At 38.3% G+C, this 288,358-nt stretch overlaps 10 protein-coding genes across 18 annotated transcripts in view; 3 read left to right on the top strand and 7 right to left on the bottom strand.

Moving 5' to 3' along the window:
* Positions 1 to 51,848, bottom strand: part of mylk4 (myosin light chain kinase family member 4) — an 83,902-nt gene extending 32,054 nt beyond the window's left edge. The window contains exons 1-2 of one of the 3 annotated variants that reach the window (XM_002934392.5): positions 51,604 to 51,848; positions 32,750 to 32,975 (exon numbers count right to left, since the gene is read on the bottom strand). In XM_002934392.5, coding sequence (XP_002934438.3) covers positions 32,750 to 32,975; positions 51,604 to 51,641 — 264 coding nt within the window. In that variant the 5' untranslated portion in view covers positions 51,642 to 51,848. Of the gene's footprint in view, positions 1 to 10,202; positions 11,236 to 28,782; positions 29,057 to 32,749; positions 32,976 to 51,603 lie in introns of those variants that run through there. The other 2 variants (XM_012965429.3, XM_004915305.4) reach the window with 2 other exon arrangements.
* On the top strand, positions 37,533 to 86,390 carry wrnip1 (Werner helicase interacting protein 1). 3 transcript variants are annotated; one of them, NM_001128020.1, is given in 8 exon segments: positions 37,807 to 38,628; positions 44,966 to 45,157; positions 51,648 to 51,880; positions 67,429 to 67,634; positions 79,515 to 79,670; positions 83,380 to 83,459; positions 85,198 to 86,115; positions 86,253 to 86,390. In NM_001128020.1, coding segments are annotated over 7 exon segments (1,734 nt in total). In that variant the 5' UTR covers positions 37,807 to 38,022; the 3' UTR covers positions 85,459 to 86,115; positions 86,253 to 86,390.
* Positions 86,391 to 90,253: 3,863 nt separating this feature from the next.
* Positions 90,254 to 104,464, bottom strand: serpinb1 (serpin family B member 1). Of its 2 annotated transcripts, XM_012964624.3 has the most exons (7): positions 104,080 to 104,464; positions 102,193 to 102,368; positions 97,831 to 97,971; positions 93,310 to 93,427; positions 92,662 to 92,804; positions 92,410 to 92,577; positions 90,254 to 90,781 (listed from the first exon to the last, which is right to left on the bottom strand). In XM_012964624.3, exons 2-7 carry the CDS (start codon positions 102,358 to 102,360, stop codon positions 90,386 to 90,388), a joined length of 1,134 nt encoding a protein of 377 aa, XP_012820078.2. In that variant the 5' UTR covers positions 102,361 to 102,368; positions 104,080 to 104,464; the 3' UTR covers positions 90,254 to 90,385.
* Positions 104,465 to 110,291: 5,827 nt separating this feature from the next.
* On the bottom strand, positions 110,292 to 125,941 carry serpinb6 (serpin family B member 6). 2 transcript variants are annotated; one of them, XM_012964561.3, is made up of 7 exons: positions 125,834 to 125,941; positions 122,061 to 122,237; positions 121,263 to 121,400; positions 121,058 to 121,175; positions 120,795 to 120,937; positions 118,815 to 118,982; positions 110,292 to 111,824 (listed from the first exon to the last, which is right to left on the bottom strand). In XM_012964561.3, the coding sequence occupies exons 2-7, from the start codon at positions 122,226 to 122,228 to the stop codon at positions 111,420 to 111,422; spliced, it is 1,140 nt and encodes a 379-aa protein (XP_012820015.1). In that variant the 5' UTR covers positions 122,229 to 122,237; positions 125,834 to 125,941; the 3' UTR covers positions 110,292 to 111,419.
* Positions 125,942 to 148,550: 22,609 nt separating this feature from the next.
* serpinb10 (serpin peptidase inhibitor, clade B (ovalbumin), member 10) lies at positions 148,551 to 161,781 on the bottom strand. The gene is made up of 7 exons (XM_031904470.1): positions 161,736 to 161,781; positions 155,454 to 155,628; positions 154,537 to 154,674; positions 153,569 to 153,686; positions 152,688 to 152,830; positions 150,980 to 151,138; positions 148,551 to 149,500 (listed from the first exon to the last, which is right to left on the bottom strand). The coding sequence occupies exons 2-7, from the start codon at positions 155,616 to 155,618 to the stop codon at positions 149,099 to 149,101; spliced, it is 1,125 nt and encodes a 374-aa protein (XP_031760330.1). The 5' UTR covers positions 155,619 to 155,628; positions 161,736 to 161,781; the 3' UTR covers positions 148,551 to 149,098.
* Positions 161,782 to 167,924: 6,143 nt separating this feature from the next.
* On the bottom strand, positions 167,925 to 189,890 carry serpinb5 (serpin peptidase inhibitor, clade B (ovalbumin), member 5). Of its 2 annotated transcripts, none has more exons than NM_001011282.1 (7): positions 189,694 to 189,751; positions 186,351 to 186,527; positions 181,873 to 182,010; positions 180,113 to 180,230; positions 172,952 to 173,094; positions 168,806 to 168,973; positions 167,925 to 168,439 (listed from the first exon to the last, which is right to left on the bottom strand). In NM_001011282.1, the coding sequence occupies exons 2-7, from the start codon at positions 186,516 to 186,518 to the stop codon at positions 168,035 to 168,037; spliced, it is 1,140 nt and encodes a 379-aa protein (NP_001011282.1). In that variant the 5' UTR covers positions 186,519 to 186,527; positions 189,694 to 189,751; the 3' UTR covers positions 167,925 to 168,034. The 2 variants fall into 2 exon arrangements, with proteins under 2 accessions (NP_001011282.1, XP_031759201.1); XM_031903341.1 differs by lacking the exon at positions 189,694 to 189,751 and adding an exon at positions 189,793 to 189,890 and having other exon boundaries at positions 167,935 to 168,439.
* Positions 189,891 to 192,643: 2,753 nt separating this feature from the next.
* On the bottom strand, positions 192,644 to 201,871 carry LOC100145000 (uncharacterized loc100145000). 2 transcript variants are annotated; one of them, XM_012964269.3, is made up of 7 exons: positions 201,770 to 201,871; positions 201,233 to 201,334; positions 199,105 to 199,295; positions 196,653 to 196,832; positions 196,468 to 196,579; positions 195,366 to 195,502; positions 192,644 to 193,104 (listed from the first exon to the last, which is right to left on the bottom strand). In XM_012964269.3, the coding sequence occupies exons 2-7, from the start codon at positions 201,261 to 201,263 to the stop codon at positions 192,754 to 192,756; spliced, it is 1,002 nt and encodes a 333-aa protein (XP_012819723.1). In that variant the 5' UTR covers positions 201,264 to 201,334; positions 201,770 to 201,871; the 3' UTR covers positions 192,644 to 192,753.
* Positions 201,872 to 204,018: 2,147 nt separating this feature from the next.
* Positions 204,019 to 219,881, bottom strand: LOC548390 (pyrimidine-specific ribonucleoside hydrolase rihA; the record flags this gene model as incomplete). The annotated part of the gene is given in 6 exon segments (NM_001114214.1): positions 204,019 to 204,837; positions 206,405 to 206,541; positions 206,936 to 207,047; positions 208,791 to 208,970; positions 215,817 to 216,007; positions 219,802 to 219,881. Coding segments are annotated over 5 exon segments (969 nt in total). The 3' UTR covers positions 204,019 to 204,486.
* A 17,065-nt stretch (positions 219,882 to 236,946) lies between these two features.
* On the top strand, positions 236,947 to 253,004 carry vps4b (vacuolar protein sorting 4 homolog B). Its single transcript, NM_001011154.1, is given in 11 exon segments — positions 236,947 to 237,123; positions 240,639 to 240,750; positions 242,133 to 242,289; positions 244,219 to 244,283; positions 244,604 to 244,723; positions 246,272 to 246,428; positions 247,002 to 247,150; positions 248,492 to 248,573; positions 249,469 to 249,688; positions 250,011 to 250,151; positions 251,324 to 253,004. Coding segments are annotated over 11 exon segments (1,332 nt in total). The 5' UTR covers positions 236,947 to 237,096; the 3' UTR covers positions 251,426 to 253,004.
* Positions 253,005 to 256,351: 3,347 nt separating this feature from the next.
* On the top strand, positions 256,352 to 288,139 carry kdsr (3-ketodihydrosphingosine reductase). Its single transcript, NM_001079254.1, is given in 10 exon segments — positions 256,352 to 256,850; positions 262,493 to 262,582; positions 266,636 to 266,692; positions 268,158 to 268,223; positions 275,553 to 275,648; positions 276,441 to 276,632; positions 279,238 to 279,321; positions 279,413 to 279,496; positions 282,184 to 282,285; positions 284,160 to 288,139. Coding segments are annotated over 10 exon segments (999 nt in total). The 5' UTR covers positions 256,352 to 256,742; the 3' UTR covers positions 284,280 to 288,139.
* The last annotated feature ends 219 nt before the right edge of the window (positions 288,140 to 288,358 follow it).

The following is a 288,358-nucleotide window of genomic DNA, read 5'->3' as shown; positions in this document are numbered from 1 at the left end:
ATCAGATTGTCCAGTATAAACATGTGCAACCTTCCAAAAGTGTAAATACCAATGTTATAATTGAAATATCAATGTAAATTCTTGTAAAGCCTTTAATTTGGTTAATCCCTTACAGATGGTGCAGGAAGAGCAGGGCTCTAAAAAACAAAAATCAGTTCCCCAATTTATATTTCCTTTGCATGAAAATACATTTTGCAGCATTCACATTATACATTCATAAGAACACTATGGGGCTGATTTACTAATCCACGAATCCGAATGAGAAAAATTCGGATTGGAAAACGAACATTTTGCGACTTTTTCGTATTTTTTGCGATTTTTTCGTTGCCGTTACGACTTTCCCATAAATTGTCGCGACTTTTTCATAGCCATAACAAATTTCGTGAATTGTCACGACTTTTCCATTGCCATTATGCCTTTGGAGAATTGTCGCGACTTTTTTATTGCCATTATGCCTTTGGAGAATTGTCGCGACTTTTTCATTGCCATTATGCCTTTGGAGAATAGTAGCGACTTTTTCATTGCCATTATGCCTTTGGAGAATTATCGCAACTTTCGTATTGAGAGCTCGAAAATACGCGAAAAAGTCGCAAAGTACCGATCATTACAAAAAAACGCATTCGGACGCTTTTCGGACCTTCGTGGATTAGTAAATGTGCCCCTTTATGTAGCATTTTACATTTGATTCTTCATTAATCTAGCATTACATTACTAATATAAACAGTATCACAAAGATTAGCTTGATTAAATATTTCAATACAATCTGCATACCTGCTGTCTATAACAGGGGTACCCAGAGTTTGTCACCCTAATAAAAATATTTGATGTTCAATACCTAAATACACATAGCAATATATATATATATATATATATATATATATATATATATATATATACAAACCGGATTCCAAAAAAGTTGGGACACTAAACAAATTGTGAATAAAAACTGAACACAATGATGTGGAGGTGCCAACTTCTAATATTTTATTCAGAATAGAACATAAATCACGGAACAAAAGTTTAAACTGAGAAAATGTACCATTTTAAGGGAAAAATATGTTGATTCAGAATTTCATGGTGTCAACAAATCCCCAAAAAGTTGGGACAAGTAGCAATAAGAGGCTGGAAAAAGTAAATTTGAGCATAACGAAGAGCTGGAAGACCAAATAACACTAATTAGGTCAATTGGCAACATGATTGGGTATAAAAAGAGCTTCTCAGAGTGGCAGTGTCTCTCAGAAGCCAAGATGGGGAGAGGATCACCAACTCCCACAATGTTGCGCAGAAAGATAGTGGAGCTATATCAGAAAGGTGTTACCCAGTGAAAAATTGCAAAGATTTTGTATCTATCATCATCAACTGTGCATAACATCATCCGAAGATTCAGAGAATCTGGAACAATCTCTGTGCGTAAGGGTCAAGGCCGTAAAACCATACTGGATACCCGTGATCTCCGGGCCCTTAAACGACACTGCACACAAACAGGAATGCTACTGTAAAGGAAATCACAGAATGGGCTCAGGAATACTTCCAGAAACCATTGTCAGTGAACACAATCCACCGTTGCCAGCTGAAACTCTACAGTGCAAAGAAGAAGCCATTTCTAAGCAAGATCCACAAGCTCAAGCGTTTTCACTGGGCCAGGGATCATTTAAAATGGAGTGTGGCAAAATGGAAGACTGTTCTGTGGTCAGACGAGTCACGATTCGAAGTTCTTTTTGGAAATCTGGGACGCCATGTCATCCGGACCAAAGAGGACAAGGACAACCCAAGTTGTTATCAATGATCAGTTCAGAAGCCTGCATCTCTGATGGTATGGGGTTGCATGAGTGCGTGTGGCATGGGCAGCTTGCATGTCTGGAAAGGCAGCATCAATGCAGAAAAATATATTCAGGTTCTAGAACAACATATGCTCCCATCCAGACGTCATCTCTTTCAGGGAAGACCCTGCATTTTTCAACAAGATAATGCCAGACCACATTCTGCATCAATCACAACATCATGGCTGCGTAGGAGAAGGATCCGGGTACTGAAATGGCCAGTCTTCAGTCCAGATCTTTCACCTATAGAGAACATTTGGCGCATCATAAAGAGGAAGGTGCGACAAAGAAGGCCCAAGACGATTGAACAGTTAGAGGCCTGTATTAGACATGAATGGGAGAGCATTCCTATTCCTAAACTTGAGAAACTGGTCTCCTCGGTCCCCAGACGTCTGTTGAGTGTTGTAAGAAGAAGGGGAGATGCCACACAGTGGTGAAAATGGCCTTGTCCCAACTTTTTTGGGATTTGTTGACACCATGAAATTCTGAATCAACATATTTTTCCCTTAAAATGGTACATTTTCTCAGTTTAAACTTTTGTTCCGTGATTTATGTTCTATTCTGAATAAAATATTAGAAGTTGGCACCTCCACATCATTGCGTTCAGTTTTTATTCACAATTTGTTTAGTGTCCCAACTTTTTTGGAATCCGGTTTGTATATATATACACTCACCTAAAGGTTTATTAGGAACACCTGTTCAATTTCTCATTAATGCAATTATCTAATCAACCAATCACATGGCAGCTGCTTCAATGCATTTAGGGGTGTGGTCCTGGTCAAGACAATCTCCTGAACTCCAAACTGAATGCCAGAATGGGAAGGTGATTTAAGCAATTTTAAGCGTGGCATGGTTGTTGGTGCCAGACGGGCCGGTCTGAGTATTTCACAATCTGCTCAGTTACTGGGATTTTCACACACAACCATTTCTAGGGTTTACAAAGAATGGTGTGAAAAGGGAAAAACATCCAGTATGCGGCAGTCCTGTGGGCGAAAATGCCTTGTTGATGCTAGAGGTCAGAGAAGGGTATTAGTATGGTGTTCCTAATAATCCTTTAGGTGAGTGTGTATATATATATATATATATATATATATATATAAATGCAGTGTCAAATTCACATTTAATGCCCACATAACATTATACAAGTGTCAACACAGTAGTATGGCTGTAGTCAAAAGCTCTGTCATTGGGGGGAAAAAAAGTGGTGGGATGGCATCCCACTGTGTGGTCTACCAAAAGCTTTAAAGTGATCTACTGGTAGACCGCGATCTACCTCTTGGGCACCCCTGGTCTATAAGGTCATACTTCAATTCTCATGGCCCCTTTGGCATAGACTACAATTCATGCTTAATAAGTTTGTATGTGCAGAAAACTTTTAACCATAAAAAAACCTATGTGTGCTGCCAGAGCTTTAAGAATCCAATATTTCCTACATTTGGTAAGTATAATATTGCAACGGTATTGCTAGTTTTCAGTTGCACTGAGTTTAAAAAAGCAATAGCACCAAGGTTGCTCACAGTTCACCCAGTGAAAGTCAATGAGCATTTCCATAAGGATGAATTTGTAACTAAACACGCTAGTTATTCAAATGCTTTGTCGCCTCCAACCCTTGGTTCTTTTTATAGCAGGAGTCAATGTCTAACTCAAAGCATCTGTCTTTCTGTCTGAGAGAATACAAAGTGGGAGTTCAAAAAGAAGGTCACACCAAACAACACTTTACAGTTGTATGTCTTATAGATAAAACCAAACGATTTAAAGAATAACTAAACATAACTAAATAGTTTTTATATGTAAAACTATTGCCAAGTTTCCTCAAAAAATGACGCATTAACAATAGAGATTTGCTTGCTGTTTCATCTATCCTTTCTCTGTGTGGTTTCCATCATGGACTTTGTTTAGTATGTCATTGTCAATGTGCATGCATCATCATGGACCATTTACAACTAATGGGGGGGGCGGTCATTTTTACATGGGGCAGTATCAAGGCAGCAATATATTGCCATGTACATGTGGTAAAGGCTTGCAGAGAGTGCTGACAGAACAACAGGGGGGGTGATTTTACCCTAGGCAAAAAGTAAGTAGAGCATTACCGACTGATTGGTCACACAAGTCCCTAATAAAAACCCAACATCTAGTTTGCTAAAACCCTTAACACAGCTCTGAAAATGCACTCACAGTAGCAGCAAATGTTTTTACGGGAAAACTATACTCCCAGAAAGAATAATAGACCAACGGATAGTTTATATTATGTTAAGTGACCTATTAAAGAATCTCTCCAAACTGGAAAATATATATCAGAAAGTATTGCCCTTTTACATCCTTTCCCTTGATGCACTATTTAGTGATGGGCTGTGTGCTCCCTCAGAGATCACATGACCAAAATAATGCAGCTTTAACAGTAACAGGAAGTAGTGTGGAAACAAAAGGCAGAATTATGTCCATTAATTGGCTGATGTGACCTAGTATGTATGTGTGCCTTGGCATGTTTGTGTGCACTGTGAATCCTATGATCCCAGGAGACGGCCCTTAATTATTTATATGGTAATTTTCTATTTAGGAGTACCCAATGGCACATACAGTACTACTCAAAAAGTATATATTTTTAGGACAATGGTTTATTTACATGAATCAGGTGATGCATTGATGATGCAACTATAAACCGGAAATGCGTGCACAGGTAACATCTTCTGCTGATATACTATAAATGTTTTTTTCTTAAATATTCTATTTAGAATTTGTTTAACTGAATGTACATAAACTGTACTTTTCATGACCACCCAGAGAGTTATGTCGAGGGACATAAGCCATTGGGAATCCCTATATAGATAAACTGATATATTTATGATTTGGGATAAAATATAAGTACGCATGACTAGGGCCACTTTCAACATGACACAAGCTGGAGCCCCAGATGTGGCAACATCGCCATTAAAGGAGAAGGAAAGGTAAAAACTAAATACAGCCATAAGCATTCACAGAAACACTGCACTGAGTCCTCTATCAAAAGAAACACGATTTCTTGTCTCCTTTTTTCTTGTGCCAGAATCTGCGCAGCTCTCTCCTCTCTCCTGCTCCCCCCTCCCATAAGAATGCTAGGAACTCCCTCCCCTAGGAATGTGTACTCTGTGCTATACAGCAGGAACCTCATGGTCTTACAAACTGGGCATGTACAGGGGTGTTGGTCTTGGTGCAGGAGTGTGGCATTATGGGAATTTTGTTTACAGAGCTCAGTTTTTTTTTTTCCTATGAAATTTCTGATCATCTGAACAGGTGAAAAATGTGGGAAGACTTAAGGGCACTATTAAGAGTACTGAAGGTATGCCTGTAGCTTGAGATTAACACATTATTAGCCTTTCCTTCTCCTTTAAGTGTCAGCATGCTTCAGTGATGCAAAACTGTCATCAAACCACATTTTAGCACCAAAGCAAAACTAAAGGGCCAGTCCTGTAATTTCCCTTTATACGATTCATTTTCTGTGAGTTCCTGGGAGAGTGTAAGCTCTGTTGCTGATATTTTGATAATTCAGGTTATTATTATTAACATTTATTTATAAAGTGCCAGTATATTCTGCAGCGCTGTACAATAAGTTGCTGTGCTTTTTGGTAAACTGGAATGGCACCTGTTCATGACCATTTCCTTTTTGCAGAACTTTTGACCTATGACTGCCTTTAGCTTCTGAGTTGTTTTCTGGTACTGCTAACTTACTTTATTTTTTATCTTGTCTTCATAACTAAGGGGCCTTGCAATGTCCATATCCCAGTAGCTGCAATACACTGCTGAGTATTGTAGGATTTCATTAGTGGTGCTAATGCCCTGTTATAAAGATGTAGTACCAAGTATATCCAAAATATCACACATACAGAATGCCTTTTTATGATGATGTAATTTATAAAATGTTCCTTATCCAATCCTCCAAGGGCTTACTCAATTATAAGCAATCAATAAATAACTAAATAAGTTTGTGTTTAACGTCTCAAGAAATTATTTGCACATCCCAGGTGATTATTCTAATTTATCTTACTGCCAGATATTAATGAGTGATTAGGATAAGCATTAGAACACAGCACTAGTGTGGTGAGCTGGGGGTTGGGGTTTGAAAGAATCAAGACAAAGGGAATCTGGTTAAAAGCAGGGTATAATTATAGGGTTAAGCTAACAAGGGAGGGAGTTGGTATGAGATGTTAAAATCAGAAGCAAATTTTAAAATGTGTTTGGTTTCCATTCCGTTTATGTACCAACTTTTTTGGTGTTTCTGTAAAGTGATTTGCCATTAGTGAACAGGAGACTAGATATGTATGGCTCAAGATATACAAAAGAAGACTAGAAAATGAATATATTAACATAAAGCTTTAGAAAATAATGTTCAGTTACACTAACAATCAATAGATCATAGGAAAAACTAGCATGACAACTAGAAAAATAAAAACTACATTCAGTGGAATAAGTTATGTTTACTGTAGTACCACAGTTAGATATACGGTAGAACCGTAGTATATTGCATAATGTATTACAAGCCTTCATGAGATCTTGTTACTGAAGCTTTATTTTATGGGAGAAATAAAATCTAAAGTGACTCTTATTACTTAACACCTGTTTGTTTCAGTCAGTTGCCAAAAATAACATTTATTGGACACTGCAGTATATTTAAATGCATTTAAATGCTAAATAACAATATTTTTTTTTATTTGCTAAATGCATGACCTGAAGCTACAATAAGGTTAAACGGAAACTTTTAAAGGTATCAGATCTATTATCCAGAATGCTTTGGTTTTTTGAAAACTTTCTGTAATTTGGATACCTCTACTAAAAACAATTTAAATGGACTATATGGGAAATGGCCTTACCATAATCCATATCTTTTTTGGATAACGGATTTCCGAACAAGGGTTCCTATACCTTTTACATTCAAAGTAACGGCATGTTTTAATGTAATTTTTCAGTGAAATTGTTTCTTTTAAATGGCAATTGCAGTGAAATGTAAAATACTTTACATTATGCTAGTATTATAGCAAATGTGTAACTGGAAAGCTTTTGTCTCAAGGGCGTTGTAAATTTTGAGCCCCTGCCTATATTGTAACATTTTGCTAATAGGCTTTGTTTCATACCTTAATTCAATGTGACATTATAGTCACTGTAAAAGTTGAATCAATTTAATTATCATGGATCTTAAAATATCTCCACCAAGAGTTTTTATAACATAACAGATATGTACTCTGAGTACGTTTTAGGCATAGGAAAAAAAGCAGACTCTGTTCTTTCTCTTTGAACTGAGTTGCAAGGCATTTTTTAATTTGAAGACTACATTTTTAGAGGTGACGAGTACTAGGATGTTCTTTCTTGAGGAAAATACATGCCTGCAAAGACGTCAATTTACAAAGCAGCCTATCATAGACTATCATGTTGTGTAGGGAATGTGCTGCCTACACACTAATATCAATCTTCAGCATGCTTGGGATGCTTTCATGTACCCTTAAGGCATTTATTTCCAGACATTATGTACAAGCCTGATGGAAAATTATAAATGCAAATTGTTATTGCAAAAAAAAAAAAAGTTAGAACACTAGGCTGAAGGAAAAATTCTCCAGAAATCATCCAAAGATATTCTGAAAACATATAAAAGCAGACAGATATGGTATGCTGATCTACATATTGGTCTAAGACAGATGTTTCCAAACTGTGAGACTGCCCCTATTTCCATAATGGAAAACCAAAGACCCCCACAAACAAAAGCCCCCATCCACTGCCCTTCATTGGCCCCCCTCTTTTTTTTTTTTTTTTTTAGAAAAGAATCAGGGATAAACCTGACATATAGATACAAAGTAGTGCAGAGGAGTTCACATGTGTCATCTTCTGTATCTTTAGATTCTCTTTTGCTTTCTTCACTTTGCTGAGGGATGGAGCCTTGCACAGATAGAGCTAATGCTGAACTAACTCAAACTATGCATGCATCAGAAAGTTCAGTGTTGGTGAATCAATAGAAGAAAGAATCTTAAGATACAGAATATGGCCTCTAACCTTGCAGGGGGGCAATGGAGGACAGTGGATGGGGACTCTTGTCTGTGGGGGGGTTAGTTTTAACTTTAAAACCTAGTTTCAGGATGAAACGTATTTATTGTCCTAGTAAATCTTGAAACTTAAAGGGGAAAAGTACTCCTCACCCCTCTTGAAAAGAGCTCATTCAGTTTGCTTTATGTAAAAAGGATGCTTAAAAAGTATCTTATCTGCCAGTTTTTAGGCTGGCAAAGTCATTATCAATGGGTATCTCTCAGATGATACTGCCTGTAAGTGTAAGGGTTCATAGTGGAAAGGTATTCAGGTTAGAGGTTTCCATGAAGTTCCACTGGAGTTGATCCAGGTCCACTTAAGGGTAAATAAACATGGCTGTTTGGTTCAAGACCCTCCTGTGCCTAAAACCCTGTTTGTGCAGCTGAAAATGTAATTCAGTAACACCACTCCCTACCTCCACACACTGATGTGTGGGCACAGCTGAGAGAGAGGGCCAAATGTAACCAATGTTTGCTAAGTTAGTAATGGAGTCTGGTCTAAAATTGTGTTACATGACAAAAAGTACTACATTAAGTAATTCTAAGAGAACACTAGTAGTAACTGGATAAAATAGCACTGTTCTTGCTTATATTATTTATTTATAGCCTGGTATTTATATAGCAAAGACACATTTCCATAGCGCTTTACAAAAGTAAAAGGCCTTTCTATTCAGAATGTCACTAGTATACTAGTTCCCATATTCACTATATGTTCATTATATGTTATATGTATATGTATGCCCATTGTACTAATGAGCAATGCCACTAGTATACTAGAGAATACTAGTAGTAACTGGATAAAATAGCACTGATCTTGCTTATAAGGGACATTATTACTAGTATATTATTTATTTATAGCCTGGTATTTATATAGCAACAACACATTTCCATAGTGGTTTTAAAGAGATTATACATCATTTACATCACTCCCTGCATCAGTGGTTCTTAAAATCTGAGATCCCATATTCACTATATGTTTTTGGAATGTGGAAAGAAATCAGTGCACCCTGAGGTAACCCATACAGAACATACTGACATCTTGTAGATAGTGCCCAAGTGCTACCCACTGAGCCAGCATTCTTTAACAATGTGGTGCCCAGTCCAAACTGAGCATCAGTTCATCTATTTATTATATATACTGTACATACATACATATATTACAGGGCTTACCATCAATGCTGAACATACTGAGCCTGATTCAAGTGACAAGAACAGCTTATCACATTATTCAGTTCCAGATTTCCCATAGAATTCTACTAAATTCATGAGATAAGTTTCTCACATTGACCAAATAAGGCCCATTGTACTAATGAGCAAAGTAGCAATTACAGTATACGAGGTTAATTTGTCCAAAATGTATCTGATTTATATGTAATGACTACTTTTCTCCTTCATACAATATGGCCATCATGACATAGTTGCCCATTTTGCCTATTAGCAAGCAGTTTATTACAAAATGTATAAATATATTTGAATGTGACTGTACTATATAATATACTTGAAGATGTTGCTTTAGGTTCTGATCTGCTGCTCTCAGCTGCAGTTCAAGCTGCTGGTGAACTATTTCCTATGCACTGGCAAATGTGTTGCCATTCAAAAGTAAAAGGCCTTTCTATTCCAGAATGTCACACAATGTCAGAATAGAGTATGTTTATACAGCCCTTAGGAAATATATCCTTAGCTAGCAGGTGTGCCACGACAGAGACACACATGCTATTCTACTACTTATTTCTGACTTTAAAAAGCAATTTCTTCAACAGGGCATATATAATTCTGGATGCATGAAAAAAAAATTTACAGGCCAGATTTGAAGTAATGTGAGTAAATAAACTTTCTCTGTAAGTGGATGTCTTTTTATTAATTTTTAAATATATTATAATATAATAATATAATATAAAAAATGCTTTATTTTGCTGGACATATTTCTACACAATTTTCTGGAGGCTTTTTTTGAACATTTTGTTATTTGTAACAGTAAGTCCATGCACAGGTCTGAAACAGTGTATGACCAATGGATTAAAAGGTAAAGATTAGCTTCTGATTTGATTGGATACAAACTGAAGCCAAAATATACTTGAAAAAAATGTTTGTACTTTGCCATTGTTAAAAAAAACAGTAAGGCAAAAGCAGTACTGTATTGCAAGCAAGCACTGATATTTCCTTACATAACTGCTAGAAATAAAAACTGTGAATCAATATAAACCAGATACATAGTTGTAATACATGATTTTTAGTTGCATTTTAGAAACACCAGTGATATATAATCCTTTAGCAAGTACAAAATTCATAATTCTCAGGAAGAAAGGAATGTAAATCCAAATAAATAAATTAGCCTCACCTTCATTTGCTTGTCATTTAGACAAGTTTTCTGCTTTCTTGTTGGATCCTGGTTTCTTAGAATTTTTTTTCTGCCTTTAATTTCACCACTTTTTTTCTGAATTTCTCTTTCTTCCTTCCTAATTTTGTTAGCAACAATGACTGGTTTTGATGGAGTTTCTGTTTTCTGGACAAATGTAAACATTTTTTTAATTTTCATCTCCTCCACTATAAAATGTATGACATTTTGTGCGCCAAGAAGTATCTGTTCCACCCCATGGAGCTTTTGAGCTTGCTGCTCTGCATATTTGTTAATAGATGAGAGGTTGGAGATCATTTCCACAAAAAGCTCTTTAATGTCTAACATTTTTACTTTGTCTTTAGAGTTCTCACTCAGATGCTCTGTCTTGCTGTCATCCGGCTTTATTAAATCAAGGGATCTTTCAATGCCCCCAATATCCTGCATAATATTATCCAGCTTTTCAACAACATTATTTTGGGTCATCAATACACAGTCCATCTTTTGATTCAAAAAATCAAAATTTGTATCCATGGTGTTGTTTACGTTCACCGGTTTGAAACCAGGTTGAGGTTGTTGTGGTTTTTGTGCAATGATGGGTCCTTGATTCTGTAAGGCTTTTGGATCATACCTCTTGGCCAGAGAGTTTACCAAGGATGACTTAGAAACCTTGCTGGCTGTACTCATTGTGAATGCTTAGTCAGGGGAAATATATATTCTGCTGAGTTTTCAGAAGATGAAACGTGTTCTCTCTTTTCAAATCCCAGCTGTTAACAGATTGGTCTAAATTCATACCTTATCTTCATCTGTTAAACATTCTTAAAACCATCTTGAGGAAAGCACAAAACCATTTACAAATAGGAAAAAATCGACTGGGACGAACAAATGGTACCTTATTCAGCCTGTAGCGTTGATGTAGAGACAGGGAAATCTTGTGTGTCCTAAATGCACTCTGCTTTGTGACATCAGAAGTGTAACAGGGGACAGAGTCTATTCTCATTCCAATGTAATTTGACAGCATAAGGCCTGCTACAGATCTGAGAAGATTCATGTTGCACAGACAGTTCTGTTCTTGTTTGTCAGCTTCATGCTTGTTTCATGTAACATGATCTTTTCACTTACAAGGGATTAAAGCCTTTTTATGACAGTTTAAAAATGATGCTGTTGTACAGTTACAAGTGAAGACTAAATTATTTTAGGGTACAGTTTACAAATAGAAAAATTTAAATTCCTAAACTTTTTTTTATTTCTGACTTATAGATAGACTGTATAGATAGACCGTATTAGATACTGAAAATTTCTAGTTAAAATCTGTATCTCTTAAATTAATAAAATAGTTATTTGTGAGAAGAAAAAGAAAGACAGCAATAAAGATAAATAAAAGAAGGCAAACAGAAAAAGTAAATTAATTAAAATCTGTATTGTCTCCTGAAATCACTGGTTTCTAATGGACATTGTTTTAATGTTACTATTTTAATAAAATATGTGGTCTTTCATGCAAGTGTGCACCCCTTAGAGCTTATTTACAAAGAACTATTTTCAGCAACATGCAGCTATATGCAAAATGCATCTCGCAGTGTGCAAAGTGCAAAGGGATGCTGGATTTAGGCCTAATTTTGCACAATGCACGGTTCATTGTAAATAAGGCCTATAGAATTCAAATCTGAGACTTACAATAAACCAGAAGTGTAATTCAGTTGCTCCGGGGCCCCTCTGCAGAAATATCTTCTGAGGGGGCCCGGCAAGACCAGTCCCTCCTTCTCCGCCCCCCACCCTGGCCTGTTCATGCTTCAATTCCTGGCCCCAACCGCACTGCTATATTTAAAGGTAGGAGAGGTGCTGTACAGCAGACCCCACGATCCGGGGCCCCCAGCTTCCAGGGCCCCTCTGTGACCACAGGGTCTGCTCAATACATAGGTACACCACTGTATTAAACATAAAAACTACAATTTGGATTGACTGTCAGTGTAGAAAATTGATCTCTGGATGTCACAAATAATAATATACTGTAGTTCATGGTAAATGTAGGTCATGGAAATGTTGCTATTATAAAAATCCACCAAACTGCAGCACATTTAAATAATCTGTTTTACATATAAGTTATGTAAAATAGTAATTGGTAATTTCTGCCAGTACAAAAAGCACAGTGCAATTCCAAGTGAAATTGCCATTTTTTTTCTCAGGGTGCAACATTTTCCTCCCAAAATTCCAGTGTTGCTATGGTCAGTAAGGGGCGATGCACTTAATGCAATTGCATTGCTACAAGTATACATCCTAGTATATTAAAAAGGGCAGATGAGCTCCTTAAAATTAAACACATACTGGTAATAAAAGTTTTATTTACTTTAATGGAGAACTAAAAGTTTACAGAATACTTCTCTTTGAATCACCTGCAGTATTGACTGATCTTAGCTTTACAAATTGAAGCTCTAAAGTCTTTCACATAGAAACATTGTGTGTCTAGCGTTGTTGCCAAACAATATGAAAGTAGATCACATTTGTTTAGACAGTTATTTATGCAGAAAAGCTGCTTTTTAAATACACATACTGGTAAGTATGATCTATTGATAGCTTTATGTTTTCACACAGTCAGTAATAGTTTTTTCTCTTTTATCAGCTTAATGCACAAAGCAGAACTTTGTGTCTCCATCAACATGGCTATTTGCAGAAATCTGTTACAGGGTACACCAGATACTGTTCAGTTCTGGACAGAACTTAGAACTGAGTGAACTGTCACTGTACCTTTTCTGTGAATGTAGACCTGTACAGAATGTGCATAACAGCAGTTGCGTACAGTCATGGTTACAGTTCCAACAAGGTAAACATATTACTATGCATCCCTGCATGGTGGAATTTAAATTATTTGGTACCCCTTTTTTTGCTAATTTGCTAAGTTTACATATCCAATAAATATATTCACAAATGATCTATTATTATTTTAGCCTTTTTTTTATATAGCACCAACACATTCTTTAGCACCTTACAGAGATTACACATTGTTCACATCAGTCCCATTACAGTTCTAAATGTATTTCATTAGGAAAGAATTCTAAAACCATTAACAACTACACTATGTGGCTTAACTCAGGTATAAATATGTTAATAAGAATGAATAGAAAAGCATTCAAACATTACAAATTACACGGGACACTTCTTTTAAGACCATAAATAGTACAGCAATGGTTGTGAAGCAGAAATAGAAAAAAATATTTGGTTTCTTTAAATGCAAAGACTAGTCCCCCAAATGTTTCAAAGTATGCCAATAGTAAAAACATGTGGGTTGAAAGTGTATACAATAGGGGAGTTACAGGATCTACTGTGCAATTACAAATGACTCATCTAGCATCTACTATGCACTGTCCGTACAGAGGGCACAGAAAAGAAGGTGTTTGGGTGGAAGAATAGTGTGCGAAGAAAGCAGAAGAGAACAAGGGATAAAAAAAGGGTGATGCTGAGGTAAAGGAGCTAAAAGGGTCAAAAGGGGAGTGAAAAGGGAAGGGCAGAAAGAAAGGCCAAAAAAATCTGGAGCAAAGATAAAATTAGATGAGAAGAAAAGCACGTATGAAGAAAAAATTGCTGAAGAGCACTCGCACTGCACCTGTCACAGCATTGCACAGCAGCCAAGTGGACTTAATTGATGATGGGCCCTTAAGAACAGGTCCGACACTGCCTGGGGGTGGATAATAAACTTTTCTAGCAAGAAATGCCACTCAGCAGCACCTAGGGCCACCAAGGTATTGACCTGTTTTGAAAGGGGTACAGAGGAAAAGGGTCATTTACCGTTTACAAATTACTGTAAGGTCCTATCTAGTGCTTAACAAGGATATTAATGCAATAGAGAGTTCAAAATCCAAAGAATAGCAACCAAGATGATAAAGGGTATGGAAGGGTATTTGGAAAGGCTGGCCATGTTGGGATTGTTTACACGAGAGAAGTGGTGCTTAAGGTGAGAATAAAAAACTTTTGTATGTATTATTGGAAGATTGGGAAAAAAAGAAGGTTCCATCTTAAAATGTAAAAAAAAAAAAAAAAAAGTTCCAAATGTCATTGTACTGGCAGATAAATTGGATGAGAGTGTGGCTGGTTTGGTCACAGGGGACTCAAATTTTCTTTCCTCGGTGTATACAAGTTAAAAGATCCAATCTTCAAGGTATGCATGACTCACATCTAATAAATACTATGCAATGTCTGTGCAGAGGGTACAGCTTGGGTGAAGGAGTAATGTGTGGAGAAACAGAGTGATGTTAAAGAGCAAACAGCATGAAAAACGGGGGGGGGGGGGGGGTGTAAAGGGAAGTCTTTAGAAAAGCCTTTATCCCACATCTCACTATGGTAATAATATATATTTACTTCTGAAAATATGCATGGCTATCATTCCACAGAGTTTCTAATTCATGAACCAAAATAAATGTGCATGGTAAATTTGGACCTAGGATCTTTATACTCATGTTTCTGTATTCTTGATCTTCTATATTAAGTTAAATCTAGAAATAATAAAGCACATTTCTGAATGCAGGGAGACGTGCTAAGTGCTAAAATGGACACAATATTTTATAGGTACAATGTTCTAATACACACTCTTTACAACTTGCATGTACTGCCTATATACCTGTTTAGCCTGTTCTGATGAATTGTGTTCAACTGCATGCATGCAAATAAGGTTTTCAAATCACTTAAAAATTCTGGCCTGCATATATTCGTGTGGAAGTGCCCATACATTCTCATTTTCCTCTTCTGCTTTCTGTTCTCCATTCCCCACTATATTGCCACTGTGCTTGGTATTTCATATAATTTTCGTATAATCAATTGTGTTGTCATTTTTTATTCCTGCTTCTTTGGAAAATAAACAGGACATATTTGATAGTTCTACTTGTACTTAGGAAGCTATTTACATTATTTCTCCCCCAAACAGTACCATACAACCAAAAATAACTCACATCAATTACTGTACATTTTCTTTCAGCTGAACACCCATTATCTAATTGTGGTGGTAGTGATGATAGATGCTTCTTGTGTCTGGATTTTTAAGTGGAGATATATTTAACCCAGCTCTCAGTTATTATCATCTTGTGTTACAGTGTTTGGAAAGGAAACAGTACCATTCTACAGTTCATCTGATCTACTATTATTGTTTAGCAATACCTGTATATAAAGGTGATTCAGTAACATAAGCAGGATTTTCTATCAATTATATTAGGCTTTATTATTTATATACATTAGTAGCCGCATTAATGACTTATATAAACATCAGCTGATTCTTGATTATTTGATTGGGTATTTGTTTTTTTTTTATTATTCAGGGCTGGAACTAGGGGTAGGCAGAAGAGAAATGTACCTAGAAGTGATGAACGAATCTGAAAACATTTTCGAAATGGTGAAAAATTAGCAAAACTTGACTTTTTTGACATGTGCAGCATTTTTTTTTGACAGCGTGACAATTTTTTTTTTTAAATGCACAAATCTTTGCGTTTGTTTCACACAAAAAATCCACCAATGGTAAAATGTGGAAATTCGCTACAAATCCACTAGTATTCATTACTAGTGCCTAGGGCACAGACCTCTTCTGCCTGCATTCCTGTAGGCCAGGTCCTAAAAGGGAGAAGGATGCACTCTCAAACATGTGCGACACTGCACATGCATGTGAATGATGAATGAAACTTATATACCTAAGTATAATTCGAACTGTAGTTAAATATGTGAATAAGTAATAAAAGATTCTCCATCTGGGCTCCCTGGATGTTAGGCCCTGACAATTAAGTATAATGTGATACTAATGGGGAAAAAAATATTCCAAGATAATTTGCACACCTGCCATGCCCCCGATCCACCCCATGCTAAAATAATTTGTTCATAGCCACAAAGATGCCACACTTGATAAGGTTTTTGTCATCCATTAGGTACAACCATAAGAACATTACTCTGAGCAGCATTCCCTCACAGCCTTTTGTTGTTAGGGTTTTCTGGAAGTTGTAGGACAGTAACAGGTGGCAAAACACACACTGCAAATTCCAGAAGTAGATAATGTAATAAGATATATGAATAGTTACTGACCCTGCTGACTTCAGAACAATGTAGATACTACGGAAGCAGATAAAAGTTTGTGATGCACCTCCACAGATGGTAAAGGATTCAGGAGCACTCTTGATTGAAGGGAATAATTGTTTGAGGGTAACTGTTCAAGGTTGTTTCAGTGCAAAAGTGAAGGCACATTGATATGCCTTTCAGCATATTCTTACAAATAAATAATTATAAATATATTTCACAATTTTAGAGTTAAACAGATAAAACAATCTAAAGTAATGTGTTTTAGGATAGGCGCTACATCAACAATATTCACAAAAAGGTTGTAGAACTGCAAGCCCCAGATTGCCTTTGCAGGCAGTGGTGGAGTATAGATACTTACGATGTATTTAAGTAACAGCTAGAAAGTCATGGGTTGAAGATCCCTAACCTACTTATTAAACAGTGAAAAGCTATAAAATAACGTTTGCACCTAATGGGCCATTGAATTGAATGGGCCTTGTGGAACACTATTACACTGTAAATACAAGTTTAATTCCATTCGTTTTACAGGTATTATTAGCTGTGGGCATATTTATTTTCCATTACATTAGTAGGCATCTGGAAAAGATTAGACTTTATAGTGTACACTCTGTGAAAACTTATGTACTTAACACTGGGTTTTATTTAATGCAACACAAGGCATTTAGTTAAACCTGGTACAATCATTTGTAATCCAGCCCAAGTAATGTACTGATGATGGCATTTTAGTGCCTCTTTTTAAATGAATATATAGAATTTCAAGAAATATGACTTTTTTCTTACTCCCTCCTCCCCCTAGCATGCTTAAATTACAGAAAAAAGGTGGTATTATTCTTGGACTAATATGAAATAAAACTCAGTGCTGTGTGCCACAAAATTAAAAATACAATATCATGTTCATCTTAGCTGTAGACCATTCAAAGGAAGCAGAATTTGCTGCGACAAAGTACAAATTATGCCCAATTTTGATGAGGATACAATTTTTTTTGTTGCCTTTAGAAAGATTTGTGTATTGCATATATTGTTCCACAATGTTTTAGCACAAACGTATACAGTAGGATGTGATTCTTAACCAAATGCAGGACCCATGCTATTTAGTTAGCCTCCCTCTAAAGTGAAAAATTAATATTAATTAAAATGAGGCACATAACTGCTTCAAAATACATTTTTAAGCTGCAAGGCTAATTCCCAAGAATTGTTAAAACTCTTGCGTGGATGGGACAATTTATTGGGCATCCATGAGTGAGGTGGATTATGGACCAGGACAGGGAGCCTTATGGACCAGGACAGGGAACTTTTTTCATAACATACTTACTGGCCCAAAGTAATTTCTTCTAGAACAACACCATGTTTTATTTACCTTGTTTCCCCTTGGAAGTGTTAATAGAATACTGTCATGGTAAAATATGTTTTTTTTTCAGAATGCATCAGTTAATAGAGCTTTTCCAGCAGAATCCTGATTTGAAATCCATTTAATTTTGGAATTTCACATGGGGCTAGCCATGATCTTCATTTCCCAGGATGCCACAGCCATGTGACTTGTACTCTGATAAACTTCAGTCACTCTTTACTGCTGAGCTCCAAGTTGGAGTGATATCCCCCCCTCCCTTTCCCCCCCCCCAGCAGCCAATCAACAGAACAATGGGAAGTTAGTAAGGCAGCAGCTCCCTGACACCTGTATTGCTAAAAGTGGTAGATATCAGAATAGCACTTTATAGTAAAAATCTATTTTTTGACTCCTCCAGTTACACTGAGCAAGAGAAACAATAGTTTATCTGAAAGCAGTTCTAATGTGTAGTGCTGGTTCCTTCTGAAAGCTAAGACTCAATGTACTGAGATGGCTGCCTACACATCGATATTACAAATTTAAAAAAATACATTTGTTGGTTCAAGAATAACATTTTAAATGGAACACAGAACTTGCTTAATGTAGTGGGGAACCTGTCAGGTATACAGGGGTTCGTTTGAGTGATGGGCACCATGGTTTAACTACCCTCATTTCGGATCAGTTTTGTTTATGATTCAGTATACCCTATTAATATTGCCCAGCAACAACTTTTGTTTTTTGACAAAGCTGTCAAAACCCTGAGCAAACTGAAGGAAGGGTTAAGCGAGTAAGTATTTGGGACTAAGTGCTGTCTTAAAAGTGTACAATGCAATCTGTTTGGATGACAATGAATGTTCCCCTGAATGTTTGACCTGGCTAAATGTGGCTAAAACAATCTCAGCTGATCAGCATAAACCTTGCTCAGTAATTTTTGTTTCTACAACTAAAACTAGAGTTGTTCATCAAATAACAATTAAAAAGCATACTGTCCTTTCTTTTGACATTTTACTACTGTGTAATATAACCCAAAATTACACATTAATCTCTATTCTAAATATGACAATGAAAGCAGTGTTGGTAAGCATCATTGTTATTGGTGAGTTATTCTGCATCTGTAATTCAGTTTTTGGTCATCTTCATTTTCAATGTCAACAGTTTTATGGAGGATTAAAATCCATGTTATTTAAAACAATAGGCAAAAGTATGTTTAGAAGCAGCCCTATCAATTGAACGCATGAACAAGGAGGTGTATTGCCCCTTTAAGAGCCAAAATTCTATTTTTAAACCAGCAATTTGGCTGTCCATTATATGGCTTCAGACTACTGTCTGAAGGTGAACATCCCCTTTAACATCTACAATGAGTGCAGATATACCGAGTCAGACCAGGTGGGCACCAGATCCTTGCTAGGCTAGATAGAGAGGTAGACATTTTTTATTAACTCACTCAAGAGTAAGAGGTAGGTAAAAACACTAGCAATGACAGTTTGAGTCCCAACAAGGAATGAGAATTTGGTGCAGAGCACGAGATAGGAATCAGTTAGTGTTCAGGTGTAGGTCAAGAGAACCTACAAAAGCTGCAGAGAGGCAACTTAAGAAGACAAGGGCCCTGGAGGCTTTGGTGAGGAATGTTGTGTGAAAGGAAGAGAGGAAATGTGGTGAGTGTGCTAAAGCATGAGAGAGAGTCTTCCGTAGCATTTGAGTAACTGATATATTGCAGGTGAATTGGCTCCAGTCTGCCCCTGTACCAACTGTGAGAAACCTGCAATAAAGTCTGCTGTGCTTTAATGCATTTATTGTGTCATGAATACCCCCAACAGTAAATACCTGAGCTGGTCCTAGGCTGAGAACAAGACAGTCCAGGGTACCAATTTTATACGTCTCTGCCTACCACAATAGCAGTGTTTGTTCCCAACTGATACTGGAAAATAATAGATAACATATTGTAAAATTAGAGAGTAGAGGTGACCCATTTGTGAAGATATATGTGAAGATTTTTAGAATATTTGAATCTGTTTTTGCTTGCACATCCCAGAAACCCCAAATAGCTTTCTGATGCTCACAGCTTAGATATTCTAGCCTAAAATCTATGAATTACAAATGCATATAGAAAAAAAACCCCAGAAATGCTTAAGTTTGCTTAAGAACTTAAGTTTAAACTAACAGATGCAAAATAAAAAAAGAGATTATCATTCTGCCAACTGTTCAAGTTTAAAAAAATATGTTAAGGTCTTTATGTTGGAAAGGAAAACCGACAATGCTCCTTTCTGATGGGTAAATGAAGGAATTTTTATATTCTCCCTGTTCATTAATAAAAAATTGGCTATTAACATAGCAACCCTCCCTTCTCAGGAAACAAGTTCAAAGCAAAGTTCCTGAGTATGTAGAGCTAAAGCCAGAGGTGGTGTAATCTGAACACTGTGAAAATGAAAAGAGCCTCTGTGTACAGGTGCTATAAAAGTTCACTTTTATTTTTTGATCTGTCAAAAGGCCCTTTTGGCATTAGTCCAAAGCTAACCTGGCAGCAGTCACCCTGTATTGAAAGTCTCTTCCAGCGGCAAAGCTCTTCTGGTTCTGAATGAATAACACCTTACGTGTCCTTGGTTTCATAATGCCCTCTATTGGCCTTTGCTTTTTCCTACACTAAAACTGCATTCCTTTTTGTAATTTGACGTATTAATAAAGTTCAGGGCAGTGAATAACACTTTTTATGGAAATCATATTTTCCCACATCACAAAATGCATAAGGAAAAGTATAATAGTATAATGTATCATAAAGTGACAAAAGCCAAATAAAGGCTTTTTTAAGTAACAGCATGCTGACATGCAGGTTCCTCTGAAATCACCATTAGGCTGGACAGCAGAAATTAGTGGAAAGGCATCCAGTTATCAATAGAATCAAGGCATATGTGTTCTAGGGCTTGAATACTAATTTGGGAGCTGAGAATTGTATAAGGGATCTATTGTGTGAAACCCCTTATCCAGAAAACTCTTAATGCCAGCTGAAAGATTTCCTCTTTATTTTATACTGGTTTTGCTTTTTTTCTGGAAAAGCAAAACAACTGAACAAGGTTCTTCAGTGTTCAGATGCTTTTTAGTAGATTGTAGTCATGCTGTTTAATTTTATTATGTGGAAAATCTAAACATTTGGCATTACAGATCCCAAACTGATAGTTTAAAAACTGGAGCTCTTGGTAGGTTGTATAATGTTACATATACTACCATTCTGTTCCTAACTAAGATATTAGGTTATGATGACTCACATTAATAGTATTATTGTGCACCAGCAATTTGGGAATGCTGAAGACCATATATTGAAGAGTAACATAAAGGTACATTTTATGAGGTCATATTTTAACCTTGTTTTAATTGCCACGGCCTCTTTTTTAGTACTCCACAGGTAATGCTTTCATTTCCTCTATATTCCTGTTTTTTTTCCATTAAGTCAGTAAAACAGCAAGAGTATGCTACCATACTACTCTAGACTACAAGGAGTTCCAGAGATATAGCATATAAGGCCTAACACTGCCATTAAGTTTTTTTTATTGAAAAATATCCAATATCCCTAAAAATGTGACAATTATAAAGAAAGTAAACACAAACATATTGTGGCATGCAGCCACACGCTTTCATACAGGTCTTGAAATGATCTTCCCAGGGAGTTTTACACTGTACTGCTGCTACATTTCTTGGGGCACCCCTAAATGCTTTTGCATTTATGCATAAGATTGGGTGCTACGATATTGCATTCTCAATAGAATGTAACAGACTTTACAGCTATGTATAAAAATGTCTCAGCTGAGACAATCAACAAAACAGCTATCAATATTATATGAATACACATATACAGACAAAACATATTTAGTACAGACATAAGTGCCCCTTTAATTTTATTTTTTTATTATTAGGAACAGTTGTTAAGAAACTATGCAATAAGGGAGAGTTGAGGGGAGTCAAGGCAGTAATAGTTAAGGGGGCTTTTATCGCCCGGAACCTAAGCCTTGTGCTGCATTTAGAGAACAGAACTCTATCCCCCCCAAAAAAGGAAATTTTCAGGTAATTGGTTTTCTGCTTACCTAGGGCATTATGAGTTAATAAGAAAGGGCAAGTAGATTTTTATTTCAAACACCAAAATTCTGACACATTGAGTGGCGTGGTAATTGTTTTTCTGCTTACCTAGGGCATTATGAGTTAATAAGAAAGGGCAAGTAGATTTTTATTTCAAACACCAAAATAATGACACATGGGGGCACATTTACTAATCCACGAACGTCCGAAAAGCATTCGAATTCGTTTTTTCCATAATGATCGGTATTTTCGCGACTTTTCGTCGCTGTCACGAAAAAATCGGATTGGTTTTTCCGCCGTTTACAATAGCTCAATACGAAAAAATTGCGACAGCGACGAAAAAGTCACGCAAAATACGATAAAGTCGTGATGGCGACAAAAAGAATTGCGCAAAATACGAAAAAAAAACCTAACGGCGACGAAAAAGTCTCAAAATTTGCGTTTCCAATCCGATTTTTTCCCATTCGGGATTCGGATTCGTGAATTAGTAAATGTGACCCATGGAGTGGTTTTGGGTGTTGTTACTTAAAAAAAGCCTAAATCTGCCCCCTCTTCAACCCTAAAAAAAGTAAAAGAAAAAAAGTTCAAGGGCAAAGTACATGTCTCTTGTAATAGACTGGTGATGTTTTTTTAGCATGGTTTAGGGACTATAAACCCAGTTCTCAGAAACTATAACGAATGAATCATGATGTATTTACACTGGACTTCTGCAATGAGTTTTCCTCTTACATTGACAAAACAGGTATGCTATGGACAGAGCACAGGTCACAAGCATTAGTAACATTGTTCCATCTCCATTTACTGGAGTGTTACTTTAGCAACTAGGCACCTGCTGCCTCAATGACAATTCTGAGATGTATGTTTCCATGATGCAAAGACCCTCTCAGCACTTTTCTCAAGGTCTTTTTTATCTTAATATAGTCATGAAACCTGATGTGTTATGTTCACATGAACTAGCTGCTGCAAAGGCAACTGTAGCAGAATGCTGTCCTTGAACTATCTTATGTGCTGAATTTGTCAGAATGTTTTTCTCTATCTATGTACCCCTATGTTCTTGAAGAGGAACTCTGGCTCCCTAATTAAAATTTGTTAAAGAGCCCCACACAATACAGAAACCCCTAATATACCTGTAATCTGTTCCTTCAAAAAGTATGAATTAATACCATTTTATACCAAAGTACTGTATGCAGGAACTACACCGATATAGACCTCCGTTTAATACCCCTATGACCGCAGGAAAAGGATTTTGAAGGAACAAAATCACTATTACTTGCAATCACTAATTTTAGAAATACCAAATTTACTTTAGGAAAACTTGGTCTCCCAAAAATTCACAACTGATATAAATCTCCATTTGGGAACCATATGACTGCAGGAAAAAGATGTCTGAAGGAACAAAATGACTAAGTAATAGTTTTACAATTACCAAGTTACGTTATGAACACTGGAGATGTTATGTTCATGTACTAAGGGAATTTAAACGCGCTAACATTTAATTATACTCATGTATTCCTCACAGATTAGGATTTATAGCCATCACCTCACTTGTTACAGAACATATGACAATAACAACTTCAATAGTCTGTCTATTTTAAACTCACTCTAATATTTATTTACATGCAACAATTTTTGCTTCATCTGAAGTACTGTCTCCAATATTGTCATTTTTTTTAAATATTATAGAAATACATAAATTATTTATTACTTGTTGGGTCAAACACAGCTGATCAATTCAATAGTTTTTTTATTACATTAACCAAAACACTTTAAATTCTACTCATCTGTTTGACAGCAGCATTATTAATTTCTTTAGATATTACACTCTAAAAACTTTAGCAAACACCAATATATTTGTTAGATATTGTCATTCCATATTTTAAAGGATACACTAAGCCAATTTTTACATTGATATTACATTTTACATTTATTGAAACTGATGAGTTTATAAAACAATCATTTGAATTGCTGTCAGTCAGTTTTTAATGAAAAACAGCTTTTGAAAAGCTTTACATAAGTCAGAATAACTAAATCAAAAAGATAACTAAAATGGCCATATAACACCTTTTTTTAAAAAAAAACAAAACAGGCTGTAAACGTATTTGTAGGAGAAATGTATTTGTAGATCTCAAACTTTGAGATGGGCTATCAACTAAATTTACAGAAACAGAAAAAAAAAATTTAACTTGATTTCAGGGATGTATAAATGCAGTTTAAACAAGTCTATCACCATTTTAACAATACACTAATTTTCTAGTTATATATAACCTACTGATGTTCAGGTACATTATATCCTAAACCAACAAACCAATGCTTTAGGGGTTATTTACTGTGTGAATGGCAGGGTGTAAAGTGTGAAATACGGGCACAATTTGCTGTGTCTTTTGCAAGTAAGGAAGTGCCAGCAGGGACAGGTGCCCTGGACTTACCCTATGACAGACAGTAAGGACAGTGCTGTCTTGTCTTGCTGGAGCTGCATTCTGCACTTCAATCACTAGTGGGCAGATTGATCAAAGCAAAAGTTTGAATCCCGAAGTGGGTAAAATTCAGATCAGATACGATAATTTCGGATGATCGGAAATGTCACGAAAATGCTTACGAAAAAAACGTAATAGTCACGATAATATTGCATTGGCGATCTGAAAGTCACAAAATTTTCGTATGCGAACGATCGAACGGCGGGAAAACCTTTCTGACTTTGATCCTTATGTGCATGTTTTTGGAAGCCTCCCATTGGACTCAATGGCACTCTGCAGCTCCAACCTGGCCCAAGGAAAGTCACGATAACAAAGCTTTAATGAATCAGAAATGTTTGTACTCGGCGCAACAAATATGATTTTGTTGCACAAATTGTCGCAAGGTACGAAAAAGTTGTGCAAATTAATGAAAAAGTCACAAAAAATACGCACAGTACAAAAACTTTTTTATATTTGGAAGCAATCGTACTTTGATAAATGTGCCCCTGAGTGTAGAGTGCAACAAGGCCCTGGGAACAATCACTTTCTATAGAAGCACTAAAGGGTGCGATTTTGCTACTGCACTGGCGCCCGTGACCCCTGTTTTGTTTTGCAACACTTAACAGTCTCAAAAATGAACGCAACTACGCATGTGCTTTATTGCAATCCTGGAGCTACTGACTGGTCAGGAGGTGGCAGTAACTCCAGGGCTCCCCTATGTCAGTAGGTGCACCAGTGCCTGATTTGGAACTTAAAGCAGGAAGAATTAAACAGAGCCAAAGACAACTATATGGAAATTTGACACAAGTAAATGAAAGTGGTTTAAGAAGCAACTCACTGAGGGGAGAAGCCCACTTGTGGATGTAAATGAGTCCTATTGCTTCAGGGACAAATAACTTTACAGTTATAGTATACCAGCAGTCATTATTAAAATTGCTTTTTCCAGGTGCCTATTTACTCTTCTAAACACTGAACATTATTTTTACCATAAATATAAAGTTTTTTTTTTTATTTTGTTTCTATCACTGCTTTAATTTAACCCAACCATCCTTTCTGCCACTCACATTTCCTCTGTCTAGCTTCTTGTGGCTCCTCCTCATCCATTCAGACCTTAATCACTACAAAGCCACATAAATAAGGTTCAGGTTAAGTAGTCTTGTTTCCTGCTTGCTTAGCTGGATTACAAGAAAGTAATGGCAATCATTTAAGGAGCTATGGTATTTGTTTCTTTCTAACAAGACTGGGCTTCCCATTACACTGCGCCTTTGCATATTACAGAAGTACATCGTATGAGACCTTGGGATATCTACAAACTATATTTTTTTCAGACATCATGTGCTCCTTTCTCAAGGCAAAGCATTTCCTTTTTACAAACGTAAAAAAAAACAGAAAAAAATGTCTCATACTGTACTTTTATACAGAACGTATTTTAAGTAAGTGGGTGTAAATATTTATCTACTTATAATATATAACATCTACTTATGATACACATTGCAATCTTAGTTTACAGTTTGTGTATTTATAATGCATGCTTGGTGCAAAAAGTGGCTCCATAGCAGGTACTTAATGTAATGCTATCTGGACAGGGATGCATAAGTGCCTGTATGCACCTGTAAAGTTCCAATGGCAAGGTGAGGTTTTATGAGTGGGCTCAAACTAATTACAGGCTATCCTTAGCATTGACTTAACCCCAGTAAGTCTGCAAGAGGCATTCAAGTAGAGCTAGTACAGTTATAGGTTTAATTCAATTGTCAGAGCACAGGAACTGTTTGGGTACCTACATATCTCATAAAGGTTTATCTGAATCCCGTTTGTGCTTGCTGTAAGCATATTAACATTTGTAATTATTAAAATAAATTTAACGAATTTGCTAAAGCCAAAACAATTATAATTTGCAGACCAGAGTAATTTTTCATTTATAAGCATCACCATTTTGCATACATAGGTAGGCTGGTTTATCCATTTTCATGTTATAAAAAATGCAATTTCGTAGAAAACTCAGGACAAAAATTGTACATTTTTAATGCAACTGCTATTATATTTAAGAAAAAACTTGAATGGGTTAACTCTGACTCTAAAATTGATATATCTGCCCTTTGGTTTAAGTCATGATGCTTCCTTTTAGATTTTTATACATGCTAACAATTTGTATACACAGCTACAAATATTTAGCCAGACAATGTTTGTATTTTTCTTTTTAGTGCTAGAAGTAGTGTATTTAGATAAATATTTTAAAACACAATTTTTAAAACCATTTATCAAGTCTAAAAACAACAAAAAACCCTAACACAAAACATTGCCATCTAAAAGCTGGCGAGGTTATGTAGAAGTCGATGGGAGCTGTTCTTTACACATTGTGAAATCTTCATTTAAAAAGTTTTAGAGGTTTTTAGGATTTTTTGTGTTTGTAATCTTACAAAACTTCTTACGAAAAAAAACACAATAAGGGGTAGATTTATCAAAGTCCAAATTTTGGATAGTTAAAAGTATGATTGGCAAATATTCGGAGTAAATAACATAATTTCGGATGTTAATTGCGCGAAAATTCGTATTGTGGTCGTACGAAAATATCGTGGTATAATCCGAAAGTTACAAACTTTTTGTATCCGAACGATCGTAAACAGCAACGAAAACCTTTCATACATTGAACCTTCAATGCATGATTTTGGAAGCCTCCCCTGGGACTCAATGGCACTCTGCAGCTAATGGTCTGGCCAAAAGAAAGTCACAATACTGAAGCTTGAATGAATTCGGAACCTTTCGTAGTCATTGTGACAAATACGGTTTTGTCACACAAATTGATGCAAAGCACGGAAAAGTTGCGGAAATTAACGAAAATATCGTGGAAAATATGCAAAGTTCTATAGATTAGAAAAAATACTTAATTTTCCCATTCGGACCCAATCGTACATTGATAAATGTGTCCCTTAAAGTTCTGATTTATGAATCTTTTGCTGTGTCATTAAACAATTGACACAACAGTTAAAAGATTTTACTGATGCTTATTCTTTTAATGATTGGTACAACTAACTATTTACAGCCTTAAAAAAATGTCTGCCTTAGAGACAAATTCAACTAGTTAAAGCTGGAGAACATTTTCTGCTAAGATAAAAGCTAGTGGGGGAAAGAAGGAAATGCTTTGATAATGATCAAAGACAAAACTTCATCTTGTTAGGAAAAGATTAATAAATGTGTTGTGAATAGCAACTACTGGGAAAGTGCCAAGAAATTTCCAGGAACCCCAATCCAAACTTTAATAAGTCTCCCCTCAAATGGAGGGATAATTTATTTATTATGGGATAGTGCCAACACAATTGTATAAAACTTTTTAGGGATTGTTCAAGATTTGCTTCAGTCCCTGTCGCAGTGGAACTTACTATCTATCACAATACACCCAACACAGGACAATTTCATCAGGAAGTGACACTGGGGGAACAAGTGACACTAGGAGAACATACAAACTCTTTGCAGGCTGTGTTCAGGTCATAAGTGAACTAAGGATTCCAGCGCTGCTAGACATAAGTACTGACAACTGTTTTCAGAGACTTTGGTCTTCCTTAAACAACATTTGTTTTTATAGTGAATGATCATTCATTAACGTTAAATGCCACTTCTCATGTGTGTCACAAAGCATAAAGCATAGAGGGTTTTAGCATCAGTGTCGCTTTTTGTTAATTAGGCAAAAAGGGAATTTTATTTGAAAGAAAAGCTAAACATATTACTGATACAGGTACAGGACCTATTATCCAGATTACTTGGGACCTGGGGTCTTCCAGATAAGGGTTCTTTCCGTAATTTGTATCTGCATTTTGTTTGTCTGATAAAAAATAATTTAAACATTAAATAAACCCCATCCTGGGTTGCAACAGGGGCCCACCAATGAGATATTTATGCATTATAAATCTGAGGCCCTCTAGAAGACTGGCAGCACTTACAACCAAGGCCCTCTCTGCTATGTGTTCTGTCATACAGTATACTTTACAACTAATAAGGAGAACAGGTATGTCAAGCTATAACAAAATTCTCATTTCTATAGGATAAGGATAAATATCTCCTTAATTTACTTAAATCATCTTCATATGAAAACTACGTTTAAAGGACATGTAAATAGATTTCTAAGCTTTTCCTTGGGCCAGTGCTCCTGTTAGAAGAAATCTGCACCAGCCCATGGAAAAGCTACCTAAGTGTGTGCCGGCATCTCCTTACCTGAAATCTTCATCCGTTTGGCATTCTGAGCATGTGCAGTAGAGTAGGTGGCATGGGTTTACTGTGCATGCACAACAGGGATTATCGCAACGGATGCCTGGGACACTGGTCAGTAAAATGCCCGCGCAGTGCTGATACAGTTTTTTTTTCAACAGGTCGGTGCATTTTTCTCCTAACAGGCGCACCAACCTCAGAAAAAATCTTACCTATTTCACTGGGGGGGTGCCAAATTTTTTGGCAATTCCTCGGTAAAATAGATTTAACATGTCCTTTAACACATTTTTTAAAATAATGAGAGTATTACCAGTATAGGTACTTAATTACTGAACAATAATATAAAGTTTTAAAAAGTCTTTATCAGGAAAGTTTGCAGGCTTATATTCTTGTTGCCAAGATTTTGGTGAGCTGTTGCATTTAACTGGTAATGAATGTTTCATCATGCACAAGAACAAACAGCTATAATTTTTCACAAAATTGTAAATATTACTACCTCTGCTTCTCCAAAGTTTGTTGCACTTCTGTCCCTCTTCAAGCTCAGCACATTCCACAAGAGACGCCAGATTACTGAGGATAAAATATACAGGCTGTCTGCAATCCACAAAACCCGAGCTTTAAATGGCAGATCCATTCCTACTGTAGTATTTGGTCTCACGGTGTATTTTAAAAAAAGCAGCTTTTTACTTGACTACCCTCTCCAGCTGAGAAATAAACTAGGCTGCCGGAGAAGGCATAGTAACAGTGCAGTTTGGATCTAGTGTCAGAGATCAACAAATTCTGTGTTCCCAAATGGGTATAATATGACATCTAGTTGATAAGCATGAAGCAGATGGAAAGGGAAAGAAGTAAAGTTAAGTGAAGCAATGCCTGACAGATATTTACTCTGACACTCTAGCACTTGTCCACTGTACAGGAACTCCAAGCACCATCAGCAGAAGTAGAATGTGTCTAGCATATGTTGCCAGTGAACAGCACAGACCTCGCAAGTTCCTTCATAGTGTAACTGCTCGAAGGCATATTGTGAAGGGATAGTTAATCTTAGATGCCAAGGTTAAATTGTCTAACCAAGCAAATGTTTATATAGAGGCAATGCAGTCAGTAAATATTTTTCATATTTAGTAATCTGATTTTATGCACAGTAATTTGTAAAGTGTTAGCTCTAAATAGACTCTACTCTAGTCAATGTGCAGCTCCTACGTAATATGTGGTTTCATATTTCATCTATAATTATAATACAGTATAGCTTTTTTTAGTAGCTAAGCAAGCCAAAAGTCCTTGATTAAAAGCATATGACTGATTTTCAATGATAATAGACTAAATTTTAAGGTCACATTTGAACTTTAGTCTAGAGAAGCAAAAGACTTTATAGTATATTTAACAGTGAAAACAAATTAAAGCATTATACATAGCAGAAAACATATGGAAGAAAATATGTCATATGCACAATTTTTGGCTGAACACATTTAATTTAGCATTTTATAAAACAATGGAGTACATAAAAATTAAAAAGGAATTAAGTTTATTCCTGGTATATTTATAATGTTTTGCGTTCACAGAAACCTGAAGAACAACAAGAAGAGCATTTCCTCAACTGCCCTTCCAGAAGGCTCCAGCATGGAATGCAAGCAACAAATGCAGTAAGAAACAGCGATGTCAATGCAGCACTATGGGCATGTACACACAAGTGCATACAATAATTTGTATGCACTTGTATATGACTTTTGAAAAGAAGAAAATGTTAGAATTACATAATTTAGATCTGTTTATTTGAAAAGGAAAACTGAAACAGACTAGATATAAGGAAGTATAAAAGACAACAGCATGTCTAAATCTAATACAGGTATGGGATCCATTATCTGGAAAGCTTCAAATTATAGAAAGGTTATGTCCCATAGACTACACATAATTAGAATTTAAAAACATATTTTCTTTTTCTCTGTAATAATAAAACAGTACCTTGTACTTGATCATAACTAAGATGTAATGAATTGCAGGCAAAACAATCCTATTGTTTTGCTTGTTGACGTCAAACAGTAAACTAGTTGGACCCACGAGGGACCGATGACTGAACCCTCTTTGAATCTGAAAAGCCAAGATTGTAGAGCCGTTGCTGAAAATCTGATGGCACAGAACTAAATGAAAGCAGCTTTCCTGCTTAGGGATTAGAAATGCAGATGGGGAGCATAAATAAAAGTGCTAGAGAAAGAAATGTGAAGTGGTCAAGTTATTGAAAATATTTGCCATAAAAAAAGTTGCATAAATGTTTGCTATCTAAACTAAGGTCTGGTGGTCTTGGTTATATTCTTTGTACATAGACAGAAAAAGACTAAATGATAAAAGTGCACCGAGGACAGTTGTCTGTACTGAGTCCACTTTTAGTTCATTAATGACTAGGGGGAGGGAATTTGTAAGCAAGGTATTGTTGTTTGGCAAGAACACCAAACTATTATATTATAATCTGTAAAAATATATAAAGAGACCATAAATAAATTCTCCCATCATTCACAAGTAGATCCTTCTAGCATGCATTAAGAATATAAGAAAAGTAATAAAGATATAAAAAGGGGGTTTATAGTAAGAGTTGTGGTTTATTTTCTCCCTCAGATGCAAATTGGAGAGGCTTCAGATTTTTTTTTTTTTGGTACCTAGTTAAGTAGTTTTCTTTTAGATGAACCGGTTGAACTTGTACATTATGCTTTTCCAGCTACTTTTGTGATGTTATTATATTTCCTTATCTAGTCAGCATGCTGCCCTCCCTCCCTGTTTACCTTCTGCACTAGAATCAGTAACCATTATTAACCACAGTGCAAACTGGAAGCAGGAAGAGCTACATGTTGGCATTGAAAGGTGACATTAAATCTGCTGCTTAAAAAATATATTTGTGTAAATTGTCAGTGAAGTGAAAACATTTTTAAGTAATGACTATGAAGATTTCATTCATCCATTGTATATCTAGTATAAGTAAATCTAGAACAACTGGACATGCTGAGTTATCATTGAAGATGTTTCAGTACTCATTCAAGCAGCTTCTTCAGTTCAACTAACTTTGTTAGTTAGTACATTCAATATACTATCTCACTATTCTTTTGACATCAAGACAAAACTAATCTGAGGCTCTGGGGAATATTCATCAAAGGGTGATAGCAGAGTGTAAGGATGGGAAATGTTAATAATTAATACAAATTCGTTTAGCCACTAGGTGACAGTGTGTTCTAAGGTTAAATAATAAAGTTGTGTGAGAAAAAAAGTAAATAAAGGAAAGAGGAACAGGAAATGGAGTAGCCATTTTGGCAGTGAGAAGGTAAGGGAAATAAGTGCTTGTCAGGGAAAGCTTATGAAGGAAAAGAGTGCCAAAACTGTGTGCTGTACTGAAGTCACACAAATAAAGTTTAACTGGTTTACAGGAGAGCCTTCTATCACTTGTGTCATAAGGTAATAAGAGCTTGACACAGTTCTGAGAAATATTACACTGTTTCACCTTGTATTTAGGGGAGTGATCCAGAAGCTGTAGTGTAACAACAACCATGTTCTAATGCATACAAATATAAAGATTGAAATTTTGAGGTTTAAGTTATCATGTAAACCCATTCACTAGCATCTTAGATTATTTTAGATTAGTTAATTGATTAATTTCTTAAAGGATTATAAGACATTTACTTTTCAGTTACTAGAAAAGAAGAGCTTTTAAAAAACGTATTGCTTAGGAGACCTGGTATGTTAAATACACATTATGTTGATCATGTCTCCATCTTGTGGCCCATACTGGTATATTTTGATGTTATCAGTCTATTTAGCCATAATTCAAAAAAAATAAAATAGGGGGTTTCTATTATAATGTGATTCAATTTATTGGTTAAATTATTTACTGTATATAAAAACACAAGCCTTTGAGATTTTTTTACAAATTGTAATATTTACCTCTTCATCAAGCTTAAATATGAAGATATTGTAATTTCATAAATACAAACTTTGCGAATGAGCGTAAAATTCAGTGATGCAACCGATATTTAGGTCTGTGAATAAATATTGCTCATTTACATCTTTGACCTTGACCCCCATTTGTGATGGTCTCTGTCCTCCCTCAGAGGTCAATATTGCAACTCTGTGAAAGGAAGAAGTGGAAGACTCTGTCCATTCACTGGCTGATGTAACCTAGCATGTATGTGCGCCCTTAAAATGGCAGTTTAGGGTAAATGCTGTTTTTGAAAATGGCTTATTTAGATGAAGCAGTACTTTACATATGGGCTGTTTTATGTGAAATATTTATATACATATTTGCAAAGTTTAGTTCTAAACAGGGATGACTAGGAGATATGTGATATATTTAGGCAATAGATAGCAAAACAAAAGTTTGTATAGAAAAGACAAGTACGTCAATTTAAATCAATTCAGGAACCTAAGGAAAAGAATGCAATAAAGGCTATTCAAAAAATCTCCCAAAGATAAAAAATAAAACTTACAGCTTCATTATCTGTATCAGCATCAGATTCCTGTGAGTTTTCTTCCCAAATATAACCCATTCTTTCGACACCTTGGCAGTGGGAACAGGACACCTCCCCAATACCCTCACTCAGTGACATACATATGTGTGAATTTATGCTCTTGTCTTCTTTATGATTGCTTTCTTCATTTGTATCACAAGTACTATTTGTGTATTTAAGAGCATTCTTTTCTCCTTTCTTTTGCCTGTGCAAAGACAACAGAACATAATTATCAACTATACTGTAATAAACAGTAATTAGGAATGAGCAAATGCAACAGAAAAAGCTCAACAACCTATTAAGTAGCACTGCACATACACACTAGGTCTTACTCATTGTACAAAGGATGAAGTCAACAGGGCTTAATTGTGACCCCCAGGTCTAGCTGCTCTTTGCATGGAGCACAGGATAAGAAACCAGGCACTCCTTGCAAAGAACAGCATCAGGAAGCATACACCAGCCCTGTCCTTACCACCTGCCTTAGAGCAGCTGCTTACCTTGTGCTTCTAAATGACATGAAAAGCATGGGGTGGGAGGGGGGATGCCTATGTGCCTTCCTCCACCACCTCATTTGAGTCGAGGGCTGCCCAATGCAGGCAGCACTCAATTCAGTGCATGTCTCTGCTCTCTGAAAAGGAGAGGCTATGGATATTTTCACACACTTAGAACACTGTGCTTCATTTTGAAATGAGGTCTAACGTGCTAATTCAAGGACACGGATTTAAAAGATGCTTAATTATTACAATTATTGATTAAAAAATGTATTATGCAGTACTGTAGATATATTCATAGTTTAGATTGAATAGATTGATGTTGTACCTTCAAAAAGAGATTTACGCTTAATATGTCCATGTACCTATATTTAAATATCTGTTAAAGACCTACTAAGGAGAGTGTGTTTGCTGACAGTAGGACATCCAAAGTGGGCAGTCTGTTCACGATGATCATGTTACTTATATACCTTGACATTCACATTATCACCTTACCATTACCGTCAATCTTGTCTATCACCTGCTTGTCTAGACATCTTTCTCTCTATATATATAAATTTACAGGTAATTTAGTGACATATCTAAAATAAAGCCCGACTTTCTAGTGATTATTTCTTCCTATTAAGCTATATTTCAAAATTTCAAGTATTTTTACAAATAACGAAAATTTTCCACATCACCATTTTAAGTTTTGGGAATCAACTTTGCATTGGTCAATAGTCTCTTCGTAGGCGCACCAAATTTTGCGTCACATTATCTAGGTTGCCTCCTTCATGCTAATATCCCACACACATAATTTCTTTAAAGCATAAATGTTACTACTACAATTGTATGCAGAAAATACACTCGTGAATTTTTACTGATAATGTACCAAAAGAGAAAATTCATAACATATCTTTCTATAATGTACACATTTTTTGTAAATGAAATTGAGGTGAACTTTGGCGGTTTGTAGGTGCCCCAATGTGTCTGATACACTCCTTTCTTTTATTGGCTCAGTTATGGATTTAAAATACAGAATATAGTGTGTTAATTGTATTATGTTACACCTAATTACACTAAAAGCTCATAAACAACATATGCGTATGCAGGCCACACGCAGCGCCGAACGCGAGTGCGCACACGTCAAAAGGACGAGGGATGCACACGCACGCTTGGAGCAGGCAGCTGGCGGGCGTCCCCGCCCCCCCACCAGGTATTATTACAATAACAGTTAATAGTATTAGTTAATTAGCATTTTTATTTTGCATTATGCCTTAATGTCTGTTTAGCTCTATAATTCTCAGAATGATATACTGGGAAGCATCAAATTATTCAAGGCATCCTTCACTTTACATGCAGGATAATGCTTGTTGGTCAGGAGACAAGGTTAGGAAATACGGTTATCGAAAACCTTGAAAAATCATATAGTAAAGACTTTAAAATGGGGCCAGGTTACAGCTTTAGCCGGTTCAACTTAAATTGTTTACAGATGCAACAGGAAGCATTTGTTTTGAGGCCTATGTTCAAGAGTAAAAAAACAGGAGTAAAGAGTAAAAAAAACAGGACAGTAGTTATAAACAGGGGCGGGCCAAGCTGACCGGGCGCCCTCGGCAACCCGGTCGGCCACTCCCCCCCTCAACGGCGCATGCGCGCCAAAGCACAAGCGAGGGGGGGGAGAGGTGGCACGATCAGAACGGTCATTGCCTCCACCGCTAGTGACAAGCGGCGGGAGCAATGACAGAGGAAGATGACTAGGGGGAGGCAGGAGAGGCTCCAGCCTGGCGCCCCCCAATCGTTGCACCCTAGGCAGCTGCCTCTTCTGCCTACCCCTAGTTCCGGCCCTGGTTATAAATCAAAAGGGCTTTAACAAGGAGTGTTCAAATAGTGTTTGTTTGTGTAACTATGTCTGTATATGATGATGCACTAATTTCTAGTGATTTTTTTTGCCAGGTATGGATTTGCAGCGAATTTCCGCATTTCAACATTCGCAAAACTTTTTTGAAAATTCCCCACGGAAAAATTCAGTGAAAGTAAAAAAAAATGTTGTGCGTAAAAAGGGCGTGACTGCGACAAATTGGGCGTGGTCGGGTCAAAAAGGGGTGCAGTCTGGATGAGACTGGATGAGTTTTTTCTTTGAATTTAGTGGTGTCTGAGGCACCTCACTATAGATGAATATACATTACTAATACGTGTGAAATTATTTCAGGCATCAGAGATATGTTAAAGTTTCTATTGTTCCCATGTCTAACAACGCTAAAAATATTTTGGGGCTTGTATAAGTACATAAGTGCTAAATTGCAGTTGTCAATAGCAACCAAATATTACTAAAATGAAATCACCTAATTTTAGTAACCTAATTGGTTACCAATAAGAACCCCGAGCCTTAATTATGATCCAGTGTGTCTTACCTACTCACAATAGTGGTAACTGAACGTTAAAAAAATGACTAAATCCTGAAAATGAATATGGCTAGAAACTCTAATTTTATATGCTGAATATATTGCACCAGCCCAAAGGTTCAGTTTCTATATAGTACAGTTATAGGATCCCTTATCTGGAAACCCATTATCCAGAAAGTTTAGAATTACGGAAAAGCCATCTCCCATAGACTCCATTATAGGCAAATAATTCTAATTTTTAAAAATGATTTTCTTTTTCTCTGTAATAATAAAACAGAACCTTGTACTTGATGCCAACTAAGATGTAATTAATCCTTATTGGATGCAAAACAATACTGTTGGATTTAAATTATTTTTTAGTGGACTTAAGGTATGGAGATCCAAATTATTTAAAGATCCCTGATCCGGAAAGCCCCAGGTCCCGAGCATTCTGGATAACAGGTCCTATACCTGTAGCAACGTTCCAGTCCTTCAAAGTTGTTACAGGGGAATCTTGGATTTTATTAGACATGTCAGTGACACTCACATTAACAAAAAAAAGTGTAAAAAGCTGTGTAAAATAATTGGAGAAATTTTGTTGCCTTCTTTTACACTGCATAATACATCTGCCCCTAAGTATTCTCCAACCAGCTGTTGAAAGCTAAGCTTAGGTCACCAATTATCAAGCAGAAAATAAGGTTTGCCTATTATATAAATTGATTTTCCATGGCTGATGCTAAATGTACTAGTTTAAGAGCACCATGTTTAAATAATCGGTATTATTTACGAACCAACCCCATATTGTGACATTTATATACTAAATATAAAGTATAGTGCAAGTCATTCTCTAAGTTCGCAGAGCACAGAGCATGTGCAGTGAATCAGCAGAAATGAAGATAGGGAGCTACTGGGGGCATCTTTGGGGGCACAGAGACCTAAGCAGCCCCCTCCAGCCCACTAAATATTAACTGTCTATGGCATTTACCAGAATCCACAGATTGCCAGTCTGGGCCTGTGTACAGAATTTTTGCCCTACTTCTTAATTAAGCTTAAATTCTCCTTTCAGGATAAGCTGTTGAGGAACGGTTATCTCCTCTGGTGTATTTTTGACAACAAAGCAACACCTAAGGGCCGTGGTAGACAGGAAGATTAGTCGCCCGCGCCAAATCTCCCTTGTTGCGGGCGACTAATCTCCCCGATATGCCATCCCACCGGCTTGAATGTAAATCGCCGGTGGGATGGCATATGCGGCGACAAAACAGTATACAAAACAATGTACAAAACAGTATGTAGGGTATACAATGGCTGCTGTTAAATATAGGATCAGAGAACATGTTAATCAGATTACAAATACTAAATATTCCAATAAAACTAATGTTACAAGACACTTTGCAGAGTGTAGCAATAGTAATATAATTTTTTTCAGTACAGGTATGGGACCGGTTATCCAGAATGCTCAGGACCTGGGGGTTTTCCTTTCTGTAATTTGGATCTCCATACCATAAGTCTGCTAAAAATCATTTAAATATTGAATAAACCCAATAGGATTGTTTTATGGGGATTTTTTTGCTAGAAGAAATTCATCTGCAAAGAAGAGTCGGTTTCTTTTCCTATGAAACTGGCCTATGGGACATTTTAATTTATCTGTAGCAGCAATTAAAACAGCCCCTTTTCCCCAGAGGTCAGTTGCTAGCTATTGACTTGTCCAATATAAGTTGGTAGTGAACCAATGAAAAATGCAGCACTTGTTTAGCCCCACTACCATGGTGCATTTAAACAGCCTGTGAATAAATTGTTTTTACTTTCTATAAAAAAGATTTTGAAATTCTATTGGTAGAAGTAAATATAAAAATGGCATACGTTTCACTGTGAAAAACAATTAAACAGCTCCCGAAACAGGTGTATAAATGTATTGTCTGTAGGATAAGCGCCACCTTTGTAAGGGAACAACATGACTGCTATGTCGCATACTGCAATTAGGCACGGAGTTCAGTTATATTAAGCTAATTGGAGACGTTATAGAACATGCCAACTATCATGAATCGCCAGAGCCCATAGGTGTTTTTTAACATCACGGGAAGTGTGCGATCGAAAACCAAGAGGGGGGGCCCCAGAGCCTGCCTTGCCGCACCAAGCAACATAGCGCGTCTAACCAGGGACTGCAATTCCCGTAGTGCCTCAGGCTCGGCAACTTCAGATGACTGAATCGAAAGGAGGAGTAGCCGGAAGAGGCTGCTACTGATGCCATGTTGCGGGAGTTTTTCGCGGGATATTTACTATGATGTTAGGACAAGTATATGACTGCCTCTCTGCCCGTGTATAACTAATTAACCTTTGCAGACCTTAAAAAGCATTTAGTGTTGTTACCGTTCCGCATCGCATTTTATTGTTTTAGGCTATGATGGCTCAGTCTGCTGAGGTTCTTGGTACATCACAAGTCGGCAGTTTCGGTAACAACGTGCAGTGCCCAGTGTGCAGTCTAGAGATTTCAGCGGGGCAGATTAATTCCCATTTAGACTCATGCCTGCAGGGGAAGGCTGTGGGGGGTGTGCCTGGGAAGAAAAGACGCCTTTCTTCAAATGAAGAATCAGGTAAAGAGGTGGCTCAACAACCTGGGAAGCAGTTTGGGCCAGCAGGTCCCACCTTTCCTCTCTTTAACAAATCAAAATCTTTTACTGGACCATCTGAATGTGCCACCCAATCTTTATGTACGTCTCCAAGTAGCAGAAAGCAGGGGGTAAGTGTATCTTCTGCTGAGGCTCTTCACTGTCAAGAAGATGATGACTACAGGCTTCCCCAACACAACCTTACTCCAGATGCCAAGAAACCAAATAACTTGTCTGAAAAATTGAATGGGAAACCTTTGGCAGATAAAATGAGACCTACTGACCTTAATGACTATATGGGTCAGAAAAAAGTGTTAGGAGAAAACACCCTGCTTAGAAATCTTCTTCAATCAAATGACATTCCTTCCATCATACTCTGGGGACCTCCTGGCTGTGGCAAGGTGGGTTTTCTTTGCAAAATAAATAAACAGATTTCACTTTTGAATAGTTAAAATGCATTCAGTGTTTAGCAAATTGGAACTAATGATCAAAGATGGTCAGAGAAATCATTTTAATGCAGCAACTTGTGTGTCAGAACCTATTTCCATCTCTTTATACACCTAAAGAGGAAAAGTGTTTTATTTAAGAATTTCCCAAAAACCTTTCTAACTTTACCAGCCAATTGCTGGTTTCCCAGGCTTTTTAAAAGAGCCACCAAAACTTTGAATTTACTGTCAAGACAAGTCTGTTTTTAAGCACAGTGGCTGTATGCTGTACAGAACAATATCCATTCTGGTCATATTTTGTGATTTGGTTTTAATTAGCAATGATGACCTTCACCAATTAAAATGCTGGAGCCACTGAGAAGTGGCATGGATGAGCTTGTGTTTATAATTCCTTAAGGGCGAAGACACCGGGAGATTAGTTGCCATTTGTGGCGCACCGATTAGTCACTGCAACTTTTTAAAAAAGTTGCAGTGACTAATTTGCACACCACAAATGGCCTGCGATTTGTTGCGACAGGAAGCTAAATTGCTGGTATTAGTCACTGCAACAGAGTTTTTTTTAAAGTTGTGGCAACTAATCGCCCTGTGGGTCTTCACCCTTAAAGGAGAAGGAAAGGCTAATAAAGAGTTAATCTCAAGCTGCAGGCATACCTTCACTTGTCTAAACAGTGCCCTTAAGTCTCCCCATATGTCTCCTGTTCAGATGATCAGAAGCCAAACAGGAAGAAAAAATGCTGAGCTGTGTAAAGAAAGTTCCCATGCCTCTGGGATCACTGAGACAAATTGCACATGCTCAGTTTGTAAGACTATGAGTCAGCTTCCTGCTGATTGGCTCATATCCACATTCCTAAGGGGGAGGGGAAGCAGGAGAGAGCAGAGAGCTGTATGTCTCTGGCACATGAATTACAGACACAATAAATCTTTTGACAGAGAAGTCAGTGCAGCATTTCTGTGAGTGCTTATGGCTGTATTTACATAGACCTTTCTGATAAAGCTTACTTGGTTTTTACCTTTCTTTCTCCTTTAAGATTAATTTGATATAGACATCAGATACTGCTTTTTGCCTTTATTCAAAAAGTTGTGAAGTTTATCTTGCTAGACTTTGGTAATTTTTCTTTAGAACACTTGTTGGTAATATATATATATATAAATATATATATATATATATATATATATATATATATATATATATATATATAAATAAAATATTCTTGGAATTTAAAGGACATGGAAAGGCTAAGTCACTTGGGGGTGCCAAAATGTTAGGCACCCCCAAGTGACTTAAATCACTTACCTTCTACCCCGGGCTGGTGCCCCTGTACGGAGAAAACAGCACCAGCCCGGGGTAGCTGTAGCGCTTCCTCCTTCCGTCTTTGCGTGCGCATGCGCAGTAGAGTGAAAAGCCGAACTTTAACAGAGAAGTCGGCTTTTCACTCTACTGCGCATTCGCCTGTCATAAGTCCTTCCAAAAGCGGAAGGAGGAAGCGCTCGCTACAGCTACCCCGGGCTGGTGCTGTTTTCTCCTAACAGGGGCACCAGCCCGGGGTACAAGGTAAGCGATTTAAGTCACTTGGGGGTGCCTAACATTTTGGCACCCCCAAGTGCCTTAGCCTTTCCTTGTCCTTTAAGAAAAAAACATTTTACACACCAACATGGGATTCTTTTTATTTTTGTACCATTTTGCTGTTTTTAAATTCTCTTTTCTAAAATAATTTAGCAATGTGTGTGAGCTGATAAGAATGTAAAATATTGATAGTCATTACATGGCAAAGATTATTTGTTATTAGCACCTTCACTCTGAAATGCAACCACCTTCAGCTGTTCCTCTGGAGCCAACAATCTCTTCATTCCTGTGGTCTATAGAAACTTGTTTTGGGGGGGTTGGGATGAGGAGAGAGATACAGATATGTAGGTCATAGGAGGAGACTTAAGTAACTTAGAATAAATTATGACAGGTGTTTACTTGCTTTCTGAGGACAGGAAGAAGATCAAATGAGACTGTAATGGTGCTGTCCCAGATGGTATCATTAGTGCATCTGTGTGTGTTCAGACCCAGTGCACTGAGTGTAATTCCATCCTGCAAGAAAATACCTCCAGTGTTTTGACACTGCTGTGATTTGCAGTGACTTGTGGCAGTGAGAGGATGAAAGAAATTTTGTGGTGTTAACGATTACTTCTTGTGACCTTTGCTTTCAGTTTTGAAGAAACATTTCCTATTAGCATGTAAGTAACTGAAGGGAACCCGTGACTGAATTAAAGTGTCCACAGACCAAATGTTTAATTTTAAGCAGAGGTTGTCATTATTAGTACAGGGCCACATATCTGTCAGCTGTCAATCATATATTGCTTGCCCCGCCTCTATGCCTTAGGCATAGAGGCGGGGCAGACAATAACTTTAGCTTTCCATTCAGCACTACCTAGATGTCACTGCACATCTCACTTTTCCCCTCCCTGCTCATCTTCTAATTGTGTAGCCAGTACATAGGCATGGGCATCTGGCCCTCATTCTGGCACATAAAAAAGATTTTGGCATGATACAAAGCTTGGCTTCATAACAGTGTCCACAAAATGGTGCCTGCCTGCTTGCTTTGATTGAATAATTCTAAGACGGAAGGAAATAAGATTTATATTATTTATAAAGAGTAAGTGAAGTTTATTTTGCTCAACTAACAATATAGAAAATAATTTGGATTTGTTTCTTAGGTTGACAGGTCACCTTTAAGCTACTGTACTGAAAAAAAAAAAAAAAAAGGAACCAAATTTTGTAGTATTGCTTTAAGGCAGCTTTAAAGAATAAGAATTTTTACAGCCCAAATTTCAGTCACTGTGTTGATCTTTGTCATGATGACCGTTCTGGTAGTGGTGACAAATGCTTTACAATGGTGAAGTAAAAAGTTTCCTTGCGTTCCTCCGTTAGGTAAAGTATTTTGAAGGAGAAATTGTTTGCATAAAATTCCTGCACCGGTTGTCTGTGATTGAGGAGTGCAGATGTCAAAGTTATGGAGGGCATTTTGTAATCTCCTAGTGGTTAAATTCTTTTTCGGCCCACCATCCAGAGCGTGATGGGCTGGGTGACAGAACTAACCAGTCTTTGGAACTGTTCCTGCCAGTAACCACTCTTATGTATTCCTCCATCAGGACATGTCGGAGTCATTACAGAGGAGTATCTTGATGTCTTGGCAGGTGCACCATGTCCCTTCAGTATTTGGCCAGCTCCCCTTAGTGCCAATCACCTTTACGTGGAAATATCCCTTACTTTGTTTCCCAAGATGGCATCTGTTTTCATGTAGCCCTGCCTAAGCCCTTCTGAGTACACTGTCATTCTGGTTTCCTCTGCTTGCTGCCTGCTCTGGCCTGTGGCTGGGCATAATGGCAAATTCTGCTTAACCCCATGTCTACTGATGTCACTGGTTCATATTTTTCTGTCTGTGCTTCTCTGCTTCTGCTGGGACTTTCTACAAATGCCTCAACTGAGAGTCTGGGGTCCTAAAAGGACATCTGTGATAAATAGTACTTGTAGGGACTTCTGACCTGGAACAAGGGATTAGGCTTTAGCACCTAGCCGCCATTGGACCCTGCTAATTTCATATACTAAGTAGCTCTCTTCTTAAAGTACTCTGCTACACGTTATTATACATCATATGAGTGGTAGAAGTCCCTTTTTAAATTTAATGCAGTAGGACACTCTCAAAGGAAAACTATCCCTTCAGAATTGATAATTAACCAAGATAGTTTATATCCTACTAACTGGTCTATTAAAGAATCTTACCAAACTGAAATGTATATCTCAGTAAATATTGCCCTTTTACATGTCTTACCTGGAACTACCATTTTGTGGTCTGTGTTCTCCCTCACCAGATCTGGAAATAATTCAGCTCTAACTGTAACAACAAATGTGGGAGTAAAAACCAGAACTTTAATTGGTGACCTAACATGTTTGTGTGAACTGTAAATTGATGTAAATATGATGCCAGGGGCAGCCGTTAGTACTTAAAATGACAATTTTCTATTTAGGATTACCCAATGGGCATATACTACTAAGGTATATTTTTATGCATATGGCTTATTTAAAGGAGAAGGAAAGGCTAATAAAGAGTTAATCTCTAGCTGCAGGAAAACCTTCAGTTGTCTCAATAGTGCCCTTAAGTCTCCCCATATTTCCCCTGTTCAGATGATCAGAAGCCAAACAGGAAGAAAAAACACTGAGCTGTGTAGAGAAAGTTCCCATAATGCCTCACTCCTGCACCATGACCCAGACCAAGTGTACATGCTCAGTTAGTTAGACTATGAGTCAGCTTCCTGCTGATTGGCTCATATCCACATTCCTAATGGGGGGAGTGAGTTCTTAGCATTCTTGAGGGAGGGGGGAGCAGGAGAGAGGAGACAGCAGAGAGCTGTGTGTCTCTGGCACATGAATTACAGACACAAGAAATCTTTTGACAGAGAAGTCAGTGTAGCATTTCTTATGGCTGTATTTACATACTCTGCTTGCCCTACCCTGCCTGCGTGTGCTATACTTTGTGTGTGCCATTCTTGGCTGGTTTGTGCCATACTTGGCCTGTGTGTGCCATACTCTGCCCTATGCTGCCTGTGTGTGCCATACTCTGCCTTCCCTACCCTGCCTGCGTGTGCCATACTTTGACTGTGTGTGTGCCATTCTTGGCTGGTTTGTGCCATACTTGGCCTGTGTGTGCCATACTCTGCCTGCCCTACCCTGCCCGTGTGTGCCATACTCTGCCTGCCCTACCCTGCCTGTGTGTGCCATACTCTGCCTGCCCTACCCTGCATACAGTAACACAATGCTGGCACTGCTCCTACAGTCTGCACAACAACTATATATATATTAAAAAAACATTTTAATTGCAGTACCACCTGAGTATATGTCCTTTTTGTAGTGTGCAGGGATTATTTGTGGGTTTCTACTGCTCCTACAGTCTGTTTGAGGTGTGAACAGGGGAACAATGTGGGTGATTACAGCCTGAGCCTGAGGTGTGAACACTGCAGGGGTTGAACAATGCAGGGATTAAAAGGTGTGAACAAAACAGGGGATTACATTTTTAAACAATACAGGGGGTTTACAGCCTGAATCTGAGGTGAGAACCATGCAGGGGGGCCAGTTAATCACAGTACTGATACCATTTAAAGCTTACACAAGAGTTAAGGTCCCCATACACGAGGCGATTTCACTCGTTGTGCGACGAACGATTATATCGGCAAACAATCGTATGGCGATCGGGTTTCCATACGATATGCCATCCACGGGCAACGATAATTTGCAAAGATTTCATCGTATCATTATCCTAAAATACGTACGATCGTACATCTACGTACGATCCAATGTCGTGGCGGAAGCAGTATTTATTTATTTATGTACGTTGACTTCCGCTGCTGGCAATCATGACATGCGCAGAGAACAATCGTTCGAAGACAAATGTCTGACACTCACACCAACTGGCAGATTTTATCGTTAAACGACTAAAATTTTTAAACCTGGCCGATCGATTTTGGGGACGATAATGTCGGGTCGATTAGTGGGCCGACGATCGTTCGCACACCATCAACTATACGATAACTTAACGATAGTATCGGATCGTTCGGGAATCGGTCGTTTGACAGTAAAAAATCGGCCCGTGTATGGGGGCCTTAAGCCATCAAAGCAGCCAGACAGGTGCAGTTGATGAGCATTATTGGTCAGTCACCAACAAATTACGCCAAGAGCTCATGTGTAACAGTAATCATCCATCCTTAGGCTCATATTGAAACATTTCAATGTTAACTGAAATACACTGGAAATACATTTTGCTTACTGTCACATTTACAATTTTGTCATTTTTCCAATTGTCATTTCAGAGCAATGATAAAAAAAACCTTTCATTTTACACTTGATAACTCTTCCTTTGTTTCAGTAATTGTGCTAGGAGAAGTTACTACTTGTGGAAACCGTCAAAACACTGTTTATCCCCCAGGATTGTTTCAAATTCACTTAAATAGTAGGTAGCACTGGTTGCCTAGCACACTCTTTGGAACTTAAGTATAAAATGAAAGCAAGTCCTCTTTGAACATCGAGGCACACTGCCCATTAAACTTTCTCTGCAGATGAAACATGAGGAAAATAATTTCTGCCCAAAAATCAGCGCCAGAAAGGAAAAGGAGGTTATACTAGTGCTGTGGATCATTGCATAAGTGGGCTTCTGCCGGACTGAGCAGATAATTTAAGTGAAGTTTTTAAAGGTAGCAGTGAAAGATACTTAGTAACTCTTTGCCAATGCATTTCACAAACTTTGTTTTTCAGACCACATTGGCCCATATAATTGCAAAAAACACACACAAAAGCAGCTGTAGGTTTGTGACTCTGTCAGCCACAAGTGCTTCTACCAGTGATGTGCGAGAAGTCATCAAGCAAGCCCAAAATGAACAGCGTCTCTTTAAGAGGAAAACTATTCTTTTTGTGGATGAAATTCATCGTTTCAACAAGACACAGCAGGTGCAGTATACATCCCTCAATATTTTTGTTACTCTGTTACTCAGTTGGCAAAATCTTTACATCTGTCTTAGAGCTTGGTGTAAACTAACAGTGCATAGACATACATATACCCCCCAAATGTTTTAAATGGCCCTCATCTGCTTCAAAATGTTCTGCGAGGGTGGTTAATTTGCATACACACAGGAGGAGGGGGTGTGGACCAGCCTGTGAGGAGAGAAAGATCTATCGCTTTTTGGGACCTGGTGTGCCAGCATGCTTTAAAGCAGAAGTTTATTCGTATGGGGCTATGTGACTTGATGGAGGTGTAAGGAAAAGTTTAAGAAGGCAGCGGGAGCTTAGGGAGATTAATGTGTGGCTGAGAGATTGGTGCAGGGAGGAGGGCTTTGGGTTTCTGAAAAACTGGGCTGATTTCTCAATCTGCTACAGGCTCTTTGCCAGGGATGGGCTGCATCTCAATGATGATTGGGCAGCTGCTTTGGGGGGAGAAGATGGCTAGAGGGTTGGAGGAGATTTTAAACTAGAAGTGGGGGGGGAGGGTGCAGCGGGTAATTCTGTGGGAGACAGGATAGATGAGGTAGTGGGCATAGTAAGGGAAAATGGGGGAGGAGACTTGCTTCTGGGGACTGATAATGGCAGGGAGGACCATAAGTTGTTTACACGGCATTCTCAGGCTGGTACCCGTATTAAATGTATGTTTACTAATGCAAGGAGTCTGACTGGTAAAATGGGAGAGCTGGAGGTACTAGCGTTAGAGCAGAAATATGATGTGATTGGCATTGCTGACACAGTATATGGTGCTTAAAGGGTTACACAAGATAAATGTGAACAAGGCACCCGGGCCAGATGGAATACACCCTCGGGTACTGAGAGAGCTAGGGTCAGATTTACAGTGGCCTTTGTTACTGATATTCTCAGACTTACTTTCATCAGGTATGGTACCTAGGGATTGGAAGAAGGCTAATGTAATTCCTATTTATTAAAAAGGGAGAAAGATCTCAGCCTGGCAGTTATAGGCAAGTTTGACATCCGTGGTGGGCAAGTTATTTGAAGGCTTGTTAAGGGATCACATACAAAATTATGTACTGGAGAATGGCATTATGAGCAGTAATCAGCATGGCTTTATGAAAGACAGGTCATGTCAGACCAATTTAATTGCTTTTTATGATGAAGTGTGTAAGAAGCTGGACAGTGGGGATTCAGTAGATTCAGATTCAGTAGATTTGGATTTTGCCAAAGCATTTGATACTTTTCCCCAAAAACGACTGCTTTCTAAACTAAGGGCCAATTGGTCTTAGTGAAGTCGTTTGCACATGGATAGAAAACTGGCTACAGGATTGGGTACAGAGGGTGGTTGTTAATGGTACATTCTCTGCTTGGAGTGAAGTTCTCAGTGGGGTCCCTCAGGGTTCTGTACTGGGTCCACTTTTGTTTAACTTGTTTGTAAATGACTTAGGGGAGGGTATTATAAGCAATGTATCAGTGTTTGCAGATGACACAAAACTCTGCAGACCAGTCAATTCTATCCAGGACGTGGCATCCTTGCAGCAGGATCTTGACCAACTGGCAATCTGGGCGGCTAAGTGGCAGATGAGATTTAATGTGGATAAATGTAAGGTCATGCACCTGGGATGTAAAAATATGCAGCTACTTATACCCTTAATGGGACTGCACTAGGAAAATCCATAATGGAGAAGGACCTTGGAGTCCTTGTAGATTATAAACTTGGCTGTAGCAAGCAATGCCAGGCAGCAGCTGCAAGGGCAAACAAGGTTTTGAGCTGTATTGAATGGGGTATAGATTCTGGAAGAGGGTATTATTCTTCCCCTTTACAGAGCGCTGGTAAGGCCCCATCTAGAATATGCTGTTCAGTTTTGGTCTCCAGTGCTTAAACAGGACATTATTGAATTAGAGAGGGTCCAGAGAAGGGCAACTAAGCTGGTAAAGGGTATGGAAAGTCTCGGTTATGAAGAAAGACTGGCCAAGTTGGGTTTGTTTACACTGGAGAAGAGGCGCTTAAGAGGTGACATGATAACTATGTATAAATATATAAGGGGATCATATAATAACCTCTCTAATGCTTTATTTACAAGTAGGTCCTTCCAAGGTCACAAGGGCACCCACTCTGTTTAGAAGAAGGGAGGTTCCTTTTAAATATTCGGAAACGTTTTTTTTACTGTGAGAGCTGTGAAGTTGTGGAATTCCCTCCCCGAATCAGTTGTGCCGACTGATACATTATATAGCTTTAAGAAGGGGCTGGATGGATTCTTAGCAAGTGAGGGAATACAGGGTTATGGGAGATAGCTCTTAGTACAAGTTGATCCAGGGACTGGTCCAATTGCCATCTTGGAGTCAGGAAGGAATTTTTTTAGTCCATTAAAGTTGAAATGTGACTAAATTGCACAAATTAAATAGCAGATAACAAAAAGCTCTGTAGAATATAATTGGTTTAGTTCTTACACATGTTAACCCACTGTGCAGTAACCTATGAAAATAGGTTTGCTTTCATTGTTTAGCCTGTATCTGGCTAAAAGTCAGTCACTGATTGGCTGTCCATGTGCAAATTTGTCAAGTGTTTATATATAAGCCCTCTTGTATTCTACAGAGAGATTATCTTCTATCTGCTATGTAACCTGTGCCATTTAGCCCTATTTAAGTCTGAATGGCTGCCCCAGTGGCTACACAGCAGTTTATTCATATAAACTATAGTTTATATAAATGGTAAACCAGTTTTACTAGTATATTTTAATGACTTTAAACCAGTTTTATTTTTTAGTGCTACTGTAACTTTAAACCTACCTGGTGACTGGTTTCTATAGGCATTTCAGCTGTTTGGTACATAATTATTTAAAACAGCACGTTGTCACTTTAATAGCATAGTTAACACCTTACTGTGAGTTGCAGTTCACCATTACGTATTTAACAAAGGAGTAAACTAATCTAGCATTTAAATATAGCAATCAGAGAAGGATTTGTCTTTTTTTTTTATCTTTTTTATTATAAATGGTTTCTATAGGCAGTAATAACTGTAACAAACTTTGCAACACTCATTTAATGATGTGAAAGAACTGGGTTTATGCAATAAACTTGCAAACTTGTTTGCGGGTCTAATCGCCTGTAGCAACCTATCAGCAGGCAATGCTGCTGGTCACCTGTTTAAAAGCAAGCTTTTAATTCTTGCTATGGTTTAATATAAATCAGAGTAAAATGCTGTTGTATGTATGGAAATTCCCAGTATACCAAAGAGTTGCAGTTAATGCATGCATTAATTCAGTTTCAATTCATCATTTCAGTATCAATTGAGAGAGGTTTCATAGGTAGTTTTAAACAGTGCTTTGTGTGCAAATATAACCAGAATGTCTGCTTTTATGTTTTGACTGTTTACATCTAAACAAAGAAAGTGTATGCATCAGCTTGAACTTAGGCCCTTTTTAAAGTAAGGAAAGCCATATGGATCCTGTATATTTATTTGCACATTCTTTGCAGCAAATATATGGGCCTTGGTTTCCAGACTGGGCAAGGTATGTTTTGAGTTTGTGACACCTGGACGGGAGCCATCTTAAAGTGATACTGACAACAGAAAGTAAATCTTTTTGTACATCTATCATAACATTGTCTTTGCAAGAACTTTATAATATCGCCCTCTATGAGGGGGCAGCCATATTTGTCTGTTAGCATGAGAAGCTATAACTGACAGACTGAGAAGGGACAATCAGGTTGGCAGAACAGTCAGGTTTAGGTACTTCAAGTAACAATTACTTACTAAACCAAACCGCCAACACAACCTATAGGTAGCTTTTTATGTATATTCATATTTTGAAAGTAGTTTTTTCGTGTCATTATCACTTTAATAGCACGGGATGCTCAAAAATATATGGGGCATTTGGAATACTTTAAATTTTATCATGCAACCCAACTTTATTCTACTTTTAACATTATTAAAGACCTAATGGATTTTCTTTTTAATTAGTGTATCATCAAAGCCAAGGCAAGGTGCAAGATGAAGTAATTCCCTTTACTGTGGGTGCTCTCAAAATGTAAAAAGGGTATGTGTCTTTGCATACCATTTTCTACTAGGGAACTTTAGCTACTTTAGCTTATCTACAGAGTGGAATAGGCATTTGTAAATCAGTAATGAAACTCCTGGACATTAGATATATGTGAAGCCAAGTATACTTGAAAAATTATTTTCTGCATATTTAATTCATCAGTGTATGGATCCATATTACTCTGGAAGAGCATTCCCCCACCAACTACAGTAAAAAGCCATATCTGGTGGTCATAAATAGTCAATGGCCTTTTAGTGGTTATCAGTGCCTTGCTATGCTAGCAGTGGTAAGAAAATAAACAGATGGAATGTTCTGTGTGCACTTTTATCTTTGGCTGCTTAACTATCTGCATGGGAACATATTTGAAGATAAACCATAAAAGGTAAAGTTTTCCTTTCTCTTGCCAAAATTAAACATTTGACATCCATACTAACAATACTCTGTTAATATCACACAATCCCAAAATTGATGTAAGTCAGAAAAGCCTCAGCATTACATGATATGATAATCCTTCATTTTTCATTTGGGAAGTTACCTTAATTGATATCCAAAGTGCTGATAATACCATGAGTGGGGTCTGTCTCTTCAGTTTGCTCCTAACTTTAATGCATGTATTTATAGTCTTACTATGATGTACATTTAAATGAATACTATTTATAAAAACTTTACAAAAACCTTGGAGGTTACTTTAAAGAACCGCTTCTGCTTATCAGGCTTATGTGTATAAATCTCTATAACTGTTCTGAGCAATTTTTATTTGAATAAATTGACACACTATGGCAATATATAGAGTGCTTTTGGAGCCCCCCTCTATTCACACTAGAAGCTGCTTAAAGGGATTCTGTCATGATTTTTATGGGTGTCCAATTGTGCCTGATTCTGAGCTTTCAGAAGGAGCCAGCGCTTTATATTTGACTTCCAAGTCCCAAGCTGGTCTTTTTTTTTTTTTTTTTTTTTTTTTACTATTGAGTGCTATTCTCATACCTACGACTTTTAGCAATACAGGTGTCAGGGAGCTGCTATCTTGCTACCTTTCCATTGTTCTTCTGAGCTGAGTTTCAGCTCTTGAAGTTACCAAAAGAAGCTTTTTGCTGCCCCTGGTAACTTGCCAGGTGCTACCGCTTGAGACTTAAGGCAGCATCACCCCTGGGTGGGGTTATAACACTGGGACATGCTGCGGTGTCTATTAAACACAAACCTGTTATCCAGAAAGCTCTGAAATACAGAAATACAAAATCCTCATTTTTGATGAATTTGCTTGTTCTTTCTGTAATAATAAATTAATTGTACAAGTATGGGATCTGTTATCCAGAAACCCATTATCCAGAAAGCTCTGAATTATGGAAAGCCCGTTTCCCATAGACTCCATTTTAATAAAATAATTTAGATTTTGAAAACTGATTTTCTTTTTCTCTGTGATAATAATACAGTATCTTATATTTGATCTCAACTATAATATATTTAATCCTTATTGGGGGCAAAACAGTCCTATTGGGTTTAATTAATGTATAAATGATAACGGTTTCTATAACGGTTACTATACCTGTACTGACGATATATAATGTGTTTTCATTTATTGCCCAGATTGTTTCACAAGGCTGAGACCTGAACACATAGTTGACACCTGAACAGCCCTAAGCGAAACCTAGTTGTTCAGGTCAAAACCGAACAGGTGGTAACCCTATTGGTCAAAAACAAAAATCTCTGAAATCTGTGTATGTGCAATGTAAACCTAATGTCAGAGAAGGCTGCTGCCTCCTATTAAATTAAATAAAATCTAAATTGCCAATCAATGCTGGTACACATTTTAGACTTACCACTTGTTCCTGTGGTGACACCTCATTTGATGCACATCATTTATTGTAATGTTTTGGAGTAGCTATAAATATTCTTTATACTAAAATAGAATGGTATGCTGGCAGTTAGTGAGGTGTGTAGAAAGTTGCATCCACATGTAGAGTTGCTATTCTAAGGGAATTTAATATAAATTCAGCCCTTTATTCTCATTGCTTTTTTCAGAGTGGGAAGGGAGGATTTATTTTTGCTTAATAAGGCTTTGTAATATATGTATAGGATCTATTATCTGGTATGTGTGAGACCTTGCTGGTTTGCTGGATAAGTGATGTTTCCATAATTTGGATCTCCATACCTTAGTAAGTCTACTGAAGATTTTAACATTAAATAAACCCAATATGCATGCAACTTAGTTAACCTCAAGTTCAAGGTTATTGCAGAGAATAAGGAATTTTACATTTAAAAATTAGAATTACTTGCTTAAACTACTTGTTAAAATGGATTACATACCAGTAGTTTATTGCATCAGAGGATAAATACTTTCAGCAGTATCACTTTGTAAAAGCATTGATTGAAAAATCTTCAAAATATTTACTTTATACTTACTCTAAATGTTTATGGTGCTCTTTCTGCTTTCCTCCCATTCCCAGGACACCTTTCTTCCTCACGTTGAATGTGGAACAATCACACTGATTGGGGCCACCACAGAAAATCCTTCTTTCCAGGTGAACACTGCTCTATTGAGTCGATGCCGTGTAATTGTCCTGGAGAAACTGTCTGTGGAAGCAATGGAGGCTATCTTGATGCGAGCAGTAGGATCATTGGGGATAAAGGTCCTAAAAGTCGGAGAGCAGCCTGTCCACAGCAGCAGTGATGTGTCAGAGTAAGTAACAGCAACTGGTAAGCACTGATACACAGAAAAGAAGGGTCTGACCTGTCATGGATCCAGAATAGGGGAGGGAGCAGAGAGGGAAGGTGGAGCAGCCACCTGGGACAGAGAACTATGATTATAGACTGAAGTGTCTGTTACTGTACCACAAACACATACATTTCAAATAACTATTGTTTCTATATGATATACTAGTTAGTGAAACGTAAATTGTAGGTTTCGTTGAATGCTAACTGAAATTGAGCATTCCATCAGGCTTCCCGCTATAGCCAGCTAATTAGAGATAAAAAGTTGTTTTTAAGGTCCCTATTTTCCTCCTGGGTTAAAAATTCTTCCTATAACAAGAAAATGCATAGAGTTGTTCCCCTCCCCATTCAGGCTGAAATAAAGCAGCTGGGGATGCCTGACAAATGTGTTGTTCTGGAAACATTGAGGCACAAAATGTTACTGCATGGGAAAGCATCAGATTACTGTTTATTTCAAGGAGGGATTCCCTCAGTTCTTTTAGTCGCTTTCAGTGCTAAGCACTATATAATATATTTTTCTATGAAGTTTAAAATATTAATAGTGTTTTTATATATGGAATGCAGACATATTCTGCTTTGACACAATACTTCCAGTTGGTCTTTAGGGCAGTGGCACGGGAAGATTAGTTGCCGCAATAAATCTTCACAGTGTGGGTGACTAATCTCCTTGACATGCCATCCCACTGGCAAGAATGTAAATCGCTGGTGGGATGGTATACATTGCTTTGGTTGCTTGAAGTTGCCTTTGCAACTTCGGGCGATTTCGAAAAAAACTAAGCAACACGTATGCTATCCCACCGGCGATTGAATGGCATGGCATGTCAGGGAGCTTAGTCACCTGCAATAGTGAAGAATTATCGCAGTTATCTAATCTCCCCATGTGCCACCGCCCTTACAGAGGAGATTAGAGTACCGTATATACTAGAGTATAAGCAGAGTTTTTGAGTACCAAAAATGTGCTGAAAAAATCACCCTTAGCTTATACTCCAGTCGGCATACGCTGCGCTGTCATTTGTCGCGCACCCCACCTACACCCCCCCCCCCACACCTCGGTCCATGTACACGTGCGTGTGCATTCCGCCCATTACAGATTCCTTAGACTCCCCAAACTTGCTTAACAAAAAAAAAAGCTAAAACAATGAAAACTATGAGGCAAACTTTTCTCAACCCCAGAAGCCTGTTACTCTGAAGGATCTTTACCTAGAACATCTGACATCTGATTGGTGGGAGATTCAGTGCTTTGCTTACAGTAGCTGCTTATCAGAAGTTCTAGGCATCGGGCACAGCCTTCCAGATGGGGGTGAGTAAAATTATTTTAGGCTCCAATTCCATGCACCTAGCCCCATAGTAAAACCTGCTTTTGTCTGCAGTTGTAGCGGTTTTCTTTCCCTGAAGTTATCAGCAGTGTCGTAACTCTTCAAGGCAGGAGGGTCAAAGGGTCCTCCATCCACCTTTCCCTAATCTGCAGTTGCTAACAATATTTATGAAGAGTTCACAGGAGGTCACACTGTATATATAAAAAAAATATATTTTCTCACTTTTGTTCATGGAGAACTTTATATGTACTGTGTAGTCTTATTTGCTTTGAATGTATTTTAAAAACTGAATTTGCTTTAATTCTAAAATGTGATTACATCTGCTTTTTAAATTGTCATGTGTTTTGATAATACTGATAATTATTCTGTAGGGAAATCAGCATGATTATGCGTCCTATTTATTAAAGTGTGCAAAATGTTTTACACAGAAAAATTGTGTTAAAAGCGATGTAAAAATAAAGATATTTTCATCAAGCTAAGCAATTCTTACTCATGATTTAAAATCCACCACCATTTCTGAAATCAGCTGGCAAAATCTATTACTCAGTAAAATGTGTTGGTACAGGTATAGGACCCGTTATCCAGAATGCTCGGGACCAAGGGTATTCCGGATAAGGGGTCTTTCCGTAAATTGGATCTCCATACCTTAAGTCTGCTAAGAAATCAATAAAACATTAATTTACCCCAATAGGATTGTTTTGCATCCAATAAGGATTAATTACATCTTAGTTGGGATCAATTACAAGGTACTGGTTTATTACTACAGAGAAAAAGGAAATCAGTTTAAAAATTCTGAATTATTTGATTAAAATGGAGTCTATGGGAGATGGGCTTTCCGTAATTCGGAGCTTTCTGGATAATGGGTTTCTGGATAAGGGGTCCGATACCTGTACTTATGAAAGTATGTGTATATGGATATACTCCAGAAATGCACACCATTATTTTGAAACACATACGAGCTGTTGTAACCCTTTATATCTCTGAGGCTGAGAAAAATTTTTGTGTTAAAAATGGTGAAATGTATTCAGGTGTAGTTTTTAATCTACTCTGGAAAATTACACCATTATTCTAATCCACCTCAAGGAAAGTGGTATTCACTGAGGGGTGAATATAATCACTAATCTTGGACCCCAGTGTGCTTGTTTTAAGGTTCCAATTAGTCCCCATTTTTTTTTTTTTTAGAGACGGGTGCCGTTGTGTTTTTCAGGAAGTAGGGGAGATGTAACATTTTTAACGTATTATACCCAGGTACATGTAACTGTATGGGTACCATACAGTCATTCCCATATTTAAAAAGGGAGTAAGATCTCAGCCTGGCAATTATAGGCCTGTAAGTTTGACATCCGTGGTGGGCAAGTTATTTGAAGGCTTGTTAAGGGATCACATTCAAAATTATGTAGTGGAGAATGCCATTATGAGCAGTAATCAGCATGGCTTTATGAAGGACAGGTCATGTCAGACCAATTTAATTGCTTTTTATGATGAGGTAAGTAAGAAGCTGGACAGTGGGGATGCAGTAGATATCATCTATTTGGATTTTGCCAAAGCATTTGATACCGTTCCCCACAAACGACTGCTTTCTAAGCTAAGGTCTATTGGTCTTAGTGAAGCCGTTTGCACATGGATAGAAAACTGCCTACAGGATCGGGTACAGAGGGTGGTTGTTAATGGTACATTCTCTACTTGGAATATGGTCCTCAGTGGGGTCCCTCAGGGTTCTGTACTGGGTCCACTTTTGTTTAATTTGTTCATAAATGACTTAGGGGAGGGTATTATGAGTAATGTATCAGTGTTTGCAGATGACACAAAACTCTGCAGACCAGTCAATTCTATCCAGGATGTGACATCCCTGCAGCAGGATCTTGACCAACTGGCAATCTGGGCAGCTAAGTGGCAGATGAGATTTAATGTGGATAAATGTAAGGTTATGCACCTGGGATGTAAAAATATGCAAGCCCTGTATACCCTTAATGGGACTGCACTAGGCAAATCCATAATGGAGAAGGACCTTGGAGTCCTTGTAGATAATAAACTTGGCTGTAGCAAGCAATGCCAGGCAGCAGCTGCAAGGGCAAACAAGGTTTTGAGCTGTATTAAAAGGGGTATAGATTCACGGGAGGAGGGGGTTATTCTTCCCCTTTACAGAGTGCTGGTAAGGCCCCATCTAGAATATGCTGTTCAGTTTTGGTCTCCAGTGCTCAAACGGGACATTACTGAGTTAGAGAGGGTCCAGAGAAGGGCAAGTAAGCTGGTAAAGGGTATGGAAAGTTTCAGTTATGAAGAAAGACTGGCCAAGTTGGGTCTGTTTACACTGGAGAAGAGGCGCTTAAGAGGTGACATGATAACTATGTATAAATATATAAAGGGATCATATAATAACCTTTCTAATGTTTTATTTACCAGTAGGTCCTTCCAACGGACACGAGGGCACCCACTCCGTTTAGAAGAAGGGAGGTTCCATTTAAACATTCGGAAAGGATTTTTTACAGTGAGAGCTGTGAAGTTCTGGAATTCCCTCCCCGAATCAGTCGTGCTGGCTGATACATTATATAACTTTAAGAAGGGGCTGGATGGATTCTTAGCAAGTGAGGGAATACAGGGTTATGGGAGATAGCTCTTAGTACTAGTTGATCCAGGGACTGGTCCGATTGCCATCTTGGAGTCAGGAAGGAATTTTTTCCCCTCTGTGGCAAATTAGAGAGGCTTCAGATGGGGTTTTTTGCCTTCCTCTGGATCAACTAGTAGTTAGGCAGGTTATATATAGGCATTATGGTTGAACTTGATGGACGTATGTCTTTTTTCAACCCAACTTACTATGTTACTATGTTACCAGAAAAGAAAATAAGGAGTAAGGAAAAGAGGATTTGCCTTATAGAAGAATTTATTATCATTTACTAAGTAGACATTCCCTACATCATTGAAGTTTATGGAAAATGACCTATATAGACTAAAGTTGCTATATATATATATATATATATATATATATATATATATATATATATATATATATCAAAATAAAACAGCCAGCACCAAGGGTCTTTGTGTTTCAAAAAATCTCTTGTGTATTATAATTGCATGTGCAACCGACGTTTCGGTCCCTTTTGGGACCTTTTTCAAGGTATAATATAGGGGTCACTGACCCCAGCAGCCAAAAAACTATTTTAAGGCTAGAATTTTCTTTCTTACTTTGCATTACTTCTCTTTTTAGTCGGTCCCTATTCATATATCAGTCACTCTCTCAAACCACTCCCTGGTTACTAAGGTAAATTGTACCCTAGCAACCAGATAACTGCTGAAATTCCAAAATGCAGAGCTGCGGGACAAACCGTAAAATAATTTAAAAACTACCAATAATAAAAAATGAACATCAATTGCAAATTGTCTCAGAATTCCACTCTCTACATCATACTAAAAGTTAACTCCAAGGTGAACAACCCTTTAACAGTTAATTATGTTTTCAATATTGTCAGCGCTCCCTGCTGTTTTATCCTGGAGGAGGCATGACTAAAGAAGGACAGCAAACACTGTCCATACACTGCTCATTCCTTTAGACCCTAATAGCAGATTTCTGAGCCATGTATATGGGCCTTGGGTCCTGAGTTCAAACCTAGCCAGGGCGCTATCTGCAAGGAGTTTGTATGTTCTCCCTGTGTCTGTGTGACTTTTTTCCAGGTACTCTGGCTTCCTCCCACACTCAAAGATCAAACTGGCAGGTTAATTGGCTCCTGACTAAATTAACCGTAGTGTGTGTGAATGTGATAGGAACCTATGATTGTAAGCTCCACTGGCTTTAATATTAGACACAATAGCACTGTTTTGTAATTTGGATCTTCATATCTTAAAGGGCACCTATCACCCCTGTATTGTTCGCCCACCAGAGGTGCAGCCTAATAGTTTTGTTTTAAAAATCACCCCTGTCAGCGCTGGCCTACCAGCACTGGGAGGGAGCTCCCAGTGCAAGCGGCCAAGTTGGTTGGCGCATGTGTGCATAATAAGCGATCTCCCCGCTTGCTTGCTATGCGCATGTGCCTAACATAGGAATGGTGAATGTAAATCACCCTACTACAACACACACATGTGCATAATGACCGAGGCGCAGCACTCGCTTGCGTGTGCACCACATGCGTGTGCCCCAACATGGCTGCCCGCACTGTTTCGCTATCTGGAGTGCTATCTATTCGCCCGCACCTCTGGGGTGAAGAGGGGTGAAGTCTACTGAATAATCCAATAAGGATTGCCTCCAATAAGGATTAATTATATTTTAGGATGAAATAAAATGTACTGTTTTATTATTACAGAGAAAAAGGAAATAATTAAAATGGTAATCCTTTTTATATATGTGTAAATATATATGTTATATATGTGAAAATATAAAGCTTAATAACTTTAAAATTATGATTGATCAGAATTTATGTGCTGGTACTTTACCAGTGTAGCATTAAAATAACATTTGAATTTTTTCTTCCTGGGATTAAAGGCCATGCACCTTCACTGTTTTAACACAATTCAAAGCTTAACTAGGTCATCCAAAAGGAATAATATGCCATTAATGAAGGGGAATGATTAAGCACCTCAAGCTGTGAAACATATCAAACGATATGTTTCACACCTTAAGGTGCTTAATCATACACCAGTATCATTCCCTGCTCTTGTCTTGCAGCGTGGCTTTTCTCCAACTGGTATACCTTTTTGAAGGGAGAGAGATCTCCCAGGCAATATAAATTATTAAAGAAATTATACCTACATTTTTATGCTTTTGGTGCTACTGCCACATAGTAATGTTGCTGATTTATAAGCAATATAAATCCTTGTTTTAATTTAGATAACTCCTCCCTGCCCAAGTGTGCTGGGAGTTGTAGTTCAGTGTAGCTTGGTAAGACTAACTATATCATTCATAATTCATGAGTGATCTCACAGATGTTAAATACTATTATAACTGCCACTATCCAATTATAATTCTATTATTTTTATAGTGCAAACAATGATGGGAAGTTTGAAAGCTCTTGCAGGATTGTGTTTTACATCTGTGAAAATATTTGAGACTGAAAACTGAATGGAATTTGTAAAGCAATTTTAATGACTTAATACAGATAAGTGTTTCTGCACTTTTAAATTCAAACCTTTTTTTGACTGTAAAATTGTATGTATATGCACAGATTTATTTTTCAATTTTCTTAGTAAACAGGTTGCAGAAGTATAATAAAGTGCAAAGTTCATCCACTGCTGTATGACTAATAAATGTTATTATGGAAACTGACAGACGGTTGCCAAGTTCTCTGTCTGAATTGGACAGAGAACTTGCAACTGTCTGCCAGTTTCCAAAACCATCTGCTGGCAAATTGAAAGTATCTGCACAGACACAAGTGTAAGGTTCTGAATTTTGTCACTTGTGTTGGCAAATGTACATAGTGGTATCAGAGGAGCAGAGCTAGAATTGAAGTCTAAATACATAAAAATATTTTTTCTCTTTAAAGTTCTCAATGAATCCGTATTATAAATATATATTTTTTTAAACTTTTGCATTCAGTATCTATTCAAATTAGTTTACCTTTAATAGTTTTTCATAATATGTCAACTGGTGGTTTAAACGGTTTAATATATAAACACAGATTGTGTCTATTATGGCAAATGTGTGATGTCTACATGAATTTGGATACCTGTGTCCGTTTCAACTGTAGTGCACTCACTTATAAATATAGTCCCTGCTTCCAGTTGACAATGGTTAAAGTGGCCTCGCAAAGCAACACCGCATAAACACAGGAAAAACTGTACGTTAGTTAGCAGTAAGTTTGCTAGGGAGAAAATATTTCTCAATTTAGGCTGAACTCTGAAAACTGTTGTATCCTACAAGTGACATGTAGTTGCATCTCACCATCCAAATTTATCTGATATCTGATTTTAAGCATCTCGCAAAATCTCATTATGTTGCATTACAATATTTTGTCTGGTAAGGTCTGATCCACAAAATCTGATAAAACTATCACATCTAAGAAATCAATTATTATATTATCTTTCTCTACCTGTTTGCCCACTGCAAGTCACTGCTGTTTTTGCAGTCTATGGACAACATTTAAATTGTTGGTTTGATAAGGAACTGTAAGGGAAGCAACACATTTAAACTTATTATTATGCTAAAATGCAATGTTTCCTAAGAAGAGCAATATTTGCAAAAAAAAAAAAAAAAAAATGTACTTAATTTTTAGTTAAAAACTTGGTTAAAAACTTGGTGTCGGGTTTGGAAGCCCTAAAACAAGCCAGCATATTTGATTACAATTCTTAGGCTTACCTGAAACATGGGAAGCAATAAAGAAAAACTGCTTAACATTACATGAAAACTATGGGTTCCTCTATTTGCAGTGTGAAAAATTGGCATTTTGTCTATTTGTCTATTTGTCATAGGGGAAAGGTTGCAAAGGTTTGTCAGACGGAAATTTCAAAGCTCTTTTATATAAGATTTTTGGGGGCATATTAAAGCATAAAAGTAAGATTTTTCCCTTTGATAAAGTATTATAGACAAGTGAACAGACCTGCAAAATTTGGCACTGAGGAAAAATGACAAGGTTATTCAGCTGCTTCTCAGCTATTTACCTTTCAAAGACATTTTACTCACACCACTAAAGTCTTTAGAGACCATGGCAAATACAGTGTAAATAGGACAGCCTGCCAAACTAGAGATTAACTAGATGGCTTTTAATAACAATGGAGTTTTTTAAAGCCCTTTTAAGCTTAGTAGAAATTGGCTAACACTGCTTAGAGTTGCAAAAAATGCCCCCAAAAACTAGAATCCTTTGCACTTAAGTAGACACTAATAAAAATTTTGTTTGTAAAACTATCAGTCATGTATTTTTGCCCAGAACATAGTCGCCTAGTTAATTTGGGTTGGAAAAAGAATGCGAGTCCATCACATTCATCCCTTTTAAATGAACCCCATTTATATCACATAAGTATCATCAGGAAAACCGAGAGCTCTTACAATTCCAATTCCCCTATATCTTAGAATGCTATGTCATTAAAAAAAATAGGTTAATGGAGTTGTTTACCTTTAAAAGAGAAGGACACGTAAAAACTTTGTATACACAATCTTGAGAAAAATCTCCCAGGGCATGGCACCTATCTGCTCTGTTTGCTCCTCTCTTCCCCTCCCCTCTCTGCTGTAATTATGAGCTGAGAGATATTGCCTGCCTGAACACTGCTGCCTGAAAGAGAAGTCAGTCAAAGCTAAAATGGCAGCTACTATCTGGAGCTAGGGCTGTTTACTTAGGTATGGTAAAGCATTCTGCAGAATAAATATAGTGTTTTAGCTTGCACTATTGGCAATAAAATGCCTGAGTACCTTTCCTTCTCCTTTAGAATAAATTTTAGTACGACATAGACATTGATATTTTGAGACAATTTGCAATTGTTTTTTTTTTTTTTTTTATTTTGTGTTTTTTTTTTTTTAACCATTTGTTCAGCAGCTTTCAGTTTGGAATGTCAACAGCTATCTGGTTGCTAGGGTCCTCTATACCTTAGATACTAGTCAGTGATTTAATGGAATATAAAAAGAAAGATAAGTAATAAAAAGTAACATTAATAATAAAATTGTAGGCTCACAGAGTAATAGTTCTTTAGCTTCCCAGGAATCACTGACCCCTAAGAGGAAGGCAAATAATTAAAAAATAGTTAAAAAAAAAAAAAACAATGGCAATGTTGCTAAGAAAAGGAGATTCTATAAGTTACTTAAATTTTAACTAAGAGGTGAACAACCCCTTTACCATTTAGGATCACAGCAAACACAGCAATGTATTCGCAATATGCTCTTCACATTCTGTTTCCTACTGGACTGGCAATTGCTAGGAAGTAGAAATCTGACTCTTCCAGACGTTTCATGCATCATGCAGAAAATCTTAGAGACTAAAAAATATAGCTGCTAAAGCAAAACATTTTGCTGCCTATAATAGCGTGACTTGGGACCTGTGGTAAAGAAATCTGGATAGAATATCCTTATTTAATAGATACAGTGTCCATAACATAACAAATCTGTACTTGATATTAACTGTCATGTGATACTTTGAGGATTTGTGGTAATTGGGAATAAGCAGGCTGCAGTACAGTTATTTTGTTTACACTGAGTTTCTACTCTGTGTCTTGTAGTTGAAGCTTGTATACTTTAGGTTCTTTCCTTCCCCCAAACACGTCTTGTCTTGTTTTTATTGTACAACTCATGACTTTGTATTGCAAAAAACTGAATCTTAAAGAAATGGAATCCTTACTTAGGGGTCTGTTGGACAGTTCGCCAACAAACTGACCCTGTATCTTACCTTATGAGGTAGAGATGAGCCAATTATGTGTCTGACATACAAACCTTTCTTTTCTTTAAAGGATGTTTCTAAGTGGTAACTGCAAAAAGTAAAAGAATTGTGTCAAATTAAAAAAAGTATAATTTGTACTAAGTGCAACACCTTTAGATGTATTTTTTTTTTTTAATATGTATGTATTTTATATAATTTTAAAAAAAAATTTCTGTAAAGCCATAAAGGCTGCATGGATACATTATTTCTTTTAAGAGAGAGAAATATTTTACTATTACCGTTAATGTTTTACTATTACTGATTGGTTAATGTAGGGGTTCATTTAGGGTAAATATAATTTTGGCAATTGACAGCTCAGCGCTAACCTAAAAGGATAAAGAGCCCTTGATTTTGATTAAATTACTGATCTACATTTTAGAGTTAATAGCAAAGCTTAGTGGCATGTTCACAGACATTTACTTTCCCCTTCTCTGATTTTGAACCTGGCAGCTATAAAGTCTTTTGTGAATGTAATAGTTCGGAGTTTAATTACTGTTAATACTCATCACTATTAATGCTCATTCAAGGAAGAACCCAGGGTTGTGTAAATCCCCACCTACAGGAGTTAACAGTTGACAGCAGATAGGTTTTTTTTTTTTTATGGTATCAAATAGACCAGTGCTGTCCAACTGGCAGCCCCCCTCTGTGTGGCCCCCCACCTGTCTGGCTGCTTTGATGGTTTACCTTTGTGTAAGATTTAAATGGTATCAATACTGAGATTAACTGGCCCCCTGCATTGTTCTCACCTCAGATTCAGGCTGTAATCCCCCTGTATTGTTTAAACATGTAATCCCCTGTGTTTTTCACACCTTTTAGTTTCTGCATTGTTCACACCTCAGGCTGTAATCACCCACATTGTTCACCTGTTCACACCTCAGACATTGTATGTAGTGCCTGGCCTATGCTGCCTGTGTATATGGCACACACAGACAGCATAGGGTAGTCATAGAATGGCACATAGGCAGCATAGGGCAGGGAGGGTATGGAACACACAGGCAGCATAGGGCAGGCAGAGTATGGCACACACATGCAGCATAAGGGAGGCAGAGTGCTGCCTGTGTGTGCCATACTCTGCCTACCCTATGCTGCCTGTGAGAGGTGAACCTGGCAGAGTTTTGTTCTTGGAGTTTGTTAGTAGTTGGAAACAGCCATTAAATGGTCCCTAAGGTGTGTAATTATGTTGCTGGGGGTTGCTGTGCTATCCACAGGGAAGGAGGAGGCATATGGATTTAAGGGTGTGTTTTAATATAACATAATATAATTCTTTCATATATGAATAAATGTTGATATCCCTGTAGTGAGGACCAAGCATTTGGGTTTTTGCTGCACTACCACCATTGTGATAAAATGGGTATGGTTCAAAAAGGGGAGTGGTCAAAACTGGCTTCCATTAGCAGCCCTCCACCATGTATGCTAGAGAAATTCTGGCCCTCGGCACCGCAGAAGGTGGACAGCACTGAAATAGACCATTCCCATCAAGTAGAAAGCTGCAAAGTTTAATGGGGAGTTTAAGTAGGTTTCATTCGAAAATGAGATAGACAGTCCCATAGTCAAAGATGGAAGTTGTGTGCTACACTCTTCTTGTAGACAATTTTTTTTCTAACTTTAGAACTAGATCTCTAAATAGCTAGAGATTATGGCCTACTCTTTTTTGGGGGGTTTATGTTATCAAGCTAAAATAAGGCTTTTAATTTTGCTTACATAAATGCACAGAAACAAGTTTCTGTCACTGGTAACGTAATTTTTACATTCTCTGGAAGCACACATATATATGTTTATAGGCACCAGTGTGGTATGGATTAATTTCCTGAGTGCACAAGCAACCAATGAATTGGTCCAATAGGAAAAAAGCAAGGGCAAATCCTGGACATGATGGTGTAAGCATATAGGAATTTTTTCGTGTGTCAGGTTTAATATAGGCCACTCCCATACCTTCAGAAAACTGATCAGAGAGACAGAAGGAGGACTGGTTTAACAGGTATAAAAAGTAGCTTTTACAGTGGCCTTTTTTATTTTTTTTTACAGAAAATTGATTTTTTTTTAACACTGAGAGCATTGTTGGTGGTTTAATAAGATTTTAACACTGAAGGTGAACAACCCCTTTAAATGATTGTATCTATTTATATTTCAAAACTAATAAAGGTGAGCCATCATTTTAACTGGGCAATTGGCCTTATCGCTGGAAAATACTTAAATTATAAGTGTTTCAGTAGTATTGTTTTTACTTGTCCTGGTGCTTCCCTGCACCTTTTATTGAGCAGCTGCCAGAACTGTGTCCCTTGACAGAGCATGGTTATATCTGTCCCTACACTATGACGCATGTTGTAGACTTTCCATCTACTTAATTTTCTCTGTGTTGTGGTTAAGGGAGAGCATTGCTGTGGTACCTTGTCCTTTTTAACATGCTGATATTGCCCAATAATAGGATAGGAAGCACATGAAACAAGCTCATCCACCTGGCACTAGCAATCACTCTAAAATATAATTAAGCACTGTTCTTTTTTTTTTTTATTAACAATATTGTGCCAACCGTATTCATATCACTATAACTTTTATTATATACAGATTTTTCGACCATTAAAATGAATGTGTAACTTGCACTGTATAAGGTAATGATGTTGTAACTTGTTGCTATGAATTTGTCAATGCAGCTATTTAGAATTTTGTCCCCCTGCCTTTGCTGCCAAAACAATGAATGCAGCACTATGGCTTTAGTCTCTGCAGATTATGAAACATGTTAATAGTTTGGTATGAAGAGATTACATTTTATAGTTATATAATTATATTAACAGTCTATTACCATAATTATATTTTTTGTATCAATATAGCAGTAAGAAGTTAAAGCATTTACCTGAAGAAAATACTAAAACCTTTCCGGCACAGCTCTGTCCCATCCCCGCCCCCCTTTCCTTTCATGTAGTCCTCAGTCCCGAAGAGTGAAACATTATTCTCTGTTGCTCAAATAGGAACAGGGTTGATTGCCCAGGTTTTTTTTTGGAAGCCTTCACCACCAGTTCTTTTAGTGGCCTACATAGTACAGTTACACTCATAAGCTGATTAGGATCATATTTTTAAGAAAAGTGATCAGACAAAACACATTTCTTTTATTTATAGTGTTATTCAAATGAAACTGTTAGGCACCACAGAACAATAATATCATTTAACAAACCATAGCAATAACGAAATAATAGTGGTCCTGCTCTAAAGTTTGCATACCCTTGGTGCAAATTACACATAAATATTGCAAAATAGCCAAATAAGATAAAGTCAAAAAACTAAAAATTAAAACGGTCAAAATTGCAGACTCTGCCCTCTAATGACCAAAAAGAGGGAAGCAATACATTTTAAAAACAATACAATTAAAAAAAAAAAAGTTAAAAATAAAGATCTTTATTATAGTCCAATTAAACAAATCTCATGTACAAAGCCTGACGTGTTTCATGCTAATCATAGTGATTAAGTGCTGGATTAGCATGAAACGCGTCAGGCTTTGTACACGGGGTTTGTTTTAATGGATTATAATAAAGATGTTTTATTTTTAACTTTTTTTTAATTTTGTGGACTTAATCTTTAAATCAAATTACACACAAACCCCATTTTTTTCATTACAACATCAATAACTATTATAAATGTATTAAAAAATATGAGTTGTCAGTCAAATATTGCTTTCCCACCAAATGCCTGAGGCATATCTTTATAGTGTATGTATAGTTTATTTTCCTTACATTCCATGATAGAAAAGGATTTGGAATTATTTTTTTAGGGTTACAGGCTTCTTTAATACCATGTTTGCCCCCTTTAGCATCAATAACGGTTTGCAGTCTTTTGTGATACTTGTGTATAAGGACCTTTATTTATTTATTTATTCTTCTTGGCAAAGTGCCTCCTTTTCATGTTGTTTTTTTTTAATTTTTTTAATTTTTTTTCGATTGTCTAGCATGAACTGCATATTTTGGATCTCCCCAGAGTGGCTGAATGATTTTGAGGTCAGAAGACTGTGATGCTCACTTCAGAACCTTTACTTTTCTTGAAGCAACTGAAGGGTAGATTTGGCCTTATAATTAAGATTATAGTCACGTTGAGAAGTCAAAGTTTGCCCTATGAGCTGCTATCAGGCTGATGAATGATAACTTCTGCATTCATCTGCTTCATTATACATTTTACATAGGAACTGAGTTTTACCTGCAACTTGCTTGCTTTCAAGGTTAAAACTTCCAAATGTCAGCATCCCTGGATGCAGGGCCGGAACTAGGGGTAGGCAGAAGAGGCAGCTGCCTAGGGTGCAACTATTGGGGGGCGCCAGGCAGCCTCTCCTACCTACCCCTAGTCCACTCTCTTTAGTCATTGCCCCCACTGCTTGTCCTTACACGGTGGGGGCAATGATCCATCGAATCGCAATGCAAACCCCGCCCCCCCCACGTTCAACTGCACATGCGCTCAAAAGGGGGGGGGGGGGCGAATGAGGAAGGTGACCGGGTTGCCTAGGGCGCCCGGTCGGCTTGGCCCGCCCCTGCCTGGATGAAATAGAAAATGTTTACTGAAGAGATAAAAAAGTAGTTACTATTAATACACAGACACTAATTATACTCAAACAGTGAAGAGATGTGGATACTTACCCAACTGTGTGTCAATTTGAGAATATATTATCAGCTCGAATATTTAAGCGCATGCAATCTCTGTGTTTTCAGTTATCATTATGATTACTAAAAGGAGACCCACAATTTTTTAATCATAATTAGCATTAGCTAACCAACATTCCCAAATAATAGAATATTGTTTTATAAGATCACTCCTGTTTTCCCAAAACATAGCTTATATTTTACAAATATGCCAGGGGTATGTAAACTTGACCATACTATATGGCCAGGAATATCTAGACATTCCATTTAAATTAATGTGCTCTGCTGGAACACTACCAAGTTCCAAGCTTTTTCAGAAGCAGTGTCACACTAGAATGATAAATGGCTTTTCACCTTCTGGCAGTTTAGGTTAGGCAGATACCAGGGGAGCAATACAATACCCATGGTAAAGTTTAAATTTGTGGCTGTTTTCCATGGTTTGGCTAGGGCCCCTTATTTGTTGAAAGCAAAATGACTATAGCATACAATGAGATTCTGTGTTTTCTATATTGTGGCAAAAGTCTTGGAAAAACTAAGGTTCCACAACAGTAATGCACCCATGCAAAAAAGAGTATCCTACAGAATAGGCATGCTAGAGTAGGAGTGTAAGAACTTTACTGGCCTGCAAAGACTTCAACCCAAAAGAGTACCTTTGCAATGAATTAGAACGCTAATGTAAGCCAGGCATGATGTCCGGGTCCATATTTCTATAAGGGATCATGAAGGCCCATACCTTGGGTAGCAGTAGCTTTAGGACAGGGCTCTTGGGGAATACTGGACACTTAATGGTTAATCTAGCAGCAGAGCTGGGGGGTGAATGGTGTACTCATGAGATTGACACGTAAAGACTGTCCTGCAAATGTACTGATCGGCAAGAATATATGATGATAGTGAGAGAAACGAGAGGCAGAGTGGTTCCAGTGGTCTCCATTCTTGTTCTGTCAGGCATATGTCATGATGTGAAGAACACTGGTCAGTCCATTAATGGGATGATCTTCAACATGATTTTGAGTTCAGCATTCTATGGAAAATGATAATGAAGGTGGTCTGGTCAACCCAGTCCATAAGGGCTCTAGAAGCATCTTGGAAATGCAAGAATTTGACTGCATCTGTCCACAACTGTGTTGTAAATAAAAATGCAAATAATTCACAAGAATTTTCTGTTGGCAATGTAAGAGTTGCTTTTTTTTGTAGTAATATTGGTTGATATTTATAGTGCTTAGCTTGAAAAGCTTTTTTTTTCTTTTTAAGGACCCCAATATATGTTGAAGAGAAAGCTTTAACTACTCTTGCGCACCTCTGTGATGGTGATGCTAGAACAGGTCTTAATGGCCTTCAATTGTCTGTTCAAGCAAGTTTAGCAGCAGAGAAAGATCCCATAGAACATGGGATTATTATAAAAGAAGAGCACATCAAGGAAGGATTACAGCGCTCCCACATCCTCTATGACCGTGCTGGTTAGTACATAAAACAATTTTTTAAAAAGTTTAAAACAGTGTTTTTTACTTTATTTTTATAATGAGTGTGTCAAGTGATCAAGTGTGTTACTGTAGTAACGTCATTGGAAATGATATTCTGCTCTGTGAGTAAGACTATCTGCATGCTGCTATCTTGTTTAAAAAAGCTACATCTGTGAAATAGCTTCAGTCAAACTGTATCCATTAGCATTTAATTATAAAATCTATCATTTTAATTCACAAATATATTACAAGTATAATTTTTAGTGCTACTTTTTGATGAACAGTTGACCAGATGTTAAGTCACGATTTTTATGGTGTACTTTTTACTTCTAAATTACACTGTTTTCATAGCAAATAATTCACTCTACATTTAAAATTGTATTCTTGAACCAACATATGTATTTTTTTAGTTGTAATATTAGTGTGTAGGCAGTCATCTCAGTGAATTGTGCCTATGTCTGAACTTTCAGAAAGAGCCAGCGCTACACATAAGGCTAACCCACGGAGAAAGTTAGTAGGCCACAGTAGATTGTGGGTGACTAATCTCTCTGACATGCCTGCATAAATAGAAATCGCTGGTGGAAAGGCCTTCATATTGCTCCGGTTTACCAAAATTTGGAAAACTGAAGTGATGCAAAGGCCTTTCCACCGGCGACTTCTATTGTTGCCGGTGGAAAGGCATTTCCGAGCGGTTAGTTACCCACGATAGATCTAACGCACTCCGTGGGGACATCAGCCTTAGAACTGCTATTAGATAACCTATTGTTTGTCTTACTCCCATGTAACTGGAGGAGCCCCAAGCCAGACTTGGATTTCTTACTATTGAGTGCTATTCTGATATCTTCTGGGAACTGCTATCTTGGTGATATTACTCCAACTTGCAGCTCAGCAGTAAAGTATGACGGAAATTTATCAGAGCATATAAATTGATAATGATGTAATTGGTAATGAATAAATATTATATAGGGTTTAAATCAAAAGTCAGTATACCAAATATAGTCATTATTTAATATTAATCATTAAAGGCTAATAAAGAGTTAATCTCAAGCTGCAGGCATACCTTCAGTTGTCTCAATAGTGCCCTTAAGTCTCCTCATATTTCACCTGTTCAGATGATTAGAAGCCAAACAGGAAGAAAAAACGCTGAGCTGTGTAAAGAAAATTCCCATTATGCCTCGCTCCTGCACCAAGACCCAGACCCAGACCAAGTGAACATGCTCAGTTAGTTAAACTATGAGTCAGCTTCCTGCTGATTGGCTCAGATCCACATTCCTAAGGGGGGAGTGAGTTCTTAGCATTCTTGAGGGAGGGGGGAGCAGAAGAGAGCAGAGAGATGCGTGTCTGTGGCACATGAATTAAAGACACAATAAATCTTTTGACAGAGTGCAGTGTTTCTGTGAGTGCTTATGGCTGTATTTACATAGACCTTTCTGATAAAGCTTACTTAGTTTTTACCTTTCTTTCTCCTTTAAACAATTAAGTATATTCATTGTTGCAAATGATCCCACAGATGATCTAGTGGTTTGAGCTTTAGACTTTACGTTACGTTTGTCCACTTATGTTTAACAAATCAGTTTTGTACAGCCTTTGCTGTCAGCTTTATTGTATCACAGCTAGAAAGGGACTGCAATAAAGGAAGCTTGGAATTGAAGTCTGTGTGCTTAATTGTACACCGTACACTGAGGTTGAATTGCAAATTTAGCGAAAAGCTCAATTCCAAATGTTAGCACAAGGAGAAGGAAACAACTGCTGTGAAAAGAAACATGATGTATACATGATATTCTTTGTTAGACTTCCTGCTCTCAGAAAAATCCTTTAGGGCACAGCACAAAACTTCTCAGTTTGCTCCCTTCACCTCCCATCCCTGCTGTAATCTGAGCTGAGAACTGTTCCCTGCCTGCACGCTGCTGCCTGGAAGTGATGTCAGACCAAGCTAAAATAGAAGCTGCTGTCTTAAACAGAGAGAGTTGTGTGCCATTAATCGGCGTATTTTTTTGCTGTTAAAGCATTAAAAGCTATGTTCAAGAACTGTATCTGTGTAATGTAAGCAGAGAAAAGTAACACAGAAACACTGGCATGATGTATTATCTGCACAAGCAAAATGGTTGTTTGGGTGTCTAAGTGGCAGATATTTGATGTAAGTAACTCTTATTTGGGGTTTGAATAGTGATAATTTAATATTAATTCTAACACCTTATGGGAGTCCTTGTACACAGTAGAGTTTTTTTATAGATTGCAAACTGCATCTACGGGTCAAGGATTTCTTGACTAGCACATCACTAGTTCCTAGCAATGCTTTTTGCTGCTGTTAGTTAAGTGAGCCTAGGCACCAACTTACAATATACTGTGTGTGTGTGAGTAATAATCAGCCCTGTAGTGTTAGCTTATATCAAAGGCAAACCTCATTTCATGATTTGCGACAACCTGTAAACTTAGCTTCTCAACAAGTGTCCATTGTATACTTAATATGTGCAGTCTCGCTGGCACTCCTAACAAAATCCAAGATGGTTGCCCCCTGTGACATGCCTTTGAATGCCTTTGTCATTACTGTTGTAGGGAGGCTGAACCTTTAAGTTGGTGCAATAAGTTTAGTACATATGGCAGTTCTAGAGAAATTTGTTAGGTTTAAGTTCTCCTTTAAGAACATACAATTTCATAATAGAGGTAAACAAAATTGCTGATGTGGCTCAGATATAAATATAAACAGAAAAGACTGTAAAACTAGGTGGCGTACTAATTAGGGGCAATTTTAACTACTCAAATATAAATTGTGACACTGATGCTTGTCCTTCATTTAAGAGATCAAATAGCTAATTAGAAACCTGTCTTAAACTATCAGATATCCTGAAGAAGTATCATTTAGGCAATACTAATCACAACATGATATCTTTAAAGAAAGTTTTTACATGATCTGGAAAAGCAATTAGTTTTAAATAAGCACATGCTAATCAGCTGGATGGCTTTCAGATTTGGATGTAACTAGATGGAACAGCACAAAAGAACATAACACACACAAAAAAAGGATTTAAAAAAGCAACTGAATAAAGTACTGACGTTTAAAGTACAGGTATGGGACCTGTTATCCAGAATACTTGGGACCTGGGGTTTTCCAGATAAGGGATCTTTCCGTAATTTGGATCTCCATACCTTAATAATAAATCCAATAGGATTGTTTTGCCTCCGATAAGGAATAATTGTATCTTAGTTGGGATTAAGTATTATTATTACAGAGAAAGGAAATAATTTAAAAAAATTAGAATTATTTGCTTATAATGGAGTCTATGGGAGATAGCCTTTCCATAATTCTGAACTTTCTGGACAATGGGTTTCTGGATGATGGATTCCATACCTGTACTTCAAAATGGCAAATACCTTGTTTAAACATGGTGGAAGCAGAGCTATCTGGACAAAGAGCTTGCGATACACATTATAATCTCATTGCACACAAACCCCTGTATGTAATAAAGGCGCTAAGTTTGCACAGGAGCAGTAACCAGTAACGTTAGCTTTGAAACAGATGACCAGAAAATTCTACCTGCTGATTGTTAGATATGGCAGAATTAGTGCCTTTTATTAAGTAACCCTCACAGAGGTTTAATGGTGAACACATGAGGGTATTAGAGCTGAGTTAAAGTGGACCTGTCACCCAGACATAAAAAGCTGTATAATAAAAGTCCTTTTCAAATTAAACAAGAAACACAAATTCATTTTTAAATTAACACATCCATACCCATTATAAAGACATTTAAAAATCCCAGCTGTCAATCATATATTGCCTGCACCGCCTCTATGCCTTAGGCATAGAGGCAGGGCAGACAAGTACTTTAACTATCAATTCAGCTCTCACTTTTCCCCTCCATCCTAACCATCTAATTGTGTAGGCAGTGCATGGGCCTGGGCATCTGGTCCCCCATTCTGGCACATACACAAGATTTTGGGGTGATACAAAGCTTGCCTTAATAACAGTGTCCACAAAATGGCACCTGCCTATTTGTATGTATGTATATCTTTATTTATAAAGCGCTACTTATGTACGCAGCACTGTACAGTAGAGTACATTAATACAAACAGGGTGTTAATAAGATAATAATAGATAAATACAAAGTATAACAATAAATACAGATAAATACAGCTGCAATAAGTTAGGAGTCGAGGACACAAGAGGAAGGAGGTCCCTGCCCCGTAGAGCTTACAATCTATATGGTAGGGTAACTTACAGACACAAATAGGCAAATATAAGTGCTGTAGGTCACAGTGGGTGACACTACAATATAAGTGCCAGTTCCCAGATCAGGTGCTGGGTGAGTGCTCCAAAAGGTAGTCTTTAACTTTAGTTTTAAAAAGACTGAGGGAGGATTCTCTCCGGAGGAAATCAGGGAGGGCTTTCCAAATGTAAGGGGCAGCAAGGGAGAAAGGTTTAAGGCGGGAAACCGCAGTAGTAGTGGGGGGCGCAACCAAGCTATTGCTCTGCGAGGAACGAAGGAGTCGGCCCGGGAATGTATGGAGACACAAGGGAAGAGATGTAGTGAGGAGCAGAGGAATGGAGGGCTTTGAAGGTTAAGAGAAGAAGTTTGTAAGATATTCTTTGTTTAATAGGAAGCCACGATAAGGACTTTAGCAGGGGAAGGGCCTGAACTCTCCTGGATGAGAGGAGGAGAATTCTGGCAGCAGTATTTAATATAGACTGTAGGAGGGAAAGATGGGAGTTAGGGAGGCCGGTTAATAGCAGATTGCAGTAGTCCAGTCGTGACAGGATGAGAGCATGCATGAGCAGCTTAGCTGTTGCAGTAGAAAGAAAGGGACGAATTTTGGCAATATTGCGTAAGAAAAAGTGACAGGTTTGTGCCTATTTGATCTGATTGTGTAATTCCAGGACTGAAGGAAACAAGATTTATATTACATATATAGTGTAAGTGAAGTTTATTTTGCTTAACAAACACAATAGAAAAGAATTTTGAATTATTTCTTAGGGTGACTGGTCACCTTTAATATGCTATGGTTTGCTGATATTAAGATCATGCACATCATACATGTTTAGCTGTAAAGACTTTTTGTAACTATTCCAGCCCTACATTTTCGTAAAGGGGAACATGCAACCCTTTTTTAGCCATAGGAAACTGTTTGTTTTAACAAATTAGGATTAGTTAATTAGATTTATTGTCATGATGTATTTTAATCTCCATAGTGGTTGACTTTATTTGTATGTAAATGGGATATAAATAGCATTAACTAAACATATATTTTTACATAAAATTGCCAAGTTCGTTTTCCAAAGTGCTTTGGATTAGTTTTTTTCTCACCGTATGCAATAGTAATTTCTTTAATGTGGTTAAGATAAAAATTCTGTTGTTACAGAATATACCAAAAGAAAATCATGGTAAAGAAGAAAGAAAGCTCTATTGCAATGTAGACACTTGCACAGCTCATATTTTAAGAACATCTAAAACTACCTATAATGTTCTTCCTGTATAGCACTTATGTACACTTGCACAGCAATATTGCTTGCCAGGATGCCCAGTCTAAATGTGGATATGAAGAATGAAGGGGGATCTGAAGAGTGTGTGTTCATTATTGATACTGTAACAAACATAGCAGACCTATAACAGAGATAACTAGATCTGAGTAAGTATTACCGTATATATACTCAAGTATAAACGATCCGCATATAAGCCGAGGTACCTAATTTTACCTAAGAAAACTGGAAAAACTTATTGACTCGAGTATAAGCCTAGGGTGGGATATGCAGCAGCTACTGCTAAGTTTCATCAAAATAAATACCAATAAAATTACATTAAATGAGGCATCCGTGGGGTATATGTTTTTAAATATTTATTTCAAATAAAAACTGTAAACTAGCTCTGTAAGTGGAGGGTCAACAAAAACAATTGTTTTATCAACAATGATACCTTAAGAGTACTCAGCAACCAAGCTAAAACACAAAGAGTTAAAATCCTTCAAAACTATATATAGTTTATATAGAATATAAAGTGAAATGTCTAGTGCAGAATGGGACAGGTGTGGATGGTAGATGAAGATGAATTTGGGAGTGGGCCAGGGCACTGGAGGGTCTGGTTGCGGGTGGCCTAATTTGCACACAAAGGACAGAGGGTGCTAGTTTGGAGGGACCCATGGCACCCGACTCGAGTATAAGCCGAGGGTGACTTTTTGAGCACATTTTGGGTGCTGAAAAACTAGGCTTACACTCTAGTATATACAGTACTTTAGTTTAAATGGGGCCTGTCACCATATGTAGAAAGCAAATGAAAAAAAATGCAAATTAAACATAAAACCCAATTTCATCCCCTTCATCTATACGGGGTGGTTTATAGCATACACCAATGATCATTTTCGTTGTGACCTTTAGCCCTACTGAAATTTCCACCCAAAGAGATTCAACTTTTTCATTGGTAATGTCTTTATTACATGGCTTTAAATCTGACTTTACATAAGGACAAACCCCTCCACCCTTTTTAATCTCTCTGTCGCTCCTAAAAACTGTATAACCATTTAAATTCATGACCCAGTCGCATTTTTCAACCCACCAGGTCTCAGTGATACCAATTAAATCATAATTTTCAATACATGCAATAGCCTGCAGCTCCCCTAATTCGAATCCCCTATAACCACCATCTGTTTAGGCCTAGCTCTGCTCTCCTCCCCACCACTACTAGAGAAACTGGTCTCCCGGAGAGATCAGCCTTCTCTACTGTAGAACCGCCAGTCCAGAGTTCACTCTCTCATCTTCTTCACACAATCTGGCAAATCTGTTGGGATGAGCAAACCCTGGCACAGCCTCCCTCTTCCTTTTCCCCACACTAGATTGTCTAACTGTCACCGAGCTTACTGCCTTATCATCCTTTCGCTGCTCCCCTCCCCCAAAACTATCTGACCCCGCTAGCTCCTGCTTAGTAAGCTAGAGACTCCTCTCAAGATTGTCAATTGAACGCAGTGTTGCAACTTCTCTAGGGCAGCGCTGTCCAACTTCTGTGGTACCGAGGGCCGGAACTTTTCTGGCCAACGCGGTAGAGGGCCGATAATGGAAGCCAGTTTGACCACTCCCTCTTTTAAACCACACCCATGTTATCACAAGAGCTTTTAAGACTATATCCACATTAATGTTGGTAGAGCAGCAAAACCCCAGATGGTTGGTGCTCACTGTAGGGATATCACCCTTCATTCATATGTGAAAGAATTATATTATGTCATAATAAGACACAACCTTAAATCCCTATGCCTCCTCTTCCCCTGTGGATAGCACAGCAACCCCCAGCACATAATTACACATCTTAGGGACCATATAATAACTAAACTAAAAACGTCTTATTTTTAATTTTTAAGTAATAGCTTTTCTGGCCACTCTTCCATAAAGCCAAGCTCTATGTAGTGTATGGCTTATTGTGGGCCTATGGACAGATACTCCAGTCTCTGCTGTGGAACTCTGCCCTTCAGGGTTACCTTTGGCCTCTGTGCTGCCTCTCTGATTAATGCCTCCTTGCCCAGTCTGTGAGTTTTGTTGGGCGGCCCTCTCTTGGCAGGTTTGTTGTGGTACCATGTTTCTTTCCATTTGAAGATGATGGATTTGATGGTGCTCAGGGGCATCCTCAAAGATCTGGATATATTTTTTTTATAACCCAACCCTGACTTGTAATTCTCAACAACTTTGTCCCTGACTTCTTTGGAGAGCTCCTTGGTCTTTAAGGTGTGATGCCTCTTGCTTTGTGGTGTTGAAGCCTTTATGGCAGTTTATACTGACAGATCATGTGATGCTTAGGGGCCCATTCATTAAAGTACGAAGGGTCCGATTACAAAAAATACGATTTTTTTCTAAAGTATAGAACTGGTTGTACTGTTAACGATAATATCGTTAAAAAAAATACAACTTTTTCGTAATATGTTCGTTCTTGCATGATAAAAAATCTTTTTGTTCTTTGCGCAACGATAACGAGTTTCGGAATACATTCAAGCTTCAGTATCGTGACTATCTTTTGGCCAGGTTGGAGCTGCAGGGTGCTATTGAGTCCTATGGAAAATCATGCATTGAATTTCAAAGTCAGAAAGGGTTTTGCGCCATTTCTGATCATCAGAAATTATCATATTTACTCAGAAGTTTTGCCATTTGTACTTTTAAACATCCGAAATTCGGACTTAAATGAATGGGCCTCTTAGCTTGCACATAGGTGGACTTCATTTCACTAATTATGTGACTTTTGAAGGTAATTGGTTTCATTGTAGGGGCTTCATGGCAAAGGGGGTGAATACATATGCACATGAAAATTTTCATTTTTTTTTTTTTTTTTTTTCAATATATATTTTTCTCATTTCACTTCACCAACTTAGACTATTTTTGCAGGTTCATCACATAAAATAAGATTAAGAAACATTTAAATTACAGGTTGGAATGTAACAATACATGACAAATGCCAAGTGGGGTAAATACATTAACAAAGCACTATATGTATGTATGTATGTAGAAGGAAGTAAAGATTACTACTGTGTACAAACACAGAATGTGGCTTCAGACATCTGCCTGCTAGTTCAGAGACAGAGTGACGCCCTTGACACTGATTCAGCATGCTCAGCTGCTTGGTGTATTGTTGCAGGCTCAGCCTGCAAGTTGAGAATATGATAGCTAGCACAGAGTACCAGCACATTGTTTAGCTTGACATTATAATGAGAACATACCAGCAGGTTCTTTTGTGAAGTGTGAAAAAATGTTGCTGTCATCGTGAATGCCTTACTCTCTGGATCTCAAGTCTCAAGCATACTATTGCTCTACAATTGTTTGCAATTTTATTTATAAAAAAGTCCAGTAAATCGACTGATGACTTTTACACTTTAGATTTACTAATGGTTGTTTCTTTTTTGCAATTGGTGTTTTTTTTGCACTAAAGCAAAACGTTTTTGTGGAATTTTTTTAAAAAAATTAAGCAAATTGTAACAATCTTTATATAATTTGTGTTGTGTTTCTGCACTGACTTCTCTGTCAAAAGAAACAGGATTTGTTGTCTTTGTTTTCCTGTGCCAGAGACATGCAGCTCTCTCCCCTCTCCTGCTCCCCCCCCCCCATCCTTAGGAATATACTTCTTCATAGTCTAACTTACTGAGCATGTACAATGGTCTGGGTCTTGGTGCAAGAGTGAGGCATTGTGGGAACTTTCTTTACAGAGCTCAGCATTTTTTTTTCCTATGAGGCTTCTGATCATCTCAACGGGAGAAATATGGGGAGACTTAAGGGCACCATTGAGAGAACTGAAGGTATGCCTGCAGTTTGAGATTAACTCTTTATTATTATTAACATTTATTTATAAAGCGCCAACATATTCCGTGGCGCTGTACAATAAGTATTATCCTTTCCTTCTCCTATAAACATAGCTCTGAAGCCCACAGCATACAATCCAGATTTATCAAAATATGGGCCTCATAGTTGAAAATAAAAATGCAAAAATATTTGTGTCTTTTCAACTTCAGGTTCTTCTGTATAATTCTTTGGCTTGGTGTTCTAAAATATTCTATTGTATACCAGTTTAATGACTTGTTTTGTGCTTTTAACTGAATTGGTACACTGTTGTTGGTTTGGTATAAATTTTATTAAAAAATTTTTAAAATATAGGAACCTTGTGCAGTTCCCATTGATCATATGTAGACATTTTTAAGTTATTGAGTATTTTCACATTCACTTGCCCACTTTCTTTTATATCTGCAATCTGTTTACATTCTAGTGGAGATAAATGTGTTGTTCCTTTCATTCAGCAAAACAGGTTTCATGTTCTTTAAGATCATTATGGTGTTACTTTGGAAATAACATTTTGTTTCCCTCTATCTCTCAGCGACACAGCTGTTGCCTTTACACTCCTATATGTAGTGAGTGTTGGAAACATCTATTCATCAAGTTTCAAATGTCCACAGAGGAAAAAATGAATGTGCAGAGAATATCATATGTTGTAACATATATTGAATTAGTACAAAATGTTGTGAAATATCAGTGTTACAGCATTTAATTAACCTTGACAGTACTTTGCTTAATTACTTTTATGTGTGTTTTGAATATCACATGCAAAATGTTTGTGTTACTTTGGAACTGGACTATTTTGTATTGTTAAAATCTGCATCTGTAATTTGCTATGATAGGATACTAATTGTATGTATATTGCTATAAAGCAATGTCAGTACTATAAACATGTACCCAAAATTGGTGCATGCTTTAATTTTAGTTTTAGTATGTTGCCAACATGTTAGAGCAGGTGAAATCTGGAAACAACCCACAGCATGACTGTATTATTTGCAATCTGCAAAAATGTTAGTAACTCAAAAGTAAATACATTTATAAAACAAAAATGTACAAAAAAAATTGTATGTTTCAGTAGAGCAGTAAAACAGATTTAATCAATCACCTTCTGCACAAATACCACGCAAAATGGAACTTATGGAATAACAGCAAGTTTGTAGGGGAAAATCCAATTAGGAATTTTCTTTGAAAAATGTCTCTGTTGTTAGGCCTTGGATGCAGCTAAATAATTAATACACTATTTGTTGATATGCTTTTTTATGCGCCTTGACTACTTTTCTTTTCTTGCCCTTCTCATTTTCTTTTCACTTCTTTACCCTATCCTTCTGTTAGATCTGTTTAGTTGTTTAGTTGTAGATAGTTAAAAAATAAAAAACTGGTGAAACTGTGTTTAGTGTTCACCTACCTGCTATGGAAACAACACAACAGTGCTACATCATATTCTAGTGCTTTGGGCACGTTTTGTACCTTGTTTCTTTATACTTCATATGGTATAATGTAAGATCAATGTAACTTTTTTTTTTTGATGTTAATTTCATTTTATTCACCAATAAAAACAATAAATAATAAAAAAAAAAACAGATTTAATCCACATCCTCTTTACTCTAGTCCTAGGATAAAAACATACACGTTTAAAAGTTCCAGGTGACAAACAGTTGAGTAAAAATATAAAATGGTAAAATTGCATGAAATGTGGCAATGGCCCTAGCCCATGACTTATATGCTTAGGTAGAATCACATACAAGGTACTGTTTTATTATTGCAACGAAAAAGCAAATTTAAAAAATGATCTACGCAGTCTATGGGTGTTGGCCTTACCCTTAATTCAAAACATCCTGGATAATATGTTTATAGATAATGGATTACTTATCTGTATTACCCGCCTCAAGGAGTTTTTACTGCTAGAGAACCATTTGCGTGTTGCTCCTATACATACAAGAGACTTGCACCTTTTGAATTGTACGCCATTATTGCTGGGTTGTGCATTGCTGTTCAGGAAATTATACAGTTAGCACCCATATTAACACTCGAAGAAATACAAACACAACTTGTGGCTTCACAGGTTTTGGTGCATACGATTTATTGGGCCCATAATTATACTGCAGCTAGAATAAAAAAAAAGATTGGTAAATTGCATTTAAGTTAGTAAATTTACTTTAATCCTGGAGTCCTCAACCTTTTTTCCCTTGAGCCACATTCAAATGTTAAACGAGTTCGGCAGTAACACAAGCATGAAAAACGTACCGGGGGTGCCAAAAAGCACTGTGATTGGCTATTTGGTAACCCCTGTGAACTGGCAGCCTACAGGAGGCTCTGCTTAGCAGTACACCTGGTTTTTATGCAACCAAAGCCAGAAATGTAAAAATAAGCACCTCATTTAAGGCCACTGGGAGCAACAGCCATGGGGTTGGGGAGCAACATGTTGCTCCTGAGCCACTGGTTGGGGACCACTGCTCTAATCTAACATACAATATATTTAGTCGGAGCCTGCGTAGTGACAGAACAACTAACAGCAGAGCAGGGCTCTTTCGGAATGAGTGTTAATTTGTTCCAACATTAATGTTAGACTTTCTCCTATTTCCACATGACAGGGGAAGAACACTACAACTGTATTTCAGCACTTCACAAATCTATGCGTGGCTCTGATCAGAATGCTTCATTATATTGGCTTGGTCGAATGCTTGAGGGTGGAGAAAATCCATTGTATGTAGCAAGACGGCTGGTGAGATTTGCAAGCGAGGATGTAGGTATGTAGGTGTAACTGTGCCCTTGGAATCTCAAAAATGAAAACTGCACCCTTATTTTCCAAAGAAACACTTGATAATTTAAACAATCATTTGTGCCTTCAGTTGCCAAAATTCTCTGTTCAGCTGCATCAGCACACTTAAGCATCTTGATTAAAAAAAGTTCAGTTCATTTGTTTTTGTGTCATAACTACTGTAGTGCAGGAGAGTCTGGAGTGTTGAATAATGGCTCTTTTCTATGGTGCCAACTTTTCCTTCTCTGTAAAAATGTTCTGGGGCGAGCAGCAGCTTCCATGGCCCATTTCTGTGCTTGGCTTTGCCCCATATTGATGAGTTCTTTTTCTATAACCAAAACTAACTTCAGATAACAAACTCCCAAAACTTCAAACTATGGGAGAACAAAAATTTGTATCAAAAAGATTTGGTGCTTAAGACCAGAACATTGTATGGGCCTTAATGAAGGTTCTTCACAAGAACATATACAGCATTAAGTTTTTATTGCTAAATGCACTTACAGTATTTATGGCCTGGTTGTGGGCTAATTTTAAATAGTGCTAGCTCTTTTTGTTTAAGATTGAAACGCATTATAAATGCTACAGGATTCGAATCTACATAAGAATAATTTGTGGTGATGCCTCTGTGAACTTTCAGTTTCTTATAAAACCACTACTTCTCCAGCACACTGTTATCCCCAGTCAGTGGGTCTATAGAACAGAATGCTTTATTTACATCAGTGAAGCAAAATAAGGCATTTATTAGGGATAATAAAGGTAAATTAACAATATCCAATCATAACTCTGCAATCGATAAATCTTACATAATATATTTTCTTTAGGTAATGTTTTCCCATTATAATTCTTTTTGGTTTAATTATTTTGTCAGTGGTTTAATTCTGCTTAATGGCTTGTCAGTAGCACCCAATTGCTCTCATTGGTGTCTTTGCCCACTTGACATTTCCTCTAATAGAACTGTATTCTGTTGTGCAGCAGATATAACAAAATGAAAAACAAGAGATAAATTGAAGTAGTTCCTATAAATACATCCACTCAAACATTCATTCATCCAATACAAGTTTTTATTAGAATAGTTCTCACAAAAGAGTTTTAAAAAGTTGAATGCTCAAGAAAGATACTGTATATACTCGAGTATAAGCTGATCCGAATATAAGCCGAGGTACCAAATTTTACCTAAGAAAACTGGAAAATCTTATTGACTCGAGTATAAGCCTAGGGAAATGCAGCCGCTACTGCTAAGTTTCAATAATCAAAATAAATACCAATAAAATCACATTGAGGCATCAGTTGGGTATATGTTTTAACATATTTATTTCAAAGAAAAACAGTTTAACTAACTCTGTAAGTGGAGAAGAGCGTCAACAAACAATATGGTATCAATAATGAAACCGTAAGAGTACTACCCCCTTAGATCAGCAACCAAGCTAAAACACAAAGGGTTTAAATCCTTCAAAACTGGATTCCTCTTCATCATCTGTATGTCCAAACAGAGCTTCAGCTGGTGTGAGGTTATCAGCATAGACATTGTCATCACTGAGTTTTCAGTCATCACCATCACTGCTGTCAATCTCATACAAAGCGCTGTCTTCACTGCCATCCATAGCATTACTGATGCCACATTTCTTGAAGACGCGTTGCACCATGTCCTCTGGAATGTCTTCCCATGCATCTCGAACCCACTTTGCTATTAATTCTATGTCGTGCTTCATTAGGTTTCCAACTTTTGTCAGTCGGCCTTGACCAGATGACATCCATTCATGCCACTTCTTTCGCACATGGTCTTTGAAAGGTTTATTTAAAGACACATCCAGGGGCTGAAACACAGATGTAAGCCCACCTGGAATAACGGCCAAAGTAACTTGAGAAGAATTTGCCAATTTTTTTATGTCATCACATGTGTGGGCTCTGAACATATCCCAAACTAGCAATGATGGTTTCTTCTTTAAGGCTGCTCCTGGTCGTCCGTTCCAAATTTCTTCCAGCCATTTTTTTGTTCCTTCTTCATCCATCCAGCCTTTAATATGTGTGGGCGCACTGTAATTCGTGGTGGAAATTTTACAGTTTTCGGCAAGGTCTTTCTTTTAAAAATAACAGGCCGCAGCTTAGTTCCGTTAGCCAAACATGACAGAACAACTGTGAAGTGTTTTTTTTAATTTCCTGTGGTTCTGAGGAAAATAGTTTTGTCTCCCAAACTTGCCACAGTTCTGTTGCTTGGAAGATCAAAAGTCATAGGGGTTTCATCCATGTTCCCAATATCTCCCAGGTCATAATTATGAATCCTCCTTTGTTTTATGATGAATGATTGGAATGACATCACTTTTTCTTCAAGGTCTCGAGGCAACTTCTGTGAAATCTTTGTTCTTTGTCGCAAACATAGGTCAAACCTATTCATGAAGGGGGTACACCATCCTGCTGACGCAACAAATTTTTCAATGCCTGGTGCTTTATATTTGTCATCCTTAGCCATTTGAAGGGCACGTAAGCGAATTCCCATGCGTGTTACGCAGTAACCATTTTGATGAGACACCAGAACCCATTTATGCAATTCATTCTCTAGAGCCCCATAAGAAGTCATTAAACCACGTCAAGCTTTTTTAGTCTTTGGAATCTTTTCCAAGCCAGCCTTCATTTTCAGCCACTCCCTCACTTGTTTTTCGTCAACACAAAATTCCCTACTTGCAATACTGTTATTGCTTTCTTCTGCTCTTGACACAACCTTGAGTTTGAAACCAGCTTCGTATGACCTGCGTTTTTGTTTTGGTCCAGGATTAGTGGTACCGGTATCCATTTCTAACTGGATAAAAAAAAGAAGACTTTGAAACAGAACTTTACAGTTCTAGATCAGCAACAGACATAGTGCATTACGATTAAAGACATCTGACAGGAGCCTGATATATACCGGTACTGTATGTGTACTGTAACTTTAAATTACCGTAATAAATAATAATTTACACTATTCGCCTGTATTAGCAATGCTGATCACATGATAGGGAAATACCTGATCAGCATTGCTAATAATAGGAAATACTGTAATTAGTTAATTACTAATTACTAGTTAATTACTGACCTAACCCACAACTGACTCTCACCACTTGCAGTGAGTTCCAAAACATCTAGCCTAACCAATCAGTGGTACCTTACTTTTCTCCTTATATTTCTCCCTCCTGTGGAATTGTACCACCTACTGGCTGAAGTAGAAAATAAAATAACTCTTTTAATCCTTGCTGAGGGACATTAGTTTGCTCATTGCCCTTTTATACAGTTTTGATGTGGTAACATAACTCAAAATCAGCACCGCGCTTATAAAGTCAATTAATTGTAAATTTAACCTTATTAAATAGAGATTAATGATAGTATAGAGTAATTCATCTGCCCACCACTGCCCTTCCCTTTTATATGTATGATTTTAAGGATATTGTTAAAATAAGGTGTGTACATGTCCAGTTCCTATGTGAAATGATGTGACATATCATTAGATCTGATTCACAAAACATTACAAAACATATCCAAAGATAATTTACCCACCCAGAATAAAAAAGAGCCTTTATCTGGAGAAGTGATGGAAAAGTTAGCTTCTAGAAATTAAAAGATGTCACAGCATAATCTGAGTTGTTACTGTGAATTTGATGGGCAAGCACATTTTATGTGTCCAATGGTGTGTCTTTTTTTTTTTCCTCTCTCTCTCTCTCTCTCTACAGGACTAGCAGATCCTCAGGCCCTAACACAAGCGGTATCCACTTACCAGGCCTGCCATTTTATAGGAATGCCAGAATGTGAAGTAAGTTTTTAAAAATTTCAGCAATACCAACAAAATTAATGAAAGATTTAGGTTATAACAAAAGCTATAAATATAGCCCAGGGTTCTCCAGTAGTAGAACCAGTAGAGCAGGACTACATGCCTGAGTAAATAAAAGGGATCTCATTTGCTTGAACATCTACATCAACTTCAAAATCTCTTGTTCTGTAAACAGGTGCATTGTCAAATTCCTAACTGGGAAGGAAAGAAGGAAAAATTCTTTTAATTGCATGTATAATAAGTTATGGGCATGGAATCAATTATCCGGGATCCCTTAATCTGCAAAGCACCAAAATAAAAACCCAGGTCCCAAGAATATCTGCCATACTTCTGTCTGTCTGGCATCCCCTGTGTAAGTAAGATAGTTGTTTGTTAGTTGTACCAGGAAGTTACAGGTCTCTTTGTTTTAGAGATATAATTTATGATATAGCTATTTTACGGTTTCTTGGATTTTACACTTTTTTCCTGTTCACCTGAAAAATGTAAAAAGGGGGGTCTATTGTATTCCCTGTAGTTCTTGATTTATTATAGAAGTAAGGGTATTCTCAAAGATATCACAATTATGCAGACTCTATGGATACTTTATTCTTTTGGTCATACTTTCCAGAATTGTAAACCACAGACTAAAATCTGGTTTGTTTTCTGTGCATTCCCAGTGTTCCAGTATTCCAGTGATACTGATTGACACTTAGGGACACATTTACTAATCCACGATTGTCCGAAAAGCGCCCGAATGCGTTTTTTTCGTAATGATCGGTATTTTACGTCTTTTTCACGAATTGACGCAAATTTTTCGCGCTCAATACGAAAAAGTTGCGACAATTCGCGAAAGTCGTAATGGCTATGAAAAAGTTGCGACAATTCACGAAAGTCATAATGGCTATGAAAAAGTCGCGACAATTCACGAAAGTCATAATGGCTATGAAAAAGTCGCGACAATTCACGAAAGTCATAATAGCTATGAAAAAGTCACGACAATTCACGAAATTTGTAATGGCTATGAAAAATTTGCGACAATTCACGCAAGTCGTAACGGCTACGAAAAAGTCGCGACGGTGACGGAAAAATCGCAAAAAATACGAAAAAGTTGCAAAATGTTCGTTTCCAATCCGATTTTTTCCCATTCGGGATTTGTGGATTAGTAAATCAGCCCCCTAATGTCAGATATCCGTAATTGCATGGAACTCAAAACATGCTGCAGCTAGATGCTTATGTATGTATTGGCTAACTAAATTGGTTAGGAAAGTAACTAAACCAATAGATTAAAGTATGAGATCCATTATCCGGAAGCCTGTTATCCAGAATACTCCTGACATAAAGCAAATAATTTTATAAATATATAATTTTTTTTTTTTTTTTAATTATTTCCTTTTTGTCAGTAATAATATAACTGTACCTTGTACTTGATCAATTCCTAGCTAAGCTGCACAAATCTATATTGATATATTGATGGCAAAACAATCGATTTGGGTTTATATAAGGTTTAAATGTTTAAGCAGGTATGGTGATCCAAATCAATCTGGGAAAGCCCAGTTCCCAAGCATTCCAGATAATAGTTCCTGTACATACATACAGCAAATTCCTTATAATATGCCACAACAAAAGAAAGCTTTTCTATATGGCTAAAAGTATTCTAATGAATATAATTGAAGAATGCATTTTTTGGCATTGGCAGTTTCTGAGAGGTTGCGTTTGTAATATATATTTTTTTCTTTTCCAGGTTATATTAGCACAGTGTGTCATGTACCTGGCTTGTGCTCCAAAATCAATTTCAGTGTATAGTGCCTACAATAAAGTAAAGGAGTGCTTGAAGAACCACAAGGGTCCACTTCCATCTGTCCCTCTTCACTTGAGAAATGCACCAACAAAATTAATGAAAGGTTTAGGTTATGGTAAAGGCTATAAATATAACCCATTGTTCTCCGAACCAGTAGAGCAAGACTACATGCCTGAGGAAATGAAAGGGGTCACATTTGTTTGAACATCTACATCAATGTCAAAATCTCTTGTTCTGTGAACAGGTGCATTGTCACATTCCTATCTGGGGAAGGAAAGACACTTTTAATTGCACGTATAATAAGTTTTGGGTATGGAATCAATTGGGGATCCCTTTGTTTGCAAAGCTAAACATATGGGGATGCTATTTCCCATAGAACACAATTTAAACAATTGATTTTTTTTTCTCTGTAGTAATAATAATACAGTATCATAGTGTTTGCTAAACTAACACACATCCACATCAATAACAAAACAATCCTAGCGGAGTTGTTGTGTAAATGTTTTTAGGAGCCTTAAGGCATGCTGCTTTAAATTTCAGAAAGAGCCCATACCCAGAAAACCCAAGAATATCTGCCATACTTCTGTCTGTCTGGCATCCCTGTGTGAGTAAGATAGTTGTCTGTCAGTTGTAACATGAAGTTACAGGTTTCTTTGTTTTAGAGATATAGTTAAATATCCCCATACCCATAATTTATTCGGGCATGGTATATTGTATGCACTAAAGTGATTCCCAACCACAGTGGATAGTGGCAACCTTATTTTTCTGTACCAAAAAAGTATAATAGCAGTGTACAATTACAATTTCCCAAGATTAAAAGAAAACAGTTTCCATGTGTGTTTTACACAAACTACTGTTTAACTGCCAGCTTTGTTTGTAAGTTAAAGCCTACAGAAAATTGGTCAGTGGCAGAGTTAGGCTGATGGCAGACGAGGCGTAGGGCGGTATTTTCAGCAAGCGCTTTTCCGCTTGCTGAAAATATCCGTCCTACGCCTCGTCTGCCATCAGCCTTAAGGGGAAACACAAACACTGCCTCCTTATTGGCCTGTTAATGTATTTCTTTTGAATATTTGTCCTTTAGTACACAAAGTTTCTTTGCTCCTCTTTCAATAAATATTTGTTAATGTTCATCAGTATATGGAGTCTTTAAAAGTCTATTCAATACAGCAGTACATTTATATTCCCCAAAACCAAATGATTGAATGCATGCAGCAGTTAGGTTTTCAATCTGTTCATTTTATCATGTCTGTGATTCACATCATTTGTCCCTGCCCAGTAGAGCTTACCATTTGAGTGCTTTTCTGATTCACATACACTACTACTATCATTTTTATCAGCAGCCAGTATGTCTGTATGAGAAAACAAAAGAACTCAGAGGGAACCCGCACAAAGCGAATATACAAACTTTTTTCAGATAGTTCCCCCGGCTGAAGTCAAACCTAAAGGTGGCCACACACGTGGCGATCTGACGACCGATGGTCGCACGAAACATCGTCAGATCCGCCACACACCGTTCAGGGCTGAAACAGCAGATAAGGAGGTAGAAACAATAGGATTTCTACCTCCTTCTGCCGATTCAGCCCTGACGGCAGATTTTGGTCAGGTGCCTTCTATGGCGCCCAATCAAAATCTTTTAACCAGTCCGATCGGTGAGTCGACCGATATCAGCAGCTTCCTGCGATATCGGTCGACTCGCCGACATGCCATACACGCACCGAATATCGTACGAAACGAGGTTTCGTATGATATTATCGGTGCGTGTATGGCCAGCTTAAGATCCGAGCACGTCAGCAGTGTTAACCATTGTGCCATTTTTTTCAGCCATAATGAACAGTTATGTGAAATAGATAATAAGTTCTGTTTGCCTTGGTGGACGTCAGCAATATTACAACATACTTTGTATTGTTTGATGCAGAACCATGTATTAATTAGTGTTTTTCTTTTCTTTAAAACCTATTCACCTGCCTAGGGTGCAATGGTGGGGGGCACTAGACACTTCTGCTACCCCTAGTCCACGCTTTTGTACCCTTTACTGGTGCTCTTTACCATGCATTCCCTCCTCAGCGTCACCACACATGCGCTTGTTTGCGTGCAGGCTTGAGGGGGGACAGGTGACTGGCTGGGTTGCATAATTTTTATGATAACAATTACTAAGGGATTTGCTTGTTCACTGTTACCATATTAGTATGAGCAGCCATAGGTAAGCAATCAGTGTAGCTTCACTTAGCAAGGTTCACTATTGTTGGGTAAACTTATACAGACTTAATTTCCTAAAGTCCGGTCCTTCAGCCTTAATATGGCCATACACGTAGCAATTCTGATCTTTCCTGCGGCCATCGTTCGTTTCCCCCACTGATGATCAGGGCTGAATTGTCAGATGTGGAGGTAGAAACAATAGGAATTATACCTCCACCTGCCGATTCAGCCCTGAAGCAGATTTTGTTCCGGCGCCTGAACAAAATCTGCTAAGCGATTGACCGAATATCGTATGAAACGAGGTTTCATACGAAATGGCCAGATTAATATTGTTAACATAATTTCACAAATTTTCTTTTTGCAGTTCCTAAAATATCCAGCAGGTGGTAGTATAGCCAAGGAAAATATATTTCAGCAAGCTTTTTCCCTGTATTTTGGGAAAAAGCCAAAGGACAAGGCTCTAATGTTTTGGTTATTAAAGGAACAGTAACACCAAAAAAAAATGAAAGTGTATAAAAGTAATTACAGTATAATGCACTGTTGCACTGAAACAACTGGTGTGTGCCTCAGAAACCCTACTTTAGTTTATATAAACAAAGATGTTGTGTAGCCATGTGAGCAGCTATTCAAAAGAGAAAAGGCACAGATAACAGATAAAACACGATTGTATTTTACAGAGCTTATCTGTTACCTGCTATGTAACCTGTGCTTTTTATCCTTTTTTCGAGCTTGAATGGCTGCTCCCATGGCTACACAGCAGCTTATTATATAAACTATAATAGTGTTTCTGTAGCAAACACACCAGTTTTACCAGTGCAGGGCAACACTACATTATATTTTAATTACTTTAAAACACTTTCATTTTTTAGTGTTACTGTTCCTTTACTACCTATAATAAGCACATCAAAATACACACAGTGTCCCCTTCTTTTTTTGTAAGCAGTAACATAAAATAATAACCAAAAACAACGAGATGAGTTTCACGAGATTACTTAAATATATTGCTCATTATCTAAACACATATTATTCGGCTTTGTGCAAAGTTTCCTCCTGCAGGCAACTTTGCTTGACTTCAGAAAGCCAAAGTGATGCGTAGGTGATCCACCGGTGATTACCTTTCTTGCCAGTGGAAAGGCATTTCTGAGAGATTAGTCGCCTGCGATAGCAGAGATTTATCGCGGCTAACTAATCCCTGTGGAGCATTAGCCTTAAGGGCTCTGGCACACGGGGAGATTAGTCGCCCGTGACAAAACTCCCTGTTCGCGGGCGACTAATCTCCCTGAGTTGCCACCACCTGCCATCCCAACTGGCGAAAATGTATGTCGCTGGTGGGATGGCACACGCGGCGGTGTGATTTCGTCAAATCGCCAAAGTTGCCTCGCGAGGCTTTTTTTTTCCGGCGATTTCCCAAAATCGCGCCGCCGCGTGTGCCATCCCACCGGCGACTTACATTTTCGCCGGTGGGATGGCAGGTGATGGCAACTCGGGGAGATTAGTCGCCCGCGAACAGGGAGTTTTGTCACGGGCGACTAATCTCCCCGTATGCCAGAGCCCTAAAGGTGGCCATACACGTGGCGATCTGACGATGTTTCGTGCGACCATCGGTCGCACGAAACATCGTCAGATGTGCCACACACCATTCAGGGCTGAATCGGCAGGTAAGGAGGTAGAAACAATAGGATTTCTACCTCCTTCTGCCGATTCAGCTCTGAAGGGAGATTTTGATCAGGCGCCTTCTATGGTGCCCGATCAAAATTTTCCAATTGGTCCGATCGGCGAGTCGGACGATATCAGCAGGTTCCTGCGAGGTTTCATACGATATTATCGGTGCATGTATGGCCACCTTAAGAAGAGAACTTGTTTGACTACAAGATAGGAAGACAATCATAGCTTATCTCTTTGACTTAGCAGAGTAGCATGGTGACACACTTAACTTCTTGAGCAAATAGAATTAGAAGTGTGTGGTATGCCTTGAAGCACCAACAAGGTGTTTGTAGGTATCTCTCTGTGTGTGGTATGGTGGACAACTGTTTTGTTGGGTAGGATTACTACAAAAGTTTTGTTATCCCAACTGGGCAGCTTTTACAGCATTTCATCAGAAAAGGGTTTTATCTAGCACATTCCCCATAGATCCCACAATATGCTGACTCGCTATATAAATGTAGCCTTCTGTGAATTGTACAGTGGAATGTTCTTTGTAGGGAACAAATGCCTGTGTAGTTCATCTAACTCCCAGTGTCTAGTTGAAAAGCAATGAATTATGCTTGAAAATTGACTCATTCTAAAAATCTAAAGAGAATATGGGAATATAATTAGTAATGAGATCTCTTTTAACCAAAAACAAATATACTACAAAAACTGGAGATCACTTCACACAGGGTACAGAAATATTGTAATAATGCAATTTCTAAAGGGCTTTATTTATAAGTTTTTTATGAAAACCTATTGATATCATAAGCAACAAACTGATCTAGACTGAGTTGGGGCATATATGTGTCAGCCTACGCAAGCCATGCGCAATATAGTGCAAACTAGGGATGCACGGAATCCAGGATTTGGCCTTTTTCAGCAGGATTCGGCTGAATTCATGCTCCTGGCCGAACCAAATAAGAATCCTCAAAACCATGTTACTTTTTGTCACAAAAACATGGAAGTTGAAAATTTTTTGCCACACACTCTGCTCTTTAACCCTTTCATATCCTAATTTGCATAATTCTAAAATAGTGGATTTGGTGCATCCCTATTGCAAACGTAATCTGGGGCAAGGTGCATACACAGCAAGACCATTACCAGTAGAAACCTGTTGTATCATTATATCATGTTTTTATTGGTTAAAGTAAGAAAAACTAGGGTCAAACTATTTCAAAGGACTGCTAAATAATTCAAAAAGATTTGTGACAAAGCTGAGGTGTACAGACAATTCCTTTCATTTTTTTCATGGTGAGGAGTATCTTCCAAAGAACAGAATGCTTTTTGTTGCATTGTGACGAATAAAGAACAGAAAAGGATGGTTAGCATTAAATTCCTCTTCCCTCATGAGGCACATCATTGCAATTCCGGCAGAGGCAGCTGCAGCTTCTGTCCCTTCCTCATTCACCTCCACAAATGACTTGTGAATTACTTCTGATAAATAGAGATCATTTGATCCTGACATCCCAGAAAGGTCTGCACTGCCTGCTTCAAAAAGATCAGCCATTCCCATCCCAGCTAACTGTGACTTAAGTTTGTAACTGTCTTCCAGTTTGAACTTTGGCAGATGTACATGCACATCTATGGGCATCATATTTTCTGTCCACTCATTGATTTTTTCCAAAGATAGTTCCTTTTCAAGCTGCAGATAGAGTAAAAATAGTAGATAGTGAGTAAAAGGTCCTAACAATGAAATCACAATGTGCGAGTATTGCGAGCAGCACTTCCAGGCGACAAAGTCTAGACTAGACAGTTTCGTTACCAAAACGGGCTTTCGTATAGCTTTTATAATGAGAATCACAGTAATCGTACACATGGATCAAAATTTTGTTGTCACATTATTTACATGATGCAACCTTACAACTTACAACTTCAGTGCAAAAAGGGGTTATAATGATCTACTTAAATGGTTAGTGTGCTAATTTCTGATACCTGGATCCCAGAAAACATACATAAAAGAGCTTATTAGAAAAACACCAACTAGTGCACTGAATAAGACAAAGTAAAGGCTATGTAATATAAGGGTCAATGCTTGCTACTAGTATAATCACCTATGGTTATCTCAGTCAGCAGGTAGCATTTATTGTCCATCTGTTTAAAAGCAAACATGTTATTTGTGCTGTGGGTTACTGGCCTGGCCAAACTTTGTGTCTTTTATTACATTTGGGAGTATGTCTCTAAGGGCTCTGGCACACGGGGAGATTAGTCGCCCGCGGCAAAACTCCCTGTTCGCGGGCGACTAATCTCCCCGAGTTGCCTACCCCTGCCATCCCGCCGGCGGGATGGCAGACGTGGCGGGGCGATTTCAGGAAATCGCCGGAAAAGACTCGCTTTGCGCGAAATCGCGCCGCCGCGTCTGCCATCCCGCCGGCGACTTACATGTTCGCCGGTCGGATGGCAGGGGTAGGCAACTCGGGGAGAGTAGTCGCCCGCGAACAGGGAGTTTTGCCGCGGGCGACTAATCTCCCCGTGTGCCAGAGCCCTAAGGCACAACTATTTGTAACTATTGTTATCTAGATAATGTGCCTCTTACATTGATTACAATTCCCCAGCATTTTTACAGATCATTAAAATATTTTTCCACTGTATGAATGTTGTGACATTTTGTGTCACAGTGTTCTGTGCTGCATCATGTGATCATTGTAACGTCAGAACAAAGTTTATACCATCTGTAAGCATCTGCCACTATCTGTGCAACCCAACTGTATTTATAGTATGTGTCATCTAATGGTGGTAGCTTCATTTTCTCTGAATTTCCACACACAACAAATTCTCTTTTGGATGTTAGTTTTTTGGGAGCTACATAATATTGGGTCATGAGTTAGACCTGATACTAAAACTTATAACTCCACAACAAATCAATTACTGTTTAAAGGTGTAAATGCTATTATGGTATATATTATATAATGCTTTTAATACAAGATTTTATAAAAGCTGCTTTGGAATAATATTTTCTCATCAGACTGGCTGTTGTGAACAGGATCTACAGATTGTTTTTTTGTCTTTGTATTCCCATTATGATTAGTATATATAAGTGTTGTATCATTCTTGTCTAATGGACAACATACGGTATGACAATCAGGGAATAAATATGTTTTCATTATCACTAGGTTATGAACAGCCAATTGTTTCTTGGTCTGTTTGTGCTGTGGTAAAATTGAATGTGAATTCAACAAACAGCAGCTTCTGGATCTGTACTCTAATTTTTGATTTTACAAAGACTTTTGATTTTACAAAGAGATACAGAGAAATAGGAGACAATGTATTAACCTGCTGCAGTCCAGTAGTATCGTCGTTAATATTATCTGGCAATACAATAACCATGCTGAGTTCATAGTCCACATATGGCAGCTCCAAGACCCGGCAGTTTATTTCAGGAATGTAGTTAAAGGGAAGTTTTTCCATTTGGTACATCATTTTTACTGTCTTCTGTTCCTTCTGTGTAAAATACAGTAGGTTTACATTAACTAAGAAACAGGCATTACTATATTCCATACACTTACTAACAAGATATTGCTTTACCTTATTTAACTGGAATGGCATATCTTTTGTGTGTTCAGCTTTGAACTTTTTAGCCCAGTCCCCTTTAAAGTAAATGGCATTCACTAAAACTAGTTTGGTGAAGCTGTTTACTGCCCCTGCAGACAATACTTCAGGAATTTTACCTACAAAACAAAAAATATAAGATGCAGATGAGTACTTGCTGTAGGATACTTGGTAGTACAATAACCTTTCACATTACAGAAAGTGCCTTCTGTTATTTTTTTAAAACAATCTAAGGGTCTCCACATCAATCCTCTGTCATCTAGAGTAGGTAGAAGCTCATCAAGTACACATTGCAATTTGAATTGCAGTCTACCTTTTTAACTGTGAACTTTAAGAGGAGCCAGTCTGTTGTGTGCTTCGGCATATCTCCCAGTGGTCCCATTTTTTGCAGGACAGTCTGCACTGACCCAAAGTTAAAACTGGGAGATTTTTTTGACCACACTCCTGATCTGCGCTAAGCTTGCCCTTTTGGATAGGCCATGCATCTTTGTAGGAATTATAGCTACTCATTTCAAACAGAATAGTTGCAGCCTACAAAATAGAGAAGTTTGACACAAAATTGAATGTCAAATGTCAATGCATTTAGTAATTTGTGCTGTACCAAACTACATTAAGAAAGTATACCTTTTGTTTGCTCTGAAACCCATGTGTTGATTTCTTTTCGGGCATCCTCTGCAGCAGAAATAAAGTCAACAGTCCCAAGGTCAGCACTGTATTGTTTTTTGACAGATGATAGAAAATCCTAAAAACAAAGATATTTTAAATATGTTAAAAATTAATGGGCTTTGTAAAACCAAATGAAAAATTGTGATTTAAGGTACACAGTCATTTAAAAAATACAGTATAATAAAAATACAGGGAACAGAAAAAACAAACAATAGCAAAGACAAGAACAAATGAAGGCTACCCCTACCCTAATACACAGTGGCACTAGTAAAGTATGTACAGTTAGTGTGCAAATGTGACAACCCAGTATTATCTCGAACTCTTTTTAACTAGGTGCTTTTCTGAGTGCCAGGCTGAGACTTCAATATATTGAAATTGCAGCACTCCCATGTCATATTCAGAAAACCGCCTTTATTTTACATATGGCACAGGCACAGCAACGTTTCGGACCTCCTGGCCCTTTCTCAAGATAACAAAACTAACACTTCGCACAAGTGTGCTGGAAACCTATTGTATTTTGCCAGGCTGAGACAGCAAGGAGACATAACTATACAGATCCCAAAAGATGAACTGTGATTACAGAAAATGGTTTATCACTTTACCTATATTGCAAGTGACATAGCATTATACGTGTCTCCACAAGGTCAAGCCTGTGACCTTCCTTAGCATGAAACTGATTAGCCTTTGATGTGAGATCTAATGCTAGAGACCCTGGTTCAATTTCTTTTGATAACTTCTTGTGCCCCTGGACAAGTCACCGAAAGGAGGAAGAAATTTACAATAACTGGGGTGCCAAATGTAAGAAACCACCAGTGATTGTAATTACTTACCTGATACCCGGTGCCGGTGCTCCTGTCAGCAGAAAACTGCACCAGCCCGGAGTTCATGCAACCTAGCGATCCTGTTCCTTCGCCCTCCCGGGGCCGGCACATTCGAAGTAGAGTGAAAAAGCTGACTTTCTTGTTTAAGCGGCACGAGGGCAAATGCAGGAAGAGGATCGCTTGGTCACAGCTACCCCAGGCCGGTGTGGTTTTCTGCTAAGAAAAGCACCAGCCCAGGGTATCAGGTAAGTGATTACAATCACTGGGGGAGGGCCACCCCACAGTGATTAGACTTTTCCTTTACCTTTACTCTCCTGGAGTCCCAGCATAATTAGTGCACCTATAATGGCTGTCTGGCTTGTTGTAAAGCACTTTGAGTCCCACAGGAGAAAAGTGCTATATAAATTATTTTCTTTCCAACTGCGCTATATAAATTATTTTCTTTCCAACTGCTGGTAATTTACACAATGTGGCTTAGGTATTGTAGTGGCTCCTGACCTGATAATATTTACTGGGCCTTAATTATGTTGTCCAATTAGTAACCTATTAGAATTGACAATTCCAGAGTATTTCTGCGAAAAACTATAGTGCCTAATGGTGTAAACTGTGCCACACTGTGCTTTTGGCATTAATGTTGCCTTAACTACACACCCAAGGGGCTGATGTGTCACCTATGTGACCCAAATGCAGTGGTGCGTCTTATATCAAACATAAAAATGTTTACACATCTTAATAGCTCTTTTTTTTTTTACAAAGTGTACTGGCTTTGATGCTATCCACGTATCAGAACCATATTAAGGAATGTTATAAAAAAAAAAACAGCTTTTGTACATGCTTTGAGCAACTGGAACTTGGTGCTTTTCCAAACTGACCACCAATTTTGAATAGCACAAATGTGTTGACAAGCTCCCCAGAACATGTTGAGTGGGTGCACTACATCTCACACACAACCAGAGCAAACTTCAAACATTCTGTCAGAACAGCTGTTGTTCAAGTGGCACAGATCTGAGAAGTGTGTGGGAAATGTGAATTCCTATCCATCTGTAAGCTGGACCAAGGAACAAAAAGGTCACACAGCAGGTGTTCTGCAAATAAATATATAAAAAACATCAACACAAGTCAAATCAGTGCTTTCATTGCATTCTACATGCCGTGCACAATAAGGGTTAACTCCAGAGTACAGTAACCATGGGTCCTGTGCTGTTCTTCAGACACGGGCCCCCCACCAGAGCAACAATCGGGGGTACGGGAGGCACTGTTTTTAGGAGCCCAGTCAAATTTTGACCCAAAATGGCCTTTTCTACTTTGCTGGCTGCACTGGGTATTGTACATGTGCCCTGTAGTCTTACAGGATAACATATGCCTAAGATCTTATTTCATAACAAAATTTTCTTTTACAATAGCCTGTAAGACTGTCCAATTATATCCCTTCCCAATAAATATATATATATGTTTAAAAAACAGACGTTGTTATGTTTATTTATTATAAGTAAGAGGCTAGGAAAGCAACATAATGTGAATGGAGCATTATTAAAAACTAATAGCATGACTTCTATGCCACCTTTCCTACTAGAGAGACACAAAGGGGGGAATTCACAAAAGTGGAGATAGCCCTTTTTTGGAGTAAAAGTGGTGGGAAAAGTGGAGGAAAACACTTTCTCCAGATTCACAAACAGAAATCCGCCTAAATTCCGACTCAACCGCCACTTTTTTTTTTTGACATATTTAAAAAGTTTTTACCTCACATTTGCATTATTATGCGAGTTTTAGCTTAATGAATGAGACAATAATAACATTTTGAGTGAATATATTGTAAACATTTTTATTAAAAGGAAAAGTAAAGCCTCCCAGGAAAATCTTTAGTTTTAGCAGCAGTGCCCCCCCCCCCCCCCCTTTGCTTTTTAACTTGTTTATTAATGACCTGGAGGTGGGCATAGACAGTACTGTTTCTATTTTTGCTGATGACACAAAATTGTGCAAAACTATAAGTTCCATGCAGGATGCTGCTGCTTTGCAGAGCGATTTGACAAAATTGGAAAACTGGGCAGCAAACTGGAAAATGAGGTTCAATGTTGATTAGTGCAAAGTTATGCACTTTGGTAGAAATAATATAAACGTGAACTATTTACTGAATGGTAGTGTGTTGGGGGTTTCCTTAATGGAGAAGGATCTAGGGGTTTTTGTAGATAACAAGTTGTCTAATTCCAGGCAGTGTCATTCTGTGGCTACTAAAGCAAATAAAGTGCTGTCTTGTATAAAAAAGGGCATTGACTCAAGGGATGAAAACATAATTTTGCCCATTTATAGGTCCCTGGTAAGGCCTCACCTTGAGTATGCAGTGCAGTTTTGGGCTCCAGTCCTTAAGAAGGATATTAATGAGCTGGAGAGAGTGCAGAGACTAAACTGGTTAAGGGGATGGAAGGTTTAAGCTATGAGGTTAGACTGTCGAGGTTGGGGTTGGGGACATGATTACTCTGTACAGGTACAGAGGCCACCACTTTAGATTAGAGGAACAGAACTTCCATTTGAAGCAACGTAGGTGGTTTTTCACGGTGAGGGCAGTGAGGTTGTGGAATTCCCTTCCTAAAGATGTGGTAATGGCAGATTCTGTTAATGCCTTTAAGAGGGGCCTGGATGAGTTTTTGAACAAGCAGAAAATCCAAGGCTATTGTGATACTAATATCTACAGTTAGTATTAGTGGTTGTATATATAGTTTATGTATGTGATAGTATAAATTGGTAAGTATAGGTTGTGTGTGCTGGGTTTACTTGGATGGGTTGAACTTGATGGACTCTGGTCTTTTTTCAACCCTATGTAACTATGTAACCCTCTTAATGTGCTACCTTGTGAACGAATAAAATAAATCTCAGTAGTAAAAATACCAATTTTCTGCTTTTAAGGCAAAGTATAGCTAATATTTCTATGGTATATAAAGTACAATCTTGCATTATTAGTGCAATGACTGTTCCACAGAATAGCATAATTGGTTCTAGATGTTAATTACTATAAGATATACAAGGGCTGATTCACTAAGGTGCGTTAAAACGAGCGCTATTTATAGCATGCGTTAAAAATACTTTTTTTGTGCGGTATTTGACGCAACGCGCGCTTATTAACACAGCATGCTACTTGTCGCGTGCGCACCATATTAGCTAAACACAGTATTACTTTTGTAAAACTACTTTTTTTTAAAATGACCATTTCCCTGCAAACTGGAGGCTACATCACTCTAGGGCCAACACATACTTGAATAAATCCCACTGCAAAGTCCATATTGTGTTGCCAAAAGCTCATTAACTGTACTTTTCTATAATTACCGCCTGCCCCAAGTAGGTGTTAATTTTCACATAGACTAATGCGATATTTAGCGCGTCTAAGTGTTTGTGAATCATGCGTTAGTATTATTTCTGCGCAAGAATTAACGCAATGCGGTAAGATTAACGCATTCAGTTATTCAACGCACGCGATATGCGACTTAATGAATGCGATAATACTTTAGCAAACCGCGCAGTTTTTTGCGTGTAAATTTTAACGCCAAAAAGCATGAGATAAGCGTTATCGCACTTTAGTGAATCAACCCTATAATGTTTTTGTATCAAGACAAGTTGGTATCTTTTTGTTAACTATACCAAAATCAAATAATTTGCATATACTTACTGGTAGGAATTTGAAAGACTTTTCTCCAAACAGCCGGTTGGCCAGATTCAAGGCATAACTAGAAACGTCTTTTTTGTTAATTTCAGCATTTAGGGTTTGAAAATTTGAATGGAGGTCCTTCACAGCATCAAAATGCAGAATCTGAAATGAAAAAGTCAGTAAATGCAAAAGTATCCATACAATTCACTACTTCACATTATACTAACAAATCCTATATGTAAATAGAGAAATATGCTGTATGCAAAAGTAACTCCTATTACTCCTTTTACTCCCTGTGTTTTAATTTTATCATTTACCAGGTTCTAAGCTCTGCAAGGCAGTGCCATTCTTCCTCTTGTCTAGCACTTAACACTCAATGTAATTTATATCAGCCCTGATTTGTTCTGTTAAAGGAGAAGGAAAGGGAAAATCACTGGGGGTGCCAAAATGTTAGGTTCCCCCTAGTGATTGTAATCGCTTACTTTTTGCAGACAGATCTGGATTGCTTGTTTGCAGCTACGACGGCCTAGTTTGTTTTTATCCTAACAGGAGCACCAGCCCGGGGTAGCTGCAAACAAGCCATCCTCTTCCGTCAGTCTTTGTTCTTCCAAATCCCAGGGCCGGCGCATGTGCAGTAGGCTGAAAATGACGACTTTCTTGGTACAGTTTGGCTTTTCACTCTGCTGCACATGCAGTGTGGCACAAAGAATAAGGAAGAGGATTGCTCATTCGCAGCTACCCCGGCCTGCTGTGGGTTTCTCCTAACATTTTGGCACCCCCCAGTGATTGTACCTTTACTTTTCCTTTAATGTATTGTTATACAGTATAGTGCTGCATGTATATGTATACAACTTATCTTTCTATTCAGCCCCTCTACTATTCATATATCAATCAATCTCTCAAACCACCCCCTGGTTGCTAAGGTAAATTGGACCCTAGAAACCAGATAACTGCTGAAATTCCAAACAAGGGCTGTGGAACAAAAGGTAAAATAATTTAAAAAACTACCAATAGTAAAAAAAAAGGACCAACTGCAAAATGTCTCAGAATAGCACTCTCTAAATCATACTAAAAGTTAATTCAAAGTTTAACAACCACTTTGAGTTAACTTTTCGTATGTTCTAGAATGTCCTAGCAAATTTGCAATTAGTCTTCATTATTTAGTTTTTATAGTTTACGAATTATCTGCCTTTGTCTGCATCATCTTTTCAGCTTTCAAATGGGGGTCACTGAACACAGCAGCCAAACAACTATTGGTTTGTGAGCTTTGAATCATATTATTATTGTTACTTTTTACTCCTTATCGTTCTCTTCAGTCCCTCTCGTATTCATATTCCTATCTCTAATTGAAACTACTACCTGGTTGCTAAGATAAACAAGACCATAGCGACCAGATAGCAGCTATAATTCCAAACTGGAGAGCTGAGGAAGAAAAAGTTATATAAGTGAAAAACCACAAAAAATAAATTTAAAAAACAACTGCAGATTGTCTCAGAATATTACTGTCTATGTCATACTAAAAGTTAATTTAAAGGAGTAACTTCTGTGTTTTGGATTATTAGCCTGCTGGGAAATTATCAATTTTCCTTCTATAAAACAACATTCCTATTAGCTGCTAATATAAAGCAGTGATACACTATAGGTATATAAGTTGGTACTTAAAAAGAACCATGTGTAACCACATTTGGACTTTGCTAAAAAGAGTAAGAGTTACCAGTATCTAAGTGATGCCTTGTAACACACTGTAACATGGTTTTTGGGAAAAGTTTTTGTGGTCAGATGACACCAAGATCCAGGTGTGGCCAGCGATTTGCTCCATACATACATCAACTTGATTCCATCTGACCTCACATGTTTTCCCCCTAAAGGGTAATTCAGCTGTAATGTGGGAAATGGTTTTGTGTTTTTACATGAGACCTTGATAGACTTTTTTGGCCTAGGTTAAAAGGAAAATGTGTTGGAGATGTATGTGTAATGTTCCCACAACAACAACCCACCTATAGTAAAGTATTGTGGTGGTAGGGTCATGCCAGGGCCAGAACTAGGGGTAGGCAGAAGAGGCACCTGCCTAGGGCGCAACGATTGGGGGGCGCCAGGGACAAGCCGCTCCTGCCTACCCCTAGTCCGCATTCCCTTGTCATTACGCGGTGGTGGCAAAGAAATGCAGAGGCGTAGTGGGCGACAGGGTTGCCTAGGGCGCCTGGTCGGTTTGGTCTGCCCCTGGGTCATGCTGTGGGGTTGTCTGTGTCTTGGTGAAATCAAACCCTCAACATCCCGTGCCTGCTTGGATGATATACCTTAATGAACAAACCTGCCACCTGTGACTCCATACCTGCCTACTTACACTTTATAATCAATAGTTTTGTTCCTGTATTAAGAAGCTGTACAGTACTACTATAAAAAATTAAGGTTGACTAACCAAACAACTGGTTAACCACATGGATTGTTAAATTTAGTTAATACCTTGAACTGGGCAAGGAAGGATTTCCAAGTTGTTCTTTTCCTGTAGTGATAAAGGAGGACTTACTGCAGAGATCCCCGCCCTTTTTTTACTGTGTGCCATATGCTATGTAAAAAGGGTCAAGGAGCAACACAAGAATAAAAAAAGTGGTGCCAAATAAGGGCCGTTATTGGCTATTTGGTAGCCCCTAAATAGACTGACAGGAGTCTCTGTTTGTCAGTACACCTGGTTTGTGTGCAGCCAAAACTTGCCTCCAAGCTAGGAATTCAAAAATAAGCTCATGCTTTAGGCCACTGGGAGCAACATAAAAGATGTTGCTCGCGGGACACTGGTTGGGGATCCCTGACTTATGACTGTATTTAGGAATCATGAGTTTAGCTGACTTTAGGAGGTAAGGCATGGCCTTAGTGAAAAATTATTTGACATCATCTTTAAAGGAGAAGGAAAGCTACTGAGGCAGTTTATTGCCTACCTAACAACTCTCTCTGTTCATCTAAGGTATCAGCTGCCATTTTAGCTTGGTCTGACATAATTTCTCTGCCTTCAGGCTGCTGCCGAGAAGCTGTGGCCTCAGATTACAGCATAGTGGAGAGGGGGGAGGAGGAAGGAGGAGAGGGAGAGAGGAACAAGTTGAGCATGCTCAAGCCTGTGCCCTGAAAGTTTGACCTGAGAGAAGGAAGTCTAATACAGAGAACCATGTGTACACAATAGAAGGAAAGAAATGTGGTGTTTCTTCTGAGGACTCAGAGTAGCAGGTATGTGAGTGTTTATTGGTGTATTTACTGATAAAGCTTACTTAGTTGTAACCTTTCCTTCTCCTGGTGTATTGAAATTGGCCCATTGGGCCATTAGCAGGGCTCCTTTGTTCTTTTAGGTACCCTAGATAGTCAAGAATCTGATACCTACTCCTAAGGCTGAAAATTAAGGGTTCAGTGAGCTAAATAAACCACAGGAACATGAGACATATTCACTTAAAAAAAAAAAAAAAAGAGAATATGTCTTAATTTTATAGCCTCTTCTGTCTTAGTCTTTCAGCCCTGTGCATATATACTTTTTAGTTCTCTACGTTTGTGTCTAAAGTTCACAGATTGCATGAATCATTTTATTACTCTGACAGCCTAAGGGCCGTGGTAGACGGGAGATTAGTCGCCTGCAACAAATCTCCCTTGTTGTGAGTAACTAATCTCCCCGATATGCCATCCCACCGGCTTGAATGTAAATCGCCGGTGGGATGGCATATCGGGGAGATTAGTCGCTCGCAACAAGGGAGATTTGTTGCGGGCGACTAATCTCCCCGTCTACCACGGCCCTAAACCTTCCTGTTTAATTGCACACCATAATACAATGACTAGTGATGAGAGAATTTTTTCGCCAGGCATGGATTCACAGCAAATTTCCACATTTCGCCATTGGTGAATTGTTTTGCGAAACTCCTGTGAAAATTCACCGCAAATTTTTTTTTAAAAAAGTGCGCACAAAATAATATTTTTGCACACGCGACCAAGAAGAAATTGGACGGAACATTGACAGTGACTACTGACCTGCACAAACCACTGGCTTCACATTGTGAAAGCTTTCTACACAGACCATATAGCTAATGTTTTATATAGTTTATACCAATTCCATTTTGCCCGTTAATACTTGCCACGTGAGACATTTTTTGCCATTGTACCTACTTTTGTCTCAGAAATGCAGAGTGCAGCATCTTCAGGTGCAAGAAAGCCCAACTTTGTTTGTTACACCTTTAGGTGCTCAGATTTTGCTACAGAATTGCATTACAGGTACAGTTTGTGTCCTGTTGCGGGGTATTAGCTGGTTAGTAGCAACAGTACCTTACAGTTGGTAAAACCACTGGATCCTTATCCTTGACTTTAGTTTTACGTTACTCTTTTAGTTTTACTTTATGAGGCAATCTGACGTACCCTGGATATTTGCTGTGCGGTGTTTCCTCTTGCCCCTAACAATACCATAGCCAATGCAGTTGATATACTTATAGGGGAAAAGAAAACATTTCCTGTTGCATTATTTTCATTTATCTTCCTGAACAGATCAAAGGAGAAGTGGGTGCAGGCTGAGCTTAAATTCTCCATTTCAGTTCCTGAAAAGTAAAAAAGAAAAACTGTTATTTTGGGTCTATTCTCTTTATATTTAGACACTATTATAAGTAAGAATTAAGTCTCACAACAATTTAAACATTACTGTACAAGGGTCTTATACAACTCATGGAATCTAAGGTGACCTGTAATACAGTACAATATTTTTTACTCTTTGTTCTAATCTGTTAATAAATATACAATGAACCTTGTAGTTTTAAATATACTTACTGTGCTTATTTTAAAAATATTTTTTGTGAAATATTATCTGACCTTAAGGTAATGATTGCATTAGCAAATATTTCTATCGGTAACTGTCAGAATCTTGAAAAATGGGCTGTGGCAGTGAGTCAGTGAATGTTAGGGGAAGTGCCAGTTCTCTACGTCTCACAGTTACATACTGATAAAAGTAATAACAGTGGATAGCTAGAGACTACTGGTTCACACAAATTTACTGACACCCCCCTCCTGTTGGGTGGAGGCTGAACTCCTATTCCTAATAATCGCAATTTACCCTTAAGTAACCTTTATGAAAGCATAGTTCGTACCGCCATCTCTTTCTACCAACAGTGCAAGTCCAGATAAGGCTAATACCCCACTGTAGCTGATAATAGTTCTGTAATAGATCATTATTAATGTGAGATCTTGGGGGGGGCATAATTCCAGCACTTACAGGCAATATGGCCCTTAAGGTATGAATGTACAAGGGCTTTATTCACCAGATAAAAGAACAAAAGTCTTCACATATTTCTCCTCTCTAAGGGTTGATACGTTATTCTTGCAAAACAATAAAATGTCCCACTCCTCCTTCCCTACATACTTACATACTATTGATACTTGCATAAAAGGTATCCAAAGATCCATTAAGCCACTAGCCCTATTATGTGGAAACCGGCTATATCATAGCTAATATCCATATTGGATATTCTTCTTTTACAATAGTAACTAGTTTACTATGCTCCCAATATACAAAAATTTGAGTTTGTAATAAGCTGTTTGATTTATGTCACCAAAACAAGGGCCAAATGATTATTTGTGGCAACTTATGTTGAAATACAATAAGTTGAGCTAAACAAAAACTTTATACTGGATACTGGATAGGTCATATGTCTGGATAGGCTAACTAGCAATTAATTTAGATAAATGCTGCATGACTGCACATAAATCTGTTCAGGATGCAAAATGCATCTGTATTAATTGCTAATTATCTATGCAAGATGCGGATTCAATATGTAGTGTAGGTATTAAAGGGGTGAGGTGGCCTTCCTAGAATTCAGGGCTTTGTGGATAAAGAGTTTCCAGATATTGGATCCCATACCTGTATATATTTAGGCCTTTTACTTACAGTGCCCTATGATGATTGGCACAGTGTAGATAATGGATATAATATCGCTATGAAACATTATTATCTTTACTTTAAACGACTTTGAAAAAAGAAAGCTATGAAATACATGGTTGGTAGGTGCATATATTAACAATAAATTAGTGATGCAAAGTTGAAAGTAATAATAGACTATATTGGTGTTCCCCTCCCTCCCCCAAAAAGAAAAAAAAATCAGTAGAGGTATGAAAAAAGCAGACATAATACCAACAGGGTGTCTGCAGCACAATGAGTTACTATGTAACCAGTACACCCAGCGTAGATTCAGCGAGAGTCAGTTTTACTCTCGCTCTCTTTCATGTTTTAAGAAGACTTCGCTTCCAATATGATCTTACCCGGTATTTAATCTTCCCAGTGGCTTGTATGTAGCAGAGATCCAGATGAATGCCTAGGAGGGGTGGGCTGTGGCCAACTAAAGCTGTTACAGGCGCATGAATATTGTTGCAAGGAGGGAGGAGAGGGAAGGGTTGAGTCACGGCAGTAAAATAGAAAAGATAAAGTGAGCACAAACAAACTGCGCTCCATCACTGGGTGTGTCTGTGATCAGGAAAGGTGCACAATCCTGAACAAGTTCATTCATATTAAAGCAAATCTTCATCATTTCTCATATCATTAGACTTATGTAAACCTCTTTAGTAAATGGAATATTTCTGCCCTCACTTGACTGTGTTACATTGTTTCTTTTCCACACAGCCGTGCAGCCTTTATGCCCTGCTAAAAGGAAATAGGAATATTAGGGAGGGGAAATAAAAGGGGGCTGGATTAGAACACAACTCTTTATTTAAAGGATTAGTAACCTAAAATATAACATCTTGCATTACAAAAGCAATATATGTTTTTTATTAAAAGCCTTCTGTCTGTAACACTTGTTTGGCTATGATATGGCAAAACCCAGGCTAGTGATAGGTATAGAGCATGTGTTACATGCGACCTTAATACACAGGAGTGGGCCTCCGCTATATGGGAGGTATTGATGGAGCTGAGGGTGTAGTTGAACTACAACTAGGTAGAGCTTGTGTGGTGCAGATGGAATAATGGACGCCAGAAAGGTTCTTGCTCACGAACTATAGTACAATTTATTGGACAAAGGCACAGCTTAATAGTGCAGCAGGGTATACTCACAGACACAGCAGTATAAAATGTGTGATCACCGTGGAATATACAAAGGTGACACTTAGGCACAGAATAACCCACTTGGAGTATGCACAGAGGATTAGTTGACACCTGAGATATAGACCTTTCAGAAGGGAGTGTTCCGGCCGACTGTGGTCCAGGGGAGAGCTCCTAACACTGGTACCTGGCGTCTAATAAAACCGGTCCCTAAAGAACGACTACAGAGCCGGGGTGGACTAAACCCTTTGTTAAAACTCCTGGTTGGGGCTATAGACTGCCCTTGCTAAATAGTCTGACTACAATCACCTCTCCTAGAGGGTGCTATAAATGAAACTGTCTGTGCTGGCTTTACCTCGTTCACGGGGCACTGTCCCCGACTTATCACTAGGGTAGGTGGTCCCCTAGGGTACAAATGGCTTCTGGGCCTATGTTCTGGTCCAGGCTCAGTTGGGATCTGTCCAGAACACAGCATGCAGCCAAAAGAGGAAGCCACTTCCTTGTGCAAGACACTATATAGTCTGCCAAGGGGAGTGGTCAACCTGGGCTAAACCTATAGAGGGCAGCCTAATAACAGTAACCTGATATCAGAGGGCTCTGCCCTATAACAATACAGATAAGATAAGGATAAGGGATAACACCATAGGGAGCTTAACCCTATGGGTCCCTACATGTCCATTCCTGTTAACCTTTCAGTGCTGGTCCTGGCTATATACAGTATACCAATAAAACAAAGTGGTGGTAGTAGTCAAACTCAAGACTCAAACTCCCACAATGCCTAGTATGTACTGTTATTAACAGACCGGTAAAGAGGACACTCAAGCTCAGTAGTCAGCTCCTATTTTGGCTCACTACTGCTACAATCTTTCAGTTTTCCATGCATGGATAGTAAAAGACACACATATACTGCTTTAATAGCATTGACAAACTGAATTTACAAACTTTAAAATAAGTGCACATTTTTAATTAAAATATTTTGTAAATTTTCCTGTATTCTACAAAATATGACTGATGCTTTGAGGTGTAGGCCAATATCCATCACAATGAACTTCACTGCAAATAATGCTAGTGGTGATCATAAAATATTAAAGGAGATGTTCACCTTCTCAGCACTGCTAAAACTCTCACTGCTCTGCTCTATATTTGGTAGCAAACACCAGCTTGCAGACGACCTTAACAGGAAATTTATACCGAGTTGGTTCTGCACGTTTCTCCCCTCTCCTGCTTCATTTGCATTTCATGAATCCAGTTGGCTGACTCTTGCCTGCCAATGCAAGAGAGGGAAATCATGCACAGAACCAGATCAGTGTGAACTTATTTGCACCCTGCCAAGTCCTGGTCTGGGAGATCCTCTACAAAGAGAGAGCAGAGGGCAAATTGGTGAGAGTTTTAGCAGGGCTAATCCACAGTTTATATCGTGTGAAGCTTCAAAACTAAACACTTACAATAATGATGGTTTACAAAATGTTTTTTCTGACAGGGGCTATTCAAATTTTGACTATTGACTCAAAAATCAGACTGACACAGTATATTATGTTATGGTTTTTAAAGGGAAGGGGGGATTATATGAAACCAGACATTAGGAAGATGTTTTATGGGTTACTGAACATTGAAAAAATGGGTGGCATAGTGCAGATTGGGTTACCACCCTACCGGTATTATGTTAATCATCAAAGACACCCCCCAAGAGTGATGCTGCCACCTCTCTCCCTGGAAACACCAGCCAGAACCAGTACAGGTACATTTTAGCAAACACATGCTGTAAATGATTAAACTGATATTAACAGGCTATGAGGGAGTGGGGGTTGGGGAGCTTCTTTACCTGGTGAAGTACCCTGGCAAAGATAACACTCTGTGTGTCATCTGACGATTACCAGCAGTAATACTCATAACTGTGCCCTCTGCATGTCACTAAATGGTTAACCTATTAATCTGCACAAGGCAATCAGTCAGAACTATCTCACGCCTTCATGGCTTTTGTAATGTTAACAATATTTACTCAATTCTGTTTCTGAGCAGGAAGCCTGTCTATGGTTATAGCAGAGCAGTTGTTGTAATGCTGTAATAAACATCGTTAAACAATGACACAATTCATTTTGAAATCCATTTAATTTGTGTACTACTTACACATATTAAACACATTTAGCAGATCCCCTTTAAGGAGTGATAGCAAAGGCGCCATTAGCTACAAAGAGGGAATCTATTGTTCGGTTTTGTAAAGGGAACATGAAACATCAATTGACATTGTTTCTACACACATACATTAACATTTATCTGATAAATGCATTCTTGTGGGCGAACTTTAATGTTCCCATAGAGGGCACATAATGTTATTAGTTAATAACATAACATGGCTCCATATTTGTCCTGAGGATGTGTGTCTGTGGGATAAGGGCACATGGGGCTTTTTCCACATTTCAAAACCAGACAAACCTGGGTACCTTCAAAAATGAAAAATTATTGGTGAACTTTGTATAAAGTACTTACGAAAAATGCTTTAGCTCCTAGTTGTTGCTCTGTGCTGCAACCAAATACAACTGCAAAAATCCAAAAATAGGAAAAAAAAGCTCCAGCAGATTAACTGCAAAACATTTATTATGGGTAGTGGTAACACGACATGTTTCGGGTTAATACCCTTTATCAAGTGTACCTGGGTACCTTCTCCACAGGAGTAGTACTAGAGACAGGGAAACTTGGCATAGGCACATTGGCTCCACTTAATTGGTGTCAAGTTGATTCATTCCTCCTACTGGACTACAATTCAGAGCTGAATTCAACATCAATCGCAGAGTCAAATAATGCAGCACCCAGTCTTGGCCATGAAAATCTAGCAAACAAAATAAACATGTGTTGCAATCTTATCATGTTATTTACTATTAACTAATTAATATCACACCTTTCAGTCCAGTTAATGCAGAGCTGGCAGCGGTTGTTTTTTTTTTTTTTGTTTTTTTTTTTTTTTTAAAGGTTTATTGACATGGCTTAGCAAAATATCAGTGTCCCTATAACATCCATTTCCATCACTAAGCAATGCAGTGATGGCCAACCATGACCCTTGACCCACTAGCCTCCATATGTAAATAAAGGCACAAAGTTTGCCCAAGTGCAGTAACCCTTAGCAATCAATGTTTGTTTCTAAGCAGGTAACCAGTAAATGATTCCTTGTGTTTGGTTGCTACAGGTAATTAGACCATTGACTAACTTAACACTTTTTATTACATTCCCTATAATAGAGCGACATGGTGACTCATTTATTATGCTATTTTCTACAAATTCACTTTTGACCAGGGCAAGGAAACTCTATCTGGCAGATTTATATATACTGCTGGGCAGTTTTATTTTAAATAAAAGAAAAACATCAATATACCAAGGTTAATATATTTTAAAACTGTATTCAAAAATGCAACTAGCAATCTTGAAAAATATTGTGTTTTGTATGATCCTAGGCAGCAGTCTATCAAGGATCCTTCCTGATTGTTAGGTAAGCCAAAAGCCTGATCTGAGGCAGATGTCAGACGTGGCGTATTCTCAGCAAACCAAAAAGCGCTTGCCGAGAATACGCCCTGCTACTGTAGCGTTTTTCGGCTTGCCAAGAATATGCCACGTCTGACATCAGCCCTAAAATAAATAGCATAAAGTCCATCTTATTCTTGATTTATATTGCATAACATCAGTATCAGACTGTTGTCTCCCACTCATGTTGCTGTTTCCATTTCTGTTGCTAATTACTTTTAGTTAGTGTTGCTCTATGTTTAGTTCTTTACATCCACTTATCAGATAAGGACCAAGTGAAGGTTAAAGTCTGTTGTGAAATCCTTGGTTTTATTGAACCAGCCATCTATCACTTAGGGTTGTAAAACTGTTTTACCTGCTTTTGGACTATAAACAATTAAAACACAGTTTTAAGAAACTTGCGTTTTATTGCAGCACTGATGATCTCACCCAATTGATGATTCACTTATAGGTGCCTATTTATTATCCTGTGTAAGATGAAATTTGCTGAAAAAATTGTGTAAAAAGCTGTGCAAAATAAGTGGTAATTTTATCAAGGTGTGTTCTATTTTACGCTATCGAAACGCTATAGATTTTTAGTCATTATTTTGCGCTACTTCAGACCTTGTGTAAGTTCTGGTGGACATCACTCAAAAATAAATACATGTAAAATATGACTGTTTTTTACGTGAATTGTGTTTTTTTACACTGTATAATAAATATGCCCCATAGAGTATTCTAAAATACTTCTTACTTGTGATGCACAGGAACATGGCCAGTGTATCACATAAGTATATATCAAATAGGAATAATGTTGCATACTCATTTTGTTAAACATAAGTCATGACAACTGACTTACATGTCCATGACTATATAAAGGTACAAGTCCACAGCCTCCATAGAGGCAACTGAATTCTGATTTCTAACTGAAAATTCTCTTTTAATGTGGAGGAGCACACACGCATGCTTTACACTAGCAATATGGCAGTGTGAGTGCCAAAGAGGCAAGAGTGGTGGGGGAATGGAGGGAATCAGGTCTGCTACCATGAAGCCCCAATTACCATAATAAATTACTGCTGTAGGTTTAGATTAAAAAAAATTAACCCCAGAAAACCCACAAGAAACAAGCCCAAAGCTCATTTGAATAGCAAAAACATAATCCATGAACAATACTGATATTCAAGTTGTAAGATCTGTTAAGAAATTACAAAAGACTTTTATTAGTTTACACATTCCAAGGATGAAGAGCAGAATATAAAAAAAGTATGGCAGTGAAACTCTAATGAATATGCCCCCTGCTTTGCTTTTTTCTTAAAGGAGAAGTAAAGCTTAACTTAAAAATTAGGACAGAAATGTTGTGCCTTATGTTTTGATCACAGCCCTTTAGCGGGGAAATTCTGTGCCTCCGAAAATGCCCCAGTAGTTCCCAACTTCTTTTCTGCTAATTCACTGCACATGCTATGGCCTGTCAGTTACTGAGCTTAGGGACTGACCCACAATATACAGTTTATACAGAATATAAATATCACAATATAAAGCTGATTAGTAATTAATACAGATTATTAAAACCAGTGAAATTAGCAACAACCCATTAGCTTCCCAACAGCTGCTCAGAGCACATTGAGCATGCGAGTGTCAATGACACCTATAACAGAATCCAAGATGGGAAGCTCCTATGTCAAGTTTGAAGGCCTTATTTCCTGTTATAGAGATGATAAACCTTTAGCTGGTGCAGTACGTTCAGTATGTAAAATATGGCATTTTAAGCTATATTCATTTTTTGGGTTTAGTACTACCTCAAATAGTACAAGTCATTAAAGTATGGGAGCTGCAGCTCCAGTATAGTTCTTTACTCCCCGGCCCGCATTTCCCACCTGATCCCTGAATGAACACACTGTACAATAGAACCATGCAAGCACAATTAAACAATTTAAAACAATGAAACTGTGCACAAAGGTTTCAGTTATTTATTCATGTCATAAAAAAGCAACACAAGACACTTTCAGTGAAAAAAACCTTTTTCTTAGTAACTCTGACCACACAATTAAGGAGTAATCTCATCTTTACATTAACATTTTGTTATAAAATGACCTAGAAACTTTTACATTGGTCTTTCATTTTTTTCATTCTTTTTATGCCACTTCTATCACTGACCCAGACAGCCAAAGAACTATTGATCTGCAAGACTTCAATTTCATTTTAGTACTTACCTTTCTATTCAGGCCCTCTCCTATTCATATTCCAGTTTTTTAGTAGAACCACTGCCTGGTTGCTAGGGCAAACTGGACCCTATCAACCAGACAGCTGCTGTAATTTCAAACTGAAGATCCTCCTTTACAGTTATCTTACTTATACTTTTGTAAACAAAAAAAAGCTACATTTTTGTATATACAGTGTATTTGTTAGTAAAATATGTTGAAAATATTTGCCTTTGTTATAAATAAAAGCCTTTTGCTCATATTATGAACTTGCTACCTAATATGCCAAATAAACCTGCAAAGCATTTCCTAGTATACTTGAGTCAAACAACATGAGAGTTCTATTCCTGGTACCTTTAGTGAGGGGTACAGCATAAGTCTAACTGGTTGAGTTTAAGATATGACTATATAGGAACTAGGGATGCACCGAATCCTGGATTTGGTTCAGGATTCGGGCCGAATCTAGCCTTTTTTTTATGGATTCGGTTTCAGCCAAATCCACAGCCCTGGCCGAACCGAATCCAAATTAGCATTAGTTAGCATATGCTAATTAGCGTTCAGAAAGGATTACATTTTAGGGGGGGATTTTTAGCCGCGCACAGCAACTTTTAACCCTTCCTGATCCTAATTAGCATATGCTAATTAGGATTCGGCAGAATCCATCAGGGTGGGTTCGGGGGTTTGGCCGGACCCAAAAAAGTGGGTTCGGTGCATCCCTAATAGAATAGAGTAAAATGTCTTAAATATTTATGCATTCAGTTGCAAAAGAGTAAAAGTACTTAAAAAACACATAAGCATCCATCATATTTTAAAATTTACACAGATTTCTTGTATATAAGAGATCATGAAGCATCATATTCATGGCAAACTGATCTTTAGGGTGAAGAGAATCTGCCAAAGAACAGAATGCTGCGGGTTTGCCTGTGCATGATAAAGAAAAGGAATGGGTGGTCACAAGTGACTCTGGTAGTAAATCTACCACAACGAAGCATCACTACTACAGCAGTTGCCGCGGCTGCCTCGGTCCCCTCCTCATTCACTTCCACAAAGGATTTGTGCATCACTTTAGAAAGACACAGATCCATATTGCCAGACATCCCTGACAAATCAGATTTGTCCAGGTCAAAGGCATCTGGCATCCCCATGCTGCTGAGAACAGACTTTAGGTCATACTCGTCTTCTAACTTAAATTTAGGTAGAGAAAGTTCTATTTCAGATTTATGCATGATTTCTGGGTTTGTCCATTCCAAAAACTTCTCATGGGTTAAGGATTGTTCAAGCTGTGAAGCAAAGGAAAAAAATACTTTTAGATTATCTTAGATTCATTTGGAACTAATTATGTTGAGAAGAAAATATATATTTTTTTATTCCTCAATAATAATTGCCTAGAATAAACAAATGCAATCTAGTTTCATGACCCTCTGCAACAGGAAGGTGTGTACAGCTCTCCCTGTTAAATGAAAAATACAGCTCTTCCTTTTAGCCAAACTTTCCTTTCGTTCAATTGTACATAAGTAGTAGCACTAAAGGCCTTTGTAAAATGGAAAATCATAACTACATATTATTTGGAATAAGGCTATCACATTCGATAAAATACATTATTTTTAAATAACCTCTTGGGCCTCAATAGGTAAGAGCAGGCAAGGTGCAAAGATCATTACAATCCACCATGGTTTTTCCCTATAATGCATAATGTGCTTTAGACAAATTGAGCAATAGATAGGTTGAGTTGCATCCTTGTTGCAGACAGGACATAGGTGTACCACATGATTCAGTTCAAAAGAAAAAATGAAAACTGTGCAACATGCAAAAACACTGTTCTCAACACCTTGTTAAAGGTGGGTGTTAAATATAAGGTTACCCTGCACCTAAGGCACATTTAAAAGGCTCAAATGAAATATGATTGCTAGGGGCAACTATATTAACACTATTAAGAACAGAAAACATGACCCTCAGCTTTAGCAGACAAGGGGTACTAATAGAGGTTCAAGTAAAATGAAATCAAGGGCAATTAATTTTTGTTATAAACAAACATTTAATATTAAAAAGCAAAAATTTGAATGGTTGATTAAGAATTTATCAACATAATTTATAGCACACATTTCATCTTGATTTCTGTGTAAGTTCTAAGAAAATGCAATGTATATTATTATTTCTACCTTGATTAGTAAATTAACCATATTCACAGATTCATATGCATGTCCAGAATATGGGAATGAATTGCTGGACCCCATTATGGATGGTCTTTATGTTTAATGTCTTGCTTTTAACTGCTTTCATTTTCCAGGCAATCTATTTTGCTGGTCACACCTTTCTATGCTAGTCACCTTTTTTCCAGTCTGTGGAAGTCTTATTTACACTTAAGGCTGCCCATACCGCATTTCAGTGTTTGCCATTCATAAATGGACTCCAGCAATGCCTTGCACATATTGAAATGTCACAATAAACTGAGGGGGCAATTATCAATAAAATAACTAATGATTTCCCAGAGAGCAGGCTTTACCAACTGGTTGATAAATTCTTACCAAATAAATTCTTCAGTAGTTTTGCCTTGAGTTGATGCTATGAAGAGGCATGAAAGAAGCTGAAGAACACTTTTAGAATTATTACAATTAACAGAAGTGTTTTAGCCATACACATAGTTCACTTATAATTTTAAAAAGTAATGATGATACTGTGACTTCCAGACCCAATGTAAACTAAAATAAAGGAGGTTCATTTTTCAAAGAACAAGCCGTGTTTGAGAAAAGCAATATAAGGAAGTTTATCAAAACATATGCAGAAACTTCAGCCCCCATGTAACAAGACCTTTGGCTGACAGGCTATGATTAAGAGCTTCTGTCATGCAGCATGTTAAATTGCTTCTGTAAATTGAACTAAGGCCCAGAGTCTTGGATTTTGCAAGTGCCTGCTTCCCTTAATTTGTGTTGTGAAGCCCTGCTTCGCCTAAGCTGAAGGATCATCAAGCTGCCCCTTTTCTTTTCTGAATGCATATGGCACACAAAAGGTAAGCAGTGCTCACATCGACTGTTGTGCAATTGGTTTCTTGTTCAGAGTATTTTAGTTTTATTATCAAATATATGCATTCTCATTCTTTTTGGAGCCTTAAGGGCCATGGACCATGGGGGGACTAGTTACCTGCAGTTAAATCTCTGCTACTGTCACAACTAATCTCCCCAAAATGCCTTCCCACCTTTAGACGACAACAGAAAATTAACAAGCACATATACCTTCTCACTGGTAAGTCACTTTATTCCCAGTCGGAAGGCATTTCAGGGATACTAGTTGCCTGCAGTAGCAGAGATATACCTACGGCCGACTAATCTCCCTGTGGGCCATTGCCCTAACGAAAATAAGTATCAAGTGTGGAATTTTCCAAAGCAGTGAAAAAGCGTGAGACAACAGTCATATGAGCAAAACAGATTCTATGGTGCTGTACCATTACTAAAATACCAAGTGCAACCAATTGTGCCACGTTCATTTCATAAAAAGATGCTTAGAAAAGTGCCATGATGCTTTCTAAACATGTTTATAAAATTAGCATGACACAATTTGTTGCAATTGGCAGTTTATTATAATTAATTAAGGGTACTACATCATGGTATCTGTTTGGTGCTTCTTTAAAGAATTTTAGGGAACTGGACAGTGAAAGGCAGCTGCTATCAAGAATATATAATATCAGTGGAATACCAGTATGAGCGCTGAATAAACTTTGTGTGCTTTCCAGTCATATTTGCAAGGCACTGTTCTCTAATTTGTTAAATGTTTCCAAAAATGTCTCCCAACATAGGATGGTGACTTCCTATATTCCCCACTTACAATGAAGGTACAACATCACATAAAGAAAAAGTGTCATGTCCATACAAAAAAAAATGCCCCAAACAAATTTTAACTTACCAAAATTTTTGTCTGCCTTGAGGGAATTTGAGTTGTATTATTCCCCTTCTACCCAAGAAACAGCTTGAACAGGCACATGAACTTGTTTCTGAGGCAATAACTTGGTATGATGAGTAAACCTAAGCCTCAAGTTACATCATTATATATATATATATATATATATATATATATATATATATATATATATGTGTTAGTTATATGGCATAGGGCTGCTCTACCACACCCAAAATCTAGTAGCATCATTCCAAATAAGATATAGCTCTTAAATAGCTAAATACGGTTGGGTTGGAGGAGGGTTATGGCAGAGAACCAGCAAGATGAATTTGGGCTTCGGGGGGTGTAGCCCATTTAGACTGCTATATGTGGAAAATGGCACAGCAGCTCTGTAAAACAGAAGTCATTTTTATATGCAGACTTTTGTTCCCCTGCAAAAATACAAAAAAATATCCTGCTTAGAGGCATTAGTGGGTCTTAAGGTGGTAGTCTTAATATGGTAACATGGGAGTCCTTATTTATATAAATTACTTTTTTTTTTTTTTTAAAAAAAAGGTTATTTATAGTGGCTTGCAAAAGTATTCGGCCCCCTTGAACTTTTCCACATTTTGTCACATTACAGCCACAAACATGAATCAATTTTATTGGAATTCCACGTGAAAGACCAATACAAAGTGGTGTACACCTGAGTCAATACTTTGTAGAACCACCTTTTGCTGCAATTACAGCTGCCAGGCTTTTAGGGTATGTCTCTACCAGCTTTGCACATCTAGAGACGGAAATCCTTGCCCATTCTTCTTTGCAAAACAGCTCCAGCTCAGTCAGATTAGGAGGACAGCGTTTGTGAACAGCAGTTTTCAGATCTTGCCACAGATTCTCGATTGGATTTAGATCTGGACTTTGACTGGGCCATTCTAACACATGGATATGTTTTGTTTTAAACCATTCCATTGTTGCCCTGGCTTTATGTTTAGGGTCGTTGTCCTGCTGGAAGGTGAACCTCCGCCCCAGTCTCAAGTCTTTTGCAGACTCCAAGAGGGTTTCTTCCAAGATTGCCCTGTATTTGGCTCCATCCATCTTCCCATCAACTCTGACCAGCTTCCCTGTCCCTGCTGAAGAGAAGCACCCCCAGAGCATGATGCTGCCACCACCATATTTGACAGTGGGGATGGTGTGTTCAGAGTGATGTGCAGTGTTAGTTTTCCGCCACACATAGCGTTTTGCATTTTAGCCAAAAAGTTCCATTTTGGTCTCAACTGACCAGAGCACCTTCTTCCACATGTTTGCTGTGTCCCCCACATGGCTTGTGGCAAACTGCAAATGGGAATTCTTATGGTTTTCTGTTAACAATGGCTTTCTTCTTGCCACTCTTCCATAAAGGCCAACTTTGTGCAGTGCACGACTAATAGTTGTCCTATGGACAGATTCCCCCACCTTAGCTGTAGATCTCTGCAGCTCGTCCAGAGTCACCATGGGCCTCTTGGCTGCATTTCTGATCAGCGCTCTCCTTGTTCGGCCTGTGAGTTTAGGTGGACGGCCTTGTCTTGGTAGGTTTACAGTTGTGCCATACTCCTTCCATTTCTGAATGATCGCTTGAACAGTGCTCCGTGGGATGTTCAAGGCTTTGGAAATCTTTTTGTAGCCTAAGCCTGCTTTAAATTTCTCAACTTTATCCCTGACCTGTCTGGTGTGTTCTTTGGACTTCATGGTGTTGTTGCTCCCAATATTCTCTTAGACAACCTCTGAGGCCGTCACAGAGAAGCTGTATTTGTACTGACATTAGATTACACACAGGTGCACTCTGTTTAGTTATTAGCACTCATCAGGCAATGTCTATGGGCAACTGACTGCACTCAGACCAAAGGGGGCTGAATAATTACGCACACCCCACTTTGCAGTTATTTATTTGTAAAAAATGTTTGGAATCATGTATGATTTTTGTTCCACTTCTCACGTGTACACCATTTTGTATTGGTCTTTTACGTGGAATTCCAATAAAATTGATTCATGTTTGTGGCTGTAATGTGACAAAATGTGGAAAAGTTTAAGGGGGCCACTTAAACTTTGCAAGCCACTGTATATAGCATTAACACATTACATTTACTATGCATTATTCACATCAGTATCTGCCCCACTTTTCGCTATCACACACAATATGTTCAATTTTATTGGGAGTCAATAACCTGCCGGTTATGTTTTTGGAGCATAGGTGGAAACCAGAGTGTTTTACATATTAAAATGAAGAAATCATAAGACACGTTAATTCTTTTTAATTTAAACTGCTAAATAATTTGCACTGATCACAAACATTTGCATAGGAGACAATACAATTAAATAAAAAAAAAAAAAATCAGGTATTGGGCATTCAATTTCACAGTAAGGTATGAATGGGTGGACCTTATGTAAGTGCTATTATAATTTATGGTAAGGCAAATTTACCACAGAACAGAATACTTTGACTTGGTCGGTGCAGAATAAAAAACAGAAAAGGATGGTCACACACAATTCTTGGTATAATCATTGCGCAACGAAGCATCATTATTGCAGCTGTAGCTGCTGCAGCTTCTGTGCCCTCTTCATTTACATCAACAAATGATTTGTGCAAAACTTTAGACAGAAATAGATCATTAGCACTGCTCATTCCAGAGAAGTCTGCTCTCCTCTGGTCAAAGGCATCAGACATTCCCATGGTACTTAGAAATGATTCCAGATCATAATCATCCTCCAGCTTAAATTTAGGCAATGACAGTTCCATTTCTGTTATATCCATCATTTCAGGATTTGTCCATTTCAAAAACTTCTCATAGGTTAATTCCTTTTCAAGCTGTCAAAAAATACAAAGTAAAGCTCTTACAGATCTCACATGTTCAAAAAAGTGGATTCCAGTGTTTCTTCTTGATTTTAAAACTGGGATTTGGCAATATAAGTGCAGTTGCCAATTTGCATTCCAAAATTGATATAGGTACATCACGAATGAACTCCAGTTCTTAAGAAAGTAGGAACTAAACACACTTAGATGTAAAACAATGCCTCTAATATCCTCAGATCAAGACGAAATATAAATATATTTAAACATGGAAGGAAGCTGTCAGGAATTAATTTAGCATTATTTTGGGGTCTCTATTTTTTCAGAATATTTGCCTAAACTTATTCTTTTAAATTATAAGGTGACCACATGACTATTTGATAGCAGTTAGTTCTTGTATTGATAACTTTGTGTCTGCTGGAAGGACCTACAGGTGAATAAAGATTTAGAGAATATATTGTATAGCCCCTTATATAACTAAGAACTTATTTATTTAGACTTTAGCCTTTTATATTTGCAACAGGAGGTTGTTTATGTGAGGGGGCCTTACAGTCTGTAAGAATTTTCTTCTCCCTGTCATGGTTTGCGAGTTAGTGGAGAAATAAGTGTACAGGTATGGGACCTGTTATCCAGAATGCTCAGGACCTGGTATTTTACCGGATAAGGGATCTTTCTGTAATTTGGATCTCCATAACTTAAATCTGCTAAACATCATTTAAATATGGAATAAACCCAATAGGCTTGTTTTGCCTCTAATAAGGATTATTTATATCTTAGTTGGGATCAAATACAAGGGACTGTTTTATTATTACAGAGGAAAGGAAAATAATGTATAAAAATTAGGATTATTTGCTTATAATGGAGTCTATGGCCTATGGAACTTTCTGGATAACAGGTTTCCGGATAAGGGATCCCATATCAGTATTTTGAATTTTACATCCTAGACCCAGTTTCAGCTTATTATCTTAATTCCCATAGTACCATGTGTATAATATATGCAAGCAGGATGTGTCTTCCACCATCCAAACACCAAATCAGAGTTGTGTTTACCACTAAATTTTAAACCATTAGGCCGGGGTGCACTGAGGCTGTGACCACAACATTCATATAGACATAAACACTCTCTGCACTTTCCCATTATTATCACTATATATATATATATAGCATTAAGACATTCTGTACATTAAGCTACCAAGAAATACCCTCCCCTTTAAGCAAACCAGGGATTATTAGTTCATATATTGCAATACACTTTAAGCTGGCCAACTAAATCAAAGCCACTTTGACATAACGGGTGAGTGCAGAGGACCTCTTGCTTTGTGTTTTTGCCTCCTAGTGGGGAGGGGAAAATAAGAGGTTAACAAATACAACATTATAACAATTTATCAAACCTGTAAACTGAACTCAATATATACTCCCTTCATTTTCTTAAAGGAGCAGTATATTTCTTTACCAACATGATTAGGTAAAGGGCCTACTCATGAACAGGACTTGTGCTGAAACAGATCAGAGCAGCATTTCTGGATTTAATGCTACTGTATAATTACTTTACAGCAATGAAAAAGATTCTTACCGCTTCCAATCCAGTGGTGCCATCATTAATATCATCAGGGAGCAATATAATCATAGAAAGCTCATTGTCAACATAGGGTATTTCTACAACCTTGGTGAACAATTCTCCTATATAGGTCATTGGGAACTTTGCTTTTTTGAACATCATCTGCACAGGCTTGGTTTCATTCTACAAAACAGAATATATTTAATACAGATCATTAAAAATGTAATATTACACAAATTCAGCAGTGAATGGCTCAGAGGCTACAGCTTATCAATTTATGAGTAGATGCCAACATTAATTATACAGTAAGGGCCCATAGCAGAAAGAAACACCAGTTTTCAGTCAAGTCCATGTTAAACTGGAATTCTGACAATATGTTTGTTTTCAAAAGGATCCAGTAAGAATGGGTAAATGAACATATATTCCTGGTTTTGTGACTGGCTTGTGACAGAATCTTGTTGCCTCAAATTGAATAAGCTTTGAAGGACCATGGCCTAGACCAGTGCTGTCCAACTGGCGGCCCGCGACCCCCCTCTGTGTGGCCCCCCACCTGTCTGGCTGCTTTGATGGCTTACCTTTGAGTAAGCATTAAATGGTATCAGTACTGAGATTAACTGGCCCCCTGCATGGCTCTCACCTCAGATTCAGGCTGTAATCCCTCTGTATTGTTTAAATATGTAATCCCCTGTGTTTTTCACACCTTTTAATACCTGCATGGTTCACCCCCTGCAGTGTTCACACCTCAGGCTCAGGCTGTAATCACTCCCATTGTTCACTTCTTCACACCTCAGACATAGGTACTGTAGGCAGAGTATGGCACATACAGCCAGCATAGGGCAGGTAGAGTATGGCACACACAGGCAGCATAGGTCAGGGAGGGTATGGCACACACAGGAAGGGTAGGGCAGGCAGAGTATGGCACACACAGTCAGGGTAGGGCAGGCAGAGTATGGTACACAGAGGCAGCATAGAGAAGGCAGAGTATGGCACACATAGGCAGGGTAGGACAGGCAGAGTATGGCACACACAGACAGCATAGGACAGGCAGAGTGCTGCCTGTGTGTGCCATACTCTGCTTGCCCTATGCTGCTTGTGGGAGGTGAACCTGGCAGGGGTTTGTTGTGGGAGTTTGTTAGCAGTTGGAAATAGCCATTAAATGGTCCCTAAGGTGTGTAATTATGTACTGGGGGTTGCTCTGCTATCCACAGGGGAGGAGGAGGCATATGGAATGATGGTTGATATCCCCACAGTAAGGACCAAGCATTTGGGATTTTGCTGTGTTACCACCATTGTGATAAAATAGGTGTGGTTTGAAGTGGGTGTGGCTTCAAAAAGGGGAGTGGTCAAAACTGGCTTCCATTAGCGGCCCTCCACCATGTATGCTAGAGAAATTCCGGCCCTCGGCACCGTAGAAGTTGGACAGCACTGGCCTAGACAATGAGGCTCATTTTCCAACAGTGGGCAGTAATCTAAGAAACCAATCACATTTCTGCTTTAATTATTCTTGTTGCTGCTGCTGACTGAGCAAAGACAAATTCTGTCTGGCAGTCACTATGCAGGTGCAGATTTGCCCACATTTAGTAAGTGTCTGTGTTTTGACAACTGCAGTTCTCTCAGGAAGAATTGTGACAGTCAAAGTGTCCTTGGTTGATGGCAGCTACTCCCCCATTTATTTAAGTGAAAACTTGCGCTGTCACAAAGAAGTTGTTCAGGAAACAAAGTTCCTGTGGGCCTTTCAGTGAACTGTGACAATCTAAATGACATGGCCCATTAATGAAAAAGTGGTATTGGCCCACGATTTAAGTTGCCACGGTACATACAAAGCTGTGTAATCATTTTGTAGTTGAGTGTATTATGTAAAAAGAGCTGTTTGCCTCTTTTCATGTAAGCCAAATTGCATTCTTTTATGAAGTTCCTAGTTCTAAAGTAAATTTCAATAACAACATGGATTATTCACAAAACAAACAGCTATAAATAGTAAATTTGAGCACATACCTTATTGAGTCGAAATGGGCTTTCATGAGTATGGTCCGGATTAAATTTATTTGCCCAGTTCCCTTTAAAGTAAATTGCATTCACAAGAACCAATCTAGTGAGTGAATCAACACTACCACTAGACAACAGGTCCTTTATTTTTCCTGAATGGATAAATACAACAGAAAAAATTACTCACTATTATTTCCTCCAGAAAATAAACAGAAAACCACTGACAGATGAAAAAAAAAAAAAAAAAAGCTTTCTAGAACGATGCCACTCACCTTCAGTTTTTTGTGCCACCCACTCATTGATTTCACCTCTGGATTCCTCTGCCTTTCTACTAAAATCAACTGCTTTTAGGTCTGCATGGTAATGCTTCTGAGTTGATCCTAGGAATTCCTGTAAATTAAAAACAGAATTATTTGAAATATGTTTTTTTTGTATTATTTAAGAAAAAATACATATATTTGTTCACTTTATACTTACCTCAAGGAATGTGTATGATTTCTCCCCATACAGACGGTTGGCTGTCCTTAAGAGGTAATTAGTGCCTGATTTGTTGATTTCAGATATAAGTGATTGGAAGTTACAGTGGGCATCATCTACTTTGTCCAGTTTGAGAACCTGTTGAGAAAAGATGATATTTCATTAATAACATGTCAATTCTATTGTTTTAATGGGGCGGATGTAGTTAGACAATACAAGGCAAATTAAAATCATTGTAGGATGCCTTTTTTAGTGAATGTACAGTCACTTGTTGTATTAATTATCAGAACAACATATTGTCATAGGTGGGAGGATGGTAGTTACCATGCTGGCCTCCAACCTATCCTGCAAAGCCTGGGCAAGATTATGGATTTTGCACACATGCGCATCAGTCAGAACCTCACCGGGCCCTCTACCAACACTGTACACTGCTTGCTGGTCATTACCAATCAGTACAGTTTGTATTAAATATTACTCATATATGGTTATCTTAGTTTCACTTGGAAGAAACCAAAACATTTATTTTGAATTCATTAATGGACAATGGAAATTCATAGTCAAATATTGCCAATTCTTTTAATAACTATTTAAGATTCTTTTTAAGATATAGTACTAAAAACCAGGAACTGAGATTAGGGTTTCAAATAAAAAAAAAATTAGAAAAAGGACAAAAAAATCAAATGTCTTAAAAATAAAAAAATTTTCATCACATTTAGATAAACCTTAATATAGATAACATTATCCAGAACATGAGTTATTATGAGCAAAAGAGGCAGAGTAGCATGAGACAAAACATACCTGAGACATTTGAGTAGCAGTGTTGCCTTTAGCACCCAGAAGAACCATGGACAGAGCTGATGAGATACTCAGTGGAGACACAAATATATTGCCGGTTTTATTACTTTCATTTATTTTTTTTAAGAAATTGATGGCAAATGTGCCATTAGCTGCACTTAGGGAATCCATTGTTCAGTCCTATTATGGAAAAAAAATCAAATGATACATTAACACTGTAATATTTAGTAATATGAAACTATCACCCCAGAGTGATAATTTACTATTTGTAGGAGCAGCGTTAGGAGCTTAAATGGGTGCAGATTTGTACCAATTCAAATTCAATACACAAAACATCAGCCCCTTATTCTACGCATCTATACTTGCACCATGCTACAATGTGCCGGGAGTATCTCTATTGTGCATGAGGTGCAATGTACTCAGGGGCAATGAAGTACTGTAGCTACTACCTGCCTTGACCAGGAGGTAAACATAAAAATTCCTTATTGCACCTGAACAATAATAGTTTAAGGAAATGGAAGTCAATGCTCAATGCACTGCCCACTCTTGTTGCTTCATACATCAGAGGTGCATGTTTCACCCAAATGTGCTCAATTAAATGGGCAATATATCCCCATGTTTTACATGAGGTCAATTAATAGGGCTTGTGCCTATTGTGTAAGTCATGAAAAATCTATGTTTTGTTATTTTTTTAAGCAAATGGAGAGACTGCATTGGGCCGGGTGCAGGCACCCAGAGGGGATATTTGCATGGATATGTTTGAATATGCATATTGAAGCGGAAATCAGATTTGTGTGCCTTCATCAAGACAGTGGCTCCAGGTGCAGGCACATCAAAAAGATGTTAGAAGTGTAGGGGTGGATTGTTGGGCTGCATTTATCCACAGTCCAAGAATCTGTAGGGTGTGGCACTAGCCTAACTCAACTGAGCAGAAACCATTTTCATTGAAGTCATGTTGATTCCCTTAACTGTTGCAAACCATTATGAATCCTGTATCTGGTGAAAAATTTTGGCCACCAACAGATACAACACTTATTCCAGGTCATCCAGTTATGAACATGTCCCATGTCCGCAGGGGAGCCCAGAAGGAGGTCCACAGGTTGCATGTGCATGTAGGACCTCACTAAACAATCTGAGCTGTGTTTGCACAGCTTAACTCAAAACTTCTATTTAAAGGAGTAAGAAAGGTAAAAACTAAGTAAGCTTTATCAGAAAGGTCTATGTAAATACAGCCATAAGCACTCACAGAAACGCCGCACTGACTTCTCTGTCAAAAGATTCCTTGTGTCTGTAATTCGTGTGCCAGAGACACGCAGCTCTCTGCTCTCTCCTGCTCCCCCCTCCCTCAAGAATGCCAAGAACTCCCCCTTAGGAATGTCGATCTGAGCCAATCAGCAGGAAGCTGACTCATAGTCTAACTGAGCATGTTCACTTGGTCTCGGTCTCAGTGCAGGAGTGATGCATTATGGGAACTTTCTTTACACACCTCAGCATTTTTTCTTCCTGTTTGGCTTCTGATCATCTGAACAGGTGAAATATGGGGAGACTTAAGGGCACTATTGAGACAACTGAAGGTATGCCTGCACCTTGAGATTAACTTTTTATTAGCCTTTCCTTCTCCTTTAATACCTGCCTAAGGATTTGTTAGTGGGAAAAATACTGAATACTGAAGTTGGCCACAGTTTTTCTTTAACTCAAAAAATCCCCTCACTTCCAAGCTGCATATGAATTTGGTTGAAATGGCAGCATCAATTACAGCTCCTTTGTTTCTAACCAGAGACCCCTAGTTCCTACATACAGACTTATAGGGTAAGAATCCTTCTACTACAGGATACATCCCCATAGCAGTGATTTCCAAGGGATCGTGATATATAATTTTAAGTGCACTGCATTCTCCAAAGAAAGGGCAGATGCAAAAATTAAACATTTACATGTATTGTAATCTGCTAATATTTTATATGAATTCTAAAAACTATCCATTTTAACTACATTAGCCCTTCAAAATAAACAGGGATTCCCTGGGTGATTATAATCCCAAAAGAAATATCTTATGGCCTCTGTAATAATTCTGGTTAATCAACAACAAGGAAATAGAAAGGAACAATGTGCAAGTGAAATAAAGATAACAAGATTATCCATCAGAAATGTAATGAACTCTTTCTTTGCAGAGGGCAATGGATTGTTTGAGATGAGCCTTATGCAGTCCCAACAAACATAAGAAATATGGGTATTATGACATGGGCACTGTTTTTCCTTAACTTGCATGCTCTGCTTGATTTGCTGCACATTTGGAATGCTGACCATTATGTGTGGGCTGTGCCACACCCAAATTGTTACAATTCTACTTTTCTACTTGCCAGACAGTGTCGTTTACACTATTACACTATCTATTTACTACGCTGACACCTAAAGGTGTAGTTCACCTTTACAAAATGTACTGTTTTTAAATTATACACCACAGCTACTCACTTCTTTTTTTATTGTTTTATATTTTCTAGTTTATTATTTAAGTCACTGTCTCTAAGTGCAATGGCACATAGGATGTTATGTTGGCCATGCTCTAGCGCACGTGAAAATATGCCTGAACCTCCTTTCCCACAAGTCCATGTAAATTGCTGGTACTGACAATTTTGAAAAGTAACCAATAGGGATGTACCGAACCCAGTTTTTCAGATTTGGCTGAACCCATCGTAAAGGATGTGGCCGAATACTGAACTGAATCCGAATTAGCAGAATTTGGCTATTTCGGATTTGGAAGGGTTAAATATCGCTGCGCACGCGGCAAAAAATATCCCACTTCCATGTTCAGGCGGTGACCTTTAGGTTGATGCCACACGAGGCGTAGGGCTGAAATTTTCGGCAAGCGGAAAAACGCTTGCCGAAAATTCAGCCCTACGCCTGCTACTTGTGCCTGCACCCAAATGAATGGAATACGCTCGGGTGCAGGCACATGTAGCCGATATACGCATGAAAACGCGAGACTTTGCATTCTCTCGCGTTTTCATGCGTATATCGGCTACATGTGCCTGCACCCGAGCGTATCTCATTCATTCGGTGCAGGCACAAGTAGCAGGCGTAGGGCTGAATTTTCGGCAAGCGTTTTTCCGCTTGCCGAAAATTTCAGCCCTACGCCTCGTGTGGCATCAACCTTAACCCTTCCAAATCCTAATTGGCATATGCTAATTAGGATTTGGATTCAATTTGGGCGAATCTGAACCCTGTCGAAAAAGGCTGAATCCTGGCCGAATACTGAACCGAATCCTGGATTTGGTGCATCCCTGGTAACTAATGTACCAAAGGATAACAGCTGTTCTGTAACAGCATTTAGTAAAGCTGGTCAAACACTGATAGTCAGGTCACCACATAGTGGGTCACATTGGGCTGAAGTTTTAGTTGCCCCAAAACTCCCAGAGGTTGACCTATTTTACAAATATAAATTAAAAGGATTAAATAATGAATGCTACCAGGGCTTTAATGCTCTTGAGTCCTCATTTAGCCACAGGGCATGCAAGGCACAGCAATTAGCAGCACTTCAGTAAATAGTACTGACAGCCAACAGCCTGTAAAGCGCACACTTTTCATAACACACTTCTTAAACAGAAAACAGGAAAACAGTAACACAAGGCAATTATGAACTGGCAGCATGGAAATTAAATGCTGTGTAATGCTGTGTTAAGAACAAATTCAAAGACTGATGAGCCGCACACATTTAAGTGACACATCTATTGCTACACAATCTGCCAACTACATAGAAATGTACGGGACTAGCAGCTTACCTGCTTGCAAAGTTGTGTATAACAGAGAAGGTACCTGCTGCTCCCTACGCTGTGTGTATGTTACCACCGAGTAGTTTCCTATAGGAGGAGGGGGCTGGGCCTGGCCCAGTGGGCGTGGCGTGGCGAGGTGGGATGGGATGATCATGGCAGGAAGCTGTCACTGTATCTCTGACTTATGCTGCAAAAATGCTTTTCTTCTGGTGCTGCAGTCTGGCCTCGCCTGGTTAACTATTTCAGGCAATGATGTTGTTAATGACTGTTTTATTAGCGGACAGACATAGTTTTTATTCAACTATCTTTTTTAATTCTGCGCTCGGTGCATCTGGAAAACGTGTCACTAGTCAGTGCGTTATAATCACGCCCGTCCCTGTAGGGAACATTATTGGGAATGCCGGTTGGTGCGCATCAATGTGGCGTTCCTGTAATGTTGCGCCTGGACTGAGCGACGCAAAGCTCTTGTGTGTAGCCATGCAATGGTACAGGTGTATTTTTTCATTCTTGTGAACTGGTTGACAAAATGATGCAGTTATTGAGTTAGGAGCCCAACGCAATAAACTCTGTTCTTTACAATTATGAAATTATAGTTTCAATAATTTTTATTGGGATTTTTTAAACATAGCCAAATAAAGGCATTCAAATATTCTCAAACATTAATATTTACATTATGCAGAAAAATAATCTGCAGTACAAATAACAGCCTGAAAACTTATACATTCAGTATTGGTCAACATATGATAATACAATTATGAAATTATGAGTAGGATTTCGGAACTGAACCGCAACCTGTGTGTTGACTGTATGGTAGGGAAGTGATATTTGCGGATAAAGTGACTCTCACCCGGTTCCGCTGTGAAATTCACAACACAGCTGCAGGGAAGCAGGTTTGTGGCTCCATTTTAACTGGCCATAGAGTGTAGCTATAAATGCGCATTCTGCAGTAATGGTGACCTGATTCATCCTGATTCATTTTAAACCCCTGTAATATAAACATCTGTACCCAAGTAAAGGTTTTAATAACCTTTAGTTTCTGAGTTAGATTGGGTACCTAGTTGTAGAAGGAAGATGTTTTCTTTTCCTGTGTTAAAGAATAACTAAACCCTTTAAAAGAAAAAAACTCTAAAATGACACTAGCCTCCAGAATACCATACCTTTCTCCCTGCATCCAGATTTATTTTGTTTCTCTATTGCAAGCAGCTGAACTGCAGCTCTTTTACTGACTTCTTTGTCTAGCATAAAACTCTGCTCCCTTTTGCTTTCTGATCATTCCTCTCTCTGACTATGATAACCTCAAAGACAGGGGCAGAACTACCAGGGGTGTGGGGCATACACTGTTACAAACTGGCCACAAAAACTGCAACCAGAGGGGGAGTGGAGCAGAGACAGTGAGTATGCCCCCTTGGGCACCTCTTTGAAGTCTTCATAGTCTGAGAGAAGGAGTGCTCAAAAAGCAAAAGAGGATGGGGCTCTGCAGGCAGGGAGAAAGGTAAATTTTTGTGGGAGCTGTGCAGAGTAATTTAGGGTACTTTTAAATAAAAGGTTTACTTATCCTTTAAGGAAGAAAGAGTCCAGTCTAACATGTGCCAATCAAGAATTTCTTGGATTTGTGCCCAATACAACTGGGCTTGAGGTAATACCAATTAGGTATTAGTGTTACACATATCATGGCTGATAAGCAACCAGTCCAAATGTTTACAGAAGATTGCCTGCAATGTGTCTGTGCAGACATATAGACGCTCTTTTTATAGGTGTCCATTTTCAGTGATCTGGACAATCCGGAAGCTTTGCAAGCATGTGGGGATGTTAGATTTTTAGGTAAATCTACCTGATCACAGGGAAAATCTGGGACACTTTTTGCAAATCCAGATAGAAGGGCTACACTGAAGCAATACGTTTAACGAGACAATGAAACTGGTAATTTATGGTGAAATCAAACTTGCCTTTAAATACCCAGGTGGCATTGCCAGCAAATTACAGAAAAGTTAGAAATGTCTATTTCAAGTGGTTAATAAAACCACTGGTATTAGTCAAATGACCTAGGACAAGTATCATTGGTTAGTAGGCATAGCCAAGCCCTTTACAACCTGCAGTAACTTGTTGCTAAACCCTACCAGCTAGGAGGGTGAAATACCATCCAGGTGGCAACCCTAACTGGTAGCAAAGAGGGTCAGTTTTAACCTTTTTTATGATCATGTTGTAGTCACCCTTTGATAAATATAACCCTTAAAACCTCATGGTCGTGAACAGAGATCTATGTACAGAAATATGAGTACATAATTCTCATCCTTCCCAGCTACAGTAAAGTGATCCAAGTGGACCAATAAAAGGGCAACCATTTGGGGGTTTTAAAGAAGGAAAGGTATGATCACTGGGGGGTGGGCAAAATTTTGGCACCCCCAGTGATTGCAATCACTTACCTGAAACCCGGGCCACTGCTCCTGTTAGCAGAAAACTGCACCAGCCCGGCGTACCTGTTAGCAAGCGACCCTCTTCCTTATATTCGCACTGAATGCGCAATAGAGTGAAGAGATGAACTTCAATAAAAAAAGCTGTCTTTTTTTACCATATTACGTATGCGTCAGCCCCAGGATCGCAAAGAAAGAAGACAGGAGGAAGAGAATCGCTTGAACTCAGGTACCCCAGCTTGAAGTATATTGCAATATATATACAAACAATCCCTGTTTTGTTTGAAGGGGAGGGCATTTATTGGTAGCTTAATGCACAGAATGTCTTTATGTCCTATATACAGGTCCTTTTCAAAAAATTAGCATATTGTGATAAAGTTAATTATTTTCTGTAATGTACTGATAAACATTAGACTTTCATATATTTTAGATTCATTACACACAACTGAAGTAGTTCAAGCCTTTTCTTGTTTTAATATTGATGATTGTGGCATACAGCTCATGAAAACCCAAAATTCCTATCTAAAAAAATTAGCATATTTCATCCGCCCAATAAAAGAAAAGTGTTTTTAATACAAAAAAAGTCAACCTTCAAATAATTATGTTCAGTTATGCACTCAATACTTGGTCGGGAATCCTTTTGCAGAAATGACTGCTTCAATGTGGCGTGGCATGGAGGCAATCAGCCTGTGGCACTGCTCAGGTGTTATGGAGGCCCAGGATGCTTCAATAGCGGCCTTAAGCTCATCCAGAGTGTTGGGTCTTGTGTCTCTCAACTTTCTCTTCACAATATCCCACAGATTCTCTATGGGGTTCAGGTCAGGAGAGTTGGCAGGCCAATTGAGCACAGTAATACCATGGTCAGTAAACCATTTACCAGTGGTTTTGGCACTGTGAGCAGGTGCCAGGTCGTGCTGAAAAATGAAATCTTCATCTCCATAAAGCTTTTCAGCAGATGGAAGCATGAAGTGCTCCAAAATCTCCTGATAGCTAGCTGCATTGACCCTGCCCTTGATAAAACACAGTGGACCAACACCAGCAGCTGACATGGCACCCCAGACCATCACTGACTGTGGGTACTTGACACTGGACTTCAGGCATTTTGGCATTTCCCTCTCCCCAGTCTTCCTCCAGACTCTGGCACCTTGATTTCCGAATGACATACTTTGGACCACTGAGCAACAGTCCAGTGCTGCTTCTCTGTAGCCCAGGTCAGGCGCTTCTGCCGCTGTTTCTGGTTCAAAAGTGGCTTGACCTGGGGAATGCAGCACCTGTAGCCCATTTCCTGCACGCGCCTGTACACGGTGGCTCTGGATGTTTCTACTCCAGACTCAGTCCACTGCTTCCGCAGGTCCCCCAAGGTCAGGAATCGGTCCTTCTCCACAATCTTCCTCAGGGCCCAGTCACCTCTTCTCGTTGTGCAGCGTTTTCTGCCACACTTTTTCCTTCCCACAGACTTCCCACTGAGGTGCCTTGATACAGCACTCTGGGAACAGCCTATTTGTTCAGAAATTTCTTTCTGTGTCTTACCCTCTTGCTTGAGGGTGTCAATGATGGCCTTCTGGACAGCAGTCAGGTCAGCAGTCTTACCCATGATTGCGGTTTTGAGTAATGAACCAGGCTGGGAGTTTTTAAAAGCCTCAGGAATCTTTTTAAGGTTTTTAGAGTTAATTAGTTGATTCAGATGATTAGGTTAATAGCTCGTTTAGAGAACCTTTTCATGATATGCTAATTTTTTGAGATAGGAATTTTGGGTTTTCATGAGCTGTATGCCACAATCATCAATATTAAAACAAGAAAAGGCTTGAACTACTTCAGTTGTGTGTAATGAATCTAAAATATATGAAAGTCTAATGTTTATCAGTACATTACAGAAAATAATGAACTTTATCACAATATGCTAATTTTTTGAAAAGGACCTGTATATATTTATAATGGGTGAATACAAAGGGCCTTATGTTTCTGGCTATATGAATTTTGTGGTCACAGCCTCACTGCATCATTATGCATCACTACATAATAGTTTAAAATGTAGGGGTGAGCACAACTTTCCCTATTTTGCTAGAGATCTATGTAATTTTTCACCAGTGACTTATGCTGAGCCCTATTTCACTGTTCGGATAAATTTGCCCCATGGCCATGACTGGTACAAGGCTGCAATTCTCAGGTCGCATTGTGCATGGCCAAATCCAGCAAATATTGCCATGTTTGGCCAGCCCAGCTAAATTAGTTTACATTACATATATTAGTTTACTTTTACATGGCCAGATAGCAAGTAGCTACAAGTAATTTGGATCTTGCTGGTTAAACACTGGTGCCTGAAGTCTGTTGCAAATAACAAGACGGAAATTGAGATCTTATTTTATTATCTAAATTCAAAAGAGTAGAAAAAAAGACATGCATATCCATTACATAATGACAGTTTATGTTAGCTGGGTGAAGCATTTCACACCATTCATTTGTGGAATGTTTCTTTAAAAGACTCTTTGGCAGACACTATAGAAAACTAAACAGATGGATCTAATGAGAAATACCTTATAAGAAGCTGTACATAACCCAACCTGACACACTTTACATTCCCCAGTAATTAGATAAGGAACAGCTATATTTATTTGTCTGCACATAACTTTGACATCATTATCATAATTTATATATAGTGCCAGCAAGTTACACAGCACTTTATGTTACTTAACATGGAGCCACTGTTTCCCCACATAAATGCAATTGTGTCATTTTCAACCAAAAAGTATAGACCAGATTGCCAAACCATCAGATATTTGCTAAATTAGACCAAGTGCTTAGCCAGGCAGGTTTGAAGGGGTGGCATGCACTGCAGGACCAGAGAATGGCAATTGCCTGTGTGGTGATATAAAAGCTGCCACATTAATAATAGAGGGATTGACAGGTTGAGATTTCTTGAAGGGTTTCATACTGGGGTGTGGGGAGTGGAGAAAACGGAAACTGGAGTATTATTGGGGTTAATTAAAGTTAAAAGAAAGTCACTTTGGAGTTACCGTATATACTCGAGTATAAGCCGATCCGAATATAAGCCGAGGTACCTAATTTTACCTAAGAAAACTGGAAAAACTTATTGACTCGAGTATAAGCCTAGGGTGGGAAATGCAGCCGCTACTGCTAAGTTTCAATAATCAAATAAATAATAGATAACTTTAGGAAAAGAAAAATGCTACAGCAGCAGACAAAAGCAAGTTTGGGAAGGCTAAGGAAGCTGCCATACTAATTATCAAGTACTTGCCATCCTGCTGTGTGCGCTCCCCTGTGTACATTCCCCAAGCTGACTAGCAACCACTATGAGTGCTGTGCCCATAAATGCCTACAAAATGCCCCAAGATAGCCATAGCTTCATACAGGAACATAACAGAGCTTAACAGTGGACCCCAGTGTACAAGTCCCACCACAGTAGTACAATACTAGTTACTAGGGCAAAATAATTCTTGATGCTGGACTGCAGTAATTGTGCAATGCAAATGTATTACAATGTATCTCCTGCACGGCTTACTACAGATTGCAGTCCACGGCTGACTCTGACTCGTTGTGCAGGGGGGGTGCTCGTTGCGCCCCCCACCCCCCATGGACAGACGTGCACATCGCACATCCATCTGACCAAACGAGCCGTGGACATCCATATACTCGAGTATAATCCGAGGGTTACTTTTTCAGCACATTTTTAGTGCTGAAAAACTCGGCTTATACTCGAGTATATACAGTATATTTTTTAATGTTATTAAAAATCAGTGCCTGCTTAAATCTAGTATTCATGCCCCTGACACTCCACGAAATTATCTTAAATGATGCCATTGTTGTGATTAAGCTTATTGTCAGGTATTACATTATAAATTAATTTTACCATCCTCACTGTACTATAGAGGGAAGGGTAGTGAGGGGATTAACCACCTATAGACAGTTACCATTGTTATTCCTACCTGACACTAACTTAGACAGGTCTCAGTTCCCATAACAAAACTTTAAACAGTTATAACTTTGGCGAGTGAGTTTAGCGAGGCGTTGGGGACCGCATCAACAGTAATGTAAAATCTGCCATGCAAACCCATGGTTCATTGCAAGGCTTATCTGATTAAGAACACAATAGCAGCAGCACAATACCTGTCTCAAAATTATTCCTGTTAAAAGTCCTGATTGTATGTACACTCTTTGTTGCCTAAAGGTGGCCATACACGCACCGATATTATCGTACGAAACCTCGTTTCGTACGATAATCGGTGCGTGTATGGCATGTCGGCGAGTCGACCGATATCGCAGGAAACTGCCGATATCGGACGACTCGCCGATCGGACAAGTTTGAAAATTTTGATCGGGCGCCATAGAAGGCGCCTGACCAAAATTCTCCCTTCAGAGCTGAATCGGCAGAAGGAGGTAGAAATCCTATTGTTTCTACCTCCTTACCTGCCGATTCAGTCCTGAATGGTGTGTGGCGGATCTTACGATGTTTCGTGCGACCGATGGTCGTACGAAACATCGTCGGATCGCCACGTGTATGGCCAGCTTTAATATGGGCATTACTCATCCATCAACAGGCTCTTTACACAGCAGTGCATGCAGTATTATCTGTGCACAGCAGTATATTACGTCAAGAAAATAGTGTTTATGAAGTGGATGGGCAATGGCATTGCCACCTTTTGATGGTTGGTGAATTAGGTTAATGCATCCTTCACTCAGGCTCACATATAGGCCCCCTGACTGCCCTACTAAATTTGAAAAGGTTTGGCCAGCCTGGTCTGGTGTAAATCCCATAGCTGATGTATGACATAGTTACATACATAGCTACATTGGGTTGAAAAAGGACCAGTTCAACCCTTCCAAGTAAATCCAGCACACACAAACCTATACTGACCTATCTATACACTCACATACATAAACTATATATACCAACTTCAATACTACCTGTAGATTTTAGTATCACAATAGCCTTGGATACTATGCTATTTTATTCCATAAATTGGTTGAGGCTGAGGGGTGCATTTATCAAAGTACGATTGTTTCCAAATGCAAAAAATTTGGATTCATACTTTGCGAATTTTTTGCGACTTTTTCCTTGATTTTCGCAACTTTTTCATACTTTGCAACAATTCATGCGACAAAATCGTATTTTCGTGCTTTGTGACAAATCGTGTGGCAATTTGTTCGACAGCGAAAGTTCCGAAATTTTCGGATTGAACCGAAAAGAATCGTATTTCGTGATTCGGATTCGGACTTTAATGAATGAGCCCCTTAGATTGTGACAGTCTCAGATAAATATGAGATTATCTATGTAATGACTGTATAGAATAATATTTACACTATAGTCCTATGATCCTCAAATAAACTCCTCTTCCCAATGGTCTATATACAAATTGTTATATTATGGAGAAAATGTTGTTTCCGGAGTGGTCCCAGACTGTTGGAGATAACCACATGAAGTAGTTGTGGGTGAGAATGCCTTTCAAAATGATTTTAATATGTGAGTCTGTTTTCCAATATCAATAAGTTGTTTACTGCTGTGATTCCCTCCTCGGAATGCTCGTATAAAGGGATGAGACCTCACATGTCACCCACCTATAGCTGGGCTTCCATTTGATGTCTAATCATGTTTAACAAATTATTGGTGTCCCTTTGTTTAAACCAACAGTTTCAAGTAGTAATCAATTTTGTTATTTGTTATTGTGACAATGGACCAGTTAAACTATCAATGCCAGATATGATGGGTCTACTGGGAGGATGGTTTAGAGCTTTATGAACTTTCAGGATTTGATATATCAATGCAATGTGTCATTATTAAGAAATTTCCTCTTATTCAAGGTGCCACTCCGTAAGGCTTCATCTAGTAATACATGGAGACCCCCAATACATTTCTTGGTGGGATCTAATTTTAGTAGTACAGGTATTTATTATTATTAACATTTATTTGTAAAGCACCAACATATTCCGCAGAGCTGTACAATAAGTGGGTTTCATACATTAGACATACAGAGTAACATATAAAGCAATCAATAACCGATACAAGAGGTGAAGAGAGCCCAGCCCTAAAGAGCTTACAATCTACAAGGAGAAAGGGTTGAGACACAAGGTATGGGAATGTGTACTAAATAGCAGGAACCTCGCACTACAGTATTCGCTACTTTGTTTCGGTCCTTGTACTTTGACAAATTGACTTTAGAGTGGTTTACATAGTGGCTAATTTTAGATACAATAAACTGCCACTCAATCCTGGTCCCTGTAATATGCGAACCCGTTGCTGTTACTGGAATTTGTAACTGCATTGAATTTAAATAGGTTACTGTTATTGTAACTTAAATCTAACAAGCATAAGGTCATTTTGATCTTAACCTTCCCCATTTTTTCCTTGTATGTGATTTTAAATTAAGTTTTAAAATAAGCTCAATAAAAATAATTAATTTTTAACTATATTATTGGTGTGCCAGTGTCCTTTTCTTTTTTCTTGTGCCTATAACAAGATATATTATACCAGGTATGGGAATGGGCATGACCAGAGTTGTGAGAGGTGTGGCACAGGGTATTGCTTTTAGCAGCACACTGAGGTTATGTTAAACTAAATTAGGGTAAGCTTCTCTAAATAAATGCATTTTTAGACATTGCTTGAAGGCAGAGAGATCGGGAGAAAGTCTGACAGATTGTGGGAGCAAACTCCAGAGAAGGGGGGCAGCCCTTGCAAAGTCTTGAATGCGAGTGTGTGAGGAGGGAATGAGAGAGGAGTTGAGGAGCAGGTCAGTAGAGCAAGCAGATTGGATGGTACTAGAGATAAGTTCAGAGATGTAGGGTGGGGCAGAGTTATGAACAGGTCCGGTATCCGGAAACCCGTTATCCAGAAAGCTCCGAATTACGGAAAGCCCATCTCCCATGGACTCCATTTTAATAAAATGGTTCCGAATTTTAAAATGTATTTGCTTTTTCTCTGTAGTAATAAAACAGTACCTTGTAATTGATCCCAACTAAGATATAAATAACCCTTTTTGGATGAAAACCATCCTATTGAGTTTAATTAATGTTTTATTAATTTTTTAGTAGACTTAAAGTATGGAGATCCAAATTACGGAAAGACCCCCTTATCCGGAATAGCCTCGGTCCAAAGCATTCTGGATAATAGGTCCTATACCCGTATATAGGTTGCAGCTTCACTAAGAATCTTCAAGGCTAAAGATTTTCTACTACTATTGCCTCATCAGCTTGTTTTATTACTATATAACCGCTATCATCCAATGATTTAATTGCCCTTTTTTCCCATTTAAGATTTTGTCTAAACCCAGTTTGACTATCAACCAGTCTATCAACATTTCTTTAAACCAATCTGTGATATATTTTACGAGTTCCCTCTTGTGATGTCCTGGGATAAAAATAACTTTTAGTAAGGTTTTAGAAGGTGCAGGTGCAGTGTAAAAATTAGTGTCCACTTTATTTTTAATGAGAAATGAGAGTAAAAAGTTGCCACCCCTGGTAACTTCAGGGGCATTGCCCCCTGAGGTGAGTGTTTCAACTCGCCTTATTGCAGCAGCTTCCCTGGGTGAATGTCTCAATGTAGTATCCAGAGATTTTGATTATGCCAATCACAACAAACCTAAATTACTTTTTACATGACATGACACCCCCTGAGGAAGCTTGGACTCCAAAGTTCAGTCCAGCACTTATTTCCATCTAACAGTCATAGTAACATAGTAAGTTGGGTTGAAAAAAAGACATATGTCCAACACGTTCAACCATAATGCCTATATATACTGTACATGCCTAACTTCCAGAGGAAGGCAAAAACCCCACCCGAAGCCTCTCTAATTTGCCGCAGAGGGGGAAAAATTCCTTCCTGACTCCAAGATGGCAATCAGACCAGTCCCTGGATCAACTTGTAATAAGAGCTATCTCCCATAACCCTGTATTCCCTCACTTGCTATGAATCCATCCAGCCCCTTCTTAAAGCTATATAATGTATCAGCCAGTACGACTGATTCGGGGAGGGAATTCCACAACTTCACAGCTCTCACAGTAAAAAAACCTTTCCGAATATTTAAATGGAACCTCCCTTCTTCTAAATGGAGTGGGTGCCCTCGTGTCCCTTGGAAGGACCTACTAGTAAATAAAGCATTAGAGAGGTTATTATATGATCCCCTTACATATTTATACATAGTTATCATGTCACCTCTTAAGCGCCTCTTCACCTCTTAAGCACCAGACACTATAATTATATTCACTGCTGCATTAAATCAGTGATCTGAGTATTCTGTAAACATTATAATACCATGATGTCCTCTCTGTTTTGCAAAAAATTTGCAAAACGTATTTGTCGCGCAATTTTTTTTGTTCGCTCATCACTAATGGTGAGACAAATGCAAGTGTCATATCTAGATCAAACTGTGATGTGCTTATAATATTTTAAGAATCTTGTGAGTATATGCCCAAAAAGTGGGATATGCCACATGGTCTATGTTTTATAAAAATACACTTAGCACTCCACTTGTGTGATTTGATGGTGTTGCATAACACTATTGTCCTTAATCGTTTTACATATTGGATCTGCCCTGGATTTTTTATTCAGAAACCCTTTATCCAGAAAGCTCCAATGTATTGGAAAGCCATCTCCCATAGACTCCATTTTAATGAAAAATTTTATTTTATTAAAAGAATAGTTTAATTTTTCTCTGTAGTAATAAACAGTAACTTGTACTTGATCCCAACTAAGATATAATTAATCTTTATTGGAGGCAAAATTATCGTATTGGGTTTAATTAATGTTTAAGACCCCTTACGTGGAATACCCCAGGTTCCTAAGGTTCTGCATAACAGGTCCCATACCCGTATTTCTGTAATTGGGCTCACCATAAGTCTACTAAAAAATAATTTAAACATTAAATAAACTGGATAGGATTATAATGCAATCAGTAAGGATTCATTATATCTTAGCTGGAATAAAACACAAGGTACTGTCTTATAGTTACAGAGAAAAAAGAAATCATTTTTAAAATGATTTGCTTTGCTTTGGTTTATCTCCCCCCCCCCACTGAACAGCATTCAGTACTTGCTGACACACTCCAAACTCTTGCAGAATTTAAGAAAGGCATGCTCATCCTTGGGGCGAACTAAACATGACACTTAAGCAGCGATGAGTCTTCTCCGGAACAAGCTAGCATGCCACACAGTAAGACTGAGACATTTAAGAAGCTTCTAAGATCTCACACTTTAATAGACATCTGGTGCCTTTGCCAACCCCACAGCACATGGTGACACATTTTACTCTCGCCCACGCAATGTGTACAGTAGACTAGATTTTTATCTGCCATTTGAATGTCGGCCTCCTTAAAAAGGCTGACATAGATCCAATCACATGGTTGGATAACACACTTATAACATGTTCCTTGCTATGCAAACGATCCCTCCAATAGACCTTGGACACAGAAAGTTGTTTCTTCGGTGAGAAGAGAGCCAAAGACATTTTTCAGAAACTTCAACAATACTTCCAGGAAAATAAGACATGAAACATGAACCCCTGGGCAGTATGGTTAGCACATAAATGTGTTATTAGAGGGGAAATAATCAAATTAGGGGCCAAGAAACTGAACTGCAAAATTACAACATCTTATATCCTAAATACACTCTCTTCATACACAACACAAACACTCTCAATTATGTTATATCTTAAAAACCCTTACACACACACAAGGAAATAACTCAAAGTTACCTACTCTTCTTACCTTGCTAAAGCCATTGAGAATCTAAAAAATTTTAATTTTATTCATTTTAATTTTAATCATGGAAATAAATGTGGCCGCCTATTGGCAGCTGCTTTGAAGAAAAAACAATTAAGAAATCATATTACTGTAACCTCTATTTGGCTGTAACAACAGGCAATACTGGGTAGATAAGCTTTAGAGCATGGGGTACATAGAATTCTACATGCCAGATGGGCTTTCACTATGTGGAAATATCCTTGGGGTGTAGTGCAACTACAACTCAAGCTGTGTGCAAGCAAACAAAAGAATGGGTGCCAGAAGGTTCTTTGTGGTAAACCAGAATTTAACTTGTTTATTGTCCAAGACAATGATCCACAGGGTTATAGCAATACTCGCACAGAGGACATATCAGACAATTTCACAGATGGTAGAAAAATATGGTGTCCACCCGTATAGCCCACCTCAGCCAAGGGTGGAAAAGGTAAGGACCACCAACCAGCATGGCCTCCTTGTGGAGTGTAGCCTGGCCACGTATCTGTGTCCTCAGGGTGTCCCTTAACAGCCAAGGATCCAATGGATCAGGGATAGGAACTGACCTGATACCTGCGTCTAAACTGTGGTCCTGCTCTAAGGCAACAGTGCCTGTAGGGAAGGGTACTTCCAGCTATCCTCTCCTGGTTGGAGCCAGAAACTGCTCTTTCTAACTAATCTCACTTTCCTAGAAAGTGCTCTTTTAAATTAACCTGATACTCACTACTCCTCATTCACAGGGTCCCTGTTCCCAGACTTCACTAGAGTTAGATGCAGACTCTAGGGTACTCACTTTACTGGGGCCCTGTTGATCCCAGGCTCAGTGGAACTTCAACCTGGGTCAGCAGATTCAACCAAAGAGGAAGATTCACCCCTTTGCTTTACAGTATATTAAAGTGCAAAGGGAGTGGTCTAACTATTAATCAATAAGGCACATATGCTATTGGCACACTAAGATACATGGGCCTCTGCCCAGCAACAGGACAAAGAAGGAACTAGTAGGGCTTAAAGCCATAGGGACCTATTAACCCTATGGGTCCCTACATTACTGTCACGGTCGGCACCCTAAACCAGAACAGATGCCAAGTTCCCTTGTCTCGGCTCGGCTTCACCAGTATTGTGACCGCCTTTGGCTTCGGGAGGAGCCCTCAGCTACTCAGATGCCACCTGGACTTAACGAGAGGAACAAGGCAGGAGTTCTGGCAAGCAAAGGGGCACGACTGTGGATAAAGTCAGTTAGGCCGAAGATCACGGTACAAATAGGGTTAAGCAAGTTCGTCGTCAGGCAGGCTGGGTCGAGGCAGGCGGAAAACAGGGATCGTCAGACAGGCAATGGTCAACCAGATAATCAAGCAGCGGGATTTAGGCAAAATCGGAGTCAAACGTACAAGCCGAGGTCAGGTTACGGATTTCAGGAAAAGTCAGGAGCAGGCTGGGTCAAAACAGGAGAAATACTATCAGAATCACAGGAACAAGAATGCACAAGGCTCAGGAAGGCACCAGAAATCGAATCCTATCACGGGCAATGAGAAAAGGCAAAAAGTCCCTTTAAATGCTTTTGAATTTCGCGCCATTGCGCGCTGACGTCATCACGCCAGCGCGCATGCGCTTAACAATGAAAGGGGTTGTGCCCAATCCAGGACAGCTTTCACCTTGCCTGGGTCCATTTCTAGACCCTTGCTGGTAATAATAAACCCCAAAAACTGGACAGAAGAGACTTCAAAGGTACATTTCTCTAGTTTTGCATACAGATTATTCTCCCTTAGTCTCTTTAAGACCTCACAAACATGATTACGATGTTCCGTTAAATTAGAAGAGAAAATAAGAATATCGTCAAGATAGACCACTACGAATACCCCCAGCAAGTCACGAAAAATGTCATTGACAAATTCTTGAAAAACTGCGGGGGCGTTACAGAGCCCAAAGGGCATTACTAAATATTCGTAGTGGCCGTCCCTGGTGTTAAAGGCAGTTTTCCATTCATCCCCCTCTCTAATACGGATGATGTTGTAAGCACCCCTAAGATCGAGCTTGGTATAGATTTTGGCGCCTTTAACCTGATCAAATAGCTCGGAAATCAGAGGAAGGGGGTAGCGGTTTTTAATAGTGACCTTGTTTAAACCTCTGTAGTCTATACAAGGACCACCATCCTTCTTACCCACAAAGAAAAACCCCGCACCTGCAGGAGAACTAGAGGGCCGGATAAAACCTCTTTCAAGGTTTTCCTGGATATATTCCTTCATAGACTGAGATTCAGGTAGGGAAAGTGGATATGTACGACCACAAGGGGGAGAGGAACCTGGAATCAGATCAATGGGACAGTCATACTGTCTGTGTGGAGGTAAGGTTTCGGCAGCCTTTTTGGAAAAAACGTCAGCATAAGCTGAATAGGCTGCAGGTAAACCCTCAAGTGAAGTGGCTGCTAAAACTGGGGCAATACAGACATTTCTACAACTAGAGCCCCACTGAGAAACCTCCCCTGTAACCCAATTAATCTGAGGGTTATGAACCTGGAGCCAGGGTAACCCCAAAATGAGTGGAGAAGAGGCTCCTTCAATAAGGAAAAAGGTTATCTCTTCAACATGAAAATCATTCACACATAAGGATAAAGAGACAGTTCTCTTATTTACCACCCCTGTCCCTAAGGGTCTTTTGTCCACCGTTAATATCCTCATGGGGACACTCAGAGGAACCACCGGAATGCCATTTTTAGCTGCAAACATGGCCTCAATAAAATTACCCTCTGCCCCAGAGTCCACGAAAGCGGACAAGTTAATGGAGCCCATAGGCCAGGACAATTTAACTGGTAGCTGAACCTTGGAGGCAAATTGGGGAGAGGAAACGCCTACACCCAAATGAAGCTCCCCTTCTTCATTTAGGCTGGGGCGTTTCCCGGCCTCTTAGTGCATTGCTTCAGAAAATGACCCTTGTCCCCGCAATATATACATAACCCAAGGGTCCGCCTGCGTGTCTTTTCCTCAGGAGAGAGATAGAATAGGCCTAGTTGCATAGGCTCCTCCTGAGGTGGAGACACAGGGGAAACCAAAGACTTGACATTGGGCACCACGTCAGGTCCCCTATAAGTAACCCCAGAAAAATTAGCATGACCCCTCTCACTCCTTCTCTCCCTCTGTCTCCTATCAATCTGGATGACTAGGGACATAAGATCATCTAGACTGGACGACAAGGGGTAATTCACCAGGCTATCTTTAATAGAGTCAGATAGCCCGACACGGAACTGACTGCGCAAGGCCGCATCGTTCCACTCAGTCTCTCCTGCCCACCGGCGGAACTCTGTGCAATATATCTCTACCTCCCGTCTCCCTTGGCGCAGTTTACGAATCGCCGAATCGGCTGATGATGCACGATCTGGGTCATCGTAAAGAACTGCCATAGTATCAAAGAATACATCCAGGGAAAAACGGGCAGGATCAGAGGAAGACAGTCTAAGGGCCCAAACTTGGGGATCCCCCACCAGAAGGGTCATAACAAATTTTACTTTTTCCACACCAGAAGGGAAAGAATGAGGGAGATAGCTAAGATACAATTTACATGCCTCTTTGAAGACAAAAAATTTGGACCTTTCCCCAGAGAATTTCTCTGGAAATGCAATTTTGGGCTCTTGGGGCCTGAAAGTGTTACCCCCCAAAACGAACGAACCCACAGGAGGGGAAGAACTAGGAACAGGTTGCTGCGGAGATTGCGTAGTCTCCAGCTGGCGGGTTAGATTGTGAAAACCCTGCAGGAGATAATTCTGCTTTTGCTCCTGATCCTCCAAGCGCTGTAGCAGGGCAGTAAGAAGCGCTTCAGTAGTAGCAGACGGAGTGGGAGGAGCAGCAGCGGACTCAACGTGATCTTGGTCCTCCATGGCCCGTGATAATGTCACGGTCGGCACCCTAAACCAGAACAGATGCCAAGTTCCCTTGTCTCGGCTCGGCTTCACCAGTATTGTGACCGCCTTTGGCTTCGGGAGGAGCCCTCAGCTACTCAGATGCCACCTGGACTTAACGAGAGGAACAAGGCAGGAGTTCTGGCAAGCAAAGGGGCACGACTGTGGATAAAGTCAGTTAGGCCGAAGATCACGGTACAAATAGGGTTAAGCAAGTTCGTCGTCAGGCAGGCTGGGTCGAGGCAGGCGGAAAACAGGGATCGTCAGACAGGCAATGGTCAACCAGATAATCAAGCAGCGGGATTTAGGCAAAATCGGAGTCAAACGTACAAGCCGAGGTCAGGTTACGGATTTCAGGAAATGTCAGGAGCAGGCCGGGTCAAAACAGGAGAAATACTATCAGAATCACAGGAACAAGAATGCACAAGGCTCAGGAAGGCACCAGAAATTGAATCCTATCACGGGCAATGAGAAAAGGCAAAAAGTCCCTTTAAATGCTTTTGAATTTCGCGCCATTGCGCGCTGACGTCATCACGCCAGCGCGCATGCCCTTAACAACGCGGAAGTGCGCGCGCGCGTGCACTTAGGGACATACCGGCACAGAGGCGTCCCCACCGCGCCGGTAAGGTAGATTTCCTTACAATTACAAAGATAAGGAACCTAAAATAATGCATTGCTTCCACTACTACAGGAATAGCTGAAATCTTTCATCAGTTCTACGCTAAATTATATCAACTTACTACCTTCAAAATGCAACAAAAAACTGCCCAGAGCAAACAAGACTCTAAAATACCCCAAATCTCCCTCAAATCACGATGGACACTTGACTCACCATTGACCAAAGAGGAGTTCCTATTGGCCATATAGACCTCTAAGACCAGTGAAGCTTTTGGGATTGGTTCTCTGACTCTTATAAGAATTACATTATTATAAAGAATTATAGTATATTATATATACTATCCCACATATTGTGGGGGCAGCTAATTCTATATTCCCCAGCATGAAAATATCACAAGAAGCACTAGAGGCCCATATGTTGCTAATACACAAAAAATGTAAGGACAATCCCCACCCACGAATCTTCAGAACAATTTTCCTACTCAATATAGACACTAAATTAAATGTCAAAGGTTTGTCAACCAGGTCTTGCCAAAACTGATCTTCCTAGAACAGGTCAGTTTTCGTCCCATGTAATAAGGTAGACTGGACGTTTTTAAAAATTATTCTAAGGCTGACCATACACGTTAAAGGACAAGGAAAAGCTAAGCCACTTAGGGGTGCCAAAATGTTAGGCACCCCCAAGTGACTTTAATCGCTTACCTTGTACCCCGGGCTGATGCCCCTGTTAGGAGAAAACAGCACCAGCCCAGGGTACCTGTAGCGAGCGCTTCCTGCTTCGTTTTGCCAGCAAATTCCCAGGACCGGCGCATGCGCATTAGAGTGAAAAGCCGACTTCTCTGTTAAAGTTCAGCTTTTTCACTCTACTGCGCATGCGCACGCGAGTGAAGGAGGAAGTGCTACAGCTACCCCGGGCTGGTGCTATTCTCTCCGAACAGAGGCACAAGGTAGGTGATTTAAGTCAGCTTATCCTGATATAATGGTTTTAAAGTATGATTTGTCTATCAACGAAAATCAGTATAGAGTTTACTGATAGTTACATAGTTACATAGTTACATAGGGTTGAAAAAAGACCAGAGTCCATCAAGTTCATCCCATCCAAGTAAACCCAGCACACACAACCTATACTTACCAATCTATACACTCACATACATAAACTATATATATACAACCCCTAATACTAACTGTAGATATTAGTATCACAATAGCCTTGGATATTCTGCTTGTTCAAAAACTTATCCAGGCCCCTCTTAAAGGCATTAACAGAATCTGCCATTTCCACATCTCTAGGAAGGGCATTCCACAACCTCACTGCCCTCACCGTGAAAAACCACCTACGCTGCTTCAAATGGAAGCTCCGTTCCTCTAATCTAAAGGGGTGACCTCTGGTGCGTTAATCATTTTAATGGGAAAAAAGAACATCCCCTATCTGCCTATAATCCCCTCTAATGTACTTGTACAGAGTAATCATGTCCCCTCGCAAGCGCCTCTTTTCCAGAGAAAACAACCCCAACCTCGACAGTCTCACCTCATAGCTTAAATCTTCCATCCCCTTAACCAGTTTAGTTGCACGTCTCTGCACTCTCTCCAGCTCATTAATATCCTTCTTAAGGACTGGAGCCCAAAACTGCACAGCGTACTCAAGGTGAGGCCTTACCAGGGACCTATAAAGGGGCAAAATTATGTTTTCATCCCTTGAGTCAATGCCCTTTTTTATACAAGTCAGCACTTTATTTGCTTTAGTAGCCACAGAATGACACTGCCTGGAATAAGACAACTTGTTATCTACAAAAACCCCTAGATCCTTCACCCCAACAAACTACCATTCATTAGATAGTTCGAATTAATATTATTTCTACCAAAATGCATAACTTTGCACTTGTCAACATTGAACCTCATTTTCCAGTTTGCTGCCCAGTTTTCCAATTTTGTCAAATCGCTCTGCAAAGCGGCAGCATCCTGCATGGAACTTATAGTTTTGCACAATTTAGTGTCATCAGCAAAAATAGAACAGTACTCTCTATGCCCACCTCCTTTTTAACAAGTTAAAAAGCAAAGGACCAAGGACTGACCCCTGCGGTACTCCACTAACCACACTGCCCCAATTAAAAAAATGTTCCATTTACCACCACTCTTTGTAATCTATCCTTCAGCCAGTTCTCTATCCAATTACAAATATTATGTTCTGTATCAAACGCTTTAGCAAAATCCAAGTAGATGACATCAGCTGCCATTCCAGCATCGAGGTTCCTGCTCACCTCCTCATAAAAGGCGACTAAATTAGTCTGGCAAGATCTGTTACGCATAAAACCATGCTGGCACAAACTTATAATATTGTGAACTGCAATGTATTCAAGTACCCTATCCCTTATTACACTTTCCAAAATCTTTCCTACTACTGATGTCAGACTAACAGGCCTATAGTTTTCACGCTGAGAAATGTAGAACTATAAGAAAAGGAGAAACCAGAAAGTGAAAAGTAGCGCTAGGGATACAGGTATAGGATCCGTTATTTGGAAACGCATTATGCAGAAAGCTCTGAATTACGAGAAGGCCGTCTCCCATAGACTCCTTACAATTTTAAAATTTTTAAAAAACAAATACAACCAAAGAGGTACAGTTAACACAGTGTCATCAGATTAGCAAATTCTCTGTCAGCCATAGAGTATACATAGGGGCACATTCATCAAAGTATGACAGGTCCAAATACAAAAAATTTGCGTATTTTCTGTGACTTTTTCGTACATTTGCCCAATTTTTTGTACTTTGCGTCAAAAAAGCGCAACAAAATCGTATTGTCGCGCCGAGTATTGGGACTTTCCTTGGGCCAGGTTGAAGCTGCAGAGTGCCATTGGGTCCTATGGGAGGCTTCCAAAATCATGCACAGAAGGATCAAAGTCAATAAGGTTTTCCTGCATTATGCAATCAGATACGATTTTTAGTATTTTCAGATACAAATTTATTGTACTTTAAAAAGCATAATACAAAAAAATCATATTTGCTACGATTTTTTTGTGTCGTGCTTTTTAAACATACGAAAATCGTACTTTGATAAATCTGCCCCATAGTGTGACATGGCCATATACACAGGGATAGTGAAATGCTAAGGCGATGAACCCCCAAAGGAGATGTGGCTCCTTTCATCTGTTACTGTGCCTTGCATAGCCCCAATATGTTATACAACGTTTACAGTCTAAAGACATTGCACCATGGAATGTCCCCTTTTGAGGTGCCATACCTGCCTAGGTTGTTTGCAATGATTGTTGAAATCAGCCATCTTACTAATAACATTTTAACACCCAAAGTTTCAGGTATTTAAGGATTTGAAAGAGAGGTGGGTTTACATGTCCTTTAAAAAAAGTTATATTCACAAATGTATTCATCCATTTCATGAATATTAGAGTTAATGTAAAATTGTTGTTTTAAAAAGCGAATTTCAAGTACAAATTTTTTCCATACAAATATGGAGTACAACTCAAGTCTGAATTTGGAGTTACATAGTACCATAGTATGGTAGTCTGTCTGTATTTAACCTTTGCCTAACTGCTAATTGATCCAGAAGAAGACAAAAACCCCTTCTGAAGCCTCTCTAATTTGCCTCTCCAATTTCACTTGGTCAATTTGTACTAAGAGCTATCTCCCATAACCCTGTATTCCCTCACTTGCTAAAATACCATCCAACCCCTTGTTGAAGCTATATAATGTATCAGCCAGAATGACTGGGAGAGAATTCCACAACTTCACAACTCTCACTGTAAAAAAACCTTTCCAAATATTTAGACGGTGCATCCTTTCAGAATGGATGCCCTTGTATCTACTGGAAGGACCTAATGGTAAATAAAGCATTAGAAAATTTATCATATAATCCCCTTCTATATTTATACATAGTTATTATATTCCCCCCTTAAGCGCTTCTTCTCCACCTTAAACAACCCCAGCTTGGCAAGTCTTTATTTATAACTGAGACTTTCCATGCTTTTTACCAACTTAGTTGCACTTCTTTGGACCCTCTCTAATTCAATATTATCCTGTTTCAGCACTGGAGACCATAACTGCATGGAGTATTTTAGATGGGACCTAACCAGCAGTCTGTAAAGTGTAAGAATGAGCCTCTCCTCCCATGAATTAATACCCCTTTAAGGTTTCCACAACCAATGCTCCAATCATTTTCCTCCAGCACTATTCTTCCCAAGATGGCCCATTTGTCTCAATGTACCATTTGGTTTTGACACATGGCATATGGTTTACTGGTTACAGATGTGCTTTCTATTAAAGCACCTTGTTATAGTAAAAAATAAATTTTTTTGACATACATAATTCTCTGCAGAATTTCCTTGTCTCTGCAGGAAATTTGTATTGTTTTTAAAGAGAAAGGTCAATTTGTATGGTATGTCTGTATATTTTTACTTATATAACACCACTTATGCATATATTGCTGTGCAGCGATATCACTGTACGGATGATAGAAGGGCTGACAATAGGAAGAAAGAAAGGTTGCAAAGTTACACAGGAGGGCAGGAGATAAGCTGGCTGAAGGTGTAGTCTATAAATGACAGTATTTGGAGTAAGAAAAACAAGCAAATTTAAATTAGCTAATTATTAAGTACATACCACTGTATTCAATTAGATGTTACATGTGTTTGGACTAAAGGGGACTATAGGTTTAGGGCTCTGGCACATGGGGAGATTAGTGGCCCACGACAAATCTCCCTGTTCGCGGGCGACTAATCTCCCCGAGTTGCCATCCGTTGCCATCCCACCGGCGAAAATGTAAGTCGCCAGTGGGATGGCACACGCTGCGCAGGCGATTTTGGCAAATCGCCAAAGTTGCCTCGCGAGGCATTTTCGGCGATCTGCCGAAATCGCGCCACCGCATGTGCCATCCCACCGGCGACTTACATTTTCGCCGGTGGGATGGCAACTCGGGGAGATTAGTCGCCCGCGAACATGGAGATTTGTTGCGGGCGACTAATCTCCCCGTGTGCCAGAGCCCTTAAGGTCTGTTAAAGCAACGTTTTGTGCACTTATTTGTTTCAGAAGCCATGGATCCTATACAAAAGAAACAAAAAAAATATCACCTGTCATCTGGGAAACATAGAGAGGGCAGTATGTATAAACTATAAAATATAAATCTCTCCTTAATCTAATTGTCTTGTTTGTATACTTTTTTTGCATTTACATATTCATTTTTTGAACCATGTGGAAATGAGATTTGCACATTTCACTTCAGATTTACAGTTATTTTATTTGGAAACACTGTGGTTATCAGACGAATGTTTTTGTGCAATCTCTCTGTTTTGAAAAATGCCATAGTGGCCGCTCCCTTTTAGTAGCAAATTGGTTGCACCACTTCCTTTAATAAGCAGATGAACAGCAATGTTTCATTGTATATAGACTTTTTTGTCATTGCAAGCACAAGCAGATAGCAGGTTGTTATTGCAGCCTTACATAAGGCAGGTGGTGCTGTGAGTAAATGTGAGGCCTGGAGTCCTAAACTCAGTTTAAAAGGAGACTGCCATTTTCCTTTTAGGGTGGCTTATTGAATTTTGTGCCAGGTCTTTTTTTCAGGGCAGACTTTGCATTGTTATTACAGTTAGTCAAAATTCTCACTGTTTGCAAGTCACCCCTTCTCATAGATCATTATTCAAAAAAACCTCTTTGGCATTTCTGAGTGGTCCGCCTGACAATTCTTGTAACAAATGATAAAAACCTAAAATTCAAAAAATGCTCTTCTCACTTGTAAAATTCGACAACAACAATTGAGAAACAAAAGAAAAAAATCAGATAAATCTTTATCTTTATGCAGGGGTATTCCCGTAGCTGATTCCACCTGGGTGTACAGGCCCGACACAAACCCCCTATGCTTAACTTATTTGTATAGAAGTCGAGGGATGGGTCACATGGCTAGTGCAGAGAGTGCAGCATAAATCTACCCTCAGTCTTTCATCTGCTCATCCTTCCAGTGGTATCTGTGTCCTCACTACCTGCTGCCTCCAGGAACTACCAAACTAAACCATAACCCATTCAGTTGACATAACATAATGATGTAACATCCTCATATTTAAAAAAGATAAGACACAAACAACTTTTTTTCTGTGGAAATGTGTTCTTTTATTTAGACCAACATGAAAAAGGCAATTGAGTAGAATGGTTTGCAGGTTGTAACAGATGAGAGGAAAAATAAGGAAACAAGGAAAATTCTGCTAATCTTTTTCAGTAAAGTCCGCAGTTTTGTAAATGTTAATGTTCTTTGAGATACTTGTTTTACTATTAGGTGATTCCTAGAGTAACAGGATTCCACTTTCTGTAAGCTTCCTTGATGCCAGTATTGCCAGTATTAGCCCAGATTTAACCATGTGAGACAAAAAAGAAGAAATTAGAGTTTATATGTGACTGCTGCTGCTCCACCTTAGGTTAGTCATGCGGGGTTAGTCTTCTGGAAGATCTGAAAATCGCTGATGTCATTTAATTTTTTTTTGTGCAAAATATTTTTTAAATCATAAAACTGTACTTTAAGTTAATATCTATGTATTTTATTTAGAAGATAAATTTACATGCTCATATAAAAATAGATCATTAAAGTTTATTGGTTTGGATTCCTAAACAATGTATTGTCTTTCACCATCTCACATTTTTAAGGACTGTAGAATTTTCCATATAACAGTATGCAGTTAGTCTTGTTGTGTCTTATGAAAAAGTGGAAAGGACGGTCTGCCTTAAATTCTTCATTTGCCAAGCTGCGGATTGACATTACAGAACCAGTAGCACTGGCAGCTTCAGTGCCTTTTTCATTCACTTCAATGAATGTTTTGTGATGGACATCAGATACATAGAGCTGCTTCTGTTTCCCCATTCCTGAGAAATTGGCCCTGCTCTGACTGAATGCACTTGACATCCCTAAGGAAGATAGAACTTTCTTGAGAGAAAAACTCTTCTCCATTCGGAAACGTGGCAGGTACACTGCTAGGTAGTTTGAACTCATATTTTCACTTCTAGTCCATTTGCTAAGGTTTTCATATGAAATCTCCCTGTCAACCTGCAGACAAAAGACAAACATGTTACGAAATGAAAACACATTATTTCATGACTTACTTCTCTTTATTAAGGAGGCCTTACATTCCTCTATGGAACATTTTTTTTTCTTATCAAACTGAATCTGGCTCTATGTTTGATAAAGGAATTCAAAGTCTATGGGAAACAACTGGAACTGAATCAGGAGAAAAGTTTTTTAATTTAATTTTACCCATTTTTTATGTGGCAAACCATAAAATAACATTGTCTTATGGAACTGAATCTGGCCCATATTTGTAAACAAATGAATGGTCAGAGTGTTTTTTCCAAGAAATTGAAATACTGTGTTTTGCTAGATTTCTAGATATTAGCAGTTACTGCTAATTTAAAGGACAAGGAAAGGTTAATACAAATTAAAATTAAGTCTAAAGGCATTTTTTTAAGTACTTCCTGCATATCTAAATTCCCAGATCCCTGCTTGCTTCTCTGAGATATGGTGCTGGCAGCCTACAGCAGTGTGACACAGTGACATCACTGAAATCTCTCTCCCCTTCCTGTAGGCCTCCAGTAGCAATGCACATGTGTGTAACTTGATCCTGTCTCCTGTTCTGAGCTACACATGCCCACCAGCCAATCAGAAGCGGATCTGGCAGAGGGGAGGGGGGGAGGGAATGAAACACATGTGCAGTATGAAGCAAGGAGGGAAAGGAAGGGAGAATACCTTTTTAGAGATGGCTGCCTGTTCTAGAAAATGTGAAGTTAAGCTGGCCATACACGTGGCGATCTCACGATGTTTCGTACGACCGTCGGTCGCACGAAACATCGTCAGATCCGCCACACACCATTCAGGGCTGAATCGGCAGGTAAGGAGGTAGAAACAATAGGATTTCTACCTCCTTCTGCCGATTCAGCTCTGAAGGGAGAATTTTGGTCAGGCGCCTTCTATGGCGCCCGATCAAAATTTTCTAACCTGGCCGATCGGCGAGTCGACCGATATCAGCAGCTTCCTGCGATATCGGTCGGCTCGCTGACATGCCATACACGCACCGATTATCGTACGAAACGAGGTTTCGTACGATAATATCGGTGCGTGTATGGCCACCTTAAGTGTGACTGAGTAAATATTTGATTAGGTGAGCCAAAAGTGTGCCGTTTTTACTAAACAATAGGAGGACTATTGGGCAGTATGCTTTTTACATTTTGACTTGCATTCTCCTTTAATGAATTTAAAACAACAGATAGTGAGATTACTTTTGTGATTAAACAAGAGTCACCTGACAGCAGATGATGCTGTTAATTTTGCATTAGCAGTATAAAAAACTGTTTAGGAGTGATGGCCTGAACCCAGCATTTTCTGCAGGGTTAGACAAAATCCCAGCATGTTTTACCAAGAATTTACAGATAATTAATTGTTTTCCCCTCAAATATGAATATTAATTGTTGCATCCATGCTACAGTATATGAGGTTCCTACAAGTATACCAGGTATTGTGTTCTTTGCTTACCTTGGTTAAAACTGTGCTGTTATCAGGTAGCATTATAACCATACTCAGGTCTTTGGTGTCCCCATATGGAAGCTCAAGAACACTCATTCCAGGGTTTTTTATCCTCTTCATATTAAAAGTATTCATTGTTGCCATCATATTTACCTTGATTTGTTCATTCTGGGATAAATAGAAAGTTATGAAGTGAAAATGGATGAACACGGTTGACTTGTGTAGGAAGGAATTATTAATATTGGAACTTTGTATTGGGGATGCACCCAATTCACTTTTTTGTGATTTGAATATTCAAATTAGGGGAAGAAGAGGGGCAATCCATGTGCATGTTGTGCACAACAAATTTCTCAGTTTCCTTAATCATGGGATTTTAAAAGTTTTGATTCAGTTCAGCTGGCACTTGGATTCGGACAAATCCTGCCAAAAAAGGCTAGGATTCAGTCGAATACCAAACAAAATCTGGAAATTGGTGCATTTTTACTGTGTATATGATATTGTCTGGCCTGTTCCTTTCATCTTACTGGCAAGCCCCTATTATCCTGCCGTGCACAGTGCAGCAAAACATTTTTTAAGCCACCTCACTTTGGCTACACCCCTATATACCACACCCATTCTACCAAAACATTACTCTAACGTGCCAATATAACTGCTACAGGAAGTAGTTAATGACCAAATTAACCCCATATGTGCCAATATAATCCCTAATGGGCATATTAACTCTAAACATGCCAATATAATTGCTACAAATAATATATAATCATCATTTTAACCCCAGCTGTGCCATATAATGACTGTAGAAATGGCCAATCAGTACTCCATTAATTCCATTAACTTCACACATGACAGTAAGACCACTGAAAAATAACCAATAAGCATACTAATAACTCCACACATGACAGTAAGACCACTGAAAAATAACCAATAAGCATACTAATAACTCCACACATGACAGTAAGACCACTGAAAAATAACCAATAAGCATACTAATAACTCCACACATGACAGTAAGACCACTGAAAATATCCAATAAGCACTCCAATATCTTCACACATAGCAGTAAAATCAGTGGATAGATTGAAAGCATTTCTTCTTTCCTAGTGCTCCTACATGCTGCTTGCCATGCACTTTTCTCTGCCTACCTTGCTAGCTTAAATGGCTGTGAAAAAATCAAAGATGGCCATGTGTTCCACTGCCATCTTGGATTTTCTCAAAACAGAAGAGGCAGTGGGAAGCAGTGGACAGGGAAGGGGAGGGGTGGCAGGAAAAAAATTAAAGAAAAAATTAAAGAAATAGTGGCACAGTGAGACCCCCAAATTAGTGGGTCCAGGGCAGATTTGCTTTTGCCCATTTAGTAAAGCGGTCCTGGGAAGGCACCCAAAACCTCTAGATGTGCCACAATCCTCAAGGCATGCTGTGGGTGAAGGGATGCTAACTTCAAACTGGTATTCATTTTAAAGATTTGTATGTATGTTCATATTTTGTTTTGTTTACAGTAGATAGTTAATGTTAAATTTTTGTAATACTAGGTTTGGTTATGTACAGTATATCAAAACTGTGCCTGTATAATTGGAAAGGCTTTCTTTTAAGCTTCTATTGCAGTAAATAATAAAAAGGGGGTTCAGAATGGCATTGATGTGCTTTTTTAAAGATGGTGTACCATAAGGGACACCCCAGGAACAAAATAAGCATGAATGGTACGAAACAATATACATACCGTTATTAGTGTGAAAGGAGCCTTGCTGGTGGCGTGTTCACTGAATTGTGTTGTCCAATTTGCTAGAAAGTACAGTGTGTTGGCAACCATCAGAACAGTATTCGGTGATATAGAATTTTCAGGCAACAGGTTTTGGATCTTTCCTTTTTTAGAGAAATACAATATATATAGATTATACAACCATTCCTTAATCTCTATATTTCTCATATTTACTGTAATATAATCATGTTTACCATATAAAATGCATCACATTTTTGAATGCCTTTATTCTTCATTATAAGATTTGCGGTACTGCATTTGATCTGTTTGATTTTGTTTTGATGAAGTCTTTGGTTACCGTATGTGAAAATGTCTATGATGACTAGGTCAGAGAAGAAAATATTCACCAAACAAGTGATCAATCTTTGAATTTTTCTTTTTTTAAATATGATTATGATTAATACATGATTCATTTTTAGATGAAATAAAAGCAGTTTCACTGTTGTAGCTGCAGCTTAGGCTTTGTTTGGTTGTTTGGTAGATAAGGAACTCTAAACAAATTACCTTATTTATAAAGGGAGGAGGTAGGATGTTCAGTTAAAAAGGCCAATGTTGAATTAGTGCTTAATTTATTCTGAATGTGGATGGTTTGTTTCTTTGTGCTTCTGCTGTACCATGAATTTGGAACATCTACAGCAGAGACATTTGTATTGTATTTTATGGATATGCACAAAATCATCTTGGGATTACATAATGGTGAAACGTGCCAATAGGGAATAGGGAATTAATTTTGAAGTTCAAAATCTATACAAAAACATCATCAAGTGTGGATCCAATAGAATAGCATCCTTACAGAAAAAAACACTTTGGTTAATTCAAATGTATGAAGACTCATCCAATACCTTTAGTCTTCTCCTGAATCCAGGCATTAATGTAGCTCCGTGTAGCTTCAGGGTTTGAACTGAAATCAACCTTTTCCAGCGGCGCACCATAAAAAGCGTTAATAGCTTTTAGAAAAGTCTTTCAGTTACAACATGAAAATGAAATAAGATTGAAACAATTTTTAATCTCAAGTAATGTTTCAGAATATATATGTATTATTATCATTATGCTAGTATGCTTTAATTATTTCTGCGTTATATTTAAAAAAATCATTAAGGCTACTGCCAACATATTCTCTTGGAAAACTGTCAGATTTTAAATTATTTACTATTGATGTCAAGATATGTGTGGCTCCTTGTATCAAACCCAATTATATTGTGCTCCTGCCCCATAAAAAGCTTTAAAGGGATTGACAGTCCAGACTAACTGTGACTATTACCTGATAATAGGAGGAACTGCCAAAGGATTTTGTCAATTATCCCTCGGGCCTTATAGCTCAGTGAAAATCTAACCTGAGATTAAGGCATTTGGAGCATCCACTTTGATTTGCAATTGCACATACTATAATAGCCAACAAACTGTATCACACAAACTTTGGATATACTTGAAATGGAGTTATAGATGTTTGAAGTACAGGTTTAAAGGTTATAGCATTGGGAATGACAGGTCAAATTTTATTCAGTAATTTTTAAAGGCCACGGTGGGTTTAGACCTGTGAAAATGATAGCAAATCTGTTGGGATTAATAATCCCAGACCTGTGCAAATTATTGCAAATTACATGTTTTGTGTTTACATGCCAAAATTCCTTGTATTACAAGATATCTTGATGCCCTATTTGTTCATGTGCAAAATTGAGAAATATGTTGCAGAATTAAGTAAACCAACAGTGAATGTGTTGCTTTTTTATGTACTGACACTGCAATACCCTAACTACAGTATCATTTAGTATAGGGAGTTGCAGACACCTGTGTCGCCAGTCATACTCACTGGAAGAAAGTAGTATTTTTTTTCACCAAACAGTTTATTGACAGTGGTTAGGGTGTAATCATTTCCATTTTTCATCAATTCTTTCAGAAGTACTCGGAACTGAGCATGTACATCTTCAACCTCATCAAAATGAAGAGCCTTTAAAATGTAAATTGAAGAATATTTATACAGTATCTAATATATGGTTTCTTACTAACATATTTTTGGTATGGAGAAAAGACCCTTTGTTGGAGATGCAATGACACATACTGGTTTTGAGCCTTACATAGATGTGTGATAATTATTTATTTATTGCATTTGTTTTTTTAAGAAGTTGCAGTCTGAGTGGTATTATCTCACAGGATATCATTAAAGTGATAAAGTGCATTAGTGTGGCAAGTGCAGTGAACAAATGCAAATTGCTAAGTTTTTTTACCCATTATGCATTCAATTCCAGTCTAATTCCAGCTGTGTTCAGTTGCACATTTGTATGATTCAGACACAATTACTCTCAAGACTCATTTATACTGCTTGGCTTAAAATTGCATCTGCACATAATTCTTTAGGGGTAAGTCTGATGCTCCCATTGATACAGCCTGCAGTGTGAAGCCTGTGATTACCACCACCTTCAGGGTGGCAGTAGCTCCAGGATTCCCCTATATAAATCTACAAACCATAATTGCATCCGTAATAATAAATGAGCATTTATGGCAAATATGATACCTGTAAATGCATGAGAAAGAATATCTGTCTCCATCTGTTGCATTCATCCCATAGATTCTCCAGGTTTAGAGAAAGAGATGTTGCATCCACAAAACTAGAAATTTGACTTGGTGGAAACTGTCATTATATCTTAAATAGCTTTAATAAATACATAATGTTACTAGTTTTCTTATTATCCATTATGTGGTAATAAATAATTTGTTCTTGTAACGTACCTTACCCATGTCTGCTGCTGTGTTACCGTGTGCTCCCAGGTACACCATTGCCAGGGAAATCATGATGCTCATAGATGAAAATACTACATTTTGGCCAGCAGCAGTTTTACTGATTTCTCTTAAAACATCAATGGTGAATTCATTATTTGCTGTACATATATCCATGATGAAATAGCTACAAATATAGAAAATGAAAAAAGCATCTCACTGACAGGAAGGTGCAAGTTAAGGTAACATGTCTCCTGAGTCCTAACTACATCTTTCTAAGGCTAAGGTTGATATAATTCCTCTTAATCTCTTCCATGTTTTGGTATGGGGTGGATGTTCCATTATACAAAGAACATTGCATTTCCTAGTAGATAGCAATAAAAATAACTCATATGAAGCAAAATATAGTGCAAACCCAGGTACCTTTAACCCTTCCAATGTCAAGTTCTTTTCCTCCCTAATGTGAAATGATACAGTCCTTTCCCCTAATTGTCAACTAGTATAGTCCATCTACCCCCCTTCTTGTTGTCAAGTTGGATGATCGATTTCACTCCCAGTGTCAAATGTATGGTCCAATATCCCCTCCAGTACCAAGTTGTATGGTCCAACTTCCACCCCGCCTTAGTGTAAAGTGCTATGGTCCTTCTCCCCCCAAAGTGGCATAGTAAATTTCCTGCCAACCCTTAGGGGCTGATTTACTAATCCACGAATTCGAATCCGAATGGGAAAAATTCGGATTGGAAACGAACATTTTGCGACTTTTTCGTATTTTTTGCGATTTTTTTTGTCGCCGTTACGACTTTTTCGTAAATTGTCGCGACTTTTTCGTAAATTGACGTGACTTTTTCATAGCCGTTACGACTTGTGCGAATTGTCGCGACTTTTTTGTAGCCGTTACGATTTGCTCGTATATTGACGCGACTTTTTTGTATTGAGCGCTCGTAAACGGCGGGCAAAACTTTCAGACTTAGCATGATTTTGGAAGCCTCCCATAGGACTCAATGGCACTCTGCAGCTCCAACCCGGCCCAAGGAAAGTCACGATACTGAAGCTTGAATGAATCCGAAACTTTCATACTCGGCGTGATGGCTACGAAAAAGTCGCGACAATTTGCGAAAAAGTCTTAACGGCTACGAAAAAGTCGCAACAATTTACGAAAAAAATCGCAAAATACCGATCATTATATAAAAAACACATTCGGATGCTTTTCGGACGTTCGTGGATTAGTAAATGTGCCCCTTAGTGTCAAGTAGTATGGTCCATTTCCCCCACCATCCATCTAGAGGGACAACATCCCCCATGTCAATTAGTACAGTCCATCTCCCCTCATGTTATGTGGTACAGTTCACTCCCTCTGGTGAGAAGTGGTACAGTGGTACAGTCCACCTGCCCCTCCATCAATGTCAATCAAGTGCATATACCCCCAGTATAGTCCATCTACCCACACCCTGTGTTAAGTGGTACAGTCCATTCACTCCTGTATCCAGTTTCAAGTGGTATGATCCATTTCCTATTTTTGGTGTCAAGTTATACAGTTGATCTCCCACTCCTTATTGTCAAGAAGTACAGTCCATCTCCCCTCCAAGTCAAAAGTGGCATGGTAAATTTCTCTAAGCCCACCTAGTGTCAGGTGGTTCTGTCCATCTCTCCTCCCACCATGGTGTCAAGTGTCAAAGGCCATTTCCTGCCAACCCTGTCAAGTGGTACATTTCCTCCCCCCCCAAGTGTATAGTGGTACAGTCCACCTCCCCACAGGTGTCAAGTGGTATGGTCCATCTTCCCATGCCTGTGTCAAATGGTATGGTCCTTCCCCACATGTCAAGTGGTACAGTCCACCCTCTGGTGGTATGGTCCAACATCCCAACTGTCCATTGGTATGGTCCATACCCCCACTGTACAGTGGTACAGTCTATCTCCCCCCAACTGTCCATTGGTACGGCCCATCCCCCCACTGTCCAGTGGTGCAGTCTATCTCTCCCATGTCAAGTGGTACAGCCCATCTTCCCCTGTGTCAAGCGGTATGATCCATCATTCCACTGGTGTCAAGTGGAATGGTCCAGCTCCCCCCTCCTGTTGTCAAGTAGTACTGTCCATTTCCCCCTACCCAATGTCAAGTGGTACGGCCCATCCCCCCACTGTCCAGTGGTAAAGTCTATCTCCCTTTACCTAAAGTCAAGTAGTATGGTCCACCCCCCAGGCATTTAGTGGTACAGTCTATCTCCTCTTTTTGTCAGGTGATACAGTCCATCCCCCCACTGTTCAATGGTACGGTTTATCCCCCCCACTGCCTAGTGGTATGGTCCATCTCCCCTTTGTATCAAGTGATACAGTCCACATCCCCCCCCCACTGTTCAATGGTACGGTCCATCCCCCCCACTGCCTAGTGGTATGGTCCATCTCTCCCTGTGTCAAATGGAACAGTCAATCTCCCCCCACCTAATGTCAAGTGGTACGCTCCACTTCCCCACCCCCCAGGCTTCAAGTGGTAGGGTCCAGCCCCCTTGGTGATGGCAAGTGGTAAGGTCTCCACCCCCCCCACTGTTGAGTGGTATGTGGTATGGTTAAACTTCCACAAGAGGGTGGACTGTACCACTTGAGTTGTGTTTAGTTGTATAAGCCATCTCTCCTTTTATTAGTTAAGTTGTACAGTCCATCTCCCCTCATCAGAGGTACAGTTCATCTCCCCCACACTTAATTTTTAATATTACAGTCCTTTCCCCCGGTGGTAGGTTCTACCGCCCTCTGGCATCAAGTGGTATGGTCCATTGCCCTAATCAGTGGAACAGTCCATCTCCCGCCCGTCACGTGGTATGATCTATGGACCATACCACTTGACATTGAGTGGGGGGGGAGGTGGATCATACTACTTTACAAGGTGGATGATGGACTTTACTACATGACACGAAGGGGGGTGGACAGTACCACTTAAAGCCAACACAAGTGGAGATGGAGAATACCACTTGACATTGGGGGATAAACAGTACCACTTGACAACAGGGATGGAAAAATGGACCGTAAAGCTTTATATGGGGGAGATGGACTGTACCACATGACTGATTGGGAGGGAGATGAATCATACCACTTGACACCAGGCGGATAAGTCATACAACTTGACACCAAGGGGGGGGGCTGTAGTGCTTGACACCAAAGAGGGATGGACAATACTACTTGACATTAAGAGGGATAGACTGGATCACTTGACACCATTCCATTTGACGTTGGGTTGGTACCACTTGACAACAGGAGGGGGAAGAGGGACTGTTCCACTTGAGTCCAGTGGGAGATGGATCACTGACATTTCGAGGAATGGACCGTACCATTTGAAAAAGGAGGGGGAAATTAATCATATAATTTGACATTGGGGGAATTGGAGGAAAAATGGATAATACCACTTGGCAAGGGGGAGATTGAGTGTACCACTTGCAACAGGAGGGGGAAATGCACTGCACCAATTGAGAGATGGGGAGAGATAGATTATATTACTTGACACTGGGATGGACCGTATCACTTGACACTGACGGGGAGCTGAACCAGAGCACCTGACACAAGGGGGGATGGATTGTACCACTTAACAGTGAGGGGGGATGAACCATACCACTTGACAAGATTCTTATGCTTAGTGTAAAAAAAGGGTTAAATGCACATATAAAGTAGTCTCGTTCAAATACATTGTATTCCGTTGATTAAATGAGAAGGGTAAATAAGGTGTGGTCAATAAGATATTTTATTCCTAAACTAAACTAATTTGCTTTGAAGGTGTTACTAGTACATGCTTTTCAGCCAAGTGCAAGTTTCCCAAAGGCATTATGTGAGAATAATGCATAACCCAATAAAAATATGCAGTACACACTGTAATAAACTGTCTAATGAACCTTATTAGATTGCAAATGTGCTTGTTTGAATGTTTTTTTCACATTTCATTTTGATAACTCCCTTGAGGGCTTATTTTGAAAACCCCTGGATACTTTTACAAGAGCTGTCACTGTGTCCTGGGAGTTGTTTATGTAACAGGGCACAGCAGCAGCTCAATCCTGATGCCCTCTATGCATTACCGTATCAACCCTGTTTAGCTATTGCCAGCCTGCATCATTTATCTTTCATTCAGAATTAAAAGCTCATGAATACTGTATAATTTGACTGAATTTGAGAGCAATCTGCCATGAAAGGCACTGGGTTTAGGATGTGCTTATTCAGTGTATGATTTTTTTCACATGCCCACATTTTATTCTTGTCAAATAAAAATACCTTCATCATATCATGCCAGTAAGTTACACAGAGCAATACAATAATAACTTTACAATAATAACTACAAGAAATATAAGATAATTACAGTCTTAGTTTCCTATCAGACCACAGACCATTTTTACCAGGAGTCAACCTTCTTTATAATGTTTTTGGAGTGTGTAATGTATGAGCTTTTCTTTTACTTGTAATGATCATAAAAAAATATCTTTTGTTCAACCACACCAGTAAGAACTAGTTGCAGTACTCATGTTGGCAAGGAGTGTTGGCACTTTTCCGTCTTAATATTCCTGACTTAGGAGGAATATGAAGACATCATGAGGCAGGGAATGGGCTAATCAGGGAGGATAACTGCACATGGTGGGATTGGAAATGGAGTGCTCTAAAGCCTAGCTGGGATAACAATATTCAAGTTTGCTGCGCATTGGCTTACAGGTTTAAGACTAAAACAGTGCTATTGCTTGATTAACATGTTGTCACGTTAAAAATAAATGATTCCAGTGTATAAAATAATATCAGCCAATGTCTATCTAAGCCCGTTGCATTTTATAGGTCCCTGTGTAATATGATTGTCATCTGAGAGTCAAATTTGTCCAACACATGGGCCCAGTCAAATATAACTGGCTGAGCAGTCTTTTTCAGACCAATAAAGTTTGTTTAGCCCAGCAATCAAAATATATCTCTCATTGATACAAAAACATATAGAAAACATAATTAATGTTTTATTCTACTCCCTATAAATGAACAAGAGTTTCCCAGCCTCTTCTTTTACTTGCTCACTGGTAAAGCATCTGACTCAATGGGTTGGGCTGCAAATGTGTGCCAGTACTTGCCCACACATGGGAAAAATAAATGTGCTCACTACCTTTCCTTTGCCAGGTGCCTTGCTTAGCACGCCCTCAAACATCTGGCGCAGATCATTGCTGTATATCTCTGTCATTCACTGACAGGTCCCAGTGTGCACTGGGATAAGACATGGCACAGGTTCTTTGTGCCCACTGGTCAGAATAGGCTTGTGCATGCTTTGGTGTATATACAAAATGTGGGCAGTTAGTGGCATCAGTTTGCTGCTGGACCTACATTACAATAGTCTAATAAATGTAAAATTCCTATAACACTACCTATGTTCTGTCTGTGTATGACATGCTGCAGTGCCCTTTTCATAATGTGCAAGCCTTTAAAGCTTACTGATTTATCATAAATTTTATATTTTATCATTTTCATTTTATATATTTTTTAGGAATAAATGCATTTATTTGCAGGGAATAGAGCCAAAATCAAAATTGGAACCTTAGAACATGTTGAAAGTCATCAGACTATGGTTCAAGATACAATTCCTTTTTTGTGGAATGTACAATCAAACTCAAACCTCAAATAAATCCAAGATACAAAAATGAAAGAAAGGTTGTGCATAGAGGCCCTCTAGTGGCCCAAATAAGTCATTTCAGTCCTTAAAAAATACTCTTATACGACTCAAAGTTAAAACATCTATCTTATTTGAGGTGCATTAAAAATGATGTTAACCCCATACAAATAGCCGAACACATTTAATTTTTACCCAGTACTTAATTTTAAGTCATATGATTAAGTACTGGGTAAGCACGAAATGAATTAGGCTATTTGTATGGGATTAACATTTGGGGTTTTTTTGGGAATGACCCTAAATGCTGTACAAACCATGTTTTTTCTATTCAGATGCACACTTGATATTTAATAAGTCATACCCCATTTAGCCAAATAGGACTTGAAACACATTATCACTTGATATGATGCAGAAGAGTGCACTTTAGCAACATTATTATGTATAGTGTAAAAAAAAGTATATATATCTATCTATAATATACTCAACTGTAATGTAATATATTAGGTTTGAAAATAAACCTACATGTATGTCAAAATAAGGGTAATGGAAAAAGGTTTGGGTTGAAGACCTGCCTTTTTTCTAATGGAAAAATGGACACATAAAAAGCCTAATCTATTCCCATTGCTGTTCGTGTTCCATTAATTTCAAAACTAGAACTTTAATAACTAGAAAATAAATATATTATTTACCTTGCTTGCTTCCTGCTGTTGTTCTAAAGCTCTGAGCTGCCCAAAGTTACCTTTGTTATTAAATACTCCACCACTCCCCTGGCTTCTCTCCAGATCTCTGCTTTACATTGAAATTACCCAGTGAAAAGGTGATGAGACATCACATGGAGAGTCTAAAAATATAAGTCTGTAGTTAAAAGGCTCGACTTGGGCTTGTACTGTTAGAGATATTGCAGGGAGGCAAAAGTAAACCACTTCCGATTTAGCTCACCAAACCTCTTGGTTCAAGAATAAAAGAATTTAAAGCAATACTGTCATGGGAAAACAAAATGTTTTGGGGTTTTTTTAACACATCGGTTGATAGAGCTTCTCCAACAGAATCCTGCATTGAAATCTGCTTTTCAAAAACACAAACATTTTTTTATATTTAATTTTGAAATTTCAGTTGAGGCTAGCCATATACTTCATTTCCCACATAGCCATGTGACCTGTGCTCTGATAAACATCAGTCGCATTTTACTGCTGAGCTGCAAGTTGGAGTGATATCATCCCCTCCCAGCAGCCGATTAGCAGAACAGTGGGAAGGTAGCAAGATAGCAGCTCCCAGTAGAACAGAATAGAACTCAATAGTAAGAAATCCAAGTCTGGCTTGGGACTCCTCCAGTTACATGGGAGTACTAAAAACAATAGGTTATCTGAAAGCAGTTCTAATGTGTAGTGCTGGCTCCTTCTGAAAGCTCAGACACACAATGCACTGAGATGGCTGCCTACTCCCCAATATTACAAATAAAAAAATACATTTATTGTTTCAACAATAAAAATTGAAATGGTAATTATTTACTATGTGAACAGTGTAATTTAGAAATAAAAAATACACCATAAAAATCATGACAGTATCCCTTTAAAAAAAATTCTAAACACACTTTTTGCTACTGTTTTAAAGCACATTCTTTAGAAAGCCAGTTGCTCTGTCCTTAGCAAAACAATCTAAACAAAAACTCCATCACTCATGGCCACCAGTTTAAATCGCTTCAAGGAGTCCTCTCTACATTTATTTTTCAACCACTGCTTTGGGATTGTGGTAGGTAAAATTGGTAATCACGAGGAAACAACGCTCTCTGGTTTATCCAGGAAACCCATGCTCATGTTTCTATTCCACCATCACACTGAATATATTGTAGGTAAACACTGTATTAATTGATTGTTTGAATTATTCTTGGGCCAACTGAAGCCTGCATGATTCTATTATATAATGACAAATCCCAGTACCTCCAACAGCATTTATTCAGCTTTCCAATTGCCTTGCACTGATTTTAGTGGTTGAAGTACAGAGAAATACACTTTTTAGCAACCAGAAATAATATACATAACTGCTTATGTAATTATGTTTTGAATTGGTTTCCTTGCAAAGAGCAGGAATCTATTTGAGGTTTTATACAATTCAGAGTCTTTAGTTATGGAATTTATACAGTAGTTTCTAACATAAACAGAAACAAGTGATAAAAGTGCATACCTCTAAATGTTGTGCTGTCTTTCTGTCACTAATCAGGGAAAAGTACAATTAATGTCCCTGTGGACAGATTATTCTGCAAAACCAACTGATGTTTAAAGAAAAATGTTTTCAGTGTCTGCCCAGGTTTATGGCACTGGTGGGTTGTATATTGCATTCACTATATAATCAGACAAGTGAATATAGTGGTGCAACACCACAACTTTTTTATTAATCCAGTAGTAAACCAACTACATTGTGTCAACAATATCCTTACAATTTCCATTTCACAACCTTTTAATATTATTTACAGCCAGCCTTCTCTGCACAATGTCATCAGCTAATGTAGCCCTGTCCAAAAGTGATAGTGTGGCAGACTATTTATACAACATATAATACACAAACTATGGGCATTATTATTAGCAAAATGTAATACAAAAAGATCTACTGAGCACAGGAAAAAACTTAAGAATCTGCATCTGTGCATCTGACCTGCAAGCCTCCTGTTCAGCCCAGAGCTAATATTAATAAACAGACTTAGATGAGTACTCCCCACAGCTATTATTTTTTTTTTTTTAAATGTGCAGAATCATAGAGGAAGTTCAAACAGAATTGTCGTGGGCATTGCATCAATCTGACCTCCTGCAGTGTTTCACCATGTTGTGTCAGGTATGGCAAGCGCCAGTGATGTCACCAGTTGGTGCTGAACCAGATCCAGCATAAAGAGCTGAGAGCTTGGGTGCACCCGTTCTCCCATTGAAGTGCACCCAACCAACACGGCCAGCACAAATAATAATAGTAGTAAAAAAGATTTGAAAAGAGTAGAGCTAAGAAATAAATACTGTTACAAGTTACTGGCACTAGTCCTAATGCCAGATCTGTGCTAGACACAAGTGGGAAATGGTGTACCCTATCCAGGTGTACAAATGCTCTCTGTAAAGTGAAAAATAGCCATTAGTACAGGGAAGACAGGTTGTGTTCCCTAGGATATATTGTAGAGCAGTGCTGTCCAACTGGCGGCCCGCGACCCCCCTCTGTGTGGCCCCCCACCTGTCTGGCTGCTTTGATGGCTTACTCTTGTGTAAGATTTAAATGGTATCAGTACTGAGATTAACTGGCCCCCTGCATGGTTCTCACCTCAGATTCAGGCTGTAATCCCCCTGTATTGTTTAAATATGTAATCCCCTGTGTTGTTCACACCTTTTAATCTATGCATTGTTTACCCCCTGCAGTGTTCACACCTCAGGCTCAGGCTGTAATCACCCATATTGTTCATCTGTTCACACCTCAGGCCTGTGTGTAGGCAGCATAGGGTAGGCAGAGTATGGCACATAGGCAGCATAGGGCAGGGAGGGTATGGCACAAACAGGCAGCATAGGACAGGGAGGGTATTGAACACACAGGCAGGGTAGGGCAGAGTATGGCACACACAGGCAGGATAGGGCAGAGTATGGCACACACAGGCAGGGTAGGGCAGTGTATGGCACACACAGGCAGCATATGGCAGGTAGAGTATGGCACACAGGCAGGGTAGGGCAGAGTATGGCACACACAGGCAGCATATGGCAGGCAGAGTATGGCACACACAGGCAGGGTAGGGCAGACACAGGCATCATAGGGCAGGCAGAGTATGGCACACACAGGCAGCATATGGCAGACACAGGCATCATTGGGCAGGCACAGTATGGCACACACAGGTAGCGTAGGGCAGGCAGAGTGCTGCCTGTGTGTGCCATACTCTGCCTACCCTATGCTGCCTGTGGAAGGTGAACCTGGCAGGGGTTTGTTCTGGGAGTTTGTTAGCAGTTGGAAATAGCCATTAAATGGTCCCAAAGGTGTGTAATTATGTACTGGGGGTTGCTGTGCTATCCACAGGGGAGGAGAAGTCATATGGATTTTAGGGTGTGTCTTAATATGATATCATATAATTCTTTCACATATGAATGATGGTTAATATCCCTGCAGTGAGGACCAAGCATTTGGGTTTTTGCTGCACTACCACCATTGTGATAAAATGGGTGTGGTTTGAAGTGGGTGTGGTTTAAAAGGGGGGAGTGGCTTCCATTAGCGGCCCTCTGCCATGTGTGCGCGAGAAATTCCGGCCCTCGGCACCGCAGAAGTTGGACAGCACTGTTGTAGAGGGTTAGCTATGTTAGGTCTCTTTATACTCAACTCATAGAGAGGGGTGGATAGTTTTAGAATCTGAAGCAAGGGAGGCCTCAGTAAATATGAAAACCCGGGGTAAGTGATGTATCTCAGGGAAGAATAGTTAAGAGAGAAGAAAGATGAACAAGAGCAGATATGTGGGCATGATCTGCCATTATGTAGACTCAAGTTGGTAGAGTTAAGGGTAGAAGTGAATACTTGAAGGCTTTCTAAAATGTGGCTGTTATCCATGTGAATATACCTATAGTTGCATAACACTTAATAAATAGGTTAAATAACACAATATGACACATTTATAATTAAAGTTTCCCAATCAAGCTGAAATCTTACTCTGACTAATAACTAACTAAAGGCTGTTGTGCAACTGAAACAACAATAGGTGATCTATGTGCCATGGCAATGAACTGAATGACCAGTTTGTTGAGGTGCAACTGATATTGCTGCCACATTATAAAGTATAGCTCAGCATCTGATGCTACTGTCTAATAAGTCACGCTTATACATTATTTTTTACACTTCATTTCCTAAAAGGGGTAGTTTACCTTTGAGTAAACTTTTAGTATGATGTAAAGAGCAATATGCTGAGACAGTTTGTATTTGGTCTGTATTATTTGTGTTTTTTTAATTATTTTGCTTTTTGTTCAGCAACTCTCAAGTTTAGAATTTCAGCAGTTATCTGGTTGCTAGGGTTCAAATAACCTTAGCAACCAGGGAGTGGTTAAAATAAGATTGATATATTTATAGTAGAGGACCTGAATAGAAAAATAAGTAATTAAAAGTAACAATTATAATACAATTGTAGCAATAGTTTTTGGCTGCTGGGGTCAGTGACCCCCCATTTGAAAGTTCAATTGAAATAACAATTGAAAAGTTGCTTAGAATGAGCCATTCTATAACATACTAAAAGTTAGCCACCCATATAGGTGGGTATAATGTGTTGCCATTGGTGGGTTAATTCTAAGTCCTCTGCTTCTCCGCTACCATACTATTTCTAAAATAATAACAGAAATCACATAGTTACATAGTTACATAGGGTTGAAAAAAGACCAGTGTCCATCAAGTTCAACCCATCCAAGTAAACCCAGCACACCTAACCCACACCTACCAATCTATACACTCACATACATAAACTATAAATACAACCACTAGTACTAACTGTAGATATTAGTATCACAATAGCCTTGGATATTCTGATTGATCAAGAACTCATCCAGGCCCCTCTTAAAGGCATTAACAGAGTCTGCCATTACCACATCACTAGGAAGGGCATTCCATAACCTCACTGCCCTCACCGTGAAAAACCACCTACGCTGCTTCAAATGGAAGCTCCGTTCCTCTAATCTAAAGGGGTGACCTCTGGTGCGTTGATTGTTTTTATGGGAAAAAAGAACATCCCCCATCTGCCTATAATCCCCTCTAATGTACTTGTACAGAGTATTCATGTCCCCTCGCAAGCACCTCTTTTCCAGAGAAAACAACCTCAATCTCGACAGTCTCACCTCATAGTTTAAATCTTCCATCCCCTTAACCAGTTTAGTTGCACGTCTCTGCACTCTCTCCAGCTCATTAATATCCCTCTTAAGGACTGGAGCCCAAAACTGCACTGTATACTCAAGGTGAGGCCTTACCAGGGACCTATAAAGGGGCAAAATTATGTTCTCATCGCTTGAGTCAATGCCCTTTTTTATACAAGACAGCACTTTATTTGCTGTAGTAGCCACAGAATGACACTGCCTGGAATTAGACAACTTGTTATCAACAAAAACCCCTAGATCCTTCTCCATTAAGGATACCCCCAACACACTACCATTCAGTAGATAGTTCGCGTTTATATTATTCCTACCAAAATGCACTTCATTCTGTTTATAGACAATGTAAAACACTGGGAAAACTTTAATGAAAATGGAAGAAGTATGAAAATTGTGGGCCGTTCCTGTAATGTGTAAACAGTAGATAATTATGTAGTAAGTGATGCAGGAAGATAAGATGGAACATGCAAATTGAAATGAAACTTGGGTGAGTCACATGCTATTTGCACCCAAATAAACACAGTCTTGTTATAGGCCCAGACTTGGGAATATGGAGTATGTAAATTCCAGAAGGGCTGAAAGATGCTATAGTCACTAATTATTGGGCCTTTGGGGCTGTTTGGGCCACTTTGCACTTGTAATGCCAGGGCCTATTTTAAATCTTAGTCCGAACCTGCCTTGCACACAGAGATGGGTAGAATATTATGGGTCTGTTTTATAAGAGGAAGAGGTTCAGGAGAGCATGCAGAATGAATGGGAAGAACAAGTGCAGGTAGAAACATACACAAATTTGCCAGGGGACAGTGACCCGCAGCAGGGAAAGACAAGAGTCCATGTTGCTTTTGAAGTGCAGCTCCAAACAGGGAACAGTAAACTTACCAGTAACCTCAAAAATGAAAAGTATCCATTATCCATTTGTATAAATACTGGTTTAAAACTACAGGATTTATAATAAATAAACAATGCGTGTATGAGTGTTAGTGGTCCCTTAAATTATGACAGCCAGAAGAGAAAAGAAAAAAAATGTAATTATGAATACTTTTTATTATTTACAGAGCTTTTATTGAACCATGTTGTTTTAGCCTTTGAATAAGGCTTATGATTGGTATTAGAAGATTTATCATTAGCTGAACAGCTTACGATGCCTCAGAAGGGCCACAATACCTGCCTAACATAATAATAGTGCGTGTTTTATTGTGCCTCAGAATATATATGAATGGGTGGTCTGCAAGGAATTCCTCTTTATTCATTAAACGCCTCTCCATGCTCACATCTGCTGATTCAGTGCCATCTTCATCCACTTCAATGCAGGCTTTCTGTATAGCTTGAGAGATAGATATGCCTTTACTCTCCGTCATTTCAGAGAAGTCAGATGCCTCTTCATTAAATGCATCATTAATTCCCAAGCTTTTCAACATATCCTTAAGATCATATGAATTTTCCATCTTGAATTTGGGCAGAGACACTTTAACTTTGCTGTTGGCCATCATGCTTGGATTGGTCCAATGAGTATACTTTTCAAAAGTCATGTCCTGTTCCAACTAAGAAAAATAATAAAAACCATTAAAAAAAACTTTAAAATTTGATCTTAGGGTTACAAAAATGCAGCTCTAAATTTTCACTTTTCTTCTGTAGATAGCTTACAAGAATTATTAATAGATAGGTCTCATCCATCTATTTTGTTCATTGGGACAAGAAACAAATTGTACTCAAACATCATAATAAGCAATACAAGCCAATCCCTATAAAGTGATACTGACAAATATGGGGTCTGGTTATCAGCTCTAGAAAATCCCCCAAGGAGTTGCTGTAGACAGAGGGTTAAGGAACCCCCATGTCCTCATGCTTGTTGCTTAGATAGCTGCATTCAAGAGATGTCTGTACAGACAGAAATACCCCTTTTATACCTTTTTTAGACCAGTGGAATCATCCTCAATATCTTTAGGTAACAAGATGAGCATGCTAAAGTGCTTGCTTTGAAATGGCATCTCTAACACCATTGTTTTCAGCTCATTTATATATCCAATGCTTAGACGGGCTTCTAAGTGCATCATCTGCACAGGCTTTGTTTCTTTCTAATAGAGACAAAAAGAAAACATTAGTTATTTTACTAGGTCTGTTCCGATACATGGCAAATGTGGGCTTGCTATTACAGTATATTAATATGTTACCATAACAACATTACGCACCAAACAGCCATTTTTAGATAAATAAAATGCTGCTATTTTGAGATTATGAACTAAAACCTATTTGTGTTTCATTCAGTTTCTTTCCCATTAGTTATGTGAGAAAGTGTTATTTCCTGATTAAAGGGGCAGAGTAATGTCCTTTTCCAACATTAGTTCACTTACTAGGGCTTGTGATGAACATACATTTTGCCTGGTTTAATTGAGAAATATCTTATATGTAATTTCTTGCACTGAACAGGGCAAAATGTAAAACTAAGAGTAAAGTCACATTCTATTTCTTGGTAGTATGAGCAAACTTGAACTTTAAATAAATCAGCTTTCAACTGAGAAGTCATCTCTATAAACAAAACCCTACTGCTGCAGCCTGCTAGGCTTTTTATATCAGGGGCAACTTATTACACACAGGGCTTTATTATACACATAGGGGTTGATTCACTAAAGTGTGTTAAAACCAGCGCTATTTATAGCATGCGTTAAAAAATTTATTGTGTCTATTTTTCACGACTTAATGCACTAAAAGGATACTTGTGTTAATTTAGATGCAATGCTGTTTGCGTTATTTAAGTTGCGAAGACTATTTTCGCGCGGTATTATACGCAGTGTGCACAAATTGTTGCTGCGTGCGAAAAAACACACGCCATATTAGCCATACACGCCATACACGCCATTACTTTTGGAAAACTACTGTTCTGAAAATGACCATTTCCCTGCAAACTGGAGGCTGCATCACTCTAGGGCCAACACATATTTGAATAAATAACACTGCAAAGTCCATATTGTGTTGCCAAAAGCTCATGAATTGTACTTTTCTATAATTACCGCCTGCCCCAAGTAGGTGTTAATTTTCACATAGACTAATGCGATATTTAGCGTGTCTATGAGTTTGTGAATCATGCGTTAGTATTATTTCTGCGCAAGAATTAACTTGCGATCATGCGTTATTTAGCGCATGCGATATGCAACTTAACGCATTCGATAATATTTTAGCTAATCACGCATTTTTTTCTCCTCAATTTTAACGCAAAAAAGCATGCGATAACGCTTATCACACTTTAGGGAATCGACCCTATAAGCTTTATTCCAATTTGGCACATGCTTCCTTAATCATAGGGCTTTACAGTTAACTGCTGGTTTGTTTTGATTGTGTTCATACAAAGAGGACATAATGTGATTAGTGCAAGAAATAGCAATAACCATGTACACATATAAATACATATATTAATACATATAAATACATATATCTTTTTTTTTTCTTTCAAAAGACGTAGAACGATTTTCAGCTTTCACAATGGCATCTTTGTATTTGGTGAAGGAAACAGAAAGCACAGAGATATAATGAGTTAAGGATGGGAAAGTTCAAAGAAACCATGTTTAGTTCAGTTCTCAAGTTCTATATTTGGATTTCTCCAGAGGATCATTTTAGATAAATTAATCTCTACAAGGATTATGGGATAGTACTGTTGGGGAAAAACACAGATATAACACAAATATTAAAACACAGTTGTACTTTGCAAGGACTGAACCTGGCTTATTGGTTACCATCTCTTACTATTCAGGCCAAGAGGATTAATATAATACAGTATATATGTGTGATCTTGTGCATCCCTTCCCATGGCTGCTGCACAATGACTTATACAGGTATGGGATCCATTATCTGGACATCTATTATACAGAAACTAACTATCCCAACTAAAATATAATTAATCCTAATTGGAGGCAAAGCAATTCTATTAGATTTAACTCATGTTTAAATTATTTTTTTAGTAGGCTTAAATTATAAAGATCCAAATTACAGAATGATCCATTGTCCAGAAAACCCCATGTTCCAAGCATTCTTCATAACTGGCCCCTTACCTGTATTATAGGGGAGTGGATTATACACACAACTCAGATGGGATGCCTCCTTGCATTTTATCACTTCACATAAACAATGTAATTGCAAATCGTCTTAGTATGCTAATGTAAAATTGTAAATGTTAAGGTAAACTATCCCTTTAATTAAAAGCTGCTGTAAAAATAAGGAGACATATATTCCCATATTATTTGAGGAGTAGCACCACACCTTCATTCTAAAATAAAAGACAGCTTGAGGTTTGATTCATACTGCAAACTCCCTTTATTGTTTTCATTGTATCACATGGAACAGAGGGTGGGCGTGTACTTGCTGTAAACTCTTCAAATAATTATATATGTGTAAATATATACATATGAATATATGTATTCTTTTTATCAACAGTAAAAACTAAATGTAATTTTTATTCACTAAAAATTGTGTTTGTATTTGTTATTCTTATCTAGTATTTTCTCATGAGTGAATAGATAGACTTGCATTGTATAAATGGGATCCATTATCCGGAAACCCATTATCCAGAAAGCTCAGAATTATGGGAAGGCCATTTCCCATAGACTTAATTTTAATCAAATAATCCAATTTTTAAAAATGATTTCCTTTTTTCTGTAATAATAAAATAATACCTTGTACTTGATCCCAACTAAGATATAATTAATCCTTATTGGAAGCAAAACAATCCATTTGGGTTTATATAATGTTTAAATTATTTTCTAGTAGACTTAAGGAATGGAGATATAAATTGCAGAAAGACCCCTTATCAGGAAAACCCCAGGAACCGAGCTTTCCGGATAACAAATGCCATTCTTGTATTGCATTTTCTAACAGCTTGAAAAACTTTTGACTTTTCACCTCAGTTATACGCTTACATGATTTTAACCCACGGAACACAATGTTGCAGATCAGCCCATGTGTGACTGCCTCAAGTTCAGACTAGTTTCTGTTCTGTGAATCTTGACTTTGGCCAAATAAAAAGTAGGATTGTGCGCTACACAGCTATCCAAGAGAACTGTCTACATACACGTGGTAAGGGTTTGAAATATTCCTTTCCTTTTTCTTTTTCTTTCCTTAGGAACATTTTCTGCTTCCAGTTAGGAGGAGGGTTCAGCTTGTGAATTGTAGGCAAAACAATAAGCTAAATAGGGGGTAGGGCTGAAAGACTTTTCATCTGACTGCAAAATGTCTGAGAAACTGCTTAAAGGCGAAATTTACCTTAAAATCAGCTTTTTATGAGCAATAAATGGACCTGATCTAAGCAAGTATTCTTAAACTTCATTTTTTATTAGATATTATTTTGATTTAGTAACCTTCCTATTGTGCTTCTTAGACCATTGTCAAGGTCATTGGCCCATCAACCAAAAATTCAGATTTACTTCAAGGCTTCCACTTTGTTATTCTTATTGCTTTCTATTCAAGCCCTCTTATATTCATCTTTTATTTAAAGCTAATGCCACACAAGGCGTAGGGCTGAAATTTTCGGCAAGCGGATAAACGCTTGCCGAAAATTCAGCCCTACGCCTCCTACTTGTGCCTGCACCCGAATGAATGGGATACGCTCGGGTGCAGGCACATGTAGCCGATAAACGCATGAAAACGCGAGACTTTGCATTCTCACGCGTTTTCATGCGTATATGCCTGCACCCGAGCGTATCCCATTCATTCGGTTGCAGGCTCAAGTAGCAGGCGTAGGGCTGAAAAAATCAGCCCTACGCCGCGTGTGGCATCAGCCTTAACTTTCTTCCTCGCAGTGTCACTACAATAATTAAGCCTTAGCAGTCAAATAACAGTCTAGATTCCAAGTTTGGATCTCTGCATAACAAAAACATAAATAAATAATAAAAACTACAAAAATAAATTGTCTTAAAATACTATTGTGCACACCTTGTTAAAAGTTAATTTAAAAGTTATCTAACTCTTTAATATCAATAACATTAGAATGTAGCACATTAATTGAGCACCTTAGGTTACTGTCAACATCAACAATACAATTAATCTCAAATGACACATGCACATACCTTATTTATATGAAAATCCATTTCTTTTGTTTCAGACTTATTAAATGTATAAACCCATTTTCCCTTGAAACTGGCTGCACCAAGCATAATGATTTTTGTGTTCTCATCACATGAACCCTCATTCAAGACAGTCTCAAAGTTACCTGTAAAACAACCATCATTATTTTAAAAATCTCTTTTTATAAACTACATTTCTAACTTACTGAAGGCCATAGGGACCAACCCACAAACTGCCGTTTGGACCACCATGCCCTGTGAGATTAAATTATAATATTCTGTAACAACTGTTTGTTAAATGACAAGCAGGTTAGAAGGAATGCATATTCACACATAAATATATATAGTAGCAGGCTTTACCGTGTGCACAAGAAAGGAAATGTTGCACCATTTTGTTCTATAAAAACACTTCCCTCATTCACACACCTATTTATTAATGAATCCCTTATCTTGCCAGGGAAATACTGTAAGATTAGGAAGAAGGCAATTCAAAGAAATATAACTGTTGCCATTAGCTGCAATAACAACACACAACACCAGCTTCTTTTTTCTGTACGTGACACATTTAAGACACAGCCTTATATACAAGCTTCAATACAAGCCATATGCAAGAGCAAGGGAAAGCCACTGTGTGTTTGAATAGCTGCCTCTCCATTTGCAATTAGTACTAATGATGAACTAAGCCTTTATTTCATAATAGACTATTCGGATACCTACATGTTTCTCTGTTTCACAACTGTGCTGTATAAAGTGTCTGCCAATTGCTTATTTCATAATCAATGTATGTTAACAATAAATTGCATAAGGTTCTATTAAATTCTATGCAATCTGAGCAGTTGTTAAGTAACAAATATAAAGCAAAGCAGCAAAGTTATATAATTTAAGATATATTGATCCAGGGAGTGGTCCAATTGCTACCTTATGGGGCTGATTTACTAATCCACGAATCCGAATCCCGAATGGGAAAAAAATCGGATTGGAAACGAACATTTTGCGACTTTTTCGTATTTTTTGTGATTTTTCGGCACCATCGCGACTTTTTCGTGAATTGACGCAACTTTTTCGTAGCCGTTACGACTTGTGCGAATTGTCACGACTTTTTCGTAGCCGTTCTGACTTGCGTGAATTGTCGCGACTTTTTCGTAGCCGTTACGACTTGCGCGAATTGCCGCAACTTTTTCGTATTGAGCACTAGTAAACGGCAGGCAAACCTTTCCAACCTTTACAAAAAAGTTGTGACAATTCGCGCAAGTCGTAACGACTATGAAAAAGTCGCGACAATTCATGAAAAAGTCGTAAAATACCGATCATTACGAAAAAAAACGCATTTGGACGCTTTCGATTCGTTCGTGGATCGGCAAAATTCAAGTTTGAAACTGTGGCTTGAGTCTGCCTAGGACAGGGGTCCCCAACCTTTTTGACCTGTGAGCCACATTCAGTTGTAAAGAGACTTGGAGAGCAAAAAGTTCCTGGGGGTGCCAAATAGGGGCTGTGATTGGCTATTTGATAGATCCTATGTGGACTTGCAGCCTACAGAAGGTTCAGTTTGTCAGTACACCTGGTTTTTATGCAACCAAAACTTGCCTCCAAGCCAGGAATTCAAAAATAAGCACCTGCTTTGAGGCCACTGGGAGCAACATCCAAGGGGTTGGTGAGCAACATGGTGCTCCCGTGCCACTGGTTGGGGATCACTGGCCTAGGACAACTCCCACTGAGTTTTCAGTTTTTTTTCACTTAATAAAGACAGAGACAATCTATCTAATGAAACATATTAAATCCATAAAGCGTATGTTTATTTTTCTAGATTGCACTGTCGAGGTATCTGCATTTGTATCTGCATTTGTAGTAAGTTGATCTAAGCCAACATATTTGAGGTTAAAAAAACCTTACAGCCAGGAACATATCAAGCATGAGTCAATGCATGGAACGCCTGTCTGGGTTGGGTCCTTCTATGACATATGCATGAGCAGGCAATGTAACTGTAAAGGGTTCATTTATTAAGTGCAACTGCAGCTGTGGTCATGCAAATTATTTTGCAATAATTGCATAAATGGGGGAATGTGTTTAAAAGTTCTTGATAATCCAAAAGTTTCTATCCTACCTCCCTAAGCAAATCATGCACAGTGATACTACAAAACACCTCAAGGTGGTAGAAGCACCATGGTTCTGAAATGGGCAGATTTAGGTGTGAATCTAGAGCTCACCACAGTAAAATTCTCCCACTTGCTATTCATTCCTATGGGATTTTTAGAGGTATATTTATCAATTGGCGAACTCTAACATTCACCCATTGATAGATATGCCTCTAAAAATCCTATAGAAATGAATAGAGAGTAGGGGAGTTTTACTGTGGTGAGCTCTAGATTCACACAGAATCTGCCCTTTGTTGCCTCATTAAACACAATTGCATCCTGTTTTTTGTCAAAGTGACTGTACTGCATGTGTTTTGAGGCATCAGTTATTATACTGGAATTATGGGCTTTAAGGCTGCATTTTGGGTAAACAACTTACAAGTAAACAGAGAGCATTAGAATTTCTGTCGTGCAGAAAGTGAGGAGCTCTAGTTTCATTTTTTGACAAAATATCTTAATAAGTATTTGTCTACCATTTAGGATGAAGACACAGAGCTACTAGTAGCAGTTACTTGTCACGGCTAAAATAATAGGCAGTACTGATCATTTACTGATAATCGTGATAAATGTGTTTTAGCAGAGGCAATTCTCTGTATTTTCTATGGCAGGGGATTTTCTGTGTGCAGTATTTAAATACATATTTATAGCAGGAAAATCCAGTTCCAACTTGAAGAGATGCTATGCAAGGACCATGGGGCTGCACAGAATTCTAGATATACCACAATCATTTTATTGAATGTTCTTTAATAAGAGTGATGGTAAATGAGTAGTACTGATCATTATGCCATAATTGTATTTAGAGGAGAGTGCAGCCACCAGCAGATACATTCACCTGCCTGCGGCGAGGTGAATGTAAACTAAACATCTCCATCAGAGGATGGATCCTCCTGTTAATATTTTGAATAAAGATGGGACTCAAGCCATTAAAATGATTTGCAGACAAGAAAATTTAAATCACACTCTGTGCAAACACCACTTGATCAGCTTCCATGCTCAATTCCCTAATGGTGCCCCAACTATCACCAAATTGTATGTAAAGACAAGATCTTACAAAGCATCTTAGTTGGTTCTACACCATCTTATTGCAAGGCAGCTTTAACTCAATTCAGTGTCTCTATCAAAAGATAGATTCAGGATTTCTCTCACTTGGATAGGGACATCTGGAAGGACATACTGGATCTAATACCTGACATTAACATGTTGGTTATGGGCAGATATATTTACACTAAGTTTCCAAACAGAATGTACTTGGAAGGTAAACCCAGGATGATTAGATGTATGCTTAAAATGTAATCTAGGACATGGAACCTATTTCCATGTATTTTGGGTTTTCCCCAAAAGTTCCAAAGTTAGCAGCTGATGTAAGCCTTAGGAATACCTGTTACTTTGTAACTCTATCCCGCCCTCTAATTGTACCCAGGGAATAAAATGTAAAGGAAGGATTTATTTGCATGCCACCTTGATACATTTTAGTAACAGGGAAGAGGAGGTTGTTTTAAATGTTGCATTTTTCTAGTTAAGAAGTCTATGATCTATGCTTGGAAACCTGTAATAAATTCTTATGAAACTTTAATACAAGTTATATAGCTATAGGGTAGTGACATAAAACAAAAATATAAAATATATAATACAAGTACATTGTTGGACTGTTATTCATCATATTTAAACTTTAATAGAAAGAAATAACGAAAAGCTTATGACTAACAACAGCGTGTTACTTGTTAAAGGAAATTGCATGTGGCTGCATAGTTATCTCTTCTTTTATTTTTAAGTTTGCCATCATTGTCTTAGTTACCAGCTCTTCTTAAAGGAGAAGGAAAGGCTAAGTCACCAAAATGTTAGGCACCCTCAAGTGACTTTAATCGCTTACCTTTTACCCTGGGCTGGTGCCCCTGTTAGGAGAAAACCTTGTTGTGCCGGCTGAAATAATTTCTACTGGATTTTGCTGAGAGTGCTGACTCTCTGTTGGAGGAGGTAAGGGTGCTGGTGTAATATTTTTTATTGTAGGAGAAAACCTCACCAGCCCGGGGTAGCTGTAGCGAGCGCTTCCTTCTTCCTTCTGTTGTCAAAATCCCTGAGACCATGCTCGCAGCTACCCCGGGCTGGTGCGGTTTTCTCCTAACAGGGGCACTAGCCCGGGGGAAAAGGTAAGCGATTAAAGTCACTTGGGGGTGCCTAACATTTTGGCACCCTCAAGTGACTTAGCCTTTCCTTCTCCTTTAATTTACAAATACAGTGTCTGGCTTTGGCTCTCTGTCCCTGGAAATGTTGCTTGTTTTTAAAATTGAACAACTACACAGAAGAATTTTAAAAGAAGAAATCAGTAATTTTTGTTTATTCTCACTGAATAACTTATTGAATCTGATTATTAAAATGGGGTGCTAACGTAATTGAACTTTAGTAAAAATGTTATATCCAAAGGGAGAACCTTCTTTTTTAGTACAGGAACCCAGCAAGGAAAGTACCCCCCAAAGTTTTTTTGTTTCTCTTTTTTGGAACTCTATGTGCCCGCTCTATAGAGAACTTGCTTAAAATTGCGCAGCACCAAACGTATCTTTGAGCCAGGTTTCAAGGAACACTTCTGGGGTGCTACCTTGCGCCCGTTTGGGAATACCGACAAACCGCAGGTTGCTGCGCCACAGCCGATTCTCAAGGTAGTCGTTTTTGCTCAGACAGTCGGCAAGTTGCTTTTGTAGGTTACGGTACTGGTTAGGCAAGTCTTTGCACGTGTCCTCCAAGTTACTGACCCGGGACTCAACTGTGGTGGTGCGTTCGCGCAGCTTTTGCGGGTCTGATTTTATGATAGAGAGGTCTATTTTGATCTCATCCGTCTTGGTGTTAATAAGCGCCGAGTCCGAGTCAGCGCCATTTTGATTTGTTTCCCGGGCATATTTCTCGAGACGGGCTGCTGCCTCCGAAGCTCGTTTATGCGCCTTGTGTTGCCCCATCTGCTCTCTCTGGGGTAGGGGCTGCTTCACAAGAGGTTCCGACTCCGTTGCGAAGGGTTAGTAGCGGGTTATATCAGGATATTTGCAGGGTCTTTAGCGGAGCTCTAACAAGTGCGTGCGCTCACATCGGTGGTCAGGCCACGCCCCCTGTTTTTCTTTTTTAATGTTGGCACCACTATAATTTTTTTGTTAACTACTACAATGACTGAATGATCTGTTCACATAGAAAGGTTTTTCTGTTATAATGCCTATTTATATAATATACAGGGGCAGATTAACCATTAGGCATACCTACGCTATAGCCTAGGGGCCCATGTGATCGGGGGGCCCATCCAGCTTTTTAAATTATTTTTCAGCTCTACTCTTCAATATCTGTTAGAAAGCATTATTTGTGATGGGAAAAGAGATTCAGAAGAGTAGAGCTAAAAAAAATAATTTTAAAAAGCTGGATGGGCCCCCCTGATCACATGGACCCCTTGCTTTGCCTGCTGACTGTGGTCTATGCGTATGTCTATACAGATACAGCCTAGAAGGGTGGCCTGTATAAAGTGTAGCCTAGGGGCCCCACATATCATTAATGTGCCACTGATAAAATAACATAACACTTAAAATGTATATACATTGTGTGCTGTATATATTTAAAGATATTTAGTATATTATCTTAGGCATCAGAATGGGGAAGGTGGGGGATGTGCCAGAAAAGCTGCAGAATTTCTAGCTCTAGCATGGAAGGCCTAGAAGGTAAGAAAAGTTGCAAGCTGCAACTAAATTTAACCAGTGCTCAAATTGATCCTCTTCTACCTCTTAGTATTATATCATGCATGGCAAAAGTGTCGGTACAGGTATGGGATCTGTTACCTGGAAACCCAGCTCCAAGTTAATAGAAGGTCATCACCCATTTTCATTCATAATTCATATTTTTAAAAATGATTCCTTTTTCTCTGTATTAATAAGACAGTACCTTGTATTTCATTTCAATTAAGAAATAACCAATCCTTATTTGAGGCAAATAATCCTATTAGGTTTATTTAATGTTCAAATTAATTTTTAGTAGACTTAATGTATAGAGATACAAATTATGGGAAAAACTTTATCCAGAAAACCCCAGGTCCTAAGCATTCCGGATAACAGGTCCCATATCTATACATGTTTTTAGTGGGCCAGTTATGAACTGGGGGCTATACCCATCATTTTCCACAGTCACTTGTGATTAAATTTACCAGCATGCTTCTTTAATATATAAGAACTCATGAACAATGGACACAGTCATGTGTGTACTGATGCCAGCAGGGTTCCCAATGCGACCTGCACCAATATGCATAGAAGATTAATGCCTAACTAATAACATGCAAAAATCATTTTAATGCTGAGCTCAAAAAATAACACACTCTCCACTTTAAAATTGTGAGCAAAATTGTGTCTGAATTTGTACTGTACATTTTACAACACTTGTGCCAAGGAAAAAGCAGCATGCAGACACAATTATGATGGAATTGTGGGGAAAAGACACTGCTTTATTAGTAAAAACATGGCACATTGCACTTTGTACACTGCACTTGCAGTCTTAAATGTGCCAGTTATTAACCTTATTAGCTTGAGTATTATCTTTTTACTTATATCCTTCTATAAAGTGGATACATTATAATGTAATTCTACTTTGTGGATACCAGCTGCAGACAGGCCAATAGAATATCAGCATATAAATGTTACACACATAGCATTACTCTTCATTAATGGTGTGTGTGTTTTGTAGAAAGAAGACAGATCAGGAACACTCACTTGCCTGACAGCACTACTACCTGCCCCAAGCAGAATGTTTTCCAATTATAAATGCAGATCAGGGTCAGTGTTTTGACTAACATGACTCTCTCCAACAGCACTGAGAGTCAAAACTACCCTTGTGCAAAGTCTTTGGCATTTGGAATTCGGAGTAACCCTTATTATTACTACCATATCTGACACTTATTAAAATGTGATCTGCATATATATATATATATATATATATATATTCCTTTCAGAGCTATCAAGCAATATCTTGTTTTTATGTGTGCCTTGCAATGAAGATTCTGCACCTTGTTACTCACCATCAGTTAGCTCTTTTACTGAGGAATTTATTTGAGTTCTTGCCTCTTCAGCTTGACTCTTAAAATCAATAGTTTCCAGTTCCAATGGGTATGGTTTCTTGGCTGAATTGATAAAATCCTGGGTGGAGTGAAATTCCAGAAGTGTTACTACAATTTTTAGATACTGAACTGAAACTAGTCTGAAAAAAGTCTAAAACTGCTAATATATCAGACAACACTAATTACACTGAAAAAAGAATAAAAAAATAGATTTAAGTGCAAAAGTGCATCAATTCACTTTTGGGGCTTTAGATGTATAGAATACATTTGATAGTGTTTTATTATTTTATTATTAAAAATTGTAATAAATGTAAAGTTTAAATGACATGTAAGAAAAGGCATCACTAAAGATTAGTAGCATATGCTACAACTGCATATTTCAGATTGTAGGGCTTAGTTACAAACGTAGGTGATAAATCACACAAGTTTGGTTGTCAGTAGCAACAATCAGGTCTTTGCTTTTATTTTCTAACATACAGCAGACTGTCCAAAAATAAGAAATTTAGATTACACTTAAAAGTGAAATGTTATCTTAAAGGGGATCTGTCATCCAAACATAAAAAGCTGAATAATAAAAGTCCTTTTCAAGTTAAACATGAAACCCAAATTCCTTTTTTTAATAACACATCAATACCCATTATAAAGGCATTTAAAATCCCAGCTGTCAATCATATATTGCCTGCCCCGCCTCTGTGCCTTAGGCATAGAGGGGGGGCAGACAATAACTTTAGCTTTCCATTCAGCACTTCCTAGAAGTCACTGCACTTCTCACTTTTCCCCTCCCTCCCCATCACCTAATTATGTAGCCAGTGCATGGGTATGGGCATCTGGTCCTCCAACAAGATTTTGGGGCGATGCAAAGCTTGCCTTACTAACAGTGTCCACAAAATGGCAGCTGCCTGCTTACTGGATTGTGTAGATCCAAAACTGAAGGAAACAAGATTTATACTATCTACATAGCGTAAGTGAAGTTTATTTTGCTCAACTAATATGATAGAAAAGAATTTGGAATTATTTCTTAGAGTGACAGGTCCCCTTTAATTTATTACGGATTTTTTAGTAACACCAATTTGCCCTGGGAACATCTGTAAATAGTGAGTTCCAGGTGATCTGCACCTGCTATGGCCATTCACTATACACCATAATGTATGTTGCACTGCTTAGATCTTGGCATGCTGCTGCCAGAACCCCTGCTGGCCCACGCCCTTCATTCCTGCCTGCATGTGCAGTGTCCGATCAAAACATGCACTGGAAGGGTGCCATGGAAGGTAGTGGGGGTTGCAGTAAGGAAAAAAGGTGCCAAAACAAAAGTGAAATCAATGATAAGTATATCCTCTCAAAACTGTACCAATATCCTGTCTTATGATTTCTTAATTTTAATTTGTAAATTTTTAAATGGCTCCTGATAAAATTGACCATAGTTTGTGTGAATGTGATAGAGGTCTATGTAAGCTCTTCCCCCTCCCCCCCCAAAATGCCCCCCACTTGCACCAGCAGTACTGGTAGCACCACAGATCCACAAAACCCAAACATTATCCCTCCACTGGGTGAGACATTTGAACAGCTGTTAAAATCCCAGCGAAGATCCTGAAGGTGCCATGCTGGCATTAAAATTATTCCTCCTTAGGCCTGGGCCTTTGTGACTTTGCCGCAAATCCTGGCCTGATTGTTTGAGTTATATTAGTTTAACAGATTTACAGATATAGAACTATTCTTCTCACCTTTTTGCACTCAATGCTGTTATCCACGTAGACACGTTTCAATAATTTTAATGAGTTTGCTGAGCTTATCTTGGAGATATCCGAAGAGAGTAACTGAAATCCAAAATCTGGATCTTTTACTTTTTCAAAATGAAGGGCCTGTTAAGAAAATCGTAATTATTACAAAATAGAAAACTGCTATTTTTAAATCAACATTCCAACCATCTGATTCAAATGAGTCATATAAATGAAATGTACATGCAGCGCGTCGGGGGAGGGAGACCAGCAGATCAGTGGAGCGCCCTGGAGGGATCGGGTCTGAGCAGCCGGGGCCTACCGGGTTTTTCCTCGGCCCAGTCCAACGCAAAATATAGGCCATACATAGACTGACCTAAAGCAAATTGAGATTTAGTGGATAAAATGTTTAGGATGCTTAGGAAAGTATTAATTCATGCAATTATGTGAGGGGTTCTCCCTCCATTTGTGTTTGGGATCAGTTAGCTTAAATGTGTTTTAGTTTTATATAGAGAAAGGCAGCAGGTAATGACATCCCAGGCACATTATATACAGTGAAATGCAGTCTATATTTACAAAACTAGCACATTATATGCAGTGAGATGCAGAGGGTACTGGTGTCAGCTATTCAGGCCCTCACACTATAACCCTGGCACTGATACACAGCATTGGTTTGTTTCCCAGCTATGCAGTCTCATGAGGCTCCACTGTGACTAACTAGAAATGAACAAAACAGTGACAAAAGTAAGAAAAAAAAGTGCAAAAATATATAAAAGTAGAATTAGCTTTTAAAGGGGGAAAGAGTTGATTTAGGACTGGTGTGAGGGTGATAGGGATATTATAGATTCCAGGTGAAAAAACTATTTCATTTCAGCTACAAAACATATGTACAGTTTAGTACCTGTGGGAATTGGATGAAATCAGCAGTGAAAGTTCAGAGCTGGTGAGGTTCTTAGGTAAAGTTTACAGCCTGCAGATCCTACTTACCAGTCTCCATTTCTGCACTGGCCTCAGTTTGTAATATCTCCCCAGCCCTGCCCATATTTGTGCCTTGATCAATTTTACTGTATGTCAAGAGAGCTGTGCTCTTATTGAAGATGCCAGAAGAAGAAAGATCCAATCAGAGCACAGTGATTACAAGTGAACCTGGAGCTTGCGGGAATGCTAGAAGATTTCCTGATGTTAAAGGTTCCAGAACAGTGCTGAAACTGAGAAAGGGTTTGTGTTTTTAAAGGAGAAGGAAAGGTAAAAACTAAGTAAGCTTCATCAGAAAGGACTATGTAAACACAGCCATAAGCACTCAGAGAATCTGCACTGAGTCCTCTATCAAAAGAAACACAGGATTTCTTGTCTCCTTTTTTGTAAACATGTTCTTAGGGTATCTGACTTCTTCTCTCAGAAAAATCCTTAATTACAGGGGCCAGAGTCTGCACAGCTCTCTCCTCTCTCCCTTCTCCTGCTCCCCCTCCCATTAAAATTCATAAAAATCACTCCCCCACCCTTAGGAATGTGTAATCTGAGCTACCAACAGCTATAGCTGCAAGCAGGAAGCTATGAAGACCAAGCTAAAATGACTCAGGTATTGTTTCTGCAGAATAAATATATTGTTCTAGGTGGCAGTAATGTGGCAAATCTATTGGCATTAAAATGCCAAAATGACTTTCCTTCTCCTTTAAGGTGTCAAGCAGGTTTGGGGAATTAGCCTACCCTAGCCTTATTGAAAATCCACCTATGCTTGGGTATTGCATTGCATGCCATGTCTGGGCATGTCACATCTGATACTCAGATGTGCCAGCCCGGGGCATGTACACTGAAGGCCAAGACCAGTCTTGTTGTTCCCCGTCATTGAAACTTAATTGGCATGGAGACATAGCTGCAGAACTTCTAAAGACCCAACCTCTACTGTATATGAAGAGTGGTTTACCATACACAACTATAGCAATAACATATAGTTACAGACGAAACGTATGGATATCACTGGCACTCAATGGGTTAGTTTTGATAGCATTGGGAAATATAGTGATCATTTAATCGTTGTGGGAGAACAGCAACTCATTCAATTTATCACAAATTTTCATTTTTTTTTTTTTGAACATTGTTTATATTTCCATTTTCAAAGCAAATACATCGGTTTTCATTGCTTTGTCACATTTACCATATACATTTGTACATTTTTCAGAGGCCACCTCCTGCCAAAGGGATTGTAGAGAAGGGCATGACTGCAAACTGTAAATCAGGCTTGCCTTTGGGGAGCGGCATCTAAGGCATTTGTCCGAAAGGAAATTTCCCATCTTATGTCATTTAACTGGGGTGAGGTAGGAGTTATAAAGAATTTGAATGGCCATCTCTAGATAATTGCTCACTAGAAGTGATTTCATGATACCTACATGTTGTTTCAAGATATCCTGTAAGGTACTGTTTGGAATATCAGTGGTCCGCTTAAAACTGGATGTGCCTTCACTGTCGATGTTTATTAATGTTTGAATAATATGGTATATGTGTGAGGTTGTTTGTTTGGTATTTCTATTTTTCCATATTATCGGGCTATATTTTTGAGCTATAATTGTTTTGAAATTGGTGTCGCAAAATGTGTGATTTGTAATGCTAAAAACGTATTTGGGGTTGTAAATTGAAATTTTCATTTTTTATTACACCAAATATATTAAATTTATTCTAAATTATTTAAGAATTAAAAAAAAAAAAAAGTAATAATGATATTGATTACTAAGGTGTAGATCCTAATAATACAATGAAATAAATTGTAGAACAAATGTAGTAGCATAGGTAGAAACAACTGAAATCTATTTACATGCTAAGAAACAACGTGGAACTATTAGTGCAAATGAATTAAGGTAGGGGCGTACCAAAGTGCTGCCAGGCTCCCATGCAAAGAATTTTGAGAAGGGCCCTGCACGCAATGCAAACTCGACGCTCCCTCCTCTGTCCCCGCTCGCATATGCATGCCTGCTGCCATCCCCAGGGGGCGCACACATGCTCTCAGAAGAAAAGTGCCTATAGTGGAAGCTGACCCTGTGGTCCGGGCCCCCTTGTACCTCTTTTTCTCCTTTCTTTTTCATTTTTTTTTATATAGGGTGGGTGGGTGAGAGGAACACCTTGAGCCAGTTCATTTGCAGAAAGGTAAATACCCTGTCTCAGCTCTCCTTATTATACCCCTCACATAAGTGCCACCTGACGTACCTAGCTCCCCTCAGCCTATCACCTGTTGGCCTACTAGTTCCCCCATCTGAAAAATGAATTGCCTACATGCCTAATAAAATCAGTAACACCTGTGAGTGCCCCAAAGTTAACCCAAGTATTGCTGTGAAGAATAACAAATATCCCTTATACCAGCTGCTGTTCCATGCACACCTAGGGCCAAATAAGTCAATTATTTTTTAATAATTTTATTCATTTTTTAAAAATTATTTAGCTTTTTGTTCAGCAACTCTCCACATTGGATTTTCAGCAGCTATCTGATTGCTAGGATCTTAATTAACTAGCAACCAGCCAGTGGTTTGAATGAGAGTAAAAAGTAACAATACAGGTATAGCCTAACAAAGGAAAAAAATTTTAGCGGCTGGGCTGAGTGATATTAGAAAACTGGAAAGAGACAGAAGAAGAATGCATATAACTCAAAACCCATAAAAAATAAATAATAAAGACCAGTTGAAAAAGCTAACTTAAAGGTGAACAACCCCATTTAAATGTCAATGTTACATAAGATGTGCATTTTACTGAAGTGTGAGCTCCATTTCCCTTTAAATTAAGGGTCCATTTTTACTAGTTTGTTTAATAAAGTATGAAGAAATGACAGTTCCCTTTTCTCTTGGATGATGCAATGATCACTGTTTATTTTTTAACACTATAATATAACATTCAACCCACTGAGTATCTATCTGTACACTATACTCTTTTGGGTACTTAGTTTTTTTTTACTGCAGATCTTTATACAAGTAGTGTATTTATCTATTTTATCCTTTTATAAAATAAAAGGAAACTAACTACAATTTAGGAAGATAAGTGCCTACTAACAAGGTATTTACATTACTCCTTATATGCATGAGGAAAACTATTTAACCAAGAATTACCCATGCCACTCTTCTCCCAAGACAGCCACACCTAAAGGACAATCTCAACCAGTCAGGTTGATGTTAACTGCTTTGGAATGATCCATCTCTTCTCAGTCAGATACAAGTGTTAAATCAAGATTGCACTGTAGGGTGCACTGTACCTAAAAGGGCCTCCTTTTTTATTTGCAAACTCTGGCTATCCCTGCACCTGTCTGCCCAGTAATTTAAATCTCATTGATGTGTTAGCTGCAAGGATTGTTGTTTTATGGCAGGATATCTATTGTCCTGGCTTACATTATCACACTTGCCATGGGGCGGCAAAGCAAGAAGTGTTAACCTATTGTGTGTGTGTGGGCTCACTGTAAAATATTCAAGTCATTTATTCATTATTATAAGTACTGTAACTTGTCTTACTTTCTCTAGTTCACTTGCTGTGTTTCCTTGCGACCCCTTGCGTATTAAAGACAGAGAGGAGGAGATGCATAGTGGTGAGCAGACGAAATTATCCGTTGCACTCTTCTCGCACAATTTTTTGAAAATATCTACTGCCAAGGCGGTGTTTGCTAGACGAAGCGCATCCATTGCCTAAAACTGAAAATGAAAGTTATTTAGCAGTTAGACTGGCAAAAATATATAGATGTCAGCCCTTGAACAAATTTTGCACTGATTGGTGCATTTTTGCTCAATGGCTTTCAGATACTGTATTTGTAGTAAATACATGTTTGAAAAGATTTATCAGGTTCAGCTGAAATAGAAAACTGACAAAAGGAGGTTTTATGGATTGAGGAAAGCATTTAGAACAAGAGACGTTTAAAGGAATACTGTCACGGTAAAACGTGTTTTTTTTTTTTCAAAACACATCAGCTAATAGAGATTCTCCAGCGTAATCCTGCATTGAAATCTGTTTTTCAAAAAAGCAAATAGATTTTTTTATATTTGATTTTGAAATATCACATGAGGCTAACCATATTCTTCATTTCCCAGGGCGCCACAGCCATGTGACCTGAGCTCTAATAAACTTCAGTCACACTTTACTGCTCTGATAAACTTCAGTCACACTTTACTGCAAGTTGGAGTGATATCACCCCCCTCCCAGCAGCCAACCTGCAGAACAATGGGAAGGGAGCAATATAGCAGCTCCCAGTAGATATCAGAATAGCATCAATAGTAAGAAATCCAAGTCTGGCTTAGGACTCCTCCAGTTACATGGGAGTAGAAGAAACAGTAGGTTACCTGAAAGCAGTTCTAATGTGTAGCGCTGGCTCCTTCCGTCTACACACCAATATTACAGCTAAAGATATATTAAACTCATGACAGTATCCCTTTAAGACATTTGGATAATGGGCAGAAAGGAAACCTAGGAAAGAACAGCATTACCGTTACATTATATAAATGAATGTGGAAAAAAAAGCTTGCCAGGGTATAGGTGGTCCACTGGAAACATTTCCAGTTCTGCTATGTGTTGAAGTTACGGTATTTTACCTTTAAAATACAGTGTTGTTGCCTCACTTAAAGCCTTAAAGGGGTGGTTCGCCTTTAAGTTAACTTTTAGTATGTTTTAGAATGTCTTATTCCTAGCAACTTTTTTTCTTTATATATGGTTTTGTGCCTCTTTCCAACATTCAAATGGGGGTCACTGATCCCAGCAGCCAAAAACTATTGCTCTGTGAGGCTACAATATTGTTGTTATTGTTACTTATCTTCCTATGCAAGTCTCTCCTGTTTATATCCCTGTCTCTCGTTCAAACCACTGCCAAGTTACTAGGGTGAATATAGCCCTAGCAACCAGATAGCTGAAAAAAACAAGACAAACTGCAAATTGTCTCAGTTTATTAATATCTACCTCATGCCAAAAGTTAATTTAAAGGTAAATTACCCCTTTAAGCAACCCATGATTTGTATAAAGGGCAGGTAAAGACTAGTAATAGAATCCTGAATGGAACAGATATTGTTTCTCTAAGTGAGAAGTGCAGTTGTTTTGCATTTAACAGTGCAAAAAGTTTTTACATTTACATTTTGCTCACAATTCTTTAAATCCTAGGAGTGCTGCCCTTGTTCTAGTATATATATATATTTATATATATATATATATTGATATTGATATATTGATTACAGCATATACATTAAAACAGCTTGAAAACAAGAAAAGGAATATAGGAAAACAAGATATTTTAGTATGTATCATATCTTCTTCAAATATATAGAATCAGCAGTTATACCTAATAAGGTGTGACTAAAAATCTGTTAAACATTTTTCTTTGTGCAATACTGACACGCCTATGTGGTTCATTGTTTCTGCCCTGGGGATATTATACACATCACACCTAAAAACTCAAAAACGATTGCAGCTTGCTTGATGAACATCTGAAAAATGTAATTGTAGATGTAGAAGAGTATTCTGACCATCACCAGTTATAGTATTTATGATTTGTAATGCCTGAGACTAAATGTGGCCATAAACGTTCAGAGTTTAGACTGAAATTGTAGGATAAAGCCCTAAAAATAACAAATCGGAAGATGTTCTGAACATGAAATCGTTGGCAAACACCAGTTGCATGAAAGTGACTTCTTGGAAATGCATTGTAGGCCCCCCAAGGATATTGCCAGAGACACAATACATGCGCAGAGTGATACCTCAATGTAAATACACTAGCTGTGTGGCCAGAGCACTTGGCACAATAGGTCCATGCTGATGTGGGTGTTTCCTTGACCAAAGGGAGAGTATATTTGTACATTCCAGGTCAAAACAATTACAAAGGATTCCAGATATGTGTACACCCCCACAAATTGGTGAGAATAAGTTACTAGACATTAATAGAGAGTCAGTTCATTGACCCAACCCACGCTTATACATAGTTCTAGGATACTCAGATATCATTGTTCATATTATTATATAAAATAAAATATAAAAAAAATGTCTAGATAAAAAGGAAACACTGTCATACGTATATACATACATATATTTCTCATTCTAAATGCCCCCACGTACCACTTATTAGTCAGAGAGAACTTGTAAGAAGGGCTATTGGGTCTACGACAAGGCACAACATTCACTGTTATCTCTCTCTTTCATACAAAGATATCTCAGACTAACCCAAATATTATGGAAAGTGAAAGTGATTATATAAAGAGCTTAATGGCTGCTTATGACATAGGAGCCAGCCATGGTAACGGTACATTAAACATGTAATATTCTAAGCATGTGAATCATCCATATCATGACTTAATGGCACACTGTAAATTATACAATTGATTATGACAGTGTTTTCTTTTCCCCTTATAATTAGTTATATGCAAATAGTTTTATTATTCTCTGTTGGACAGCTTTCATTTTTTCTTAGATAAATATGAATACAAATTCGCTAGAGAAATAACAATTTTTACAAATTGTCTGGTCTGGAAAATGCATACATCAGACTGTAAGGTAGAAGATTTAGTTTGTGTTTAGCACCCCCTCTATGAAACAGCACTATAAATCCCCTCTGTCTGAGGCCTAGAACGCCCCTGAAGCTTCTGGGCCCTAGTTCAACTCCTATAGCCACATTTAAGTACTGGATACTACACTCATTCCTACATAGTTATTGTGACCACCAGAAGAAAAGGGAAACTGTTTTCATAAACAGGTTAGGAGTCCTTTTAGATTTTTACATGGATATAGTTTTCCTCATTGAAGCAGTTACAGTATTTATAACATATAGAATTCTATAATTTGCACATGCAGGGTCAAAAGTAAGCCTTAACTGTTCAAGCTCCTTACCTTATTCTGCAGACACAATGCAAAATGAACAAGAGAGCAGAAAGAAGTTTATTCTTACGCTGAAGCCCTTACAAGAGCTCAAATAGTCAGTAACATTACCTGCACCAGGCGCCCCACCCAGTAATATGTAGGAAGGCAGCTATGAGTCAGTTATTATCCAGTGCTCCAAAAACGATTATTATTGGCAGCGGCTCCTCTAAAAAAGTTGCTATGAAATATCTGCAGCCACGCAAAGAAGCTTACTCAAGCAAAAATGGGATTGTTTTTTGGCAGCATTAATTGACCAGATCCAGCCCAGTTTTATCACTAAAAACGATAAAATAAAGAGAGAAAGCAGCCTTCCAATATGCGTTCAGTAAACATTTACATTTGTATGTAATAAATGTAATTACTACTAAAAGCAGCTCTTGTATTAGTAGTCATCTCTCTTCCAGACTTTCCAGACAATTCAAACAATGATTTTCAAGTTCTGTGATTTACAGATTGGAGAGGAAGGATAATAAAGGTGGCCATACACGGGCCGAATAAAGCTGCAGCTTATTGGTCTGTTTATCAGGCCATCCCAACAGCCTCCCATAAATAGGTCAGATATCTGTTTGGCAGGTTATATAATCCCATCAGGCAAGGACCACAAAGGCATGTTGCCCCCCCCCAACAGCTTCTACCCCCTCCCACTGGCTGCCTCTCACTAGCTTTCTTACTTCTCCCTTCCACCAGTCTGATCAGAACTGTGCCCCCACCCCCGCCAGGCACATTAATGTTTTACGTATCAGGCAGTGATGCATTCTGATTAACCATGTACATGTAAAGCGCTATACATTACTATTATGATTACTAGACTCAAAAGTTCCATATCTCATTGACTATATCAATTTACACTCACTCATTCACTCCTTCAAAAGCTTCAATATTTTATCCTTATAGGACTTTTTAAAGTCATTTTGGCATTTTACTGCCAATAGATTTGCCACATTAGTGCCACCTAGAACAATATATTTATTCTGCAGAAACCATTACCATACCTGGGTAGAGCCCTAAAAGCTTTTACTGTTTGTTTAAGATTTCAGCTGCCATTTTAGCTTTTAGCTTAAAAACATGTTTACAAAAGGAAACAAGAAATCCTATGTTTCTTTTGATAGAAAGTGCTTATGGCTGTTTTTACATTGACCTTTCTGATAAAACTTTTTTTTTTTTTGGCACCTGGGTAGGGCTATAATTTTGCCACTGCCTGCTGTATCTCATTAAATAAGATTATTTTATTTAATAAATCATTCTTTTTGTGATCATTTGTTTTCACTGGGTTTTTTTTTTGTTGACCCATGGAAAAAGCTATCTTGAATTTTAATAAATCTGAAACTGAGTAGTTTTTGTACTAAGCATTATCATATATATTAAGGGGATGATTTGTACTTTTATATAATTGCAGAGGAGAAACCTCTAAAATGTCCTTGTGGACTGGTCTAATGTATATATGAATGAACCCAAACTGAGGCACAAGCACTCAAGCAGAGTGTATGGCGAACTTTATACTTTTCCCTTCATTCATTCTGTCTGAATCATTGGAACAAATGGAAGTGAAGAGCAGCCACAAAGTTGCATCTCTTTTTCATCTCCTATCTGTAGACAGACAGAAATTTTCCACGAGTGTTGCGCAAGAAAAGCGGGATTATTGATCTGAATGGCCCCCAGCTGGCCATACATGCCCAAATGGTAAGGCAGTATGGTGCAAATGAGCTAAACTGCCCAAACAAAAATCAAAATCAATGTTCTTAGGCTATTGAGTGATTATAGTGAAATCCAGTTCCCAGAATCCTCTGCTATCCAGTGCTAGGAGTTGTCCTTTGTAACAGCTAGATGGTACAAGCTTGCTATGCGTACTATAAGTGATTGTTTGGCTTTGTGTGCGTGTCTGCATATTAATTAAAATTTATTGTGTGAAAATACAGAGACACACCCATATGATCCTTCCAGAAAGCTTTTTGTTCTAACTTGCTCAAGTAATCTTCTTTTCACAATGCTTTGATTAACAAGACAGCATTGAGATATTTTAATTGCATATCTGTCAAGTTTAATAAAAGTATAGGTAGGGAACTGTAAAATGCAAAGCCCATACGATTTATACAGTACGTACAGGGTCAGACTGGGGGGTGAAGGGCCCACTGGGGCTCCCACCCCAGGGGCCCTCCTAACCCCCTCTCTGCAGGGGCCCTCCTATCCCTCCTCGCAGGGCCCCCCTCCCGACGTCCTCCCCGAGCATGTAAATTTAATGCGTCAGGGGAGGAGCAGTCGGGCAGGGGGAGCGCCACAAGAGTCCTGGTGTCCCGGCGGCCCAGTCCGACCCTGAGTATGTAGTGGCAAACCTTTTGAAATGTGACAGACTTCTCAGGTACATGGGAACAGTGGCTGAAAAAACATTTTTTATGTGTTTTTTTACTGAAACATTTTAAGAATCAACTAAAGATAACTACCAAAATAAGGGAAACACTTAAGTGATTTTTAAAAGATGCAGGGCTACCATTTGCTGTATTGCACAAAATGCAACTTGGGGGTGAAAGTGCAATTGTTACTGTTCTTGGGGGAACATGACAGTCACGAGCCTGTAGCAGGGAAAACAGCAAGCTGATTCAGAAATGGTGTTGTCCTGTTTTGTCCTTTTCTTGTTTGTGTTCTTTTGTGTGAACAATAAACTTTCTTTCAAGTGAGAAAAACTGCTAGAGGAAAAGGAAGTTCAGTCACCAATGGGAAAACAGCAGTGTGCTATGTATTTCTATATTATATTTACAGTAGTGTGCAGTAGGCCTGACTGTGGTGTACACTGTGTGACCCATTATCACGAGTCAAGGGTCACTTGGGCATATGACTGAGCTGGAAGAAATGGTTCAATAAAATAAAGGACCCCTGAACTAGGGTGAGATGTTTTTTTCATACAAAAAGTATACTAACTAGGAACGAAGTTGTAAAGATTTTTTATTTCTGTTATATGGTGTTTTGTGAAAATATTACAGTTTACCTTTCTTATTATTTGCATTATTTAATTCATATATTACATAACATGGCGTTTTACTTGACAGATGCCTCCATCAGAGCCTTAAACTTCTCCATATCACAACCATTCATGATAAGGGCCTTATTCTGTTTCTTTAAGCTATCAATCAAATCCAGCACCATCATCCCACGAGTAAACTTTCCACACATTTCCACTGTTACTCCACACTCAATGACATTGGTAACTGTGGACTCATCAATGGCAGCCGCCATAGCATAGGAGTCACAGGAAACAAATCCAGGTCCGCCAACCAAAGCCTTTATCTCCTTTTCATTATTTCTGGAGTACTGCAAACTGTGGGCATAGATCTTCTTTATAAAGTCTGCTTTCTTCGTTCCTCTACTAACCCATTGATCATACCATTCCTGCAAGGGACATGGAGTTATAAGATTTATATTGATTCATCATAGGGTTTCAACATGGCTAATAAAATATATGAGCAACAACGAACAGACATATTTTGCTGAATATATTGCACAGTTATTTTATTGCACATGCACACAAGGAAAAGAAAGCAAATACCCAGCACTACAAGCTCAACTTTTAATAACGGAAGCCTTAATATCCAAGGTATAGTCTATTGGGCAGATTTATCAAAATGTGAGTTTAGATCTTAATACATAAAAACGTACCCATGTTCTAGTAATTCCGATAGGAAATGTATTGAGCAAATGGTGAGTACAAACTTAAACCCCCTGATAAATATGCTTCTAAAAATTCCATAGGAATGAATAGAACATGGGTGAGTTTTTATGTATTAAGATCTAAACTCACATCTCGATAAATCTGTTCCTATATGTCACCTTGACAGGTATGGAATCAGTCATCTGGAAACCCATTATCAAGAAAGCTAAGAAGTACTGTCGTACTTTGCGACAATTTGCGCAACAAAATTGTATTTGTTGCGCCGAGTACGAAAGCTTCATTATTGTGACTTTCCTTGGGCCAGGTTGGAGCTGCAGAGTGCCATTGAGCCCTATGGGAGACTTTCCTTGGGCCGGGTTGGGGCTGCAGAGTGCCATTGAGCCCTATGGGAGACTTTCCTTGGGCCAGGTTGGAGCTGCAGAGTGCCATTGAGCCCTATGGGAGACTTTCCTTGGGCCAGGTTGAAGCTGCAGAGTGCCATTGAGCCCTATGGGAGACTTTCCTTGGGCCGGGTTGGAGCTGCAGAGTGCCATTGAGCCCTATGGGAGACTTTCCTTGGGCCGGGTTGGGGCTGCAGAGTGCCATTGAGCCCTATGGGAGACTTTCCTTGGGCCAGGTTGGAGCTGCAGAGTGCCATTGAGCCCTATGGGAGACTTTCCTTGGGCCAGGTTGGAGCTGCAGAGTGCCATTGAGCCCTATGGGAGACTTTCCTTGGGCCGGGTTGGAGCTGCAGAGTGCCATTGAGCCCTATGGGAGACTTTCCTTGGGCCAGGTTGAAGCTGCAGAGTGCCATTGATTCCTATGGGAGGCTTCCAAAATCATGCACTGAAGGATCAAAGTCAGAAAGGTGTTCCCGCCATTTACGATCGAAAATTTTGTGACTTCCACCAATACAATATTATCGTGACTATTACGATTTTTTCGTAAGCATATTCATGACTTTTTCGATCATCAGAAATTATCGTATCTAATCCGAATTTTACCCTTAGGGGCAGATTTACTAAAACTCTTACGTTTCTAATTTTTTTCTTTATAAAAATTCAAATAAACTCATTTCGCGAATCTGACATCTACTAAAAAGTCTGAGCTGAAAATGTATGTGTGAGAAAAAGTTGCAGAAATGTTGCGAAAATGCGCCCCAAACCTCTACTTTGTCGCACAAAAAAACAGCATTAAAATTTAAAAAACCTCTAAAGTTTCAAATCAAAGAAGGATCCTGCATGGAAGAGAAGGGACACCAGCCTTTGACTTGATCCATGATCTCAGAAAGTTTTAAGGTGGCCATACACGCACCGATAATATCGTACGAAACCTCGTTTCGTACGATATTCGGTGCGTGTATGGTATGTCGGCGAGTCGACCGATATCGCAGGAAGCTGCTGATATCGGCCGACTCGCCGATCGGACCAGTTGGAAAATTTTGTTCGGGCGCCATAGAAGGTGCCTGACCAAAATCTCCCTTCAGCGTTGAATCGGCAGAAGGAGGTAGAAATCCTATTGTTTCTACCTCCTTACCTGCCGATTCAGCCCTGAATGGTGTGTGGCGGATCTGACGATGTTTCATGTCAGATTGCCACGTGTATGGCCAGCTTTAGCTTGCAAATTGTTGAATTTTAGCAATTTTGGTACATAGTAAATCTTAATAAAGTTACCAACTTTTTTTTAGGGAGTTTTACCGCTAAAAAATCTGATTCAGAAAAAATCTGATCATTAGTAAATGGCCCACTTACAGTATGGAATTCCAAATTACAGAAAGATCCTTTATCCAGAAAACCCCAAGTCCTGAGCATTTTGGATAACAGGACCCATAACCTGTATCATGGGTGTTAGCAACTGCAATCTGTGGCCATCTCACCTTCCTGCTGAAGGTTTCTTAGTTTTAATAGCTTGGAGACCTGGAGTATGAACTAAATACTATAAAATGTTATATGTATATACACATTTTGTTTTTACGTGCCACAACACATAATCAGCAACATACCCATGGGAGTTTGTAATAACATGTATGTTCCCAGGTGGCGATGTAAGTTTTACACGTGAACTCATTCAGAACAACGTAGGCAGCTTCAGGATCTGCAAGGAAGTTAAACTCCCCACAAGCTGTAGTATTTCCTCTGGCTAACAAAAAAATGTAGAACATTTAATACTGAATTTAACAATTTAAATACAATACTTTGTAATGCTATGTTTGCTGAGGATGGGGCTATGTAGCATTTTTTTAGGAAATTAGGCACTATTAGGGTTATATAATAAATGTGTATAAAAAGCACTTGCCGAAAATATGTGCCATATGCTCCTACCAGTGTCTGCACCCAAATGAATGGAATACGCTAGGATGCAGGCACATGTAGCCGAAATACGCATATTAATGCAAGACTTTGCATTCTCTCGCGTTTTCATGCAGATTTTGGCTACATGTGCCTGCACCCATGCATATTCCATTCATTCGGGTGCAGGCACAGGTAGAAGCATATTGTGCATATGGCATATATTTTTGGCAAGTGTTTTTCAGTTTGCCGAAAATACACGCCATAACCATGGCATGGCATTAGCCTAATAGCAGCAGGTTGCATTTACTAGCCACCTATTTAGGCCGAGAATACGCTCAACAATGTCCCTACCTGTGCCTACACCCAAATGAATTGAATACGCTCAGGTACAGGCGCATGTAGCCAATATCTGCCGAAAATTAAAGTCTCGCTTTTTTGGTAGATATTGGCTGCAGGCACAGGTAGGCTGGATTTACAGTAGCGGGGTGTATTCTCAGCATTAGCTTTAAAAGCAAACATATTTGTTGCTATAGGCTACCGCAACAAGGCAAACTTATTCCGTATGGGGGTTTTTATCTCATTGGTCACATCTGTGAAAGGCACTCCATAGGGTACATTGTGGGAAGCTTCATGGATGCCTGACCATATTAAATTCATCAGACACTTGCTTTCAAGTGCATAAAAATCACCTATAAAAATGATGGACTTGAATAGTTATTATATATATATAGTTACTTCTTTGTAAGAAAAAAAAATAAACATTTCCTAGAGCTGAAACTAATAAATATCAAGTGTTGTTATGTCAAAACTTACATTCCATGTTTCCCCCCATTATAAACAACGCTTTAAGTTTCTGAGGGAAGGTTGAATCTGTCCTTACAGCCAGAGCCAAGTTGGTGAGTGGTCCCGTAGCAATCAATGAAATCTGAAAAAAGCAACAAGATTTAGAATATATATGTGGGGGGTCAGTCAGCTGCAACTAATAACTAGTTACTAACTTGTTCGGGGTGTTTTGATACAATTCTTTTAAGGGCATCAACAGCATATTCTTTCTGAATCAGGTCGAGTCCTGGAGCATTTGGATCAGGGACATCCCCAAGACCATCTGAACCATGAAAATCAGATGCATGAATAGCTTCTCCAAGGATTGGTTTGCCTGCTCCTCGAAAAACAGGGATCTATAATGCAAAAAGTTAAGCAAAATTTCAACATAACTTTCCATTGGCCTTAATTTTTTTTAAGTACCGTATATACTCGAGTATAAGCCGATCCGAATATAAGCCGAGGTTCCTAATTTTACCTAAGAAAACTGGAAAAACGTATTGACTCGAGTATAAGCCTAGGGTGGGAAATGCAGTCGCTACTGCTAAGTTTCAATAATCAAAATAAATACCAATAAAATTACAGTAATTAAGGCATCAGTGGGGTATATATTTTTAAATATTTATTTCAAAGAAAAACAGTAAACTAGCTCTGTTAAGTGGAGAAGAGGGTCAACAAAAACAACAGGCACTGGAGGGTCTGGTTGTGGGTGGCCTAATTTGCACACAAAGGACAGAGGGTCCCTTGGAGGGACCCTTGGCACCCGACTCGAGTATAAGCCGAGGGTGACTTTTTCAGCACATTTTGGGTGCTGAAAAACTAGGCTTATACTCGAGTATATACAGTATTTGACTTTCACTTGTGCCTCCTTTGAGCTTGTATAAAAAGCTATGTGGTTGTTATGGTAACAGACCCTGTCTCTGTGCAGCCCAAAGTTAAACTGCTATTGTTACTTTTCATAACTTATCTTACTGTGCACACTGTCTCTGGTTCATCTTCCAGTCTGGCATTCAAACCACTGCCTGGTTGTTAGGGTAAATTGGACCTTAGCAACCAGATACCTGTGAAATTCCACATTCCATTATTCCTAGGTACACAGTTAACAGTATTAAATACCTTAAGTTTATTTGTAATTATAGTCTTCAATAAACTTTATAAAGGTAAAGAAATATGAGCTATATTTTGGCCACCTATAGCCGCTTTATTAAATATGGACCTCTAGGCCACTATGACCACATATGAAATAGAGATCTGCATATTTTATACCAAATATCTCAAAATATGGTTTATGAAACAGTTATATTTATTATGTGGAGGGGGCCCTCAGTGCTTTCTGCCTGAGTTACCATCATTACTACTACAGTTGAGAATAAGAACTGTATTCCTTGCTTTTAAATATTATGATAAACTTTGTATTTATATGTATTTTAGGAAGTTTAATTAATGTAAAGGAGCTGGATTTTGAATTAATATCACTGTCTACATCTTCCTAAAAAATTAAAGGGGAGGTATACTTCTTGTTCAGCATGTGTTCAATGAATGGAACTTTTGCTCAACATACTTTTTGCCTATTGTTGTAGTAATGAAAAATCCAAACATGGAGTGGCAGCTTCTTTTTTTGTCCTGTTTAGCTCAAAAAATAACAAAAACCACAACTGATTTTCCATGACTAAGTCAGCCAAAAAGTATGATGGACATAAGCCCTGTTCTGCTTGTGTTGAACAAGGGGAGTATACCGCCATTTTATATAAAGGTGAACTATCCCTTTTACATAAATGCCAGGCTAATGTCACACTTGCCACTTGATTCCACCAGTGTTTCATTGGCACAAATAGCATCTGCCTATGACTTTCATTTACTCCACCACTGAAAAATGAACAACTTGCTCTGTAGAAATATTCAGTTATGGGATATTGCAGAGAAAATGACACATGTGCAATTAACCTTATACTAGGGGGCTGATTTACTAAGACACGATTTCGAATCCGAATTGGAAAAATTCCGATTGGAAACGAACATTTTGCGACTTTTTCGTATTTTTTTGCGATTTTTTCGGCGTCTTTACGATTTTTGTGTAAAAACGCGATTTTTTCGGCGTATTTACGAAAGTTGCGCAAAGTCGCGATTTTTTCGTAGCGTTAACACTTGCGCGCAAAGTCGCGCCTTTTTCATAGCGTTAAAACTTAAAAGGCGCGACATTTCGCGCAAGTTTTAACGCTACGAAAAAATCGCAACTTTGCGCAACTTTCCTAAAGACGCCAAAAAACTCGAGTTTTTACGCAAAAATCGTAAAGACGCCGAAAAACTCGCGTTTTTATGCAAAAATCGTAAAGACGCCAAAAAAAAATCGCAAAATTACAGATCATTACGAAAAAACCGCAATCGGACGCATTCGGTCCGTTCGTGGGTTAGTAAATGTGCCCCTAGGGGTACATTCCTTTTCTGTGGAATAGTAATGCAAATATATGCATTTTTTTTCACCAAAATCTGCTTTGTATCGGCACTGGCAGGCTGATCGGATTGCCAAATGCTGTACATGGCTACAATAACTATAACTAAATGTGCTTTGTTCATATATTAGTACTGTTTTTGTTTGTCAGAGCAATTCTTTGTTAGAGAATCACTTACATCAAGACGGTTGCACAGCTTGAGAACACGAAGAACATTTTTACAGACGTTGTTCAATGAGGTGTTGCCTTCCACACATGTGATCCCTAAAATATGAATGTTGGGAGCAGCTATTGCCATCATAATAGCCTGAGCATCATCTGTGCCACAGTCCACATCGATGAGAAGCAGCTTCTTTTTGGATGCCATAGCTAAGAAAGAAAAACAAGAGTCTTCCTTGCAAATTGTTGTATTTCCACTGCACCTTAATGACGCAACACATCTTTATCCCTCTGCACATAGAGTAAGGAATGACTATTATCCCCCATTTATATTGGGGTTCAGTGGACCCCCTCCACTACAATATTTTTTACACCCTTTATCCTAGCAGCTATGTTAAAGTGTTTTAATATCCATCCTCCTCCCTAGGTATAAAAGCCCCATCAACTGCCCTCCATCAGCCCCCCTCACTGCTACCTCCCTGCACAGTCTATTACATAGAAAAGTGCCCCTTTTAAAATCTGAGCTAAAAAGCAGAGCAGTGCAGTGAAATTCCCAGGCTCCATCATCTGTCCATTCTCATCCTCTTTGGGTCTCTTTTCTAGCACAGAGCCTGCAGTAACTTGCGCAGTTGAAGCTGATTCCTGACTATCTCCAACTGTGCATGCTCCTGCAGGCTCTGTGTTTGCAAAGAGACCTGAAGAGGATGAGAATAGACAGAATATGGCACCAGGGAACTCCGCTGAGCTGTTCTGCAATTTCATTTCAGGTTTCCAAATAGGAACACCTTTCTATGTAATAGACTGTGCAGGAAGGGAGATGTGAGATAGCAGTAGTGGGGAAGGAGAGATGAAGAGCAGTGGAGGGGGGCTGTTGTACATAAAATCTTTCCAATTCCAGTTCAGCTGACTCCTTTGGACAGGCTATCGCTCCTGTGCTCCTGTTGTAGCACTATTATACATAAGCATTATATTGAACAATGGAGGACACCTGACGCTACAGAAGGGCTCCACAGAGTTCACCGTACAACATAATTTTTTTAATATAATCAGACCCTGGAATACAACGTATGCAAAATAATTGGCCCTCATGTAATAAGTTGTGCAGCGCTGGTTTATAGAACTTATAAACCCAGTACTAGAAGCCAGAAGGAGGTGTGACCTAACAGTCAAGGGGTGTGGCACTGCATGACTGGTTAGGTCAAAAGAGGGCAAAAATGTGACTTCTAAGAACAGGGAAAACTCCTTGTGTTATTGCCTGTTCAAAGCAAAACAATAAATCTAAGGGGCAAATTTACTAAGATCTGATTTTTTTCTGGGCTTAAAACACGATATGGAAAAGTTCAGAGTAACCACGATAATTTCTGAAGTTCTAAAATGTCTCATCGTTCTTACAAAAATATCACAACTGCTTCCCAAAAAGTTTGTTATGCCACGAAAATCTTTCTGGCTTTTATGCCTTCCATGTCTGGCTTTGGTAGCCTTCTATAGGACTCAATGGTACTCGACAGATCAAACCTGGCGAAAAGATAGTCTCGAGCAAAGTGTAACCAAAGCATTAACGAATTCCGAAATGTTTGTATTCTTTGCGCAAAGTACGTTTTTTTGTGGAAATTTAACAAACACAACAAAAAACTTGTGGAATTTGAATGAACTTTTTGCATACATTCCGAAATGTTCTATAAGTTTGAAAAAAGTTGGAAAAAATATGAAATTATCCCAAAATTGTTTAGTAACTGGGCCCCTAAGTATTTACTAAACATAATTCTGTTGGAAAATCTGAAGGTACACTGTTCATTTGTATCATTATTTAAATTTAAGATAATATGTATGTTCAGTTTCTAAGGAATTTTAGACAACTGCGCAAATAAAAATATTTTTTTTCTAAAAAAGTCCCTGCAACTTGCTTCTCTTTCTCTTTTTTATTGTAGTTCATAATGTTTGATTATGTTTGTATTTCTCTCTTTAATTAGTTCCATCAATGTTTTTGCTCAAACAAAGCCCCAACATTATCCAAGCTAATTCCGGTGTATTCTCCACCCAGATTTTTGCAGTGTGATAGCAACCTGTGGGCACCCACCTTCTTTGCAACATTAGAAACATTCATTACATTTTCCCTTTCCTAGTACTAAAACAGAAACCTAACCTACCTGCTTTTTGTTGTTGTTCACAGTGTGACATTGAAAAGCTCAATGGAGAATCTTCATGGATTTGTAATTCAATCTGGTTCAACTGAAATTTGCAATACTGCCCTGGATAGATATGTGAATATAAGGAAGTTTAAGGGGTTAAGAGAAGAGAGAACTTTTGTTAATATTTTGAGCAAACTCTCTATATGTGGGTCCAACCTTTGGTCTGGGCTCTTCTTATCTCATAACAAGGGTACAAACATAGGAAAACAGCATAGTATCATTCATTCACGAGTCTAATGTTTATTGCTACATGCCCTTCTTTGTATACACCTTTCCAATGCTTTTCAGGAGTTTTCAACATTTTCTTTCATTAAGCAACTTTTTTTAATATTCTGGGTTGGCATTCAAAAAAATGGGGTATGATAGATATTGTATATATATGCTTGTATTGTTATTTCTAGCTTTGTTATACATAAAACAGCATTTGACACATGGTACCATAGCATTTTAAGAGATTTCTACCATAAGAAAAATATTTCTAATAAGTCTCCTTACCTTTTTTCTTCTTAGTCAAACACAACCCAAAAAGAACAAGAGAGGAAAACTTTATATTTATATTGAAGTCCTTACGAAATATTCTGTAAATTTACCTGCACACAGAACCGCGCCCAATAACATGTGTGAAGGCACGGTATGACCCAGACATTCTGCATTCTTAAGAATAATAAATATCACTATTGGCACAAGGCCATTTGAGCAAAACTTGAAGTATTTGCAATTCAAGAGACAAAAACTTGCCCAAGCAAGAAAGCAATTATTTGTTGTGCAAATCCTATTCCCTTTACTATATCTGGATGTAACAAATTTTCATAAGAAATGCAGTAGGGATTCAGCCAAGATTCAGCCTTTTTTGGCAGGATTTAGATCCAGCCAAATCCAAATGCCTCGGCAAACCGAATCCGTAAATATAACTCACAGTCAGTGCAACCGGCACTCACGTATACTGGAGAGTAGGGTGCCTTGGCAGTCCAGTATGCAGGTAACAAATCCACCAGGAAAGAATGGTCGGCACTCACAGATCTTACGTAGAAACACTTAGGTTATTTATTAATGGTGACTGATGTTTCAACTACAACAATAGCCTTTCTCAAAGTGACTTTGCTGTAGTCAAAATGTCGGTGGCCCATTTGCCATGTAGGACAAGTTTCTGTGGTCAGATGAGACCACAAGCAATATGTGTGGCACAAATCATATACTGCTCGTCCAGGCATATATTGCAAGAGAATCTGATGCCATAAAACTGAAGCTTGGGTAAAGTTTATCTTTCAGCAGAAAACACAAGGCCAAAATAACAATGTCCAATCACAGTCCTGATTCCATTTTCAGTTCATTGGGACAAACAGTGCAAACGATTAGAATAGCAGGAAGTAAGGAGAAGCCAGGGATATAATATTCTTCATAATCCAGGATCACAGGATTATTGGTCTCAACAGCCCAATGACTGGCAATACATATCTATGCATACTTGGGCAGTACGGTTGAAATTAGCCAAACTGTCTGACCATGTACGGCCAGATTAACACAAGGATATCTCAGGAACATAAAGGTGACTGGTCTTCAATGGACAGTCAAAGCCCTAATCTCAATATAGAGAAGCTGTGGCAAGTGTCCCCCCAAAAAATTTCAAGCTATTAGTGGTACAAAAGGTGGGTCTAAAAAATATTAAAGCGTTGAGATTAAATAATTTTTTAATTTTTCTTAAAAACAGTAAAAATTAGAGAATACTTTTTAATATAATACTGTAAATAGCATTTTCCATTTAACTGTGCCACATTAACCAATGAGTCCCTTTGATTCTAAACAAAGGGAAATCTAGTCCTATCCTTGTGTCAGCTGTACATCACCAGACAGGACATTTTATTGTACTGAAAGCAACGCAAATTTACACAGGCTGACCAGGTACCCACTATGCAGGCCGAATGGGCAGAGAGCATACTGTTCCAATTGTTTACCAAAAGCACACAAATAAAACAGCAGGAACAGCCTGATACTGTGCACTGGAAAAAAATGAAATATACATTTTGGGATTGGTGGCCCACCATAACTGTGCCCTTCATATGCATACATAATTCTTACAATATTATTGGACTTATGCCCATAATATGTACAGCTCTGTAATTGTATTTAAATGTACTGTATGCAAAAAATGATCATACAGAATTTATGATATTACAGTAAAACCGATGACACAGCCTGCTATCAAAACTGACACAGCCTGCTATCAATGTCTGGCAATCAGCCAATAGATCTCCTGCTTGGAGCTATACAGGAACACCCTAATCACATTTCCACATAGGACAGATCATTTTGTTCTAGCTTGTTTACCGGTAAGTCACTGCTATTTCAAACTGAATTAAAGGGATACTGCCATGATTTTGATGTTGTAGTTCTTAATACAACATATTACAATTTAAATGTTTCTTTCAAACAAATGAATGATTTTAACAAGCACAGCATCATGCAAGTACTTTCAGGCAGCCACTGCGTCAGCAATTCAATTCTTATCTTTGTGACGTTATCGACAAAACTTTTTCTCCTGTTCTCATGCTGGGTGCTATTCTGACACCTACGTCTATACATTTAAAATAAGTGTTTTGTTTTTTTCAAATTAGCATAATCTTGATTGTGTGATCAAATGACTAAAATGAGGTTTATTATCTAATATGGAGTCATTTTATCTTCTTCATCCTTTTCTTCTCAATCTTTAATTTAAGGCCTCATGCTACAGTGAAATATTGCAGACTGCAATACAAACACATTTTTATCTATCATGTTTGTTTAAAAATACATTTATTCTCCAGAGAAATCTGTTCTATAATGAAGTATTAAACTGAATTTAATTTCAATTGTAAAAACAGCAAAGTATAACAACAGATGAATATGTACCAGGTTTAAAGGGAAACTCCAGCTTCTGAACCAAAATTTGTTAAAGAGCCCCACACAACACAGAAATCCCTAATATACCTATTACTGTAATCTGTTTCTTCAAAAAGTATGAATAAATACCATTTTTATATGCTGAAATCCAGCACATTAAAAATCATGAAAAGGGTGCATATTTTTTAACTGATGTATATTGCAAAGTTGCTTGAAATTATCTTTTTTTTCTAAAAAAAAAGCTTACGTTTGAGTGGAGTTCCCCTTTAACAATACATTCATATTCAATTGCATTATGCACTTTTTATTATTTATATATTACAAAAAATGTTCTTTTATTGGACAGAAGACTCCATAAGGACAACAAACTTTTCCATATCACATCCTGTCATGACACGAGCTTTACTTTTTTTCTTAAGGTCACCAATTAAATCCAGCACCATCATTCCACGAGCAAATTTTCCAGAGAGCTCAACTGTCACTGCACACTCAATAAAGTCCGTAACTGTGGTCTCGTCAATGGCAGCCGCCATAGCATAGGAGTCACAGGAAACAAATCCAGGTCCAGCCACCACAGCCTTAACCTCCTTTTCATTATATCTAGAGTATTGCAAACTGTGGGCATAGATCTTCTTTATAAAATCTGCTTTCTTTGTGCTTCTATTAACCCACTGCTCATACCATTCCTGAAACGCAAGCGAGAGAAGAGAGCTTAAAGAAAGTGCAATGTCATGTTATTTCTATCAAAGGTCATCAAGCTACAACAGCTTTCATTTTGCAATTAGTTGCTGTATATCCATAAAGAAATGGTACAGTGTACTTCGTCCTAAAGCACATATTAATTACATCTCAGGGAGGACAGCTGTAACATAAAAAAATTAAAATTTCGTCTATGCATATTAAGGGAGACATACTGTGTAAAAACAGACAAAAAAAAAGAAGAATGTGCCAGTGCATTATACTCCTCTAAGTTTAGAAGAAACATGCTTAAAAAGTTGTGTTTGGGGTGGACTTATTGAAAATTTCCCCATCTGCTTCACTTCCTGCAGCCTCCTTTCCCAGGCTGTGCAGGTTTGCTGGTGGAAATCAGCACACTGCACTATAGAACGGGAAACAGTCAGCAGCTAGGCGGGCTTGATGGGGAACTTAAGCCTGTCTTTGCCCACCCGCCTAGTCTGACCCTGGTGGGACCCGCCAGACTCTATCCCCACCAGCACTGCCTCGGTCTGCGGTCTCCCTCCCCCAACGCACTGAAGGTAAGTTTAACTTATGCCCGCTTGGTGAGGGTTCAGGCAGGTGGTGGGGGGCCTTGCGGGAGCTTCTTGGGGGATGCGAGGCCCCAGAGGCAGCAGCCCCGGACAGGGACCAGAGAGGATTTATGGGGAGCTCCAATAAAGAGGTCTTTTTTAAAGATAATAATCATTTTTAGCCCAGAGCTCAAGCTGACACCATATAGTATATTAATATTTTATATACTGAACTTACTGCACAAGCCTAAAGTTTCAGCATCTCAGTAGCAGCAATGATACAGGTCTTTACAGTTATCACAGAATTACCCCATCTTGGAAAGTGTCTGGGACACTCACATGCTCAGTGTGCTCTGAGCAGTTAAGATGAAGGGTTGTCGCAAAGCAGAGCATGTGCAGGGAATAAGGAGAAAAGAAGATGGGGAGCTACTGGGGCATATTTTGAGGTACAGATCGTCCCTGCTAAAGGGCTGTGGGGGCCTTGGGCTGGTACAGAAGCCCAAAACATAATGTACAACATTTCTAGCCCACTTCTTTAGTTAATCTTTAGTTCTCCTACGAGGGTCCAATTCACCACAGCAACTAGACAGTAATTTGAATGAGAGACTGGAATATGAATAGGGGAGATCCTAAACAAAGAGGAATGTAATTAAAATAACAATAAAATTGTATCAGTCTCTTTCCTGGTTTTGAATCCAGAGAAGAGACTGATAAAGGCAATTAATTTAGAAACAATAAAGAATAAGACTAGCTGAAAGGTTACTAAGAATAATACATTTTATAACATACTCAAAGTTAATTTAAAGGTGAATTACCCCTTTAAGTTACTATAAAATTTAGTATACAGTGACATCATGTGATACATTGCATTACTACAACTTGTTTATATGTATGCTGCCACCTGACTGAAACTGAAAGTGTTTTTTTTTTTAGTAAAAGCTAAGTACTGAAAAGCCTTACATAGGTTAATTTAGCATTTTCTTACTACAATAACATCTTTACATACCCATGAGAGTTTGTGACGACATGCATGTTCCCAGGTAGCAATGTACGTTAAACATGTGAACTCATTTAGAACAATGTAGGCACCTTCAGGATCCGCTAAGAAGTTGAATTCTCCACAAGCTGTAGTATTTCCTCTGGCTAAAACAAAAATAATTTACAAATTAAGTACTGATACATACAGTAGGGTATATACTAGGGATGCACCAAATCCAGGATTCGGTTTGGGATTCAGCCAAGATTCAGCCTTTTCAGCAGGATGTGGCTGAATCCCATGCTCCTGGCCGAACTGAATACTTAAATCATGTGACTTTTGGTCACATAAACACAGAATTTAAAAATCTTTCACCCGGCATGCAGCATGCCATTCTCCTTAATTCAGGCAAATCAGTCACAAAGGATTTAGGGTTCGGCCGAAACCCAAAATAATGGATTTGGCGCATCCTTAGCAATATGCAAGTACAAACTAACCACTTGCAAATGCCAGAATGTCTTGAATGCATTATTTGCAACCCAGAACCAAATAGAAACTTACACTCCATATTCCCTCCCATTATGTACAAGCTTTTAAGTTTCTGAGGGAAGGTTGGATCCATCCTTACAGCCAAAGCCAAGTTGGTAAGTGGACCTGTAGCCACCAAGGAGATCTGCAAATAAACAAGAATAGTATAATTATTACATTTCACAGAAATATCAGTAGTATCTAGAATTTATTGCAGCAATAAAAGGTGGTACCATAGGCACAGATACTTTGAGTAGGCTTTCATTATTTGAACCCTATGCTCTGCAAAAGGAGGGGGCATGCACTAGGGAAGAGGGTCTGCTGCTCTGGGGATTAAAGAGGGATGAATCATTAAAGCAGCATGCTTAAAAAAGGAGGGAAATGAAGAGATTTGCGTCTTTGAACAGCGTGCTCAAAAGTGGCCATACATGTAACAATAACGATCTTTAAAAAGATCACTTGTACCCTCCACTGACAATTCAGCCCTAAATGCAGCTTTTGCTTGGGTGCCTTCAACAGCACCCTATCAAAATCTTTTGTCCCGCCCGATCAACGAGACGTTAGATATCCAAGGCTTTTGCCTCACCGATCCACCATACACGCACGAATATCCAAGGAAACCTTAGGGATGATTCACTAAAGTGCGTTAAAACGTGCGCTATTTATAGCACGCGTTAAAAATTTTATTGCGTCTAATTTTTCGCGTCAACGCACGATTCACTAAAAGCATACTTGCGTTAATTTAGACGCGATGCTGCTTGCGTTATTTAAGTCGCAAAGACTATTTTCGTGCGGTATTTGACGGAACGCTCGCCAGTCAACGCGCTGTGCACAAATAGTTGCCGCGTGCAAAAAAACACATGCCATATTAGCGACACACGGCATTACTTTTGTAAAACTACTTTTATGAAAATGACCATTTCCCTGCAAACTGGAGGCTACATCACTCTAGGGCCAACACATACTTGAATAAATCCCACTGCAAAGTCCATATTTTATTGCCAAAAGCTCATTAACTGTACTTTTCTATAATTACCGCCTGCCTCAAGTAGGTGTTAATTTTCGCACAGACAAATGTGATATTTAGCGCGCCTAAGTGTTTGTGAATCATGCGTTAGTATTATTTCGGCGTGCAAATTAACCCATTCGTTAAAATTAACGCATGCGGTAGCACGAAATTTAACGCACGCGATATGCAACTTAACACATGCTTTAATACTTTAGCGAATCGTGCATTTTTTTAGCTGCAATTTTAACGCAAAAAAAGTGTGATAAAACTTATCGACCTTACAACCCTCTTGTTTCATACGATAGTATTGGTGAATGGGGCCAGCTTTACATGCAGAAGGAGGGGGGTGCCTAGGCAGAAAAGGCTGGTGCTCCAGGCATACATGGGAAAAGCTGCTGAAATAATGACATTCCCCAGTGCATTGTTTGACAGCCAGCCAGCAGCCAGAACATCTGTGTGATTACATTCTTTATTTGTGTCACTGGTGTGTATTTTTGTAATACTAACTTTGCTAGTTTAAAAATGATTTTCTATTGTCTCTGTTCTCTAGTCTCTGCTCCTATTATACCCAATTGTTAGTACTAGGTGAGCATTGCTTTTATTACGGTGCTACTTTGAGCATATTATTACCTGCTATATTTGCATAATGCATTTGATTAACTATTATACAAGCCTGTTACTATAACTCTCCTTTGCTTTTACATGGATGCACCCGCTAAGACAGAATGCTGCCTAACACAGGCAGTGTTGTTATTCTGCAACAGCAGAACACTGTGTGCAAAAAAAAAATGCCAATTGCGTCCTTGTTAAACTTTTTTTTAAACTACATTTATATTTTTAGAAACGAAAGTGGAAGCTGATTTGTAGTTCAGGGGTTACCTGGCCAGGGTGTTCTGATACAATTCTGTTAAGAGCATCTACCGCATGTTCTTTCTGTATCTGTTCCATATCTGGAGCATCTTGATCAGGGACATCCCCTAGACCATCTACACCATGAAAATAGGAAGCATGGATTGCTTCTCCAAGGACTGGTTTGAATGCTCCTCTAAAAACAGGGATCTGAAAAGGAAAGACATAATATGTTGACACATTATTGGGAGGGGCTGGGCATGACCCGGCTGTCTTGGTACATATCGGTACTAACGACAAAATGAACGGTAGGTGGGGGACTTTAAAGAGTGAGTTCAGGGATCTAGGCTCTAAGATTAGGCAAAGGTCCTCCAATGTCATTTTTTCGGAAATTTTGCCGGTGCCGCGTGCAAGTTTAGGGAGACAGCGGGAGCTTAGGGAGCTAAATGCGTGGCTAAAGTCTTGGTGTAGGAAGGAAGGGTTTGGGTTCCTAGAGCACTGGGCTGACTTTTCCTTGGGGTACAATCTATACAGCCCTGACGGATTGCACCTCAATGGAAGGGGGTCTGCTGTGCTAGGGGAGAGAATGGTTAAGAGGTTGGAGGAGTGTTTAAACTAGACAAGGGGGGGGTGGGTGAGCTAGAATTCCATGGGAAAATTAGTGTAGACGGGGTAGGGGGACTAGCAAAGGGTTGTGGGGGAGGAGTGAGGGGGGCATATAGTTTATCAGATAAGGAGCTTCCGTTACAAGGAAAGCAGTCTCATAATTGCCTTAGCTAAACATCAGAGGGAGAAGTAATAATCTCCGCTGCATGCTGGCTAATGCGCGTAGCTTGTCGGGTAAATTAGGGGAGCTGCAAGCTATTGCATGTATTGAAAATTATGATTTAATAGGTATCACTGAGACCTGGTGGGATGATAAATGCGACTGGGCTGTGAATTTAAATGGGTATACACTTTTTAGGAGGGACAGAGAGATTAAAAAGGGTGGAGGGGTTTGTCTTTACGTAAAGTCAGACTTAAAGCCATGTAATAAAGACATTACCAATGAAAACGTCGAATCTCTTTGGGTAGAAATTTCAGTAGGGCTGAAGGTCACAAAGAAAATGATCATTGGTGTATGTTATAAACCACCCCGTATAGATGAGGGGGATGAGGCCCAGCTATTGTTGCAAATGGAGGAGGCTTCAAAACTGGGTCAAGTTGTTGTTATGGGGGACTTTAATTATCCGGACATTGACTGGAGTAATGGGGTGGCTAAGTCAGAAAAAGCTAGTAGGTTTGTAAATATGCTAAATGACAACTTTTTATTTCAGGCAGTTCAAGAACCCACTAGGAATGACGCTATTTTGGACCTGGTGATTTCTAATAATAATGAACTTATCTCTAACATTTGTGTGGGTGAGCATTTGGGGAACAGTGATCACAACATGGTCTCCTTTGAGATAATGCTGCAGAGACAGCGCTATAAGGGAGTAACTAAAACACTCAATTTTAGACGTGCAGACTTTGCCAGTATAAGGGCATCTCTGCAATGTGTCAACTGGGAAAGGCTTTTCATGGGGTTAGACACAGAAGGAAAATGGAACATCTTTAAAACATTGCTTTGTAGGTATACGCAACAGTATATCCCCCTAGTAAGCAAGGAGAGGCATCGCAAAGCAAAACCTTTATGGCTGAATAAAAGTGTTATTGTCGAGGTTGGTAAGAAAAAACGTGCTTTTAGGGCATTCAAGTTAGCTGGGACAGCAGAAACTTTCATCAGGTACAAGGAAGCAAATAAAGCATGCAAAAAAGCTATCAGGCAAGCTAAAATAGAGATGGAAAGGGATATTGCTGCTAGGAGTAAAAAGAATCCAAAATTATTTTTTAATTATGTGAATAGTAAAAAAATGAAGCAAGAAGGGGTGGGAACTTTATTATCACGGGGGGGTACGTTGGTTGATGAAAACGGGGAAAAAGCTGAAATTTTGAACTCTTATTTTTCATCTGTCTATACATCTGAGGAGCCAGATAATGAAGGCTTCCCTTGTAATATGCCCAGTTCTAGTAATTTAGCTACTGACGCATGGGTCACTCGGGAGGAAATTCAAAAGAGACTTGAACATGTAAAGGTAAACAAAGGTCCAGGGCCGGATGGGATTCATCCCAGGGTATTAAATGAGCTGAGCGCTGTGATTGCCAATCCTCTTCACTTAATTTTTCAGGATTCATTGAGGTCTGGCATGGTGCCAAGAGACTGGCGGATTGCTAATGTGGTGCCGTTATTTAAAAAGGGATCCCGTTCTCAGCCTGAAAACTATAGGCCTGTTAGTCTGACATCAGTAGTAGGAAAACTTTTGGAAGGGGTAATAAGGGATAGGGTACTTGAATACATTGCAGTTCACAATACTATTAGTTTGTGCCAGCATGGTTTTATGCGTAACAGATCTTGCCAGACTAATTTAGTTGCCTTTTATGAGGAGGTGAGTAGGAACCTTGATGCTGGAATGGCAGTTGATGTCATCTACTTGGACTTTGCTAAAGCGTTTGATACAGTACCTCACAGAAGGTTAATGATCAAATTAAGGAATATTGGCCTAGAACATAATAACATAATTGGATAGAGAACTGGCTGAAGGATAGAGTACAAAGAGTGGTTGTAAATGGAACATTTTCTAATTGGACCAGTGTGGTTAGTGGAGTACCGCAGGGGTCAGTCCTTGGGCCTTTGCTGTTTAACTTGTTTATTAATGACCTGGAGGTGGGCATAGACAGTATTGTTTCTATTTTTGCTGATGACACTAAATTGTGCAAAACTATAAGTTCCATGCAGGATGCTGCCGCTTTGCAGAGCGATTTGACAAAATTAGATAACTGGGCAGCAAACTGGAAAATGAGGTTCAATGTTGATAAGTGCAAAGTTATGCACTTTGGTAGAAATAATATAAACGCAAACTATCTACTGAATGGTAGTGTGTTGGGGGTATCCTTAATGGAGAAGGATCTAGGGGTTTTTGTTGATAACAAGTTGTCTAATTCCAGGCAGTGTCATTCTGTGGCTACTAAAGCAAATAAAGTGCTGTCTTGTATAAAAAAGGGCATTGACTCAAGGGATGAGAACATAATTTTGCCCCTTTATAGGTCCCTGGTAAGGCCTCACCTTGAGTATGCAGTGCAGTTTTGGGCTCCAGTCCTTAAGAAGGATATTAATGAGCTGGAGAGAGTGCAGAGACGTGCAACTAAACTGGTTAAGGGGATGGAAGATTTAAACTATGAGGTTAGACTGTCGAGGTTGGGTTGTTTTCTCTGGAAAAGAGGCGCTTGCGAGGGGACATGATTACTCTGTACAAGTACATTAGAGGGGATTATAGGCAGTTGGGGGATGTTCTTTTTTCCCATAAAAACAATCAACGCACCAGAGGTCACCCCTTTAGATTAGAGGAACGGAGCTTCCATTTGAAGCAGCGTAGGTGGTTTTTCACGGTGAGGGCAGTGAGGTTATGGAATGCCCTTCCTAGTGATGTGGTAATGGCAGATTCTGTTAATGCCTTTAAGAGAGTTCTTGATCAATCAGAATATCCAAGGCTATTGTGATACTAATATCTACAGTTAGTACTAGTGGTTGTATTTATAGTTTATGTATGTGAGTGTATAGATTGGTAGGTGTGGGTTAGGTGTGCTGGGTTTACTTGGATGGGTTGAACTTGATGGACACAGGTCTTTTTTCAACCCTATGTAACTATGTAACTATGTAACTATGTTAATAGAAGGATGCAGATGTTGTGTTGCACAGTTGAGCTTTTAAACAATATCTGCAAGTGAAGATAAAGTCCTTTATTTTGACTTAATCATTTAAATGTTGATTTTTTTTTTTGGGTATTCCAAAAAAGTTTTATTGAGTAGATAATCATAAGGTATAATTTACAACTTTCACCATGTATATCATCTAAATGTTTTACACTCAATGGTAATAGACAACATTAATGCAATGGTGCAGAATACAGAATGCAGTGAACATAAACAGAAAACAAAACAGATAAGTGCACTTCTTGTATGCATTATAACGTTTTGTGTGTTTAAGTAAGAGACCCAGGGTAGCCATGTGGGTATAAATTTGTGCTGTGTATTGGTTAGTGAGGAAGTAATTTCTTCCATTAAATATATATTGTTTATGCTATTTAACCATTCTTCCATTTTGGGGGGTTATAGTACCATGTACAGTAGCTGTATCAAAAGGCTTTTTTGAGCAAATATTCTGGAGAGTTGTTATGGCATAAAAGTAATAGCAGGGGTGTAATGTCCCCAGGATCTCCTGGAAAGCAGATTCAATTTTACACCATAAGATATGTAAAACTAGGCAAGTATGGCAAATGTGTGTCATTGTCCCCTTACGTGACAGCATATATCGTTTTGGATTGAGTGCATTTTATAGTGATTCAAGGGTTCTATACCACCTAAACAAAATTTTGTATGATTTTTCTTCTTCCATTTGAAAGGTTGAGTTCCTCTTCCCAGGAGTGAGTAAAGTAGGGTAAGTATAGATATTTTTTCTGTAATAGTACATTATAAAGAGTTGATATTAGGTGGCTTGGGCTTGGGTTCATATCACATAGCTTTTCCAAATTGGTAAGAGATCTGTTCATTGTAGGTGAATTGAATTTCAGATATTGTTGGATTTGCATATAACTCCAATTGCCTCTGGTGTTCCAGTTGTGGGAATTTTCTAGAATCCCTGCCAGTTTGGCACTGTCTAGAATGAAGGGGTGAAATCTAGGTTATTGCCCACTGGGAGAAGTGGTGAGGGGTAGGGTGAGTTGTAGCTTCTTATTAAGTGGATACCTTATTTCCTTTACAGCTTGTATCTGGGCGTCATTGTTGGTACACAGCTAATTGGGGGGAATCCACAAAAGTGGAGATATCCCTTTTTTGGAGTAAAAGTGGCGGAAAAACTGGTGGAAAACACTTTCTCCAGATTCACAAACAGAAATCCGCCTACATTCCGACTCAACAGCCACTTTTCAGTTTTTGATGAAAGAAAGGCAGTTTACAGACACTTTTGTGAATTTGTCGTTTAAACAACATTTATACAACGTTTTAACAACATTTTTCCCCACCATTTTCAAAATGGAGTAAAGCTCAGTGTAACTCTGTCAGACCAGTTATAAGCTCTTCTGTTTTGTTTTGTTTCACCCAGTCTTCATTTCACACCTCTGGTAGAAAAGTTTAATGTACATCTTATATATAAAAGGTTTTACCTCACATTTGCATTGTTATGCTAGCCTAATGAATCAGGCAATAATATTTTGAGTGAAAATATTGTATACATTTTTATTTAAAGGAAAAGTAAAGCCTTCCAGGCACATTTTTAGTTTTAGAAGCAGTGCCCCCTCATTAAAGGAAAAGTAACACTAAAATGTTTTAAGTGAAAAAGCTATTCTACTCTGCACCAATAACCGCCCTATCCTGCAAACCCCTTAGTATTTTGAATGCCTTAAAAGAAAATACCTGTTAAAACTTGGCTTCCTGTCAATTGAACTAAGCCGATACGGAGAAGGAAGGAGCAGGCATCAACTATGCGACGATCGATTGATCGAGTCTAGCCTGACTCCTTCCTATACAGAAAGAAGGCTAGGCTTGATCAAATTGATGCCTGCTCCTTCCTTCCCCGTATCACCTAACTTGCCTCCAAGTTAGAAATTCCAGAATGAAGGCCTGCTTTGAGGCCACTGGAAGCCACATCAAAGGGGGTAGTGAGCAACATGTTGCTCAGGAGCCACTGGTTATTATTATTAACATTTATTTATAAAGCGCCAACATAATGCACATATTGCCCCCTAGTGCCTGTTCCTATATATGCATATAGAGTATATGTGTGAAGTAAACTTATACAAAGGGCAACACAATAAGCAACATCTAACTACTGGAGAAAAGATTTACAAAATTACTAAGGCAATTTAAGGAAGTCATTTTGATGACTTTGCTTGTTTCATCCCACAATCCAAAATCTATAGGAAAGTTATCATGACAGAATTGTAATGTGTGTGACAGGGACTTATGTTAATAACGTATAATGTCTGTAAAGCTCTACACAATATATTTGACCTATATACAGTAAAGAGGGATAGAAACGTGACATTCTTTAGTATTACAAAATTCAAAGTATATGTCTATACACTTCCCCATTATGGGACTATTATTTAATTCCTGTCCCTGCACATGAGCCTAATTTACTCAGTCACGATGCCTCTTAAAAATGTACATTGGTCTTGCAAGTTTTCTCAATAAAGAATATATACTAGAAATACCAGCTGCATTTCTGTGTGATATGACATTTCTGGTTTCCAGTAGCTGGTCATCATGTTATTTGTTTTTATTACAATGTGTCCTAAATTTAGTCATTAATGTGTAGGCTAGAGTAGGGCAGTGCTAGTGAATCTTGTGTGTGTATAATGTATAATGTAATGTGTGTATAAAATGTATTAATTGATACAAACTAGTTCAATTATTTAACAGTTATAAGATATATATTTTGCCAATTGGCATGTGACTTAACCCATCAGGGCTCTGGCATACTGGAAGTCTTGTGCACCACTACCCAGGGCCGGAACTAGGGGTAGGCAGAAGAGGCACCTGCCTAAAGTGCAATGGTGGGGGGGGCACCAGGCAGGTACCTCTTCTTTTAGATACCACTAATTCCAGACCCTTTCCCCCCACAGCAGCGGCCCCTGCAACCCCTGTGTGTGCGCATCATGCACTTGCTTGCGCATGCGTGCGTTCACACGGGGGGCTGGTTGGGGCGGACCAAGCCTAGGGCGCCCGGTCAGCTTGGCCCGGCACTGCCCGGCAGACATAATAGTAATGAATGAAAATCTCCATTCTGGATACACATAAAATAGTGATGGACGGACCTTGACACAAAACACTTGAATAAATGTTTTGTTGCCAGTCAAACAGCCTGTGTACCTTAAGCCCAACACACGTGACAGCACAATCAAGTGAATTTTGAAATTTCTTAAATAACTATTTTAAAAAAGCACTTGTCTTAGCATGATACTTCGTTAAACAACTACTTACATCAGAACGGTTGCACACTCGAAGGACACGAAGGACGTTTTTGCAGACATTGTCCACTGCAGTGTTGCCTCCCACACATGTGATCCCTAAAATTTCTACATGGGGAGCAGCGACTGCCATCATGATAGCCTGGGCATCATCTGTACCACAGTCCACATCAATAAGAAGCAGCTTCTTCTCGCATGACATGACTGAAGGAAAAAGTAAAGATATGTTGTGAATGTATACAGGAATGATCTGCTGTTTATTACAATTACTATGTTTGGCTATTTGCATGGGTGGCATGACTGTGCCAACTAAACTGCAAAAACTAAATAACATGTCTATGTGCCAACTTTGAGTTTTGAAACACTGGTGGTATATGTGCATGACTGGCAAAAACAATTAGTGCATCATGTTTGTGAAATATCAAACGAAGGAAAAAAGAATGCGGCGGTGTAGACTGTAGGAGGAGAGTGGGGGAGCGGAACTTATGCAGTTGAGGTGGGGGTAAGGCGCCCTTTGCATTACACCTGAAATAAAAAATAGCCTTGACATCTACTTTAAAGAATATATATAAAAAATAAAGACCCTTTTAAGAATCAATTTATTCATACATAATTGCTTGTATGAGGTAAAAACCAACAGCTATGACACCCCAGTGTACTGGTTACACTCCTCACACCCCTAGACTTTGCTATGACAGGATCTAGCCTACCAATATATAAGGGTCCCTGTTCACTAAGTTAACTAAGGTAATGAATCATTTTAAAGCTTAACTTCTCCATTACTGAGGTCACTCTTTACTTCCAACACCCCAACCTGCTGTTTTAGGTGGATTCCAAAGAGAAAGAACTATGTGTTCACTCCTCTTTTATAGACTAGGCAACCAGGAAATACATGTATACATATATATACAAATTTATCCAGAACAACAAAGAATTCCAACACTCACAAGACTTTATCGGTAATGACTGAACCAAAACATTGAATAAAGGCTCTGTCTGAGCCGAAATGCTGAATAAAGCTATTTTTGATCACAAGTCCTGTGAGTGCTGGAATTTTTTGTGGTATATATATATATATATATATAGGTACAAATAGTTCATAAGCTGCACACCAAAAGTCAAAACCGATACCTGGGTGCCAGGACAGAGTGGCAATTTGTAGAGAAATGAGATAGACCGGCACTCTCAGGATATTACACACCAAAAGCATCAAGTAGTTTGTAGAAAAGTGAGGTTCTTTATTAGTCCGACGTTTCAGTTCCAACAGGAACTTTCATCAGGGACTGGTGGAGCAGGGGTGGAGCAGATTTTAAAGCACAAAAGCATACCAAAATAAATCAGTGGCTTAGTGGTTAGCATTACTGATTGTGTCCCTAGAGGTCTTGGTTTGCTTTGATCCCAAACAATACCCTATCAGCATGGAATTTATATGGTCTCCACATGGGATATCCTCCCACAATCCAAAAGCAAACTTATAGGGTTATTGCTTCCTGATTAACCTTATCCAAGACATGTGTGTGTGTCTGAATTAGTGAAACTGTAACATGGACCATTGTGATTTTACATTATATGCAAAGCACTGTATAATACGTTGACAAATCAAGACTAGCATGCGCACATGTTCAAAATATTGTGACTGAGGCTATAAGACATCTAAAGGGCTACAATGAGTGAGGAAAATTGTACTGCATATTTTCCATAGCCTCTAAACATCATTCCTATAGCAGGCTAGGGAAACTTTAAATATAAAAGCACCACTGACTTGTAACTCTCCCCAGTTTAACCCTGTCACTTTTTTTTTCCAAAAACTTTATAGTCTCTGGGCAAAATATTCAAGGCTACATTGGGCAGTTAAAATAATGAAAGAGTTTGCCCCTTAGTGCTCACTGAACAAGCATTTGTGGTATGGGGAAAGATGCACTCTTCTTCTTGCACCGAACTAAAATTTTCATGAGCTGCAGTGTCAGCAGGTGCAGGCCAGGCCTAGACAGGGCCCCATTGCTGCCTGTGCCTCCTGCCACTCCCTAACTTGTGTGTCTGAATGACGTAGGGTCGAAGGGGGACTCCTAAGTGCCTAATCCCCCACCCACCCCCCCTGGATAGAGTGTTACCTAACGCAGGCAGCGCTCAATTCCCTTCTATTTCCCTTCAGAGACTGCCCTGTCTCCAGTCCATAATGAATACTGCTGCCAGGCTCATACCGCTAATGACCGCTTATCCTCTGCCAGTCCCTGCACTGGCTTCCCCTACCATCGAGAATAAAATTCAAACCCTCACATTTAAAGCAGTTCATAATTCTGCCCCACCCTACATCTCTGAACTTATCTCTAGGTACCAACCAAAACACATTAATAATAAAATAATAATAATACTATTCAAGCAGTCAGCCACACAAAGACTGCTGCGATTTGTAAAGAGCAAAACACTGCGTGGAAAGTGCAAAAAAATAGCTAATTGTGGCCTTTTTTTGCACACTGCATTCTGTTAACTGAAAGACCCCTGTGGTGTATTTTACATTCATGCAGAAGCACACAAACCCATCAGTGCAGCCAGTTAGTTGCTGCTATTCTGTTGCACTGCTATTCAGAGGGTCCATAAATGGCACTCACCATAACAAGAACAAGACAAAACAACGTATAATACTGTAAAGCTCTCAATGTAGTGCAATTAAAATGGATTTGTGGCAGAACAAGTTCTTTGGTAATTCTGATACTCCAGGAATGTTATCTGTCCTGATTATATAGGTCTGTGTGTGGCACTAAACAAATCTTTTTTGTTTCCTGAGCTAATTATGTGTGATAACCTCCTGGCATTTTTGTCACTTCAGACTGATTGTTTGCTTTCTCCTGACACAAATACATCAGTCTGGCCTGTGTCAGGTCAAGTTGTGTGGGGGCAGAAATCTGTGACTAATTATCTCTTACATGCTTCAGTTCACATTTATATGTGTGTGGTCATCTTAAATTAAGTTTATTTTATTTTTTAATTTATTCCTGTGTGCCTTTTTTAATTATTAAATTTAATTCAGGGCCTTAATGTTTGCTTGTTAATGTGAATTAGGTAAAGTAGTATGTAATTGCTTAATCTTACTTACATCTTGCTGGTCCAGCAGTGCCCTGTATCTAACACAAACATAAAAATTAACGTATTCAGGATCAGTATGGGCTTCTGTGTGGAATGTTCTGCTACAGCATTTACTGTGTAAATATATTGTACAGCCAAATGCAGATCATAATTGCTAATGCCAAACAATGATTTGTTTATTCTCTTACCATCTCTATAGTAAGAGATATGCTGAGTTTTTTTAAATTACTGTGGTATTAAACAGAGAGCTCTTTGTTCTGTTAATTAAACTGTGCTCTGATATGTACCTTGGATTAAATATGGTTTACACATTAGGAATTCCTTGTACTTTGTCATGTACATTTTCTTATTGCACCCCCACAGCAGCTACAAAGAGCCAGACAGCATTGTAAAAAGTGACATTTCTACAGTACTGCAGCATCTATAGCCAAATGCTTTAGGCACATCACTGTTTATTTTGCAAAATTACAATTTTTCTTTATATGAAAACTGTAACCTTTTAAAACACAACCCTATTCTCCAGGCATACAGTACGTAAGTCTAAAGGTATTGCGACTATTTTCTTGTTGTAAGACTACTGATATTGATTATTAACCATAGTAAATAATTGCAGTTTCAGTGAAATTTCAAACCTGACTGAACTGTGTATGCACTTGTGCTTTAGATAAGGAAACATTTCATAGTACAGTGCAGTTTTACAGATACTCTATTATTAAACGCTGGAACTCAGGGAGACTTTCAGGGAGAATGCACTTCACTAGATCTCTATAGCGCAGCTTTACACAGTAAAAGAATGTTTCTTAGCAGACCTTCCCAACTTGTGTTATTGCTTTCATAATTTCCTTTCCTCTCACGTTTCACTACTCTTTAGCTCTCCCCCTCTTTCTCCCCCTCTTTTTGTTTACTGGTGTTACCTTGTCCGGCTATATCTGTTTCTGATCTGCTCAGTCCACTTGTGTTCCTCTCCCGTAGGCTTCTCTGGCATTATCAGAGGATGCTAGCGAGGGGCTGCTATTTATCTCTTTTTTGGCTGCTTAGAGTGGGGAGGGGCCATTACAAAGAAGTACAAAGTCAAACCACTCCCGGACTTTATTTGCTGTTTTTTAGGGCAGAACTTCTGCCTGCACTCTTAAGGAATAGCAAGTCCCAAGACATTCCTTTTTTATATGTATGTACATGCATTCCTTTTTTACACCAACCTAACAAATATTTCATGGTGATAAAATGTTATATATCTTGGCTATGTACAAATGGTGCCAAATATTCTTAAATATAATATCCTGCAATGAAGTAAAACAAAACCCTATTACAAACTGACAGACTAATGTACCCAGTAATTAAGTCTAAAATGTAAAGTATATCATAAAATGAAACAAAAAAAGCAAAAAAGTGGTAGGTCTTATACAATCCATTAGACATTCAAATGTTGTCAAGTGTTTTTATATGGAAGCAAAAACAAAGCATAATGCTCAGTGTACACATTTCAGAATATTATTCATAATCAAGACAAGAATCCCAATAACATATGCCATTAAAGGTAAACTGTCACCTGGGAAAACTTCTGGTGCTAGAGCAATTAGACTGTATAGCCCACTGAGGCAGTGAGTGATTACCAGTGGTGAAAGTAATGTTCTATGGCAGGGATCCCCAACCTTTTATACCCATGACCCACATTTAAATGGAAAAAGTGTTGTGGAGCAATAAAAGCATGAAAAAGGTTCCTGGGGGTGCCAATAAGAGCTACAATTGGCTACTTATTAGACCCTATGTGAACTGGCAACCTACAGAAAGCTCTGTTTGGCATTATACTTGGTTTTTATGCAACCAAAGCTTCCCTCCTTACCAGAAATTAAAAAAATAAACACCTGCTTTGAGGCCACTGGGAGCAACTTCCAAAGGGTTGGTGGAACATTGCAACTGCCATACATAACGTGCTTACCCTTACTTACACCTATCTATACAAAGCATGCATTATTATTCTATTGTAATATGCGTAAAACATGGGAAACTGAAGAGAGGTTTCACAAATTGCACTTCAAAAAACCTACTTGTACCCCAGTGCAAAAATATTATGTAACACATTTTGTAATCTTAAGGTCAGTAATGCATTTGTTTTAACACACAGGAGTGATTGTGAATTACTGGCATGTTAAAAAGAGAGGCGTTTAATTTGCAGAAGGCCTGGTTAAAAGGGGCCCAGATCTGCTTAACTTCTACTGTTAACACCAAAAAATGAAAGAGCTTTAAAGTAATAAAAATATAATGCACTGTTGCCCTGCACTGGTAAAACTGGTGTGTTTGCTACAGTAACACTACTATAATTTATATAATAAGCTGCTGTGTAGCCACTGGGGCAGCCATTCAGGGCTCTGGCACACGGGGAGATTAGTCGCCCGCGACAAAACTCCCTGTTCGCGGGCGACTAATCTCCCCGAGTTGCCATGACCCGCCATCCCACCGGCGAACATGTAAGTCGCCGGCGGGATGGCACACGCGAGTCTTTTTCGGCGATTTCGGGAAATTGCGCCGCCGCGTGTGCCATCCCGCCGGCGACTTACATGTTCGCCGGTGGGATGGCGGGTCATGGCAACTCGGGGAGATTAGTCGCCCGCAAACAGGGAGTTTCGTCGCGGGCGACTAATCTCCCCGTGTGCCAGAGCCCTAAAGCTGGAAAAAAGGAGAAAAGGCACAGGTTACATAGCAGATAACAGATCTGTAGAATACAATAGTGTTTTATCTGTTATCTGCTATGTGCCTGTGCCTTTTCTCCTTTGAATGGCTGCCTCCATGGCTACATAGCAGCTTATTTATATAAATTATAGTAGACTTTCTGAAGTAAACACACAACTTTTACCAGTGCAGGGCAGCAGCACATTATATTTTAGTTACTTTTATACACTTTCATTTTTTGGTGTTACTGTTCCTTTAACTCAATATTACAGTCAACAACAAAATAGAAATGATACCTTGTAGTAAATATTTCTGGTGGCTTGAGCAAACAATGTAGTTGCATGTTGCTATTTGCAAATTTGCAACTGGGTTAGGAAATGACGGCTAAACAATATAATAAAAACATGACACAATCAGCACTAACATTGTCTTTGAGATGGACAAAAAGGCTCTAAATTAAATATCTTAATGGCATTTGTTTAAAAGAGTGCTTATTATAACATTATCACTATACCCTGAACCAAATTCTGGATTCTTTACATTCTTAAAAAAAACTCTAAGGGTTAATTTTTACAGTACATAATTTTTACATGCAGCAAAAATGATGGCAGAGAAACTGATGCATGTAACATTAGCCTTAAAACAGGCAAAACCATGTGATTAAAAAGCTATGACCAACCAACAGCTGCTTCCTGCTCTAGTAAATGAAAAATGTACTATTTTTTAATTTATTTTTTTTACTGGATCACCTTTAGAAGCCATTGTTTAGAAAACACAAAGAACACGCAAAAAATAATATCCTAAAAAATACAAAGGAAAGGTGACCCCAGCCAAAGACTACTGAGTGTAGCGTCCTGAGGAGTCCCCCTGAATCTCTTTGGACACAGAATAATAACTCCATCACAAAAGTGACCTGACCTCTTGCAGTCTCTTGACTTTTGCCAAGCCCAGTTCAACCACTGATATCGTAGGCTCTCTCTGCATCTTTTATACCAGTATACTTCTTGTTTACCGCTCTCTCTGCATCTTGTATACCTGTATACTCCTTGTATACTAGCCCTTTAAAGGGTCACTTAAAGTTGTTATTTGTGTCATAGGGCTGTTCACCCACCCACAACTATTAATCTGTACTTCTTTATAGTAACAGCAACACACACAGTGTCAGATGAATATATATATGGGTGCCACGCAATGAAAAAATGTCAGGGGCAAGACAGCGCAGAGTAGGAGTATGCAGAAGAAGTACATGCCTGGTGCCCCCATTGCTGTGCCCTAGGCAGGTGCCTCTTCTGCCTACCCCTAGTTTTGACAGATCAGTAAGAAGAAAATGTACTACTTTCTGTTGTGGGCCACTGCATTATTTAATGCAGTGGGTCACTACTATTATATGCTTAAAGGAAAACTATACCCCGAAACAATGTAGGTCCCTATAAAAATATATCACAAAACAGTTTATCTGTAAAACCTTGCTTCATCTAAATAAACCATTTTCATAAAAATAGTAGTATGTGCCATTGGGTAGATATTTTTTATTTTAAATAAGGACCGCCTCCTGGGATCATACAATTCACAGTGCACACAAACAAAGCAAGGCACACATACATGTTTGGTCACATCAGCCAATTAATGGACAAACTTCTGCCTTTTGCTCCCACACTTCTCCCTGTTACAGTTAGAGCTGCATTATTTCAGGTGATCTCTAAGGGAGCGCACAAAATGGTTCTTCAAGGTAAAGGTGTGCAAGGGAAATATTTACAAATATATTTATTGGAGTTTGGTAAGATACTGTAATAGGTCACTTAATATGGTATAAACTATCTGTTGGTTAAATATACTTTCTGGGGATATAGTTTTCCTAAACCTAAAATATGAAAAACAGCTGACACTAGTTAAATACTGTTTCGCTGCAGTTTTCTATTGGTGTCGGACAATTTGACATTGTCCTTAAAGGAGAAAGAAAGGTAAAAACTAAGTAAGCTTTATCAGAAAGGTCTATGTAAATACAGCCATAAGCACTCACAGAAACGCCGCACTGACTTCTCTGTCAAAAGATTTCTTGTGTCTGTAATTCCTGTGCCAGAGACACGGAGCTCTCTGCTCTCTCCTGCTCCCCCCTCCTTCAAGAATGCTAAGAACTCACTACCCCCTCTTAGGAATGTGGATCTGAGCCAATCAGCAGGAATCTGACTCATAGTCTAATTAACTGAGCATGTACACTTGGTCTGGGTCTTGGTGCAGGAGTGAGGCATTATGGGAACTTTCTTTACACAGCTCAGTGTTTTTTCTTCCTGTTTGGCTTCTGATCATCTGAACAGGGGAAATATGGGGAGACTTAAGGGCACTATTGAGAGAGCTGAAGGTATGCCTGCAGCTTGAGATTAACTCAATATTATTAGCCTTTCCTTCTCCTTTAAAGAGATTCTGTCATGATTTTTATGGTGTACTTGTTATTTCTAAATTACACTGTTTACATAGCAAATAATTGACTCTACCATTTAAAATGTTATTCTTCAACCAACAAATGTATTTTTTTAGTTGTAATATTGGTGTGTAGGCAGCCATCTCAGTACATTGTGCCTGATTCTGATCTTTCAGAAAGAGCCAGCGCAACACATTAGAACTTGTTTTTGGTAACCTATTGTTTCTCCTACTCCCATGTAACTGTAGGAGTCCCAAGCTGGACTTACTATTAAGTGCTATTCTGATATCTACTAGGAGCTGCTATCTTGCTGCTCTCCCATTGATCTGCTGATCGGCTGCTGGGGGGTGGGGGAGAAGGAAGGGGGTGATATCACTCCAACAGCACAGCAAAACACAGGACACATGGCTGTAGCACCCTGGGAAATGAAGAATATGGCTAGCCATATCTGCTTGCATTTTTGAAAAATGGATTTCAATGCAGGATTCTGATAAAGAAGCTCTATTAACAGTATTCCTTTAAATAACTAAGGGGAATCATCAGTCCTTGGTGGGAATCATCAGTCCTTGGTGGTAATCTGCCAGTGTTAGGTTCTATTATTTCTCAGTAAAATATCCTGCTGGTAACTTTATTATCTGTCATTATTTCTCTGTGTAATATCAAGTAGATAACACTTGTCACTTAGGGTGATGTCCTGCTGTATTTTACAACAGGGCAGAGAGAGTTTCCTGGTCTTCTGTACAGCAGAGATAAGAATACCTAGTGAATCTGCTTAAGGGCACACATAGCTAGTTGTCCACTTTGCCTGCATTTAGTACATAGGTGGAGGAAAGCTGATCCGTTTCTCATTAATAAAACAATATATAAGGACATATACAAGTTTACAAGTGCAGTGTGCAAACTGCAATTACAGAGCAAGTCACTGTGTTTTTCCCCATAACACTTCACAACTACCCCTACCTTCTGCAAGTGGCATTATTTACAACAGGAGAAAGGACAGAAATACCGAGCACAACTATGTGGAATACAAGGAGCAGTTTTGTATGCAGTTACCTTTAATAAATTGTGTCAATTTGTGCAAAGCCAAATTCCATTTTTCCACGACAGCAACTATGGTTGCATCTGTGAATGAGCACTGAAAGCTGCCTCCAGGCAATGACTCCAAACTAAAACAGCACAAAATATTAAAAATGTGTTGGCAACTAACTTGTACATTTGTGTAATATCATTTAGTATTAAAAGGGTTAAATAGAGGAGACATTAACTTACTTATTTAAGGCTAACCTTAAATGGCTAATTATTAAATACAATTTGTAATTTACTTTCTAACTATGATCATTACAGTATCTAGTAGAATTAAGTCTAAAACAACTGGACTTTTCTGAGTCCAGTTGTTTTAGACTTAATTCTACTAGATACTGTATATCATGACCTGGATGAATGAGAATCTTCATAGACAACTATGATCATTAGTCTATATGTCAGTTAATGAAAAAAAAACTGGATTGACTGATGACCCACATCAATGAGCATATGGTGTATCTGGTTTATGTTAAATTGCATGTGCCTAAACCTCTGCATAGCTACCTAACCGTATCAGCCCAGGGGTTAGTCAACTCATTCATTACAAATTGGAGATCCATGTGGGTGATCATATTATACTATATATGTTCTATCAACACAGTTTATTGGACCAAAGAATATGGAAGTTACGCAAAAAAGAAATAATAAAGCACTTGTATTTAATAAAGCCAAAGGGAAAAATAAATAAATATATATATAATGTCTAATTTTTTTGTCTTCTTTACAAAGGAAATGATACATTACAATACAGGTATGGGATACCTTATCCGGAAACCTGTTATCCAGAAAGTTCCGAATTACGGAAAGGCCATCTCCAATAGACTCCATTATAAGCAAATAATTCTAATTTTTAAAAATGTTTTCTTTTTCTCTGTAATAATAAAACAGTACCTTGTACTTGATCCCAACTAAGATATAATTAATCATTATTGAAGGCAAAACAATCCTATGGAGTTTAATCAATATTTAAATGATTTTTAGCAAACTTAAGGTATGGAGATCCAAATTATGGGAAGATCCCTTATCCGGAAAACCCCAGGTCCCGAGCATTCTGGATAACAGGTCCCATTGTATGATCTATTGTGTCTTGATGTTTGTGCCTGTAGCTTCTTCCCTGTAGGAAAGCTGCACAGAAAATATAGCTTTTGAGCACACACTAAATTCTTTTTTAATTTTACCCTCTCTTACTGTTTTCTCCTTTACCATCCCTTCTCCTTGCTTTATAGTTAAATGTAATTTATAAGCCCAGACCAGATAGCTGGCTTTGGTGTGGACAGCTAGAGCTGCCTGAGTAACTAATAAAAATGTCAGCACAGTCTAGTTTAAAAACTTCAATGCCAGGACCTTGCTAAAGAGGATGTACTGAGAATGTAAACAGGATGCTTAAAATGGCAAGTACTGGATTCATCTGAAGTGAATATGCCAACTAAACAAACTCCCTAAAGTTATGGCTGCATTGTAATACATTTATGTGCACTGGTATACTGCCAGATTGCTAATCATGTTGGCAGCAGGAGCAGTATATTTGACCAGAGTGTACCATGCTTGTTATACTCTGGTCATACCCTATGAATGGATTAAATCTGGAAAATGCTTTGGAATGCAGTTTGTTGCCTTGAACACTGGAAGCGTGAATTTTTCCACAAAGAAGCTAAAATTTTGAATATTACAGCCCTTCCTTGTGAATGGCATTTCAGCACATCCAAACTGCCTTTTAGCTGAGTCACTGTACCTATAACAGTAAATAAAACACTATTTCCAAAATGCCACTGTATATGCTGCATGAGTAAAAGAAATTAATAGCCCATGGGGAATGTTTTAAGTTTTGTTTATATGGGTGGAGGATTACAGTACTATATCACTAACGGATAATAATTTATGTTACAACTGTCCTTTTAAAGATCTCCACATTTTCATTGCATTTAGCCTGGCCAAATGTTTCTTTACAGAAAACTAGAATTCTGACGTCTCATGTGAGGATGACAGATAAACAACCCACCACAGCTCTATACTATCTTATTCTTGCAGCTTCTCTTTTTCCATCATCGATTGCTTTTGTTACACAAACCTGCCTATGTTATAAATTTCACTCTTGTGCCCATTTCTTATGAGCAGCATTTGGCTATTTCTTAAGTACTGAAAAATTCTGTAGCACATTACAGACATAATACATGACTCAGATCAGTCCTTGCCCAAAGCAGAGCACAATCTTACGTCCATATCACATTCACATACACTATGGTTATGGGTCTTACACTTGCAGGGCTTACTACTGCAAGGTAAGAACCAGTGTAACACAATACTGTATATGCACTGTATTATTGGTGGTATATTATTAATCTTTTGTATTTAATGATGGTGGTCTCATTTATGTTATAAGATTTTTGTATATGATTGCAGGATTTAACTGTTTTAGATTTTATTATATTTATCAATATGTCTTAGACATTTGGAATGATTTTCAAATTTGCACTAACAAATGTATTTCCCTGTGTAGCATGCTTGGGTGTAAACAGTAAAAACCATGACTCTTTCAGAATCATCACAGGAAGATTTGAAGTGTTTTGCCCCACGCCAGCAATTTATCACTCACTCTGAGGGTGGGGAATAAAGTTCTACTAATCTTTCTCCCATTCAATGTGACTGCGAAAGGTCAATAACTGAATGCAAAGCCCTGCATTTTTGGGTGCTATGTGTCTGTCACTAAGCAGAGCAAGGCATGAGCAAGTAATTTCCTATACCATTTTCAGACTTTAGGCAAAAAGTATGCATTTCTTTATATAAAATGATATAACCTCAGTTGGAGTACTCTACAATTGCTTTAGTGAAAATACCTTAGTAAATACCTTCTGTTTTGAGAAAGCTCCTGGTGCATGTTTTGCATTTGAGATGGGCTCTTTAGCTCCTTTTATCTCTTAATATTTACAACAGACAGTAGTGCAAAAGAGAAATCTTCTTAAAAGTCTTTATTTAAAGGAGAATGCAAGTCAAAATTTAAAAAGCATACTGCCCAATAGTCCTCCTATTGTTTAGTAAAAATGCCACACTTTTGGGTCACCTAATCAAATATTTACTCAGTCACACTTACTTCACATCTGTTTTCTTCTTGAACAGGCAGCCATCTTTAAAAAGGTAATCTCCCTTCCTTTCCCTTCTTGCTTCATACTGCACGTGTTTTATTCCCCCCCCCCCCCCGGCAGACCTCTGATTGGTGGGCATGTGTAGCTCAGAACAGGAGACAGGATCAAGTTACACACATGTGCATTGCTACTGAAGGCAGTCGCTGGCAGCCTACATGAAGGGGAGAGAGATTTCAGTGATGTCACTGTAGTCTTCACACTGCTGTAGGCTGCCAGCACGATATCTCAGAGAAGCAAGCAGGGATCTGGGAATTCAGATATGCAGTAAGGAATTAAAAAGAAAGCCTTTAGACTTACTTTTAATTCATATTAACCTTTCCTTGTCCTTTAAGCATGGGTCCTGAGCCGAACAGCAGCAATGTTTCAGAACTGTTGTGTTCTTTTATCAAACCTCTTGCGGCTTTATAAAAAAAAGGTCTGAAACGCTGCTGCTGCTCAGGTCATGGCCCGTTTTTGAATAAAGGCTTTTAAGAAAATTTCTCTTTTACAGTGCAGTCTGTTGCAAATATTCTAGAATAAGCAGATCAGGGCTGGAACAAAGGGTAGGCAGAAGAGGGCACAATGGTGGAGGGGCACTAGGCACATACCTCTTCATTTGCCTACCCCTAGTTCCAGGCCCTCTCCCCCCCACCACCACCTGCATGTGCGTAACCTTCCTCCCTCTCCAGCCGTCGGCAACCTGGTTGGCCTCCTTGCCTTCCCCCTGTGTGTTTGCACCAGTGCGCTCGTTTACGCATGACCAGGCTCCTGGTCCACTTGGCCTGGCACTGGAGCAGATGGATATGGCCCTCCTAGATTAATTGCTGTGATGAGGTGCTGACAAATCCCTTTTAGATATATTTATCCCTTCTGACCCTAAACGGAATGGAATTTTCTGTTTTGCTGCTCTCCAAGTCCCACCCCCTCAGCTCACTATTCCTTAGAGATTTATAATCTTGCCTTAAAAGTATTTGCCTGGTGCTTTTACATCACTATCTGATCCCCCATGTTCCACAATGAGGGCTTACATATTTGTGCGGGAGAAGTTTGAATAGAGGTGGAGTCTGATATCTATTGTCTGCCACATACAATGCTCTCTCACAATCACTTCTCCATGGAAGGTTAAATAGTTCCAATCATGCTAATTCAATCAACACCTACTTTCGTGAGATCCCTGACCCTGAGCTGGTTATTTTAAATAGATTATGCTGAATGGAGCAACATTCCAGGGAATACTTTCAAGAAAGATAAATTAGATGTCTGGTGAAACATCTTCAGCAAGTCCAGCTGATATTACAACTGATTTGATTTTGTGGACATTGTTATTAAGGCAAGATTTGCATGATCCCATAAGTCTGAATTGCTAATAATAGGCTGACATCATTGTCTCTTTAATCCAATCTCTCTGTAGCATTTAAGTATATTGGTTAAAGAAAGTCATGAACATTCTGCTATTTACATGATGTTTTACTGCTGTCCCCAAATTAGCCATTTTTATTCTTCCTCTAAACCAAATAATATCAGGTAAGAGATGTTTTAAAAATATCAGCCCATCTAAAAAAAAAAAACAAAAAAAAAACATATTCCTCCTAGACGGGCATGACTGGGTGAACCTCCAGAGTGGTTTACTTACAACAAACAATACAAAGGTGCAGAGTGTAGCAATTTAATATTTAGTAGGTACAAGACTTACTTATAATGTAAAAAGTTCTTTCCTGAGGTAGAATAAAAGACATGGTGGGGGTGTTGTGGTTTACCTTTGTGCCGGATGGCAGCTTGATCCCCGAGCTCCGTTCCTCATACCAGTTTGGGCACCTGAAAAAGAGAAAAAAGAGATGGGCAAAGCACAGAGACACAAACCGAAGGACAGGCTACAAGCGGAGACTTGATAGATACCTGGAGAATAATGCATCCCAAAAATAAAGACTACATACTTTTTTAAAAAACTCAAAGTTTATTCATGGATTGTTTCCATTTTTATGTTACAATCTTGACTATATTTAGCCAAACAAGCATCAATCGGGCATAGTTTTTATCAGATCATTCACCAATTACTTGGAAATTTAACAATTTCCAATCTATTACTTCACAAAAAAGTGGTAAAGACAAAAAATAGGTAAATGATTGACCAAATACCGTAATAAAAGATAATTCTTCTCCAGATATCTCACTCGCTTCACTGTGGGAAACAAAAAAGTGTGTCTTAAGAGGTCAACTAATTGCCCTATGCAGTAATCTAAAGTAAATAAACTAATACAGGTATGGGATCCCTTATCTGGAAACCCGTTATGCAAAAAGTTCCGAATTACGGAAAGGCCATCTTCCATAGACTCCATTATAAGCAAATAATTCTAATTTTTAAAAATGATTTCCTGTTTCTCTGTAATAATAAAACAATATCTTGTACTTGATCCCAACTAAGATACAATTAATCCTTATTGGAGGCAAAACAAGCCTATTGGGTTTATTTAATATTTTATTGATTTTTAGCAGACTTAAGTTATGGGGATCCAAATTACAGAAAGATCCCTTATCCGGAAAAACCCCAGGTCCCGAGCATTCTGGATAAGAGGTCCTATACCTGTACAAGAAATGAGAACTCTAGAACAAACTCACAAGGTCAGCTTGGTGCAAGACACTTACTCACTAATAGAAAGTAAAAGGCTTCAATTTAAAACCATACTAGACCAATATACCTACAAAGCATACTTGAATAGTAAACAAAAATACTACGAATTGGGAGATAAATGTACCAAGCAATTTGCAAACACCTTAGAAAAACTACAACCTGCAACCCATATCATGTCAATAATATTTGCATTTGCAGATGATCTCTTAATGTTAATCTATAAACCATTTATTTCATTACCTATTCTGCTACAATTGATAAACACCTTGGGGATACTCTCTAATTTTAAAGCAAATTTTACAAAATCAGAAATTTTGAATATTAATGTTCCATACACTACAAGAGTACACTAGAGGAAAGTTTTCCCTTCAGGTGGGCCAAAGAAAATATCAAATACCTAGGTGTTCAGATCCTTTAAGAATTAACAAAGTTATACCAACATAATTACCCTCATCTACTTGACTCAATACAAAAACTAAATGAATTGTGAAACAGATTAAACCTTTCCTGGATGAATCTAAGCAATAAAAATGTTTATAATGCCAAAGGTTCTCTACTACTTACAAGCCCTCCCGATCTCAATACCTAGAATTTGAATCGATAATAACCAAATTTGTATGGGCAGGTAAACCTTCAAGATTACAATATAAACAACTAATTCTCCCTAAAGAGAGGCCTGGCTCTTCTTGATGTCCAGGTTTACTATGCTGCCATTCAGCTAACCCGTATAAAAAGCTGGGCCTCTACCACTAATGACAATATATGGGCAGACTTAAGGTCCCCATACACCATAAGATCCGCTTGTTTGGCGATGTCGCCAAGCGAACGGATCTTCTCCCGATATCCCCCACCTACGGGTGGGCGATATCGGGAGAATCCAGGGTAATTTGATCGAATTATAACGGCGGGTATAGGAAAAGTCGGTCCGGTCGAGCCGATGCGGTCCTGGTCCGACTAGATTTTCTAACCGCCCAATTTCAGGCCAGATATCAGTCAGGCAGGCCCATCGGGAGTGCCCATACACGGGCCGATTAGCTGCGGAATCTGTCCAAGGGACCGATATCAGCAGCTACTATCGGCCCGTGTATGGGGACCTTTAGAGCCAATGAACTCTGAAATACTCTGAAAATGCAATGAATTATTTGAAATTGTGCAGTGAGGATTTAAAGTGGCTTTGCTTAAAGTGACCCTGCGAAGAGTCCAGTAGTTATGGGGAGTGTGTGTTGGTTTGTGCAGAATGTCAGCAGTTCAGAAGCCTGATGGCTTGTGGGTAGAAACTGTCTCCGTATCTGCTGGTGCGGGTCTGGATGCTCCTGTACCGTCTGCCTGATGGTAGGAGCGTCTGTGGCTGGGGTGGCCGGGGTCAGAGAGGATCCGCTGCATCTTCCTCCTACAGCGCTGTCTGTACAGGTCCTGCATGGCCGGCAGTGCAGTCCTGGTGATGCGCTGTGCTGATCTCACTACCCTCTGCAGAGCTTTGCGGTCCAAAGAATTACAGCTGCCATACCAGGTGGTGATACAGCCGGACAGAATACTCTCAATGGTGCATCGATAGAAGTTTGTGAGTATTCTGGAGTCCATGCCGAACCTCCTCAGGCGTCGCAGAACAGAAGAGCCGCTGTCTTGCCGCTTTTGTGATCACACCAACGTGGTGAGACCAACTCAGATCCTCACTGATATTGATGCCCAGGAATCTGAAGCAGCTGACTCTCTTCACCTCTGCTCCCTCAATGTGTATGGGGGTATGGCCTCCTCCCTGCAGTCTTCTGTAATCCACAATGAGCTCCATAGTTTTGCTGACGTTGAGCAGCAGGTTGTTGTCCCGGCACCATGATGTCAGGGCTCTCACCTCTGCCCTGTATGCCGACTCATCTCCATCAGAAATGCAGCCGATGATGGTGGTGTCATCTGCAAATTTGATGATAGTATTGGAGCTGTCTGTTGCTGTACAGTCGTGGGTGAACAGGGTGTACAGCAGGGGGCTGAGCACACATCCCTGGGGGGCACCGGTGCTAAGTGTCAGTGTGGATGAGGTGATGTTGCCGATCTGAACCACCTGAGGTCTGTTTGTCAGGAAGTCCAGGATCCAGCTGCACAGGGAGGAACCGATGTTCAGGTCACGGAGTTTCATGACAAGTCTGGATGGTACAATGGTGTTGAAAGCGGAGCTGTAGTCAATGAACAGCATCCGCACGTATGTGTTTCTCTGGTCCAGGTGGGAGAGGGCAGTGTGAAGTGCAATTGCTATTGCAGATGGCAAACTAAAGAGGGAATACCCACCAAAATAACAGACTTTGTGAAAACAACAAGGTAATTCCCCTAGCAGATATACAAAAAAATGTGGGCACTACACCCCAGCAAAACTTAGAAAAATGTTTACTAACAGTTCAGACTCATGTAGAATAAGTGGATCAGAAAGAGGTACACATGTACATATTTGGTATACCCGCCCTTTATCTGGGTTAGGGTCATCCAAGATATATTCCAATATTACCCAAATTATAATTAAAGAGATAGATATTTCACTGATTTTCCTAAATGCTAGCCCTAAAGGAAATATTGTTCTGTCTGATATACTCACCTTACATTTACTCCATGCAGCAAAAAAGCTGATTCTCCGCAACTGTAAAACAACTTGTCCCCCATCATAAAAAGAATGGATCCACCTGGTAGAAGTTATCAGGAAAATGTAACAAATCACACATATTCTACATAATACTAGAAGGTTATACTGGAAAATTTGGGATCCCTGGCCTACTTTTTTAAAATCAAACCTCCAACTCCAGGACTAATAATATTATGTTGGTAAAACGTATAGCACAAACAGAGTACTGACCTGGATTTTGTGTAAAACTGTTTGTAATAATTATAAACTTGTTGTCAAGACTTGATACTATTACTCATGAATGTTCCGGATGCCTTTTTTTTAATTCCAGCTCCCTTCTTGCCTTTTGTACCCCCCTCTTTATATGTTGAAAAATAAATAATACATAAAGACTAAAAGAAAAAATAGCCAGGAACCAGATGGAAAATTGCCAAAAGGAACTGCCACAATTTGTGCATTTGGTTTCCACTTTGAACCATTAATTTAAAGGGGAAGGAAAGGCAAAGTCACTTGGGGGTGCCAAAATGTTAAGCACCCCCAAGTGACTTTAACCGCTTACCTTGTACCCCGGGCTGGTGCCCCTGTTAGGAGAAAATAGCACCAGCCCGGGGCACCTGGAGCGCAGCACTTCCTCCTTCCGCCTTCCACTTCCTAAACTGCCGGTGGCCGGGCATGCACAGTAGAGCGAAAAAGCCGACTTAAATGTTTAAGTTCGGCTTTTCACTCTACTGCGCATGCGCGCGCAGTGAAGCCGGAAGGAGGAAGCGCCGGCAGCTACCCCGGGCTGGTGCTGTTTTCTCCTGACAGCGGCACCAGCCCGGGGTAAAAGGTAGGCGGTTAAAGTCACTTGGGGGTGCCTAACATTTTGGCACCCCCAAGTGACTTTACCTTTCTTTTTCCTTTAAGCTGATATACATGACTGCACCAAAATCACCTGCATATGCAAACAAATGCAAGTATGAATTATTAACTACTACCCCCTAGTGACCAAATACTAAACATAGCAGGAAAGTAGAGAAATTAAGCTCTCAGTTTACCAATAAGTAGGTGCAGCTTTTGCAAAATGTATATTTGTCTAATTATAGTTTTTTTTTCAACCTCAACTAAACTCTTTTTAAAAAGCACAAATATCTAATAAAAAATCTGATTAAAAGGCACATGCACATAAAAAAGTGAATATATCAAACTGTGAACTTTACATCACTAATAGCTCCCCAAAAAAATCAAATACTTAGAAGTGAAAGGACCACAAAAACCATGCGTAGGACAGTTCCCATTGTCTCCTACATGAGCTTGCAGGCTTTTAGTTGGCTATTTTTTACATTTGTGGTTTTTTTTGGTTTTGATGCATAATAAAAAGATGTCTGTTTTTAGTTAAAAAAATCATATTTATTAGCGTAGAAAAAATACAAATTGCAAAAAAAATTTTGATAAATCTGTTTCCTAGAGTTTTAAGATATTAAGACATATAGATATTTTTGACCTGTTCCATATTTGATTAAAAGTAGAAATTTAAAAAATGCAGAACAGTAAACATAAATTATATACCAACCCTGAATGTTAGAAGACACAAACTCAGATCCTGAATGTATATTCAAATTATGTAATTTGGATGTAAATCTGCCTAATAAATAAAAATGTAAATCTATGCAACTAGTTCTAGGGCACATACTGCTTCAAATTAGCCACAGTAACCACACTTGGAAGAAACTGCTTTAACTATACTTTAGATGGTTCATAAATGGGACATGTATTTTTAAAAGGTTCTCACCTCACACAGGTCTTGTTTTTTTTCTCATACAGGTACCTTTTCTAGTGCACCCAAAGGAGGTATAAGCACTAGCCCAGTGTTGTACTGGCTCACCAGGATACCAGGAAAACTCCTGGTGGGCCCAGGTGTCAGTGGGCCCTCTTGCTTCTATTTAGCCTATTTCATGGTCATTCCCAATTTTTGTATGGGAACAAGGAAGCTTGATGGATGGGAGAATAGTGTATAGTATTTAGACAAGAGTTTGAGGGAGGGGAGAAGGAATTAAAGTTTTGAGAGTGGGTCCATTGTCCAGGGTTTTCTGGTGGGGCCTTGCCATCTCAGTCTGACACTGCACTAGCCATTTTTCAAGTTCTACACCCCAGGGATCCATAGTGCAGTTCTCGTTACAAGCAGGGCAGGGCCATATTAAAATATAGGCACCCTATGGTGCCTATATAATAAAAAATAACCTCTCTAGCCGCTGCCAGATGATACTTGTGCAGATCTGGTGGTGGAGGGTGGAGTGGGGGGGTATAGTAGAGGGTGATGTCAGTTGGAAGTGCCGAGAAATTGGGGAGTGATAAGATCCAGTGCCTAGAGTGGCACAGGATCTAAATACAGCCCACCAGATAAGAATTAATATTTCCTTTTAAGAACAAACTAGTTCATACCCTATATTAAACAGGGGCACATATGCAAAACTGACAGGGGACAATAGGCAACAGTGCCTGTATGAAAGGGTACTCCCAGCTAACCTCCTGGTTGGAGCCAGAACTTGCTCCTACTATCTTAGCTTACTATCTCACTCTCCTAGAGGGTGATATTAAGGGGTTCTTCTATAATTGCTATTTCTCATTCATGGGGTCCCTTTCCCAGACTTCTCTAGAGATAAAATGGATTCTCTAGGGTAGGCTGGCTTTACTAGAGCCCTGTTGATTCCAGGCTCAGAGGAACTTCCACCTGAGTCAACAGATGCAGCAAAAGAGGAAGACACACCCCTTAGCTAAACACTAAATGAGAGTGCAAAGGGAGTGGTCAACCAAATAACCAATAAGGCAAAGGACAAACTAGATAGATGGGTCTTTGCCCAGTAACAGCAACTAAGAGGTTGTAGGGTTTAAAGCCATAGGGGCATATTAACCTTATGGGTCCCTACAATTCTATTCTATGAATTAAAAGAAACATGTTCCTATTTTTTGTTGTTACAAAAAACGAATGGGACATTGTTCTTTACCACAGTACCTACAATTTTAATGCTACTTTGTATTATTTAGCATTTCTATTCAGGATTTTTTCTATGAATTTCTTTGAATGAAGACCAGTTGCATATTGTCTTAGAATCCCACTACATTATACTTATATTTAATATATGGTCAACTACTCCTTTGTGGTGAATTTATTAGTTCGAGACCATAAACCTTAATAAGCCACGATGGCCAATATATCTTTTGACGGGACTGGAAATAACTTACTCACAAAGGTCAGGCTAAAGCCTATTCAGTGTTGTGTCAGTTCCCCGCAACCAACCTTTATCATTTAGAAACCAATAAAGTCAGGTGCCGGTGAGTCATAAGTACAATGACTACATTTGCTGCTGATCTGTCAGCAACCACCCTACTCCTTGCGCTTGCGCACCAGCATCCTTCGGTCGAAACCTACATCGTAAGTACCTAAATCAATCGAGGTGCGGCTTTAACGTCACGATAAACCTCTTCTGGGTAGATGATTGGTTGCTGTTTTCGTGACGTACCCGGAAGCATGTCCGTAATACGGAAGTGAGACGACTCCCGATCATTTTGAGTACCCGGAAGATCGAACGCTATCGGGGCTTTGGCGTTTAAACTTAGTTACCACGTATCCCGAAAGACGGAGGTGAACGAGGCAGGTTGATATATAGAAACGCCCGCGTTTTCCGGATGAAAACCATATAATCTATGGCTGCCAACGGGACAAATCTACAGGTAACAAGGGAAACGTAATATATTTTTGATGAGATCAAGTGTCATCTTGTTATATTTGGGGCGTGATATGTGTGGACAGTACAAGATGTTATTCCAAATATGACTTCAATACCCAGTACATGTGCGCACAGGTACATAAGGGACATATTGTAGTCGAACACTTTACATTGGTCATTTGTGTTGGTGAATTTCATCAGATGCACATGACTGACGTGACATTGATTTGCTTGTAATGTAATATATGTCATTATTATTTATTTGGGTTGTTCACCTGTAAGCTGATTTAAGTGGCTGCGGCTACACCTGTGTGTGAACCAAAACATTTGATCCCAAATTCACCAGATTGTTACTTGGATTAGAATGGAGCATTATATCCGACCTATCACATGGAGAGGAAACTACTTTTTGATATTTAACATGTTGTTAAGATACCTGAAGTCACTTAATTAAAACATTCTATGTGGGTTCTGTTTACCCTTGAAGTGAAAATATACACCCTTTTTTATCTAAGTGCATTCAGGGTGCAACCCCCAAAACGTTGATGTTGCACAGGAGGTCTCAATATATGGGTTAGGCTTCCCTACTGAATGTAAATTGAGTGTGTACAGGTCCTTATACATATTCCTATAACTGTAAAACTAAAGGGCATTGTGAAAGTCGTTGTTCAGCTTTGGGTTAACTTTTAGTATGATGTAAAGTGCTATTCTGAGACAATTTGCAGTTGGTCTTCATTTTTTATTACTGGTAGCTTTTGAATTATTTAACTTTTTTTTCCCCAATTTTTCCTGTTTCCCAGTTTGAAATTTCAGCATTTTTCTGGTTGCTAGGGTCCCTATTTAGCAATTAGGAAGTGGTTTGGGAGATTGATAAACATATGAATAGTAGAGGGGCTCAATAGAAAGATAAGTAATAAAAAGCAACCACAATAATAAAATTGTAGCCTCACAGAGCAATAGTTTTTTGGCTGCTGGGGTCAGTGACCCCCATTTGAAAGCTGGAAAGAGGAAGGTAAATAATTCAACTTGAAAACATACTTGAATTTACAAAATAAAAAATTGATAAATAAGCCCACTAGGGTTTTTTTAAGTTAGCTAATTACATTGCATACTGAACTTAGTGTATACACAATACCTTGCACTGGGTGGTTCATGTCCTGTACCAGACAAATACAGAAGCTGTAGAACTGTACATGTATAAGTGAAAAAGGTAAGTGGGGGCCACTGGCCATATGACACAGCAAATTAGCCCTATGAGAAAAATGAAACTTTTTTTTTTTTTTTTGTAAGATTACGTATAGTCAAGTAGCAGTACCACCTCAGTAGTTTCAGAAACGAATGAAAGTAAAGTACATGCAGGCATATAAGGGAATTTCTATTAGTAAACCAGTACTAAATGAGCACAGAAAATCACATCATAATGTTTGCCACTTATTCAATCAAAAGATAAATGTTGAGGTTGTCTTACCTCCTCTTGTCAGGCCATGTATGCTATAAAGTAAAATAAATCAAAAACGGATCTTTTTCATTTAGTTTAATAACTTAAACTAAACTCTTACCTGTGAGGCACATTCAAATGTAAAAAGAGTTGGAGAGCAACATAAGCATTAAAAATGTTCCTGGGGCTACAGTACACCTGGTTTTTATGCAACCAAAACTTGCCCAAAAGCCTCCTTTGGGGCCACTGGGAGCAACATCCAAGGGACTGGTGAGCAACATGTTGCTCATGAGCCACTGGTTAATAATCACTGGTCTATCCCCTTTTCCACCATGTAAATGTAGAGACTAACAGCAGTAAGAATCTAAGAATCTTCTGTAAGGACCTGGCATCTTTCAGTGCTACTGCGCATACCCTGTCCCTACATCATCAGCTGGCAGCATTGCCAGTTGTGAATGTGTGTGGCCGAGCATGCGCATAAAGCTGCTCTGTCCTTAAAAACTCAAAATTTAAAAATTTAAATAATGGTTCTTTGTTTTGCAATGAGTTTAATGGTATAAAAACTTCTGCTGCCTTTTGGGAATGTAAGAGACATATTTTTAGCCATTTTTTTCCTCCAAAGTCAGTTATCAGGTTTTAACTCCAGCGTGGTGGTTGGGATATTACAGCATTGTCACATAAAAAAGACACTTCATCGAAGTGCATGAATCAGGTCCCATGTGTAAGGGTTTTAAATAATTTAGGTTGCATGGTAAAATCATCATGATATCCCTAATATGAAATAAGCAGCTCAATCACATCTGTGCTTCAAGAAAATCCAGTGTAGCTGCTAAAAAGGCTGTATCTGCCATTAGGGTAATGGCAACTATATGATGCATATATTTTTACCACCTGCAATTTATATTAATTCAAGAAGGAATGAAACCAGACACTTTGATGTCTACACTGAACTAGTTTAAACACAGGCAACAAAAGGTCCTGTCTGTTAGTAACCTTAGTCACCTAGTTGGAGAAGTGGATCATGGGAAATGAAGTCTTAGGGTGAGGGCACACTGGGCCTACAATCTGCTTCTCTCCGTCTGTACTTTGTAGGCAGACAGAGAGAAGTGGATCCACTCTTATCCACTCCAGTGTGTAGCTGCACTGACAGGCACAGTGTCAGCCTGAGTGCAGCTACATGGAGCAGAGATCAGCCTACAAAATGTGAAAGCAGACATTTTTGGGCCTTTCTCAGTGAAGCTGCAACACTGTCCCTGTTAGTGCAGTTACATACTGAGAGTATGGTCGACTTCTCTCCCCCTTCAACGCCCCTGTGTGCACCCACCCTTGCTAGTTTTGAAATAATGTGCTGCCTTCTTCTGACTTTTTCTCCCTTTCCAATGGGGGAAATTGACCCCAGCAGCCAAAAATCTATTGCTCTCTAAAGCTACAATTTTATTGTTACGTTTTATTACTTATCTTTCTATCCAGGTCCTTTCCTATTCATATTTCAGTTCTTTCATGTAAACCAGTGCCTAGTTGCTAGTTTAATTTGGACCCTAGCATCCATGTAGCTGCTTGATATTCTAATCTGGAGAGCAACTGAACAAAAAGCTAAATTGTTTAAAAATGGCAAATAATAAAAAAATGAAGACCAGTTGCAAATAGTCTTAGTCTACTACACTGTACTAAAAGTTGAACAACACATTTAATGTTAAATTTGTCTCTTTCTTGCTCCTCCATTCCCTTATGCCTATTTAAATTTGACTGGATTATGTGGTGTCAGATTGAAATCAGTTTCCAGATGTTTCATTCCAGCAGGAGGGAGAGCTGTGTGCTATCTGGACTTGTAACAGTAGATTCTAGCAGCTGATTTAAACATTACACCACTGGTAATAAGTTAAAGCTATAATCATTTTAGGCTTTAGTTATTAAAACACTTTGCCAGGGCTAGTCATGGTAGCAAACAAAGTGAATTGATTATTAGGCTTTATTATTTTATTTTTCTTATTGTATCTGTAAATTACTCTCATAAAGCCACGAGAAGGTGGAACTTCTGACAATTTAAATAGTCTTTTTTTTTTTTTTTTTTTTTTTAACAGAAAGCTATTGACCTTGCCAGCAAGGCATCTCAGGAAGACAAAGCAGGGAACTATGAAGAAGCTCTCCGATTATATCAACATTCTGTTCAGTATTTTCTTCATGTGGTAAAATGTAAGTTGTTTTGGCTGTGTTAAATTTGAATATAACATTTAATAAGCTTGTATAAAAAAAGCTGAAGTACAGGTATGGGATCTCTTATCCAGAAACTTGTTAGCCAGGAAACTCAGAATTGTGTAATGGCAATCCCACATAGATTTCATTTTAACAAATAATTCTAATTTTTTAAAATGACTTCCTTTTTCCTCTGTAATAATAAAACAGTGCCTTTTATCTGATCCTAACTAAGCTACTTAAATCCATATTGGTGACAAAACAATCCTATTTGGTTTGTTTATTTAATGCATAAATATTTATCATACATTAAGGTATGGTGATGCAAATTACATAACATCCCTTATCCAGGAAGCCCCGAGGCCCCAAGCATTCCAGATATAGATCTTGTACTGTTCTCCTGAGGTAAAGATATCATGTTTATTGCCCTACAATGTATAATATATAAATAACTAAATTTACATTATGTATGTTAGCTTGGTTATATTGTATATTAGATGTTGCAGCTAGAGTTTTTAAGACACGCACATGCACACACACAAATAAATAAATATATATATATATATATATAAAAACAGAGAGGAGCACACCCTTCAGGGAAACAAATGCCCTCGGTGCTGGTCAAAGAAAATTCCAATAAGCAAAAAGAGTACCGCACACGTAGGGACTTTATGAAAAAACAAAAAAGGTTTATTGAAAGAGATCCGACGTTTCGAGCACCAAACTGTGCTCTTCCTGGTTTGTCCCTGAGGAAGAGCATATAAATATATATATATATTATATATATATAAATATATTCGAGTATAAGCCGAGGTACCTAATTTTACGTAAGAAAACTGGAGAAACTTATTCACTCGAGTATAAGCCGAGGGGAAATGCAGCAGCTACTGCCAAGTTTTTTTTTCAACTGTCAGGCAAGTTTGGGAAGGCTAAGGAAGCTGCCATACCAAGTAATCATAAGATGGAAATCCAAGCAACTGGCAAGCTTTGGTAAATTCTGTTTTTCTGCCCCAATGTCCTGCTGAGGGTACCATATATGTGGATTCCCAAATCAGTGCCTGCTGCCTCTTCCATTGGCTTGGCCTGTTAGTAAAGCACACTGTGTTCTGCATGTGAGCCACTCAGTTGGCAGCATTGTGTGCTAGAAAATATTGGCCTCTTACAGTTAACAGTTAACGTAGATATATATGAGATATATTCGTGATACCGGTACTGTGCTGTGTGCTGCGGGCTTTAGTTGATGGACGGCTGGCAGTTCATCCAGGGCGCACTCTGCTGTATGCGCTTCCATTCTTCCACGGGGGTAGGGGGGTGCATGCGCAGCGAATGTCATCTTCAAATCTATACTCTATACGCGAGCATTAATCTCAAATTGTTTTTAGATGATGCACAAGGAGAAAAGGCTAAAGCGAGCATAAGAGCAAAGTGCATAGAATACCTGGACAGAGCAGAACAGCTTAAGGCATACCTAAAGAAAAAAGAAAAAGCTCCTGCAAAGCCAGTCAAAGAAGGAGCACCTAGATCTGCTGATGACAAAGGGTAGGTGTGCTCAAGAATTGAAGATTAAGTATATTAAGTATTAGTCTTTGTATCTTTTTTTGGAATTGTTACCTTTAAAATGTTACTATTGGAAGGAATGAACTGGCAGCCCACAAAATTAATTTATTTTTTATGCAACACATGTAAAATTGCTCTGCAGATTCTTTAGAATCTCTAGAATACAAAATACCTGTACTTTTATTCAATAATATCTTTATTTTCCAATTTTTGAGGCATTTTGTTACAGGTCATATATTTTGTGCCTTGCAGAAGTATTCATACAAAGTAAAATATGTTTTCATTAGTATACAATCCCCACAATTTAATGGTTTGCAGAGCCACATTTTAAAGTAAAAATAACTTTAAATTGTTTGGGTTAGAAATTAAACCTTTCAAAAGTGCTTTTTTGCCCAAATGTGGCCAGGTTTGCTTCATCTGAATACATCAATATGCAAATAGTTTCTTAGGCTAGATTGTGATCAGGTATTCATTTAACTATTGTAGGGCATTCACTTTTTTTTTCTTCAGCCACTTTAAGCTGGCCATACACGTGGCGATCTCACGATGTTTCGTACGACCGTCGGTCGCACGAAACATCGTCAGATCCGCCACACACCATTCAGGGCTGAATCGGCAGGTAAGGAGGTAGAAACAATAGGATTTCTACCTCCTTCTGCCGATTCAGCTCTGAAGGGAGAATTTTGGTCAGGCGCCTTCTATGGCGCCCGATCAAAATTTTCTAACCTGGCCGATCGGCGAGTCGACCGATATCAGCAGCTTCCTGCGATATCGGTCGGCTCGCTGACATGCCATACACGCACCGATTATCGTACGAAACGAGGTTTCGTACGATAATATCGGTGCGTGTATGGCCACCTTTAGTGTTAACCTGTTTTTTGGAACAGAGTTTGTAATTATTGCCCTGTTAATAGATTAGTGTCTAGATTATTTACTCTGTTTTTAAGGACATGTCAACACAAAAAATAATTTAAAGGAGAAGGAAAGGCATTTCAGCATTTTAATGCTAATAGATAAGCCACATCAGTGCCACCTAGAACGCTATATTTATCCTGCAGAAAGGTTTACCATACTATACTTTAACAGCCTTAGAAACTCAATGTGTTTGTTTAAGTAAACATAATTTTAAGCAACTCTGCATTCAAAAATTTATATATATAATTGCTATTAAAAGCAGCATTTGTCTGTCCTTTTCTATTCTCTCTCTCTAGTGGCTCTGGCTTTTAAAACAATGTAACAGAAACCAGCAGATTGACAGACCTGCCTTGCAGGAGAAGACTTCTGCAACATTGTTTAATAAGTCATAACCAGGAATTAAGCAAATACTGCTTTCAATAGCAATTACATATAATTTTTAAAGCAGTTATTTTTTTTCATAAATTTTTATTGGAAAGTTGCTTAGAAATATGTTTTCTTTTATTAGGCAAAAAATATTTTTTGGGGTTTACATGTCCTTTAACAATACACAAAGTTCCTATAGAGACAATCAGCAGTCCCGCAGCATAAAGCTTCCCCTGCCATACTACATTGTAGGTACACATTGCTATGTGTAGTTTGTGCAGAGCATTTTGAGGGGTTAATTTTTATAGGAAGTGCCTTGGTAATTTGATATAATTTTCGTGTCCTGATAATTGGACAAGCAGAGCCCACTTGTTTTTTTGTACACTGTTTCTAGTATATTAAATGATATTCCTGTATTTAAGCTTCGTTAGATAGTCTTCATTTTCACATCTGTCCTTAAAGGCCTGACCTGTTCTTAGCTTCACAGGGTAGATATTTAAATATATTGCTTTTAATTGCCATTACATTTACAAATACATTCAAACCCTCTCAATATTTTGTAATAATAATAAGATACTGCTACAGTATGGTTTAAAGTAAAATAAACCATTATTTATTTTTTGCTCTTAGAAATGAGAGCGATGAAGGAGATTCAGAAGACCCTGAAAAAAAGAAATTACAGAGTCAGCTTCAAGGTATTGTTGCATGGTACTACATTTTTAGAGATTTATGTTTTTAGATGATTTTCATGTGAAAGGATAGTTTCTTGAAATAATTAACAATATTTTACATGTGTTTTTGCACATGCATATATGATATAAAAACAGTAAATAAAAACACCTGGAGTCTAGATAAAGTAATCACAATGGGCTGGTACAAATTGTACTTTACTGTATATATATTTATGGATCCGTTAGTTTGTTCAAAAATAATATTCTATATAATGGTTTGATTTACGCAGACTGTAAGTATAAATGTGTAAATGTGACTAAAATTTCACATTCGTCTTGCAAAGGTGCCATTGTTATGGAGAAACCAAATGTTAAATGGAATGATGTAGCTGGATTAGAAGGAGCAAAGGAAGCTCTCAAGGAGGCTGTAATCTTACCAATAAAATTTCCTCATCTGTTCACAGGTAAAATTCAGTGCCTTGCTGGTGTGCTATCACTCTTGCATTCAAACTACGTGTTTTTTTATTTCCCTTTTTTAAGTACAAATTCAAGACCCTGTTCTCCAGATCTGGCTCTGTACCTGTCTGTAATTGTACTATAACTTGGCTTTCTGTTAGCATAGGAAGTCAGTTCTGGTCTTATCACTTATCAGGGATCTTCTTCAGTCACTAACATGCTCTCTGCAGCTACATTTAATTACTTCTATATTGATGTTTGGTGGAAGCAAGCCTTTAGTTGCTTATGCAGGAATAAGAAAAAGTATGTAGACACCAAGGATAATAGCCTTAGGACACAAAGGCACCAAGGATAATATTAGGCGAAGCTGGACACTTTAGATTCAGAACTACAACTTGCAAATAGGTGTGTAATTAGCTTTAGTTCTGCAATGAATTTTTGTTTTAAGCTGCGTATAACATGAAGTTGTGGTACAAAAGTTACATGTTTGATTGCACTGACTTGATAACTTAGATTGAATTACTTGTAACAAACACCCAACTGGTAAAATTCTCAGCAACATTTACCAGGGCTTAGAAACTTTCTGAACAGGGATTATATTGCTGTTGTGCAACATAAGCAATTAAATATTTAAAATTTGAAATGCATGTGTGTCCCAGTGAATGCTGCTGATAATTTAACTGCACTTTCTATCATAAAATTACAGGCTGCACAGATTAGGAAGCAAATCTTAAAAAAGTAAGAAAATTACCAGATCCAATTGTTTAACAAATGTAACACTTCTTAATGATATGGGCAGCTTTTAAATGTGCTATTTACTTTTTCATTTTTTTAGGACAACCATGGGATGTACCTATCTTGTTGTATTAAAGTGTGTGCAGGGCAGGCCCATATTAAGAGAGGAGTGTATCCCTAAACATTGAGGTCTCAAAAATATATCCAATAAATCAGGCCATATGTAAAATACTGTTTCATCTAAACATAACACTTTTATAAAAAAATAATACTCTTCTGCTAGTATGCACCATTGGATAATCCCAAATATAAAAATTGACTGCCAATTTATGTACAGTACTAAACACACCCAATGGATTATATAAATCACTGTGCTTGCACACAAATCAAGGCCACACCTGCATGCTATGTTACATTAGCCAATTAATGTCTTTTACTCCAACACTTCTTGTTTCAGTTAGCATCTGCATTATTTCCTGTCAGGCAATTTCTGATGGAGCCCAAAGACCATCACAAAATGGTGGTTCAAGGCAAAAGATGTAAAAGGGTAGTAGTTACTGATATATAAATGCTAATTTGGTAAGATTCTTGTATAGGTCACTTATGATATACATTATATGTTGGTTAAGTATTACTTTTGATGGTATATTGTTTGTTACCTCAATTTTTGTGGTAATGTTTATTAAAGGTTCTCACTGGAACACATTTTTTACATTTGTAACTGTTTGTTAAAAACCATAATATCTTCTGAGCATATGTAATAGTTAAACTGCTTGCTCTTGTAATTTTTGCTTTGATAACAATATATACTTTTTTCTTAGGCAAGAGAACTCCTTGGAGAGGAATTCTTTTGTTTGGACCTCCAGGGACAGGAAAGTCCTATCTAGCCAAGGCTGTAGCAACAGAGGCAAATAATTCTACATTCTTCTCAATATCCTCATCTGACCTTGTTTCAAAATGGTTAGGAGAAAGTGAAAAGTGAGTATGATTTTGCTTCAAAAGCAGCAATCTGTTTAGCTTTTTTTAAAAAAACTTCGCTTTTGCTAATGTATGTTAAACTCTTGTTAACATATATTCGATAGATCTAATTACAATGTTAGAAGAAGTTATTAAATGGAGGGAAAAAAGGGTTGACAGTGTTTGGCTATAACCATCTTTTCCCTCTGTTGCATTTGGCAACTGTGGGCCAAACCCCGGTGCAGATATGCGATACTCATATAGGCACAAGTATAAATGTGAACTGTACGCCTGCCTATATGCACCCCATTCCTGTGTGACTGACCGCTCAGTCTGTCTGTGGGCCCCGCTGTTTCTGGTGGGTAACAGTGGTATCGCTGGCATAGGGGAATTTATTCTAAAATAACAACTGAAGTAGTTTCATTGGTAATGATAAACAGTAAAGCAGAGGCACTTGCAAAACGGACGTACTGAAATCATAAAAGTTTTTATGCCTAAGCTAAATAACAAACAGCTGTGATTCCCAGAAACTATCTGTTCATGTTTTTATTGGCACATCTTATTGATATTAAAAATTAAGATTCTGTATTTCAGATTGGTGAAAAACTTATTTCAGCTTGCCAGGGAACACAAGCCATCAATTATCTTCATTGATGAAATTGACTCCCTTTGTGGGTCAAGAAGTGAGAATGAAAGTGAAGCTGCACGACGTATTAAAACAGAGTTTCTAGTCCAGATGCAAGGTAGGCAACAGATTGGTGTTAAAGGAACAGTAACACCAGAATTTCTTTTTTATTAATATCTTTTTTTTTTTTTTTTTTTTTTTTTTTATAAACCTTTTTAGTAATATGTAAATAATATTGCAGCATTTTTTTTTAAAGAAGACATATATATTGCAATGTAATATGGCTTTGTAAGCTGCATGTCACAAATGAACAGGGCAGAGTGCATGGCTGGCTTTCTTAGTTTGTACTGCAAGGGGGGACTTTTGTCCCAGACTGTCCGAGTGACAGTCTGGGACATAGTTGGTTCACCTTTACATTAAATTTTTGTCCTATTTCTAGCAACTTTGCAGTCTTTTTTTGTAGTTTTCAAATTAATTGCCTTCAGCTTTCAAAATGGGGCTCACTGACCCCGAGATTAAGTCTATGATTAAGTGCTGGGTAAGTATGAAATGCCTTAGGCGAAGTCTGTAGGGGGTTACTGATGTTTTCAATGGATTGAAATAAAATTGTTATATTTTAAGTGGCTTTTTTTTTTCTTGGTTGTTATATCCCTCAGTGATCACTAGAGGGCATTCTCTGTATGCCACATTAACATTGTATATCCTTTTGAGTACTTTTTCTCCATTTAATTCCTCTATGAAGTTTTTCACTGACTCCGAGAGCCAAAAACGAATTGCATTGCAAGCTCACAAATTTAATAATATTTATTTTTTATTCTTTATCTTTCTATTCAGTCCCTCTCCTATTCAATTACAGTCCTGCATTTAAACCACTGCCTTGTTTGTAGTTAAACAAAACCCTAGCCACCAGATAGTTGCTAAGATTCCAATCTTGAGAGCTGCTGAACAAAAAGCTAAATAACTGAAAAACCATAAAAAAAATAAAGACCAATTGCAAATTGTTTCTGAATATAACTTTTTTTGATGCCAGTGTAAGCATTACAATATAAGTTAATAATCTTGAAGCTTGTGCTTAAAAAAAAAAGGGGGGGGGGAATCACCCTTCTTTTTCCTCTTTTATGTCCTTTTATGTTTAACTGGCTAAAGGTACATTTAAAAAATGAGTGTGTTGGACATGTTAATTTTTTTCTTTTTTTTATTGTCTACCCTTGGTAGAACACATGCATTTTCACTGCATGTTGAAGCACATGACTTCAAAAACTCTTAACTACCTTTCTTGCACATCCTCCTTAATGGTAAGAGGGTGGGAAGCAATGGACCCCCTCCAAGGTTAGGTGAGGTTAGGCAACCAATAGCAATAGCAATTATCTTTTCATAAATGTAAAAAAAAAATAATATACATGGAGGAATCGCTTCTTTGTGTTTCTCTCTAACATTTGTGTGATGGGTTTTGTTGTAGGCGTTGGAGTGGATAATGAAGGCATTTTGGTCTTGGGTGCCACAAATATACCATGGGTGCTAGACTCTGCCATCCGTAGACGGTATGAACAACGACTGTACTGCTTATTTATTGAGGGGGGTTGGATATTTTTGTTTGCTTGTTTTTGTAGTTGGAGAACTGTTGTCTTTTGCTTTCTCTTTCTCTGTTCTTTCTACCCCTTCTCCATTTATTTTAAAAAAAAAAAACCCTTTCTGATCTCATCATTTTACTGTTATGCATGCCATTGCTGCTTGTTTTATATTCATCTCATATATAAAAGGGTAAGAAGTGTTTAAATTCTTTTTTTACAGAAAAAAATTTTCTGTTTAGCCATCTTAATAGAATGTTTAAAAAAAAAAAAAAAAAAAAAAAAAAGCTAATGTTGTATTACACTTATGATATTGCAGCAGCTAGGGACTTCACTTGTGACTAAAAGTAGTGTTGGTCATCAAAGGGTTAAAAAAATGCAGTGTAAAGCATGACCTCTTTACCACATGTTTTCCTCAAACACTGTTTAGCTAGTCATTTATTAAAATGTTAACCCTCCAGTCTTTCAAAATCCATGCCAAAAATCTGGTTTATCAAGTTCAGCTTGTATAACTGGAGACCTATCATGTTTTTAACTCCTGGTTGTAGTTAACGTGTTCTTTGGTAAAGCCCTCATTTTAATTAACTCAAATTTTCTAGAAATGATGATTCATTCATATTCATTATACATAAACCTTTAACTTTTATTGTCCATTGCAACTTACAACTAATTGACAGAATCAAGAGCAAAGTTGGTTGGTAGACTTGGTATCTGTGCTATAATACACCATTTCTTCTGTGCATGCATTTGAACAGGTTTATCTCTGGAGGTACATGTCAACAGTTCATGCACCCCCCAGAAATTCAGGTCTACAGGTGGTAACAGCTCTGTTGTACAGTTTAAAAAATATGCCCTTCTTCTTTGAAAGGTTTGAGAAACGAATTTACATTCCTCTGCCTGAAGAGCATGCAAGAGCAGATATGTTTAAACTCCACCTTGGAACAACACCACACAGCCTTTCAGAAGCAGACTACAGAGAGCTTGGGAAGAAGACTAATGGATATTCTGGGGCTGATATTAGCATCATTGTGAGAGATGCCCTGATGCAGCCTGTCAGGAAAGTTCAATCAGCCACACATTTCAAAAAGGTATTTGTCCACACAAACTGTTGACTAAAAAGGAGGATCGTGTATTTGCAGATGGAAAGGGATGTGTATGTACAGATGGACATAACTTGTTAGAACTACAGATATTTGTGTTGGGTTCAGTTATTAAAAGTCTTTACTTCCTTATCAAGAAATTGTGATCTTTTGGAATATGGCGCTCCGGTGTAAGGGGCAACACCCTGTTCTGAAAGGATTTTTGTGGTAAAACTTTGCATTGCTGCATAATTTTTCTTCCAGTTTTTGTCAACACCATGCCATTAACATTCTGCAAATAACATACATTTTTGTGCCCAATATTATCAAGGTACAAGGGAAATCTCCTCTTGATCCAAATGTTACACGGGATGATCTGCTTACCCCATGCTCACCTGGAGATCCAAATGCCATTGAAATGACTTGGATGGATGTTCCAGGGGACAAGTTATTCGAGCCAGTTGTATGCATGGTGAGTTGTAAAAGTTGAACTTTTTCTTTTAAATAGTATATCAAATTAAAATGGCAAAATAGCATAATCTTTCTTTTAAAAGCTATGTAGAATTTTGTCTATTTATTCCCATTTTAGCCTGTGATATGACATCTTAATATTACATAGAATACATTGCACCTGTTCTTATCAGGTAGTTCAGGACTATACTAATTACTGGCAGTGAATTAAAACCTACTTTGTGGTGGAGTGCCTGTACAAGGCAGTGAAAGGCATTGACTTGATTGCTTTTCCTTCTGCTGTGTATACTGTGTAAAAACTGCACCTACAGAACTAATGTCAAATGTAAAAGCCATAACACAGCTTCCTTGTTTGCTTCTCCATAGCCTGATAGCCAGTTGTGACTTGAAGGGGGGCCACATAGGACATAACTATTCAGTAGGTTGATTTTGATGCTGAGCATGCAGGAGAGTATTAAAAGCAACCTAACAAACTTTGCTGTGTGCAAGCCCTAACCGGTTAGAGAGAAGCAAAGGAGAAAGTTATTTCTGGCTACTATGATAGATATCTGTTCACTCCAGCCTTTATAGATATACATTTATGGGTAACTGTATTGAAAACATGTTGACTCTGCACAGCCTATTATTTTACTCTGTTTTCTTTTTATACTGTTCCTTTTAAAGGAGTTGCTCACATTATAGAATACCCTGTTCCTAGCAACTATGCAGTTGGTTTTCATTACTTATTTTTTTTATAGTTTTTTAATTAATTCCCTTAATTTTCTGCATCTTTCGAATGGGCATTATTGGGTCTGCTAGCCAGAAATTATTGCTCTGTGAGGCTACAATTTTATTGTTATTACTTTTTATTACTTACTTTTCTATGCAGGCCCTGTACTATTCATATGCCTGTCTCTCGTTCAAACTACTGCCTTGTTGCTAGGGTAAATAAGACCTTGGCAAACAGCTGCTGAAATATCAAACTGGAAAGCTGCCGAACAAAAAGCTAATAACTAAAAACATTAAAAAAAAACAATTTCTAATTGTCTCATAATATCACTGTCTATGGTATATTAAAAGTTTATTTAAAGGTAACCTACCCCTTTAAACTTTTCTACTTGTTCAGTGTATAGAGTAGCTTTGCTAATGTAAATGTGCTCTATGTTTATTGCTGTTACTTGCTTCTCGTTTCAGTCTGACATGCTGAAGTCACTCGCTCACACAAAACCAACTGTTAATGAGGAAGACCTTGCAAAATTAAAGAAATTCACAGAAGACTTTGGACAGGAAGGTTAAAAAGACCAAAATAATGCAGGGCAATTGCGATGAGCGTTCTTTCTCTTGCTTAGGAATTCTTGCCTCAGTATAGATGGCACACCAAATAATTGCCAATATCGCATTTCTCAAGTAATGTGGATATACATGCCTTTTTTCAGGGTTCTTGCATTTTCCAAAATCAGTAGATGTCTGTATAGCATTTATTGACAATATCACTACAACATGCAGTACAACATAAATATATCCATGTCAAAGTGAGAATTAGTAGCAATAATACACTATTCTATGAAATTTGACTAAAACATAACTTTTTCTTAAAAAAAAAAAAAACACATTTCTGGTAATGTGCTGTATACAGATTAATAAAGGCCTGGTGATCTTTAAGAAGAGTATCTTCAGACCTATATTAAACATCCTCAATGTTAAGATCTACAGTTAGATAACTGGTGTTAAGTTGCTGTCACCTGCATTCTAAAAGCAAAAAGAATGCATTGTTATTTAGTCTTTGTAGTGGAAAGCTTTTTTTTTTTTCCAAATAAATTGTACTATTCTAGTTATTTTCTTACAAATCAGGGACCACAAATCCTCTCCCAGTTGTATTCCTTATGTTGTACATATGTTACATACGGTCTGAGAAAATGTATGTTTACATTTATAAGTCTGTACAAATGTAATCCCATTAAAAATAAGAACTATATACACACAACATAGAGTGAGTGTGTGTGTATATATATAATATACACACACATACACATTATTTTAGGAGACAAAGCAAGAGTGAGAACAGCTGAAATCTTACTTATAGCACTGCAGATTTTCTTTTGTCTTTACCGATTTGGAAAGCGTTTTTGTTTTTTTTTTTCTAGAGCAAAAAAAAAAATAGTGAACTTATTTATAGATTCTTTAGTGTCAATGAATGTATTTTACCACACTTCCAGAATTGACTTTTGACTTTGTGCCTTGTAAATAAAAAAAAAAAAAGTTACACTTTGATATACAAAATGCAATGTATTCCTAAATCTTTCTTGTTTGTTGCCTCGTCTCTGTATATTGGCTTGGACCTCTGCAATCAACTGAGATTCCAACACTGAGCAGGTTATTAAAGAGTACCTGTATTTTAAATACAAGCTCAGTGACAGATGTATTTTTCCTTGATTTCTCCATTTTGTTTCTCCACGCCTAAATGGAAATAGATAAAATTATAACGAATAGGCAGTCAATAATGATCATACGTCACAAGATCACTCAGGTGTACAGGGAAATGAAGAGAGAGCCTTTGTTATCCTACTCGGATGCTTTTTTTCAACTTGCAGAATGACTGCAGACTGCAGACTGTAGAAACTAAGAAATTCTAGAAAATAACCATACCTACATCATTCCTTTTTTCCGTTCTTCAAATAAATTAATCTTGAACTTCAGCTCCACAGATGAAAAGTGTTTCTTTTTTTTTTTTGGTTGTTTCTTGTTTTTATTTTTTTGTTATTTTTTTTCCTTAACAGGTTTAAGGTTTATGGCGGTCATGGGTTCTGATCTTTCATTTATGGTGTCCGTAACTTTATGTGCTGTCTTTAAATAATAAACTCCTATTTTCACTAAAGTAAATGCATATTATTTTCCTTTGCGCTTTTGTTTCTTTTGTCTTTGTTGATCTAATACTAATTCAAACATTTATTAAACAAGATTATACATATGTACTTGGTTTCTTGCAGAGCAAATTTGCCCAGTGTTTATAAATGACCCCCAGTGCATATATGTGTGTACACTTTTCATATTGTGGGTGTGCTGTGAGTGTGTTAAAGACCCCACCACTACATACAACTGTGTTATTGTAGGTAGGTGTGTTGTGTGTATCACAAGGTTGGCTTGACAGGTTGGCTTGATGTGATGAAGGTCCAGCACATGCCCTTTTTTCTGCTAACAACATATTGCGATGTCATCAGCAAGCAAAATGGCAGACTGCAAATAAGTTAACACATAATTCCCTGGTTTGAAGCTAAGATGCACTCTAGAAGTAGCTCAGGCAGGTGTAATTTATCTTGAAGAGGCAAGAGGTTATCAATTTGCCTCACTGGTGGGTGCTGCAGTATCCTACATGCCTCAAGATCTTAATTTTATGTGACATGATTTTTTTGTGTGTGTATCCAGAATATCAGCAGCCAGCCCTGACTCTCCTTCTTTGCAATATCTGCACATAATTACTACACATAATGAATCTATAAATGGTAATAAATAACACAATTTACTGCTGCTTATATCTTTAGTCCTGTGCTATTTCCAAATTATAGTACAGGTATAGTACAGGTATGGTTATCCAGAAAGCTCTGAATTACAGAATGGCCATCTTCCATAGACTCCATTTTAATCAAACAATTCAGATTTTTAAAAATGATTTCCCTTTTCTCTGTAATAATTAAACAATACCTTGTACTAACATACAATGAATCAATATTAGAGGCAAAAGAATCTTATTCGGTTTAAATAATTTTTTTTTAGTAGACTTAAGTTGTGGTGATCCAAATTACAGAAAGATCCATTATCCAGAAAACCTCAGGTCCCAGCCTGTATATATACTTAAAATAAGAACTGCCTGATTAATTCAAAAGATATTATTTATAAAAATGTCAAATGCACCAAACTGTACGGTCCGGCCCCCCTCCAATAAAATGGTACAGTCCGCCCCCACCCCAACAACAAAATGTTACGGTCCGACCCCCCCCCCCCTCCAATAAAATGGTACGGCCCAACCTTCCCCCTCCAACAAAATGGTATTTTATTGGATGGGGGGGTCGGACCGGACCGTACCATTTTATTGAAGGGGGGTGGGGAGTCGGGCCATAACCATTTTATTGGATGGGGGGTCGGACCGTACCGTTTTGTTGGGGGGGGTCAGACTGTACCATTTTGTTGGAGGGGGGGCCGCCGGACAGTAGCATTTTCTCGGAGGGGGGGTCGGACAGTACCATCTTATTGGATGGGGGGGGTCGGACCATATCACTTTGTTGGAGGTGGGGTTGTACCGTACCATTTTGTTTGGCGGGGGGGTCAGACTTTCACTTTGTTGGGGCGGGGGTCTCGAACCGTACCATTTTGTTGGGGCAGGGGGGGGGTCGAATCGTACCATGGGAGTGGGGGGTGACACTGGTGGGAATGGGAGAGCTCTGCTGGGGGGAGCAGGGAGAGGGGGGGTGACACTGGTCGGAATGGGAGAGCTCTGGGAGTTAAGCTCTGGTTAACACTGGTTATTCTTGTTAATCTCTACTTCTATATCTATGTAACTCCTTAGTTAAGTAGTTAAAAACCACTGTGCAAAGTTTGGGGACCTTGGTTTTAATAATGTCTGAATGGCATCAATTTAAATTTCCCCACTGAAAGTCAATGGTTTCCATGGGCCAGTCTAGCCATTCCCATGATTCCATGGGCCACTCTAATTTCCTCACTGAAAGTTAACAGTTTCCATGGGCCACTCTAGTTATTATACAACAAGGAAAGTTCACCCAGCACACCCTTACCTCCTCCAACAATTCTTACTCGGTGCACAGCCCAGAGACGCACTCTAGTTATTCCCATTGCCACTCTAGTTATTCCCATTATTCCATGGGCCACTTTAGCCCAACAGTTTCCATGGGCCACTCTAGTTATTCCCATTATTCCATGGGGCACTCTAGGCCAATGGTTTCCATGGGCCACTCTAGCCCTCTAGTGTGTACCAGACAACATGTGTTCACTTGCAACCTCCACTTCAGACAACTGACAGTTCCTTGACAGATCCTGGGACAACTGACAGACTCCACTGGTCTATCTGGCCTTAATAATGACTTAGATTAGAGGGTATGCAAAGGTGATGTTAGTACCCGAAAAAAAAGTTCTGGTTTCCATTTAACTAATGATTCAATATATTTTGTCACTAATAAAAGATTTTGTCATGTAATGCTAGTGTAACTTTCTGCTGCATTAGAAGTACACACACCAGGGATATGACCGACTGGGCATTTAAAATACTAGCATTCATCTCATCCCATAATATACAGATATTTATGAAAGGCAACTGCAGCATTTGGCTCTTAGATGAGGCGGTGGGTGAACCAATGTGGGCATTGAAAATTCCACCGTGATAAGGGGTTGCAATTGGAATTGACAAAAACACACATAGGTGCATTTTATAAAATGCATACAAATGGAATATATTCATTTTTATGCTCTCGGCATGTGCTTTTAAAGGCATTAAAAAAAAACCTGTGTGTCAGTCCTAAGGCCTTCATTGTCTGATTATAAATAGAACACGTTACCTGTGTAATGGGTCAGACTGGAAGGGTACACTTACAATCCACAGCTGGCCCCTACGCCTCCAGTGAGTTAGGCCTGCATAGGTCTGAACTAGGCCTATAGGTTTTTTCACCCTTTTAAAGGCATGAAGGCCCCAAATTGCAGGCACCACTTATTAGCAATTGCTACAAAACATCATTTTTATGATATGTCCAGGCCCGAACTGGCAATCTGTAGATTCTGGCAAATGACAGAAGGGCTGCTGTAAGATGCCAAAGACTATTTAGAGGTCTGGCAGACTTGGATATGCCCCATCTCATTTCTGGGTAACAGGACACAGAAAAGCCACCACAATTTAAATTTGAAAAATTTCATTATAATATATTAGTTGTTTTATAGTAGATAGATTTTAGCTTTTAACTGACTTGTTGACACTGAATGGGTCATTACCAAAAGAGACCCGCAACAGAATATCTATGTAGAGGTCTTACGCCTCTTTCTGAATCCCAAAATCCTGACGCTGGGCATATTCGCTGTAGCAGGCTATTTGTGGGTTGCACCGCGGCGTACAACCACTAGAGGGCGCAATGAATTCTCTCTAACTGCAATTCCAATTCTGAACCTTCTTGTTCAGGGAGAAAGCGAAAGATAAACAGGAAGAGCAGTGAATGGGAGGTGTCGGCTGAGAGACAGAGCTTTGCTGGGAGAGGGCACGTTGTCCCGGGACACTTGTTTGTAGGAGTTGTCGCTCTAGAAAACGTTCTTGGTGTAGATTCGGTGATTGTGTCCCCTTTACAGCTCATTCAGCAGCAGCTGTTTTCATCTGATTTACCTCTTGTAGTTCCTGACTATTAACAGTGTTCTAAGATCTCACCGGTCTGGTCCTTCTCGCTTCCCTTACAGCTGAGTGACATTAACTACAATAACAAAGTTCCGCTGCCCCTTGCTCTGCTATTTGTTTGGTCTTTATAGCGCTCTTAAGTATTACCCCCTGTCCGTGTGAGTTAAGGTCCCGTTTCCACCCCTGTTGCCCTCTACTCTCTCCAGGCTGGAGCCTTTTACTCAGACGATCATGCTGCTGCTGGCTGCCGCCTTCCTAGTGGCATTTGTGCTTCTGCTCTATATGGTGTCCCCCCTCATCAGTCCCAAACCTCTTAAATTGGCTGGAGCACACGTGGTGGTGAGTGGCGCTTACTTTGCACTATAGCTTTTTTGTGAATGAGGGGCTATGGCAGTGTGCTTTGCACCTTGCTTGTTAATAAAACGGGATTGCTGGGATCTTGGTAGAAATCTACTTTAAAACAGACTTTAGGGCCAATTCTGCATCCTAAACGAAATTAGGGGGAAAAACAATGTAAAAATAAACGGTTAATGTATAAAAGTGTGTTTTCATACATTCCGAACACACAATTGTTTTATGCAGCTTTGGACCTCTATGTAAGCAATTTTTGACGTAAAAAATTATGCGGCAAAGCCTGGTGATGTTCAATCCGCCACTAACATTCAGGGCTGAAGCAGATAAGGCCGATTCAGCCTTGAAGGCATATTTTGCTCAGGAGCCTTCTATGGCGCCCGATCAAAATCTTTTAACCAGCCCGATCGGCGAGTCGACCGACATCAGCAGCTTCCTGCGATAACAGCCGACTTGCCATACACGCACCGAATATCGTACGAAACAAGGTTTCGTCCGATATTATCCGTGCGTGTATGGCCAGCTTTAGAGGATCAAAGAATAATTATCCGCTTATGTGGGCAATGGGCACAGTTACTAATCCAAATACAAACCTTCTCTCCAACAGCTGTTAATCAAAAGTATAACAATTCTGCCCAGTCCTCATGAGCTTATAACGATCATTTCACATGGGGATATACTTTGTATTTATCTGGAAAAATTCAAATCCAAGAAACACCAGTGCAGTGGATTTGAAGTCCTTGTCTAGTAAACATACCTGTTAATTTGAACTGGAACTGTTAGAATGTCTTTTCTGGTGTCCTTGGAGCCTATTTTGTTCCAATGCCTAGTAGCTGTGACAATATATATTTTTTTAATGGTGTATTTTGGAATGTATGTATTTTCAAAAATATATATAATATTTACAGTAGTTTTTTTGAGATAATTTAACTCAACCACATATATAAGTTATAAAAGGGATTCAAAAGACCCTATTTTCACAACAAGCTAATGCACAAACTTGTATAGAGCAAAGGTAACAATTTCCTATTCTTAAAAAGCTGGCTATGGATTTGGTGCAGGGCATGTCTGCATTAGTATGCCAGAATTAATATTGTTTCTTTAGTTCTATCTCTAAGAATAATGTAGCATACTGAATTGGTCAAACAAAAGTAAAAAGGTGGAGAAATATTACTAAAATATTTTAAATTAAGTTGCAGATAAGTGGCTGCATTTGTACTGGAGCGACACACAGTGCTGTGTGGCTTAGTGCTCTCATTACATTTCTGCTTAATATGATTGTCACCTTATACACATGGTGATATAGAATACTGTACTTTCCCCACTCCTGCCACCCTTCTGAATTTAACTAATTAGATAGAACATTAATTTGTAATGAGAGAAATAGGGTACTTGATTTATTTTATGAATGTATTCCTAAAGCCTAAACTACAGAGTGGTAAGAAAGAATGGCCAGTACTCTGTCTGCCCTATGCTGTCTGTGTGTGCCATACTCTGCCTGCCCTATGCTGCTAGTGTGGCACACACAGGCAGCATAGGGCAGGCAGAGTATGGCACACACTGGCAGCATACTGTGACACAATGCTGGCACTGCTCGATGTCTGAGGTGTGAACAACGTGGGTGCTTACAGTCTGAAGTCAGTGCTCAGCACAAATTTATGAAGCGTTTTGCAAGCAAATACCCCTTTTTATTCCAGAATATTAATCGCTGCACATATACTAAAATCATGGCACAACAGAACATTAAAGGTGACCTGTAACCCTAAGAAATAAACAAATCCTTTTCTATTGTGCTAGTCAGGCAAAAGAAGCCTTACTTATCCTATATAAATTTAAATCTTACTTCCTTCAGTCTTGGAATTCAGAATCACAGTAAGGCAAGTTTTGTATCACCCCAAAATCTTTTGTATGCACCAGAATGAGGGACCAGCGTTCATGCACAGGCTACACAATTATAGGCAGAGAGGAGGGAGGTGCAATAACAGGAGCACAGTGACATCTAGGAAATACAGCATAGAAAGTAAAAGTAACTGCCTACCCCACCTCTATGCCTCATGCATGGAGACGGGAAGAGCAATATATAATTGGCAGTTGAGATTTTTAAATGCATTAATAATGGGTATGGATATTTATAATAAGAATGTGTTTTATGTTAAATTAGGAAATTACTTTTGTTATTCAGCTTTTTATGTCTTTGTGATGTCCCCTTTAAAGTGGGGACAAATGGTGTATTCTAAAGCCATTGTATGCAACTTTGTGTAGGAATTTAGACTGTTAGCTTTGTCTACTCACCAAGCCTTTGGCAAGAGTATTTATGTTGCACTTTAAGATTCTATATATTAGTCTTAACTCCCCACACAGTAATCTCTGTATCTTGGCCCCACAGCAGCCACTGGATCTGCATCTGCTTACTCTTAAGTTTTAGCTTAGTTTGAGCTACTAGCCCAACCCACAAATGCCTAACATTGAGCTTAAGCACCCTGTGATATTGTAGTAAGTTAAGTCCAGACAAGTGAATATTTTATATAAATAGCCCTGTTGTTGGCAAGATCATTTTTCACTAAATTAGGCTAAAACGTTTGAAAATGGGGCCAAATGTTTGGATAATAAATCTGATTGATTAAATTGAAATATCTGATCTGATTGGTCTATTATGAAATTTGCTAGTGCATGCATGTATTGGCCAGGTATCTATAGATACTTCAGTTATATGTAACATCATATAACTGAAGTAGTGAAATCAAGCATGCTCAGGAAACAGACCTCATAAAGACTACTATGCTTGTTTGTTTCTTGTTAATATTTCCTGTGCTTGCTTTATTTTTTTACACGAAGGAAAGCTCCTTATAAAAAATGAGGTCTGCACTTTTGTAATATCTGTATAATCCCTATAACATCACAAGCATCAATCTTTTTTTAAGATATGTATTTTTAAATAAACCTTGAAAGGTTTGTCAGCCAGAGGGAGAGTTTCAGCTGGATTTGTTTCTCCATGTCCAGCTGTTTCACTTCCATGACACACTGTCCCTCCAGGTTTTACCCATATTGTTGTGTTCCAGGCATAGCTGTAAACATCTCCTAAAGTTTTTTGCTGAGTTTGTGGTTCTTATGCATCATCGAAACAACATATGGAAACAGAGGATGGCCACTTCAGCATATTTTATAAGCTAGAGAACATATATTTATCATGGAATCTGTTTATATTTTATTTGTTCTATCCAAAATTTCACAATATCCTCTTGGAGCAAGGATACTGAACCTGTTAATCCCCAGCTGGTTTGAGACTGCAGTGTCCCATATTAGAAATGGAAGCGATAGTTTAGCTGCAGCTGGAAAGAAGCAAGAAAGCTATATTGTCTTTACAGACTCCAGTCCTGTGTTATTTATAGAGGAAAAAATATATTTGGAGTTTTGTCATTTTTCTTCTAATTCTCCAATCATCTTATGACTTCCAAATCCATAACCATATAAAGCTGTCTTTTGTAGACCACTGGTTAACCACAATATAGTGGCCTTGTTGTTTACTGAAGGAACTGTTTGTTATTTACAGTCTTAAACTAGACTTAAAACCGTTGTCTGACAAATTAGTGCTGGGTGTGAGGATGTTGCCCCTTTATATTTATGAAAATGAGTAAAAATGTTGAGTTGCTGCCTAGGGGAAGCAGCAATATGAAGGGTTGTGGTTAAGTTACTTGCACGGAGCTGTCATCTGTATTGTCAGATGTATGCCCTGTGCTAAAAACAGGCCAGCCAATTAGTAGTTAGAGATGTAGCGAACTGTTCGCCGGCGAACTAATTCGCGAATTCGGAAGTTCGCGAACTTTTCGCGTATGTTCGCAATTTGGGTTCGCGTGGCGTTTTTCCGCTGCGTTTTTTCTCTGCCTAAAAAGCCGCACAAGTCACACATGGCGTTTTTCAGCAAATCCCGTTTCCATGGTGCTAATAGCGCAAAATAGCAAAAAACGCTGCGTATTTCCGCTAGGTCTGCCAGCTGCCTTTGCGGTTTTACGCAACACTGTGTCAACAAAGTATTTTTCAGAGAAATTTTTGCCCTTGATCTCCCTCCTGCATGCCACTGTTCAGGTCGTGGCACCCTTTAAACAACTTTAAAATCAGTTTTCTGGACTTTTTTTTTGAGGTTCTCTACATCCCTATTAGTAGTAAGGTGTTCTCATTTAGAAGTAAGAAGTAGCATAGATATTCACATGAGAATGCTACCTTAATATGAAAATATGTGTTATTCTTCTTGCCGTATTGATATTTGTCAAAAGTTGAAGTTAAAAGTTAAAAATTAACATAAGGCTATCCTACACAGCACCAGTTGATCTTTTTTCTTTAACATTTATGTGACAGTTTACATTTTCCAATCACCAGAAGTATTTTTTCAGCTAGCACAGTCTAACCTTTAGCCTACTTAAGTTGTAGATCATATATTACCATTGTTCTGTTTACTTGTCAGTTTGTAATACTAATAGATGAAAAGCACCATGTTGCTTTTACTTGACTTCTGCCACTAAAAGTGGTGGCACACAGACAGGGACAGTGGTCTGTGAGACAGAGCTTATGATTAAGTGCCCGTTTTAGGCGTGAAACCCGTCAGGCTGTTAATGTTTGAGATGTTTTTTCTTTAAATAAAACTATGTTTTAACTGTAACACTTTTTGGCTATTTGGTCTGGTTAATTCAGTGTCAGCCTTGTTTTTCTAAATTTTTTTAGGTATTTTGTTTTCGGAACAGTGGTGGTCAGAGCACCCCTTGTGTCATTAGCCTAAAAGCAGAGCACCTCTTGTAGTCTGTGTGGCACATACAATAGGGATGCAAATGCAGCTCAGTATGAATCCAAATCTTTAGATCACAGGAAAAAATGTCTTTTGTTTTTTTTTTTCTTTTAAGTGTCTGGGATGCAGTTACATGCAGCCCGGATTTACTTAAATATTCTCTTTCTAACAGTGCCGGGCCATGCCGATCAGCCCCCCACTCCCCCGTGTGTTAAAGGGGACCTGTCACCCTAAGAAATTATTATCGAGGCAAAAAATCAAGGCAAAATAAACTTCAATTACACTATATAAATTTTTTAAAACTTATTTCCTTCAGCACTGGAATTCCCAATTGCAAAAAACAGGCAGGCTCCATTTTGTGGACACTGTTATTAAGGCAAGCTGGGCATCCTGCCAAAATCTTGTTTCTGTGCCAGTATGGGGGGACCTGATGCCCAAGTCCATGCACTGGTTACAAAATTAGATGGTGAGGAGGGAGGGGGAATGTGAGGAGTGCAGTGACGTCTAAGAAGTTCTGAATTGAAAGTGAAAGTAACTGTCTGCCCCACACCTATGCCTAAGGCATAGAGGCGGGTCAGGCAATATATGATTGACAGCAGGGACTTTTAATTGCTTATATAATGGGTATAGATGTGTTAATAAAAAAATGTCTTTGGGTTACATGTTTAATTTGAAAAGCGCTTTTATTGTACAGCTTTTCATGTCTGAGTGACAGGTCCGCCTGATGGCGCCCCCCACCATTGTGCATCTTCTGCCTACCCCTAGTTCCGGCCCTGCTTTCTAATATTGTTTGATTGATTGTTTTATTGTTTTCATGTAAATTTTTTTCTTTCCCCCCTTTTCTCGTTTGAAGGTGACTGGTGGATCCAGTGGCATTGGGAAGTGTGTGGCCGTTGAATGCTTCAAACAAGGTGCCTTTATAACTCTGGTTGCACGAGATGAAGTAAGATTTTCTTTGTGTGTCTTTTAATTTTATTACTAAGTACTGTACGTTGCGTAAATCTACATTAATATGAGTTACTACTAATAGGAGTTGCTTCTACATAGAAAAACAATTCCAATAACAAAGTTGCTGCTAAGATGAAAACACTTAGATGCATTTGGTTTTTGTGTGTGTTTTGCAAAATCAATTAATCTTAATTAATTTTAAAAGGTAATTTTTGCTTGATGGAATGTGGAAGTTTAGCCTTAGTCAAAGTCTCTAAACTTAGAAGTCAGGTCTATCTGCATTCTTTTACCCCAGGACACCTACAACTAGAGTTTTGCACTGGACCAGGTATAAATAAGCAATCTGTTCCAGCTTGGGTATTCTGGTCAGGATTGCTGTCTGTTCTTGAGCAAAAAGATCCAATCATCACTCTTGTTTTGACCCAGGGCTAGAAAACAGGCTCTTTATTTTAAACCACTACAGAAAAAATAAGAAATGTATATTGCAAAGAGGTTTATTTTGCTCTGCAGATAAAATAAATAAATGATCAGTACAAAAGTAATACTGTCCCATTTAAAATGAATAACATTTTTGGAATGGAAATTCAAATTTGTCAACTTCGTAAAGCTTTAACTTGCAGATGGATCACATTTAGTACTGTGACCAGTGTTAAATACATTTGAATAATACATCACACACTGTGAATCCATGTGAATTTGCTTAAAGAGATCCAAAGGGCTCTGCATTACCCCATAAACTTCTGTTTTCTAGTGGATGTGTTCTGTTCTAAAGAAAGCCAATGGTGAAGTCATCCCACTCAACTGATAATTGATTCACACCCTACAGTGCTTTATCTGGGCTAATAAGACACCAAGCTGTACATCATTAACACCATTGTTTATTGGGCAAAAAACAGCATGTCTCATCTAACACAGATAACCTGAGAGGCCTAATAATAGCAATATGTCTGCTCCATCAGAATTCACATATTTATAGCATGTTCCTTAAGGATCCTTTATCTCAGTGGTGTATGAGGAATGATATAATTGGCAATCAACACTGTAAAAGAACTGTATTATATTAGGGTTAGAAACTCAAACAAAGCATACAATGGAACATCTTATTAGACAGCCTAAAATCTGGATTCCAGGCCAGCTGACACAATATATACACAGACTCTGCAGTTGCAGTAAATTCTTTTCACTGTGTAGGCATACTCCTCTTCATCTTTAAGATTGTGGAAATGTTATTGTATTTACCGACTATAGAGTTAATGGTTGTTTTGGATTACCATCTTTAATTAAGAGTAAGGCTGCTTATTACATTAGTAAAAATTAGACAGTCTGCTTCTGATTAAAATCTGTTTTGTAGACCACACAGTTAATAGCAACCTCTAAATGGTGTTATGTAAATTAATTAGGAAGAGAGGGGTAAGTAATAGTTGTAAGTGGGCTTAGACTAGAATAATTACTGTTTTATTTTAATTGAAAAAAATGCTGCAAGGGTAAGTAAGACCACAAGAGATTACTTAATTAAACTAGTGCTTTATTCCCTGTCTGTTTTAGGGTATGTAATATGCTTATGAAACTAATACAAACTCTTATTCCTGTGATCTTTCTATTCCCCAAAATACTGCAAGAATTGCTGCACTTTTGCTTTATTTCCAAGTTGATTTTGTCAATATATAAATATAACTGGTGGGAATTGTGTAATTTTAGGAAGGGTGTTTCATCAAGAACTAAAAAGTAGCTTCACAGGCACTGAGAAATGCGAGTGCTTATTGTCCTATAAAGGTCCTCCAAAAAGTGCTAAAGATATTAAATATAGGATATACTAAATGTAAATATTTGTGTGCACTGTTGGCTCAGTATCAAATCTAAGAGGTAACATACCTTTCAACCTTCTCTAGAATATCCCACTGAGGAAAGCAATTTGCAGAATACAATCTAGGATTTCTAGGGACACACACTTTCTCCTAAATATGATATGGGGCAACAGCAGGGGGACCACACTGCAGGCTGTCAGAGCTTTACATTGTTTTCCAAGTTCATTTTTGTTTGTTTATTAAGGTAGCATGTGGAGGGAATCTTGGAAAACTGTGTTCTTAGTATAAATAGGGCCCCTGTTGTTGTTGTTAATCAACCCCTGGGGCCATCTCACCAAAGCCAGCACTGAACAAGGAAGAGTTTTAGAACAGAAGCCAATATAATGCAAACAATGATATTAAAACATTAGCAGTTTAAATGCTATTGGCTAATGGCATGCAATACATTTTTGCTATTGGAGGAAACGCAGATCCTGCCCCAAGTGTCTGTGCATTGATATAAATAGATTCTGCATGTCACTACAGAGGTGGGGCACATTTCAGCCAGATAACACTTAAGGGTGGCCATACACATTCAAATTTAGTCTTCCTCTGATGATCATTGGGATATCAACCATATGTTTAAATGCAGCGATCTAAACTAACATTCAAACTGAAACTGTAGCAAAAAAAAAAAAAGTCCTAAAAATAAGACAGCAGACAACAATCATACAAAAGTGATGTCCCAGAAATGCATTTTGGGCCTTCCAAGGATACACAATACATGCACAGGTTTCTAACCTGTCCGATCAACTAAACGACCAATCAGCATGGTATGAAAATTATCAGGCCAATAATTTGGAGCCCACACAAACTACGTTTCGTATATTGGTTATATCGGTGCATGTATGGCCAGCTTTAGGCTGGTGCCACACATGGCCATATCTCTGCATTAAGGAGTGAATCAGTTGGCTCTCAGTCTGCCTTTAAATGTATGCAGAGAAACAGCCACATATGGCATTAAACTTAAGTGGCCACTTCTTGCATACAGTAATAGGTAAATTAATATAGCTGCATATACATGTGTAGCATTGGCCAGTATTTGCATTTTCTCCAGTGCTGAACAAAAATACTGTGTGTTCCATTAGCCATAGGGTTGTGGCATAAAGCCCATTTTTCTCTGGCACACATAAATAAATACCTCCTAGCCCAGGGGTAAGGAACCTATGGCTTGCGAGCCAGATGTGACTCTTTTGATGGCTGCATCTGGCTTGCTGCCAAATCTTTAATAAAAAAATAAGGGGGGCGTGCCCTGCACTCGGCAGATAGAAGACATGTTCTAAGCCTTAGAACACTAATTGTCAAATGCCCCCTGTGTCAGGATTATTCTTAATGCAGGACCAGAATATTTCAGCCCAGACATACCTATACTGCTCGATCAGGCATAACAAGTTCTCTCTTTTATGTTGGGCTTGGGGGAAGTTGTAAGTACAATAAGAAAGTATCATTGCAGTCCTTGATCACTAGTAATATAATATTATAATGTAAATTATAGAGTGTCAGTATTATGTTAACCTAATCAAGAGCTAGAGCATATCCCCCTAAAGAAATATCTGAAAACCTGACCCAAATTTGCCTTATGCATCAACCAACTGGCAGGTAGCTTTCATTGGTCTACTGTAGACTACTAATTTTAAATCACTAATTAGCTGTTATTGATACTGTAGAGGGCAATTAGTGTAGATTATTATTTAAAAATATATAATTATATATGAGATTCTGCTTACCTTGCTTGAAGTAATTCTCATAGAAAGCCATAGAAAAGCACTTGTATGGACCAAGACTAGATGGTGCTGCTCTGCAACTGTAAGTTGTATATTTCCACATACATACAGATACACAGAGAAACAATGAGTTGCGCTTACAAATTACAACTTCACACATTACTGTTTATGTTAAAATAAATGCACCAAAAGCAACATTGAACTTTCCATGTCTACAAACAAACATTGCCTTACCACTTCCTTCATGCATTGCATTAATATGTATTTAGCTTTTATGTTAATGCGCTTTTTTGTTGACAAAAGGTACATAATGGTATGAAAAATGTGTTCATGTTTGCTGGGATGAACTTTTACCTATGTTCTAAACTCTGACTCTGAGTGTTTTGCATGTTTGCCAGACAAGAATTGCTTAATCCTTGTGCCAGATGGAGACATATTCACATATTCACTAAATAACTTTTTTTATTTGTATAATTACAGGGCAAGCTGGTTCAAGCTAAGAAAGAGATAGAAAAATATTCAATAAATGATAAGCAGGTATGATTTTAAAAAGTAAAAATCTAAACCATTTATGATCATATATAAAGGCATCTTTAGGACTTTTATCTCCAGATAAAAGAGAGATGTTGCAACAAATATTACATACCCTGTTGGTGTCAGATTTGGGCAGTGCCAGGCCAAGCCAGCCGGGTGCCCTAGGCAACCAGAACAAGCAGGGAACTGCCAGTGGTTGGACGAGGGGGTGGAGTAGGGCAGTAGAAGAGGTATGTGCCTAGCACCCCCCAGGAGTGTACCCTAGGCACGTGCTTCTTCTGTCTACCCCTAGTTATGGACCTGGATTAGGGCAATTTTGAGTTTTGTCAATGGAATAAGATTGGTTGAGTTTTTCTTAAAACTAATGGTAAAAAGGTTAGACACCTTTTTACCATTAGTTTTAAGAAAAACTCAACCAATGTACTCAACTCAACCAATTTGCTGTACGAATTAAATAGGATATATGCAGTTCGGTACACATGACTCATTGTCTTCAGGTAGAGGTATGGGATCTGTTATCCAAAAGTGTTTGGACCTGTGTCTTTACATATAAAAGTTCTTTCTGTGATGATGTACCACTAAGGAACTTATATTTAAAAAAAATAGAAAACATTTAAAAAAGAACATCATTTCATTGTTTAGCCATCAAAATGAGTTTATGCTAGTTTGGTATCATGTGCAAAGTGTTTTGTTAGAGTGAAAATGCTGCCCATTTAGAAATGAAAAATTGTTTGCTTCCAGAGCACATTATCAGAAATGTCATATTTCTTTTTAAGGGTACTAGTATGACTGGTTATTAGAATACAGTTGTATGCTGGATTATTATTTCATAGACACATCTTTAGGGACCTGAAATTTCTTTTCATGTCTGCGAAGCGAGAAGTACTTTTTTCCTGAAAGCACAAAGTTGTACAATAATGGCCTAATCTATAGGACATAAGATTACATTTAGGACATGTCATCCTAAAAAATATTTTTTGCCTATTAAAACATGCCCTTTAACAAAATTGTTTGGGTATTTTATTTAGCAGTGGACTTGAACTCTTAATACACATTGATGCACCAACCTCTTCCTAAGTGATGAAACAATTACATGAAAGAGAGGTGTATACGTTATTCTTGCTCCCCCTTCCAGTATAGCAAGCTCTGTATAATAGGATCTTACTTCTCTGCTTATGTTGAGCTTTTATAAATGCTGGTTATAAAACAAATCTGCTGTCACACATGTAGCCAGTGGTGATAATGAAGCAGCATTATTTTCACTTATCCATTTGCAAAATCTTGCAGTAGAGTTGAAGTTGAAGCCATTACTTTCTTTATTTTGGCTGTGGTGTGTCATAGATTGAAAATTTTCATTTGAATTCCTATACTGGACTAAAGCAGACATTTTCAACTTTTCAGTTGCCACTTGAATAACAACATTAATTTCATGTTGTGCACAATTAACTGAAATAAATATTCTTGCCAGGTTGTATTGTGTATATCAGTAGATATATCCAAAGACTACAGACAAGTGGAGAATGTCATTAAACAGGTGAGAGCTGACTTCTTAATACTAAACTTGGTTCAACCTCTTTAAATTGGTTAGAACCCATTTGATATGCTTTTGCAAATTTACCAATTTAGTTCTTTGTCTACTAACAAACATATAGAGATTTGTATCCTAATATCTAGGCCCACTGTCACCACTCCTTTCCTCCCTGCACATAAACCAAGGGAGGCTATTTATTCAGTCTTCTTTCATTCCTTAGTTAACCTAACGGCAGAAAGAAGTTTAAACCACAGCTTTTCAAACAGGAATTTTTTTTAAATCCCAATGTAGTAGAAACGGTTTTCTAGCATTAAGTTAAGTTAAATGTCTGAGTCCCCTTTCATAACAAGAATGTATACAATTCTTCCATACCTTCCATGCTGCCTGTGTTCTTAGCCATATTAAATGAGCAGGAAGTCATTATGCAAAGGGAAATAGAATGAAACAGGACACTAATTCACAAGGATACTGAGAGAAGAAATTTTAAAGAGTTTATTTAACCAAATTAATGCTAAGGCATTGGCACATTTTCTGTTTAGATTCTTATTTATGACTTAGTATGGACTTTAGTATGTCCTTGCATTTCCCATCTAAAATGGTAGATTCAAGTATGTTAAGCTAAGCATACACATGTCATGTTTATCATTAAGTATGAGTACAAAAATTGGTAAATATAAAAGCTTTTCTTGTTTTTTTAAATAAGACTCTGAGCATTCTTTTCGCTATTTGGTTTAATCCTGAAAAATCTATGGGTTTTTTTTAACTTATGTTGAACAAAGTGGTATAGTTCCCCTTTAATGGACTTATACTAGTGGTCAGTGTGAGAAAGGATAGGCTGCAGCAGGGGAGCAAGAAAGATTAAAGAAGAAAAAAACAATTATAATGCTTAAAATATAGATGTAAAAACACATTACTAGACAGAATATGTAATAATAGTCTTGCATTTCAAATCTTATTTAATTGATTAATGCACAAACATCTCACAATAATAATAATTATGTATAGAAGGAAAGTCATTTTGGCATTTTACTGCCATTAGATTCACCACATTAGTGTCACCTAGAATGCTATATTTATTCTGCAAAAAGCTTTACCAAGCTCACTCCGTTTGTTTAAGATAGCAGCTGCGATTTTAACTTGGTCTTCGTAACTTCCTGCTGCAGCTCTAGCTGTTGGTAGCTCAGATCACATATTCCTAAGGGATGGGGGGAGTAAATTCTTATGAATTCTTATGGCTGGGGGGAGCAGGAGAAGGGAGAGAGGAGAGAGCTGTGCAGATTCTGGCGCTGGGAATTAAGGATTTTTCAGAGAGCGGAAATCTGATACTGAAGACGATGTTTACAAAAAAGGAGACAAGAAATCAAGTGTTTCTTTTGATAGAGGACTCAGTGCAGCTTTTCTGTCAGTGCTTATGGGTGTATTTACATAGACCTTTCTAATAAAGCTTACTTAATTTTTACCTTTCCTTCTCCTTTAAGAAGAATACTGCCTGGGTGCAGTCCAGATGATGAAGATAGCTCTCACGATGTAAAGGAATCTGCCATCACGGCTTATAATGCAGCATAAGGGATTCTTATTGTGAAGCACACTAACGTTTTGGCTAACACAATAGCCTTTGTCTATCAAGTCAGAGTGTAAACCCATTATACGTACATGAGAGGGCGGGAGAATGAGGCTGTGGCATCACATGACATCATCAGAGTGAGACACATGTTAGACACGCATGTTGTGTCTCACTCTGGCGATGTCGTGTGTCTGGAAACGTTAGTGTGCTTCACAATAAGAAACACTTACGCTGCCTTATAAGCCCTGTCATGCCAGAGCAGTTTTCTTGCAGGGGGAACAGCTGTGAAAAAAAAATATGGATTATAAAAGGGGATCCATATGTCCTTTGCTTTAGGGTTACTATACAACAATAAAAGTTCACCCAGCACACGCTTACCTCCTCCAACAATTCTTACTCAGTGCACAGCCCCGAGAGTCGGCACTCCCAGCGCAGTCCAGCAAAAAATATTTGACCGGCACAATGAGTGTAATGCAAGCGGGGCTTGGCCCCTGCGTGTTTATTCAAAAATAGCAGCAACGTTTCGGGGGCGTACCCCTTGTCAGACATACCAACCAATGCAGTGAACATGATTAAATAGTCTCACTTCATTAGCATACACAATTGTGCAATTAGCATATTTAACCTTTAAACAATCTTTAAAAGCCATTTCAAAGTGTACAAATGCATAATTTTATAATAGCACTTCTCAATATATCAGAGCAATGTCCATAAGTGAAAACTTCATGAAAAAAGACATAATTCCAAAATATTAATCTGCAAAAGAGTTATAAAAAAAAAAAAAGAAAATCTGCAAAAGAGTTAGAAAAATTTTTTTTATAACTCTTTTGCAGATTAATATTTTGGATATACGTTGACAGGGGGCTCTGTATGCAAAAGCTGAGTTGGCAGGTGAGAAATCCATATGCGCTATTTTCATTTTGGGGTCAGTACATACTGCAGACTTTGGTATATCTATACATATAGGGCATCAAACTGTTCAGTAGACCTTAGGTGTTCCTATTTGGGGTGATTTGCCTTTATCTGATCTTTATCAAGAAATTGTGAGAGATAAATGCGGCAAATTGCAACATTTTTAGGCGATATTCTGAAATGTCATAAAAATCTGCAAACTTAGGAAAGCTTTACGGCTTGGTACTTTGGAGCAAAAAGAAATGTGTACCCATTATAGATTCAGGGGAATGTGTACTTTCCAAAAATATATGGCTTTCTGTGGTGAGTGTACTTTTTTGTAGCTTTATCCCACATAAAGAATGTAAATGTGTTGATTTTGCAGGAGCTAAAATGATAGCTCATATGGGGATATGTTCCCATTGGGGCCCCTACATGCCAAATATTTAGTTAACCTATACATATTGGGCATCAAACTGTTCAGTGGACCCCTGGCGTTCATATTTAGGGTGTTTTATCTTGGTACCTAACACTATGTGGGAGATAAGATGCTGCAAAGTGGAAGCATTGAGGGGATTTTTGGAAATGTCATCAAAATTGCTAACTTTGGAAAAGCTTTGTGGCTTGGTACTTTGGAGTAGAAAGACACGGGTACCCATTTTAGAATTGGGGGAAAGTGTACTTCCAAAAATATGACTTTCTGGGGTGAGCGTACTTTTTACTAGCATTATCCCACATAAATGATGTAAATGTGTTGATTTTGCTGGAGCTGAAATAACAGAAATGATTGATCGTATGGGGGTATGTTCACATTGGGGCCCCTACATGCCACATACTTAATTAAACCTATACATCAAACTGTTCAGTGGACCCCTGGCGTTCATATTTAGGGTGTTTTATTTGGTTACTTTATGACCTTTAGGAGATAAGATACTATAGACAGGAAGCTTTGAAGCGATTTTTTAAAAATTTCACCAATTTTGATAAAAAACAATAACTTTAGGAAAGCATTGCGACTTGATAGTTTGGAGTAGACAGACAGTTGTGCCTATTCTGGATTCCTCAAAAAATCTTTCCAAAAATGTACAATTTTCTGTGAAAAACCTTCTGTTAGTGGACTTTTGGCCTATACAAGTGAGAAATCTCCATGAAACTATATATATTTGGTATTGGCACGTTCAGGAGACATGGGACTTTCCAAATCAGTTGTATATTCGTGCATAAAATAATTTTTGTTTCTGTTAAATGTAGCAAAACGGAGCTCAACTGGTGAGAAAAAAAAAAACATCAGCTACATCATCATAGATTTGTTGCAAAGTTAATTCAATACCTTAGATGATGTAGCTGATGTTTTTTTTTTTTCTCACCAGTTGAGCTTTTTGCAACATTTTTTTGCAACATATATCTTTTGCAACATGTATCCATTTGCCTACTAGCTACATGATTTTGAACTTAACCTTGTTTTCTAGCACTGCACTCCCATTCTATTTGCCTGTATATGTTGACATTTGAATTTATCTTGCTCTGGTAGGTGTGGGGCTTGTTTACACTGGTTGCCATGGTAACTGGCTGTTTTTTGGGGCCATTTTATGTGGTGGGGGTATTTACTGTGGGTGTTGTGATATGGTCTGTTGGTTTGTCCCTGAGGAAGAGCACTGGTTGTGCTCGAAACGTTGGAATGGATTTTCCTTGAATTTTTCTTTTGAATAAAAAAAAAAGTCTTAAACAGTAAAATATCCTTAAAGTTTTCAGACCTTTGATATTTTTGTACAAGCTCTGTTTGTTGGGTTCATGTCAGTGCAACTGTTTACTTTTGTCTCTTCAAAAGCATTCCAGGTTTGACTGTTACACTTTTTTTTTTTTTTTTGGAGAGGTAACTAAAGTTTACCAAACTGTGTTCTCATTGCATTTGTTTCTCTGTAGAACACATAGGGCCAGATTCACTAAGGTACGAATCCAAATAACGAAATCCGATCATTTCTGATGATCGCAAATGTCACGAAAATTCTTTCCATTTGAATTGAAAAAATTGAAAAAACTTCGTACTTATGATCTGAAATTTTCATATAGAAACTATTTTTGGCTATAGTCACAAAATTTTCGTATCCCAACGATCGTAAACAGCGCAAAAACCTTTCTGACTTTGAACTTTCAGTGCATGATTTTGGAAGCCTCCAATAGGACTCAATGGCACTCTGCAGCTCCAACCTGGCCAAAGGAAAGTCACGATAACAAAGCTTGAATGAATCTGAAACTTTCATACTCATTGCGACAAATACGATTTTGTTGTGAAAATTGTTACAAAGTACGAAAAAGTCCAGCAAATTTACGAAACAAAAACACAAAAATATGCACAGTTCTAAAACTTTTACAAACGTTTTAAAAAATTTTGTATTCGGACTCAATCGTACTTGATGAATGTACCCCATAAGGTAGGTTATTTTTAGCCTTTTTATTTTTGATGTTTAGGCCAAATTATAGAATAAACATGCAATTATTCATAATATTATTCATACTGCAAACTTTTCATCTGAATGATCGACTGTACAAGTCTTGCAGATGAGCAAATGGTTACAAGGAGAAGGAAAGCTACTCGGGCATTTTATTGCCAATAATTGCAATAGTGCAAGCTAGAATGCTATATTTATTGCGTAGAATGCTTTACCATACCTGAGTAAACAGCCCTAGAAGCTCCCCCTGTTTTTGTAAGATAGCAGCAGCCATGTTAACTTTGTCTGATGTCACTTTCAAGCAGTAGCATGCAGGCAGGGAATAGCTCTTGGCTCAGATTATAGCAGAGAGGGGAGGACAGAGAGCAGAAGGGAGGAGGAGAGAGGAGAATTATTCTGTGACCTGAAGATTTTTTTTGAGAGAAGGAAGTCTAACACAGAAGATCGTGTGTACAGAATAGAATGAAGTGGTGTTTCTTTTCACCGATTTAGAGCAGCAGTTCTGTAAGTGCTTATGGCTGTATTTACATAGACCTTTCCTTTAATCTGCTCCATTAAAGACTAGGCATGTAGGTCGAGAACGTAGTTCTTATGACTGGGGCAAACCTGGGTCTTGGTTGGAATTTAAGTTATATCTAAGGTATACTCTTGTACTACCTTTGTGTCACGTATCACCCATTCTGGTTAACTCCCAGTGCTTGCCTCTGGCAACTCAGCTTTACTCCAATAATAAGAGTTAAGGTGGCCATACACTGTAAGATCTGCTTCGTTTGGCAAGGTCGCCAAGTGAGCGGATCTTCTCATGATATGCCCACCTATGGGTTGGCGATATCGGGCTAATTCAATTAAAATGGCGGGCATAGGTGCTGTCGGATCGGGGACTGCATCAACCAGTCAATGCGGTTCTCGATCCGACAGAAAAATCAATCCTGCCCGATCGAGATCTGGCCAATATCAGGCCAGATGTCAGTCAGGGAGGCCTGTCAGTTGTGCCCATACACAGGCAGATAAGCTGCCCATGAAATTGACCTGTGAATGTCTTCTTCTAGAGTCTGGCTTTATACCAATGAAGCTTAAAGCTTTTATTCAGATCTCTTACTGCTAGCCTGTCCTCTTATTTAAGATGCCTGAAGTATCCTCTCTGTTTATAAATCAGTTACAGAGATCAAGTGCTTTGGCAATGTCAACACTTTGTCTTTAGGAAATGCACAACTGATTTATTAAACGACTGCTGATTTATTATGCCTATTCTGGAAAACCACAAGTGCTTCTAGGATGCATGTTACACATTGAAAGTGCATCATTTAAATTAATAATTGTACTTTTTGCATGTGTAATAACCTTTGTATACAGTCTTTGGACTAGAGATTTCATTTGCTTGGAATTTCATCAACAGTTTTGATGCTGGCAGCTAACTGTAATGTTTGACCTTATTTGTTAGTCTCTTGCCTTGTTCGTATTTAGAGTCTGTGAAATCATGTATATCTGTATTGATCTACAAAAACAGATTAATGGTTACATGTATATGTAAAAGGAGGTAACTGCTTAAACAGAAAATAAACCTATTTTTTATACACATTTTATCTACATTTTATCTAACATAGATTAATGTGTAGGAGAAAATCTTTTATCTCTGTATGCATGCAGCAATACCAAGAGGAAGATGTATTAAGATGTGAGTTTAGAGCTTAATATGGTAAAAACTCGCGTTCTGTTAATTTCTATGGGATTTTAAGAAGCATATTTATCAGTTAGTAAACTCTAAAAATTTCATAGGAATGAATAGAACATGCTGAGTTTTTATGTATTAAGCGTTAAACTCACATTTTGACAAATCTGCCCCTTAGAGAGAGAGGGTAGTAATATTTCCTTACCTTACATAGGTGAAACATAACTTCTAGGGGGCATGACCACATGATGCTATTCCAGGACATGGATAGTCTCTCTACCAAGTAACTTTTGTACAGTATATAAACAAAGAAGAGAAAACTTGCTTCTTAAAGCATAAGTAAACCTTTAAGGACAGTGGCAGACGGGGAGATTACATATGTACCCTTTGCAATTAATCAGACTATTATTCTACACTGAATAGCTCACTAAATACTACACTGTTGATGTTATCAGTGTTTGTGCGTTTATTCCATTAGCACAAATCGCCGAAAAAGCCTCGCGAGTCTTTTTCGGCGATTTCCCGAAATCGCGCCGCCGTGTGTGCCATCCCACCGGCGACTTACATTGTAGCCGGTGGGATGGCAGGTGAAGGCAACTCGGGGAAATTAGTCGCCCGCGAACAGGGAGTTTTGTCGCGGGCGACTAATCTCCCCGTGTGCCAGAGCCCTTAGTGGACAAGTTAAAATCTGAAGTCTAAATTCTTATCTTAAAGCATTTTAATATGTATTTTTAAATAAAGTTTTTTCTTTCTCTTAGGCTCAAGAAAAATTAGGTCCTGTGGACATGTTAGTGAACTGTGCGGGTATGGCAATTGCTGGAAATTTTGAAGAAATAGAGATTGATAAGTTTGCTGTAAGTTTTTGTCATATTACCACCATTGCATATTCTTATTGTACATACTTAATAATATAAATTCTTAGAGGGGAACTGCAGTAATGAAAATTCCCCCTTTGGCTTTAAGTACTTTCCAGGTTTCCCTGGCACTGATCACCTCCTACAGGTCCAGACATAGGGCATTTGCAGCTGTGGACAGCTTTTAAGTCTGACACCCCTGTGTGCATGTACTGCAATTAAATTCACCCTGCCTTAATAACAGATGAAACATCTTTACTATAAACTACATTTAAAATATACTGGTGACTTTGTGAAAAATATATATAACATCCAGTAGGTTTGCTAGATGTTTTGTTACAGTCAGTTCTCTTTGGTCTTTATTGGGAGGGTATATTACAAAGGAAATTCTGATATGAGAACTTGCCATTTTGTAATGCAATTACATCTAAAGACATCACTCAAGGGCAGCTTATATTAGCTCTGTAGGTTTATTTATTAACCAGTGCTAACTCACAAGTTACAAGTGCAGTTACCAACAGAAACCAAACAAGTCTTTTGTTTTATTTTCAAACAAAAATTAAAAACTTTGTAAAGTAGCCCCTGTATGTTTTGTAGGCATCTCCTATGAAATACAAATAATCTAATATATCTTCTGATTCATTCAGACATTGTCATTATTTTATCTATTTGTATATTCCTAATACCTATCGATTTCTTGAAGCATTACATCTTATTATGTTAAGATTCAAGCTCAGTTCATTTTATCTAGTAGCCAAAAACAGTCTGGTTATGTGTGCTTCTTTTCTGCAGAGGCTGATGGAAATCAATTATCTGGGTAGTGTGTATCCCAGCCGAGCTGTGATATCTACCATGAAGGAGAGAAGGATGGGAAGGATAGTATTTGTCTCATCTCAGGCTGGGCAGCTGGGACTATTTGGCTACACAGCCTATTCCCCTACAAAGTTTGCTCTTCGGGGTCTGGCAGAAGCCTTACAAATGGAGGTAGGTGATGGTATAAGATTGTAAGCTACCAAATTGGATCTGAAACTAAATAATTTTACCATGGGGTAAGATAGTATAGAGTTAATATCTGATAAAGGTCCAAGTTAATTTCATTAACTTTTGATTGAATAATATTAGAATTTAACAATATAGCTTTACAAATGGATCATTTACAAATGGCAGAGAAGGGTGCAAGAACATGTTTGTCACACAAGCACAAGCTGTGACACAACAAAAACAGATTTCAGTTCCCTATGAGGTCAGCCTAGCTCCAGATTGATTCCTACAGTGCAGTGTGCCGTGTGACACGTGACACCAGCTGAGAAAGGAGGCAGCAGGCGAGTAGGGTTTTAAGGAAATTTTTCAATAAATCAACCCAAAACACTACTTATTAAAGAACATTCCTTCTATATTTAGAGGAGTAAAATGCACTGGCGCATTCTTGTTTTTTAAGCAATATGTCTACTTTAAGGATTATATTGAGTGTCCATGTGACTCTCTCTAACTCTACCTCAAAAGACCACAGAATGAAATGTATATCCATGTTGCCCAGTTGTCCAAACCTTCACAAAGTTGCCAGCAAGGCTAGTGTTTTAATTGTATAACATAAAGCATAGGGTCTACAACTTTGTGTAGAACTGGAGCATGGAATATGTATTTTGATTGCCTTAATAAATAAAACATATCACACCATTTTAAAGGTAGGGAAAGGCCATGGTTTAGTTAAAATCATCAGTACTCTAAATTACAACTTTTTGCCTTAAAATTGTAAACCATTCTTCTTTAATAACCAAGTAGCCAGATCCTGCTTATCAGTCACAGCGGAATCTACTGTGTCAGCACTGAGCTAAGAAGCCTTAAGTTCTGTGCCTCCATTCTATTTATATAAAAATGCACACCGAAAATTATTCCCCCTAGCCTTACCTATTCTTGTTTCCATACATTAACTCCTCTTTTTTCTCCATCGCCATTCTTATTAATCCACAGTTGGAAATTCTCATGTTCAATATGTTTAAAAAAAATAGGTTCTAGGGGTGGTTCACCTTTAAATTAACACTTAGGGGCTGATTCATTAAAGGTCGATAAAATGAGCGCTATTTATAGCATGCGTTAAAAAATTTTATCACTTCTTATTTTTTCCGACTTAACAATCGATTCACTAAAAGGACACTTGTCATAATTAAGAAGTGATGTTCTTTGCGTTATTTATCTGGCGATGACCGATTTCAAGCGTTATTTTCCGCTGCGTGCAATTTTATTAATTGCCGTGTGCGATATTAGCGCACAATATTACGCACGTAACCATTACTTTCTGAAAACTACTGTTCTGAAAATTACCATTTCCCTGAAAACTGGAGGATGCATCACTCTAGGACGATCACATACTTGAAAAAATCCCACTGCAAAGTCCATGTTGTGTTGCCAAAAGCTCATGAACCGCAATGTTGTTTAGGTACCGCCTACCCCAATCATGCGTTGGTACTATTTCTATTCGCTAATTAACGCAATGTGATAGAAATAACACTTTGCGTTTTTTTTGTGGATGTGATATGTGTCTTAACGCATTCAAAATTACTTTTCGACCTTTAGTGAATTGGCCCCTTGAGTAGCCCATTCAAAGCAGCTTTTCAATTAGTCTTCATTATGTATTTTTTTTTATTGTTTTTTAATTATTTGCCTTCTTCTGACTCTATCCAACTTTCAAATGGGGGTCACTGACCCCAGCAGCCAAAAAACTTTTTCTTTATGAGGCTACAATTTTATTGCTAATGTTACTTTTTATTACTTATGTTTATATTTAGGTTTTCTCCTATTCAAATGCCAATCACTCATTCAAACCACTGCCTAGTTGCTAAGTTAATTAGAACCCTAGCAACCAGATAACTGCTGAAATTCCAAACTGGAGAGTTCCTAAAGAAATAGTGAAACAATGAGAAAACCACAAATACTAAAAAATAAAGACCAATTGCAAATCATTTTAGAATATTACTCTCTACATCATACTAATAGTTAACATAAAGGTGAACAACTCTTTTAAGTCAAATGGTGCCTCTGGATAACTACCAGTCAGTGAATGAATATATGTGTGTGTGTATATATATTATATCCCAATCTGCAGGATAGTAAAATCATTGTTTTCTGCATTGATATGATCTTTATGTTGTATGTACAAGCAAATACCAATTAAAATGGCTATTTTACTATCCCCTTTATCTGCACTGCATTAAGCTGTAGTAAGGTACGCCACAGGGAGAATGCAAGCCACCATTTGTGGAGTTACAGTTCGAGATCAAAGGAATGAACACGTACATAGATATTGAGCCCTCAACTACAACATTTATTTAATGTTAATTTTATATTTTTGAATTATTTATTCTATTCATTACATAGTAGGAGTTTATATTATAATTTGCACAAAACCAATCCAGAGTCTCTTAATTGGTTGAAACAGACATTTAAGAAGTAATCTCAGTGGCATGGGCATTTTCTAGTCTCCCTCTATATACTGGTCTCTTAAGAATATTATATCATTGTTTCCTTATCTGCACAGTTGCCATCATCTGTTATATACACATGCATTTTATCTATTTTTACTTTCATACAGGTGAAGCCGTACAACATTTATGTGACTGTGGCTTATCCTCCGGACACTGACACACCTGGGTTTGCTGAAGAAAATAAAACAAAGGTAGTGTATGGACATGCTATATTTCATTTAATTCAGTGGATTGCCCTTTTGTCTGTATAGTTTACCGTGTTATTTACGTGTTTTCTTTAAGCCTTTGGAGACCAAGTTAATATCAGAATCTTCAAGTCTCTGTCAAGCAGACCAAGTAGCCAGAGTGATAGTTAAAGATGCTATTGTAAGTATGCAAGTTGTTTTGTCCCTTTAAAGATCCCTTTAACCAGAGAGCTATCAAAAAGAAAACCTATTACTTCACAGTTTGTTTACATCACTCATACGGGGGATTTTATTAGCACAGAGGAAGAAAGAAAATATTAAATGTAAGTGTCTTAAAACATGAAAGACACACATGCTATATTTTCATACATAACCCTCCTTTTTCTCTATAAACACTTATTACAAAGCTCTGTTTTCTTAATAAGCAAAGTAGGCACCAGTTCTTTTAGAAGTTAATAAAATGCAGATGTTCATTTTTACTTACCTCATAATCCTGGCAGGCACATTGTATGCATTTTGATAGAAGTATGCAAAATAGAAGGACACAAATATATTACAAAATACGTATATATAGAAATATATTTTTAATTGAATAAATACTTTTTGTTTGTTTATCCCTGCGTTTCTGGGTCTGGTTACATTGCTGCTTTTACCTGCACTCACACTCGTTGTTTTGAATTATATATATATATATAAAGAAAAATAAGCTTCTTCTTATGTTTCTTAAAGGAGAACTTTACCCCTGGGCGCTAAAAGCCCCCTTAACCTGGCTGACATCGTCTTTGCAACTGAAGACACTTCGGGTCTCACCGCCAACATGGACTCTGCTTGTGCATGCGCGGTTTAAGCAGATTTCCTGCTACCTCCAAGTCCACATGTGCAAGCAGGTTCGTATCGGCGGAGAGGCCTGAAGTGTCTTCAGTTGCTAAGAAGATGTCGGCCAGGTACGCTGCTGCGCTGCGCTGCTCTGCATTTTTTGCTAGGGGTTAGTGATAGGGACAGTGTTTAAACTTAGGATCTATGCGATAAGGGAGAGGTGAGGGGGTCAAGGCAGTGATAGTCAAGGGGGCTTTTAGCTCCTTGGGGTATAGTTCTCCATTACTACCTTTAAAAGGTTGTTCCCCATTCAATGTCAAAATATTATTAAACCACCAACAAGGCTTGTTAGAAAATCCATTTTCCATAAAAAAAAAGTAAAAAGGCCACTGTAAAAGCTACTTTCTATACCTGTTAAATCAGTCCTGTCTTTCTGATCAGTTTTCTGAAGGGAAGGGAAGTGGCCTGACAGGCGCAGGAAGCAATGTCAGACTGACAAGGAGACACAGCCAATAGGAGCTAAGTCTGCTGCCAGTATTATGTGTGACATTATATATGTAAAAAAGCGGTGTTTATAGGTGTCACTGCTAAAAGTGGTAGATATCAGAATAGCACTCAATAGTAAAAAAATCCAAGTTTGGCTTGTGACTCCTCCAGTTTTTTTATCTTTGCGTAACAAACCAGGGCTGTTTTAATAAATAAGCAAAAGGAAGTTTTGTCTGGGGACCTTTAACTATGTATATGGCAAAGATTGTTCTATTAATGTGAACTGTTAGATTTGTGAATGTTGTGCAAAGGTGAACAACCCCTTTAATGAAAAATAAAAGTGCAATTTTTTTAGGTCCTCCCTGGGACCTTTCTCAAGACCAGCAAGCTTTGTTGGTCTTTGGTAATGTCTCAGGTACCTAATAAATGTACACTTTTTCATTATGACCCATGGGTGCTTATTTTCCTGATATATAATCCACTGGAAAGGGCACTCAATCCCAAAAAAATATATAAATATAAAATAAACAAATTACCTGGGTGCAAATAACAGGAACCATAAAAATACAAGCTATTGCACTCAACAGGATTTGATATCAAATCAAAAAGCTTTAATTTAAAATCCACGTAAAATGATACTGACCTGAAACTACTTTTTAAAGTATGAATGTACATAAAAAGTTACCTATAGGTCATGTTGATCATTTTTGCTGTTAGGGCTGCTTTTGTAAATAATTGCTAAACCTGAAGTTCCTAAACCTGAAGTAAGTTCCTAAACCTGTCAGTTATAGCTTCTAATGCCAACGGCCTCCTGCTGCACAAATATGGCAGCCCCTTCATAGAGGAACATGGGAGATCAGATTGGGTAATGCAAAAGCATTGGGCAAATACTTTTATGGCAAAATTAGAAAGCCCATGCAAGGACAATATTATGATATATTTAAAAAACAGATTCATTTCAAGTATCAGTATCTCTTTAATGTCACGTAATGTGACCTTTTCCAAGGGATGTTGGTTGTTTTCCCTTGAAAAAGGTCACACTGACTGAACAAAACATTGGATTCTAAATAAGCTTTATTTGATATCAAGTCCTGTTAAGTGCAATAACACACATATATATGATAATGTTCCCCCTACAAGAAGTCCTGTGACCATATAAAGTGGTATTAATGCTTGCCAGCATTTAATTTGCCACATGCTCCTAGTGTCAGATCTGCCCAACAGTAGCATTGGTGACAAGAATCATCATAACCCAGTAGTTTTAATACAATTTGGATCTCTTGGGCAGCTTTTGAAGTCACCTGTGGGCAACAGGTGCACCCTGCACCCCTCTTATAACCATAACCTTGTAAATGTGCATTGTTCAATCCCTTCTCTTTTGCATGCCTGCTATAATATTAAGGCTATCATTTCTTTGCTATTATAGGTAAGTATACCCTCAATATTATGGCATAGTTACTGGGTGCAGGGAGAAGCACATAAGCAAATTGTCCAAGGGTGACAAGTGGTGTTTGGTTTTAATGTTTGCTTTATCCACATTTTATGCTTTTTTTTTTCTTTTAAAAGCAAGGTAATTTCAATAGTTCAGTTGGCTCAGATGGTTATATGCTGTCCTCCCTAACATGTGGGATGTCCCCTGTAACAACCATCACAGAAGGGCTTCAGCAGGTGAGAAACTATGCATCATTCCAAGTGACATGCTGTAGAGAAAAAAATGAATCCTCTTTTACGTAGAATTGGGAAATAAATACAAGTATTCAAGGCATATCCTACTATCAATATACTTGTTACATTTGATTTTAATTTGTTTCAGTAAACCATTAATGACATTATTATAGAGGATTGTGTTATCACTTTTAACAGTCCCATGTAGGTATACTTTCAGGTACAGTGATCCATGAAGTTGTATGCTAGAAAAATGTTTCCATTATGTTTCTCAACTCTTACTGTATTTTAAAGCAACAGCTCTTCTCATTAATAGATCATGTCTAACTTTGTTGGCTTTTTTAAGAGCTATTATTGGAACGTAAAACACATTCTGTCACTCACCCCCTGATTTTTTCACCTGGCTCTAAACTCCTATCGCTAACATTCTGTCTTATATGGGACCAGCTGGCACAATCCTGTTGCCAAGTTTAGCAACTTTTCCATTTTTAAATTCAGCCTGGGCATCATATAAGGTGCTCTAACTATTACCATTTCTTAATTGCATATAAACAATATTTTTTCAGCTTAAACCCTCTTCTGCTTTTTGTATCTTTAATTTCCTTACTTTCAAAGGGCCAGCCAACTATGTTTAATTGTGTGCAGACTGCTGGTTCACAATTTATCTGCCATGTAGAAGCCAGGCTTTTTACACATCCTGGGTTTGATTAAGAATCCTAAAAATGTACAGTTTGATGAATTAACCTATTGCAAACATCTGTCAATGCAATGCTTTCGGCCTCTTTTTATTCCTTTAAATTGAAAAGTTTCTGTGGAAGTTTTTGGGACACCAAAGTGAGCATCTCCAAGCAAATTGTGCCTGACAGCACCTAGGCCTAGACAGTGTGTTTTGCATTAAGAAGAGTGTAAAAATCATTCAGGGAAGGACTAAGAGATTCATAGCTACAACTTTTTGGGAGTTTTTCATCGTTTTCTTTATATGCTTTAGAGTGCCCTCACTGGAATCAATATAAGCTAAATTTTAGCAGCTTAAAATAATAGGTTATATTTTATTTTCTCTGTGTTCTATAATCTAAGCTATGTATCAGCATTATACAGAATGTTCAGAAAATTCTGAATTACGGGAAGGCCATCTCCCATTTTAAACAAATTAACCCAAATTTTTTATAAATTTCCATTTTGCTCTGTAATAATAAAACGGTACTTTTTACTTGATCCTAAGAAATAATTAATCCTTAATTAATGCAAAACATTCCTATTGGGTGTATTTAATGCTTAAATAATTTTTAGTAGACTTAAATGGAGATCCAAACTACGGAAAGATCCCTTATCCAGAAGGCCCCAAGCATTATAAGTTCAAATTGATCAGCACTCACGATAAAAGTAGTTAACAAGCGACTGGGTGCAGTCCTCATCAGCGTAGGAACAAAAAATGAATTGCATCACTCAGGACTTATGACAGAATTCATGTAATTAGTAGAAGTACAAAACGGAGGTAGTTATTATCCAAAAAAATTGCAGGAAATATGCGTTGTATGTTCCAATGCGCTATGAAATTACATATATTACGTAACTATACAATTCATAATTTATCGCATCATGTGGACAAATTTTTATTAGGGCTATAAAGTGGGAAGTGCAGAAAACAGAATAAATGTGAAAAGAAGTTCAAGATTTTAAACCCGCTCACCGTTTGGACCAGACCCCCTGCGGTGCATCACAATCTCTAAGTTATTGTGTTACCTTCCAGTGGAGAGGGGGAGTGGATTCATATATATATATAATATATATATATGTATATCTCGAGAGTGTGGATATTTTACATGCTTATGAGTAAGCATTAGTAAACAAATATGTTTCTTTGTTTATATTTAAAGGTTGTCACAATGGGCCTGTTTCGCATCATTGCTTTATTCTACCTTGGAAGTTTTGATAGCATTGTACGTCGCTGCATGATACAGAAGCACAACTCGCAGAAATCCTGTAAAACAGATTAATATTCTTAAGTGTCAAGAACTTGACAGACTGCTTGCTGCTAGGAATACAAATGACCTAAGGCTAATGTTCCTGTCACCTGATTAGTCTACCTATTCAGCATGTCACTGTTTTTCCGCCAGGATAAAGTATGAGCATTCTTCAGATGCTAAGAGCCAGCTGGTTACTATGCAAACTGAATTGTGTCCTAAAGCTTATATATGACTTGTGACATGGACTGTTTGTACACTGTTACTCCAAATGAAAAGAAGCCTCTTTTTGACTTCCTTCCTGTTAATAATGGTCCATCAACTAATGGATGTTTCACAGAACCATTACCTGTTAAGAAAGCAAAGCATTGTTTCTGGGCATGAGAAGTAATTAGGAAGCAATCCAGACACCTTGAAGATAAATGTGAAACTGCTTACTATGATCGAAAGACAGTGTGAAAATAGAATGATTATAGATGTTAAGACTGATGATGAAGGCCACCTTTACCATACATTATTTTGCAGTGCTTTCAGAAATGCTAATGAAACTACTGCAAATTACCTTATACATTTTGTTTTAGTAGTGAATTGTGGGTGTCAACAAAGTAAGAATACTCTCTGGCTGCCCGTGCCATTTGCAAAGCAAACAGAAATTCTTTGTGAGGGCCACATCATATTTTACTTTTGTCCATTAGGGTCAAAGGAACATAGTCCAGCTTACAAAATTGGTAGTGGGTGTCAACATTTCACAAAAAATATGGAATGTTCTAAATATTAGTTCCTGCTATTGCCTTTTTCAAAGTATATTGGTTGCTTACTTTGTTTTAAAATAAGAAAGTGGTGCTAGACCCTTATAAAGGCTTGTTGCTCACTATCCTCTTGACTGTAGAACCAGTTATAATACTCATCGCTGGAGTAATCCTGCAACAAGGATTTTTAAAAAGTTTTTAATGGACTCACAGGTTTGCCAAGGTGGCATCATTTGTACTGTATCAAGAAACATTCTCAGCAAATGCACTTTAAAATAGTGAATTAAATCAGAGCAGTGCTGTCCATGATCTTCCATGCTGTGGTCCCATTATTTACTCTTTGTAGATATTGGAAATGGTGAGGACCATAAAATTCTTTTGGAGGGGCTTACCTTGCCCCAGATTTCCAGTTGTTCACGTATTAGGGGTTTTATGAAGTCTAGGACACCAAAGCTTACCAAAGTGTAGCATCATAGTTTCTTTCTTTTAAAATATCTAAAGATTAGAGGAATCAGGGTGAGGTTTTGTGTACCAGGACTGATTTACAATAAATTGATTTTTATGTACATGCAATACAAGTAAAATAGATGTCCACACCACAGTCCTTCAGCTGTTAACCATCAATCACAGCTTTGGGCTCTTCGGTAGGAGGGAGTTCTAGGACTTCAACAGCAGCTGAAGTCCTGTAGGTGTGACATCTCTGATCCAAAGGTTTTTTGCCAAGAGTAATAATAGCTACATTTAATTAATGCCCGATACACATTTGTCGCATCACGTTACATATTCATCACGGAAACCCAGTGTCTGTCTACAAAAACACAGATGTGATAAAATGTGGTAAAGATTGCCGTTACCTAGGTTTGTGCAATGTGTTCTTCAGGAACATTACATGAAGGAGCCCATATTATTGGATCACCTTAAGAAGATCATTTCAAAATCTTTAGAAGCAGAAAAAGCTTTTAGGTGCCAAATGTTTCCCCCCAAACCCCTCCTTACCTCAGATGGGGTTTCCTTTATGACTGCTCAAGCCGAAATCGGCCCCTTAGTTTCAACAAGCTTTAGGTAAATATAATTTTTGTCTCATAAGAACATTATTCACTTTCAGGTAACAATCATTCTAAATTGCAGATTTATCAGAGTTCAAGATAAAAACTTAAATAATTCTAGATAGAAAAATAATTTTTGTCTTTTACAGATTTGTTTTTTGCTGCTTGTCAATTTTTCCTCATCTTTTTGGCAGCGTTGTTGTCGATAAGTATTGCTATGACTTCCCTTACTAAAGAATTCTCAGATTGCTTTAGATTACGGGAATCTTGAGAAACTCGAGAACAGTGTTTTTCCACTAAAAATTTCAAGCAACGTTTTCTTTAATATGCACTTACGAAAATGTTTTTGAATTTTGATAAATCTGCCCTCAAGCCAAAAACTTCTGCCTGTGCCATTAGTTTTACAGTAAGTAGCTGAGTTTGAAACAATGGCTAAGGGGCACATTTACTAACCCACGAACGGGCTGAATGCGTCCGATTGCGTTTTTTTCGTAATGATCGATAATTTTGCGATTTTTTCGTAAAAAAAAAAATCGTAAAGACGCCGAAAAAATCGCAAAAAATACGAAAAAGTCGCAAAATGTTTGTTTCCAATCGGAATTTTTCCAATTCGGATTCGAAATCGTGTCTTAGTAAATCAGCCCCTTAGTGTTGGCTTTCTCATGCTAGCTGTGCCACTTCTTTATGATTGGGACACAGTTCACTGACCAAATACACAATGGCTTCTCTAGCCTCATGGCATAACTTGCGTTTTTTTGTTTAAAATAATTTGCCAACTACCGGGAAATAGAAAACAACACTAGATAAAAAATGCTAATTAAGAGTCGACTTATATAACATAAGATTGTTTATCCTTAAAGACATTGCCTTCCATTTTTTTTCCAAACATGGAACTACCAGCAAAAAGCTCAACATGCTTCACTTTGTATTGCAGATGATCTCCATATGCCATCTTGATTGCTAGATGTCTTTTAAATTGCCCTTTGCTGTACGCGCTATGTACTTGAGTATATGGCTAATCTGAATTTTTTGTTTACTTTATCATAATTGTACTTTATGCAGAAAACTGGCTTTACATTTCTAACAAAAACATAAAACCAGACTTTGTTGTGCTACCACTAATTATAATGATTAGATTCACCATTTGACAGATCAAAACAAAGTAATGTTTTGAGCCGTACCTTGTACTTAGTTTATTTTTAAAACAAGTGTGCAGTTTCCTATTCGGAGTGATAAAATGATTACAACACTTTTCCGCAATTCCTGTGATTTCCGTTCTCTCAAAAGCTATAAAATATTGGGTAAATGTATTAATGGAAAATAATTTGTTACCTCCCATTTTTCCAATGTTTTTTCAGTATATCTAAGGTTTCCTTGCTTGTCAGGATGTGAAAAGTTTGGTTATTTTTGCCACTTCAGTGCTAAAAGCCTATAGACTGTAGAGAGATGATTGGCATCACTTCAGAAATTTGTTGTGACTGTTTTTTTGTGCACCACTTTTCTGCACGCCAATATCAGCCCCCATGTGGCTTTAGCCTAAATGTATTGCATCATGTTTGGGCTCAGTAGTCTTGGATACAATACATGACTCCAACAAGAGGTGCTCCGGCTCATATCCTTCACTTTGAAAGAACTACACAATACAGCCTTGGAAAATTCTTATGTCTGCCCCTATTGCAGCTAATTTAGATATTACTTTGTTCCCTATTCCGGTGTCCCTTCTCTATTGAAAGTGATGCAAAGAACAGTACATGGTTCTCCTGTCGGACAGCTATTTTATTCAACTTCATTCCTGAAAAAATGTCATTGGTCTGATTCAAAACATTATCTTTATGTATTGGATAATAAAAATGGTGTATTATTTCAGGTTTTAGGATTCCGTATAGCATTATTTAGAGCTCATACAGATTTACACTTTTGCATGCAGCTGCTGAAAGCCCTTTTGCAGTGATGAGTAAACAACTTGCTTAAGATTTGCAAATCATCTCAAACCACATTTTTTTTATATTATAATCTGATTTTGCTTTGCTTGTGTGCCATACCATTCCATTAACAGATCAGTTTTGTTATTTTGAAAAATAAAATACTTTGTCACTTGTCTTTTGTTTTTGCATATTCTATTGATCTTTCAGAGTAATTTAAAAGATGACACTATGCTCTTATTTCCAAGCATGCTTTACTTCAAAGGAGGACTAAAGCTTAACTAAAGAAATAGGCTAGAAATGTTCTGTACTAGCCAAAGGCAACCATAGCCTTTTAGCAGGGAAGAGCTGCACCTCCAAAGATGCTCCCCAGTCTTCTTTTCTGCAGATTCACT

This window comes from Xenopus tropicalis, chromosome 6, assembly GCF_000004195.4.
Source record: "Xenopus tropicalis strain Nigerian chromosome 6, UCB_Xtro_10.0, whole genome shotgun sequence".
NCBI classification, from domain to species: Eukaryota; Metazoa; Chordata; class Amphibia; order Anura; family Pipidae; genus Xenopus; species Xenopus tropicalis.
Note: the sequence above shows the minus strand (reverse complement) of the source record. Positions and strands in the feature narration are given on the sequence as shown.

Coding starts and splice junctions, on each gene's coding strand:
- serpinb6 (XM_012964561.3), bottom strand. CDS start 122,228: ATGGATTCCCTAAGTGCAGCTAATGGCACATTTGCCATCAATTTCTTA. Junction 120,938..121,057: donor GGTGGCACAAAAAACTGAAG/GTGAGTGGCATC, acceptor TTATCCATTCAG/GAAAAATAAAGGACCTGTTG. Junction 111,825..118,814: donor GCACCACTGGATTGGAAGCG/GTAAGAATCTTT, acceptor TTTGCTTCACAG/CTTGAACAATCCTTAACCCA.
- serpinb10 (XM_031904470.1), bottom strand. CDS start 155,618: ATGGATATATGTACAGCAAATAATGAATTCACCATTGATGTTTTAAGA. Junction 154,675..155,453: donor CAGCAGCAGACATGGGTAAG/GTACGTTACAAG, acceptor TACATTTTAAAG/GCTCTTCATTTTGATGAGGT. Junction 151,139..152,687: donor CTCCTTTCACACTAATAACG/GTATGTATATTG, acceptor TATTTATCCCAG/AATGAACAAATCAAGGTAAA.
- LOC100145000 (XM_012964269.3), bottom strand. CDS start 201,263: ATGTCACACTGTGAACAACAACAAAAAGCAG. Junction 196,580..196,652: donor TATCAAAACACCCCGAACAA/GTTAGTAACTAG, acceptor TGCTTTTTTCAG/ATTTCATTGATTGCTACGGG. Junction 193,105..195,365: donor GTTATTACAAACTCCCATGG/GTATGTTGCTGA, acceptor TGTCCCTTGCAG/GAATGGTATGATCAATGGGT.
- serpinb1 (XM_012964624.3), bottom strand. CDS start 102,360: ATGGAGAATTTAAGCTCAGCCTGCACCCACTTCTCCTTTGATCTGTTC. Junction 97,972..102,192: donor CCGCACAGCAAATATCCAGG/GTACGTCAGATT, acceptor TTTTCATTTCAG/ATTCTGCATTTTGATGCTGT. Junction 90,782..92,409: donor ATACTACTGGACTGCAGCAG/GTTAATACATTG, acceptor CTCTATCTGCAG/CTTGAAAAGGAACTATCTTT.
- serpinb5 (XM_031903341.1), bottom strand. CDS start 186,518: ATGGATGCGCTTCGTCTAGCAAACACCGCCTTGGCAGTAGATATTTTC. Junction 173,095..180,112: donor AGTAAAAGAGCTAACTGATG/GTGAGTAACAAG, acceptor GTTGTTTTACAG/GTAACTTTGAGACTGTCTTG. Junction 168,974..172,951: donor TGGATTTTCATATAAATAAG/GTATGTGCATGT, acceptor TGTCTCTATTAG/AAAGAAACAAAGCCTGTGCA.
- wrnip1 (XM_031903238.1), top strand. CDS start 38,020: ATGATGGCTCAGTCTGCTGAGGTTCTTGGTACATCACAAGTCGGCAGT. Junction 38,629..44,965: donor GACCTCCTGGCTGTGGCAAG/GTGGGTTTTCTT, acceptor TTTGTTTTTCAG/ACCACATTGGCCCATATAAT. Junction 67,635..79,514: donor CATCCTCTATGACCGTGCTG/GTTAGTACATAA, acceptor TCCACATGACAG/GGGAAGAACACTACAACTGT.